Source organism: Mobula hypostoma, chromosome 1 (assembly GCF_963921235.1).
Source record: "Mobula hypostoma chromosome 1, sMobHyp1.1, whole genome shotgun sequence".
Lineage (NCBI taxonomy): Eukaryota > Metazoa > Chordata > Chondrichthyes > Myliobatiformes > Myliobatidae > Mobula > Mobula hypostoma.
In genome coordinates, this window is record NC_086097.1 from 37936585 (window position 1) to 38180377 (window position 243793).

Genomic DNA, 243793 nt, shown 5'->3' on the forward strand with positions numbered 1-243793 from the left:
TGAATATAATTAGATACAATTGTATGGATACAATCTCAAAGTTTTAAAATGTGAAGATAAAAGTATTAAACTTCAGGAGGAGCTAGGCATATTGGTGATATCGTAAGAAGAATAATTTAATATGCTAAATTGGGTCCCCAACCTTTTTTGCACCGTGAACCGGTTTAATATTGACAATATTCTTGCGGACCAGTCGATGGAGGGGGTGGTGGTGTTCAAGTTCAACAGTGCATGACAGGGAATGAGGAAAGGTGCAGCTGACTCATATCGTTTCATATTGTTTCCTCGCGGCCCGGTAGCATGTGCTTTACGGCCCGGTGGTTGAGCACCACTGTGCTAAATGGTACAATTCCAAAGCTGTGAAATGAAGAAGCTATCTTATTGTCCTTACACACAAATATTTGACAGTGCTAGGACCTTATACTGGCAAATGAGACTCATGTAGATGCACAAAATGATCAGCATGGATGTTGTGGTCTTGAGGACCCATTGTATGTACAGCTTCATGATTCTAGTAAATGAGATCCTCTCATTTTAAATAGATGTATTGAATATAAAAGCTACAATACAAAAATATAAAATGTTTTGCCTCAGGTGGAGTCTTCTGTCATTTTTTTAAAAAATCCTATTTTCGGGATTTCAGTGTTCCTGTCAGGGCTAGCATTTATTAACCTCAATCGGCCGTGTTGAAAGTACCCACATAGAGCTACTGAGTAGACAGTTCCAGGATTTAGATCAGGAAACCATTAAGAAACAGTAATACATTTTCAAAATTCAGAATGGTATTTGATCCAAAGGTCACCATATACATGATCGTGCTCCCAAATGATTGAGACCCTTGCCCTTGGTGGCAGAGGTGCTGTTCGTGTGGCCTAACAGAGTATCTTCACTGTACTGTATTTCGTAGATAAAAAACAATGCATGCTCTGATTGCTGCTGATGGATGCAATGAAGGTTTAGGATGGGTACCAATCAAATGGACTACTTGGTCCTGAATGCTGTTGACCTCCTTCAGTACAGTTGTTCCTCCATCCAGGAAAGTGGACAGTGTACCATCAAAAACACACACAAAACACTGGAGGAACTTAGCAGGCTACACAGCATCCTTGGAAACGAGTATAGTTGACGTTTCGGGCCAAGGTCCTTCATCAGGACTGAAACATCGACTATACTCTTTCCCATAGATGGTGCATTCCCTGCTGGGTTTCTCCAGCATTTTGTGTGTGTTGCTTGGATTTCCAACATCTGCGGATTTTCTCTAGTTAGTCTACCATAGTATTGCTGGTTTGTGTCTTTTAAATGGTGGAAACATTTTGTGATGTCAAGAGGTGAGTAATTCACAGCTTCTGATCCACTCCAGTAGTCATAATAGTTAATGGATTGATCCAGTTGGATTTCGAGCGAATGGTTACTCCTAGATGTTAATGTCATGGAATTAAGAGGCAGATGGTTAGCTCTAGGTGGAGATGATGATTGTTTGCCATTTTCATAGCATGAATATTATTTGCCACTTTGAATCCAATCCTGAATGTTTCTATGCCTTACTCCATGAAGGATGACACTGCTTCATTGAGGTTTTATGGATGGAATTTTAAACATTGTGTAGACATCAGCATGCCTTTGAGATCGGATCTTGCCATGGGATACAATGGCTTCTTACTATAGCAACTATTTTCTTTGTGAGTGTTGTTACTTCAATCATTGGAGTGTTTTGTTCTTGATGCCAGTTGTCTACAGTTTTACTAAGGACCACTGATGCCTCAGTTGATCATATGCTGCCCTAATTAAGGACTCCTGCCATCTGGCACACATCCTCGACTCTTTAATACTATCAGGGCGGAATTATAGGAGCCTGAAGACCCATATGCAACAATTCAGGAATAGTTTCTTCCCCTCTTCAATTAGATTTCAAAATGAAAAAAAAATGAACACTACCTTAAACGCATCTCCCCCATTTCACGTACATCTGCTCTCACTCCATCCTCCCACCACCCCACTAGGAATAGGGTTCCCCTGGTCCTCACCTACCACCCCACCAGCCTCCGGGTCCAACATATTATTCTCCGTAACTTCCGCCACCTCCAACGGGATCCCACCACTAAGCACATCTTTCCCTCCCCCCCTTTCTGCATTCCACAGGGATCGCTCCCTACACAACTCCCTTGTCCATTCGTCCCCCCCATCCCTCCCCACTGATCTCCCTCCTGGCACTTATCCGTGTAAGCGGAACAAGTGCTACACATGCCCTTACACTTCCTCCCTTACCACCATTCAGGGCCCCAAACAGTCCTTCCAGGTGAGGCATCACTTCACCTGTGAGTCGACTGGGGTGATATACTGCGTCCGGTGCTCCCAATGTGGCCTTTTATATATTGGCGAGACCCGACGCAGACTGGGAGACCGCTTTGCTGAACATCTACGCTCTGTCCGCCAGAGAAAGCAGGATCTCCCAGTGGCCACACATTTTAATTCCACATCCCATTCCCATCCTGACATGTCTATCCACGGCCTCCTCTACTGTAAAGATGAAGCCACACTCAGGTTGGGGGAACAACACCTTATATTCCGTCTGGGTAGCCTTCAACCTGATGGCATGAACATCGACTTCTCTAACTTCCGCTAGGCCCCACCTCCCCCTCGTACCCCATCTGTTGCTCATTTTTATGCACACATTCTTTCTCTCACTCTCCTTTTTCTCCCTCTGTCCCTCTGAATATACCTCTTGCCCATCCTCTGGGTCACCCCCCCCACTCCTTGTCTTTCTTCCCGGATCTCCTGTCCCATGATCCCCTCGTATCCCCTTTTGCCTATCACCTGTCCAGCTCTCGGCTCTATCCCTCCCCCTCCTGTCTTCTCCTATCATTTTGGATCTCCCCCTCCCCCTCCAGCTTTCAAATCCCTTACTCACTCTTCCTTCAGTTAGTCCTGACAAAGGGTCTCGGCCTGAAACGTCGACTGCGCCTCTTCCTATAGATGCTGCTTGGCCTGCTGCGTTCACCAGCAACTTTGATGTATGTTGCTTGAACACTACCTTATTTTTGCACTAATTATTAATTTTTATAATTCATTTTTTTAAATGTCTTTGCACTGAACTGTTGCTGCAAACCAACAAACTTGACGTCGTATGTCAGTGAAAATAAATCTGATTCTGATTCTGCCTTAATGTCAAGAGCACTCACTCTCACCTCACCTCTGAGATTGTTTAGATCATGACTATGATGAGGTCCTGAGCAAAGCAGTCCCAACAAAACCCAAACTGAGCTTTGGTGATTAGGTTATCAGCGAGTATATGCCTCTTTTATTCATTTGATGATAATTGACAGTCGACTGCTTGGGGTGTAATTAGTTGGATTGATTTTGATTTGCCTTTTATTAGCAAGACATATCCGGATAATTTTCCACATTGTTAGGTATCTTTCGGTGTTGTAATTATGCTGGATTCAGATTCATTTATCATGTGTAACATTGAAACATGCAGTGAAGTGCGTTGCTAACAACCAACCCACCCAAGGATATGCTGAGGGCAGCCCACAAGTGTTGCCACACATTCCGGTGCCAACATAGCAGAACAACACCAAGAATAGCTTGGCAGGAGATATGGCCAGTTCTGGAGCACAGGTCTTTACTATTAGAGATCACCTTTCCTGTATCCATGCTTTTAGTTGTTTTATGATATCACATCAGGTGAATTAAATAGACTGAAGAATGGTGGGGTTTCAAGAGGAAGCAAAGATACATTATCCACTCAACAGATATCTCTTGCTGATGAAAAGCAAGTCAAACCCAATCCAACCCACACATGCTACTGTCAAATATCAACAAAGGAATAAAAGGTGTGATTGACAGTGGCATATACTCATTAATAACCTGATGCTTCATCATTGAGGATAGGGATTTTCTATACCTACCTCCTGCAATTAGTTGCTTAAATATCCATTATCCTTCATTATTAGACATGACAGAACTGCAGTGCTTTGATCTGATCTAAGGCTCTATGGTATGCTATCTTTGCTACCTAATGTACATGCATTCCTGTGCAGCTTCACCAGATTAGCACCTTATTGATTGGTACTACTGGAGTTGCAGCCTTCAAGCCCTTCTGCACTGTTCAATGAACCATGGTTGATCCATTTGATTGATCAATATACTAGAGTAAGGGATATGTTAGTTACACAGTTATAGATTATTGGCTATATTTCTGCTGCTGATGTTCCAGTGCCTCATGGATGCTCTGCCAGATTTATTCTTAGTCAATCCCATTTAACATCGATTTGCTGGTCGCTTCTGCCATTGTTATCATGGACAAATGCACCCTCTTGGCAAGGACAAGGCCACCTCAGAGAGATTTTTACACTTAATATGGCTACGATATCCTTCAGGATTTGTCTGGTACATTCTTTCTTTCTTTTCAAATCTTTTTATTATTTATTCCCAAAATAAACACGAGTACATCGAAGTAAACAACACTTACAATGTCCCAAGAAAAAAAAAACATTATATAAAGATTGAAAAAATTTTGTGGTGGAAAAAAAACCCCTACTAAGCAAGAAAAGTGGGAAAAAAGGAAAATCCCATTAGGTGTTCAACCCCAGAGCCATGCGTCATACATAAAGCTTCGAAAGATAAACATCAAACCGCCAGCAAAAAAAGAAAGTACCAAAAAAAATTTACAATTAGACCGTGGAGAATCCATCAATTAACTCAAATGATAATAACGAGCAAATGAACCCCACCTTTTCTCAAAATCAAACATAGGTTCAAAGATTCGACTTGAATTTTCTCCAAACTAAGACATAGCATCACTTGAGAGAACCATTGTGACAAAGTGGGAGCCGTTGTATCCTTCCACTTCAACAAAATGGCACTCCTAGCTATCAATGTAACAAATGCAATAACAAACAACAGGAATTATGCAGATGCTGGAAATTCAAGCAACACACATCAAAGTTGCTGGTGAATGCGGCAGACCAGGCAGCATCTCTAGGAAGAGGTACAGTCGACGTTTCAGGCGGAAGTTACGGAGAATAATATGTTGGACCTGGAGGCTGGTGGGGTAGTAGGTGAGGACCAGGGTTCTCTGTAAGTTCTACGTAACTTCCACCACCTCCAACGGGATCCCACCACTAAGCACATCTTTCCCTCCCCCCCCTCTGCTTTCTGCGGGGATCACTCCCTACGCGACTCCCTTGTCCATTCGTCCCCCCCATCCCTCCCCACTGATCTCCCTCCTGGCACTTATCCTTGTAAGCGGAACAAGTGCTACACATGCCCTTACACTTCCTCCCTTACCACCATTCAGGGCCCCAGACAGTCCTTCCAGGTGAGACGACACTTCACCTGTGAGTCGGCTGGGGTGATATACTGCGTCCGGTGCTCCCGATATGGCCTTCTATATATTGGTGAGACCCGACGCAGACTGGGAGACCATTTTGCTGAACACCTACGCTCTGTCCGCCAGAGAAAGCAGGATCTCCCAGTGGCCACACATTTTAGTTCCACGTCCCATTCTGATAAGTCAATCCATGGCCTCCTCTACTGTCAAGATGAAGCCACACTCAGGTTGGAGGAACAACACCTTATATTCCATCTGGGTAGCCTCCAACCTGATGGCATGAACATTGATTTCTCTAACTTCTGTTAATGCCTCTCCTCCCCTTCTTACCCCATTCCTTATTTATTTTTATTTCCCCCTTTTTTTTCTTTCTTCTCTCTCTGACCCTCTCACAATCACTCCTTGCCTGCTCTCCATCTTCCTCTGGGTTCCCCTCCCCCTTTCTTTCTCCCTAGGCCTCCTGTCCCCTGATCTTCCCCCTTCTCCAACTCTGTATCCCTTTTGCCAATCAACTTTCCAGCTCTTGGCTCCTCCCTCTCCCTCCTGTCTTCTCCTATCATTTTGGATCTCCCCCTCCCCCTCCCACTTTCAAATCTCTTACTATCTCTTCTTTCAGTTAGTCCTGATGAAGAGTCTCAGCCCGAAACATCGTCTGTACTTCTTCCTATAGATGCCGCCTGGCCTGCTGCATTCCACCCTTTGTTTTCCTCCATTTTGATTCTCGTTTATATTTATCCCCTTGATAAGTGTTTAGTCACCACCCTTAATGTATTTTTTTCAGTCAGATTTATTTTCTTTTGATTGCACTACTGAAGCAGTTTGAGATGTTTCCAAACTTAAAAGTGCCCAATAAACATATATATCCATATCTGTGATTATGGATATGTTCTGGAATAAATATACCAAAGATAAGTAAAACTCAAGGTAAACATGAAAGTTTGAAGAAGGTTGCAAAATTCTCTGAAAGAAGGAAGCATCAGAATCTATAATTTAGTACCTAACATGAAAAATCAAAATCCCTTTACAATGTAAATGCATAGAAGATTTGATGAAGTTTGCAAGATTCTTTGACAGACAGAAAATCTGTCAATTTTAGAAAATAATATTCCTTTCCAAATTCGTAGTATTCAAACAATTGATGAGTCAGCCATTCGTGGCAAGAATATATTATTTAATTAAGTTTATGTAAAGTTCAAACTGGTCATTTGAACTTCAGCCTCACCCATTACTGCATTACTTTTGAAACCATATACTCTTCTTGAATTAGTTCCAGTCAAGTAGCAATCAACTGAAACCTGACAGGAAAAAAGGATTTGCATCAGATTTGGATTATAAATATCAAACTCATCTAAAAATGTAACGGAATTTTAAAATGTTAAAAAATTGCACATTGAACTTTATTATGGCTTTTAATATAAAATATCTAATATAGGGTTTCCAGAGAAGAATTCCCTTCTGAGTCATGTATTTAAGCTCTAAAAACTTCAGACGTATCTTTTTGATTTTGAACTTGGGTCAGGGAATTTTGGTCCTTTGTTTTACAACTAGAAGCTTGTGTGGGTGAACTTCAACAAGGGTTTTTTTGAATTGCCTTAGTAGGAACTTTGATGTAGGATATTATGTAGCTTCCTTTATTTTTGGTAAGGATCCTTATTTTTTTTCAAAGGATTCACCATTCACGATAAGCAGATTGATTGTTCGCATGCCCTCTCCCTTGCCTTACTGGAAAACTTTTTCCTCTTCCATTTCAAACATTAGTTTGTTACTTTTCCAGCTAACTCTCTTTTGTTATGCAGTTCCGCCTTAATGGACTGGAAATGACTCCAGAACAATTTAACAGCACCAACAATATTTGTAGTGTGAATTTCTGAAGTTATTCTGCTCACCAACGATAAATTTGACAAAATAACTTAAGAAAATTATGTGGCTTTTTAACTGCACAATATTTACAACTCTTTCAGTGACAAAATGAATGGAAGAAATCCTATAGAAACTGCATCTCAATGGAGGTTCTCTCTTTATGATCCTCTCAATCTCTAGTTTAAATTATCCTCCGAATTAATACCAGTCAGTCCTCATTATGCGCTGTTTAACATATAGTGTTTTTCTTTCTGTATATTCCCACATCTGTCTTTTCTTTTATAACGTACATAACTCAGGTAATAACTATTGTTCTGCACCCTACAAATACAATAGAGACAACAGGAATGCTTGAAATACAATAGAGCCTTTCTTTTCAACTTAAGTGAACAGTTCCAGAAAATGCCTCTGGGCGTCACTGTTCAAACCCAAATCCTGATTTGTTTGCAAGGTTGAATATTTCTCAAAACTGCTTAATTTAGGTAGACATTTTAATATAGCAAAACATCCCAAGGCAGTTCATGGAAATATTATCAAGCAGAATTTGAGACTGAGCTACGGAAGAAGAATCAGAGCAAATGATCAAAACCTTAGTCAAAAAAAAGGAATATGGAAAGTCAAGTTTGTTTCAGGAGGGAATTCCAGAATGTTGACAGAAACGTGATTAAACTTGGAGAAAACAGTGGGAAGGGGGAGAGGGAAGGATACAGGTAAGTGAGGGTTATCATCCAAAAGGAGATTACAGAAATATGGAGCAAGGATATTTTGGAAAAAAGAGTAAGATAAATATGAAGATTTAAAAATGAAGGCTTTCATGAACATGGAGGCAATACTAAAAACAGGTAACAAATTTTCTATATTTATTTTTACGTAAAAGTAATGTGCAGTTACTTATGAAGAAAAAAGGATTAATTATTGAAAATGTACAGATATTTAAAATTTTTTAAAAACTTCCCTCATATTTTGAGAAGTGATACATAACATGGGAGAAAAAATTTATGAACACAAATGGTGTAAAGCATTTATAAATAATTTGCTCCATTTAATTAATGCACTTTTGCCAACTTTATGCTCTTCAAAATTCAGGTTTGTTTCAGGAATAGAAGACATCAAGGCCCTCATAAATGTGCTTAATTGCAAGTGTAGCGGTTAGTTCTATTCTTTGCAGAGCTCGCTGTAAGATCATGGTTCAATTCCCGCTGTTGTGTGTAAGAAGTTTGCACTTTCTCCCTGTGACCACCTGGGTTTCCTATGTATGCTCCGCTTTGCTCCCACATTCCAAAGACGTACGGTTAGGGTTAGTGAATTGTAGGCACGCTATGTTGGTGCAGAAGCACGGCAACACTTGCAGGCTGCCCAGCATTATCCTTGTTGATTTGATTTGGTGAAAATTATGCATTTCATTGTATATCTTAAAAACAAAGCTAATCTTTCTTTCTTTCTAATCAGTTAAATCTAAGCTATTAACTTTTGTGGGCTACCCAACACAATCAAGCACATCTTTCAACATCGTTCTACACACTTTACTGAAGAATGGCTATGTGATGCATCAAAGAATGAAACTGCAATTTTTCTCCTTCCCAGCCTGAAATAGATAATAACAGAGCCTGCCTTCACAACAAAAAGAATCTATCATTGGCCATTATTACCCAAGAATATTCTGTCATGCATTCCTGCAACATGGCTTCATTAGTTACACATATGGGCTTGATGTGTGAATGAGGAATTGTAACACAGTTGGTACATTTCTAGTCCTAGGTACTAGCTGATGAGTTGGAGATGTGTGCTCAAACCTCAGTATGACAGCTGGGGAAATTAAATTCAGTTAATCACACAAAACTGGAATTTAAAAGGTGTTGGTAACAGTGACCATTCCATCCAATGGAATGTCATGAAGGTCCATTCAGTCTTAGTTCGAGGAAGCATATGCTTTTATCTCCTCTGTCCGCTACGTCAATTCAGACACATAATAGTGCAAGTTGGCTCTGAAATGGAGTCTGACAAGACCCTCAGCCATCTCAAACTGTTTATATGCTGTCCTTGTTTAAATAAAAAGGGAAGTCATCCTTTCATATCAATGGTTATTAAAGTATGTTGAAAATTGTTCAATGTTTGTCTGATGAATAATGTGGTCAGGGTAATTTGACAGTGGGGATTTCTAACTGAACAACCCAGAATCTAAGGGTTGTAACTAGACAGTTAACGTCATCAGGTCAATTTAATGTGTCGGGAGTTTAATGTGTACTCTAAAATAGAGCAAATATACTTGGCTAATTTGATTACATAATTATAGCATTAATATATGTTCATAATTATCATAAAGATATAAAACTTATTTCTGATAGATCAAAAACACCTGATTCTGATTTCTGACAGATCATTTGGCTTTTACTCTTTCTAATACTGAGACACAGCACAGCATAAAGCCAAAATATATAAATTATGTAAATGCCACTGACCACTAGGGAACCAAATATAAGCAGAATGAAAAGCTAGAAGAGAATGACCTTCAATTAAAAAAAAATTCTGATAAATAACCTTACTGATAATTATTCATTATACATTCACAAAAACCCTCACTGCTTCTTCCAATTTTTTCTTGTGGTTTTTCTTCGTAATTTTTGTTGGAAAATTTTGGTATGTAATGATTGATTTTCATATTGAATTAAAGTCTATTTTAGATGCCCGACCTGTTTCAGTAATTTGGTTTTAGTTAAAATGACTCTATATCAATTTATTGGATTGCAGTGATAATAAGGAAACACCTTTCTATCATAAGCAACACACACAGAGTGCTGGAGGAACTCAGTAGGTCAGGTAGCCTCTATGGAAAAGAGTAAACTGTTCTCGTTTCAGGCTAACACCCTTCTTCAGGACTGAGAAGGAAGGGGGAAGATGCCAGAATAAAAATGTGGAAGGAGGGGAAAAAGGCTAGGTGATAGGTGAAGCCAGGTGGGTAGGAAAGGTCAAGGGCTAGAGAAGAAGGATTTTGATAGGAGAGGAGAGTGGACAACAGGAGAAAGGGAAGGAGGAGGGGGCCCAGGGAAAGCAGTAGGCAGGTGAGAAGAAGTGAAAGGTCAGAGTGGGGAATAGATGAATTGAGGGGGTATTTGTTCACAGGAAGGAGAAATTGATATTCATGCTATTGGGTTGGCGGGTACCCAAACGGAACCTTACTATCATTATTTGGTATGTTTCTCATCAGAATGTATTTCTAGCAGGCCTTCCTGGTGTGAGAAAAGTGAGATGAATGAGACAAACTCACAAGGTCTTAGTCAAGTTGTTGAAGTGAAGTGTGAATGAGGAAATGCAGTAAAATTCTTTTTGCTTGTTTTAGCAAAATAATCTGCTAAAGCATAGTATGTTCACAGATTTTCTATTATGCATAGGGAAATCATGAAGTGAGCTTTGACAAAACTAATGGTCTATACATTCTACTCATAGAATATATGTAACATAGGATGAGGCCATTTGATCCATCATATCTATGACAGCACCCTTCATGACCAACCTTTGGCACATTCTCCATTGCCCTGAAAGTTTTTCTCCACCATATGTTAACCCAATTTCCTCTTGAAGGCTACCAAGAAACTTGCTTTCACCACAACTCCAGGCAGTGCATTCCCGATTCTAACCACATACTGCATACAGAAGCTTTTCTTCACATTGCTGTTAATTCTCTTCCCCTTTGTCTCTGACATACATATGCATACACAGCGGATTCTGCTAATTGGATCACATTGGGACCAGTATATTTTAGCCCAATTAAGCGGCTGCTCCAATTAGCTCATTTCATGGAAAAAGTTAAAATTGTGTAAGAATTACAAAAGTACAGTTTAACTGAGTAGCAAATTATGCATTTAAATGAAATACAGAACAAATTAGAATACTACCAATGCTACCATAGAACTATAAAACTGTATTAGTTCTGAATAGTTATTGATGGAGGAATGCATCCAGTGTATATGCTGTGTATGTGTTGTCCAGGAGGGGCAGCACCTCTGGTGAAGGGGCTTGTTGTTGTCCATTCTGCGGCAGCTCACTCACCTTTGGTCCGCACCAGACACTTTGCTCTCACCTATGGCTCCAAGTAATTACTTTGCCTCCAACTTTCACCCTGCCCTCAAGTTTACCTGGTCCATTTCCAACACTTCCCTCCCCTTTCTATATATTTCTGTCTCTATCTCTGGAGACAGCTTATCTACTGATGTCTACTATAAGCCTACTGACTCTCACAGCTGTCTGGACTATTCCTCTTCTCACCCTGTCTCTTGCAAAAATGCCATCCCCTTCTCCACCTCCGTCTCCGCCGCATCTGCTGTCAGGATGAGGCTTTTCATTCCAGGACAAAGGAGATGTCCTCCTTTTTTAAAGAAAGGGGCTTCCCTTCCTTCACCATCAACTCTGCTCTCAAACGCATCCCCCCCATTTCACGCACATCTGCTCTCACCCCATCCTCCCGCCACCCCACGAGGAATAGGGTTCCCCGGTCCTCACCTACTGCCCCACCAGCCTCCTAGTCCAACATATAATTTTCCGTAACTTCCGCCACCTCCAACAGGATCCCACCACTAAGCACATCTTTCCCTCCCCCTCTATCTCTGCTTTCCGCAGGGATCGCTCCCTACACAACTCCCTTGTCCATTCGTCACCCCCATCCCTCCCCACCGATCTCCCTCCTGGCACTTATCCTTGTAAGCGGAACAAGTGCTACACATGCCCTTACACTTCCTCCCTCAGTACCATTCAGGGCCCCAGACAGTCCTTCCAGGTGAGGCGACACTTCACCTGTGAGTCGGCTGGGGTGATATACTGTGTCCGGTGCTCCCAATGCGGCCTTTTATATATTGGCAAGACCCGATGCAGACTGGGAGACCGTTTCACTGAACACCTACGCTCTGTCTGCCAGAGAAAGCAGGATCTCCCAGTGGCCACACATTTTAATTCCACGTCCCATTCCCATTCTGATATGTCTATCTACGGCCTCCTCTACTGTCAAGATGAAGCCACACTCAGGTTGGAGGAACAACAGCTTATATTCCGTCTGGGTAGCCTCCAACCTGATGGCATGAACATTGACTTCTCTAACTTCCGCTAATGCCCCACCTCCCCCTCATACCCCATCCGGTATTTATTTATTTATATACACACATTCTTTTTCTCTCTCTCCTTTTTCTCCCTCTGTCCCTCTCACTATACCCCTTGCCCATCCTCTGGGTTTTTCCCCCCCTCCCCCTTTTCTTTCTCCCTAGGCCTCCTGTCCCATGATCCTCTCGTATCCCTTTTGCCAATCAACTGTCCAGCTCTTAGCTCCATCCCTCCCCCTCCCCTTCCCACTTTCAAATCTCTTACTAGCTCTTCTTTCAGTTAGTCCTGACGAAGGGTCTCAGCCCAAAACGTCGACTGTACCTCTTCCTAGAGATGCTGCCTGACCTGCTGCGTTCACCAGCAACTTTTGTGTGTGTTGCTTGAAATTCTAGCATCTGCAGATTTCCTCGTGTTTGCGCTCCAAGTAATTGTTTGCATGTGACTGTGGCCACACCCCAGTACACTGCTTTGACAGGGAGGCAAAACCAGGCGAGGGTAGCTGGAAGACCTCATACCCTGGTGAAATAGGTGTGAAACCAGCTCCAGCAGACTGGGTGGATGAGATTAACAGTGAGATCCAGTGGCCAAGAAGGTGATTCTGCAATGCTTTGTGGACAGTGAAGGCACAGAAGAAGTCGTGGTTATCCTCTGCAATGAAAGAAGACCCCAGTATGTGACGACTACTCGTACCACTTGACCTGCACTTCCAAGGTCGAGAGAGTCAAACTGTCCTAGTGCAATGACTTTTCCACTTTAAAACATCCCGCACAGGTTCATTGTCTTTGTCAGATACGACAGACAACCAACATGTTGCCATGTTCTTTTGATTGACTGTAAATGAACAAAATTAGTGCAGACACCTCGTGCAGATAATGGACTGACGACATTGAATTGAATTGACTTTATCACTTACATGAGGAGTAAAAATCTTTACGTTATATCTCCATCTAAATGTGCAATGTGCAATTTATAGTAATTAATAATAAATAGTACGTACAACAGGACAGTCAATATAACATAGAAATACAAATGTAGCAGCATGAATTAATCAGTCTGATGGCCTGGTGGAAGAAGCTGTCCCGGAGCCTGATGGTCTTGGCTTTTATACTGTGGTACCGTTTCCCGGATGTAACAGCTGGAACAGTTTGTGGTTGGGGTGACTCAGGTCCCCAATGATCCTTTGGGCCCTTTTTACACACCTGTCTTTGTAAATGTCCTGAATAGGGGGAAGATCACATCTACAGATGAGCTGGGCTGTCTGCACCACTCTCTGCAGAGTCCTGTGATTGAGGGAAGTACAGTTCACAAAGCAGGCAGTGATGTAGCCAGTCATGATGCTCTCAATTGTACCCCTATAGAAAGTTCATAGGATTCAGGGGCACATACCAAATGTCTTCAGCCATCTGAGGTGAAAGAGGCGCTGTTGTGCCTTTTTCACCAGACAGCCAGTATGTACAGATAACGTGAGATCCTCGATGATGTGTATGACGAGGAACTTAAAGCTGTTCACCCTCTTAACCCCAGATTGATGTCAATAGGAGTTAGCCTGTCTCCATTCCTCCTGTAATCCACAATCAGCTCCTTTGTTTTTGTGACATTGAGGGAGAGGTTGTTTTCTTGACACCACTGTATCAGGGTGATGACTTCTTCTTTGCAGGCTGCCTCGTTACTATTTGAGATGAGGCCAATCAGTGTAGTGTTGGCAGTAATACTTTTGACGATCGCATCCTCCAAAACTGCACCTTCATTGTAACATTCAAGATGGTTGTCACTATCTTCAAATTCTTCGTAGTTCCAAACTTATTGAACTAGTGAAATGGTTTCATTTTCTCTCCTGGCCATTTCTGGCATCTCCAAGCCTGAATACTTGAACCTATAGTGCTCATAGCGAGCAAAACAATTCTCAATTGTCTTACTGCTGATTTCTCACCAATTATTAGCAACAAAAATCACTGCTTTTTGAACAGAAACATACGCAACCAACACTATTTAAAAGCTGCTTGGTTTAAGCACAGTGTAATGTTTAAGGGCCACACAAGTTCACATGACTGAAACTAGTTAGAAACCGTTCAGCAATAGTTTCCTGTCCCAATTAAGTGGCACAGTGTCCCAAGTAAATTAGGGGAATCTTGCTCTTTTCTTTATTAGGTTTTGTTCTTTAAGAGTTGTCCCAAATAAGCAGCGCCCTGATTAACCAATGGGCCAATTAACCGGAATCCACTGAGTATATACAGCCTCCCACTATACTCTCTCGAGGACCTTTGTCATTTTAAAAAGATGCATCAAATCTCCCCTCTTTTCCAAAACAAACAGAATCAGTCTCTAATCTATCAATGTCATTGTGGGCCCTCATCCCAGGAAGTGGGATCTTTTCTGAATCCTCTCCAATGCATTCACCCTTATACTCAATATGGTGACCAGAGCACAACACAACAGCAGTGGCCAAACACTGCTTTATAAAGGTCTAGCATAACTTCCCTTCTTTTATAGTCCATGCCCCTATTGATAGAACCCTAAATTGTGCATATCTGACTATTATTATCATTTTCTCAATCTGCCCTGCCACTTTTAACAATATGTATCCATATTCCCCTGCTCCTGCATCTGTTTCAGAAAGTTATCTTTTATTTATATTGTCTCTCCTCATTTGTCCTTCGAAGTGCATCACCCTACATTTCTCCGCATTAAATTTCATTTGCTGTGCGTTGCTATGAAATAAAACCGTTTAACAATTCATACCTGGCCTTGTTTTACCAGGTGTTTTTTTGTTTCATCGATGCAAAGATTGGAGAAGCTAATGGAGTTAAGAGCAAGGAGCACAAACATCTGGTTATAGTTGCAAGGTAGTTTAATGTTTAACCCCTTGAGTACACTGTAGGCATTGAGCAGCGAGGACGTATTCACACCTATTAGATAATAAGGTTATATTTTTAAAAAATGAACTCAATCTTGAAATTTCCATCCTTTTTAAAAAAAATTCCCCTTGGATTCATCTTTCTTGGTCTGTAATCTCTCCCAGTGCTATAATTCTCAGAGATATTTCTGCTCCTCCAGTTCTGGCCTCCTTATCATGCATTAATTATGTCACTTCTGCACTGGCAGCCATGCTTTCAACTGTCAGGAACCGAAGCTCTGGTATTTCAACCCTAAGTCTCTTTTTAAAACCTTCATATCTGACCAAACTTTCGTACCTCTCTCCTAAAATCTCTCATGCCAAATTTTGTTTGATTATTCTCCTGTCAAATAGCATAACACATATGCAAGTAGAAACATTTTACTAAATGTTGCTGCAGTGCTTTACTGCAGCCTTATAGCTTCTTGTATTTTGCCTTTGTAAACACCAATGCAGATGATATTTCTTGGAGATGATATATTCTGTTCATAATTTGATATGCAAGGTTCTTTTGTCATATGCTGCATGTAGTAAATAGTGAATATTGGACTTTAGTAAATCTTACATTGAAGGTGCTATATACATACATACAATTGCAGTGGTCATAATAGAAATACTACTCACGTGCCTATCCAATTAAAGGGAGTTATAGTTCTATAACTATATAGTTCACAAGTATATAGGGTCATAAAGAAAGCTTTTGGCATATTGGCATTTATAAAACAAAATATTGAATCCAGGAGATAAGACGTTATGTTGAAGTTGTATAAGACCTTGGTGAGGCATAATTTGGAGTATTGTGTGCAGCTTTGGTCACCTACCTATAGGAAAGATGTAACTAAGTTTGAAAGAGCAGAGAGAAAATTCACAAGGATGTATAAGGAGGACCTGATTGAATAGGTTAGGACTTTTTTCCTTAGAATGTAGAAGTTTGTGAGGAGATTTGATAGAGGTATACAAAATTATGAGGGGTGTAGATAGGGTAAATGCAAGCAGGCTTGTTCCAATGAGGTTGGGTGGGACTACAACCGGAGGTCATGGGTTAAGGGTAAAAGGGGAAAAAGTTAAGGGGAACATGAGATAAAAATTTCTTCACTCAGAGGTTCGTGAGAGTGTGGAATGAGCTGGCAGAGTGAGTGGTACACAAGAGCTTGATTGCAATGTTTAAGAGAAGTTTGGATAGGCACATGAATGGTTGGTATATGAAGGGCCATAGTTCCAGTGCAGATTGATGGGAGTAGGCAGCTTAAATGTTTTTGACATGGGCTAGATAGGCCAAAGGGTCTGTTTCTGTGATGTACCTCTCCATGACTCTATGACCCTGACTGTTGGAGAATTAGAGACGTTATGTTACAATTTTACAGGGTGTTGGCAAGGCGACACCTGGAGTGTTGTGCACATGTTTTTGTCTCTTTACCGAGAAAAGGATGTAATGGCTTTGGAGCTCAACCAGAGGTGGTGGCTAGGCTAATTCTTGGGATGGCAGGATTGTGTTGTTAAGAGTCACTGCACAGATTGGGCCGTTACTCCTTGTTGTTTAGAAGAATGAGGGGTGATCACATTGAAACTGAGGAGACATGTTATGATCAACGTTGAAATTATTTTCACTGGGAGAGTCTTGAATAAGGGGGTATAGATACAAGAATAGGGGCCAGTCATGTAAACAGTGGAGTGTAGAGGGTGGCGGTGGTCAAATGTTTAGAAGTATTTAAGGTGGTGGTAGATTGGGAAAAGAATAGAGGATTAAAGGCTATAGAGTACTAACTTGGAAGGGAAACTAAGGCAGATTAGCCATGATCATATTGAAAGGCATGGCAAACTTGAGAGGCCAGATGGTTTACTCCCACACCTATTTTCCGGCATACAATACCCCAAGTCCATATGCTTTAATTCTGCACACTAATCTACTATTTGGGGCCTTGTCACAAACCTCCTGAAAGGCACAAATTAACTTGTCTTCATAATGACAGATCTCCTTGTGTTCATGACAGACTTGGTAGAAATGACCACTGCACTGTTCTTGTGGACACTACACTGTTCTTCGCATATAGAACATTTTCAAATGTTTTGTGAAGTTCATCCAACATGCTAACTGGGATAGACTGAACAGATCTGGCAGCTAAAATTAGGCATCCAAAAAGCACCTTGTGCCATAAGCTGCAACAGAAATGTACAACAAAGTAATTTGTTACCACTTGTCCCTCATTCTACCATTACTATCAAACCAAGGGGTTAACACTGGTTCAACAAGTGCAGATGGGCATGTCAGGATCAACCCTATACCTAAAACTGAGACTTCAGCCTAATGAAGCTGGAGAAGAGTGCTAAGTAGCAAAGCAAGCAAGCTACAGGCCGAACTCATGAGGCTGAACAGGAAACACTGAAGGACAGCTGTTTTACTGCATGAATACTGGTGTAAAATTAAAGCTAATATATGAGGAGGATCTAGACATATCCTCACATGAGTGCTAAAGGATAGACTCACACATTTGCAACCAAGTTCAGCAGGAAGTGAACCATCTCAGCTTCTTGCTGAGATCCCTGCCACCAGCAAGTGCAGGAAAGGCTATGCAGTATCCCATCTGTTGTGCTGAAGACTTGGACTTCAGAACCTGCTGCACCTTGTGCACAGCTGGGGCACCCTCCCTCAACTATCTGGAATTCTGCCAGATTCTGTGGTAAATCCGTAGAATTCACTGCCACGGACGGCCGTGGAGGCCAAGTCATTGAGTATATTTAAAGCAGAGGTTGGTAGGTTCTTGGTTAGTCAAGAGTTAGTTAGCAGAGAAGGCGGGAAGAAACGGGGTTGAGAGGGATAATAAATCAGCCGTGATGGAATGGCAGGGCACACTCATGGGCCGAATAACCTAACTCTACTCCTATGTCTTACGATCTTATATTGTGGTCACAAATTCCTTAACCACAAGATCTCTCACTGATGGTAAACAGACAGGAAACAAAGGATAAATACTGTAGGTACTGTCTGTGTAGCCACAAACAAGAGAACATCTGCAGATGTTGGAAATCCAAGCAAATCACACAAAATGCTGATGGAACTCTGGAGGCCAGGCTGTGTAGCAGCCAGTGACAAATGGTTTACTGCAGAGATCAATGCTTGGACCCCAGCTGTTCACAATTTATTAAGTGATTTAGGTGAGGGACTTAAATGTACTGTTTGCAAGTTTGTGGAGAACACAAACTGGGCAGGATTTTGACCTGCGAGGAAGATACAGAATGATTTGAACAAGATGAGTGAATTGAATTGATTTTACTTCTTACATCCTTCACAAACATGAGGAGTAAAAATCTTTATGTTATGTCTCAGTCTGTGCAACTTATAGTAATTTGTAATAAATAGTATGTACAATAGAACAGTCAATATAGCTTAAAAATACTATTGTGTCAGCGTACATTAATCAGTCTGATGTCCTGGTGGAAGAAGCTGTCCCGGAGCCTGTTGGTCCTGGCTTTAATGCTGCGGTACTGTTTCCCAGATGGTAGCAGCAGGAACAATTTGGGGTGACTCAGGTCCCCAATGATCCTTCGGGTCTTTTTTACACACCTGTCACTGTAAATGTCCTGAATAGTGGGAAGTCTGCACCACTCTCTGCACAGTCCGGCGACTGAGGAAAGTACAGTTCCCATACCAGGCAGTGATGCAGTGGGCTAGGATACTCTCAATTGTGCCCCCTTAGAAAGTCCTTAGGATTTGGAGACTCATGCTAAGCTTCTTCAATTGTATGAGGTGAAAGAGGCGCTGTTGTTCTTTTTTCACCACACAGCTGGTATGTACAGACCACGTGAGGTCTCAGTGATGTGTATACTGAGAAACTTGATCCATTGATGTCAATAGGGGCTAGCCTGTCCACGTTCCTCCTGTAGTCCACAACCAGCTCCTTTGTTTTTGTGACATTAAGGGAGAGGTTATTTTCTTGACACCACTGTATCAGGGTGATGACTTCTTCTCTGTAGGGTGCCTCGTTATTTTTAGGGACAAGCCCGATCAATGTAATGTCATCTGCAAATTTAATTAACAGATTGGAGCTGTGGGTGGTGACACAGTCATGGTTATATAGAGAGTAAAAGAGGGGGCTTAGTACACACCCCTGAGGGGCTCCTGTGTTGAGGATCAGAGGGGCAGAGGTGAGGGAGACCACTCTTACCACTTGTCAGTGATCTGCGTGGGCTAATAAATGGCAGATGTAGTATAATGTGGAAAAATGCACAATGTACAGTTTGCTTGTAAAAACAGAACCACAAATTATTATTTGAGTATAGCATTTCACTAAACATGTCAATGTACATGAGACAAATAAAGCTAATCTTTATCTATTATGCACAGAGAGACTTAAGAGTCCTTTTGCACCAGTTGGTGAAAACAAGCATGAAAAAGGCAAACAGTATGTTGACCTCCATAGTGAAAGGATTTGAGAGCTCGCCTTGAATATTGTATGCAATTTTGGCCTCTTTAACTGAGGAATTTGAATTGAATTGAATTGACTTTATTTCTTTACATCCTTCACATACATGAGGAGTAAAAATCTTTATATTACGTCTCTCTCCATCTAAATGTGCCATGTGCAATTATAGTAATTTATAATAGATAGAACAGTCAATGTAAAATAGAGTACACTCAAATCACCGTGAGTTCATCAGCCTGCTGGAAGAAGCTGTCCTGGAGCCTGTTGGTCCTGGCTTTTATGCTGCAGTACTGCTTCCCGGACAGTAGCATTTGGAATAGGTTGTGGTCGGGATGGTTTGGGTCCCCAATGATCCTACGGGCCCTTTTTACACATCTGTCCTTGTAACTGTCCTGAATCATGGGAAGTTCACATCTACAGATGTGCTGGGCTGTCCGCACCACTCTCTGCACAGTCCTGTGATTAAGGGAGGTATAGTTCCCATACCAGGCAGTGGTGCAGCCAGTCAGGATGCTCTCAATTGTGCCCCTGTGGGAAGTTCTTAGGAATTGGGGGCCCATACCAAACTTCCTCAACTGACTGAGGTGAAACAGGTGCTGTTGTGCCTTTTTCACCACACAGCTGGTGTGTACAGACCACGTGAGGTCCTCGGTGATGTAGATGCCGAGGGACTTTAAACTGTTTATCCTCTCAACCCCAGATCCATTGATGTCAATAGGGGTTAGCCCGTCTCCATTCCTCCTGTAATCCACAACCAGCTCCTTTGTTTTTGCGACATTGAGGGAGAGGTTGTTTTCTTGACACCACTGTGTCAGTGAGAGGAAAGGCATCCTTGCTGCTGAGGCAGTTCAGCAAATGTTCAGTAGAAGGCCTGACATATGAAGAGGTTGAGGTGATTGGACATATATTTCACCAGAGTTCAGAACAGTGAATGGCAATCGCATTAAACTTGTGAAATTGTAAGAGGATGGGACAAACTAATGTAGGTAGGATGATCTTTATGGCGAAATTTAGAACCAAGAGTCACAGACTTAAGATATGGGGTATGTGATTTAGGACAGAGATCGGGAGAAATTTTTTCAACGAAAAAATGACAAAGTTGTGGAATTCTCTATCACAGAAGGCAGTTGAAGCCAAATCCTTAATTATATGCGAAAACAACTCAGAAATTGTTCTAGTGGCTAAAGAGACTAAGGGATATCAGAAGAAGGCAGCAATATATTACTGAATTTGGATGATCAAATATTGTAATGAAGCAGGCTTAGAGGGCCAAATGGCCTATTCCTACTCCTATTTTCTATGTTGATTCACTTGTTATCTGTCAAATCTGGCAGCTATATCCTTCAAGTTTCAGTTACTTCAGCAAGTGGTAGTCTGTCTACCCACTCTAAAGACAATGAAGACCACACCCAGAGTACATTCTGTGTTCGCTTCTCCTGAGTGCTGTTCAACATGGAGTTCTCCCAATTTTTCAGCTGAGAGGGAACAGTGTGGGTAATCAGGAGTATATTTCCAAGTCCATTCTATTTCCAGAACATTGGCAAGTTGTATGCAGTTTCTTTTATACCTTATAACTTTTTAAGCAATCTGGGTTGCTACTGATCAAGGACCAGAAAAGTAATAGAATGGAAGAAGCAGCTTCCCAATTTTGTCTGTACTTTATTTTCGGTTTCCTGATCATGAATATTTTAATAGGAAACTGACAAGTCTTTTTTTTGTCTGGGTGGGGGTGGGGTGGGGAGGAGGAGGGTTTAATAATGGGAATTGAAATAAATTGTCTTTTTTTTAATTCAATGCAGCCATATTTAGTACAGTTCATGAGCATTGCAAAGGTCCGAAAAAGGAAAATGTAAGATGGTTTCGTTCCTTGAACTTTCCACCTAGATATGTGGTGAAGGGAATTAAAAAAAAACTCCACCCAGACAAAAGAAGGCTACAAAGGGCGTATCTCTTATTCCCGTCAAAATTCCACTAGACTAGTTCTGATGGGTGGGGCATGAAATGTAATGTGCAAATGCTACAAATCGGCTAATTTTCATCCCCAAGGAAAGACGTTAAACAAAGATTATCTGGGTTTCGGTTAGGTAACTGAATTGTTAAATAATTTATACGCAAGCAACTTCTTGTACAGTCAAGTATACAAGTTCAGCCATCGTAGTTTTTATTGCTTCAATAATCTTAAATACATTTATCACCTTTAAGCTTTCTTTATGGAAAACACAAAATATGAACATGTAGATTTAGTTATAAAGAGAATGATTCCCAGCATCCACTTCAATCTTTCAGTTCATCCTCCCACAGCTGACGTCAGGGTAGAAACCTTGAACCAAACAAGCCATTTTCACATGCGTACAAGCTCCGGACTGAGAGGCGGGGATTAGGAGTGGGAACAGTTGCACAAAGAGACCAAGTTCTTTAAAAAATACGCACCACCTTGCAATCCATCCTTCCGTCATGGCGAGCGACCCTTTCGTCCAGCCGTTTCCAAAGGGACAGTGGAGCGAAGGAGAGGAGCCCGAGCAGGCGGACTGGAGCGCTGACAGCGGTCCGCAGGCAAGGGCGGCAGTCACTGGCGGGGATGCAGCTGCTGCAGCCGAAAGCTGGCGAGCCGAGGTGGATCAGCCGCTAGTGCCAGACTCTAGGGGACAGCCTGTTACCAAGGCAACTGCATCCGCAGGTAAAGTGGGGGTGGGGGTGCGGAAGATGGCAAGGCGAATATTCTGCAGATAGTATTTAAAAATCGCATTAACAGTGTGCGCTAGCTAAGTGCATTTCACTCAATATTTTTTTAAAACGAGGCCATTCGCCTTTTAAGTGCGAGGTCTTAACTAAATAAACTTAAATCTAATTTAATTTCATAATATTAACTTATGAAACATTTGGGTGCTCTAAATGCAATATTTAAGTTTTTTACAGCCGCAGTTTTTGTTCCCTTCTGTGCAAAAGTTGGCATGTTTTCTCAGGATTCTTTGTTAAGAATGTTGGCATTTATTTCTTCAGTCAGATTTTCAGAACAGATTGGAGTAGGTTTTAAAAGTCGTTCCAAACAGGATTTGAGGGCAGCATCTGACGACTCTTTAGAATATTATTGGGAGCGCATGAGTTAGTGAAATATTGCAACTTTTGATTTTTGTATGAATAAAAGATGAAAATTCAGCCATTTGTGTAAAGTGCTTTTAGAAGTACTGTATATTGATACGTTCTACGCAAGATTTTAGCTCTAACAGTGCACAGTGTAACACAGAATACAGATAAAGTTGACATAGCAGATTGATTAGTGTGAGAGTGCTTTGTGTTATTATGCTAGTTTGAATAATATGGATGAATATTTGGAGTGTCAGATGAAACCCACAGATGTGATTGTGAATGCAAACTTGCAAAGATTCATTGTTCACAAAATACTGTTTCCATTTTTTTGATTGTTGTGGCTCAGTTGGAAAACAAACTGAGATTGGCTCGAAATGCTTAAACTTCAACATTTTGAGATATGCATTTTATAATTTGCTAATCTGCAGACTATGTAGTCTTTGAAGGAGAGCACCCTGTGTGGATTTGAAGAAAACTGCATTCCAGATTTATTTTCCAATTTCCAGATGGATAGTTCCCTGTTACTGATGTACCTTGACTGAGGTTGTGCACAAAAAGATGCTATTAAAGCTCAATGTTTCGGGTAAGATTTTAAGAAGTTGAGGGTACAAACAAGTCATTACCCAGCTGGGGTAAGTTATAACTGAATGTCCCAGACATTGGTGCTTCGATCCTATTATTTCAATATAGGGAGGACTTGGATTGAGGACCTTATCGTGGATTAGCAGATGGTGCAGACTAAAAGGAACGGTTGAATTAGGGGAGGTAGTTCAGGAAAGCATCGACCACAAAAGAGTGGAACAATGGCAGATGAAATCTAATGCATTTAAGCATAAGGGAGAGCATGGAAAATGAAAGTGCTCTATGTAATGTCGAATTAATTGAGAGACCTGGCAGCTTTGTTCACTGTTCATGATTGGAGAAGTAAATTAAATTCTGAACTTTTCCACTGAATAGAATTTTAAATCGAAAGATGTTGTAGTACAACTGTACTTAGTTCAAAAAAAAAGATTTAAAGTGGTAATTGTTCTGTGGAAGAGAAAAATCAAGAAAACTAATTCCTTATTTAGTCCACAGTGGAAGTTTTAGACACATTGCAATTTTACTGTAAAAGCAGAACTAAGGCATGACAGATAATAAGGCAGGGAAATCTATTAAATGAATAAATGGAAAATGAAAGTCTTGGGTCATTTTTTTCATAAGATAATCACATTAATTATATTTCTGGAAATGAAATTGGAGGCAAATATCTTCAAGTTGTTTGAATAAATTTTGAATACCATCATAGGAGACGGCTTAGTTTATTTTAGATGGATGCTGCAACATGGGGAAATTGATCTTCCTCATCTATATCTTCCATGATTTCTTTCCACATGGAAAAAAAATAGAAATAAACTTGCATCTCTATAGTACTATTTTAAAGGGTTTTTGTCCTTTAAACAAAGCAAAAAAAAGTTACTGGATGATTTGGTGATTGCTTTTAATGAGGTAATTCAAATGCTGTAAATATTATTTATCTTTTTGCTTCTACATCCAGCCTCTCAGGCAGGAAACAAAGCATCCTTCCCTGATTGGAGGAGCATTATATGTTTCTATGGTAGAGGTTCTGGAATTTTGTTAATGTATGCTTAAACTCTGTGAGGACTTAAACAATGTAGGTGCAAATATTCTTTTAAAATAAGCCTTTCAAATCATTTCAAGAATGTACTGATTTTGCTCTTTACTTGTTTTGAGGATACTTGTATATACATAATATATTTGGGCAAATGGCTTTAGATACTTTAATGTTCTTGTCTTCTTGTGTTGCTATACTGCATAATACTCAGTGTTAAGTTTTTCATGAGTGGCTGGACAATAATTAAAGGTACATTGTTTTAACATTGGTTTCCCAGATTAATCTGTCTAATTAATCATGAAGTTTTGTGGTACAACATATATGTATAGTGTTTGGCTGGGTGTTGTATTATTCATAGCATTTTTCCTTCTGAGTCAATGTAGTCGCTGTTGCTCTGCTTGTCTTTGTTCCAAAGCTGCAGAGCTGAAGACAAATTGAAGGGTTGCATTAGATTTTATTATAGATAGAATCTCTAGTTATGAACATTTCCATGTAACTTCAATTAAATGTATATTCTTCGTGGTAAGCAAGTTCAAGATTACGCTAAACTTGGCTTTGGTAAGTAGGATTTGCTATGAGAGACACTGAGAATGGAATGAATTTAAACTCGACAAGCATACATAAAATTGCAGTAATATATATTTTGGTTGTGAATTAACAGGCTGCTATTTTTAACTAGTTTTGCTGTTTTGTATATTTTTCTCGGTGATGACAATATTCCAGTCAGCAAATCAAAATCTGGATTCCCTAGCAGTTAGGTAAAGGAAAGTAAAGTATTTAAGTTTCTAACTTTCATAGGTGACCTGAACAATAAGAGTGAAAATAGAATTATCAAATTTGTTCACGTGAGTGCAAGCGTGCAGATTGGAATTATGGGCATTAGTTTGTAATAGACAATGGAGGATGGGAGATTAAATATAATAATGCTAGTATTCTTAACTTTGTGATGTGGACTTTACTGGCAAGGCCAGTGTTTACCAACTGTCCCTGATTGGCTTTGGACTGGGGAAGCAGTGCGGGTCTAGAAATAGAGGAGTGTCAGTGAGACATACAGATTTTCATGACAAACCTGTGGTTTCATGGTTAGTATTACTAACATTGGCTCTTGAATTTGATTTCCTCCCCCCCCCAACTATGTGCATTTAAATTTCCCATTGCAGGATTTGAACTGGAGTCTGTAGCTCAATTGTCTGTGCCTCTAAATGCGGTTCCAATAATTTGACTATTATGAATAGAAGCTAAGGGTGATTATGTATTTCAGTAGATTGACTTTATGGGTAGTGTTAAGGCTGATTTATACTTGTGTGTACGGGCTACGCCATTGTGAGCATTTATACTTGTGCGTTGATGTGTCTGCGTCGCTCTGCAATTCACCGCCAAAACGCTAGTTGGCGGTGGGGTTTCTATGCCACTGTGTTGAGTTTCTTCCTGTACTTCAAACAATGGCGATTGAAACTGAGCGCATCATGTTGGAGTTGGAGCTAATAAATGTTGAACAAGAGTTTCTTCTCTCTCAATTCTGAAATGGCAGAGAAGAAGCAGCAACCGGCAATGCGTAGGAGGAAATGCGGTGCCACCGAGCAGACCAATCAGTTGTTGCGGTCTGTGTCGCCGCAACGCATTGTTACATTTTGGGAGAGGTGCGCGTTAGGCTACAGTGTAGGGTACGCGGCTGTGCTGTAGCTACGGCGTACATTTGATGCAGAAGTATGAATTGGGCTTCAGAGGGAGCTGACCATCATTACAACCACGGGTTAATGGACTCAATAGATAATTCACACCTTACCATAAAGTGAGACAGTGACCTGAGGGGCAGGAATAATAGTTCCAACTTGCTGAGTGTTTAGTTGTTGATTTTATTTTTCAGGCTGGTCACTAGATAACTACTTATGTGACTTAGATGCATGGAAGGAGATGTAAAGCAGGTTAAGGTGGAATCAGACACTGTGTAATATATCATGAAAGATCTGGGGGGAAATCCTTAGGTGAATTCAAGAGGAAAGGGGTGCGTGTCATTGCTTTTCCAAAGCACTGTAAACTTTTTATACTGCATAGATAGAATAGGAACTGAGAAGGTAAAGATAGATAAAGGCAGTTGTAAAATATGGAATCCAAGATAGTGATCGATAAACAACATTGCGCAACATTACACAGCAGGAGATGCAATGGTATTTAATGCAACATAGTTAACATGACATGATAGCATCATAAATATCAATATCCATTAACTTGAGTAATTTTGGCACAAGAGATGAGAAGTTTGTCTTCCCCAATCAAAGTGAGTTGTTGAAGCTTATTGAAGGAAAAGAGCTAGTGATGTGCATCAAGGAAAATACTACTTTAAATTATCATTATTTTGTTTCCTAAAATTTGAAATTGGGGTCTCTTCCAGTGTAAAGATGTGAGTCATAGGAAAGCTAAACAACAGAAAATCTACAGATACTGGAAATCCAAGCAACACACACAAATGCTGGAGGAACTCAGCAGGCCAGGCAGCATCTGTGGAAGAAAGCACAGTCAATGTTTTGGGCTGAGACGTTCAATGGGGGAAAAAAGATGAGGGGTAGAGCTAAAAGGTGGGAGGGGAGGAAGAAACACAAAGTAAAGGTGAAACCGGGAGGGGGAGGGGTGAAGTAAAGAGCTGGGAAGTCGATTGATGAAAGAGATACAGGCCTGGAGAAGGGGGAGTCTGAAGGGAAAGGGCAGAAGGCCATGGAAGAAAGAAAAGAGGGGGAGGAGCCCCAGAGGGAGACGATGGATAGGCAAGGAGATGAGGTGAGAGAGGGAAAGGGATGGGGAGTGATGAAGGGCCGGGGGGTGCCATTGCTGGAAGTTTGAGAGATCAGTGTTTATGCCATCTGGTTGGAAGCTAGCCAGATGGAATGTAAGGTGTTTTTCCTCCATCTTGAGTGTGGCCTCACTGCAACAGTGGAGGAGGCCATGGACAGACATATCGGAATGGGAAGTAGAATTAAAATGTGTGGCCATAGGGAGATCCTGCTTCTTCTGGCGGGCAGAGGGCAGGTGTTTGGTGAAGTGGTCTCCCAGTCTGCGTCAGGTCTCGCCAATATACAGGAGGCCACACTGGGAGCGCCAGCCACAGTATATGACCCTAACAGACTCACAGGTGAAGTGTCGCCTCACCTAGAAGGACTGTTCAGGGGCCCTGAATGGTAGTATGGTAGTGAGGGAGGAAGTGTAGGGGCAGATGTTGCACTCGTTCCTCTTGCAAGGATAAGTGCCATGAGGAAGATCAGTGGGGAGGGATGAATGGACAAGGGAGTTGCGTAGGGAGCAATCCCTGAGGAAAGCAGAAAGTGGGGTGAGGGGGGAGGGAAAGATGTGCTTGATGGTGGGATCCCGTTGGAGCTAATAGAAATTCTGGAGAATTGTGTGCTGGTTGGGAGGGTGGTTGGTGAGGACAAGAGGAACTCTATCCCTGGTATCCTGCTGAAGGGTCTTGGCTTGAAACATTGAGTGTATTCTTTTCCATAGATGCTGCCTGGCTTGCTGATTTCCTCCAGCAATTTGTGTATGTTGCATAGGAAAGATAGTTTGTTGCAGTTTAGAAATCCTCAAGAGCACTGAAGAATTGCATTTGAAAGGATATTTTTAAAAAATCTGTAACATCTATATTTTGCACACTTGTATTACTGGTACAATAGTTGAATGGGGGGGTGGGTCATGATTATTAATGCATTAAAAATAGAACACTTAAAATAAAACTGTTTGACTGCCACGAGTCTGCACCCTTCTGTTCCTGTGACTGTCACAAAATAAGCTATTGTAATCACGACCATACAATTGTTCCAGTCTATGAAACTCTTCACCAATGAGCAGCCACTGGTGTTGAGGTTGTATGTCAGAGTCCTCCTGTGTGGGTGCACCTCCCTAGGAAACTGCAAGTGTTGTCCTGTCCCACTACCTTGCGGAGAAAATTTAATGCAGGTTTCAACTGCTCATGAATTTAGCTGGGAAGGTCTTGGAATTGGATAAATATACAAGTTTCTTAGTGTGCTGCTGTGAGATATAGATCTGTTCAAGTACATGATTATTTTCTTATCAGTTTTAACTGTTGAAAGTAGTATAGGCTCTTGATTTTATAGAACTTCGAGCAACATTTTGTATGTGAATATTTCAGGCAAGTGAAAACCTGAGGAATCTAGTTTCTTAGAAGAAACAGGCCCACATCTGAAGCAACACATACAAAATGCTGGAGGAACTCAACAGGTCAGGCAGCGTCTATGGAAATGAATAAACAGTCGATGTTTTGGGCTGAGACCCTTCTTCAGGGCTGGAAAGGAAGGGGAAAGATGCAAGAATAAAACGGTGGGGGAGAGGAAGGAGGATAGCTAGAAGATGGGTGAAGCCATGTGGCTAGGAAAGGTGAAGGGCTGGAGAGGAATGAATCTGATAGGAGAGGAGAGTGGACCATAGGAGAAAGGAAAGGGGGGCGGACCCGAGGGGAGGTGATAGGCACATGAGAAGAGTTAAGAGGCCAGAGTGGGGACTAGAAGAAGAGGGGAGGGAATTTTTTTTCACTGGAAAGAGAAGTTGATATTCATGCCATCACGTTAGAGGCTACCCACAGAGTATAAAATGTTGCTCCTCCACCTTGAGGGTGGCCTCATCGTGGCACAAGAAGAGGCCATGGGTCAATATGTCGGAACTGGAAAGGGAATTAAATTAAATTGTCTGGCCACCAGGAATTTCACTTTTGGCAGATGGAGTGGAGGTGCTTGCCGAAGCAGTCCCCCAATTTACGACTGGTCTCACCAATGTAGAGGAGGCTGCATTGTGAGCATCGAACAGAATAGACAAACCCATTAGATTTGCAGGTGAAGTGTTCCATCACGTGCAAGGACTGTTTGGAGCCCTGAATGAAAGTGAGGGAGGAGGTGAATTGGCAGGTGTAGCACTTTGGCTGCTTGCAGGGATGAGTGCCGATAGGTGCAAACAAACAAGGGAATCACAGAGGGAGCAGCCTCTGCGGAAATGGGGACGGTGGGGGGGGGGGGAAGTAAAGATGTGTTTGGTGGTAGGATCCCTTGGGAGATGGTGACAGTTGCAGAGGTTGATGTGTTGAATGTGGAGGCTCCTGGGTGCAAGTGAGAACGAGAGGAACTTGTCTACGTTAAGGCTGCGGGAAGATGGGGTGAGCGTGGATGTTCAGAAAGTGAAGGAGATTTGGGTGAGGGCAACATCAATGGTGGAGGAAGGGAGGAAGGGAAACCTCGATCTTTGATGTCCTGGAAAGGAAAGATGCATCCTGTGAACAGATGGGGTGGAGATAAAAGAATTGAGGAAAGGGAATAGCATTATTATAGGAGACAGGGAGGGAAGAGGAAAAGTCAAGATAACTGTGGGAATTGGTAGGTGATAAAAGTCGTCGGTTGTCAGTTTGTCTTCAGAGGTGGAGACAAAGAGATTGAGAAAAGGGAGGCAGGTGTCAGAGATCAAGCGAATTTAAAGGCAGGGTAGAAGTTAGAAGCAAAGTTGATGAAATTGATGAGTTCAGCATGGGTGCATGAAGCAGTGCCAGTGCAGTCCTCAGTGTAGTGGAGGAAGAGTTGAGCATAACCAGGGATGGCTTGGAACATGGATTGTTCTACATAGCCAACAAAAAGGTAGACCTAGTTGAGGCCCATGTGGGTCTCATGACTACCCCTTGAGTCTGGAGAAAGTGGGAGGAGCTGAAGGACAAATTGTTGAGAGTGAGGACCAATTGGTTGACCCACATCTGAAAGTGTGACCAGGTAAGAAATACTTTTGTGATACACAATGACCATTTCTAATGAGTCTAACAACACTTGATATTCAGTGTCATATTTAACCATATAACAATTACAGCATGGAAACGGGCCATCTCGGCCCTTCTAGTCCGTGCCGAACTCCTACTCTCACCTAGTCCCACCGACCTGCACTCGGTCCATAACCCTCCATTCTCTTCCTGTCCATATATCTATCCAATGTAACTTTAAACGACAACATCGAACCTGCCTCAACCACTTCTGCTGGAAGCTCATTCCACACAGCCACCACTCTCTGAGTAAAGAAGTTCCCCCTCATGTTACCCCTAAACTTTTGCCCTTTAACTCACAACTCATGTCCTCTTGTTTGAATCTCCCCCACTCTCAATGGAAAAAGCCTATCCACGTCAACTCTATCAATCCCCCTCATAATCTTAAACACCTCTATCAAGTCCCCTCTCAACTTTTTACGCTCCAAAGAATAAAGACCTAACTTGTTCAACCTTTCTCTGTAACTTAGGAGATGAAACCCAGGCAACATTTTAGTAAGCCACCTCTGTACTCCCTCAATTTTATTGACATCTTTCCTATAATTCGGTGACCAGAACTGTACACAATACTCCAAATTTGGCCTTACCAATGCCTTATGCAATTTCAACATTACATCCCAACTCCTATACTCAATGCTCTGATTAATAAAGGCCAGCATACCAAAAGCTTTCTTCACCACCCTATCCACATGAGATTCCACCTTCAGGGAACTATGCACCATTATTCCTAGATCCCTCTGTTCTACTGCATTCTTCAATGCCCTACCATTTACTATGTATGTCCTATTTTGATTAGTCCTACCAAAATGTACATTTTTCAGCATTAAACTCCATCAGCCATCTTTCAGCCCACTCTTTTAACTGGCCTAAATCTCTCTGCAAGCTTTGAAAGCCTACTTCATTATCCACAACGCCACCTATCTTAGTATCATCTGCATACTTACTAATCCAATTTACAACCCATCATCCAGATCATTGATGTATATGACAAACAACATTGGACCCAGTACAGATCCCTGAGGCACACCGCTACACACCGTCCTCCAATCTGACACACAGTTATCCACCACTACTCTCTGGTGTCTCCCATCCAGCCACTGCTGAATCCATTTTACTACTTCGATATTAATGCCTAACGATTGAACCTTCCTAACTAACCTTCCATGTGGAACCTTGTCAAAGGCCATACTGAAGTCCATACTGAAGTCCATATAGACAACATCCACCGCCTTACCCTCGTCAACTTTCTTAGCAACCTCATCAAAAACTTCAATAAGATTTGTCAAATGTGACCTTCCATGCAGAAATCCATGTTGACTGTTCCTAATCAGACTCTGTCTATCCAGATAATTATATATACCATCTCTAAGAATACTTTTCATCAATTTACCCACCACTTGACGTCAAACTCACAGGCCGATTATTGCTAGGTTTACTCATTTGTCGGTGAATATCCTTCCTTTCTCCCCTGCCCCCCCCCCCACCCACTATTAACAAGCTGGTGATCACTGTTGACTATTTTTTCTCCTGCAGGGCTTGTGGAGGTCAGGCAACATTGTAGCAAGAAAGATTGAAACGAGGATTGGAGCAACAGTGTAGCCTTGTTCAGTGCCAGACCACACTGCGACTGGGTCTGCTGTAGACCCATTGAATAGGGTCCTGGATTGCATGCCATCATGAAGCATCCAATCTAGAACCAATATCACCCTAACTTTAATAATTGAGTTGTGGTACATAAAACAACTTGAATTTTCACATAATTAGAGCTGGGCTTAGAGGCATTGTTGACTTGTTCACTAAAACAAAAGAGAGAGATGGTCTTCTCTTTGAAGAAGCAATGGTCTTTTAGCAAATAGCTCTGTTCTGAAGTACCACACTCATACAATAACCATTTTCAGTGAGATCCTGGTAAACGTGGATCACTTCTCTTATCACAGTCATCAATCAGAGAAGGCAGAAATTATGATGAAATTAACCATTGGCCTCAATGCATCAGCACAGACTTTAGCCAACCGAGGTAAAACATTCAAGATTGTCTAATGTCATTTCACACAAGTGTAAAGGTGAATTAAATAATTGTTACTCTGGATCCAACACAGCACAAAAAAAAAATGCACAAGATAAAGAACACAACAGTAATAAAACACCATAAATATAAATGCATAAGATAGCTTCTACACGTGGGTTTAATTGTATGTCCATAAAGTGACTCTAGGTACAGAGTTGTCTGCACATAAATGAACTCTGACAGGAAATGATAAATTATTGGTGGTGAGTGATGAGGAGGGGTGGGTTAGTGGGTGGAGGTTCTTGGGGAAAGTACTTTTTGGTGGTCCTAGTGTGGTTGCAACATAGTCTCCTATGGGAGTGGGACAAGTGACAAACAGTCCATGAGCAGGGTGGGTGGGATCCTTCATGATATTACTGACTCTTTTATGGCACTTTTCTGTATATGTATTGACTACCTGCTGTAGAGCCTTCCTGTCCGCTGCAGTGCAGCTCCTGTACTGTTTGTACTTTTTGAATGCAGTGATGCATCTGTAGAAGGATGCAAATACAGATGTGCATTGTTCGGCTCTCATCAGCATCCTCAGAAAGCAGAGGTTTGTTGAGGCTTTCCTTATGGGGTAGGGATTCTTCTGGGACCATGAGAGGAATGGGTACTTGAATATGAAGCACGTCACAAAATTCTTATTCTACTGCACGGTAGTTGAAATCTGCTCTGTATGTTTTTGACACCCAAGCTCCCTATTATACACAGTTCAATTCACCGCAAAGGTAATGCCAATAACTTGTCTGCAGAATCCTAAGTCTACTGGAGGAACAAGTAAACCATTATCAGCATTCTCTCCAAGTCTAACATCCACAGCATTGGGGCACTGGTTACAATAGGTTAGCTCTGTTGGGCATGAAAAGTAGTTCACCTACTCAACACTAATGTTTTAAAATGGTGCCTGTTTTGTCATAGAATGAAATTACCAGGTGGATTAAAAAAAAAGGATTTAGGATTGTGCTTAAAGCCACTTGGCAAAAATGTAGTAAATAGTTTATTTCTGAGAATCCCTAGCCAATAGTTGTTCAAAATAGAAAAGTGCATGCCAAAGGTTCTTGCATTAATTTTTACCTTACATCTGCAGCAGAGGCCCAGATGTGGATTTTCTGAGGGACTGAAGATAAGTCAGTTATTTTCATTTTTTTGTAACATGGCTTTTAAGCTTGATAATATTTGATTTATTATGGTGTAGATCTTTTACAAAGAGCCATGCAAGCTACCATAACCTGTATTTTGTCATTCATTAGGGACCTGTGGGTGAGCTTTGGCCTATCATCATCCTACTTTTCAGGGTTTATTTAAAAAAAAGATATACATGTTTGCAGCTTGAATGCTAGCCTAGTTTAGGGACAGGGTAAGCATTTGCAACCAGCCCTCTTCTCCCCTTACTCTATCTCCAGATTATCAGTCATCTTTTTTTTGGTAGAATGGCAATAAATTGCTTGTTATAAATCCAGCTAAATGAATACAATCAGGCATGTAATCTGTTTGAGGCGTGAATGCTTCCTCTTGATAGCGATTGTTATGTAGCAATATATTAATTGGCATTGGGATTTGCTAATTAATTGGTTAGACTGGAAATTACTGGAGGGCAGAAGTGATCTGTACATTTAACTACCAAAAGACTAAGAAGAGTTAGAATAGCAAATTAATGTGTTTTTTTGTTTTTTTGCAACTATAGTCCTTCCTGCTTGGTCATTAAAATCTACTTGAGAAAAATAGCCAGGAATATGATTTAAAGTTAATGTAAAGTCTTTAATCATAAAACTGGAAAATTCCTCAATATAGATTGTTGCAGAGATATAAAAGTGATTTTAGACATCAAGCCAGCTGGAATCCCATTAGAGGTATCCTTGTACATAGGAGCTACAACAATCAAGATTTACTTGTTCTATTAATAACATATATGGATTTACTTAGGTTGTGCAACTTTAATAAAATGGTGGTGATGAAAAAGGAATTCATAAATAACTCTGTTCTGATAAAAGTCATTGAGCTGCTTTGCCTCCTCACTTTAAGCTTTTTTTTAAAACTTTGAAACACTTGAAACTTATTTCTTTAAACTGAGGTCTCAGTCACCTACTCCAGAATCCCCAATGTGGCACAGCATGAATTTTTGTTTGATGGTTCTCTGAAGCTCCTGGGGGGTATTTTCCTGTAATATCAATACTCTGTTAGTTCATTGATTAACTTCCTAAGTAAAGTGAATTGCTCATGTTGTTCTGGACTATGTTATGATGTCATCACAGTAAGTTGACAGTGGCTCATAGTAAGTTGACAGTAGTGGGTGAAGAGCCTGATGTACTCTGAATAATGAATGTACATATCACAGAAACAGTCTGGTGGCCAGAGAACTATGCAGACTATGGGATGCAAAGAGAGTTCCTTTTTATTTGTTCTGAGAGAAGGTGTACACGTATCATATTAAAAGCTTGCAGCAAAGAATTATCAGGATGATTATTCATAACAAGGGGGCTATGAAGATCATATGTGGGAGCAACAGAGAACAAAGTTTCTGCAGATTTTAATTGGCTGTAGGCCAATTCATAATCCTTTTTGACCATTGCCCCTAGGAAGGCTGCATGACTACTTGACCAGCATGTGTAAGAAAATAGGTGAATCATAAAAGACTGGATTGCACACATTATGGTGAAGAACCTTGGAAGGTTGAAATACGGTATTTTCTGTGGTATCAGCCTTTGATTACTGCAGATTTTATTTCTGACCGAATATCTGGTAACAATTCTTTTTCTGTTTATTACAGGGATGTTTACTGAGCAAGAAGCACAAAACTACGTGCAACTCTAGTTGTTTTAGAAAGCAAAGAAAGAAAGGGGTTTAAAGATTTGGAAGTTTATTAAGCAATTTGACCATGCATAAGTGCAGGTCTATGTTTCGACTTGAATATAGAGCCAATGAAGTTCTCAGATGATGCAAACGTTGGCTGTGGAGTCTATAGACAGTAGGAGGAAAACAATTAAGAGCTGGTCTGGTGGGCAGACAAATGGCAAATAGAATTGAATATGGAGAAGTACGATAAGTTGTTTGGAGAGGGTAACCTTAGCAAAGGAATAGACAATAAACAGTGTGATATTGGGATGTATTTGGAATATCTGGAATTGATTGCTTGTTTGTGGATACCAGAAAATAGGGCCAGTAGAGAACACGGCTGAGTAGGCATACAGGCTAGGCATTAAATGTAAGAATGATTAAAATACTATCGAAGCACAGCTAGAGTATGGCATACAGTTCTGGTCACCACTTTGTCTAGACAAGGGTTGTTTTCTTTGGAACATGAGAGACTGAAGGGAGATGTTAATTGAACTATATAAATCTATGAAGCCTAGTTAGGGTGTTTATAAAGGACCCATTTCCCCCTAGAGCTGATATCAACAACAAGAGACATTTATTTAATGTAATTAAGGGGCAAGGAAAATGTTTTCATTTGGTGGTGGGTGTCTGATATTCTGCCTGAAAGCTTAGTGAAGGCATCAGTTTTCCTTCAGATATGTTTCAAAGATATTCAAATAAGGCCACATTGTACCTGATGAGAGATGAGGTTATAAACCTGTAAAGTGGGATGTGGGATTGGTTGGAGCAGCAAGTTTCTTTTGATCAGCAGGAATCTGACAGGCTTTTTGCAGGCCTCCTGGGTTGCAGGGTTCTAGGACTCTTCAAAATGGCTGACTCCATTAATGAATATTTATTAAGCAATATAAGGTAGACATGATGGAGGACTGAAGTCATTTTACAGAAATAAGTACCAAAGATACTTGACACAAATTTCATCGTACTCATATTTTGAAGAGCTTGTTCTTCAGTATATAATTGCGGTTTCCTGTTGCATTCTCCTGTTGGGTCTATATTCTTTAGAGTTTAAAAGAATGAGGTGTGACCTTATTCAAACATATAAGATCCCATATTGGCTTGACAGGTTAATATATTGAGATGTTTTGACTAGCAAGAGAAAAGCCATGAACAAGGTGACACAGTTGAAAAATAGGGGGCCAGTAAATTAAATCTGAGACGCGTAGGAATTTTATCTCTCAAAGGCAAGAGAACCTCTAGAATTTTCTGCCCCAGAGAGTAGTGAAGACCTGGACATTAAATATACTTAAGGTGAAAATGAGTTAAATATTTGAAAGATTGAGGAATAGTAATACAGGAAACAGGCACAGAAGTAGGATTAAGGCCAGCACAGATCAGCCTTGATTATTGAATAGCAACACACATAAAAGTTGCTGGTGAACACAGCAGGCCAGGCAGCATCTCTAGGAAGAGGTACAGTTGACGTTTTGGGTGGGTCTCAGCCTGAAACATCGACTGTACCTCTTCCTAGAGATGCTGCCTGGCCTGCTGTGTTCACCAGCAACTTTTATGTGTGTTGCTTGAAATTCCAGCATCTGCAGATTTCCTTGTGTTTGCGTTGATTACTGAATGATGGGGCAGTGTAAGCCACAGTAGAGGGGCGTGATGGCCTACTTTGCTCCTATTTTCTGGTGTTCTTGTGTTGGTAGTACTTCATTTCTGTATGTGCTTTCTCTGTTTTAAAATACTGAGCCATTTAAAATGTGTGAGTGTGTTCCTTTAATTTTCCTATTGGAAAGAACATCTGGCAAAGAGTCACTTTGTTTTGACATAGTTAAATACTGATTTGTTACCTTTTACAATGGAGCATGTTTGGATTATGCATTAGTTATGTTTTTGTTAAGCTAAAATGGAATTCCTAGGAGCTTTATTCAAATTGGGAACATTTGTTTCATGACTTGCGTTATCTGACCAAAATAGACAATTAGTATTCATCTGTTTGCCTGCCACCATATTTGTGACTAAATAGTTTGATTGTGGCACTGAAATAATACAGAGTTTGAACGTTGCAAGTTCCATTTTTGCATTCGTTGTTCTGTTAAACCAGAAATAATCTCTATGAATATTTTATTGTTGATTAATAGTATTAAATAAAGGTAATTGCTATAATAATTTAACTATTTTGTCATACTTTTGTTTCAACCAGTAAATGCATTTCGTCTAAAAGCATTTATCATCATTATTTAACTAAAACAAATTAGGAATTGAACGGCTTTCAAATTATGTCATGCAGTAATAAAAATGATGAAACATTCTGCTGGGTGGTACTTTAGCAGAAGTATTAAAATATAAACTGTTCAAAATATTACGAATGATTTCATGAAAATGGCAGGTGGGAAGTTATTTCAATGAAAGTCTTAATAGTTTCTACCATGCCATAAATCTAAGACCTGTTATGAATTCTTCAAGTCTCATGCATTTTGTTTTTTAAGCAACTGAAGAACTTACTGGTGTGTATACTTGCCACAATTTTGAGTAGAGTGATCAAGTTAGATAATTTTTTTTGTGAAGACAGGGCCTTGTATTCTAAACACTTCTGCGACTATACTTCATAAATGTGCTTGGAACAAGTGTTGGTCTCTTCTGAATACATAATACATAGTTAGTATGCTCAGATTTTCTTAAAAATCAACATAATTCTAAACTTTTACTGGGTGTCATTCGAGTAAAGATAAAATGTTTGTTACTCAACTGATACTTGAGTGTTATTTTGTTTAGTTCAGGAAACATTTGCATCTGAATCAGTAAGTTATAAATTTGAGTCCAGATTTAAATCTGGACCAATGTGCAGTTGTAAGAGATTGCTGCATTGGCAGAAGTGATATTTTTTTTGGCTGAAACATTGGCTGAGGTTCTGAATTCTCTTTCAGAAGAATGTACTAAATATTATGAAACTATTCAATGCAGAATATTAATTTCAGTCCTATAACCTGGTAGAGATTTCATGGTGAACTAGTTATCTAACCATCCTTGTTCCCTTTGTGCAAATTGGAAGCAGCATTGAGAATATGAGAAGATGGGTACGTACAGAAAATTTAATTAGTTGTGAAGCATTTGTGACAACCTGAAGTCAAACTTGAAGTGCTATATAATGCATATTTTTCTTTTTGCAATGAAATCAGTTGTAATATTCCACTGTGAGATGAGCTCAGCTCTGCCCAGAGGCTGTACTTGGCTCCAGAGAGTCGATGAACTTATTGTCATTGTAGTCCTGCTGAAGGGTCTTGGCCCGAAATGTTGACTGCACTCTTTTTCCATAGATGGTGCCTGGCCTGCTGAGTTTCTCCAGCAGTTTGTGTTACTTATCATTTCAAGATTAGGATAGAACAATGCGGTGTTATAATTTAAATAAAATTGTAGCCTGCTCTTCAGTACACCAATAAATATACATAAAGATTTACAGAAAGGCAGAAAAATTGTTACCGCTTGGTGATTATCCATTTGCTTTTTAATGTACTTTTTCAGGAGACTAAGAAAAGAAAAACATCAGTCAAGAGCTTGAATGAGACAGAAATTGTCAGTCATTAAAAATTACTCTGAAAAATTGTTGTGCAGGAAAGAGATTTAAATTTGGAATCCCAAACATGAGGGAAACAAATCCTCCTATAGAATCTTCAACTTTACCTGTGCAGTTATTATTTAGTTGCTACTCTATAATGATGAAAGAACTTAATATTCCTTAACACTTTTTCCCTGCCTGTCTATTTCAGCTTGTGACAAAGGCGACAGACATGAATCATTGACTTTTCTCTTTCCGCTGTTTGGTAACTGGCTGAGTATTTTCAGCATTCTCTGTTATTTGTTAGTATTTCCATAGCCTGACAAATGAAGAATGGCTACATAAATATATGCCAGGTTGTACATCTTGTTTGGAAGTATAGGGAGATCACTTGTTACTTGCCAGCCAGTGGTATAGTGGCATCCGCACCAGATTTTGAGGTGAGGGGTCCTGGGTTTGAATCTGGCCGGCTCCTTGCATGTTTTCCATCAGTGCTGGGTTGACTGCCGAACTAGCAACTCAGCCTTGTCTAAAAAAAAACAGACAAATGCAAACGAAAGGTTGCTGCCCGATGCGCCATAAGGCGTGGAGAGAAATAACTTGTTACTTGGAAAGTGTGAGTGTAGGTGAGGTGGTGAGACAAGACTGTTCCTGTATATTCAATATTAAGAGTCGTCCCACACGTTAACAGGACCATTGGGGAGGAAAAAAAATCACTGGAGCTTATTTCTAGTAGAATGGAATTGAAAAATGTTTGTTATCTAATCTTTTATTGAACCTTGATTTGACCGCACTTTTAATGCTGCTTAAATTTCTGGGTGCCATGTTCATAGACAGTCACCAATCTGGAAGGCATTTAGAAGAGACTTCTTTAACAAGAAGAGTGGAGAGAATGTAGAACTTGCTTTCATAGGGTGTGGTTGAGTTGAATAGTATGGACACATTTAAGTGGAGCCTGAAGAAAAATCTGAAAGAATATAATGAAGAATGATTTTTTAAAACGCAAACAACAGGAATTCTGCAGATGCTGGAAATCCAAGCAACACACATCAAAGTTGCTGGTGAAAGCAGCAGACCAGGCAGCATCTCTAGGAAGAGGTACAGTCGACGTTTCGGGCCGAGAAGGGTCCTGACGAAGGGTCTCGGCCTGAAACGTTGACTGTACCTCTTCCTAGAGATGCTGCCTGGCCTGCTGTGTTCACCAGCAACTTTGATGTGTGTTGTAATGAAGGATGATAATAGATTTAGATGCTGAAAGATAGGGACGGGCTTGTGTGGAGAATAAATGCTGATGTGGGGTGGTTGGGAAAAGTGTTCAGTCTTTTTACCATATGTCACAGCAGACCACACAAAACGCTATACTCTATTCCATAAATGCTTCCTGGCCTGCTGAGTTCCTCCAGCATTTTGTGTGTGTTGTTTGGATTTCCAGCATCTGCAGATTTTCTTTTGTTTGTTATTGGGTCACAGCAGATCAGATTACTTTGGTAAGCTCAGTTTGTGGAACAAGGATGATAAAGTTAGTATCTTTTTCTTTATTTCAGTTTTATATTCATGATTTAATAAATAGCTAAAAGTTAATTTTTTCCCCAATTTTTTAAAACATTTACAGCAAGCTTAATAGTTTCTATCACAGTGTCAAATTTATTGTATCTGTTTGACAGGGTCAAAGTTCCCTCTCTTGCTTTGCTTTCAATTATTGCTGGTCGTTTCTGGTCTAGAGGGCAAGACCTTGAGATCTCATCACCCAAATCCTGGTTGTACAATTGGTGATTGTGCCCTATTGGGAAATACAAGAGGCAAGCAGGTACAGGCAGATCAAAGACAATGGTCCACGATGTTAGTCTGGAAATAGTGCGAGAATGGAAACTTGTGATGCGTCTCTGTCCATTGCTTCTCATGTAGGCAGTAGGCTAATTCTGTGTTGCTTGTGAATAAACATTATTACAGAGACAGATGTTTTGTGGCTGCTAGTCTTGGCAGGGGCCCAGATGTGAGTAGACATCACTATTAAAGGCCAACTTGCTTCTAGTCGGCCTGCAGCTTGTAGGCTGGAGTGCATTTGATTGGATCAGATATAGATTTTAAAGATTATGTCCAGAGGTCCTGAACGCTTTTCCTTATTGATTTTAATGTGGGTCTTGTTCCTTGAACATCTTGGGTGATAAGGGGAATATGGCTTTCAACTGTGGCCCATTCTTTCCTCTTTATTCTCTCTGCTTTTATTTATTACAAGCATATCTTTAAGCTAGAAACTAGTTTGTGAGAAGCTTTTGAAGTCAGCAAAAAAGAACTTCAGCACCTGCTGAACTTTAAAGAAGTTCAGAAAGGACCAAAGAGTTATACAAACATAGTAACAGTCAATATAAATCAATCAGCAACAAAGCTGAAAGTAGTCGTTGATCTCTTTAAACAACACTGGTGACAAGTCTTTCATCCTACTGAGTGAATATTTAATTATTGTTAAAAATGAGTGTTAGCTGGAATTCAGAGTGTATTAAATGGCATTATTATTAATGCAGCATTCTGACTGACTTTTTTTATCTATTTAGTCTTCATGTGTTCTGTGTGCCCAAATGCAAAATAATGCAGATACTGGAAATCTGAAATAAAAACTGAAAACACACTAGAAGTAGCTTCTGTGTGAGGAAAAAGACTCAGTGTTTTAAGTTGATGGCTCTTTCCCATTCTGGTGATAAGACAGTAACCTGAAATGTTAATTTTGTCTCTCTCTGCTGGCCTACTGATGATTTCTGTTTTTAGCTGAATTTGCATCATCTTCATCAATGTAATGTGTTAATGTTACATTGTGTTGCAAGTGTGTACATGGATATTACAAGTTATTTTGTAGCCAAAATAACAGGCATAGACCTGCAAAACTGTATAGATGATCTTTGTATCCTCCCTGGCCACAGGAGTAGTACCGGAGATTTGGTGGATGGCAAGTGTTGTTCCATTATACAAGAAAGGTAATGGGACGGGATAATTCTGGGAATTATAATCAATGAGTCTTGCGTCAGTGGTGGGCTAATTAATGGAGACATTTTATGGCTGGGATTTATGAGCATTTGGAGAAGCCAAGTCTTATGGATAGTCAGCATGGCCTATTCCTCTTGAGCCTGACTGAGTTTTTGTAGAGATGACAAAGCAAATTAATGAAGGTAGACTGGTGGATGTGGTTTATATGGATTTTACTAAGGTATTTCACAAGCTTCTCCATAGTACACTCATCCAGAAGTTGTGAGGTATGGGATCCAGGGAAACTTGGCTGCATGGATTTGAAATTGGCTTGTCCATAGAAGGTGGAGGGGATTTGCAGATGAGCATATTCTGCCTGGAGGTCAGTGATGAGTGGTGTTCTGAAGGGATCTGTTCTGGGATTCCAACTCTTCGCGATTTTTATAATTGAGATGGATGAGAAAGTGGAAGGATGGGTCAGTAAGTATGCAAGTGACATGAAGGTTGGTGGTGTTGTATATAGTATGGAAGGTTGTTGTAGGTTACAAATGGATATTGGCAGGATGGAGAAATGGCAGATTAATTCAATTCAGACAAGCGTGAAGTGATACACTTTGGAAGGTCAAACCTGAAGCCAAAGTACAAAGTTAATGACAGGATTCTTACCAGTGTGGAGGAACAAATGGATCTTGGAGTTTATCTCCATGGAATTCTCAAAGTTGTTACATAAGTTGATAGGGTGGTTAAGATGACCTTCATTAATTGGGAGATTGAGCTCAGGAGCTCTGTTGCAGCTCTATAAAACTCTGGCCGGATCACACAGGATTGTTACAGGAAGATTGTTACACCTTATTACAGGAAGAATGTGGAAGCATCAGAGAAGGTGCAGAAGATTTTCATCAGGGTGCTGACTGGATTGGAGAATATTTCTTATGGGGAAAGGTTGAGAAAGCCAGGGGTTTCCCTCTTTGGTGTTAAGGGTGAGAGGCAACTTGGTAGAGGCGTATAACATTATATGTACAACATAGATAGAGTAGACAGTTAGTGCCTTTTCCCCAGGGCGCAAATACCTGTACCAGAAGAAACCTTTTTAAGGTGAATGGACCGAAGTTTATAAAAGGTTTCAGCCCTGAAGAAGAGTCTCAGCTTGAAGCGTCGACTGTTTACTCTTTTCCATAGATGCTGCCTGATCTGCTGAAGTCCCCCAGCATTGTTTTGTGTGTTGCTTTGGATTTCCAGCATCTATAGATTTTCTTGTGTTTGGGAAGTGTCAGGGTTAAGTTTTTTTTAGACAAAGTGATATGTGCCTGGAACACGCATCGAAGGGTAGTGGTAGAGGCTGATACAATAGGGACATTTAAGAGACTCTTAACAGTGCACGTAGATGTAAGAAAACTGGAGCATTGTGGGCTGTGTAGGAGGAATGGATAGATTGATTGCACAGTGGGTTACAAAGGTTGACTCAATGTTGTGGGCCGAAAGGTCTGTATTGTGCTGTACTGTTCTGTGTTCAAAGAGGATCAGAAGTTTGAACCTATGGTTTGGTACAATATCTTACTGTGAAGAATACACATTACTAAACAGTCTACAGAGGACTAAGATACATGGTAACAAGATTCATACCATAACTCTTGCATTTGGTGTACAGTGTAATTCTTGAAGCAGTTGAATGAATAGCTGAAGAGCTGGTACAGGAGAGAGGGCTTTGGATTGTGGACTTCAGGAAGGGTAATACGAGAACATGAACCAATCCTCATAGAGGGATCAGAAGTGGAGAGAGTGAGCAGTTTCAAGTTCCTGGGTGTCAACAAGGTGTCTGAGTATCTAACCTGGTCCCAACATATCAATGCAGTTATAGGGAAGGCAAGATAGCAGCTATACTTCATTAGGAGTCTGAAGAGGTTCGGTTTGTCACCTAAAACACTTGAGAACTTCAACAGATATACTGTGGAGAGCATTCTGACAGGCTGCATCATTGTCTGGTATGGGGCGGGGCTACTGCACAGAATCGAAAGAAGCTACAGAAAGTTGTAAAATTAGTCGGCTCCATCTTCATTATCCAAGACATCTTCAAAGAGTGGTGCCTGAGAAAGGCAGTGTCCATTATTAAGGGCCCACACAGGGCATGCCCTCTTCTCATTGTTACTGTAGGAAGGAGGTACAGAGGCCTGAAGGCACACACTCAGCAATTCAGGAACAGCTTCTTCCTCTCTGCCATCCGATTCCTAAATGGATATTGAACCCATGAACACTACCTCACTTTTTAAATGTATCATTTCTGTTTTTGCAGTATTTTTAATCTAATCAATATACATATACTTATTGGAATTGATTTAATTGGGTATTTATTTTTCTTTCTATATATTATCATGTATTGCACTGTACTGCTGCTGCTAAGTTAACAGATTTCACAACACATGCCAATGATAATAAATCTGATTCTGATACCTGAATTATTGGTATCTCTTTCAGAGCAGGTGGGATCTGTCAAGAAGGATAGGTTACACCAGTATCCTTGCAGGGAGGTTTGATGGTACTACTCAGAAGGACTTAAACATGTTGGATGGCAGGATAGGGACCAGAGCACTAACTCAGCAGATGCAGTGATTAAGGTAAAGGTTAAGTCAGGTAAGCTGAAGAGCAAGAAGAGGCAAGTCAGGATCATGAACAAGGCAGGAATGGTGGTCTGTGTTTATTTTAACGCAGAGTATAATGGGTAAGGTAGATTAGTTTAGAACTTGGGTGCAATAATATTATAAGCTGTCACAGAAACGTGGTTGAGAGAAGGGCAGGACTGGAAGCTCAACATTCCAGAGTCCAAAGTGGCAGAGTTTCCTTCTTGCCATGTTACATATTTAACCGCTCTTTTGACCAGAAGAGGAATAGAGTAGAAGAACAAAATTGCAGATGATCACTGTTCATCTGTATACTTCAATCTGCAGATCATATAGCACCAGCAACTCAGGTTCAATTCCGTCACTGACTGTAGAGAGTTAGTATGTTCTACCTGTTACTTTGTTGGTTTCCTTAATGTGCTGCAGTTTCCTCCCACATTCCAAAGATGTACGGGTTAGGGTTAGTAAGTTGTGGGCTTGCTATGTTGGTGCTGGAAGCACGAAGACACTTGTAGGCTGCCCCCAGTACAATCCTTGGACTGTGTTGGTCACTGACACAAATGATGTATTTCACTGTATGTTTCATTGGACGGTACATGTGAAGAATCTAATCTTCAGTCTTCATCTTCAGTCTGTCTAATTTTAGCATGGAGCTCTTAGTTGTTTTGTACAAATGAGGTGCTACTGTGTGGGATCCAAGAAAAAAGGGCAGATAGAATTCAAAATAAATTCTTTTGCAGAAAGTGAAAAGTTAATTATTTGATGGATGTTTAGCTGCTGGAAAAAATGCATGAGATTCTCCAGGATTTAGTATTGTGATATATTTCTGTGGTTTGCACTAGCATAACTCCTGTATCTAAGAAATTTGCAGATAATGCCTGGTTTGCCAGGGTGCAGCATCCTCTCACAATAATTGAAAACTACAGCGAACTGTCAGGTCAGCTGAAAAAGTCTTCAGCTGCTGTCTGCCTTGGCTACAGGACAATGAAGTGGGCAGGAAAAATCTGTAATGTGTTATAGGGCTATTAAAACAAAAAAAACACTTCATACCATTTTAAAAGTTTCTTCCCCCAGGCAGTTAATCTGATCAACCATTATAGTTAGCTATCCTCCCCCTATCTATTACCTGAGGCTACGTCCACACTAAGCTGGATAATTTTGAAAATGCCGCTTTCGAGTAAAAACGACAGGCGTACACATTAGGCGGATATTTGGGCGAATCTCCTACTGGGCATGCACAGGACACACAGAAAACAAGCGAAGAGGAAACGATATACTTTGTGCGTGTTTGTCCAGTTAGAGTAGAAAAACTTAAAAGGAATTGCTCTTGGCTCTCGCACAGGAGGACCTAAAACTTCTTAAAAAAAAATACTGGAGCGTACGGAGGCAACCGACAGGGAGTTCACGGACAGTATAACCCAGCTGACGACGAACATTGAAAAACTAACTCTGTTACATTAAAAAGCACCTTGTTAAATGTATAAAACGTCTGCATCAGTGTTATCTTGTATTTCCATACAATGTTACATTAGGCTGTTAGACATCTATTGTCAGAGAAGTACTCGCATAAATAGGTAAACCACCTTAATACAAGCAAGGACAGAAAACAGGGCAAAGTGAGTATACTTATTTATTCAGTAAGCTATGGGTCAACTGGCTTCAGTCTCGTCCGTCTGTTCTGAAATTGTTAGGTGGTGGCGTTCAAGAAAACAATGAACATCTGTTCCAGCACGTCATGACAGCATTTTTAAATAGTCAAAAAAACTGACTTTACAATTTAACTCTCACGCCGTTCACACCGACTGCGCGTTATAACAGCTTGCGCGGTACCAAGCAGAAGCAGAAAAAAGCATCGTTGTTGTGGTGTTGTCATGACAGCATTTTAAAATCTCTCCGGTTACCCCGTACACACTATGCCGGATATTAAGCGTTTTCAGATTTATTCACTCTGGATAGTGTTTTCGAAAATCTCCGTTTTCGGGGGCTGAAAACACCCTTTCAGAGTGGACGGGAGGGCAAAACAAAGAGAAAAAGCTTTGTTTTCAAAATTATCCGCCGTAGTGTGGACGTACCCTCAGTCACTGCACTGTAAACACTTTAAACCACTTTTTATAATGCTATTCACATTGTAAATGCATGATGTTATTTACACACCTTTTATTCCATATCCATTCTTTAACCTTTAACCTCTAAGTTTATTTTGTGTAACTTTTTACACTTATAATTGTTGCATGTTGTATCAACATACCACTGCAAATTCTGAGTACGTGAATGTGGTCAATAAAGTTGATCCTTCATGCCAAAATTTGCAGTGTATTTAACGTGCAGAATGTAAGTTATTTGCTGCAGGAAGGTATTGGAAGTGTGATCAAGTGGGTAACGCTAATTCAATCTAGAGAAGTTTGATATAAGCGTTTAGGAAGGCAAGCAGTACAAGGAAATACAGAATAACAGGTTGCTGCATTAGAGTAATGATGTGGAGGCATTGGCAAGATGTCGAAGTAGTTCACCAGTACGTTGCCTGGATTGGAATGACAGTCAGAACAAAAGTGGATTAAGCAACACACATCAAATTTGCTGGTGAATGCAGCAGGCCAGGCAGCATCTCTAGGAAGAGTTACAGTCGACGTTTGGGGCCGAGACTCTTCGTCAGGACTAACTGAAGGAAGAGCTGGTAAGAGATTTGAAAGTGGGAGATCCAAAATGATAGGAGAAAACAGGAGGGGGAGGGATGGAGCCAAGAGCTGGAGTTGATTGGCAAAGGGGATATGAGAGGATCATGGGACAGGAGGCCCAGGGAGAAGGAAAGGTGGGGGGGGGGAACCCAGAGGATGGGCAAGGGGTATAGTGAGAGGGACAGAGGGAGAAAAAGGAGAGAGAGAGCGAAAGAATGTGTGTATATTGTGATGAAAAACCAAGTTATCAGAAGATTGATGCTAATGAGAGAGAGATAAGGGAGACAATGGAGAAACGTTCAAAATGTTAATGAGAGAGGAGAGAGAGATAATGAAAAGAGACACAATTCAGAATATTGACAGACCGGTTGTTTTGAACCTGAACTGTTTGAAGTTTGATGGACAGGTGATACCCCAGCAGGGGGATAAAAAGAACAGGTTCGCTATGGCACGACACACACCACGAGATCACGAGATAACGAGACCCTGGAAGAGCGGTGTGCCCCCACAAGTTGGTGGAAGTTTGGAGGTCTGGTTCGAGGGAACCGACCATAGACTCACAGGGTGAAAAGGTACGATCGGCAGGAACCTGGTGTGTGTGTCCGTCCTTGCCTGGGTGCTGGGTTCACCGTGGAAGAACAGTCGTATCCAGAACGGAGGGGTCACAGTCGGTGACCACAGCGGGATAGAAGACATAAAAGGGTCCACCCGAAAGCCAACTGCGAAGAACATCAAAGGTCTGCTTGAATCAAAATTTGCATCCCCCTCCCCCCCCCAACAGCAATTACTGCGAACTGTACTAAGCAGAATTCTGTCACTTGAGACTGATCATTTTACCCCTAGACTGCGATAGAGCTTGGTTGATTCCTATTACCCTACTTCTGTGTACATGTGTGTTTTATCATTGCTAACCTGTTGCATTTATATCCTTATGATTAGAGTACTTATTTACTTATTTCTTTAATAAAACTTTATTAGTTTCCAGTAATCCAGACTCCAACTAGTGGTCCATTACTGCTGGTTTGGCAACCCAGTTACGGGGTACGTAACAGTATATAAACAAATACCAGATGGCGTACGAAGGGGAGGTGGGGCATTAGCGGAAGTTTGAGAAGTCAATCTTCATGCCATCAGGTTGGAGGCTACCCAGACGGAATATAAGGTGTTGTTCCTCCAACCTGAGTGTGGCTTCATCTTTACAGTAGAGGAGGCCGTGGATAGACATATCAGAATGGGAATAGGATGTGGAATTAAAATGTGTGGCCACTGGGAGATCCTGCTTTCTCTGGCGGACAGAGCGTAGATGTTCAGCAAAATGATCTCCCAGTCTGCGTTGGGTCTCGCCAATATATAGAAGGCCACATCGGGAGCACCGGACGCAGTATATCACCCCAGTCGACTCACAGGTGAAGTGTCGCCTCACCTGGAAGGACTGTCTGGGGCACTGAATGGTAGTAAGGGAGGAAGTGTAAGGGCATGTGTAGCACTTGTTCCGCTTACAAGGTTAAGTGCCAGGAGGGAGATCAGTGGGGAGGGATGGGGTGGATGAATGGACAAGGGAGACACGTAGGGAGCGATCCCTGCGGAATGCAGAGAGAGGGGGGGAGGGAAAGATGTGCTTAGTGGTGGGATCCCGTTGGAGGTGGCAGAAGTTATGGAGAATAATATGTTGGACCCGGAGGCTGGTGGGGTGGTAGGTGAGGGCAAGGGGAACCCTATTCCTAGTCGGGTGGCGGGAGGATGGAGTGAGAGCAGATGTACGTGAAATGGGGGAGATGCGTTTGAGAGCAAAGTTGATAGTGGAGGAAGGGAAGCCCCTTTTTTAAAAAAAGGAGGACATCTCCCTCGTCCTGGAATGAAAAGCCTCATCCTGAGAGCAGATGCGGCGGAGATGGAGGAATTGTGAGAAGGGCGTGGCATTTTTTTGCCAATCAACTGTCCAGCTCTTGGCTCCATCCCTCCCCCTCCTGTCTACTCCTATCATTTTGGATCTCCTCCTCCCCCTCCCACTTTCAAATCTCTTACTAGCTCTTCCTTCAGTTAGTCCTGACGAAGGGTCTTGGCCCAAAACGTTGACTGTAACTCTTCCGAGAGATGCTGCCTGGCCTGCTGCGTTCACCAGCAACTTTGATGTGTGTTGCTTGAATTTCCAGCATCTGCAGAATTCCTTATGTTTACAAAATTGGATTGTTTCTTCTGGAACGTCAGAGGCCGAGTGGCAACCTGATAAAAGTACATAAAATTATGCGAGGTACACATTGCATTGATCGTCTTTCCCAGTTTCCCAGAGTGGAAATGTGGAACACTCGAGGGCAGAGCTGTAAGGTGAGAGGGGGAAGTTTGAAGAAGTTTTTTTTTGAACAGTGGCGGGTGCCCAGAATGTGCTTTCAGGCAAAGTGGTGGAATCAGATATGATAGAAATGTTTAATAGGCATTCAGATCGGCTCATGAACAGGCAAGGAATTGAGGGATGTAGTCCATATTCAGGCAGATGAAATTTATTTTAAATTGGCATCACTGGTCAGAATTATGACAGCACTGTTCCTGCCCCGTTCTCTTCAAAACCGAGCACATCTTTCCCTCCCCCACCCCCCCACTTTGTTTTCCTCAGAGATTGCTCCCTATGCAACTCCCTTGTCTATTCATCTCTCCCCACTGATCTCCCTCCTGGCACTTATCCTTGCAAGTGGAACAAGTGCTACACCTGACCCTACACCACCTCCCTCACTACCATTCAGGGCCCTAAACAGTCTTTCCAGGTGAGGCAACACTTCACCTGTGGGTCTGTTGGGGTCATATACTGTGTCCTGTGCTCCCAGTATGGACTCCTGTATATCAGTAAGATCCAACATAGATTGGGAGACTGCTTTTCTGAACACCTATGCTCTGCCCACCAGAAAAAGTGGGATCACCTAGTGGCCACCCATTTTAATTCCGTTTTCTATTCCCATTCTGATATGTCCATCCATGGTCTCGCAATGAGGCCACATTTGGGTTGGAGGAACAGCACCTTATATTCTGTCTGGCTAGCCTCCAACCTGATGGCATGAATATTGATTTCTTGAACTTCCAGTAATGTGCCCCCCCATCATTTCTCATTTGCTTTTCCCCTCTCACCTTATCTCCTTGCCCACCCATTGCCCCCCTCTTGTGCACCTTTCCCCTTTTCTTTCTTCTGTGGCCTTCTGTCTCTTTTACCAATCAACTTACCAGCTCTTTACTTCATCCCTGCCCCCTCAGGTTTCACCTGTCACCTTGTGTTTCTCTCTCCCCTCCCCCAACTTTTAAAATCTACTCCTCAGCTTGTTTTTCCTCCAGCGTTTTGTGTGTGTTGCACTTGGATTTTCTCTTGTTTGCTGTTCTATGTTCTTTCACTGTCTTCCACAGGGCTAATGAAGGGTTGTAGTCCTGAAGTGTTCTGTTATATTTGGCTGAGTGGTTCCTTTCTATGTAATGTGGTCATGTTCCAGTTTTTATAAACATTGTACTCCATCTTGAGCAACAAACAATCTGTGGAGCTGGAGGAAACCATTGGGTTAACCAGCATTGGTGGGAGGAAGGAAATTGTTGACATTTCGGGTCAAAACCCCACGTCAGTACTCCATCTCGTTGTTCGTGATCATGATCTGGCTTTCTTATAACTTCCTCATTCACATTGTAACAATAGGGTATCAAAAACAAAACTGCTTAACTCTAAATGATCATAAAATACAGAATGACTGAAGCAATGAATCTTCACACAGGAAGCTAAAATTTTGCATCACTTTTGAGTATCTTCCTGTTGCCATTCCCATAAAAGAAAAATAAAGGCAAGGGGCAGCTGAGACATTGTCTGCATATCTCAGAATTTCTGTTCCGTTACTTAGTTTGACTTGGAATTGACGTTGACATCCCCTGTAAACTTCAAGTTGCAGTGCTGTTTCTCAGGCAAACAAAGCTGCTGAAGAATAATTCAAATTATTTTTTACCTAATCTGTTCAACACTTGTTTTCCAACTGTAGTTGTGGCCTTTCCTAGACCTACAAAAGCATACTTTACAGTTCTCGGGTTTCTTGTTTCCTTAACATTTTTGAGCCTCCATTAGATAGTTGCCACTTTATTGAAAAATTGAGCAGAATTAGAGGTTGTGATGGGTAAATTACAATAGCTTTGCAGCAAATCTGAGCAACACACACACACACACACACACACACACACACACACACACACACACACACACACACAAAATGCCAGGGGGACTCAGCAAGCCAGACGGTATCTATGGAAAAGAGTAAACAGTTGCAGACCCTTCATCAGGATTGAAGGAAAAAGTTGGGGTCAGAGTAAGCAGGTAGGGGGTGGGGAGGAAGAAATACAAGGGTGTAGGTGATAGGTGAAACCAGGAGGGGTGAAATAAAGGGCTGGGTGAAGTCAGCTGGTGAAAGAGATAGAGTTGGACAAGGGGGACAGGAGAGAAAGCCATGGAAGGGGGAGGAGCACCAGAAGGAAGTGATGGACAGTTAAGGAGATAAGTCGAGAGAGGGGAAATGGTGAGGGGGTGGGGCCATTATCAGAAGTGTGAGAAATTGATGTTCAAGCCATCAATGTGGAGGCTACCCAGCTGGAATATAAGGTGTTGCTCCTCCAGCTGAGTGTGACCTCATCGTGGCAGTGGAGGAGGCCATGGACTGACATGTCGGAATGGGAAGTGGAATTAAAATGGGTGGCCACTGGAAGATCCCGCTTTTTCAGGCGGGCGGAGCATAGGTGTTCGGCGAAGCAGTCTTTCGATCTATATCGGGTTTTACTGATATAAAGGTGGCCACACTGGGAGCACTGGATACTGTGGATGACCCCAACACATTCACAGGTGAAGTGTCACCTCATCTGGAAGGGCTGTTTCAATAAATTGCCTGTAACATTTTAGTGGAAGATGCACAATTCTCATCTTGGAGAATCCAATTCCAATGCAAATCTACTTGAAATTTGGGATCAACCAAAACAAAACTTGTTTTGGCTTTCCTAATGGATAACAATAGTGAGAATGAGTGAATTCTGAGCAACACTCACAACACGCTGGAGGAACTCAGCAGGTCGGGCAGCATCCGTGGAAATGATCAGTCAACGTTTCAGGCCAGAACCCTTCATCAGGACTGTAGAGGGAGGGGGCAGAGGCCCTATAAAGAAGGTGGGGGGCGGGTGGGAAGGAGAAGGCTGGTAGGCTCCAGGTGAAAAACCAGTAAGGGGAAAGATAAAGAGGTGGGGGAGAGGAGGCAGGGAGGTGATAGGCAGGAAGGGTGAAGAAAGAATAGGGGAAAACACAATGGATAGTAGAAGGAGACAGAACCATGAGGGAGGTGATAGGCAGCTGGGGGGAGGGGGCAGAGTGACATAGGGATAGGGGAAGAGAGGGGGAGGGAATTACTGGAAGTTGGAGAATTCTATGTTCATACCAAGGGACTAGAGACTACCCAGACGGTATATGAGGTGTTGCTCCTCCAACCTGAGTTTAGCCTCATCATGGCAGTAGAGGAGGCCATGTATGGACATGTCTGAATGGGAGTGGGAAGCAGAGTTGAAGTGGGTGGCTACTGGGAGATCCTGTCTGTTTTGGCGGACGGAGCGGAGGTGCTCGACGAAACGGTCCCCCAGTCTGCATCGGGTTTCACCGTTGTGTCCCTCCCCCAGCTGCTTATCACCTCCCTCTTGGTCCCGTCTCCTTCTACTACCCATTGTGTTTTCCCCTATTCCTTCTTCACCTTTCCTGCCTATCACCTCCCTGCCTCCCCTCCCCCGCCCCTTTATCTTTCCCCTTACTGGTTTTTCACTTGGAACCTACTAGCCTTCTCCTTCCCACCCTCCCCCACCTTCTTTATAGGGCCTCTGCCCCTTCCCCCTACAGTCTTGACAAAGGGTTCCGGCCCGAAACGTCGACCGATCTTTTCCACGGATGCTGCCTGACCTGCTGAGTTCCTCCAGCGTGTTGTGAGTGTTGCTTTGACCCCAGCATTTGCAGATTATTTTGAGTGAATTCTGAGGTTTTCTAAAGTAGCTTGCTCAGCATATGCAGTGTAAAATCAGCTGCCATACATTAGGTCGTCAACCCTAAACCTTTTCTTCAGAGAGTTATTGCCGGTGACCAAAAGGTGTGTGATTTCTCACTGAAATTTCGTCATTATTCTTTTGATAGCAATTCATCTTGTGCACTGTTTCATCCCTTGCTGCTTCATTGAATGGCTGTCAGGGGCACGGGGTGCTGTATACATGATACTCCTCCACTACATTAGTTTCAGCACAGATATGATAAAAGTAATGGGGGCAACAGGAGCACCGTGGAAAGCACATCGTTCAAGTTGTTAGTGCTTTTATTTGTCTGGAGTCTGTCTCTAATATGGCACATGATCCACAATACTACAACATAGAATCATTCCAGGTGGTATTATGAATGACCTTTCCTTTCACTATCTACTTAAAATAATTTTCTTCAACTGACAGCAACTGAAAGACTCCACCCTAGAGAAAAATTGTTGTGTGTGCCTTGGGTGTATCCAGAGAATTTCAACCATATGATCGTGTTCACGTATTCCAAGAGGAACTCAGAATAATTTAAAATCTGCATAATTTTAATTAACTAAAATTTTGATTTATTTTTGTAAAAGACAAATTAACAGAATGTACATGGACTGTGGAGGTAAATTAATGTTTAAAAGTTTATACACGAGGTTTTGCTTTTAACCTAAACAATGCAATGTTTATTCAAACATTTTCTCAACTAAAAATGTATTACTACATAGTGTCGCAGATTTTGGTAGGTTTTACCAGCACTCCACCCAGAACTGTCAACTTGTATTTGCTTAACTGCCACGAGATCAGAGCTCTGACACAAGTACCTAGTCCTAATCTTTTTGATAGACACTTACAAAGTTCAGTGGTGAAGCATAACCAGTAAAACACCACTGAAGCTCTAACAATGTAACAGGAGCTTTCATGAATTCCCCAGCATTTGTTTTGAGGAATCAGCTTCTGGGTGCTGTGTCCATCGGATGACAACTGTACAGCAGCAAGGATGAAAGGTAAGAGTATTTGCAGTGGTGCTAGAAAGTTTGTGAACCCTGTAGAATTTTCTCCATTTCTGCATATATATGACCTAAATTTGATCAGATCTTCACGTAAGTCCTAAAATTAGATAAAGAGAACCCCAATTAAATAAATAACGCAAAAAGCATTATACTTGTTCATTTATTCATTGAGAAGAAAATGGTCTAATATTGCATGTATTTGTTGGAAAAAATTTTGTGAACCTTTTGCTTTCAGTAACTAGTGTGACTACACCCCCCCGCCCCCCAGCAGCCCCTTGAACAGCCAAATGTTTCCGGTAACTGTTGGTCAGTTCTGTACGTCGGCTTGAAGGAATTTTAGGCCATTCCTCCTTACAAAACTGCTTCAACTGTGGGATGTCAGTGGGCTTCCTTACATGAACTGCTTGCTTCAGCTCCTTCCACAACATTCCTATAGGATTCAGGTCAGGACTTTGACTTGACCATGCCAAAACACAGATTTTCTTCTTTTTAAACCATTCTGTTGATTTACTCTTGTCTTTTGCTTTATTGACTTGTTGCATTATCCAACTTCTCTTAAGCTTCAGGTCACAGACCGCTACCCTGATATTCTCCTGTAAGATACCTTGATACAATTTTGAATTCGTTGTTCCCTCAATGATTGTAAAATGTCTAGGCCCAGAGGCTGCAAAGCCGCCCTAAACCACGATGCTCCTTCCACCATGCTTCTCAGTTGGAATGAGGTTTTGGTGTTGGTGAGCAATGTCCTTTTTTCTGTAAACATAGTAATATGCATTTCTGCCAAAAAAGTTCAACTTTTGTCTTATCTGCCCGCAAACATTGTTCCTGAAGCATTGTAGAACATCTAAGTAGTCTTTTCCAATCTTGAGACGTGCAGCAATGATTTTTTTTTTGGAGAGCAGTGGTTTCCTCCATGATGTCCCTCCATGTACGCCATTCTTCAGTGTTTTTCTTATAGTGGACATGTGAACAGAGATTTTAGAAAGTTCTGGAGATTTCTGTAGGTCTTTTGCTGTTACCCTTGGATTCTTTTTCATCTCCTTCAGCATTGCATGTTGTACTCTTGGTGTGATCTTTGCAGGACACCCACTACTAGTGAGAGTAGCAACAGTACTGAGGTTCCTCCATTTGTAGACAATTTCTCTTGCTGTGGACTGTTGAACATTCAGGTCTTTGGAAATGCTTTTGGTCACCTTTTCCAATTTCATGCATCTCTACAATTATTCTTCCAAGGTCCTCTGAAAATTGTTTTGATCGAGGCATGGTGCACATGGAGATCTTTCTTGAGAAGAGCAGGCTCTGTCAGTAACCTGACTTTGTGTGCCTTTTTTTTTAATGGGACAGGGCACCTCTACAACCCACATCTCTAATCTCAGCTCCTTGATTGCAATACCATACTCCAAGTAGCTTTTGTAGAAGGCATTATCCCAGAGGTTCACATACTTTTTCCAACAAATACATGTAATATTGGATCATTTTTCTCAATAAATAAATGAAGAACTATAATGTTTTTGTGTTACTTATTTAATTGGTTTCTCTTTATCTAGTTTTAGGACTTCTGTGAAGATCTGATCACATGAGGACATATTTATGCAGAAATGGAGGAAGTTCTTCAGGGTTCACAAACTTTCGAGCACCACTAATTGAACTGGATATTTTTGTTTTCAATTGGATGAAGTAGTTTTTTTTAGTATTTTTATCTGGCAGTAATTTTTCAATATTTTAATTGAACTGTGTTGGCTTGTGTTTCTGTTAGAGGCTATCAGAAGTTTGCAAATACTTGATATTTGTAAGAGAGCAAAGGTAAAGGTGTGGTTTTACCACATTCCAAAGTTCCCAGTGGAGTTTGAGACAGATTGTTTTGATCCACCCACTAATCAGAATCAAGTTTACTCTCATTGTCTTATATGGCATGAAATGATTTATTTTTTTTGGCAGTGCAAAGGCTGAATTACTATAAATTACTAAATAAATTTTGTAAAATAAAGGAATAGTGAGATAGTGTTCATGAAACATTCAGAAATCTGATGGTGGAGCTGTTCTTAAATTATTGTGGGTTTTCAGGCTCCTGTACCACCTCTGTGATACAGGGGCATGGTGAGGGTCCTTAGTGATGGTTGCTACTTTTCTGAGGCCTTTTGAAGATAGCCTCAATGGTGGAGAGGGTTGTGGCTGCAATGCAGCTAGCTGAATCTATAACCCTCTGCAGCCTTTTGCAATCCTTTGCATTGGAGCCTCCATACAGTATCAGACTGTGAGGCAGCCAGTTAGAATGCCCTCCACTGTACACCTAGAATTCGCAAGAATCTTCGGTGATAGACCAAACCTACTCAATCCTAACAAAGAAGAGCCCCTGGCATGCTGCCTTCTTGGTTGCATCAACTTGTTGGCCCAGGGCAGATTCCGGGAGATGTTGGCACCCAAGAAATTAAAGTTATGTTATGTTCAAAGTCTGATCATTTCTGCAGGCCCCACCACTTAATTCCAAGTAAAGTTTGGCTCAGACGATTGACTCTACATATCCAGAACAGGCAAGCCCAACAGAGTATGGATTTCTTGTCCCATTTAGCAAAGTCAGTCTCTGTAAACAAAAATAAAACTTGCAGTTTGCACTGAACTGATGAAACATCAAGTATACAAAACCAATCTATATTTGGACCTTCTGTCACAAAAATAAGTCTGCTGTTCGAGTTATTTAACAGGAGGATTGACTCTTAAAAATAATGACAAGGTCATTAGGAGTTTGGAGGACTATCCTGTTGTGGGAGAGAGCAATGTGAAAAATATTATAGATGTGTTAGGTGAATTAGACAAGAAAGCCAGGCAAAGAAATGCTTGAGTTGCATCCTGAGAGATTAGAATGGGCGTGGTGTTTAATCACAAAAGCAATTGTGTCCGATAGCGAATTGTTAAAATATGAATCCTGTCAAACATTCACTTTTAATTTGATGACACAGATTAGGAAGAGGAAACCAAGTGGGTAATTTATATCCAAGTGCCTGTGATGGAGTCACAGGAAAGGACAGCACAGAAAAAGGCCCTTTATCTAATCTAGTTCATGCTGAACTATTTAAGATGCCTACTCCCATCGTCCTGTACTGGGACCATAGCTCTCTATACCCCTACTACCCTTGTACCTATCCGTACTTCTCAAATATTGAAATCTTGTGTTTAAACGTTAAATGCAAGAAATTGCAGATGCTGGAAATTCGAAGCGACATACAAAATGCTGGAGGAGCTCAGCAGGTTAGGGAGCATCTAGAACAGGGGTTCCCAGTCTGCAGTCCATGTGTGTCTCTCTGTTAATGGTAAGGCTCCACGGAATGAAAAAGATTAGGAAACCCCTGACCTAGAAGAAGCTGGGAGGTGATAGGTGGAAAAGGTAAAAGGCGGGAGAAGGAGAAGTTTGACAGGAGAGGAGAATGGATCATGGGAAGGAAGTGGGCATCAATTTCCCCAACTTCCAGTAACGTCGACCTCTCCAATTTCCAGTAACTTGCCCCCTTCCCTGTTCACCCTTCAATTCCAAACTTCGTAACCCCCCCCCCACGTCTATCACTTCCCTCTGGTGCCCGCTCCTTCCTTTTCTCCCATGGTCCACTCTACTCTGCTATCAGATTCCTTCTCCCCTTCACCTTTTCCACCATTCACCTCCTACCTTCTTACTTGATACCCCCCCCCCCCACCCCAACCACCTGGTTTCACCTTCCCTTCCACTTTATTCTGGCTTTTTCTCCCCCCTCTTTTTTTTCCAGTGCTGATGAAGGGTCTCAGCCCGAAAGATTTCCATAGGTGCTGCCTGACTTGCTTCGTTCCTCCAGCATTTTGTGTGTGTTACCTCGGATAAGCCATTGTATTAAATTTAGTTCTGTCTAGGAAAGTTTAGTAAGGATTGGGAATCCAGGCAACCAAAGAGATGCCATTACCACTGGGTCTTGCATACTAGATTCCTATTGTTCTGCTTCGCCAGCCCAATGCAATAAAATAACCCATCTTCCCCTCTCCCATCCTGAATCTTTTTACGGTGGATTCCAGTTAATTGGGGCACATCAGGACCAGTACATTTTGGCCCAGTTAAGCGGCTGTCCCAATTAGTTGATGTTGCCTGGAAATAGTTGAGAAGGTACTTTCTTTTTTTATTTAAAAAAAAGCAGATGCTGTTTAACTGAAAAACACATTATGTATTTAAAAGAAGTTAAGAACAAATTAGAACATTACCAATGCTACTGCAGTGCTATAAAACTGCATTAGTTCCTAGTGGTTATTGCTGGAGGAATTCATCCAGTGTGTGCTGCTGTGTATGGGGTGTCCAGGGAGGGTAGCAAATCTGGTGAAAGTTCTTGTCATGTCCATTCTTGGGCAGCTTGCCTTTGGTCCCCACCAGACACTTAGCTCTCACCAATGGCTCCAAGCACCTGTTTGCATGTGACAGCAGCCACACGCCGGTAAATGCTTCAATAGGCAAAATCAAGTGAGGGTAGTTGGGGGGGGGTCTAATTCCCCCTGCCCCTTTCCTCAGTCTGCTTGGTTGTTGTATATTTAACTTGATACCTTACGACATACAGTATTGTTTTCTTCAGATAATTAGTTTGACGGAATTTATTAAATTGTGCAGTCAATACAAGTAGCAGACTTCAAAGGTTATTTAAATTTTATGGAGTTGGATTGACCCAGGTTCTGACTTTTGAAGACCCCACCCTTCCCATCCTCTTATGCTCCCTGGAGCAACAATAACGTTTTGTGGAGTTATATTTGAACTTGATGCCTCTCCTGCATTTAATCTACAACATTGGTGGTCCACAATCAATAACTAGGTATTACTGCCTTTTGGTATTTTGATCATTGTTGAATTGTTTCAACCATCTCTAAATGCTTCTGATCAGTGATAGTTTAAAAAAAATTAGATGTTGATATGAATTTAAATAAGGTTAAATTATTTTGTACATAACAGAGCACTTAATTAAAATCAGAGTTCTTAATATTTAAAAAAGCAAGCTCCTTCTTTATCTGGTTTGCAACACTGTTTATTTGTTTGAGATGTGGCATGGAACAGGCCCTCCTGGGGAGCTGTGCCACCCGACAACTCCCATTTTAACCCTAGCCTAATCATGGGACAGTTTGCAATGACTAATTAACCTACCAACCAGTATGTCTTTGGACTACGTTTACATTGATAGGGTTGGGCCAGAAGCGCTGGATTGGTACAAAGCTGAACATCACAAGTAAATTGTGTCCTTCCAGACTTCTGAACTTGGTGCTGAGTCCAGTGGCGGCTGAAGGTCTGATTGCAAAATCCATTGGGGAGTAAAAAAATAGCAAATGTATACTATGGGGGAAATGTGAAGAGAAAGTGATGAGCCACATTATTAGTTAACTATAGAAAGAATGCAGAAAGCCACAGCACGAGAGGGTTTAAGGAACATTGTACATGAAGTACAGAAAGCTGTCACAGAGGTACACCAGATAATTGGGAAGCTGTCTTTTATTTCTAGAGAGTTAAAGTATTTTTAAAAAATGGAATTCTTGTTACAGCTGTAATGGCACTAGTGAGACCATATCTAGAGTACTGTGTAAAGTTTTAGTTAGCTTAATTAGGGAGAGAGATGTCAGAATTGGAAGCAGTTCAGTCAAGGGTCATGAGGATTACCCTGACAATGCAGGTTAGGTCTGTAATCATTGAAGAGTAGAAGAATGAGAAGCTTTATATATTGGGATGTAATATTCTCGGGGGAGTTAATGGTATCAGGAAGATGTTTCTCCTCATGAGATAGTCAATGACCAGAGGCCATAGTTTCAGAATAAGGGGGTACCCATTTAAAATTAAGAGGAAGAACTTGTACTCCTAGTTTTGTAAGTATTAGAGTTTCTTCTTCCTGAAAACTAGAAACTGAATCCATGAATGTATTTAAAATAGGAAGGTAGATTATTTTAGTTTATTAGAAGATGCCAAGGTTTAGGGAAAGGGCAGGAATGTGAACTCGAGGAAACTTGGATCTTATGAAATGGTAAAGCAGACTTGAATGGTCTACGCCTGTTCCCATTTCTTGCATTCTGATTTTAAAAATCAACAATTTAATATTTATTACCATTTTTGGGAAAAAACTTTTTTTAAAATGACAAGCAGTTAAGACATTGATAATTAATTGTAAAATCTCCTTCAATGGGTTAACACATCCTACACCAGGTATTGCATGAGCATTGATTTCCTGGTGTCAGTGCTGGGTAACCAGAAAGTTTATCATGGGACTCTGTGGGCGTCCAATGGTGGAGCACAGCCTGAAAACAGGGAATCTCTGCTAGCAAATTCAGGACTACTACCTTTTTACAAAGTTCTAAGCTTGTTGGAGATTAATGCTGCCAGCATTCCCAGTGAGCTCCAGCCTATTGTCTTTTTTTCCCCCTCACTGATTATGATTAAAACTGAATTTTGGTGGAACAAAATTCTTGCTTTAAATGAGCCACATTAGTAATTTTATGAAACACTTTTCAAGATGTCTGTTTATTTTTAGAATGTTTAACTTTTGCCTCAACAGAAGATTCCCTTTCCTTTGGACGGAAGGATTTGTTCATTTCCACAATAGGATGTTGGTTGAGCTAGGGTTACATGCACTTCTGGTTTGAAATAAACAGTATGTGTAAATATTAATACTGCAGAAATGAAACCGTAATCAATGCGTAAGAGTATGAATTGAACTCATTCATCAATTTTTTTTCCTGTTTGTTGTGTGATTGGGGTTCATCTAAAAGCTATGTTCTACCAAGGCAAATCAATTTTAATATTATAAAACTTCATTTGGTTTAAGTTAGCTGCTCATAGTCAGAGCTATTTGCTTAACTGATCTAGTTACCATAACATCAAGGCTTCAAATCAATGTAATGTCTAATAAATATAGACACACAAGAAAGCAATCATTTTGGAGATGAGCCCCCATTGCTAAACCTTTACTAATCTTTTTCTTCTAAAAATGTCTTCTTTTGAAACATTCGTTCCAGAAAAGAGACCTAGAGCGTCAGTTTTTTTTTATTGAGAGGAAGCTTCTGTGATTTACTGTTTCCTGTATCTAGAGATTTCCTTATGGCTGTGACCTCTGTTTCCCTTCTGGCATATGTTACATATTTTCTGTGTTTTTAATTGCATTGCAAGTGTATTCTGTCTATAATGTCTCTTGAGTGCTACAATATTCATTTGGGGGAATGACATGGCTGTGGATATAGAGTTGGAGCAAAATAGAGTGGACTTCTAACTGCACAAACTTGCATAGATAAATTTTTAACCTTCAGGTGAACTGCTTGAATAAGAAACAAGATGACCTGAGGAACATTGGCCACATTTATACTGAGGAAAAACAATATTTTAGGAGGTGAAATAATGCTATTATGTTGGAATTTCTTGAAACATTTTTAGATGTGGAGAGCACAGTACATTTTCTATGTGTACTTTGCATTTAGACATGTTCACATTTTAATAACTATAGCAGATCATGATATTAACCATATATAATTGAAAACAAAGGAAGCTGTCTCGAACCTGGAACTTTCAAGTTTAAAGATTAGTTGTATATGTTCAATTTTATTAAATTTTACAAGATACCCTTCCAGTGATTGTATGAGTTTGTGATTTGCTGGTGCAGAGTAGTTAGCATCTGGTAAAATTAATCCCTGATGTCATTCATCATAGAAACATAGAAAATAGGTGCAGGAGTAGGCCATTCGGCCCTTCGAGCCTGCACCGCCATTCAGTATGATCATGGCTGATCATCCAACTCAGAACCCTGTACCAGCCTTCCCTCCATACCCCCAATCCCTTTAGCCACAAGGGCCATATCTAACTCGCTCTTAAATATAGCCAATGAACTGGCCTCAACTGTTTCCTATGGCAGAGAATTCCACAGATTCACCACTCTGTGTGAAGAAGTTTTTCCTCATCTCGGTCCTAAAAGGCTTCCCCTTTATCCTCAAACTGTGTCCCCTTGTTCTGGACTTCTCCAACATCGGGAACAATCTTCCTGCATCTAGCCTGTCCAATCCCTTTAGGATTTTATACGTTTCAATAAGATTCCCCCTCAATCTCCTAAATTCCAATGAGTATAAGCCTAGTCGATCCGGTCTTTCATCATGTGAAAGTCCTGCCATCCCAGGAATAAATCTGGTGAACCTTCTTTGTACTCCCTCTATGGCAAGGATGTCTTTCCTCAGATTAGGGGACCAAAACTGCACACAAATACTTATCATTTAAAATAGTGGAAGAAAATAGAGCAGTTGAAGTAAAATGGTAGTAACTGAATATTTATAGTAGTTGGATGGACCTGCTGTAAAATGAAAACAACCGTATTTTCCGCAGAGCTTGTTGAATGAGCTCAGGATGAAACTTCAAATGGTAATTTTAGGTGCGTTAATTTTTCAATGCTGATACTTTCCCTTTTTAAAAAAATAACAAAATCAACTTTATTCATAGTAAAAAATGTTTACAAGAATAAACCACTCAATGCCTTTTCATTCTTTACATCTGTAGTCAATGCTTTCTATAATATTCTATTGCTTTCATAGACATCAGTAGCACTGCAGTTGCTCATTGTTGCTCAAAGTTGCTTCTAAATTGGCTGAAGCCACATGTGGAAACGGTGGGGGCGGGGGGGGACAGGATTGGGCGGTGCTTCTAGTATGGACTTGGGCTTGCTGTGTAATTCTCTACATGTGCATTTCTCTGTATCAAGATTTATGCTCACCTCGTGGGCAAAAGGGCCTGTTCCTCTTTGATGCAGTTGTACTTTCCAAATAAATGCTGTTGTTATTTTTCCAATTTAAAAAAAACTTTTTCACAGGATGTGAGTCAACACTGGAGATGCATGCACTGATTGTCCTTAATTACCGCTACACTGAAGTTTGGAATGTTTTTGTATCCTCTCATTAAGTGTTATTAGTCAATATTTGGCCCTTTAACACTGACTCCCATAAATTCATTTCACCCTCTCCCTTCTCGCCTGTCTTCCTGCAATTTTTCCTCTCTATGTCCATTTGCTCCACCTTAATTCTTTTGTCATGTACCTTAACTGCGGGGCAATTTACACTAGCTACTTAACCTATTAGATTGTCTTCAGGAATGCAGCAGAAAACCAAAGAACCCAGTGGAAACCCATGGGATCATTGAGAGTAGAAAACTACATAGAGACAGCACAGGAACTGCCCAATAGTAAGGCAGCAACAGTAACTGCTGCACAAATGTCTTAAATGACACTGATTAGATGCATTTGCAGTCAAATTGATTTTCTTTTCAACAGGATATACTGTAGACTTCTATTTTTGTACTAATATATGGCTTTGACTTGGGGAAATGTTACTGCAGTGAAAACATCCGTAACATGAATATTTGATCACAATGCACACAAAGTAGTACTAATTGTTTGTATCTAAGATTTTTAGAGGAAGCACTTTGGAAGGATCTAAATATAATTAACTAAGTGCTAGTCTATTCATTTCCAAATGCAAATGATCATTCAGTGTTTTAGAAATGCAGCTCAACAAAATGACATGATGCTGCTTCAGTTTTGTATATAACAATGATCCAAAATGGTGTATTATCATGTTGATCTATTCAAATAATTTTACTGTCTGCAGTATCTATATTGTGCTGTTGAAGCGATAATGAAATTCCACTTTATGCGGCTTTATAGCTTTGCAAAACTCATACAGGTCCTTTTGGGTCATAAAACAGTACAGCAGTGATAACCGAACCTTTGACCCAAACGGTCTGTGCAGACCACAGTCCTCACCCAGTTGGTCCCAATGCCCTGTGTTCAACCCCTGTCCCTCTAAGCCAGGTGTTCCCAACCTTTTCGTTTTATGCCGTGGACCAATACCATTAAGCAAGGGGTTCTGCTCTAAGCCCTTCCCCTCTACACAAACTATGCAAGTGCTTCTTGAATGATACTCTTGTACCTACCTCAACCACTTCATCTGCTGCTCATTCCATCTATTCATCACAATCTGCATGAAAAAGTTGTCCTGCAGTCCCTTTTAAATCTTTCTCTTCGCATCTTAAATCTATACCCTTAGTTTTTGACTCCACTACCCTGGCATCAGTGTATGTGTTAACCACAAGGGGCAATGATCCGTGCACATTTACCTAGTCAAGATCATTTTTTTTCATATTGCATTCAAATCCTGTCTTGTTCAAAGCTCCATTTGAGACCTGACTAGCAGAAGGTAACCTATCCTCTTAGTAGGATAAACCTGTTGGCTGATTCCAGTGCATGAGCTTCCTCCTTAATTAAGTGATCTAATACTGTTTGTAATGCTCAAAAAGTGGTCTTGCCAGTGTCCTATATAACTGAAGCATATCCTCTTTACTTTTAAACTCCCCAGCTAAGAAATTATAACATTCTCTTAGTTTTCCTAATTTGTGCATTATGGTTTTTTGTAAATCATACACGAGAACATCCAGATCCCTCTGAGCTCTGTAATCCCTCCCCATATAGGTAGTTTTTTTTTTGTTATTCCTGCCAAAGTGGGTAATTTTTATCATCTCGACCCATACTTTTCCCAATTTGCTTTTCTAGAACTCACCTTAATCAGGCAATTTAGCAATCATACCTTTGAAACCTACACTCAAGTTACTTATGCAGATTATCAAAAGAGTGGACACTTGCTAATAAATTAAGTCCCTTTTATGACTATAGTAGCATTTTATCCTCTACTTCCTGAGGAAGATAGATTTTTTTAACAACACAGAGAAAATGCTGGAGGAACTCAGCAGGCCAGGCAGTTTCTATGGAAAAGAGTATAGTCGATGTTTCGGGCTGAGGCCCTTCAGCAGGACTGGAGAAAAAAATGTGGAGTCAGAGTTAGAAGGTGGGGGGGGGGAAGAAATGCAAGGTAATGGGTGAAACCAGGAAGGGGAGGGGTAAAGCAAAGAGCTGGGAAGTTGTTTGGTGAAAGAGATACAGGGCTGGAGAAGGGGGAATCTGATAGGAGAGGATAGAAGGCCAAGGAAGGGAAAAGGTGAGGAGCACGAAAGGGAGGTGGTGGGCAGGTAAGGAGATAAGGTGAGAGAGGGAAAAGGGATTGGTGAAGGGTGGCGGGGGGGGGAGGCTATTACTGGAAGTTCCAGAAATCGATGTTCATGCCATTCTTCGGAGGCTACCCAGATGGAACACAACGTGTTGCTCTCCAACCTGAGTGTAGCCTGATCATGACAGTAGAGGAGGCCATGGACTGGCATGTTGGAATGGGATGCAGAATTAAAATGGGTGGCCACTGGGAGACCCTGCTTTTATTGGTGGAAGGAACATAGGTGCTCAATGTAGCGGTCTCCCAATTTACATCAGGTCTCGCCGATGTATAAGAGGCAGCACCGAATACAGTAGATGACCCCAACAGACTCACGGAAGTGTCGCCTCAACTGGAAGGACTGTTTGATGCTCTGAATGGTAGTGACAGAGGAGGTGAAGGGGCAGTTATAGCACTTGCTTTGCTTGCAAGGATTAGTACCAGGAGGGAAATTGGTGGAGAGGGATGAATGGACAAGGGAGTCACATAGGGAGCGATCCCTGCAAAAAGCAGCGAGTTTGGGGTGGGGGAGGGAATGATGTGCCTGCTGGTGGGATCCCGCTGCAGATAGCAGAAGTTCCGAAGAATTATGGGCTGGATGCAGAGGCTGTTGGGGTGGTAGATGAGGACAAGAGGAACCCTATCCCTGGAGGGGTGGTAGGAGATGGAGTGAGGGCAGACGTATGTGAAATGGAAGAGATACGGTTGAGGGCGGTGTTGATGGTGGAGGAAGGGAAGTCCCTTTCTCTGAAGGAGGAGGACATCTCCTTTGTTCTGGAATGAAAAGCTACATCCTGAGAGCAGGTGGTGGTGACTGAGGAATTGAGAGAAGGGGATGAAATTTTTACAAGTAACATGATGGGAAGAGGTATAGTCCAAAAAGCTGTGAGAGTCAGTGGGTTTGTAATAGACGTCAGTGGATAAGCTGTCTCCAGAGAAAGAGATTTCGAGAAAGTGGAGGAGATGTTGGAAATGAACCAGGCAAAAATGTGAGGGCAGGTTGGAAGTTGGTGACAAGGTTGATGAGGTCCACATGGGTGCAGGAAGCAGCATAACACATAGGAGCAGAATTAGTCCATTTGGCCCATTGAGTCTGCTCCACCACTTAATCATGGCTGATCCATTTTTCCCCTCCTCAGTTCCACTCCTCCCTGTAACCTTTGATGCCATGTCCAATCAAGATGCCTGTGGTAATAAATTTCACAAATTCACCATCCTCTGGCTAAAGAAATTTCTCAGCATCTCTGTTTTAAATGGATGCCCCCCTATCCAGAGGCTGTGCCCTCTTGTACTAGAGTCCCCCACCATGGGAAACATCCTTTTCCACATCTACTTTGTCTAGGCCTTTCAACATGTGAAAGGTGTCAATGAGATCCCCCCTCATCCTTCTATATTTCAGCAAGTACAGACCCAGAGCAATCAAACATTCCTCGTATGATAACCCTTTCATTCCTGGCATCATCCTTGTTTCATGACCTGTGTAACGCAAAACAATCAATGCAGAAAACTGAAGGTTTAACCAACCTGCTGGATATTGACTGCATGAAGTCACCCACTGATCAGAATAGTCAATTAGTTACTGGTTTGTGTTCCAACCATTGTATCCGTGTCTACAATAAACAAATTCTGACTCTCCTTAAACAGTTCCAAGGCCACTTTGCTCCTATTAGTGGGATAAGATTTGCAGAAACCAACAGCCATTTACTATTCTCTGCTTCACATGGTGGGACGCTGAAATGCTGGGATGTGGCTTTTTCTAGCGTGGAGGCAGTGCAGATTTACAAAGGCTATCCGAATAAAACATTTATCAGCTTTGATATTATAAGGCTTTGTAAGGCCCTGGTGAGACCTCACCTTGAGCATCAGTGCAGTTGTCGATGTAGTGTAGGAAAAGTTGGGGCATGACACCAATGTAGGTTTGGAACATAGACTGCTCCATGTAGCTGACAAAAAGGGAGGCATAACTGGGACCCATGTGAGTGCCCACAGCTACACCTTTTGTTTGAAGGAAGTGGGAGGAGCCAAAGGAGAAATTATTAAGAGAGAGGACAAGAACCGCCTGGTGGAGAGGAGCTGGTTGAGTCTGGTGTCCAGAAAGAAATGGAGAGCTTTGCGGCCTTCCTGGTGGGGATTGGAGGTGTATAGGGACTGGACATAAGATGCTCGGTGCCAGGGAACTTGAAATCATTGAAAAAATCAAGAGTGTGTGAAATGTCATGGATGTAGGGAGGAAGAGACCGAATTGGGGGGGATAAAATGGAGTTGAGTTATGCAGATATAAATTCAGTGGGGCAGGATCAAGTAGAAACAGTGGGTCCAACTAGACAGGCAGGTTTGTGGATCCTGAGTAGGAGATAGAAATGGGAGGTGCGGTGTGAGGGAACTATGTGGTTGGTGGCAGTGGATGTGAGATCCCCAGAGTTGTGTTCCTTCTGGATATTCTGGTTTATCCCACATCCTAAAATGTGCAAAATGGTACATTAATTGGCCGTTGTAAGTAGCCCCATAACGTGTAGGTGAGTTGAGAATGTAATTGGTGGGGGGCGGGGGAGGGTGGGAGCAGTAAAATATGGCATTATTGTATAATTAGTGTAGTTGGTTGGTATGGCTCAGTTGGTCCCATGCTATATTTCTCTATGAACAAAATCTGATGGTGAATTTGTATTTCTGACTGGTCATATTTTTCATAGTCATAGTCATACTTTATTGATCCCAGGGGGAAATTGGTTAAAAAGAGCTCTGCTTGCTAAACCGGCCGGCATAAGCGCAGTCAGCTGGTCCCTGGAATGAACAATGCGGCCATCCTGCTGCCATGCTAATGAGACGTGTCCGAATGTAACTATTTCCAGTGCTAAAAAAACAAATAAAACTCTCTCCACCAGCATGTTAGAGAGGGTGCAGCTTCAACGTGTTACCATGAGAAAAAAATACAACAAATAACCTACGTTAAAAAAGTTTAAAAAGTAAGAAACAGAGCAACTGTAACAGGCTGCATGCACGACCGGCGCATGTGCACTTTTTGAGAAGATACCACGATTCAGGTTTGATCCTGGGTGGTACAAGATATGGGGAATTTTGGTAGGATGCATCAAAATATGACGGGGAGGCAAACAACATTTTATAGTAAATTAGAGGACTGTATATAAGAAAATAGGGTTTTTGATAGGGATTTCAGGATATTAACTAGTATGTATAAGCAGTGGTGCCTGTTCCCAAAGGACTTCTAGGTGATACAGATCATGGCTTTAGGAAGTGTTGTTGAAGCTTTGAGTGTCTGGGATATATCCTGAGTATTGTATGCTATATCGCCAAGTAGTGGATGGGAAGCCTATCAAGTGACTGGTTTTCCTTTGTGTTGGAGTTAGTTGGATATCTGCGATATGAATAGCTTTCTATAAAGCTCCTGTCTTCTAATATGAAAATAGTCAAATGTTCCTGAAAATCTCTGTGAACTCCTCACTTGTCCACAGCCTGCTATCTTCACCAGAATTTGTGTGACTATTCAGGTGAGTTCCTGGTGTTCTATGGATACACATGAAGCACTTTGGTTACGGGATAAGGCGCACTGCATAATGATAGGTAGACGAGTTTTCTGTGTGTACATGTGTGTAAGCTTGACTGACTTTTGTTGTGATCACTCTAGAGTTTAGAAAAGTCTAAACAAAAGCCTATCAAGCTTTTATACGTGCACACCCAAAGGTGCAGGGCTTCCCAACCTTTTTTTGTACCACGGAGCTCTACCATTGACTGAGGGGTCCGCGGATCCCAGGCTGGGAACCCCTGCAATTGTAATGTATGACTGAACTCTTAGTCCCATCGTGCTTAAGATGACATGCTTATGTGTTTGAATTTCTAAGCCACTTTTAGCTTTCATTTTGACATTGGCGCCATCTATTTTTCTTGTTAACTTGACAAGTTTTGGGGATCCAAAGATCAATGCTTAAAACTATTGCTTGTGTCATTCCAGTGTTTTTGTCAGTGTTCAATATCTTCTGCTCTTGAACATGATGGTATGTGTTAATTTTCTTCATTTGCTACTCAAAATATCACAAAAGAGGTCTTCCAAGCACTTTGGCCTGTCTATAAAATATTTTAATTTTCCCCTGTAACATAAGAATCATAGCAAATCTCTTTAGATTACATTTAGGTCATTTTCCTTTCTGATTAGATTACCCACTGCAAATTGAGTGAATTATAACTTGACCTAACTAAAAATAAACAAGGTGATAAAGCTTTCCTGAAATATCATTTAGTAATTCATTTCATATTGGTTAAATGGCTATTTGGAAATGTTGGAATTGTATATATGAGGTGCCAAGTGGTTAAATTTCACTATAGTTCTAATAGTTGCTGGTTATCACCTGGCATCTAGTGTGCAACATGTGAAATTAATCAAGAATCTACCCACCCTTGCTTCTCAATTTCAGATGTGCTGCATTGACTTGTATCTGTACAGTTTTATTGTATTTGTATTGATCGCAACATCCAGCACTTGGGCCGCATCCCTTAATGCAAAGATTCAAGTGCTTATCTAGACACCTCTTAAATGCTGGTGGTGATCCTGTTTCCACTGCTCTCTTTGGCTATGCATTCCAAGCATTTACCACTCTCTGGGTTGAAAGATGTACCTCAAATGCTCCCATCAAGTCTATTTCAACTGTGCCAGAATCTCTCTCTCAAGTTTGAATTGGGACCAGAAGGGTGGAGGTTGCTGGTGATGCTGGTCTCGTTTTATGTAGATAATTTTTAAACTTTTTGCAAAATACAGCTGTACTATCATCATCATGTACTTTGTCATATGACGTGCATGATCATGGTCTTGTGACCATGATTTTTCTTGGCAAATGTATCTGCAGAATTCGTTTGCCATTGCCTTCTTCTGGACAGTTGACCCCAGCCATGATCAATACTCTTCAGAGATCATTTAGCTGGTGTCAGTGGTACCATAACTTGGACTTGTGAAATGCACCAGCTGCTCATACGACCATCCACCACTTGCTCTCATGGTTTCATGTGACCTTGACTGGGGCACTGAGCAGGTGCTACACCTTGCCCAATGGTGACCTATAGGCTAGTAGAGGGAAGGAGCGCCTTACACCTCCTTTGGTAGAGATGCATCTCTACCACACTACCAAATTGCACTATCCAGTTTTCCAAGCTACTTAATTGTTATAAAGTAAGTTATGCACATGAAGGAAGTATGCAAAAGAATATGCAGCCCCCTCACCGGGCTTGTATAGAAACTTAACTTGTTACCAGCCCTGGTAATGGCCATGGGACTCAGCAGTGAGAAGGCTACCGTTCATAGCCAAAAGGCATCTGGGCTGGGTATGATTTGGGGTTCAACCAAACAGGAACGTTGTGATGTTCCAATTACAGAAACCTCAATTTGAGCAAATACTGCCCATACACAAATGTCGGTCGGCAAGAAATAACAAATCGTACAACCCATAAAATTGTAAAGGAAGTATATTTGCAAATTTCAACCTTATCAAACAGTTAATAGGAAACAGAAAAGGGGAAAAAGAAATAAAAGGGCTCATTACAGTTCAGTCAGTCTAAATGTGCCCATCGTTGGAGCTCACCTTGAAGCTCTTTTTATTTGCGCGCTGCACCCACGGTCTGCATGAAAGCACACAATGCATTCTGAACTTCACTCGAAATCCATCTTGAACAAACGGGCGCTCTGTCTGCAGTATTGGTCCTTCCTCCTTGGAGCCATTCATCTGCATGAAGCACCTTGTGCAACAGGGACGCTCCTTCCCACGGCATCTTCAGGCATCTTCCCTCTTGTCCTCTTCACAGCTCCCGCCAAATGGGCCATGAACCCCACCGGTGTCCGTCACAAATCTCTCCCTGCCCAGCTTTCTCTAGAAACTTCTCCGAATATCAACCATCCTGATTGGCTGACGCAGTGTTCCTAAGTGAACATCGTAGCCCCTTATCTTCCTGAAACCCAAACGTGTTATCACCAGGACACACTGCTTCTGCAGAAAGCTGCCGCACGAAGTACCCTACAGCATTAGCAGTAAAAATCTTAACCAGGGCATTACAAAATAACCAATAAACCATTAAAACTGTTATTAATAGTGGTTATTAAGAATAGCCATTAAAATGAAACTGTGTACATATTCAAGGATTTTAAAGTCATATTTGAGGCAAAAATAATAACATGCTCCTCCTAGATGTTCAAATGTTCATTCTGTTTTACAGCAAGAAGATTTGAAAGCTCTATCATTTTTTTTTGTAAATATTACATGACTGGTCATGCCTTAGCTTGGATTCCCAAAGACTTGGGCTGATGTTATTCAGAAATTAATTGCAAAAGGAGGTCAAAGCCTTCAGTTTAATGAGCTTAAATCCTTTGGGTGCATCTTAGTGCCAGGTCTCCACAGCTAATTTCATCCTCCCCCTGTTTCTTCTACCCTACAAGCTAGCACACATAATCATTGGAAAAATAATTGGAGTATCGTTTCCTGATTTGGCATTTTGAGACATCAGCAGGGTTCTGGCAGATAAATGAAACCAGATAAGCTGTGAAGTTTCTTTGTACTGATGATTTGTGTGTGTTACAGGCACTAGCTTTGATGGTTAGTCTGTCAGATAAAGATTATTTGACTGGACAACACAAGCAATTTTTCTGATTTCTTTTGACTCAAATTTATTGTCCAAATAACCTGTAGGTGATGTTGATGAAGAATTGTGGAATATATATTGGGCAGTTTGCTGTAGCTATAACTGGAGAAACATTAATCACTTTGTATTCTCATTTTCATTGTTCTTTGGAATTAAATGTACGTTTCCCCCCTTGCATCCTATTCTAATGGGATATTATAAAGTGTGTTGATCCTTGAGTTTGCAATAAACTTTCAATGTGGACATTTTTTATTATCAAAAAGGTCTGATGTAGATCCACCTGGTTTATAATTTGTAATCTTCACTTCAGCTATGGTGTTAAGTCTCCTACATTAAACCAAATTTTAAACAGGAAAAATCATGGACTAATCAGTATTTCAACACAAAAATAATAAAATGAATATTTTTACCAACTGTCTTTAACTTTTTTTTTCCAGCTGGACATCCTTTCCTGAATCAGAATCTAGCTGACATAGGTAATTCTTCCATTTACTCTAAAATATGAATGCTGTTTCATAAATGCTTAATTGAGTGCATTGTTTTTACATTAATGAAAGAAACCAAGAAAATGGTCACATATTTGTACATTTATTTGGTAATGAGCAATCATTTGAAAGTTTGCCCTTGACAATGTGAGCCCATGTTCAGGGGAATATCAATTATGTATGTGTAACTCAGTAATTATTTTTGCAAATATTTGTATTGTGTAACCTGAGTTGCACAGCATCATACTGCCTGTGTGGAACTATTGCTAAAGTAATGATAACATCTAAATTGAGTTAATTCATTTCAGATTCTTTTTAAAACAACGTGTTAATTTACCATTTATTTTCTCTGAAGTAAGTTTTTGTGCATTTGTTTTTCTAAGCCAAAGTAAATTTTGGAATTTAATGAAAAAAAGTTTTGGAAATTTTGCCTTCAGTCTTGCAATCACTGGAAGAAAACTGCTGATTACAATTGTAGTATACAGATTGTGCAGGACACATTGTTTTCTGGTTGGATGTTTCAGTGGGGACCAGTTTAAGCTTACCTGTACCAGCTAAAGGGAAGATTTGTTGTTGAAGCAGGTGCTGGTAGATGTACTATAACAAAAGCTAACTTGTGAAATTGTGAAGCATGCCGCACATCAAGCTGGCTCCATTTTTGGACATGGCACTAAATACCTTGGCAAAGGCAGGAGAGGAGATAGCCTGAATTTGTAGAGACCTGAAGGCTCTCCAGCCCGATGATCAGAAACCAGTATTGTGTAGTCCTAGAACTCAATGCCAAGAGTCTAGACCTGAGCACCTGAATGCAATGGAATGTGTTGAATGCCATGTACTACCAGTGACTTCAATCATGCTGTACTTCCTACATGCACACCAGCCAAATATTTCTGTCAAGACTAGCATGGATAGACCTCATGTCAACATCTGAGTTGTCATTCATTGGCAGTTATTTAACTATGATCTGCATAACCTAAAAAGATTGCTTAGACCTAACTGGCATCTTTCTACCTTGTGGAGTCAGGTTGGATAACTCTGAATACAAAGGTGGTAGCTAGAGAGGATGGGCCTTCTACACCACTAAAATATTTTAAAGGAGACATCAGTGGATTCTTGTGCCGAAGCTGTGACACTGAAGCGGCTGAGAACATGGTAAAATCATAGACATAGGAGCAGAAATAGGCCAATCTGCCTGTCAGGTCTGCTCTGTCTTTTAATCATGGCTGATTTGTTATCCCTCTCAACCCCATTCTCCTGCCTTCTCCCTGTAACCTTCTGATGCCTTTACTAATCAAACATCTATCAGCCTGGGCTTTAAATATACCCAATGGTTGGCCTCCACAGCCATTTGTGGCAATGAATTCCACAGATTCACCACCCTCTGGTTTTTTTTTAAAAAAAAAAGATCTTTCCCCTTTCTGGTCTAAAGGGATATTCTGTATTCCAAGGCTGTGCCCTCTGGTCCTAGACTGTCACACTATTGGAAACATCCTCTTTATGTCCAGTCTATCCAGGTCTTTCAATATTCGGTAGGTTTCAATGAGATGCCCCTCATTCTTCAAAACTCCAGTGAGTATAGGTCCAGGGTCATCAAATGCTCCTTGTATGATGACACTTTCATTTCTGGGATCATTCTTGGAAACCTTTGGATCCTCTCCAGTGCCAGGATATGGAGCCCAAAACTTCTCATAATACTCCAAATGTGGGCTGACCAATGCCTTATGTGGAAGCTAATTTCCCTGCCCCCCCATGTGTCTGGTATTCCTCATAGCCACAAACTACACTGGAGATAGACTCAGCATGCACCTCTGAAATCTATTCCTTGCATCACTAACTTGTATATTTTTTTCCCATTTCAGATGTACAAGAAATGCAGTCTGTTGGTAGGTCAGGAACCGCAGGAATAACGATGCAATTACAGCTTCTCTCACTATTGAATTTGGAGGCCCCAGCTCAGATACTGGCTTTGCATTTTTAAGAGGATAATGTAGAGGAAGGATCTGAGGCATGGCGCGCAAGTGGCCTACAGACAGGGAAGGAGCAAAGGGTAATCCAGATGGAATCTTATTGGAGGTCAAAATCAAACCTGATTTCTGCTGTTGTCGTGGTGGCTATCCCTCGAGGTCAAGAATGATTGTCTTCGTTCTGTTGATCTACTTATGGGCTCCCAAGTGGCTTATGAGTCCAATCTTGGCTTTGAAAGTTCTTCCGCATTCAGGACAGGTAGTTCCAGATGGCAGATCAGGCTTTGGTTGTTGCTGCCTCTCTTTCTATTTTCTTCTCTTTTCTTCTAATTCTGCACATCTGTTGGCTTGGAAAGTTGCTGTTCCTTCTCGGTTGATGGCTTGCTGGAGTTTCCTGTCCTTGGCATTGGTTTCCCAATTGTTGATGTCGATGTTACATTTCTTCATGTTGGCTTTTAAGACGTCTTTGAATCTCTTCTGTTGTCCGCTTCTTTTATGTTTGCCTTCTTTAAGCTGGGTGTAGAAGATTTGTTTTGGCAGACGTTCGTCTTTCATCCGAACAAGTTGACCGCTCCATCTTAGTTGGTTCTTGATGACGTAGGCTTCAATGCTTGTTGTTTTTGCCTCATTTAGCACACTGACGTTGGTTCTTCTATCTTCCCAGCTGATATTTAAGATGTTTTGAAGACAGTGTTGATGGAACTTTTCAAGTGCCTTCAGTTGTCGTTGGTATGTTGTCCAGGTTTCTGATGCATACAGGAGCGTTGGAATTACCACTGCTTTGTACACTAACATTTTGGTGTCTGTTTGGATGTCATGATCATGAAAGACTCTTAGATCTTGAGGGCATGTGAAGTATGACTGTAGCGGTAACACAGCTAGTAAATGTAATGCCTTGCAGTTCCAAAGACCTGGGTTCAACCTGACTTCGGATACTGTCTGTATGGATTTCCCTGTAACTGTATGGGTCTAGTTACACTGGTTTCCTCCCACATTCCAAAGACCTGTGGATTGGTAGGTTAACTGACCTCTATAAATTGTCCCTACCTTGTAGGTCAGTGGTAGAATCAGGGTGGGGGTAGGGGTGGAATTTGATGACAAGGTGGGAAGAAAGACTGGGATTAATGCAGGATTAGTGTGAGTGAATTGGTGGTGTCCAGTTTGGACACACTGGGCCAAGGGCTTATTTCCATGCTGTATTTCATCATGATTGTAAAAGTGGCAAAGAAACAGAATGAAATGCTTGGTGTATAAGGAAGTCTGTCAGGAAGTTGGGGAGCTAGAAGCAACATGACATCAGCTTGGCACAGATCCTTACACAGATCTAATACCACTTCCTTCCTTGTTGCAGCCAGCTCTGCTAAGGCTCACTTGGACCTCACTCACTTGCAGCCTGTGGCTGATGTAATGATATCAGAGAATAAGCAGAAGCTCTGTACCATCTGGCAAGATACTGGAAACACTGACTGTTGCCATCGTTGCTATTGATTACAGTGTGAAAGTGAGCTAATAGGTTATCAGGAGTCCTGTGGCCGTGCCTTGGGGAGAGGTAATGACACAACTGAGCACACACTGATCATCCTCTTTCAGGAAGGCAGCATTCATTCTTCCAAATTAAAAAAAAATGGAAGTATTCAGTGGGTCAGGTAGCATCTTTGAAAAGTTCAACCAAGTTTATTATCAAAGTATGCATATGTCACCATTTACTAGCTTGAGATTAATTTTCTTGCAGGCAATCACAGTAGTCAGAGATACAACATAATCAATGAAAAACTACCTGCAAACAAAGACCAACAAACAGCCAATATGCAAAAGAAGACGAGCTGTACAAACACTAAAAATAATAATAAATAAATAACACAGACAACATGAGTTATAGAGTTCTTGAAAGCAAGTCCTTAAGTTGTGGAATCAGTTCAGAGTTGAGGTTATTTGCACTAGTTCAAGACCCTGATGATTGAAGGGTAATAACTCTTCCTGAACTTGGTGGCATGGGACCTAAGGCTCCTGTACCTCCTTCCTGATGGCAGCAGTGAGGAGAGAGTATGGCCTGGATGGTGGAAATCCGTGATGCTTTTTTATGGCAGCACTCCTTGTAGATGTGCTCAGTGGAAGGGAAGGCTTTTCCTGTGATGATCTTTGGAGAGAGTTGATGTTTCAGGTCAATGTCCTTTCATTAGCATAAAACAAACTGCTGAAGAAACTCAGGTGAAGCACTATTTTGTAAGGGGTGATTATTTCAGATGAGACATGACATCAGCATATCCTGATGCAGGATCTCAACCCAATCATTACCCATCCCTTTTGTCTCCACAAATGCTGTTTGAAACACTGAGTTCTAGCAGTAGTATTGTTCCAGATACCCACATTTGCAGTCTGTGTCTCTGACATTTCATTTTTGCTTTACTATTAATTGTTACTCCTGACATGGCAGCCAACTCAGATTGGTGTCATCAATGCCTGGGTGGCGCAGAATGGAGCTTAGCTTTCTATAACCAGGTTCTCAAATAATCTCTCCAGAGATATCTCTAGTTTTTCCAAGATAAACTACTTTCCACATACCATTTTACAGCCAATGAGATAGGAAGTCTGTGAAGCATTAGGACAAGAAAATGATGACACATACTAACGAAATGGAGTAACCAACTGACTTTGGTACGAACTAGGACGTCATCATTAAATTGGTTTCTATTGTGTTTCATTTTTGTTTTGCAGCCAAGCAACCGGGTATATCTTAGTGATGAAATTGTGTTGTGTTTATCAATTCTCCAAACGTTTTGATGCCCACAAAGTAATTATTATTGTATGGCCCCTCCAGTGTCACAGATACAAGTGTCACTTCAATGCACAGTCTTTCCTGCAATATTTCATTTGGCAGCGTGACTTTTTTTCTGTCCAGTGCCAACATGTTAACCAGCGTCATCAACCCTGTCATTAATCTCTCGCCTTTGTCACCCAGTAGCCACTGTTTTGCTTGTCATCCAAATTTAAAAAAACAGCTGATATTGTGGATTGCTACAGAATGGGTACAGTCAGAATACCCAGCCATTCATATACATTATGCAAAAGGTGGAGCAGGAAAAGGAGTGTATCTGTTTTAACTTGGCATCAGGCTTCTGCTCTTTTACAGAACCTTGCATGTGATAGGGGACAAAGTTTGCTGTGATACCACCTTACTGCTCAACGATCCAGGACAGCCTCATCGACCAGCTGCTTCTGAATTCAAGCAAATGTCTAACTTTCCAATTTAAACAAGACAGAAAAGCATTTCTCCATGTCTTGTGCTGTTGTAACCAGTGAGCTGTGGCTCACCTTGGCTTTTATTTTTGACCTGCACTGCACTTTCTCTGTAGCTATTACACATTATTCTTTCTGTATGTTGTTATTGTTTTACCTTGTACTGCGTCGGTGTACTGTGTAGTGAATTGATTTGTAATGACAGTATACAAGACAAGTTTTTCACTGTACCTTGGTACATGTGACAATAATAGGCCAATTACAATTGAGTTTACTGGCACCAACTGTTACTTACTTGTGACTTTAATGAAATAGTGCAGTTTACAACAAAGAAATCCAATATGCCTGTGCTAAGAGAAAAAGTTCTTTAGTAATCCTTAGGAATTGGAGATGGGGAGCGGATAGTGCCAGCATATAAATTATTCTAACATGCGATGGCTAAAAACACTCCAGCTCCAGCTCACGCTCGCTCACCGATGGAAATACACAAAGACAGCATTGGCTTGTATCTTTTCAAGGAGAAAAACTTTTTCTAAATGGCTGAGTTAATGGAAGTAAACTTTTTACATTCTTCAAGAGCTCAAAACTATTGATTTTCCATTTACAATCTAGTAGACCCTAGAATGACTATTAAATTACGTATTGTTGTTGTCAGACTCCTATCAAAAAGTTATTGCAAATAAAGCTTGAGCTTCTATTGTGTAATAATTCAGAATGATTTAGAAATACAATTTGGTATTGTCTGCCTTTGGATTGCAATAACTTCCAAATGTCAAATACCGGTATATGCGCATTATTGGAGGTAGAAGACCATCACTTTAGCTGAAGGTAGTCGATCATTTTTTTCTTGTTGTGATGTTACTGCAAGTAAAAACATTTTCTTTCTCAAAGTCCTTTACATTCTATGTCTTTTGGTATTCTCTTTCAGAGGATGGAGTCACAAACTCAATTTTAGGCATCCATTCAATTCTGGTAGATCTTATAAAGTCTTTCTCCAGTATTCTTAAACTTTTGGTAACAGTACTCTGGGTATTGCATCCAAGTTACCAATTAAAAGGAGAGAAGCAATATATTGTTCTGTTTCTACCTGCAACACAGAGTTTCCACTCTGATTATATACAGTGCTGGTTGGCTTTTAGCTAATGTTTTGTTTACCTAACATCCTATTTGTGTGATCCCACATTTTCCTGTATGGTTTTCAAAACATTTTGAAAAATTTAACTGCATTCCAAGGAAAAAAAGATTTTGACTTAACATTGAATGTTGAATAAATATGATTTGGTATTGCCCTAAATCCTGGTAAACATGAAACTGAATGTAATCATCTATTGAATTGCTTCTATTGTCTGAGGCCATCAATACACTGTGATGCATCATAACTTTTCAGTGTTAAATTGGTTAATACTAGCAAATTGGTGAAATTGAATTGCATGCAATTCCAGGGCAGCCTCTGTGGAGGCAAAGAGATGATCAGTGTTTTGGGTGGAGATCCTGCATGAGGACTGAGAGTTTAGGGGGGAGGTAGTCAGAATAAAGAGATGAGAGGGAGGAGTGAGGCAGTGTCTCACATACAGTAAGTAGAGCCAGGTGAGGAAGGAGATTATAGGCAGCTGGAGCTAGGTGGGTGTGGTGGTGGAGGCAGGCTGGAAGGTCATAAGTAGAAACATTGGGTTGCAGTTGCCAGATTCTTATAAGGAAGGTGATCTGGAGCCCGATAAGTGAGGAACATTGAATAGGTAAACTAGCTGAAGAAGCGTATAGGAGAACCAGTAAATCGTGTTTAGATGATAGGCAGAACGTTGGGGAAGGTGTAATGAAACTAGATGACATAGTTGGGCAGTGGGGTGGTGGAGGATAATAGGAGAGAAAAGACCACGGGTTACTAGAAAATTGAGAACTTACTGTTCACTTCTTTGTATTTCTAGCCTACCCAGTCAGTGGTGCTGTTCTTCTAGCTTGCATTCGTGTCCCTGAACTCAATTCCTTCTTAAAGTATTTTGGGAGTACTTTTTCCAGCACACTACCTCTTCAAAGCCAAAGAGGCATGAGTAAGCAATGCTGTCTGCAACTACACTTGATTCTCATGATGTGGTCTCTTACAAACATGGAAATCGAAGCTCGGATGGGGAGATCCTGAGTTTTCAGGCGCATGTCACTTAATTCTCCATCCTGCTTCAGCTCTGTCTGTTTTTTTAAGATGGAATTGCAATAAAGCTTAAAGTAAACTTCAGTGACTTAGGACTTTACCGTTCTCAACATTGAGTTCAATAGTTTTACATCATCATTCGTTTCTGCCTTGTATCCCATACCTACAGCATTTTTATATTAACCTCCTGAGTTATTTCAGATTTTATTTGCCTCTTCCATCCATGCCTATTTATTGATTAGCTTTCAACTCTCATGTACCCATGAAATCCAACTGCTTCTCTCACCACAGATGGTAGGTGCTGCCTGATTCACTGAGTATTTCCAATATTTTCCTTTTTTTTAAGTTCACAAACATATTGACCTTAAACAGCTATCATTAAATGTTTGGTGCAAATTGTTCCTATTACCCATTTACAAGCACCATCTCTATCAATGGGTACATAGCATTTAATTTGTTTTGCGTCGCTCACTTGGTTTAATCCTTGCATCCACTACACACGTGGCAGCTCTTCCATTGGCATGGCCACAACAGTCAAGCCTTGCTGGCAGATTGACCTCTTCTGTGCATGACATGATGGCACATAATGGCAAGTTGGAGGAGATTACATATTTAAACCCTAGGGACAAGTGTTTATGCTTTATTTGGAAAGTGTCCTTGAAGCTATAGCTAGTGGTGGTGGTAAAGAGATGATGAGATATTTCTATATTCTGTCTTGTTCCTCTATCCCATGCATCACTGAAGCCATGATTCAAAAATCCTACTCACATCAGCACAACCCAATTCTTTTTCATATTAATATTCAAAAACTGAAAAGACACGATCGCCCACCCTTGCATTCAGTTGCCAGCTCAGAGAAAAAGATATTGAATGTACTTTATAGCTTATCTTTAAACTGAGATACAGGAGCAGGGAGATTGAGAGAACCTCAGATCATGAGAGAGTGAGATCATACACTTCTGCTGCCACAGAGAAACATCCTTCCTGTAACAAGGTGACTGGACTTGAACACAGGGTTATGGGAAGACGACAGAAGAATGATGCTGAGAAAAGAAACATTTATGATTGAATGGCAAAGCAGACTCAATGGGTCAATTCAATTGCAGGCCGACACTTCTCTCGCTCTCTCTCCCCCCCCCCCCCCATTCAATAACAACTCTGATACAAGAAAGAAAATTAATTGGACCTGAAGACAGTAGGGTTTAATCTTTATTTTCAAGTATACTTCCTTATTTATATGTGAAGGAAAGCTGCCATCAAAGACCTATCTTTTATGCTACAGTGTGTCATTTTTCGAAGGATTGAGCCAGCATTGCCCCCTAATCATTAACCCTTTAAAGACAGTCTTTCTTTTTAAAAAAAAGGGTCATCATGGACTTCCTCTGAACTAACAGAAGTTAATCCTACATTTAAAAAGCACTGCCACACATTTTGTGGGAAGGATTTATCATCTAAAAAATGTTAACAGGATTACAGTAATGCTAGTACAGTTGCTAGCCCTGTATTTGTTGACATACCAAATCTTTTCAAACTCCTAATGAAGTATAGCCGCTATCTTGCCTTCTTTATAACTGCATTGAAATGTTGGGACCAGGTTAGGTCTTTGGAGATCTTGACACCCAGGAACTTGAAACTGCTCACTCTCTCCACTTCTGATCCTTCTATGAGGATTGGTATGTGTTCCTTCATCTTGCCCTTCCTGAAGTCCACAATCAGCTCTTTCGTCTTACTGACTTTGAGTGCCAGGTTGTTGCTGCGACACCACTCCACTAATTGGTATATGTCGCTCCTGTACGTCCTCTCATCTCCATCTGAGATTCTACCAACAATGGCCGTATCATTAGGAAACTTATAGATGGTATTTGAGCAATGCCTAGCCACACAGTCATGGGTAGAGAGGGAGTAGAACAGTGGGCTAAGCACACACACTGAGGTGCATCGATTGTCAGCGAGGAGGAGATATTATCACCAATCTGCACAAATTGTGGTCTTCTGGTTAGGAAGTCAAGGATCCAATTGCAGTGGGAGGTACAGAGGCCCAGGTTCTGTAACTTCTCAATCAGGATTGTGGGAATGATGGTGTTAAATGCTGAGGGATGGTCAATAAACAGCTTCCTGACGTAGGTGTTTGTATTGTCCAGGTGGTCTTAGACCATATGAAGAGCCATTGAGATTGTGTCTGCTGTTGACCTTTTGTGGCGATAGGCAAATTGCAGTGGGTCCAGGTCCTTGCTGAGGCAAAAGTTCAGTCTTGTCATGACCAGCCTGTCAAAGTATTTAGTCATAGTCATACTTTATTAATCCTGGGGGAAATTGGTTTTCGTTACAGTTGTTTCATAAATAATAAAAATAGAACCATAAATAGTTAAATAGTAATATGTAAATTATGAAATAAGTCCAGGACTATTGGCTCAGGATGTCTGACCCTTCAAGGGAGGAGTTGTAAAGTTTGGTGGCCACAGGCAGGAATGACTTCATATGACACTCAGTGCTGCATCTCGGTGGAATGAGTCTCTGGCTGAATGTACTCCTGTGCCCACCCAGTACATTATGTAGTGGATGGGAGACATTGACCAAGATGGCATGCAACTTAGACAGCATCCTCTTTTCAGACACCACCGTGAGAGAGTCCAGTTCCATCCCCACAACATCACTGGCCTTACGAATGAGTTTGTTGATTCTGTTGGTGTCTGCCACCCTCAGCCTGCTGTCCCAGCACACAACAGCAAACATGATGGCACTGGCCACCACAGACTCATAGAACATCCTCAGCATCGTTCGGCAGATGTTAAAGGACCTCAGTCTCCTCAGGAAATAGAGACGGCTCTGACCCTTCTTGTAGACAGCCTCAGTATTCTTTGACCAGTCCAGTTTATTGTCAATTCATATCCCCAGGTATTGGTAATCCTCCACCATGTCCACACTGATGGAAACAGGGGTCACCGGTACCTTAGCTCTCCTCAGGTCTACCACCAGCTCCTTAGTCTTTTTCACATTAGGCTGCAGATAATTCTGCTCACACCATGTGACAAAGTTTCCTACCGTAGCCCTGTACTCAGCCTCATCTCCCTTGCTGATGCATCCAACTATGGCAGAGTCATCCGAAAACTTCTGAAGATGACAAGACTTTGTGCAGTAGTTGAAGTCCAAGGTGTTAATGGTGAAGAGAAAGGGAGACAAGACAGTCCCCTGTGGAGCCCCAGTGCTGCTGATCACTCTGTCGGACACACAGTTTTGCAAGCACACGTACTGTGGTCTGCCAGTCAGGTAATCAAGAATCCATGATACCAGGGAAGCATCCACCTGCATCACTGTCAGCTTCTTCCCCAGCAGAGCAGGGCGGATGGTGTTGAACGCACTGGAGAAGTCAAAAAAACATGACCCTCACAGTGCTCGCTGGCTTGTCCAGGTGGGCGTAGACACGGTTCAGCAAGAAGACGATGGCACCCTCAACTCCTAGTCGGGGCTGATAGGCGAACTGGAGAGGATCTAAGTGTGGCCTGACCGTAGGCCGGAGCAGCTCCAGAACAAGTCTCTCCAGGGTCTTCATGATGTGGGAGGTCAATGCCACCGCTCTGTAGTCATTGAGGCCGCTGGGGCATGGCGTCTTCCACAATACAGGAGCCCTCCGGATCCTCACTCACTGTAGATGTGAGTGCTACTGGGCGATAATCATTAAGGCAACTCACATTATTATTCTTAGGCACTGTATAATTGTTGCCTTTTTGAAGTAAGTTGGAACTTCCATTCATAGCAGTGAGAGGTTGAAAATGTCCTTGAATACTCCCACCAGTTGGTTGGCGCAAGTTTTCAGAGCCTTACCAGATGCTCCGTTGGGGCCTACTGCCTTCCGAGGGTTCACCCTCCTGAAAGACTGCTGACATCGGCCTCTGAGACAGATCACAGGGTCATCAGGTGCAGCAAGGATCTTTACAGCTGTAAACACAACTTACTTCCGGTAATTCCCTCCCCCTCCCTTCCCCTATTCCTATTTCACTCTGCTCCCTCTCCCAGCTGCCAACTACCTCCCTTGTGGTTCCACCTCCTACTACTACCCATTGTGTTTTCCCCTATTTCTCCTTCAACTTTCCTGCCTATCACCTCCCTGCTTCCCCTCCCCCACCCTTTATCTTTCCCCTGACTGGTTTTTCACCTGGAACCTACCAGCCTTCTCCTTCCCACCCTCCCCCACCTCCTTTATAGGGCCTCTGCCCCTTCCCTCTACAGTCCTGATGAAGGGTTCTGGCCCGAAATGTTGACTGATCGTTTCCACGGATGCTGCCTGACCTGCTGAGTTCCTCCAGCGTGTTGTGAGTGTTGCTTTACAGCTGTAGTTATATTTTCCCTTTCAAAGCGGGCATAGAAGGCATTGAATTCATCTGGTAGTGAAGCATCGCTGCCATTCATGCTGTTGGGTTTTGCTTTGCAGGAAGTCATGTCTTGTAAACCCTGCCAGAGATGTCGTGCATCCGATGTCGCCTCCAACCTCGTTTGAAATTGTCTCTTCGCTCTTGAAATGGGTCTCTGCAATTCATACCTGGTTTTCTGGTACAGACCTGGGTCGCCAGACTTGAATGCCACAGATCTAGCCTGCAGCAGACAATGTACCTCCTGGTTCATCCACTGCTTTTGATTTGGGAACATACAGCAAGTCTTTGTAGGCCCTTTGAAGTCGGTAACAACTGCAGTATACTCACCCAGATTCGAAGATGAATCCCTGAATACGGTCCAGACCCCCGATTCAAAGCAGTTCTGTAAATGCTCCTGTGCCTTCCTTGTCCATACGTTCTTGGTCCTCACGACTGGTGCTGCAGACTGGTTTTCAGTCTCTGCCTATACTCAGAGAGTAGAAATACAGCTAGGTGATCAGACTTCCTGAAGTGAGGATGTGGAATAGCACGGTAGGCATTCTTGATGGTGTTATAGCAATGGTCCAGTGTGTTGTTTCTTGTCTGTGTATTGCAAGTGATCTGTTGATGGTAATGGTTTAGTAATTTTTTTTCAGCCAGGCCTGGTTAAAATCCCCCAAAACGATGGTGAAAGCGATAGGGTGTGCTGTTTCCTGCATGTTGATCCCATTGCTCAGATCATCTAAAGCCTGATTGACATTGGTCTGAGGTGGAATGTATACACAAAAATCTCCCGTGGTAGGTAAAATGGACAGAACTTAATTGAGAGAAGATATTCCAGGTCTGGTGAGCAGAATTGGGACAGCACTGTTCTATTTGTGCACCAAGAAGAGCTGATCATGAGGCATACTCCTCCACCTCTGTTTTTGAGAATCTGTAGATCTATCCTGATGGTGCATAGTAAACCCGTCGATCTGAGTCGCTGCATTGGGTGCGGATTCCGTGAAACATGGTCCTAATGTCCCTCTGATTCGGCACTCTAGTTCTGAGATCATCGATTTTATTCACCAGAGACTGCACTTTGCCAACAAGCTGGTCAGTATTAGGAGTCTAAAACCCCATTTCCTTAAACGCACTTGGATCACTGACCTACAGCCACGTTTTCTACGTGGAATCCAGCGAGTTGTACATCCACAATTGGCTTTGATTCCATCAGTTTTCAATGTTAATTAATCTTTTCTCCCCCTCGGTATGCAGTTGAATTTTTCAAAATGTTTTGAAAACCATACAGGAAAATGTGGGTCCACAGATAAACAGGATGTCAGGTAAACAAAACATCAACTGAAAACCAGCCAACAGTGTATATAATCAGAGTGCAAACTCTGCAGGTAGAAACAGAACAATATGTTCCTTCTCTCCTTTTAATTGGTAATTTGGTTGCAACACCCAGAGTACTGTTAACAATCCGAGAATACCAAAAGGTTAAGAATGCTGAAGAAAGATTTTAAAAGATCTACCAGAAGTGAATGGATGGCTAAAATTGAGTTTGTGACTCCATCCTCTGAAAGAAGAGAAGATAAAAGACCTGGAATGAAAATGGACTTTGAGAAAGAAGATGTTTTTATTTGCAGTAAAATCACAAAAAGAAAAAATGATTCACTGTCTTCAGCGAAATTGATGGCCTTCTACATATTGGGCACATATTGGCATTCAGAAGTTATTGCAATCCAAAGGCAGACAATACCCAATTTTATTTCTAAATCACTCTGAATTATTACACAATAGATGCGCAAGCTTTATTTACAGTAACTCTTTGATAGGAGTCTGACAATTAACAACAATTGTTTATTTAGTAGTCATTCTCGGGTCTGCTAGATTTTAAATGGAAAATCCAATGCTTTTGAACACCTGAAGTGGTGACAAGGGTTAATGGAAGTAAAATGTTTACTTCCATTAACTCAACTATTTAGAAAAAGTCTTTTTCCTTAAAAAGATGCAGGCCAATGCTGTCTTTGTATATGTCCATCAGTGAGTGTGAGTTTGAAGGTGGGAGCAGGATTGCTATAGCCACCCCAAGTTAAAATGATTCATGTGCAGGCACTGTCTGCTCTTCATCCCCAATCCCTGTTCTCATTATAATTATGGACCCTTTTTTTTAAGAGAAAAGGGATGAGACATGTTGGTTATTTACATATATTCATTATTTTACTCTGCATTGAAGTAAAACAGACCAACTGAAGTAAATTAAGCATTTTAGAAAAACAGTCACATCTTCAACCATTTGGTCCATGTGCTTTGAACTTCCTTCTTCAAGCTCCTTCTACACCCTCTTACTGTTAATGTAAGACCATTGTTTTTGATCATTCATCTGCCTTAATACTTCAGTAGTTCCAATGACACCTCAGATAACATTCTTGACTCAAAGAGTCAAAGAATTTAGTGTTCAAGTTGAACATGAAAGGTCTAGGCACAGATTCTATACCAACATTATGAAGCCACAGCTCTTCCCACACATCAGGCAAGAGACTAAAAGGAATAGGTAGTGTATTTGGGTAATACATTCAGAATGCTAGAGGAACTCAGCAGGTTAGGCAGCATCTATGGAAATGAATGAACGGTTGACGTTTCAAGCCCTTTTCCAGGACTGGAAAGGAGGGAGAAGATCCCAGAATAAAAGGACAGGGTGGAAGAGAGGAAGGATGATAGCTAGAAGGTGATAGGTGAAGCCAGGTGGGTAGGAAAGATAAAGCTGGAAAGGAAGGAATCTGGAAGGGTGGGGGGAGGGGGACTATAGTAGAAAGGGAAGGAGGAGGGGGCCCAGTGGGGGGGGGTAGGTGATAGAAGAGGTAAGAGGCCTACGTGGGGAATAGAAGAGGGGTAGGGGAGGGAAATTGTTTTACTGGAAGGAGAAATCCATATTGATGCCATCAAGTTGGAGGCTACCCAGATAGAATATAAGGTTGCTCCGCCAACCTGAGGATGGCCTCCTCTCACCATAAGAAGAGGCCATGGACTGACATGTTGGAGCAAGAATGGAAATCAGAATTACAATGTTTGATGACTGCAAATTTTTGCTTTTGGTGGATGGAGTGGAGGTGCTCGATGAAGTGGTCCCCCAATTTATAATGGGCCTCACCTCACCATTGTAGAGGAGGCTACATCAGGAGCACTGAACACAATAGACGACCCTAGAAGATTTGCAGGTGAAGTGTTGCCTCACCTGGAAGGACTGTTTGTGGTCCTGAATGAAAGTGAGGGAGGAGGTGAATGGGCAGATGTTGCCCTTGGGCTGCTTGCAGGAGTAAGTGCCAGGTTGGATGTTGATGGCGAGGGATGAATGGACAAGGGAATGATCCCTCTGGAAAGCAGAGGGGGGCTGAGGTAAAGATATGTTTGGTAGTAGGAACCGTTTGGAGATGGTGGAAGTTGCAGAGGATGATGTGTTTAATGTGGAAGCTCATAGGATGGTAGGTGAGAACAAGAAGCACGTTATCACTGTTAAGGCAATGGGAAGAAGGTGAGCGTGGATGTTTGGGAAATGGAAAGTGAGGGCAGCTTTAATGGTGGAGGAAGGGAAACCCCATTCTTTGGAGGACATTTCTGATACACTGGAATGGAAATTGCATCCTGGGAACAAATGCGGCCAGAGATGAAAGAACTGAGAGAAGTATTTGGCTACATGAATTGTGAGGGTATAAATCTAGATAGCTGCTTTCTATTCAAGTTCTATGTAAATAAAGGATTCAAGGGTGATAACAGCAATCTCACTATTCTCTGTTGCATCCGGTGCGGCCTCCTCTACATCAGTGAAACCCGACGCAGATTGGGGGGCCGCTTCGTTGAGCACCTCCGCTCCGTCCACCACAACAGACAAGATCTCCCGGTAGCCACCCACTTCAACTCTTCTTCCCATTCCCATTCAGATATGTCCATACATGGCCTCCTCTACTGCCATGTTGAGGCTAAACTCAGGTTGGAGGAACAACACCTCATATACCGTCTAGGTAGTCTCCAGCCCCTTGGTATGAACATAGAATTCTCCAACTTCCGATAATTCCCTCCCCCTCCTTTCCTCTATCCCTATTTCACTCTGCCCCCTCCCCCAGCTGCCTATCACCTCCCTCATGGTTCCGCCTCCTTCTACTACCCATTGTGTTTTCCCCTATTCCTCCTTCACCTTTCCTGCCTATCACCTCCCTGTTTCCCTTCCTCCAACCCTTGGTCTTTCCCCTTACTGGTTTTTCACCTGGAACCTACCAGCCTTCTCCTTCCCAGCCTCCCCCCACCTTCTTTATAGGGCCTCTGCCCCTTCCCCCTACAGTCCTGATGAAGGGTTCCAGCCTGAAACATCGACTCATCGTTTCCACCGATGCTGCCCGACCTGCTGAGTTCTTCCAGCTTGTTGTGGGTGTTGTTTTGATCCCAGTATCTGCAGATTATTTTGTGTTAGCAATCTCACTAAAGTTGACCATTCAATAACCATCCTCACTTGATAATATTCTCCTCACTTTCACACCTTGATATTGGATTCCCAATAAAAGTAATAAGCTTCCCTCAAATTTATCTCTAGATGAAATATTTTATGATATTTCATTTTATTTGAATAAAGAAAATAAAGTTTCTTAAAGAAAATAAAGAAAATAAATCTTCCTTTACAAGGATGAACTTAATACTTTTAAATTGTATAACACCACAGCAAACAATCAGGGGGATTAATGATATATTGGCCCATATAGCATAGGGGTTGAAGTCCAAAGTTGATTTTGCTGAGATTCTCCTAAGTTGGGTTGCTGAGGAAGTGGCAAGAATAAGAAAAGGGTAAATATAAATGGCTGCTTAATAATTAGTGGGAACTTGGTGGACCCAAGAGCCTGTTTCTGTGCTGTAGCTCTATGAGTCTGTTTGTACATCTGACGTGCAATTTTGGTCTTCATATCTCACTTCTTCAGAGTTGTTGCATTGGTATAAGGCTGGTGTTCCATGGAATGATTGTCTATGATCAAGGGAGAATTTTATAAGAAAAATGATCTCACTGACAATTCTGGGAGAGATTGACAGAAAAGCTACTGAGAACTTGTTTCTTCTTGACTGTCCAAATAGAACTCAAGGGAGTACCCTTTGAATAAAGAGGGTATATTTAATACTGAGATAACAAATTTCTTTATGTCAAAGACTGTAAGTGTTCAAATTATTTAGTTTAGAAGGATGTGGATGCTTAGTCACTGCTCATCCTCAAGACTCCATGAGTTTTGGATAACCCATGAATGAGGGTTTGTGCTGTAGGGGACAAGGCACAGAATTGATCGTGATCTTCTGAACAGGTGGAGGAAGGAACCATATCATCCTCCGTAACTTCCACCATCTCCAAAGGTGGAGGAAAAAAAACATATGCTGTGAAGTCCCAACACAGACCCCCATGGAACACCATTGGTCACTAGCAGCTAACTAGAACAGTCCCCCTTTATTCCCACTCTTTGCCTCCTGCCAATCAGCTATTGCTTTATCCATGCTAGAATCTTTCCCATAATACTATGGACTCATAGTTTGTTAAGCAGCCTCATGTGTGGCCTTTGAAAATCCAAGCACACAACATCAACCGATTCTCCTTTGTCTATCCTGCTTGCTATTTCTTTAAAGAATTCCAACAGATTTGTCAGACAACAATGAGGAAACAATGCTGACTATGGCCTATCATATCATGCCTCCAAGTACCCTGAGACCTCATCCTTAACAGTTGACTCCAACTTCAGCTACTTCTTTCAGAACCCTGGGGTGACTTAACCTTCAGACCTTTCAGTATCCCTAGAACCTTCTCTGTAGTTATGGTAACTTCACACACTTCATGACCACTGACACTTAGAACTTCCACCATCGCACTAGTGTCTTCCACAGTGAAGACTGGTGCAAAATACTTATTCAGTTTGTCTGCCATTTCGTTGTCCCCCCCCCCCACCCACAACTACCTCTCCAGCATTGTTTTCGAGAGGTTCCAATATACACTCTCGCCTCTCTTTTATGCTTTATGTATCTGAAGAAACTTCTGGTATCCATTTTAATATTATTGGCTAGCTTACTTTCGTATTCCATCTGTGCCTTCTTAATGACTTTATTTAGTAGCCTTTTGTTGGTTTTTAAAAGCTTCCCAATCACCTAACTTTCCACTGTTTTTACTCTATTATGTGCCCTGTCTTTGGCTATTAAGTTGGCTTTGACTTCTCTTGCTAGTCACGGTTGTGTCATTCCAACCATTGCTGCTCTGCTGTCATCCCTGCCAGGGTTCTTCTCCAATTAATTCTGGTGAACTCTTCTCTCATGCCTCTGTAATTGTCTTTACTGCAATATAATACTGATACATTTGGCTTTAGCTTCAGCTTCTCAAATTTCAGGGTGAATTCGATTATATTATGATCACTTGCCCCAAAGGGTTTATTTACCTCAAGCTCTTGAAACAATTTTGGTTCATTGCACAACACCCAATCCAGAATAGCTGATCCCAGAGTGGGCTCAATCACAAGCTGCTCTAAAAAGCCATCTTGTAGGCACTCTGGAAATCCCCCCTCCAGGAATCCAGCACCAACCTGATTTTCCCAATCTCCTTGCATGTTGAAATCCTCCTTGACTATTGGACCATTGCCCTTTTGATGTGCATTTTCTATCTCCCATTCCCATTGTAATTTGCAAACCACATCTTTGCTACTGTTTGGGGGGGGGGGTGTCTGTATACTCCTGTCAAGGTCTTTTTACCTTTGCAGTTCCTTAGCTCTATCCACAATGATTCAACACCTTCCAACTCTATGTCCCCTCTTTATAATGATTTGATTTCAGTTTTTACTAACAGAGCAAGGCCACCCCTCTGCCTGTCCCTTTTTATACAACGTATATCCTTGGACATTAAGCTTCCAGCTGTAATCTTTCAGCCATGATTCAGTGATGCCTACAACATCTGACCTGTCAATCTGCAACTGTACTGCAAGTTCATCTGCCTTATTCCATATGCTGCGCGCAGTCAAATATAACACCTTCGGTTCTGTATTCATCCTTTTCGATGATGAACTATCACAGAATGTTGCATAAAATTAGTGGTGAAATAAATAAATATTTGTGCTTAGTTATGTATTTCATTTATTCAGCAACTAAAATTTATGATCACACCTGAATCAAAATAAGAGAATGCCACTTGGCATGGTATTAATGGGCATTACTTGACACTACTTGTCCACGGTATGGTGACACAGCTTTCAGAAAAAAGCACCGTATGTTTCATGATTGGCAGTGAAAGGCTAAAACTCATAGTATTCACTAGCTTTTCAAAAGTTCATCTTGGTGCCAGTCTGCATGAGTTGTAGGATGCAATTCATATCGTCTTTATTTGGAGACTGATGAAAATAAATCCTTTTGTCTGGTTGTAAACAGTAATGGGAGCTCACCCATGCTGATAGAACAGCAGAGATCCTGGATGCTGCCTGACCCGCTGAGTTCCTCTAGCACTTTTTTTTATATATACGTGACTCTACAGAACAGTAGCTGTTTTTATTGAAGCCTGCTGTGGAACACGTGGCAATACCACTGATGGCCATTCATGGCCAATGACTTCACTTTTACTCTGGAGACACTGGGATCCTCGTGCCCAACGAGCTGTCGTCGTAGCTTCAGCTGGAGCTCATATTAGAGGTTTTGATGATGAATAGCTATGCAAGAGCAGAGTACCAAATGCGTTGTTACACAAACATACAAATATGTGCAAAGGGTGGTGGGGAACCTCATTGAAACTGAAACTGACTGGATATGAAAGGAACACACACCAAAGTTGCTGGTGAACGCAGCAGGTCAGGCAGCATCTCTAGGAAGAGGTACAATCGACGTTTCAGGCCGAGACCCTTCGTCAGGATATGAAAGGCATGGATAGAGTCGACACGAGGAGGATATTTTCATCAATGGGAGAGTCGGGGATCAGAAGGTACAGCCTCAGAATAAAGGGACATCACTTTAAAACTGATTTCAGAGGGATTTCCACAGGCAGATGGTGGTGAACCAGCAGAATTCGCTGAGACAGAGGGCTCTGAAGGCCAAGTCTTTGGCAGAGATGGTTCTTGATTGGTAAAGGGATTAAGGTTTACAGGGAGAAGGCAGGGAAATGGGGTTGGGGGAAAAAAATGTGTCATAATTGAATGGTGGTGCAGACTCAATAGGGTGAATGGTCTAATTGTGCTCCTCTATCTTGTGGTCGCACATGGGTGTATGCACCAGATGAGCATCCCTATAGTTTGCCATCTTTCAACTACACATGTGGTGCTCGGTGCTGCCTTTAACAAGGGGCCCACAAAATTAAAAATCAAACTAGCAGATGTCTTGGCAGTAAAACAAATGCATCACCATTAATGATAAAACAGACGTTGCCCCAGCTGTGTACCATTGAGCTGGCTAAGGAGCCATTCTTCAGGGAATTGATGAAAAAATGGAAGAGGAAAAATTCAACTAATTAAACTTGGATTTTCATGCTGAAACTAAAAAGTCAAAAGCCTAGGAGAAAAATAGGTGGGAAGGTAGAATTTGAGTTGCAGACATATTAAATGTTGAGAAATTCAGCTTCTATTTTGAATGCTGGTAAGCCTCAATATAACACCTAAGGTATCTGAGCTGGATGGTAACCCACAATTATTTACACAATATGGCATCAATAAAGCTCTAAAAGTAATGCATGACTAGCTTCTGTGATAAGAAAATCTTGCCAACCCATGGAGAAATCAATGTGCATCAATAATAGACTGCGAAATGTAAAATATAGACTGCCAAAGCAAATAATTACTGGAGCACATGATCAGCATGATGCACAAATTTTTTAAAAGGTGACATTTTAATTACAGGGCCTGTTTGAACCTTTCCAATTGTAGATGGATGATTATGAAAATGAAAAATCAGTTCAAAGTATTATTTTCAAAGTACGTATGTTTTATAGAACCTTGAGATTCATCTCCTTCCGGGCAACCACAGAACAAAGAAACCCAATAGAACCCATATATTTTTTAAAAAAGACTGTCAAACACCCAATATGCAGAGACAAAAAAAACAAATCATGCAAACAATAAAAGTAAGCAAATGGTATTCAGAACTGGCGTTCATGAAAGTGAGTCCACAGACACGAAGCCAAGCAGCACTGCAGCCAATTTCAGAGCAGAGATGAGTAAACCTTGTGGAGCGTTGAGCTGAACCAGTCTGGCTCGGCCCGGCCTGTCCCTCGCCTCCGGTCCCGACACCATGACCTTTTACGATCTGGCCTGGCACTTAACCTAGTCCAAACCTAGGGTTCTTTGCTTTTGAACCTGGGCCCTGCCCTTTTGATATACGCACTCAGGCCTGGGGCCTGCCGCCTCGATTTGGCCCGTGTCCAACCTTTCCAATTTGGCCTGATACTTAAGTCGATTAAGCCCCGGGTTTTTCCTTGCCCTCAGGCCTGGGCTGCGCTTTGACTCTGTCTCATTTCCGCTTATTATCAATGAGTTTAAATCCTGGAACCCTCTACCTATAGTACTGATCATTTTTTTCCGGCTGCAATTGTTTTGATATGATATCTGCAGTGTAGTCTTTTGGAATATTTAGCAAGTTAAAACAACTGTGTCTAGAATGTTATCAACATTATGAGAAAGCAAAATTAAGCAGTAGATAAACTTTCTGTTTCTGATCAACAGCATACCATACCATACTGGTGTCTGCATGGTTGAATCCAGACTGTGCTACTGGGGAAGGCCGTTGACCAACGCCCCCCCCCCTTAATCTGCTCTGTTTAGTCTATGTTTATAATAGTCCTTTTGTATTGGAATGTTTTTTACTAGTCTGTGTTCACTGTTATCTCCTGGCCTTGCTGCTGCTCATCAGGGCCAGAAATCCAGGGTCCAGTCGAATCGTGACAAGCTGGAGTTCACCAGCCTGAAGCTGCCAGTTTCTCTCATATTCAACTCGGAGCATCTTTCCACCAGGCATGAGAGAATCTGCGGGTGCTGGAAATCAAAGTAATACACACAAAATGCTGGAGGAACTCAGCAGGCCAGGCAGTATCTGTGGAAAAGAGGATAAAAGGGTCCTGGTGAAGAATCTCGGCCCGAGATGTTGACTGTTTACTCTTTCTGATAGATGTTGCCTGGCTTGCTGAGTTCCTCCAGCATTTTGTGTGTGTGTTACCATTCCTTTAGAATACGAGTTAGGCAGACTGCCAGTCAGAATTCCAGTCAGTTGTGTCTCTGTGACTTTACATAGTAGTCATAGTCATACTTTATTGATCCCAGGGGGGAATTGGTTTTCGTTACAGTTGCACCATAAATAATAAATAGTAATAGAACCATAAATAGTTAAATAGTAATATGTAAATTATGCCAGGAAATAAGTCCAGGACCAGCCTATTGTCTCAGGGTGTCTGACCCTCCAAGGGAGGAGTTGTAAAGTTTGATGGCCACAGGCAGGAATGACTTCCTATGACGCTCTGTGTTGCATCTCGGTGGAATGAGTCTCTGGCTGAATGTACTCCTGTGCCCACCCAGTACATTATGTAGTGGATGGGAGACATTGACCAAGATGGCATGCAACTTAGACAGCATCCTCTTTTCAGACACCATCGTGCGAGAGTCCAGTTCCATCCCCACAACATCGCTGGCTGTACGAATGAGTTTGTTGATTCTGTTGGTGTCTGCTACCCTCAGCCTGCTGCCCCAGCCACAACAGCAAACATGATCGCACTGGCCACCACAGACTCGTAGAACATTCTCAGCATCGTCTGGCAGATGTTAAAGGACCTCAGTCTCCTCAGGAAATAGAGACAGCTCTGACACTTCTTGTAGACAGCCTCAGTATTCTTAGACCAGTCCAGTTTATTGTCAATTCGTATCCCCAGGTATTTGTAATCCTCCACCATGTCCACACTGACCCCCTGGATGGAAACAGGGGTCACCGGTACCTTAGCTCTCCTCAGGTCTACCACCAGCTCCTTAGTCTTTTTCACATTAGGCTGCAGATAATTCTGCTCACACCATGTGACAAGATTTTCTACCGTACCCCTGTACTCGGAATCCTGCAACATGTAACTCACCGGACTTCCCAAAACCTCTCCACCATCTGCAAGGCTCGGGTCAGGAGTGTAATGGATTACTTGCCACTCGCTTGGATGAGTGCAGCTCCATCAATACTCGAAGCTTGACGTCATCCAGTACGAGGCAGCCCTCTTGATTGGTACCCCTTTCACAAGCATCCAAACCTCCATCATCAACGAACAATTGCAGCAGTGTGTACTGTCTACAAGATGCACTTCAACAACACACCAAAGTTCCTAAGACAGCACCTTCCAGACCTATGACCACTACCATCTAGAAAGACAAGAAACAGCAGGTACCTGGGAACACCAGTCCATGGAAATCCCCCAACAATTCATTCAAAATCCTGATTTGGAAACATATTGCTGTTCTTTCTTTGTTGCTGGTTCAAAATCATGGAATTCCCTCCCTAAAAGCACAGTAGGTGTACCCACACCTCAGGGACTGCAGCGATTCAAGAAGGCAGCTCATCACCACCTGCTCAAGGGCAACTAGGGATGGGCAATAAACGCTGGCTTAGCTGGGGATGCCCACATCCTGTAAATGAATAAATAAAAAAATGGTGTTACTAGCCATGGATGTCGAAAACTGGTCAGTTTGAGGCACAGGAGAATAATCTGTGGTCATATCGTAGTGTGATGATGAAGAGAGTGAATGTCTCGCCATTGAAGACGAGAGAGGATGGGGTAGGCTGAGTTGCACAGAGCTGAAGCCTTTTGGGCTTATTTGTCCTTTCAAGAGTCAGCATGAACTCAGACTACTGTTCAGCTTTGATAATACGCTACATGTAACTGGCCTCCATTTCATCAGGGGAACATCATCATTCTTCCTTAATGGCAGAGTTGTGAAAGGTGCTCGGGACATCTGATCTCAGCAGTTTGGAAACCCCTCCAGACTTGTCCAAGCAGCAAAAGCCTGCTTCCTGCATTAATTACGTCCAGCCAGCTGCTCTGCCTCATATTGATCCAAATTACAAATGCAGAGGATTCCCTTTCAATATTTAGTTTTGTTATTAAACAATTACAAGTAATCCATATAACTAGGCTTTGGTACCTATCCGGTTCGAGAGGCTGCTCTTCCTCCCTTATAATTTCCTGTGAATATTCAAGAAGGAATTTGGCAAGAAATGATTGAGGCATTGAATTAATAATTTAGCTTTCAGCCTTTAGCTAACCAGTTTAAAAAAAAATTGTATGCTCACGGCCATGTCAAAAGTTTTTTTTTGCCCATGTTTTGATATTATTCTGAGCAACTATTTTGTTACAAATGGCTCTTGTATATGGTAAGTGAGATCATAAGTATACAGTATTGATTTAGATGAGTGATCAGATTTTTATCATGCTCAAACAGTGATGTTTGCATTTTGGAAGGTACTGTCAGGTTCAACATGTCATTGCTGGACAAGTTTATTTTTGTACCAGTAAGAGTAAGTATGAATGGAAATGTATAATAATTAACTATCTCCTATTAATCTCAGTGAAGGAGAGCAATACTCTGAGTTCCCTTTTCACACTAATTATTTATTTATATAGTAAGTTTCATGTCTTGTAGTGTACTGCTGCCACAAAACACCATGACTGTGCTAATAAATCTGATTCTGATTTTATCCATGTATATGTCGAGAATTAATTGCATGAGTGAGAAAACTAACAAAGGGTGACCAAAAAACTAGACAATCTTCCCATCCTACTTTAAGAATAGATAGGAAAAGGTAAATGAAGTTTAAAAAAAAGGTAAGTAATAGATCTTAAATGAAGAAATGCTAAAAAAAATTTAAAATTGAGGAATATAAACAAGGTAATAGAAAAAGGGGATTAAAATGGGAAGAATATTCATGTATTAGTGTTGTGCTCAATTATCTGAGAACAGTTTAAGTTGTAGAAATTTCATTGATTAGCTGTTGATAAATCTTAGTCATTCTAAACTCCTTTGCTCTTTATGTACTAAAAATCTTAGCTAATGTACTCCCTAGTTAGACGTGTAGAGCAGTTTAATGACCATAATGTGAAATTACAAGCTGGTTTGCTGAAATAGGATTATATCTGCTACTTGGATGCATTTGTGGTGTTTTGTTTTCTGTATTTTCCTTGCTTATGTGTATAAATGTCAATTATTGTTTTCAGTGAAGCAGAATAGCATTCCCTTAATAACATTGCACTAATAATGAAGAGAAATTCCTGTATATTGATATGAGGGAGAGATATTTAAAATCATTGTCTAATGAAACAAATACAAGAGGACATGTTAAAGATGAGAGAAAAGATATTAAGGAGATTTGAAGGGAAGGTTTGCATACAGAGGGTTGAATTTTTGGAACCTGCTACCAAAGGAGGTGGTGGAATTTGAGACAGTGTCTGTTTACTGAACATTTAGTCAGGCACTTTAATGGGCAAGGTATAGAAGAATAGAGACCAATGGGTACAAACGGAGTTAATGTAGAAGAGTGGCAAAAAGGTCAGTGTGGATAGGAAGGCCCCTCTTCTGTGCCTTATTCCTCTGACCTATTTTGAATAAAATAAAGAATGAAGTGTTGCATTAATGGTTTTCTACAGTCCTGATGTTTCTTTATAGCTTCTACTTCATTAACCTTCTTGTATGAACCTAAGGGTAGAGTCCCTTCAAAAATACTTCAATAGCCGCATCAACTTTTAAACACTGCATAAGAAGCTATTTGGATAGAATGTCAATTTTGGATGAAATGCAGATGAAAACAATAATCACATTTGTCACTGTTCCATGTTTTTCATTTTCTTTATAGAAGTTACAGAAGGAACGCATGTTAGATCATCAGGTTTTGAAGAGTATAATCCAGAGGTTTTCGCTGCAAGAGGAATTCCAAGCTTTGAGTCTCATTGTATGATCAGCTCAGATTCAGGAATAGAGATGACACCGGGGGATGCTCTTGATTTGGCCAAAACTTTGGTGGACCCAATAGGGTCAGAGAAAGTAGAAGTCCAAAATTATATTGACTTATGCCATTCTGGAGAATCAAAAGCTCAGGAGTTAGCTGAGACATTCTGGGAAGAGAAGACGATGCCTTTTGTAGATAACGTACCAGATGACACAGAAGCCTCCCCCGAAAACATGAAGAAGTCAGTTGAGGAAGCAAAGTTAATAGAAGAAATAAGCCCAAGCCTGAGTCCTGAAGAACCAACAACGGCACCATATGTGGAAGAGCCTTCAGATGAAGATATCTCCGAGAAATGGGAAATGGGGGACACGCAGCAGAGTACTCACATAACTCCTACGTGCTCGGTGCCAGCTGAAGTTCTGCTCACTGAAATAGAAACCATAGTAGATCCCAATAGTGGGTGCAAATCACAGCATGAACAAGAGACTAAACCAAAGCAAGGATCCGATGTAGTTCCAACTGTGACTGTATCAGAGCCTGATGACGACAGTCCAATCTCTCAAACACCTACACCCTCAAGTTCAGGTAATTATTGCATTAGGTTGCCAATGTTCATATACGTGTGTGTGTGTGTGTATTTATAATTGTCTTTTGCTCATTGCATTACAGTAATTATATTGTCTGTATACTGTATTTGTTGACATTCTGCTTTGTCATTATATTTTTCTTGGCAGTTGGTGTAAAAAGCTTTGAGTTTTTCCCCATCCTGTGGCCTTTCCATATAATTAGTAACAGTGCTTCAGCTCATTATTTACCTGTCCAATTAATGGAGCTAGGCAGCTTCAGCACCAGGGTGGCAAATAAAATATTTTTAAAAATTGCCACTGACAGCCAAATGCGAAAGGAAGCATACAAAATGCATTTCCAGAGGGAAGACTACTCTCCTTTGTACTTACTGAAATTAATTTGTAGTGTTTGATGGATGCATTGGCTGGTGTAAGTCCTGATTTAAAATGCATGTTGTAGATCTCTGGTTGCCCACTCATTCCTGCTTTTCTTTCTCTCTTCCTTCTTGATTATTTTCTTTTACTTATTTCAAGAAAATAAAATAGAATAATAAAAAATCCCACCTGTCTGCTTTTCTCCTTACCTTCCTCTTCTCTATGTTACTGTCTGTCTTCACAAGTGTCTGAATTATAATTTAACTGCCATCAAGTCACTGACTATATATTTAGACATTTGAGAATTTTTTCGTTAGCCTCTGACAAAATGTTTAATTCTGCCATATGCCATTGTATTTCCGCTAGACCTCGAAATTCATTCCCATTTAGCTTTGTTAGAGATCAATTGCAAACATGGCAAAGACAATGGCTTTTAAAACATCTGTGAGAAGGTGTCTACCTTGAGTCAAATTATTAATGTGAACTGCAGTGCAGAAGTGATTTCATTTTGAACTGGCCAAAATATATCCAGATTTTCCATCTTTGCAGAAATTTATGTTCTGAACCCATATAGTTACTCCCCAAATTTGCCATTTGGATGTGAGCTATTTTCTCTTCAAAGGTTAGTTCAACATCCACAACATCTGGAAAGTAATTAAAATATTTTATTTTATAATACCGCCAATTCATGTATTACTTCAGCCTTTTTATTTCAAGATGTGCACCTGTCTGTTTTTCACTTTAGTTAAAAGAGCAGGATTGTGGATGGGTTGGGGTAGAAAAAGTAACTATATATTTTAGTTGCGCATGAATTTGATAAATAGCAAAATTCTATTTGGGGGAAAACATTTGCCCCTCTGCTTCTTACTGATTTGTACTTTTTCAGACTGCACAAACAATTGTTCAAAACAAAAATCAACAAATTCCATTATGTTGATCCCTTCTTTGTGATTTTTGTGTGAACATTGATGGTTATTGGCAGAATGGTTAAGCAGTAGATCACAATCTTGCTTGCCCATTCTCTGCATACCAGGTCATAGCAAAGTTTAGGTCACACATATTCTTACTCATGATATCTAGAAATAATTATTTTGGCAAAAGATTGGATTGGCTCTGACATTTTGCTTTGATAAATAGCATTATTTGCTTCGTGCTAAAACTAGTATTAATTTTCTTTCTCAAGTCTCATTACAAATGGTTATTCTGTGGTAGTCAGTCATTCGAATTAGTATTCTAACCTACAGTTAGAGAACAATAATTTATCAATTTGTATCTCTACTGATGACAAAAGAGTTGCTATTGACATTAATGTGGAACCTGACTATTTACACGTTTAATAAGAGTAAGCAGATTCATACACATAATACCTGGCAGGACACTATTAAGAAAAAAATACCGTCCAAGGTTATAGTCATTTAGTCCCCAAGTTTTGCAGGCTGAAGAAGTAAGAATGAATAGTGGGATTACAGAGATTCTCACATTTAGAATAACCAGTTGGTGAATTCCTCCTTTGTTCCATTATCAAGCAGGGGAGTTTTGCCTGTGTGCTACACAACCTGCTTCAAATGAATAAGGGAATATTGAAAGACTTGCTTGTCCACAGGAATGGTAATAATTGGAAATCAATTTTTTGCACCTGCTAGTAGTTTGATTTTAAAAGAAGGGCTAAAGTTTTTAGTTCATGAATGGAAACAATTTTCAACCACAAAATTCTTGTGCCATGTAAGATCTTCAGGACTGTTGAGTAGCCACTTGTATGGAATTGTCATCAGGATTTCTGAACTTGGATGCAGAATAGAGCAGATGGAAGCTGAAAGTTTCCTGCATGAGTGTTCCATGAGCTGGCCACTCCAGAGGTAGAGAAAGTTTAGGCCAGTCAATGAATAGCCCTCCAGAATAATAGGAAAAGGCACAGGGACTTGTTGGTATAGGGTTGGTAATCAGGTCGTGCTACATTTTGCAACACTTTGAAAGAGTGCATTGACACTAATAGGTAAGGAACTCCATGGGTGGAACAACAAAGCTCAATTATTTTAAGAGCTTTTAAAGTTACAGGGACAGACAGATGTTTCATTAACTGTTATTGTGGGTTTCACGTGATGAGTTGCCTTCCTGATTCCAGGCTAAAGGATGTTCTAGAGGTACTGGATAGGAGTCGTGTGGTTGATAACAACATGTACCACAAGGAGAACAAATATTGTGGTCCAGTAATCTAAGGAGTCCTCAATATTTAAGGATTATGGACTCATGTCTAGAAGTTTGGACTACGGGCAGCAATTCTTAAATCACTGGAGGCATTCTGTGGCAGGAAGCATTTTTTCTAAGATGACATTTTGCACTTCGAGCACTATGATCAATATCTACGTGGAGAGGCTCACAGGTGTGATTGGAGAAGATTTAAACTAAATCTGGAAGGAGCTGTACACTAGAAATAGAAACATAAAAGAACTGGTGTTAGCACAAGAGATGGGTTGTATTGTGTTGTGTACAGTTCCGGTTGCTACATTATAGGAAGAATGTGGTAGCAATAGAGAGTTTTCACAAGAGATTCACCAGGATGTTGCCTAGAACGGAGAGCTGAATTTACAAGAGGAGATGAAATATGCTGGAGTTTTCTCACGAGAATGCAGGAGGCTGAGAGTGAGCTCATAGAGGCTTATAACGTCACGAGGAATGTGAATAGAATAGATAATCTGTCTTTTTCCCAGGACAGGGAAGTCTAGAACCAGAGGATTAAGGAGAGAGGGGGTGAATTTAAAGCAGATCTGAGGGGCAAGATTTTCAGACACAGGTTGTTGATGAATATCTGGAATGAACTCCCAGAGGAGGTGGTGGGAGCAAAAATAATTTACACCTTTTCAAGGATATTTGGATAGGATAAGAGAGGTGGAGAGTGATACAAGCCTAATGTGGACAAATGACAGAGTGCAGGTAGGCGATCAAGGTTGGTATGGATGACTTGGGCTGAAAGGGCCCATTTCTGTGCTGTGTAATTCTATGTCGAAGGACGTAATACCAAGTTAAATAGGGGAAGTCAGCGCAGAGCCATAAGAAACATCAAGGTAGATATGAAATCCATTAGATAAATAGACAAAATATAATGAATAAAATTGGTGAGTTGCAAGCATAACTGGTCAAATAGAACTTAGATGTAGCAGCAAAAACATAAATCTGGCTGTCAACTGGTTGGGACTGGGCATTTAATATTCATGGATACATTCTGTTCAGAAAATGAAAGGACGGTGAAAAGGTAGGGTGGTGATACTAATTCAGGAATAGATCGTAGTGTTGGAAAGAGACAGTCTCCTAGGGGGCAAGATTAGAAAGGATTTGACTTAAGTTGGGAAATTAAAAGTGTATTGTCGTTCTAATAGGGGGAAGCCTACAGGGAGAGGGAGACATGATGTACAAATAACTAAATATTTCAATTAGTGGTGACATTGAGGACTGTATCCCAGTCATTAGGTAGATAAATAATACTGGGGGAAAGGGAAAGGAGATTGGAGCAATTCCTGAAATGTCAGAGGTCCTTCCTTAAGTAGTACAGTATGTTATTGGCTCAATTGGGAAGAAAGCATTGCTAGATAGGGAGAATGAGATAGGTCAGGTGTTGGTGGGCAAACATTTTCCTTCATATTATATTATAATTTTAATAATGGAGTAGAGCATGAAACAATCTAACATGGGTGACAAAGGGAGGGATGATGTAGTTAGTGTAATGTGGACCCAAAGGTTGACCAGAATAAAAATTATAACATCACAATGAGATCTTTGTGAAAGAGGTGAAGGAAACCAAAGCTCGTGTTCCCAGATTGATAAGAGAGGTAAATAATATGAGCAAAGAAAATAAGACGTTTGATGAATATCAGATGAATTCCACAAGCTAGAAGTAAACTAAGTAAAGTTAATTGAGAAAAGAGAAGGCTGGGAATGAGAGATTATGAAATAAAATGCAATTACTATAAAAGGGAACCCAAAATTATCTATTAGCTTGTACAGTACTTTGAAAGGATTACAAAAGGTGGGCTGAGGTTTAAGGGAGGCAAAGAAAATAATATGCCAATGGATAAAGTACATAATGAATCATTTCTATTGCTGTTTTCTGAAGAAGGGGATATTGATAAAATGTCCAAAGAGGCAGAAATGACAGTAGTAATGGATGAAATGAAACTTGATAGGGAGGTTTACTGGAAAAGTTGATTGTATCAGTCAGATGCATCCCAGGCTGATAAGGTAAATGGCAGTGGAAAGGTTTTTAATAGCCTTCTAATTTTCCCTGAATATGGAAATATGTCAGAAGCTTGTAAATGGACTGAGAGAGAATATTTTTTAAACTGCAGACCAGACAATATAACACCATTGTTTTAGGAGACAATCACGGGAACAAGTAGCAGGTGCTTCGAGAGATTTGACTTAATGAAAGAGAGCCAGCTCAGGATTGTGATGGGTAGATCATTATTAACTAATATAATTGTATATTTAAGAATTAACAAGACCTTAGAAATATGGCAGATGTTGAGTAGGTGTTACCATGTTAAAGGTTGATAAATAAAACTGCCACTTTCAGCTAAAAAGAAATTGGTAACAAGGATAGAACATTAAGTCAGAATAAATTGTTTTTCAGACCGTAGTGAGTAGTGTTCCCCAATAGTTGTGTAGAATCACTGCCTTTATTTTTGATGCAAGTGACTTAGAAGTTGGAATACAGTGTAAAATTTCAAAAATTTGCTGATGCTTGAAGTAGCAAACACTGAGGATAATACCAATCCACTGTGTGGGTAGCAGAAAAGGCAGACAAATACAAATGGAATTTAACTCGTGGAAATGAGATAAATTTTGGCAGATGGGATGGAAAGAGGCGATGTTGATTGAATGACATAGAGTCAATACAGTTCAAAAGGCTGTATTATTTGCCTCCAAATATTGATTCAGTTTCCTTCTGCAGTCATGGATTATTGCTCCTTCCACCCCTCTCAATCCAAAGGCAGATCTAAAAATCCGCATTGGGCAGGATTTATTAATAAAGTAGTTAGCAAACTATATGGGATCTTTTGCTTCATACTGGTATTGAAGAATTAAGGACAGAAGTAAGGTAAATTGTGTTAAAACTCTAGTTAGGCCACAGGTAGAGTATATCATCCAGTTATGATTCTTCAAAGCAACACACACAAAGTGCTGGAGGGACTCAGCAGGCCAGGCAGCATCTATGGAAAAGAGTAAACAGTCAACGTTTCAGGCCAAGACCCTTCAGCAGTCCTGATGAACGGTCTCGGCCTGAGACAGCGACTGTTTACTCTTTTCCATTTATGCTGCCTGGCCTGCTGAGTTCTGCCAGCATTTTTTGCGTGTTGTTTGAAATTTCCAGCATCTGCAAATTTCCTTCTGTTCACGATTCTTCTAAGAAAGAGGGGGGTATCCATTAGATTGGTTATCAGGAGGTGGAATTTTAGCAAGAAAATACTCTTTGGAGCAGTGTTGTGAAGGATAATACCAGGTTTATTCCGCTCAGAGAGTGGAGGAAAGACATTTTTTGGAGTACATGTGGTAACAATCAAGTACCTGGAGCTCTCTGCATTTGAGAGGGGTGGAAGTTACAATGGTCAATGACTTAAGAAGGAAATAGAATAGATACTTGAGGTAAATGGACACAGGAATGGGTTGCTGTACCGAGCCAACCTCTGAACGGTATCAAATCTACGACTATAGGTGGAAAGAAAAGGGAGATTTACCCTCACCTGATCATAAAGTTCTGTTAACATCCAGTTGAGTTTTAGAATTGTCAGTTTTGATTGTGTGCTTTTGAAATGACATAAAGAAAGTAACTATGCTCACGGAGCATATTTTCTGTCTGCATTTATTATTGCAGAAGAATCTGATTCACAGATTGAAGCTGCTTACCATTTCCTGGAGGAGGAACATCCTTCTACCTGCAAGACTTCGGAACAAGCACAGTGCTTTCCTTTAGATGCCACAACTGAAAAGACACCCACAAGTGATACTTTAACAAAACTAGATGAGCCTGAGCTGAATGCGCCTCAGCTACAGGCAACAACCTTGGACCTTGATGCCAGCAGTGCTGAATCTGGAGACTCAGAAATTGAGGTAGTGCCAGATGAATCACTTTCTGTGGAAGAAGCTGAAGCTTGCAGCTACATGGCATTCAGACAAGCTGGTGGAGCTCCACCATCTTCTGTTTCTTCAGTCCAGTACAGCATTCTGAGGGAGGAACGTGAAGCTGAGCTTGACAGCGAGCTTATCATCGATCCATATGATGCTTCATCGGCATCTGAAGAAAGTGTCCAAAGAGAACAAGATTCCCCTTTGAAAACTGATAGCATGGGGAGAGAATCTGATGAAAAAATCTTAACAATGGACAATCAGGAAGAATCAGAATGTCAGCTGAGTCAATCAGCGGAGTATCCTGTATCCTATGCCTTCGAGGGTACAATTGGGAAAGATTTGGCCACAACTGAAACAGCCAACCCTCAGAATTCTTCAGCACCTTTCGTTACACCTGAGGTAGCAGTTGAAGAGCTATATCCTGAAGAAGCCTCCGAAGAAACGGCAAGAAAAGCAAGTGCGAGTAAATCTTCAGATGAAGCCAAGGCAAGAAAGGATTTGGGGAGCAGCCAGTCCATAACTTCTGGACAGTTTCTGCTGGTACTAAATAAGAAAAGAGGTAATTTAAAATATTATTTTGATACTAATTACATTAAAATATCTTCATTTTCCACTAATTTGAAACTCTATTTACCACTTCCCTTTTTATTTGGAGATATTAAGAAATATTACAGCTTGTTGTTTGATTCCAAGTGTGTTAATTAATATCTTTTATTTGCCATTATTTTAGTTAAAGTTGACAGATTGTTTTCTTGATTCCATGGCCCCCTAGCTCAATGTCTATTTCCCTGACAATTTAATTATGTTCTGCTATGAATGGCTGCTACCCAGTCAAGTGAAACAAAAACAGTTCAATATTTTGAGATGATGAACTTCTGAGTATGAACCATCTTAATGAACGAGCGATTTTCATGAGTTTGCCTTCTAGCTGTTTGTTCTTTGGAAGAGTTTTTATTGTAAATGGCACAGTCTGGGCAGATACTGTTAATATGCAGTGTTATCCTCCTTTGCCAATCTGCATCCTTGTGGCCAAGGTTAGCTAAAATAACCATTACTCCCTTTGCATTGACACTAATCTCTAGAAATAATGCAGACTAAATGCATACAACTGAACAAGAACCCTTTGAACAACAAAGTGGATAAATATTCTTTTAACCTGCAGAATCTGAAATTTAATTAGAGGTTTATTTTGAAGTTTGATTTGGTTTAACAATATCTAGTAAATAAGTCAGCCCATTTTCCAGGCCTCTCCTTCAATGTTTGCCGTTCATTGAGATCCGGGTTCACCTTTTACCTTGATTTGTCTACGTAGCTCTTTATCAGTCATCACACAAGTAATATGTTGTGGTCTGACTGCAAGATTAATGTCCCACCAGCAGTACCAGTTTAACCTTCAGAATCAGAATTAGGTTCAAATCAGATAAGCTAAACCTTCATTTAGCTCATCAACTCCTTTTCAAAAATCCTTCAAAACCTCAGTACAGCTCACCTGAAATCTTTTGCATTCAAAGAAAAAAAACATCTGGTTTATGTATTCTTTCCTCATAATTTAACTCTTGTAATCCTGATCACTTTCTCATGAATCTATGCTGAAAGGTTAACATCCCTTTCAATATATAATCCCAGACTGGTACACAGTGCTGAAGATAGGCCCTAACCAGAACTATATACACTTGTGGCAAATCTATATCCTCTTTGTATTCTATTCTCCTAGTTATAATGATTATAATAGCCACATCCCATTAGCTTTTTAAAAAATCTGACAGCAAGATATTTCGGTGATCTGTGGTTGATCTGAAGATGCTCAAACTGAAACCTCCAGGGATTTGCTTATTCACTTAATATATTTAATCCTTCGTTATAATTTTGTTTCTGCATAGCGTATTATGCTACTAATCATTATATCATTGGTAAACTCAAATATTTTGCCACTGTTGTGTTGTTAATTTAAGGTGCGTGAGGCCTCACCACAGATCCTTGTGAGATGCCTTTTTTTACTTTCTTGTAATTCGAGTGTATTATCCACTTCCCCTATTCTGTGATCCATACAGCTAACCATTTCTTAAGTGAAACTCTTTTAAATACTGTACCTTCTAGAAGTTCATTTGAATCTTATCTGTCTACATTCCTCTGTAGCTTCCTTCAGTTATGTTTTTGAGCTACTGCTGTTGTTTCTTCTAAAACTCTAATCTCTGAATTTAAGACCATAAGACATTGGGCCGAATTCCCCAATTCTGCTCATTTGGGTCTGCTCTGTGAACTTGAAGTAGTGGCTGGAGAGATTTCCTGTGATAAACCAATTTCTTGAACTTCGAGAAGGCCTCATGCATAGAAAATGTCAAATAGCACTGCGTTTCATCTCTCTTCCGTCCAGGCATTGTGGAAAAGCAGCGGACGCAGACTTCTCTTTTTCTATCTTTTAATTGAAAAAACATATCTGTAACTTCACCAGTAAATTGCTTTTAGAATACCCCAGGATATCAAGATCATTTGATCTGAAAGTGATACAAATTCTAAACAATAAGCAGGTGGAATGCATGTTCTTTGGGAGTACTAGTCACTAAAATAGACCTGGATATTATATGCAGTGTGCAGTCTGTTCTCATTTGAAACAGTATTATTGCGCCTTCATCAAGAATGCTTTAGTTAGTTAGATAGCATTTAAAAATTACATTGTTGATAACATTTAATTACTAATCCATGACATACTTCGCTACCAATGTTCTTACTTTTGGACTTGAGCCCCTGACCCACTGACCAGCCGTAAGATATCAGATCCTCATCCTGGTGGCATGGTGAAACTGCGCCCAAGCATCAGCATGGAGGTGTTAACATTCTGTGTCTGTTTGTTATTAGATACTCTCTTGAAAGATTTTTTTCCTGCACTCTAAATTCTCAATGAGTAAATTGAGGCACTCAGTTAGGAAATGGGTCCCGTTGTCTGGCATTTACCTGCTGAAGAAGAGAGTCTTTTGGGTAAACTTGAAGCAGTTGGACTGCTAGTCACTGTTTGAGTCTCACTTGAAGTTAATGCTGTACTAGTTCCCTTTGTAGTTTAAAATGAGAAGTTCTGCATGAATTTTTTACATTGTATTCAAATTACATTCCCGTCAGAATGGGTAATCCCACCTCGACAGTGATTTGATTGAAAATGAATTGCTTAATTGAAGCTGATCTCTTTCTCCCTTATGATTCCTTCCAAACAATATTCAATTCTGTGTCACCCTTGCACCTTTAAAGTCAGGGTATTGTTGGTTCTAGCTGCCTGAATCAAAGAACTAGAGGTAGGTACCACTGCTGAATACTGCACAGGCTCCCTTTGATCAGGCATTAGAGTAAAAGCACAACAGTGCTCTCATTTGCCTGTCTAGCATCCACTTGTAGCATTGGATGGAAAAAGTGCAAATTCTCTCCTTACTTTAGTCACTGAGCTAAGTTAGACCCAAGATTCGTGTTAATTTGGAATTACTCTGCTGATGTTGATATTTACCGGAGTATCAGATCAATACAAGACAGCTGGGAATACCATTTTATGACAGTTGCAGCCAAAAATGGCATTTACAATATTTTTTCTGTGTCTACTCCATTATGAGTTCCCTGTCTTTGGCTCAATGTTTTCCAACAACTTGAGAGGATTAAAGTATAAGATAAGGATGTGATGCTGAGACTTTATAAGGCATTGGTCAGACTACAATGTATGTACTGTGAGCAGCTTTATGCCCCATGTCTAAGAAAGGATGTGCTGGTGTTGGAGAGGCTTTCAGAAGATGTTTACAAGAATAATCTTGGGAATGAAAAGGTAACTATACGGGGAGTGTTTGATGGGCCTGGGTCTGTAGGTCTGCACATGCTGGAGTTTAGATGATTGGGGGTGGGGGGGAGGTCATCTCATTGAAATCTGCCGAATATTCAAAGGTACATGTGTAGAGGACGTTTCCAATAATGGAAGAGTCTAGGACCAGAGAGAACAGCCTCAGAATAGAAGGAGATCCCTTCAGAACAGAGATGGGGAGGAATTTCATTAGCCTTAGGATGGTGAATCTGTGGAATTCATTGACACCTTTACTGATCAAGAAATGATTAACCACTGCTTTAAATATTCCCATAGCCTCCAAAACCACCTGTGGCAAAGATTATGGGGAGAAGGGAGAAGAATAATGGTGTTGAGAGGGAAAATAAATGAGCCATAATCCAAAAGTAATGAAATGAGATGTTTCTAAATATCAAAAAAATTGTTCTAAAGAGCAGTAAACAAGTAAATCAAATCAATATTTGGTGTGACTATCCTTTGCCTTTAAAACTGTATCAATTCTCTTAGGTACACTGTTGTGCGGTTTTATAAGAAAATCAGCTGTTGTTCCAAGCATCCTGGAGAACTTCCCACAGTTCTTCTGCAGGTTTTGGCTGTCTTGCTTCTGCAGAATGTTGTTGGGACGGATCATACCCCTCCCTATAGGTATTGTGCGATGGATGAGAATCTGCACTTCTCAGCATTGAGGATTGCATTAATTCTGACCAGATAACCAACTCCATTTAGAGCAATGCAGCGCCAACCCTTCAGGGAATATCTGTCGTGCTTCACTATTGGCTTCAGGCGCTCATCCATGTAGCACTCTCCAGCTCTTCGACAAACTGCCTCCTGTTTCAAATTTAAAATTTTCAAAAATCTCAAATTTTGGTTCTTCAGTCCAGAGCACTTGCTGCCATTATTCAGCACCCCGGTCCTTGTGTTTTTGTACGAGAGTGAGTCTCTAGGCTTTGTTTCCACTTTGGGGGAATGGCTTTTTGGTGGCAACTCTTCCATGAAGACCACTTCTGACCAGGTTTCTCCAGACGGTAGAGGGGTGTACGTGAGCTCCAGTGGTTTCTCTAAGTGTACAGCTGATAACCATGTTGGAATTCTTCCGATTTAGGAGAGACATCAGTTTGATGTATCTTTCACCTGCTGCACTCAGTTTCCACGGCCATCCAGAGTTTCTAGTCCTCAATCTTGCCTGTTTCTTTGTGCTTCCTCGAAGGAGCTTGGACAGCACATCTTGAGACTCTGCCACGAAATTTCAGTATGGGAGAGACCTTGCTGATGCAGGAATGGCCACCTTGTGTCTTGTTGCTGTGCTCACTCTTGCCATGGTGTAAGAATTGATGATTTGAAGGTTAAGCTGTCACAACTACCAAACCCTCACCTTTTAGTTTGGTTGTCCTTCACCAAGTTTGATTCTTTCTACACATGTTTTTGTTTCAGTTAATCGATTTTGTTCCGTCAGCTCATTATGTCATTGATAATTAGCACCTGTTTGTCATCTTTATTTAATTATGTACCGGGCTATATACCTACAAAGTAATCAAGGTTTTATTTGAAAAGTGGTCTATTACTTAATATGTTACTTTCTTTAACAAAATTCAAAAATTTCTCTGTAACAATTGATTTTTTTCGGAAAATATAAGTTTGGAAATCTATAATTTGCTCTTTTCTACTGACACACTAATGCAGAAGACAAAAAAAATTAAAACAAAATTTATATTAAAAAATTAAGGTGTCAAAGACTTTTGCACAGTCTTGTATGTCTTATGGTCCGATAATAACATACAAATTTAAAGAGTTGTATCCATTGAATTCAATTGATGATTCTGACAAAAAACATTACAGCGTATTTATTCAGAGTGAAAAGTTGATGAACAATTTAGTAAATATTTTCTCCTTTTATGAGGATATTTCAACACCACAATTACTCTGCCCCAGTACAAGCAACCAGCAAGAAGAAAAGTGAACTGAACACTGGCCTTTGGAATAAAATCATTCTGCCCCAATCCAATGAAATATTTTAATAGGGGTACTGCTCCATCAAAATAAATGATTATGGACTCTGCTAGCGTAGCCAACAAAGTAATTTCCTGGTGAAATTGCAAAGTACGTATTTCAAATTAATTTCTTAGGCCAGATATAATGTTGACATGCAAACTTAAAACAAGGCATCCATCAAAATATTTCAAAATATGAAAATGGTGGGTGAAAGAAAGATCAATTTTATTTCTTTTGTCTGAGAAAATGGATATTGTTCTACCATGCAGTATTGATGTTTTCATTAACCTTTACATATGTATGCTGTGTCAAGCAAACGCACCAAGGACAAGCTAGAGTAATTACAATAACATTGGAAGAAATATAGTGGGGATAAATGGTACTCAGATTACAGAAAAAGTAAATAATGGCTATATTAAGAATACTAGAAGGTATTTTTCTTTTCCATTTAATTGGGCTGAAAAACCTTGAGGAACTAAAGTTCTGTAGAATGTATTTTGACTTTTAGGGTGTAGATTAAATTACTTTCTTTGTGGGTAAGACAAGATTCAGTTAAGATCATAAAAAATCTACAGGTGCTGGAATTCTGAAACAAAATTCAAGGGATGGGGATGGATACTCAGTATATCAAGCAGCATATGTGAGTGAGAAATATTATCAAAATTCATTGTCAATTACTACCTTCTGAAATGGGCAAATTGGAAAAAAGCAAGTCTGTACAAAATGCTAAGAGTAGAGGGCTGTGAAAATTGGGGCCCTGTGACACAATGCTTTTTGTTCTGTGTAAAAGCAGGAAATGAATGCCAGCTAATTCTTCTGGAGGATTTTAAATCTGGAAAGATGAATGAGGGTAGTGGTAGAGAGAAGAAAATAAACATACTAGGATTGTGCTCTGCTGAACACAAAATTTGCTGGAAATCTAAAATAAAAGAGAATATGGGAAGTACATTGCAGGCAATATCATGAAAGAGTAATAAAGGTGTGGATGTTATAGATGGATGACCTTCCTTAGAATTGCCCAGTTCTGATCCAAACAGCAAACTTTATTTCTGTGTTGAATCCTGAGGGCTGCAACACACCTTAGCAGAAAGTGAGGTATTGTTCCTTGGGCTTTTGTTGGAACAACACTGGCCAGTTCCAAAAAGGTTATAGTGGAGGTGGAATGGAGTGTTAAAGAGAATTGTGTGCGGAAGGAGGTGTTCGTGAGGGGTCATTCATTCTGCATTTGGTTCCTGCAATGTAGAGTTGGTTACAAAATGAACCTCTAATGCATTACAGGTCAATTTGTGAAGGTGGCATCTTTGGAGGAAAATATTTTCTAAAGCAAAAATTTGTAAATCAGAAGGTCTTTCCCATTAATTAAAAGATAAAAATTCTGGTTGCACCTCAGAGCTTAAAAAATTTAGATCAAGAATACAAACCTTAATATCCATCCTGTGCCATTTTCACCACCTTATCTACCTTCAGAGACTTTTGGACTTGAACACTTTGTCCTTCGATATTCTCTGTGATTCGACCATTTGTGTATATATCCTACCCTTATAACCTTTCCATAGTGCATCACCAGACTCTTATCAGGACTAATTTCCTTCTGCCTTTGCTCTTTCCATCTTACCAAATGAAGAATATGGGGAGATGCAGGATATTGGGGCTAAGAAGAAATTTGGATCAGCCATGTTGAAATGGTGGAGAAGACTCAATGGGCTGAATGGACTAATTCTGCTCCTATATCTTATGCTCTTGTGGAATGCAGTCCTGTAGTCTAAGACCATCTTGCTTAGAGTCAACACCACCATTTTTTATGTCACCTGCAAACATGCTAATCATACCTCCTGTATTCATATCCAAATAATTAAGGTGTAGAACAAGGTAAACATTCTAACACAATCCCTGGAGTGCATCTTGGGTCGCAGGCTTTCAGTAACAAAAACAACTCTTCTCCATCTCTGATTCCCATTATGGATCCAATTTTGTATTCCACTTAACTTGGATCTCATGGGTTCTAGCTGTTTAGAACACTTTTCTACGTGGGTCCTCATTAAACATTTTATTACCCCTGAAAAACAATTCAAACAAATTGGTCAGATAAGATCTCCTCCACAAGAAAGTCATGCTATCTTTGATTAATCCCTGCTTTTCCCAAGTATAGATTATACCAGTCTCTCTCCTTTTTCTAATATCTTCTCTACCACTGCTGTTAGACTCATCCCTGTTGCCTTTCTAAGGAAAAGAGTATACATTTGATCTTTTCACATTCCACAGATATTGCCTGATCGGCTGGGTATTCCCAGCATTCTGTTCCTTGGATTTCTAGCAACCACATATGACAACGTCCATAATGTTGCAGCCTATCATAGGCATTCATTTCATTTTCTCCAATCCTCCTCTGTGCAACTTGAAACACAGTTATTTTCTTTCTTTTCCAGTTCTGATGAAGGATTATTTCATCATGAGCCGAAGGGTTCAATTGCTGTACTGTTCAATTGTCAGCCTGAAATTTAAGATCTGTTTTTTTCTCTCTCCACAGATACTGCCTGATCTTTTAAATACGTATTCGTAATAAATTCTGTTCTTTGTTCCATTTAGATTATCGTCGTTTATTGTTGGTTCCATTGATTTACTGCACAAAACTGAGTGGAAGTTCTATTGAATGACTGATAGAGTCATAGAACACTACAGCACAGAAACAGGCCCTTCCTCCCATCTAGTCCGTACCAAACTTTCATTCTGCCTAGTCCCATGGGCTTTTGTTTAAATTCTTGGCATTTATTCTTGGGGGAATATTGACTGAGGTCTATTGTGAACCTGGTGATGCCTTAATTATTCATTTTAGATCCTATTTTGTTTAAGTGAATTTGTGAACTTGGATTTTGTTAGTGAATTGACCTTTATTTTGTTATGTTTACAGGATAAATGTGTTGGTGCCACCTAGTGGATTTGTGGAAGTTTCCTTTAATTCAGGATATATAATGTTTGATGTGTCCATTGCAGGTTTAAAAACCTCATGCATACAGACTTGCTGCTGACCTGGGTCATGAGTCTCTAGAGCAGGGGTTCCCAGCCTAGGATCCATGGACCATTCGGTTAGTGGTAGAGGTTCATGGCGTAAAAAAATGATTGGGAACCCCTGCTCTAGAGCTATTGCTCAGTTTTACAGGATCCCATCCTGTAAACACAATAAATATGCTTTTAAATAGTTTATATAATTCATTTATAAAGCACACTATAACAGAAAATAATGAAAATTATATTAAGGTTTCAGAGCTGCCATTTGATGATTAACAAAGCTTAAATCTATTATTTGATACCTCCATCTCAGCTTGGTCCCAAGGAGTTCAGATTTAAGTGTTTTAATATTAAAGAACATTCAGCCAGTAAGTATTACTTATACGGTCTTGGTTAACTACTTTAGGAAATGCTCAGAGTACTGTACAAATCAATTTTAATAATTGCAGATCTGAATATAAACGCCCTGTCAGTGCAAGAGCTGTACTTCTTGGGCTGAATTCAGTTCCATTATGATTCATTAGTGCCCACACTTCTGCTGTTATTGATTCAGGTTTTATTTTTCCATGTGTGAATTAACCTTTCTGCTGTGGCATAAATATATTTCAGTGCAATTTCACTATATTTGTAATGTTGATAGGGCTTCTGGTCCATTGCTAAAGGAATTAACTTGGGTAGGTTGCCAATTATTTTGAAAATATTGAAAAGATCAGCCTGAGCAAATATGAAAGGAACACCATTACTTGCAAGATCTTTTCCAAGGCTCACAGGTCCCTGATTTGGGAATGTAGTGCAATGCCTTCAGTGTGCTGGTCTAAATGCTAAAATATCCAGCAACATTCTGGGAATATTTCAACCAGAAGAACTGCAGCAGTTTTTCTTTTATATATACAGGGTACAGGAAAAAATATATATGTCAATACATTAAGCTAAATCGCATATAAAGACTCCTTACCCTATATTCGTACAAGTCAATTAGTTCGTAACATTGAAAAATAATAATTTTATTATATAAAAAAAATCTAACCCACTACCAAGACCGAAGCTGATCAGTAGAAAAAAAAAGAAAAAAGATTGTCATCTGTGCTTTAACAGCAAATCAAAGGTTTTTAAAATAATTCAGAAAAGGTCCCCACAATGTTTGAAAGTCTTGATTAGATTCAAAGATTGAACATCGAATCTTCTCTAAATTTAAACATGACATGACATCACGTATCCATTGAGCGTGAATAGGAGGGGCCGCATCTTTCCATTTAAGCAAAAGCGTCGTTCTGGCCATAAGAGACATAAAAGCCAAAATGTGCAAGTCAGATGGCTTCAAAACTGCAGCAGTTAACGAAATTGTCGCACCTTACCACCTTCACCAGAGCACTCGGAGATAAGCAGTGAATGCAATCTCTGCCGTGACATCCACATCACATCAATGAATGAAAAACTTACCTGTATCCTAGTTTCAATTAACGCCTCGTACACTCCTGTATGACAGAGTATGGAGAAGCTTCTTGGGAAACTGGAAGACCTGAAGGTAGATAAGTGACCTGGACCAGATGGTGTACACCCCAGAGTTCTGAAAGAGGTGGCTGAAGAGACTGTGGACAAATTAGTAATGATCTTACAAGAATCACTAGATCCTGGAGTGGTTCTGGAAGACTGTAGAATTGCAAATGTCACCCCACTCTTCAAGAAGGGAGAGAGGCAGAAGAAAGTAAATTATAGGCCAGTTAGTCTGACCTCAGTGGGTGGGAAGACATCGGAGTCAATTATTAAGGATGAGGTCTCAGGATACTTGGAGGCACATGACATGATAGGCCGTGGTCAGCATGGTTTCCTTAAGGGAAAATCTTGCCTAATGAATCTGTTGGAATTCTTTGAAGAAATAATAAGCAGGATAGACAAAGGGGAATCAGTTGCTGTTGTCTGCTTGGATTTTCAGAAGACTTTTGACAAGATGCCACACATGAGGTTGCTTAACAAGCTACGAGCCCATGGTATTACAGGAAAGATTCTAACATTGGCAAATCAGTGGCTGATTGGCAGGAAACAAAGAGTGGGAACAAAAGGACTTTTTCTGGTTAGTTCCCTTTTCTAGTGGTGTTGGGACCAAATTTTTGATGTTTATTTGTCAATGATTTGGATGATGGAATTAATGGTTTTGTTGTAAAGTTTGCAGACAATATGAAGATAAGAGGAGGGGCAGGTGTTTTGAGGAAATAGGCTACAGAAGGACTTGGCCACACACACAAAATGCTGGAGGAACTCAGCAGGCTGGGCAACATCTTTGGAAAAGCGTACAGTTGATGTTTCGAGCTGAGAACCTTTGGCAGGACTGGAGAAAAATAGCAGAGGAGTAGATTTAAAAGGTGGGGGGAAAGAATTTAGACAGATTAGGGGAATGGGCAAAGACGTGGCAGATGGAATATAGTATGAGGAAGTGTATGGTTATGCGCTTTGGTAGAAGAAATGAAAGGGTTGACTATTTTCTAAATAGAAAAAAAATATAGAAATCTGAGGTGCAAAGGGATTTGGGAGTCCTTGTGCAGGATTCCCTAAAGGTTAATTTGCAGGTTGAGTGTGTGGTGAGGAAAGCAAATGCAATGTTAGCATTCATTTCAAGGGGACTAGAATATAAAAGCAAGTATGTAATATTGAAACTTTATAAAGCACTGATGAGGCCTCACTTGGAGTACTGTGTACAGTTTTGGGCCCTTATTGAGACAGGATGAGCTGAAACTGGAGAGGGTTCAAAAGAGGTTCACAAAAATGATGCCAGGATTGAATGGCTTGTAATGTGAAGACAGTTTGATGGCTCGGGGCCTGTATTCACTGGAATTCAGAAGAACGAACCTCACTTAATACTGAAAGGCCTGGATAGAGTAGATGTGAGAGAATGTCTCCTTTGGTGGGAGAATCTTAAGACCAGAGGACACAGCCTTAGAAGGGAGGGGCATCCTTTTAGAACGAAGATGAGGAATTTCTTTAGCCTGAGAGTGGTGATTCTGTGGAATTTATTGTCACAGGCAGCTGTGGAAGCCAAATCTTTACGTATATTTAAGGCAGGGGTTGATAGATTCTTGATTGGTCAAGGCATGAAGGGATATGGGGGGAGGGAATAATAGGTCAGCCATGACAAAATGCTGGAACAGACTTGATGGGCCAAATGGCCTAATTTGGCTCCTAGAGCTGATGGTCTCATGGTCATGTATAGAGAAGAGAGAGATACCATTAATTTGAACTGTTGCAACAGAACAGAATTGTACATTATCCCTTTGATGGGTACCTTTTGAATCTGTGAGATATGGATTTGACATAGATATTGATAATGATAACATTCCTGAGACAAGTATAATACAGAGTCACTTAGGCAATTCTTTTACAAAAATCATAAAATTTTACAGCTCGGGGATGTGTTTCAGACCATTATAACCTTGTACGTCGGGCTAATTCCATTTCCCTACTCTTGATCCAAGGCACTTAAGTTAGAGTACTTGGAAAAACAATTAATTGAGTTGCTGCTGATTTTCATAAATGCAAAAGCATATTGTGAGCCTTGTTTAAATGCTTACAAGAGAAAATGCTTAGAAGTTGTACTAATCAATACTGCCATTGGAAGCCATTGCACTTTCATTTGTGTATGGAGTGTGAGTAATAGTTTAAACTGCCACCCCGTGGTTGTGCACTGTAATTGCACTTAGAATTTATTTGCTTGTGCTGATAAGTCATAGTCATACTTTATTGATCCCAGGGGAAATTGGTTCGTTACAGTTGCACCATAAATAATAAATAGTAATAGAACCATAAATAGTTAAATAGTAATATGTAAATTATGCCAGTAAATTATGAAATAAGTCCAGGACCAGCCTATTGGTTCAGGGTGTCTGACCCAACAAGGGAGGAGTTGTAAAGTTTGATGGCCACAGGCAGGAATGACTTCCTATGACGCTCTGTGCTGCATTTCGGTGGAATGAGTCTCTGGCTGAATGTACTCCTGTGCCACCCAGTACATTATGTAGTGGATGGGAGACATTGACCAAGATGGCATGCAACTTAGTCAGCATCCTCTTTTCAGACACCACCGTAAGAGAGTCCAGTTCTATCCCCACAACATCACTGGCCTTACGCATGAGTTTGTTGATTCTGTTGGTGTCTGCTACCCTCAGCCTGCTGCCCCAGTACACAACAGCAAACATGATAGCACTGGCCACCATAGACTCGTAGAACATCCTCAGCATCGTCCGACAGATGTTAAAGGACCTCAGTCTCCTCAGGAAATAGAGACGGCTCTGACCCTTCTTGTAGACAGCCTCAGTGTTCTTTCACCAGTTCAGTTTATTGTCAATTCGTATCCCCAGGTATTTGTAATCCTCCACCATGTCCACACTGACCCCCTGGATGGAAACAGGGGTCACCGGTACCTTAGCTCTCCTCAGGTCTACCACCAGCTCCTTAGTCTTTTTCACATAAAGCTGCAGATAATTCTGCTCACACCATGTGACAAAGTTTCCTACCGTAGCCCTGTACTCAGCCTCATCTCCCTTGCTGATGCATCCAACTATGGCAGAGTCATCCGAAAACTTCTGAAGATGACAAGACTCTGTGCAGTAGTTGAAGTCCGAGGTGTAAATGATGAAGAGAAAGGGAGACAAGACAGTCCCCTGTGGAGCCCCAGTGCTGCTGATCACTCTGTCGGACACACAGTGTTGCAAGCACACGTACTGTGGTCTGCCAGTCAGGTAATCAAGAATCCATGATACCAGGGAAGCATCCACCTGCATCGCTGTCAGCTTCTCCCCCAGCAGAGCAGGGCGGATGGTGTTGAACGCACTGGAGAAGTCAAAAAACATGACCCTCACAGTGCTCGCTGGCTTGTCCAGGTGGGCATAGACATGGTTCAGCAGGTAGACGATGGCATCCTCAACTCCTAGTCGGGGTTGGTAGGCGAAATTGAGGGGATGTAAGTGTGGCCTGACCATAGGCCAGAGCAGCTCCATAACAAGTCTTTCCAGGGTCTTCATGGTGTGGGAGGTCAATGCCACCGCTCTGTAGTCATTGAGGCCGCTGGGGCGTGGCGTCTTCGGCACAGGGACGAGGCAGGACATCTTCCACAGTACAGGAACCCTCCGGAGCCTCAGGCTCAGGTTGAATACAGGTTGATGAAGCTTAAGAAATAGAATATAAGAAATAAGAGCAGAAGTAGGTCATCTGGCCCTATGAGCCTGCTCTGCTATTCATGAATATCATGGCTGGCCTTTTATCATAGTGCCATTTTCCAGCATGATCCCCATATCCCTGGATTCTCATAATGCCTAGAAATTTATCAATCCCTGTATTGGATTAACTCAACAACAAAGCCTCCATAAGCCTTGAGGTCAGGAAGTATGTAGAGTGCCCTAACACTTCCTCCTCGGATACTTAAATGTGTCACACGCTCTTAGATGAAGCTTTTAAGTAAATGTTATTTGCATGTGTCCTACATCAGCAGATCTTCAAACTTAGATTTATTTCCTAGGAAAACAATGCTCTCTTCACAAATCTAGGATCATGAATGTCATACACATGTGCAGAACAAATACAATGGAAGCCTATTTACCTGAGCTTTGTAGACTTGATACCTAATGCTAAAAACAGCCCTTTAATTTACATCCACTATTTACAGTTTTAAAAGATATTTTAAATGCCACAGAATTCATGTTTCAGATTTGGTCTACTACGTGCATGGGTGCATTTGGTTCAAAGTCGTTCATAAAGATCAGATAGAGACACGCCACTTGCAACCTAATAGTCCATGGCTGATCTCCTTAGCTCACATCCTCCTGGCATTGTACTGTGTTCAAGGACAAAAAATATGATTATCAGTCATTGGACTCCACCTTGATGCATGTGTAACTAATAAAAGTCTGTCACAACTGCCATGGTAGTGATGTTGAACTTGTTTGAACTTAAGAACCACTTGTGAGTGTAACTACCTCAAGGGGAAAACAGACTTTGAAATGTGCAATTGTCTGTAATATCCTGTTATATTTTTGTACTTTCTCTTGTATTTTTAGCTCAGATTTCTTACTATGATTTATTTCCACCTTTTGTTTGTCCTTTATCTGTTTGTAATTGTACCACATTTCCTGTGCATTCAGTTGCACTTTTTTTTTTGGTATTCTGTGCTTTAATTTCTCATGGGTGTGTTACTTTGTGTGCTGATATATTTCTCCATTTGGACAAGAATAGATTGCAGGCAGATTTCTGCTTGGTATTAGAGCAGGAATTTATTACATTATTAATAATAATAAAAAGCAGATTTAATAATCAGGGCAGTTTTACTAGAGCTGTTAAGAGTGATTTAAACTAATATGGCAGGGGGATGGGAACCAGAATGATGGAGCTGAGGATGGGCCAGCAGGTTTACAAGTAGATGATGTAATATGTAACATGAATGTAAGGAAAGACAAGCCAATGATTGGGTACAAATGCAGACAGAGCAGAGAGTTAAGTTGTACCACAGAGGCAAAATTCATAAGGGCAAAGAATGCAGGACTGAAGGTGCTGTATTTAAATGCACGCAGCATTCGGAATAAGGTGGATGAACTCATGGCACAATTAGAGATTGGTCGGTATGATATTGTGGGCATTACTGAACGATGGCTGAAAGAAGGCTATAGTTGGGAGCCTACCATCAGAGGATGTACTTTGTATTGAAAGGACGGGCAGGAAGGCATAGGCAGTTGTGTGGCTCTGTTGGTAAGAGATGGAATTACATCTTTAGAAAGAGGTGATATAGGGTCAGAGAATGTTAAATCTTCGTAGGTAGAGTTAAGAAACTGCAAGGGTAAAAAAAAACACATTTTGGGAGTTGTATATAGCCTCCAAATAGTAGCCAAGATGTGGGGTTGAGATTGCAAAGAGAGCTGGAAAAGGCATGTAATAAGGGTAATGTCACAATTGTAATGGGGGGCTCCAATATGCAACAGGATTGGAAAAACCAGGTTGGTTTCAGATCGCAAGAGAGGGAATTTGTTGAGTGCCTATGAGGTGACTTTTAGAGTAGCTTGTACTTGAGCCTACTCGGGGAGAGACAATCTTAGGGTAGGTGTTGTGTAATAACCCCAATTTTATTAGTCAGCTTAATGTAAAGGAACCCTTAGGAGGCAGTGATCATGATATGATTGAATTCATAATGCAAGTTGAGAGGGAGAAGCATAAGTTGGATGTGTTAGTATCACAATGAAATAAAGGAAATTGCAGAGGCATGAGGGAGGAGCTTGCCTGAGTGGATTGGAGGGGGATACTGGTGGAGATATTGGCAGAACAGAGGTGGCTGAAGTTGCTGGGAATAATTCACAAAGTGCAGGGTAGATATGTCCCATAGAAGAAATGGTTCTCATTGGCAGAGGTAGGCAACTGTGGCTGACAAGGGAAGTAAAGGACTGTATAAAAGCCAAGGAAAGGGCATATAATGTAGCAAAAGTGAGTGGGACTTGGAATGATTAAGAGGATTTTACAATCCAACAAAAGGCAACAAAAAAGCTTTATGAAGGGAAAAGATGAAATATGAGAGCAAGCTAGCCGATTATATAAAGAGGATGCTAGAAGTTCTTTCAGTTATATAAAGAGTAAAAGGGAGTTGAGAATTGTGATTGGACCACTGGAATATGATGCTGGTGAGATAGTAATGGGGGACAAATAAATTGCAGATGAACTTAATAAGTACTTTGCTTCAATCTTTACTGTGGAAGATGCTGTATGCCAGAAGTCCGTGAGTGTCAGGGAGTGCCTTTGCTATTACAAATGAAAAAGTGCTCAGCAAACTGTAAGTTCTTAAGGTGGATAAGTCACCTGGACCAGATGGACTGGAAGGAAAGCACTGCATTAAAGTTCAGACTGCCAATGAGGTAATGATGATATAAAATGCAACCATGATGTTGCATTTTTAAAAAATATTTTCACTTTACAGTTTGAAATAGCTTGAAATCAAAAAGGAAAGTGCAAGGATAGGTAAATAAGACAATGAGACAGGAGTCCTGAAAGAGGTTGCTGAAGAGATAGCGGATCCATTGGTTATGATCTTTCAAGAATCACTGATCCTAGCATGGTCCCGGAGGACTGGAAAATTCCACATGTCACTCCACTCTTCAAGAAGGGAAGAAGACAAAAGAGAGGAAATTAAAACCAGTTAGCCTAACTTCAGTGGTTTGGAAAGTGTTAAGAGTATGTTATTAAGGACAAGGTTTCAGGGTACTTGGAGACCAATGGTAAAATAAGTCAAAGTCAGCATGGTCTCTGTAAAGGGAAATCTTGCCTAACAAATCTGTTAGAATTCTTGGAGGAAGTATCAAGCAGGGTGGACAAAGAAGAGGCAGTGGTTGTCATTTACGATTTTCAGAAGGCATTTGATGCGGTTCCTTACTTGAGGCTGCTTATCAAGATAAGTTCTTATGTTGTTACAGGTCATATGCTGGCATGGATAGAGGAACGGCTGACAGGCAGGAGGCAGTGAGTGGGAATAAAGGGGGCCTTTTCTCATTGGCTGCCAGTGACTAGTGGTGCTCCTTGGGTCAGTATCAGGACCACTACTTTTCACATTGTGTATCAATGATTTAGATAATGGAATTGGTGGCTTTGTGGCAACATTTGTGGATAATATGAAGATAGGTGGAGGGGTAGGTAGTGCTGAGAAGCATTGCAATTGTAACAGGACGTAGACAAATTGGAAGAATGGGCAAAAAAGTTGCAGGTGGAATATAGTGTTGGGAAATGAATGATAATGCATTCTGGTAAGAGGAACAATAGTTCAGACTATTATCTAAATAGGGAGAAGGTTCAAATATCAGAGGTGAAGAGGGACTTAGGAGTCCTCATGCAAGACTTCCAGGAGGTTAATTTACAGGTTGAGTCTGTGGTAAAGATGGCAAATGCAATGTTGGCATTTATTTCAATAGAATATAACAGCATAGAGATAATACTGAACCTTTATAAGACACTTGTCAGGCCGCACTTGGAGTATCCTCAACAGTCTTGGGCCCCTTATCTCAGAAAGGATGTGTTGTGATTGTAGAGAGCCCAGAGGAGGTTCACGAAGATGATTCCGGGAATGAAGGGGGTTAACGTATGAGGAGTGTTTGGCAGCTTTGGGCCTGCACTCACTGGAATTTAGAAGAATGTGTGGGGATCTCATTGAACCTACTGAATGTTGAAAGGACTAGATGGGGTGTATATGGAAAGGATGTTTCCTATGGCTGGAGTAGCCAGAACTAGACGGCACAGCCTCAGAATTGGGGGGGCGGGGGGAGTGGGGCAACCGTTTAGAACAAAAGTAAGGAAGGTTTTTTTTAGCCAAAGAATGGTGAATATGTGGAATGCCCTGTCACAGACTGTGGTGGAGGCCAAGTCTGTGGAAATGTTCAAAGCGGATTTTGATAAATTACTGATTGGTCAGGGCATCAAGCGATATAGTGAGAGGCAGATGTATGGGGTTGAATGAGATCTGGGACCAGCCATAATGGAATGGCAGAGTGGGCTCGATGGGCTGAATGGCCTAATTCTGCCCCATGTCTCATGGTCTTATTTACCTTTCCTTGCACTTTCCTTTTTGATTTCAAGCTATTTCAAACTGTAAAGTGAAAATAATTTTTAAAAATGCAACATTGTGATTGCATTTTATATCATCATTACCTCATTGGCAGTCTGAACTTTAATGCATGCGTTCCTTCGAATCCATCAACAGTAAAACTAGCCAATCAGCTGGACAACTGGAGCAGCAGATCCTGTACTGCCTCAGAGCTCCTGTGACCCAGTGCTACCAGGTTCGGATATGGCCCAAGTGCGGAGTGAGAGACAGTTGGATAGTTCGCAGAATTTAATACGAGTAGCATTAAAGGGAAAATAAAACAATAAACGCTAGGCCAAACAGGGCCGCTAACTAAAACTCTCAAATGGAAAACAAGGCCTACACTGGGGCTGAAAAGAACATCTAAATATTAAATGAATCCCGCCAGTCTTCAGAGTCAGTTGACTTGAAAGTCCAATATCTCAGGCAAGGCTGAATGCAAAACAGCAGCGAAGCGTTGCTGTGCTCTGTCCAAGTCTCGACAAGCACTACAATGGCAAGTATGGAGTTAAGTACTATCATGATTAAATAATAATTAGCTGACACGTGCAAATTCACAAGTGCAATTGCCTCATCTTCTGCGCTGCCAAATCCGTGGTTGTGACAGGGCCCCCCTGTCTAGGCGCAGCCCCTGAGGTGCCATAGACCTGTGTCCGCTTAAGTCCCAGAGTGACTTGTCCAAGGTGTCCTTCGCCGGAATCCAAGTATGTTCTTCTGGGCCATACCCTTCCTAGTCCACAAGGTACTGGACCTTACCACGTACCTGATGAGATGCCAGGAGGTGCCGCACAGTATAGACAAGGGAACCATCTTCCAGGCAGGGAGGAGGGGGAAGTGGTGTGACTGGGGCCAGGGTAGAGGTAATAACTGGCTTGAGCTGGGAAATATGGAATACTGGGTGGATCTTCAGTGATGCTGGTAGACACAATCTATCGGACACCTTGTTGACAGCCTTTTCCACTACAAGCGGTGCCAATTTTCGGTTCTCGACTTTCAGGGGAAGATCGCTTGATGCCAACCAGACCTCCTCTCCTGGCTTGAATGGCCTTATCTGTAGATGGAGCTAATCAGCCTGCCGGGAATGTTGTTTCTGGGCATGCAGCAGAGAAGCCCTGGCTCGTCTCCAAGTGCGCTTGTAGCGCTGGATCAGCTTTTCAGCAGCAGGAACTCCTACGTCGATTACCTGATCAGGGAAGAGCAAGGGCAGGAATCCCTTCTGGCATTCAAAGGGAGACATACCAGTGGACGACAACTGGAGGTTATTGTGGGCAATCTCTGCCCAAACCATTTGGGAGCTCCAGGACGTGGGGTTGGAAGACACAAGACAGCACAGGGTTGTCTCCAACTCCTGGTTCACTCTCTCAGTCTGGCCATTAGATTGGGGGTGAAAGCCAGATGAGAGGCTGGCCGTGGCTCCTACAAGAAAGCAGAAAGCCTTCCAAAAGCGAGAAGTGAGCTGTGGTCCACGATCAGACACGATGTCTTGGAGAAAGCCATGGAGACTGAACACATGTTGAACCATGAGTGTGGCAGTGTCACGAGCCGATGGGAGCTTGGGGAGGGCAATGAAGTGGGTAGCCTTGGAAAATCGATCCACAACGACCAAAATGGTGGTGTTTCCATTAGACGGGGCAGACCAGTGATGAAATCTGCTAAGAGGTGGGACCAGGGGCAGTAGGGCACAGGCAGTGGACATAACAGACCCGCAGGACGCTGGTGTGATGTCTTGTTCCAAGCGCAGGTGTGACAGGCAGATACAAAGTCGTGGACATCCTGGGACATAGATGGCCACCAAAATTGTCTCTATATAAACTCCTGAGTCCATTGAATTCCCAGATGTCCAGCCGGACAGGAGGAGTGACCCCATTCCAACACTTTGGAACGCACGGCAGCAGGGACAAACAGCCAGTTGGGAGGAACCCCATTCAGGCCTGGATTTGATTGTTGGGCGGCCCTCACCTCTTCCTCTATTCCTCAGATCACCGGAGCAGTGATACATGAGCGAGGAAGAATGGGCTCTGGATCATCATTGTCCTCAGATCCGTTGAACTGCTGGGAGAGAGCGTCGGTCTTTGTATTCTTGCTGCCGGGATGATAAGTGAGGATGAAATTGAACTGTGTGAAGAAGAGAGCCCACTTGGCTAAATGAGAGTTGAGTCTCTTAGCATCCTGAATATAGGAGAGATTCTTGTGATCTGTCCAGACCAAGAATGGATGGTCTGCCCCCTCCAGCCAGTGTCGCCATTCCTCCAGGACATCCTTGACAGCCAGAAGCTCCTGGTTCCCAACATCGTAATTCCTCTCAGCTGGAATCAAGCGACGGAAAAGAAAGGCACAAGGGTGCAGCCGGCTATCCGCAGACGAACGCTGAGAGAGGGCAGCTCCAATGCCTACATCAGATGCATGCACCTCGACAATGAATGGCTAAGATAGATCTGGGTGTTGCAGCAGGAGAGCAGTGGTGAAATGTCGCTTTAGCTCGGAAAATACTTGGTCGGCATCGTCCGTCCAATGGAATCCTGCTGAGGTCTTCATGGTGAGTGCATTAATTGAAACCGTGATAGAGCTGAAATTCTGGATGAAGCAGCGATAAAAATTCGCAAACCCCATGAAATACCGTACCTGTTTGACTGTAGATGGTTTGGGCCTTTCTGCAACTGCCTGTACTTTGCTCGGGTCCATTTGAACACTGGATGGGGTAAGCATATAGCCCAAAAATGACACCAGGTCTTTAAGGAACTCACATTTTTCAGGCTTGGTGTTCAGGTTATTTTCAAGAAGGCGTCTGAGTACTCTCCGGACATGCTAGACGTGATCCTGTTGAAAGCAGGAATAGATAAGGATGTCATCTAAATACACAAACGCAAACTGGTTCAACATGTCCCTGAGCACATCGTTAACCAAGGCCTGGAATACAGAGGGGGCATTGCCCAGACCAAAAAGCATCACCAGGTATTCATAGTGGCCAATAGAGGTGTTGAAAGCCGTCTTCCACTCATCCCCTTCTCTTATGCGAATCAGATTGTAAGCATTGCGCAGATCAGTTTTGGAGAATATGGTTGCTCCCTGGAGATGTTCAAATGCAGACGCCAGCAAGGGAAGAGGGTAGCGGTTCTCCACAGTGATGTTGTTCAGGGCTGATAATCGGTGCAGGGATGGAGCTTACCATCTTTCTTGCTCACAAAAAAGAAGCCTGCTGTTGCCGGTGAGACTGACGGACGGATAAACCCCATGCTCAATGCCTCCTTGATGTATTCCTCCATGGCCACCATTTCTGGATGAGAGAGGGAAAACAGCTGGCCCCAGGGAGGACTAGTGCCAGGTAGGAGGATTGTGGCACAGTCATATGGCCGGTGTGGGGGCAGGGTGGTGGCTTTTCTTTTACTGAAAACCTCAAGGAGATCTGCGTATTCAGCTGGAATCCCAGACAGGTCCACATCCTTAGCTGACACTGGAGAGGATTCATGGAATGGAGCTTGAGCTGGACCCAGAGAGGTAGACAGGCATGCTGGCCCCCACTTTTGGAGTACCTTCGGAGACCAATCGATCAGTAGGTAGAGTCGGGATAACCAGGGGAGACCAAGTACCAGTGGTAGTTCAGGTGAATTAAACAGATAGAAAGATACTTCTTCATGATGGTTGCCTTCAAGCACCAGTTGGAGGGGTTGGGTGGAAAGGTGGGTCTGGCCAGTTCCCAGAGGTCAACCATCCAGCGCCTTGACGTTCATCTTTTCTCTTAATTCCTGAGTTGGAACTTCATGGGTCTGAGACCTCCACGACAAGGAAGCTGCGAGCATTGCTGGATTAGGAGAAGTTGACTGAAGAGAGAACCGACCCATCAGGATTCCCCTCCCTGCTGACGGGTATTCTCTTTTACTGGGTGCTTGGAACGTGCCGCCCGGAAGTGTCCTGGATCACCACAATAGAGGCAGGAACCGGTTCTCCAGCGCCGCTCTCATTCCTCCTGAGACAGGTGCATGCACCCCACTTGCATAGGCTCCTCCATGGGCTGGGTGCTGGGTGGTGAGGGAGGGGGAGAGGGCGAGGAAAGACGATGATTTGAAACATTCTTTCCCTGCGCCACTCAGTTACCCAGCCATCAACTCAAATAGCCAGATTAATCAGGTCATCTAGACTATCCTGCTCGTCCCGGACAGTGATCTCATGCTGCACCCCGTGTTTAGTTCACGCTGGAAGGCAGTGATGAGAGATGTCTCATTCCAACCTGTCTCTACTGCAAGGGTACGGAATTTGACTGCATAGTTCCTCTGCCTTGGTGCAGGTCCAAGTGTCGGTGGGCAGCCTTCTGACCCCGTTCTGGAAGATCAAAAACCCTCCTCAACTCTGCTATGAAATGTTGGAACGACTGGGCTGCAGGGTATCCTTGCTCCTGTAAAGCGTTGAACAGGCTGAGTGGAGGTCCGTCAAGAAGATTGACCATGTATGCCAATTTTCGCACATCATCACCAAAACGACCAGGCTGGGCTTGGCATGTCAACTTGCATTGGGTACTAAAATTACTGCAGCCATCGGGATCACCAGAATATCTGTGAGATGGTGGAATACTCGGTTCCTGAACCGTCGTGGGAGTCGGATCTGGTCCAGGAGCAGGAGCATTAGAAGCAGAGATTGTTGGGGCAGCAGTAAAGGAGGACCTGAGAGATGCTGGGAGTGGGACTGAGGCGGACTGAAGCTGCTGAATTGAGCTGGCGAGAACATTAATGGCTGTCAGCTGATGCTGGTTGTTCACGGTAAGTTCATGGATGGCGGCCATGAGTGCGGAAATCGCAAACACCTGAGTCTGATTGTCTGTGGTGAGCTGTTGTACAGTTGCAGCTAGCGATGATACCTCTTCCTCCAAGTGAGACGGGGCTTGTCAGCATGAGGTTATCTGCTGCATTGCCTCTGTAACTTCACTGAGAACAGATTCCATTGCCTGTAGCTTGTCTCCTACCTGACCAGTGAATCTCACTGCTGCTCTGTCTCTGCTGGGTCCACCTTTGTGTTCGAGTCATGCGGTTACCAGGTTCGGATATGGCCCAAGTTTGGAGTGAGAGACACTGAAGCAGGTCGATAGTTCACAGACTTTAATACGAACAGCGTTAAAGGGAAAAATAAAACAAACGCTGGGCCAAACAGGGCCATTAACTAAAACTGTCAAAAGGAAAACGAAGGCTACACTGCGGCTGAAAAGAACATCTAAACATTAAACAGATACCGCTAGTCTTCAGAGTCAGTTGACTTGAAAGTCCAGTATCTCAGGGAAGGCCGAATGCAAAACAGCAGCGAAGCATTGCTGTGCTCTGTCCAAGTCTCTACAAGTACTACGACAACAAGTATGGAGTTAAATACTATCACGATTAAATAATAATTAGCGGACATGTGCAAATTCACAAGTGCAACTGTCGGATCTACTGCGCTGCCGAATCCGTGGTTGTGACACCCAGTTTCCACCCTGGCCTCCAATGCTGCCTGTGTGGAATTTTCACGAGTTTCTTCTACGTGCTCCAATTTCCTCCCACATCCCGAAGACCTACTGGTTAGCAGGTTTAATAGGTTACTGAAAATGAGTTCTGCTGTAGAGCGCCAGGAGAATCAGAGTGAAACATGAGAGTGAATAGTTTACAAGGGGGCTGAATACTGTGCTTTTTCATGGAAATATGAAACAAAACACACATTGTTACTAAAGCTCATAATTTCATCCACTTAAAACAGCAGGCAGGTATTGTGAAAGCATTGTACAGTTTAAAAGAAAAGCCAGATTTTCCAAAATTCAAACCAGCAAATTGTACCCACTATGAAAATGAATGAATGTGCTATTGATGAATCTCATTAACGGGAATATTTCCTCGCTCACTCAGCATTCCTTCACCCTTTATAACTGTTGGCTTCAATCAGTAATCACAGTGCCATTGTTTTAAAGTAGTTCATTGTGTTCGTTTTTGCCCAACAAAAAACAGATTAGAATCAGATTTAATATCACTGGCATATATCGTGTTTGTTAACTTTGCAGCAGCAATACAATGTGATACATAATAATGTAGGGGAAAAAACTGAATTAGAGTAAGTATATATTTAACTATTTGATATAAGTAGTCCATTGTCAGAGAGCATGGAGAGCTTCAGCGCCAATTTTGCCCAAGACTTTGTGCACTGGTAGGACTTACCGACTTGCAGATCTGACCATTCACCATCTTTTGGCTGATGTCTCAAAGATTCAACCTGCAGGTGCTACAGCTAGAGTCTGAAAGCACCAAAATCTTTTCAATCCAGTAGTCAATAGAATCGGCAAGTAAACATCCCAGTAACTGCTGATACTTTTAAATGATGGTAGGAGCAACTTAATGGGGGGGTGGGATGTAAGGTTGTCCTCCTGCTGCCAAGTGCTTGATCCTCTTTGTATGTTGATCTGTTGATGCCCAGAGTGAGAACATTATTATTAAATCAGCATTGGCTTCTTTTTCTCACTCTGGCCTTTTACGTCTTCTCACCTGTCTATTACTTGCCCCAGGTACCCTCCTTCCTTTTTTCATATGGTCTCTCTTCTATCAGATTTCTTCCTCTCCAGCTCTTGAACTTTCCTACCCACCTTGCTTCACCTATCACCTTCAAGCTATCCCCTTTCTTTTCCAGTTTTGAATAAAGGGTCTTGGCCTGAAATGTCGACTGTTTATTCATTTCCATAGACGCTGCCTAACCTGCTGAGTTCCTCCAGCATTGTGTGTGTGTGTGTGTGTGTGTGTGTGTGTTGCTTTGGATTTCCAGCATCTGCAGACTTTCTCGTGTTTATGCTTGGCTTTGTGCTGTAACAAAAATAAATATGACTGCGCATTTTTCTTTAATAGGTCTTTCCTTGCCACTATGGCATGACATACTTTGCGCTGCAGCAATGTGAGATGTATATTCAGCTTCTAGTCAGTAGACCCAAACTATGACTGTTGCATTGCAAATATTAACATGTTAGTGTTGAATTAAGTTTTATTCTTGTGACTAAAGCAGATTTGATTCAAAAAAGTTTAATGTCATTTCCTGTACACAAGTGTAAAGGGGAATGAAATAATCGTTCCTCTGGATCTGATGCAGGGCAAGAAAGAACACAAAGATAAAGAACACAATTATAATAAACAAGAATAAATATAAATACATAAGATAGCTTATATACATTGATTGTATGCCCATAAAGTGATGCTAGGCTGGACATATGGTGATTGACAGGACATAATAAAGTAGTGGTGGAGTTAGTGGGCGGAGGTGTTGATCAGCCTTATTGCTTGGAGATAACTGTTTCTGAGTCCGGTGGTCATGGTGTAGATACCCTCTTCGTTGATGGGAGTGGGACTAACAGTCCATGAGCAGAGTGGGTGGGGTCCTTCATGATGTTACTGGCTGTTTTCCAGCACCTTTCTGTATTTATGTCCTTGAAGCCGGGCAGGCTGATGCCAGTGATGTGTTGGGCAGTTTTGACTACCTGTTGTAGAGTCTTCCTGTCTGCCACGGTGCAGTTTCCGTAACAAGCAGTGATGCATCTTGTCAGGATGGGCATCTGTAAAATGGCAGGAGCATGGATATGCTAAGTCCAGCTCTCTTCAGCCTCTTTAGAAAGTAGAGGGTTTTGGTGAACTTTCTCGACTGCAGGATATGTGCTGGGTCCATGAGAGGTTGTGTGAGACGTGCACTCTCAGGAATTTAAACTGCTTGAAGTTTCCACTGCTGTGCTACCGATATAAAGGCGGGGGGGGGGGTGAGTTCTCCTGAAGTCGATAACTATCTCCTTTGTTTTGTTGGCATTAAGGAACTTGTTTACCTGGCACCAGGCCTCGAGCTCTTCTACCTCCTCTCTGAAGGCTGTCTAATCATTGTTGGTGCTGAGCCCAGACACTGTTGTGTCGTCAGCGAATTTGATGTGACTGCTCGGGTATTTGGCCATGCAGTCACGAGTGAGCAGAGTTTACAGGAATGGGCTCAGCACACAGCCCTGGGGGGGTGGGGGGGTGGGGAGTTGAGAATGATGAGGAGGGGGGAGTGATCGTGCATCTTGCCTGTCTGAGCTCTGTTGGTTAGGAAGTCCAACAGCCAGTTGCACAGTGATGCATTTAGACTGAGAAGAAGTTTGTTCATCAAATCTGTGGGACAATAGTGTTCAATGATGAACTGAAACCTAGAAACAGCATTCAATTAGTTATTAAATGTAGCCCCCCTGGCAAGCCTCAGGGTCACTCAACTTGCTGTCGTTTAGGGAAACAGCCTTCGGCCCTGCCAAACTGGGTAATTAAGTTTGTGTGGATGCTGTGTGATGTACTCCACCTGCCAAATAACAGGCAATACACCATATACGATTAAATGAGTTACAGTTTATAGATATTACTGGAACTATATAATTAATAGAGATAAAATATAAAGGGAAAATAAAAGGCGCCACACTTATCAAAGTTCAATCTCTTGGTGCACAACAGTTGGAGTTCTAGTAACGATCCTCTCTTCACCATTCGATCCCCTCTGACAACCTCGACCTGCCGCCTGGGACCAACCATGGTGGTCGACCAGACGCTCCACATGAGTCTGTCTCCGTCTCCTCTCCTCGCCGAAAACCCTGGACTTTGGACTCCTGCTCAGGGTCTGACCCCGTTAACCAGCTCACAGCATCTTGTCCATTCTCTCTCCATCGCTCCTTCTCCCCAAGAACCTGCGCATCACAATAACTTACACACTAGAAAGAATAACATCTATCCCAATTGGTTAGTTTGCTCTCTTATCAATAATATAACCAAATCAAGTTGCTAGCAGGAGAACTTCCTCGGCAGTTAACATAACAAAGAAACCATTTTAATTATAACCTAACAAAGAAGCCATTTTAATTCGCCTACACAGTAACATAAAAGAAGAAACCCCTTACATAAATAATATAAGTAATTAGCCATTGGGGGAAGAAAAGTATTTTTTGGAGGGGCGGGGAATTCATAATATAGTGATGTAATATAAATATAATACTAGGCATTTAAGGTATGATATCGGAAAGCACCTTAAGTGCAAACTGGACCAGCAGGAGGATGGGAAACACACTGAAAGCTGAAGTTTCCAAATTGGTTAGATCTTTTAGGAATAAAGTTGTTAGCTTTTGTTAACAAAGGTTATTTGAGAAACCTTGAGGTTAGGACTGAAGATGCAAATTGTCCTACAGTGTAAAACTGTCCACGTATGTAGTTAATAGAATTTTTATTTTCCAAAGTCCTTTAAATTTTAATTCCCTTCAAGGTAAATGTCCAAAGCTCAAGTTCAAAGTGCATTTATTATCAAACTACGTATGTAGCTTTGTCTTCTCACAGACAGCCACAAAACAAAGAAACATCATCAAACCCATTCAAAGAAAACATCAAATGACCAGAGCGTAAAAACGGTACAAATCACAGAAATGGTGAAAAACACAGAACATAAAACACCAAACCACTAAGTCATTGAAACAGTCCAGGAATGTTCAGTTTTTTCAAAGTTACTAAAATATTGCTACCTTTCTTTCATTTGGTGTATTCCAAGTCATAACACCTCATTGAATAAAATGTGATTTTGTTTCAATCACCTTAAATCTGAATCCTTTGGTAGCTAACTATCTTGGCCACTTTGTTTAGTTATCTGTTATCTTGAACAAGTCTGTGAAATGTTAACAACTTTCTCACCTTTACCCCAGCATCTCTTTTACCTCCAGGTAACCCATCACCACAATCTTCTGTTAAATATATAGTTCATTCATTTTCTCAAGCTCTGACATTCTTTCAAAATAATATTGCTTAGAATTGAACACATACTTCTCAGTGGTCATAGGTCTGTTTAGTGTTCAGTAAAGGTTGAGCATAACTTTGCTGAATTTGTACGTTTTTCTTCCCAGTAAAGCAAAACTGTCATTTAAATGTCTCCCAACTTCTTGTCTTCAGTGATTATTTAACACTTTCCCACAGTCCAGTTTGCGCAAGTTCAACATGTCACCAAAAACTTCGATAAACTTCTATAGGTGCACAGTGCAGGGTATCCTAACTGGTTGCATCAAGGCCTGGTATGAAAATACAAATGCTCAGGAGCTGAAAATTCTACAGAAGGTGGTGGATACAGCCCAGCTCATCACAGGCAAAGCACTCCCCACCATTGGGCGCGTTTACATGGAGCGCTGCCACAAGGAAGCAGCATCCATCATCAAGGACACCCACCATCCAGCCCATGCTCTCTGCTTGCCCCTACCATGGGTAGGAGGTACAGAAGCCTTGGGTACCACACCACCAGGGTCAGGACCAGTTATTATCATACAACTAGTCAGGATACCAGTTGTATAATGTGATTATCATATTATCATACAACTCCTGTATTGGCATGAATAACTTCATTCCCCACAACTCTGAACTGATTCTGTAACCCGCAGACTCACTTTCAAGAACTCCACAACTCATGTTCTAAGTATTAATGTTTTTTTAATTGTTGTCTTTTGCACATTGTTTGCAAGTTGTTTATAGTTTTTTTTGTAAATTATGCTGTATGTATTTTTTGTAAATGTCTACAAGAAATGAGTCTCAAGGTAATACATGTAAACTCATATGTACTTTGACAATAAGAAATTACAGCAGCGTCTTCAATTCCTGAGGGTGAGGTGAGCGAGGCTCCCTCTCCACTCTCAGTATTTACAAGACCACCAAATCATAAACACAAGGGGTTCTGCTGATGTTGGAAATCCAGAGCGACCCACACAAAATGCTGGAGGAACTCAGCAGGTCAGACAGCAACATGTGGAAATGTATAAGCAGTTAACATTTTGGGCTGAGACGGGACTGGAAAGGAAGGACAAAGATGCCACAAGGTGGTCGGGGGCGGGGAGGAGGAGGACAAGCTAGGAGGTGATAGGTAATATCAAGTGGAGGTGTTGAAGTAAGAAGCTGAAGGTGGAAAAGTTAAAAGGCTGGAGAAGAAGGAATCCGATGGGAGGGGAGATTAGACCATGGGCAAAAGGGAAGGAGGAATGGCACCAGGAGGAGCTGATGGGCAGGTGAGGAGAAGAGGAAAGTGGCCAGAGTGGGGAAATGAAGTGAGAAGGGGAGGAGAAAAAGTTAACGAAAGTTGGAGAAATTGTTTTCCCAATGGGGAAAACGGCGTGGGTTTTTCTGGGTGCTCTGGTTTCCTCCCGCAGTCCAAAGATGTTACCAGGTAGATTAATTGGTCATTGTAAATTGTCCTGCACTGTTTTACTAATAAATAAATAATAGATAGATAGAAGTTCATGCCATCAGGTTGGAGACTACCGAGATGCAATATGAGGTGTTGCTCCTTCGATCTGAGAATGGCCTCATTGTGCCAGAAGACCAAGGACCGACATGTCAGAATGGGAATGGGGATAGGAGTTAAGTTGCCACAGGGAAGTCCCACTTTTTGTGAATAGAGCAGAGGTGCTTGACAAAGTGGTCCCCCAGTCTACTTCGGGTCTCACCAACATAGAGGAAGCGATGTCGGGAGCAGCGGATACAATAGATGACCCCACCCCCCCCAACAGATTTTCAGTTGAAGTGTTACCTCACCCTGGAAGGACTGTTTGGGGCCCTGAATGGAGGTGAGGGAGGAGATGAATGGGCAGGTGTAGCACTTCTGCTGCTTGCAGGGTTAAGTGCCGGGAGGGAGATTGTTAGAGAGGGACGATGGGCAAAGGAGTCACAGGGAATGGTTCCTGTGGAAAGTGGAGAGCGTGAGGAGGTAAAGATGTGTTTGGTGGTCGGGTCCAGTTGAAGATGGCGTAAGTTGCAGAGAATGATGCGTTGGGTGCAGAGGCTCATAGGGTGGTAGGTAAGGACAAGAGAAACTCTATCTCTCTATCCCTGTTAAAGCGGCGGGAAGATGGGGTGAGTGTGCATGTCTAGGAAATGGAGAAGGTGTGGATAAGGGCAGCATCAATGGTGGAGGAAGGGAAACCCCATTCTTTGAGGAAGGACATTTCTGATGTCTTGGAAAGGAAAGCCTTATCCTGAGAACAGATTCAGCAAAGATGAAGGAACATTTTCTTTCTTTCTTTCTTTTTAAATCTTTTTATTGAATAAGTATACAAAAGGGTAAGCCATATAGGCACTAATATACTGTTAGAATATAATAAAATTACATGAAATATTAATACAGAAAAAAAAGTGATACAAACAATGTAATTTAAACATAACATACTAAGGTAATATAAAAGTATACTAATTTTATATATATATATCAATAGAGAAAAGAAAAAACCCCCCCCAAAAAAAACCCACCGTGCAACTAAACTAAAAGCAAAGCAAAGCAATGGGCTAACTTGGAACCAAATAGAGTTAAAGAACTTAAAATCACGTCCTCAAACCCGACCTCCATTAAAAACAGTAAAAAAAAACAAGGGTATATAAATATGGAGCAAAAAAGAGAAGAAAAAAAAATTACTTTAAATGAAAATATTGAATAAAAGATCTCCAGGTCTGTTCAAATTTAAGTGAGGAATCATAAAGATTGCTTCTAATTTTCTCCAAATTCAAGCATAATATCGTCTGAGAAAACCAATAAAAGGTGGTTGGAGCGTTAAGCTCGTTCCAATGTTGTAAAATACATCTTTTCGCCATTAAAGTAAGAAATGCAATCATTCTACGGGCTGAAGGAGAAAGATTACTGGAAATTTTAGGTAGTCCAAAGATAGCAGTAATAGGGTGAGGTGAGATATCTATATTCAATGCCTTTGAGATAATATTAAAAATGTCTCTCCAAAAAGTTTCCAGAGTAGGACAAGACCAAAACATATGAGTTAAAGAGGCTATCTGCCCCGGACATCTATCACAAAAAGGATTAATATGAGAATAAAAGCGAGCTAATTTATCTTTGGACATACGTGCTCTATGAACAAATTTAAATTGAATTAGGGAATGTTTAGCACAGATAGAGGAAGTATTGACTAATTGTAAAATCTGCCCCCAGTCATCCAGGGAAATTATCGATAGACCCCAATTCCTGTTCCCAATCTACCCTAATCTTATCAAATGGAGCTTTCCTAAGTTTCATAATAATATTATAAATCATAGCCGATGCACCTTTCTGACATGGATTAAGGTTAATTATAGTATCTAAAATGTATGTAGGAGGAAGCATTGGAAAAGAAGAAAGTATAGTACTTAGGAAATTTCTAACTTGTAGATATCTAAAAAAAATGTATTCTTGATAAATTATATTTATTAGATAATTGTTCAAAAGACATAAGGGAACCATCTAAAAATAAATCCAAAAACCGTGAAATACCCTTAGTCTTCCAAATTTGAAAAGCACGATCCGTAAAAGAGGGAGGAAAAAATATGTTACCTAAAATAGGAATCGCTAGCCCAAATTGGTTAAGATCAAAAAATTTTCTGAATTGGAACCAAATACGTAAGGTATATTTAACTATCGGGTTAGATACCTGTTTAAGACGTTTCAAATCAAAAGGAAGAGAGGAACCTAAAATAGAGCCAAGTGTATAGCCCTGAACAGATTGTAATTCCAATGCTACCCATTTAGGAATGGATAGTATATCCTGGTCGTAACCAAAATTTCATATGTCGAATATTGATTGCCCAATAATAGAATCTAAAGTTAGGTAATGCTAAACCTCCATCTCTCTTAGCTATCTGTAAATGTATTTTACCCAGTCTCGGGTTTTTATTTTGCCAAATAAATGAAGAAATTTTTGAGTCAACTTTATCAAAAAAAGATTTTGGAACAAAAATCGGTAATGCCTGAAATATATATAAAAATTTTGGCAGAAAAAACTTCTTAACTGCTTTAATACGACCAATCAAAGTTAAATATAAAGGAAACCATTTAGATGTAAGTTGAATAATATGGTCAATTAAGGGTAAAAAGTTAATCTTAAATAAATCTTTGTGTTTACAAGTAATTTTAATCCCAAGATATGAAAAATAATTATTAATCAATTTAAATGGAAAGTTATGATATAAGGGAAGTTGTTTATTAATCGGGAAAAGTTCACTCTTACTAAGATTTAATTTATAACCTGAAAAGAGACTAAATTGTGCTAATAACTCTAAAACAGCAGGGATGGATTTTTGAGGATTAGAAATATATAAAAGTAAGTCATCAGCATAGAGTGATATTTTATGGGACTTTAAGCCCCGAGTTATCCCAGTAATATTTGGAGATTCTCGAATGGCAATTGCAAGAGGTTCTAATGCAATATCAAATAATAAAGGACTAAGAGGACAACCTTGTCGAGTACCTCGAAAAAGAGGGAGAAAAGGTGAGCTTAGAGAGTTAGTATGGACCGAGGCCACAGGAGAATGATATAACAGTTTGATCCAGGATATAAATTTCGAGCTAAAATTAAACATTTCAAGCACCTTAAATAAGTAAGGCCATTCTACTCTATCAAAAGCTTTCTCAGCATCTAAAGAGATAACACACTCAGGAACATTTTGTGAGGGGGTATAAACAATATTTAACAGTGTGCGAATGTTATAACAAGAGTAATGACCTTTAATAAAACCCGTTTGGTCTTCCGAAATAATAAAAGGAAGTACTTTTTCTAATCTGTTTGCTAATAACTTAGAGAAAATTTTAGAGTCAACATTTAATAAAGATATTCGTCTATAAGATGCACATTGAGCAGGATCTTTATCCTTCTTTAATATTAGAGAGATTGACGCTCTATTGAAAGATTCGGGAAGTTTACCAAGATTTAATGAAGCTTCGAAAAGCCTACAGAACCAAGGGATTAATGAAGGTGCAAAACATTTATAAAATTCTACGGTAAACCCATCAGGGCCAGGGGCTTTCCCCAGGTTGATAGAGGAAATAACATTCTTAAGAACATTTTCACAAAAGACACATTGGGAAGAGATCTTGCCAAGATAGCTGTGGTAATTGGTAGGTTGATAACAGATATTGTTGGACAGATTTTCCTCTGGAGAAGGAGACAGAGAGATTGAGAAAGAGGAGAGAAGTCTCAGAAATGAACCAAGTGAATTTAGGGGCAGGGTGGAAATTGGAGGCAAAGTTGATGAAATTGTTGAGCTCAGCATGGGTGCATGAAGTAGTGTTAATGTAGTGCAGAAAGACTGCGGCTCTCCTGACTGTACCTGTTCCCAGCCTCTGAACCTTTTGAAGTTATCTACTCTACCCATGCTCCTGATGCAGCCTCCTCTGCATTGTTGAGACCTGATAGAGATTGGGGGACCACTTTGTTGAGCATCTCTGCTCCATCCGCAAAAAGTGGGATTTCCTGGTGACCAACCATTTTAAATGCTGTCCCCGTTCTGACATGCTGGTCCATGGCTACCTCTTCTGCCATGAAGAGACCATTCTCAGGTTGGAAGAGCAGCACCTTATAATCCAGTCTGGGTTACCTCCAATCTGATAGCATGAGCATCGATTTCTCCAACTTCTGGTAATTTTCCTCCCTCCCCCTTCCTTCTTCTATTCCCCACTCTGGTCTCTTATCTCTTCTGCCTATCACCTCCCTTTGGTGACCATCCTCCTCCTTTCTTTTCTCCTATGGTTCACCCTCCTCTCCTATAAAGATTCTTCTCCAGCCCTTCACTCTTTCTACCTATCACCTTTGGCTTCTTACTTTAACCCCATCCCCCACCGACTTGGTTTCATCTATCACCTTCTAGCTTGTCCTCCTTCCCTTTTTATTCTGGCATCATCCCCTCCCTTTCCAGTCCTGATGAAGGATCTTGGTCCAAAATGTCAACTGATCATTCATTTCCATAGATGCTTCTGACCTGCTAAGTATCTCCAGCATTCTGTGTGTGTTTACCGAAGCACTATTGAGAGTGTCCTGACCAGCTGCATTATGGTCTAGCATTGACCGCAAGTCCCTACAAAGTATTGTGAGGACTGCTGAAATGATCATTGGGGTCTCACTTCTAACTTTTCAAATCAGGGTTTCACTGTCACCACCTAGGTCTCACCATGTATGAAGCGCCATTCGCATTATACTGATTACTTTTTCACTTGTGATGTGAATGAACCTTTTTATTTGCGGTGACATTACCTTTTGGGTTGTGTGTAAGTTATACGTATTGTGTTGTGCACCTTGGTCTGAAGGAACATTGTTTTATTTGGCGTCGTACATGTACGTGATCGGAATGACAATGAACTTGAACTTCCATCCGAGATGCATGGTTTCACATTCTTAATCTAAATTTCATCTTCCACTAGTCCTTCCTTTTTATCTACCTATATTTTGCTGAAGTCTGTTTACTGCCATCCGCAAAGCTCTGAAATTATAACCTATAGGGTCTGGTCATTAGTTGATGTATATAAGTAAGGACTCTATTTCTTATAAGAACATAAAAGTAAGAGGTCTATCTCTCTATCTTTATTAATATTGTGTTGGATACTCGTTTCTGCCCCTCATTCTGTTTTACCCCAACAGCCATTGTGTCTTTAATCTCATAGACTTTCCTTATGCAGTTCAATGTCAGGCACCTTATGAAAGTCCACATGCACATCATCTACTACATTACTGTCAAAAGGCTTCATCAAAAGAAACATCAGTTTGCCCTGTTTTCATTTACTAATCGAAGCACTTTATTAATATTGTGTTGGATAATTGCTCTTAAAGATTTGCATAATTTATTTTATGCTGGCTGGCCCATGGCTTTTTCTAGGGACACTCCCAGTAGTCGGTAACTTATTAGTATTGGTCAGAATAGGTACATCACAGAAGGTTGAATGCATGCGAATCAGTTGGGGGGAAAAATCTCATTTATTTTCTTATGCCACAAAATCTTTTGGAAATCTATCTTGTGAGCAGAAATAAAACTTGTTGGAAATCTGTATTGTATTATATTGTATCTCACATACTTGTCAATCAGATATGCAGTAATTGCTTACCAAAGTATTGCTGTCTTTAGGTAAGACTCGGAGATCTATTAAGTTACCACAATAATACTTTGGTAAGCAATTTGACATGTTAAATATTGTATAGGCAATATGCTGATCTATACTTTGTGCAGCAAGAGACAATTTTTAGTTTTCCCTAAGCATATCCTCTGGATTAATAAATGCTCAGGTTGGCTCTGACTGATTGATGATGTGCTGTTCTGTGCTGCACTTGGCAAGGAAAAAATGTCTAATGTTATTACTGCCTGCAGTGAATTTATCATAACAGCAAATTGCTAATAGAGATCAATACTGCTGACCATGGAATAAATATGTGCTCTTATACTTTAAAAAAAAAGAGACCATGCTGACCATGGTGTCTACTCAGCTAGTCCCAATTTCCTGCGTTCGACCAAGACCACGCTAAGCCCCACCCTTCCAATTTACATGATACTGTTGTACCTGCCTCAAATGCTTACATATACTCGCCATCCTTTGCATGAAGAAGTTGCCCTTCAGGTCCTTTTAAATCACTCCCTTCTTACCTAAATATATACCTCCTAGTTTTACATTCACCTAGCCTGGCAAAAAGACTTACCATCCACCTTATTAAAGCCCCTCATAATTTTAAACATGACTTACCAGGTTATCCCTCATTCTTCTACGTTCCAACAAACTCACTCAGTGATTCAAGGCCAGACTCTGCCATCCGATTTCTAAAAGGGCATTCTGTTTTTTTGCACAACTTATTTTAATTTAACCATTTAATTAACATGTATACCGCATGTAACTCAGTATTTTTCTCTATATTTATTTATCATGTATTTCATTGTACTCCTGCAGCAAAGTTTACCAATTTCACAACATATGCTGGTGATATTAAATCTGATTCTGAATAAAGACCTAGCCTCGCCAACCACTCTCTGTAACTCAGGCCTTCTAATCCTGGCAATATCCTTGTAAATCTTTTCTGAAGGGTTTAGAAGATTATGAACCAAATGCGTAGGCAATTTTGTCAGCAGAGAAGTTGAGCCGAAGGACCTTTCACTGGGTTATCTACCTCTGTTCACATGTTTACCTCAAGTTTTAATTTGCTACATTAAGGAAATTTTTTCCCTTGAGTTTGTTGAATGTTTATGCTTATTTCAACAAAATTAGTTAAACCAAAGTTAATTTAACACATTATTTATTTAAAAATATGCCTGTCACATTTTAATGGTAATATGAGTAAGGCTAGCCTATTTAACTAACGACATTGCAATGGATGTCCTATGTGTTTTTAAAGCCAAAGAAGGAGATTACAAACAGGAATGCTGGAAATATTCAGCAGGTTTGACTGAATTCTGTGCCAACAGGAACAGTTTTGGATGAGTGAGGTATTGTTCATTTGCACAAAGTTGATGCTGCTCATTTTATTCACACTTAATTTCAAGGGAAACAGATCTGGGCACCTTTTGTTTAGATTTGGGAATGTGCATCAGTAATGCTTTGAAACAATAACTGCTGTAAAATGTGATGTGTTCATGTACTGACTGATCAAAAGAAAATGTTTACTGTTTTGTCCATGTCACTCAACCAATGAATCATCTGAGAATATTTTGAACACGACTAAAGAGGATACCTTTACGTTTTCAATAGAATCAAAGAGGCGTACAACACAGAAGTAGATCTTCAGCTAACCATTTCTGTGTAGACAATTGTACTTGTCTGTACCAATCTCATCAAGAATCAGGTTTAATATCACTGGCATATGTCACGCAATTTATTGCTTTTGAGACAGCAGAAAATTGCAATACATAATTATAGAAAATAAAAACAGTAAGTATTCAGTTTATAAATTAGTTAAATAAGTAATGTAAAAACAGAAATTTTAAAAAATAGTGAGGTGATGTTCAGTCACAGACAAGAGAAAATCTGCAGATGCTGGAAAGGCAAGCAACACACAAAATGCTAGGGGAACTCAACAGGCCAAGTAGCATCTATGGAGAAGATTACAGTCAATGTTTCAGGCCGAGATCCTTCAGCAGTCCTGCCAAAGGGTCATGGCCGAAAAACGTCGACTGCTCTTTTCCATAGATGCTGCCTGGCCTGCTGAGTTCCTCCAGCATTTTGTGTCTGTTGTGAGGTGGTGTTCATGGGTTCCATTTAAATTCAGAATTAGGTGGCAGGAGGGAAGAAACTGTCCCTGAATCACTGAGTGTGTGTCTTTAAGCTCCTGTACCTCCTCCCTGATGGTAGCAATGAAAACAAGGCATGACCTGAGTGATGGGGATCCAGCATCCAAAGTTAAAAGTAAATTTATTACAGAAGATTACTGAAATTTATTACTACCCTGAGATTATTTTCTTGTGGGCATTCACACTAAATACAAAGTAACAAAATAGAATGAATAAAAAACTGCACACAGCAAAGACAAACAACTGATGTCCAAAAGACAAATCATGCAAATAGAAAAAAGAAAAATAAGCAAAATAATTAAATAAATACGTTAAAAGTATTGAGAACATGAGCTTGTAGCGTCCTTGAAAGTGAGTCTGCAGGTTATGGAGTCAGTTCAGCAGTGGGGTGAGTGAAGTTATCCACACTCATTCAGGAGCCTGAAGGCTAATAATAACTGTTCCTGAAACCTGGTGGTGTGAGACCCAAGGCTCCTATACCTCCTTCCTGACTGCAGCAATGGGAAGAAAGCATGGGCTGGATTGTGGGCGTCCTTGATGATGGATGCTGCTTTCCTCTGACAGCACACCCTGTAGATATGCTCAGTGCCGGGGAGGGCTTTACCATATCCATTTCTTTTTGTAGGCTTTTACGTTCAAGGACATTGGTATTTCCATACCAGGCTGTGATGCAAGCAGTCAATATACTGTCCACCATGTGTCTATAGGGTTTGTCAGAAGTTTAAATGACATGCCGGATCTTCGCAAACTTCTAAGAAAGTAGAACTGCTGTCGTGCCTTCTTTGTAATGGCATCTACGTGATGGGCCCAGGACAGATCCTCTGAAATGATAATGCTGAGGAATTGAAAGTTGCTGATCCTCTCCATCTCTGATACCATGATGAGTACTTGCTCATAGCTCACCCACATTAGGTCCATAGCTTTCCAGGCCTTGGAATTTCAAACACCTGACACTCCTTCCTACATGTTGGCAGTCGTGTACTACTAGGAAAAACAGCACTTACAATTTGCTCGGAGGGATGCGCAGTCTAATAAGAAATGCATAAAATTATGAAAGGGGTAGGTAAGAGAGAGACAAGTAAGTTGTTTCCACTGGTAAGTGGAACTAGAATGAGGGGACATTGCCTCATGAATCGGGAGAATAGGTTTAGGATGGAGAGGAGGAGAAACTGCATTTTCCAGGGAGTAGTGAATCTGGGGAATTCTCTGCCCAGGGAAGCAGTTGAGGCTACTTCATTAAAAATATTTAAGACACACTTAGATTTTTTCATAGCATGGGAATTGAGGGTTTTGGGGTAGAGACAGGTTGGCGAAGCTGAATCCACTGCCAAATCAGCCATGATCTTATTGAGTGGCTCAGCAGGCTTTCTTGGCCTACACCTGCTCTCATTTCTTTTTCCATTTAGATATACAGCACATTGACAGGCCCCTCTAGCCCAGCCAGCCCCTGGTGCCCAATTACAACTCTGGGACCAATTAATCTACTGACCCGCATATCTTTGGAATGTGGGAGGAAACTGGAGTACCCAGAGGAAACCCACACATTCACCGGGAGAACATACAAACAGCTTGCGGGCAATGGCGGAATTGAGCCTGGGTTGCTTGCAGGTTAATGGCGTTACGCCAAATGCTGTGCGGCCGTTCCACCCATGTTCTTAATTTCTAATACCAAGGCATTTCTTTCACCCTGACACAGTTATGGTCGTACCTATAGGATCCCAAAATAGCAGTAGCTTTAGCCACAATAAACAAATATATTTTCCTATTTCCCTCCCGTCCCATAATCCTCTTATATCCCTTTTGCCAATCACCTGTCCAGCTCTTGGCTCCATCCCTCCCCCTCCTGTCTTCTCCTATCATTTCGGATCTCCCCCTCCCCCTCCCACTTTCAAATCTCTTACTAGCTCTTCCTTCAGTTAGTCCTGACGAAGGGTCTCAGCCTGAAACGTCGACTGTACCTCTTCCTAGAGATGCTGCCTGACCTGCTGCGTTCACCAGCAATTTTTGTGTGTGTTGCTGGCGAGAATAAAACATAGGATCAATGCCCAGTTGGTGAAGATACATGGTTAAAAATCAGCATTGACACAGTGAGCCAAACTGCCTGCTTTGATGTTGTGTCACTCAATTGACTTTATCCAGAATGTGATTGGATATTTCCAGCATGTGAGGCCACTCGCTCAAAAAGAGCAGCTTCTAGACCTTTAACTGCTGTTCATCTGCAGTACAGATGACATTCCCACTGTACATTGGCAAACCGTCAGCGTGTTAACAGCAGAAGTAAAATTTGTCCAAATGGTCACCTTCTGAGGTCTACTGGAGGTCACAAGAGCAAGTGGGAGCACACGTACTGACACGACAATTTGGGGACAAATGGGTCAAAATCAGTTGGGGTTCAACTGTCTTGGTAGTAGAATGTCTGCCAGAGGTAGATGTGGTACAATTATGACATTTAAAAGACATTTTGCCAGGCACATGGATAGGCAAAGTTCAGATGGAAGTTGGGCCAAATGCTGGCAAATTGAACGAGCTCAGTGAGGCAACTTGTTGGCATGGATGAGTCGGGCCAAAAGGCCTTTTCCAGGCTGTCTAGCTCTTTGACTCTAATGAGCCCTCAACAGACATATTTTCTGAAGTCAAATACGTTGCTAAACATGGTGATCAGCAGAGGTCCCTTATGGGTTGACCATCATAAAAGAGAATGGGGAGTAAAATCTTTCATTAAGATGTTGTATCCACTTGACATTAGGTAAGACGGTGAGTCACACTGGAGAGATGAGCATGTTCTCCAGATTGAGTGACAGTTAATTTATTGAAGTTAGTAATATATATGAAATGATTATCGTTCAAAAAGCCAGCAACAATTACACCCCACTTGGACCTTATTCAGACCCCACTTGGAGTACTGTGTACAGTTCTGGTCACTTCACTACAGGAGGGATGCATATGCTACAGAGAGAGTGCAAAGGAGATTTACAAGGATGTTCCCCGGATTGAAGAGCATGCCTTATGAGAATAGGCTGAGTGAACTCGGCCTTTTCTCCTTGGGGCAATGGAGGATGACAGGTGACCTGATAGAGGTGTATAAGATGATGAGAGGCATTGATTGTGTGAATAGCCAGAGGCTTTTTAATCAGGGCTGAAATGGCAAACACAAGGGGGCATAATTTTAAGGTGCTGGGAAATAGGTACAAGGGGGATATCAGGGGTAAGTTTTTCACACAGAGTGTGGTGGGTGTGTGGAACGCACTGCCAGCGAAGGTGATAGGGACAGATACAATAGGGTCTTTTAAGGGACTCTTAGGTAGGTATATGGAGCTTAGAAAAATAGAAGACTATGTGGTAGAGAAATTATAGGCAACTTCTAGAGTAGTTTACATGGTTGGCACAGCATTGTGGGCCGAAGGGCCTGTAATGTGCTGTAGATTTCTATTCTCTATGTTGTAAGTGCCTGTCATGAGTAGATTTTGGAGTCCTTCTTGGATTATGGGTGGTGAGATTATTAACAACATCAGCCGATTAACTTGCCGACCAAGAATAGATGTTAGACCTTGATTGGTACTGACTTTGAGATAGAAGTCACCTTTGGGATTCAGTAACATGAAATGGTTTGAATAACAATTTATTTAAGGCAGGTGGCCTGCTTGGCACAGTATGTCGAACAGGATTATCTCACTTCATCTGTGTCTGCCTTAAATAATTCATAGAGTAATTTTGCTAGTTCAGGAAAATTGTGGTTAAATATTCCTTGATAGCCAGTCAAACTCAAAATGGACTCTAGTCTTTGAATAGGGAAGAGTTAATTTCTGTGTAGCGTGTTAATATCACACTTGCACTTCTTGGTTCAATCTCAGCGTGGATTCCTGTACTAGTTTAATGTCCTTGGATCAGCTTTCAGGCCTGCAGTATGAAGGTGACTAAAAAATTTCTCCAGAGTAAGTAAGTACTCTTCTACTTCATTGATGACTTTGTAGAAGATTATAAGATCATTGTGAAGCCTTAAATAATGTCAAACTTGTCCATGTTCTACTCTTAATCACCACAAATGAAAATAAAACAAGTTATTACTTTTCCTGGCAGGTAAGGATGCATCAAAACCATTGGCAATATCTTGGATTGAAATATTTGAGGGAATTTGGGAAAGGAATATTTCTGAACCATAGAAGCACAGGCGAGGAAAAGAGCACTAAAAGTTTGTGAAAGGTGGTCATGCAATGTAAACTGCTATCTTGCTTTTTGTACTAGCCAGACTGATAATAAAGCCTCTTTCGGGATGACCCCCTGCTTTAAGAGCGCCAGTGAGCAGTAATTATTTGTAGGAAAAGCTCCAGGCACACTTGAGTATTGTCTGGCAGAGTCATGAGCCTTTAACGTTTACCTCATCTTGCATTGGACAGCTGACATATTTACATCAGGCAAGAATATTTTGATACTTTTGAATGGAGGCATATACTAATTTATTAAGTGAGAGAGTCAAGTCAAATGGGCTTGGTTTCTTAACTTCATAGACTTCATGTGTGTCTGATGCCACTGAACAAAGGCCTTCAATTCTCCGAATGAGGTTATTCAGGCTCAAAACAGGAACATGATTACAGCCAGCGAACGAGCAGGACCACTAAGGGGCCAGAAGGATAATCTCTGTGTGAAGCCAGACATTAAATAAATACTTCTCATTTGTATTCAATAAGGAGAAGAGCACAGAAGATAGTGAATTCGGGGAAGGGTATGTGGATAATCTGGAGAAGGTCTAAGTGTCATCGTATAATTAGCGTTCATTAGTATCCAGGGCTGGGTGAGTCCAATCCCAGGAAGAGAGAAGCTACCTGAGGCCCTGACTGAAATGTTTGTATCATTTTTAGAAAAAGCTGGGAGCCGAAGACTGGAGATAGCCAATATTTATTTAAGAAGGACAGCAGAGATAAGCCAGTTAACTAGGGGTGAGTTTTATGTGGTGGTAGGAAAATTATTGGAGAGAACTTAAGACATATATTTCACTATGACATTATACCATTAGGTAGAAGGCCCTAATTAGGGAGCCTGAAGATGCATACTTAACATTTTAGGATTAGCTTCTTCCCCTCCGCAGTCAGACTTCTGAACAGTCCATGACTTCCAGCTCACTAATCCTCTTTTGCACTATTTATTACTCTTACCTCTTTTTTTGTAGCTTATGGTAATTTTTTTTATGTATTGCACTGTACTGCTACCACAAAACAACAAATTTCATGACATACAGTGTTAATAAACCTGATTCAATTCTGATTCTAATTATATATTTTTGAAAAGGCAAGGGCCGACCAGAGATGGTCAGGAGGGGTAATCCCACCTCATTAACTTGATTGAGTTTCTGAAGATAGAATGAAGAAGATTGATGAAGGCAGGGCCGTAGGTACTGACTCCATCAGGGTTTCCCGACCATTTTTATGCCATGGACCTCTACTATTAACTGAAGGGTCTGTGAACCCCACGCTGGGAGCCCTGGGTCCAGATGGACCTCCATAGGGCATGCAACAAGGTCCTACAGCGTAGGCTGGTCCCGAAAGTTAAGACACATTAGATGCAAAGTGAGCTGGCTAAACTGGATCTAAAATTGGCATGGTGCTAGGAGGCAGAGGGTACTGTTGGTAGGATGCTATTCGAGTGGAAGTCTGTATTCAGTAATTGAGATTGGTGCTAGTTTGCTTGTTGATTGTGATGTGCATTAGTGACTTGGATGTGAATGTGGGGAGTGTGATTAGTACATTTGCAGATGCTGCAGAAGTTGATAGCATTGTGAATAGCAAATAAGTTGTCTAAAACTACAGCAGAACATAGATCAGATGGACCATTGGGCAGAGAACTGGCTGATGGAATGTAATCCCAACAAGTGAAAGGAGATACTTCACTTCTTACTTCAGTGGTTGGTAAGTTGATGGAGAAGATCCTGAGAGGCAGGATTTATGAACATTTGGAGAGGCATAATATGATTGGGAATAGTCAGCATGACTTTGACAAAGGCAGATCATGCCTTACGAGCCTGATTGAATTTTTTGAGGATGTAACTAAACACATTGATGGAGGTAGAGCAGTAGATGCAGTGAATATGGATTTCAGCAAGGCATTTGATAAGGTATCCCCTGCAAGGCTTATTGAGAAAGTCAGAAGGCATGGGATCCAAGAGGACATTGCTTTGTGGATCCAGAACTGGCTTGCCCACAGAAGGCAAAGTGGTTGTAGAGGGGTCATATTCTACATGGAGGTCAGTGACCAGTGGTGTGCCTCAGGGATCTGTACTCTTTGTGATTTTGATAAATGACCTGGATGAGGAAGTGGAGGAATGGATTAGTAAATTTGCTGATGACGCAAAGGTTGGGGGTGTTGTGGATAGTGTGGAGGGCTGTCAGAGGTTACAACGGGACATTGATAGGATGCAAAACTGGGCTGAGAAGTGGCAGATGGAGTTCAACCCAGATAAGTGTGAGGTGGTTCATTTTAGTAGGTCAAATATGATGACAGAATATAGTGTTAATGGTAAGACTCTTGGCAGCGTGGAGGATCAGAGAGATCTTGGGTTCCGAGTCCATAGGACACTCAAAGCTGCTGCGCAGGTTGATTCTATGGTTAAGAAGGCATACGGTGCATTGGCCTTCATCAATCGTGGGATTGAGTTAAGAGCCGAGAAGTAATTTTGCAGCTATATAGGACCCTGGACAGACCCCACTTGGAGTACTGTGCTCAGTTCTGGTTGCCACACTACAGGAAAGATGTGGAAACCATAGAAAGGGTGCAGTGGAAATTTACAAAGATGTTGCCTGGATTGGGGAGCATGCCTTCTGAGAATAGGTTGAGTGAACTTGGCCTTTTGTCCTTGGAGCGACAGAGGATGAGAGTCATTGATCGTATGGATGGCCAGAGGCTTTTTCCCAGGACTGAAATGGCTAGCACGAGAGGGCACAGTTTTAAAGTGCTTGGAAGTAGGTACATTTTTAAGAGTCTCTTTTTAAGAGACTCCTGGATGGATGGGTACATGAAGCTTAAAAAAATAGAGGGCTATGGGTAACCCTAGGTAATTTCTAAGGTAAGGACATGTTCGGCAGAGCTTTGTGGGCCGAAGGGCCTGTATTGTGCTGTAGGTTTTCTATGTTTCTATGAGATGCCATTTGGGAAGTCATATAGGGATAGAACATAAATCGTAGATGGTAGGGCACCACGGAATGTTATAGTTCCCTGAAAGTAGCTGCGTGGCTTTATAAGGTGGCGGCGAAGACAAATGGTATACTGGCCTGTATAGGCTAGGCATAGAACATATAAGTTTGGACTTTATGTTGCTACTTTCCAAAACTGTGAGACCGCATTTGAAGTATCATGTGCAGCTCTGGTCACCACTCCAAAGGAAGGATGTGGTTCTGCTGGAGAGAATGCCGAGGAGACTCGATGGAATCTTGCCTGGATTGATTATGGGGTATGATTGAATAAGCTAGGTTTGCTTACCCTGGAGTGAATGAGGCTGAGAAGTAACCTGATAGAGGTCTATAAAGTTATAAGATGCATAGGTGGTATAGATAGTTAAAATCTTTTCTTCATAGTAGATGTATCAAAAACAAGTGTTCATAGGTTAGAGGTGAGTGGAAGGCATTTTAAAGAGGAGTTGAGAGGTAATTATTTTTTACACAGGGAGTGGTTGATTTCCAAAATGTGCCACCAGAGCAAATGATGGAATCAGATACTGTACAATCATTACGTTCAAAAGACATTTAGGCAAACAGGTATCCTGGAAGGATACAGAAACCATTGCAGGCAAGCATTTTAGGATCAGCAAGGAGGCTGGCATGTACGTGGTACACTGTAGGGCTCATTTCTGTGTGTATGACTCTATGACTCTATCACTGCTTGATACTGTCTAGGTTTATCTTGTATCAACAGACCAAAGCCAGATGACAAGTGCGAATATACATACGCACAAATTCAAATCTGAATCAAAGCAATATCCCGGCAAATGGAACACTTTCTTCATTTAATAATTTGTTGAAAATCATCAAAAATGATCAAATGTTATAACCCACAATAGTGACAATAGTTCAGGAGTACTTCATTAGACAGGCCCTTTATGATGTCTTGATGTCATGGATAAGTGGAAGTTCTTTCTAATACCACATTTTTTCTCAATATTACACTATCTGCCAACTTGCCCCCTCAGTTAACCTGTATCTATCCCAATGCAGATTCTTTGCATTCTGTATTCTACCAGATACTCTGTCTGTCGTGGTACTGTCAACAGATCTGGTTATGATAAAGCAGCGCACACAAAATGCTGGAGGAACGCAGCAGGTCAGGCAGCATCTACGGAAGAGTAAAGAGTCGACGTTTCGGGCTGAGATTAGTCCTGATGAAGGGTCTCAGCCCAAAACGTTGACTGTTTACTCTTTTCTATAGATGCTGTCTTGCCTACAGAATTCCTCCAGCATTTTGTGTGTGTCGCTTGGATTTCCAGCAACTGCAGGTTTTCTTGTCTCTAGTTATAATAAACCTGGGCCTTTCACTCATAATAAAGATTATAAATACCTGAGCACTGATCCCCATGGCACTGCAGTAGTTATTGCTGCCAGTTCAAATATGGCCCATTTTGACAGATACGTTGATATGAAAGGTTTGGAAGGACTGAGCCAAATGACCACATCTAGGATGTTATACACAGTTCTGGTAAGAAAGTGCAGCAAAGTGTCACAAGGCCATTGCTGGGACTGGAAGGCTTGAGTTAAAAGGAAAAACTGGATAAGCTGGGATTGCTTTACCTGGAGCAAAGAAGACGGAAGGTGACTTTATTTTGTATACAAGGGGTGGTACAGTAGTGTGGTGGTTAGCACAACACTTCACAGTACCAGCGACCCGGATTCAATTCCCGCCAGTGCCTGTAGGATTTTGTCTGTTCTCCAAGTGCCCACATGGGTTTCCTCTGGGTTCCCCGGTTTCCTCCCACAGTCCAAAGATGATAGGTTAAATGTCCTTTGTAAATTGTCCCGTGATTAGACTAAGGTTAAATTGGGAGTTGCTGGGCGGCGTGACTTGAAGGGCCTATTCTGCGCTGTCTCCGTAAATAAATAAATAAAATCTTGAGAGACAGAGATGAGGTGGATAGCCATGGTCTTTTTCTCAGAGTAAGGGAATCTTAAACTTGTGGGCATGTCAAAGGTAGGAGAGGAAAGATTTAAAGTGGATCTGAAAGGCAAGTTTTTCCACATACAGGGTGGTAGGTATATGGAATGAAGTGCCAAAGGAAGTTCTAAAGACCAGTATAATGACAATATTTAAAAGACCTTTGGACAGGTTCATCAATAGGAAAGGTTAAAAAGGATATAGTCCAAATCTAGGCAGATGGGACTAGTTCTGAAAAGCACCTTATTTGGCCTGCTTGAGTTGGACCAGAAGGCCTGTTTCTATGCTGAATAACACTATGACTTCTGTATTTATGTTCTCTATGGAAAATGGCATTGACATTTGAGGGCCAGAAAGAGCAGAAAAGGCCAATTTATATGCATTTCCCACTTAACATTAACCTAGATGGTTTCTATTCTGAGATTATGCTGTGATGTTAGGCTGGAGGAGGTATGGTTGTGTTCTTTGAAGTAAAGAAGTTTGAGAGGAGGTTGCTTAAAAATGTGCAAGATCATACGCACTTCAGATGGAAAATCTATTTCCATTAGCAGATAATCCAAAGACCAGGAGACCAGAATAACTCACCCATGCCAACCAAGGTGATTTCTTGAATTAGTCCCATCTGCCTGAATTTGGCCCTTTTTTAAAAAAACTTTTCCTATCAATGAACCTGTCCAAATGTCTTTTAAATATTGTAATTATTATCTGCCTCTACCACTTCCTCTGGCACTTCATTCCATTACCTACCTGTGTGTGGAAAAAAATTGCCCCTCAGATCCCTTTTAAATCTTTCCCCTCTGACTTTTGACTCACAGCCACAAATTTTGAGCAAAAGGTACAAGGAGGGTTTGAGGAAAAACATTTCTACTTAGGGTTGTAATTTGAAATTCATGGTATCAATCAGTACTTAAAAAAAGTTAAGTGGGTAAGCACTTGGAGAGAGAATGACCTCATCCGTGCCATAAGAACCTGATGATTCGATGAGCATTAAAATGAAGAGATTGCATATTTGAAGCCCAAGGTACGACCAAATCATTTGCTGCTTTTTCATTCTGTCTGTATCCCCATCCCTGACTTTTTTTTCCCCTTACTGCATTGCCTTCCATGTCTAAGTACAAATTTGCACTTGAAATTTGTCTATCCTTACTTTGCCTGTTTCTACTTCATAAAAACACCGGTTTTGATGAAGGGTCTCGACCTGAAATGTCGACTGTTCATTTCCTATCTAGATGCTATCTGACCTGCAAAGTTCCTCTGGCATTTCTTTTTGTATGTTGCTCCATGCCGGCATCTGTGGTCTTTCTTGTGTCTCTAAAATGAGTTGTCGCTATTTTTAAGTTACATGGAATGGAGCTCTATCTCTGGATGGTGTGTGCATAGAATTATAATAGTTTTCATAAGATATGTCTATTACAACACACTTTCATAAAAATGGCATCTCTACATCTGTTTGAATTTAATACTTTGTTTTGTGATTTTTCTAGCTAATAGCAACAAAGTAGTAATGAAAGTTTTATTTCCAAAGTAATTGTTGTTCAAAGTATCAATTAATACAAAGAGTAGGTATGCTACATTGCCGAATGAAAGATTTAGATTTAATAGATTAGTGAATATATTGTTTACAGGAACGCTAGAAGGCTATTGTGATTCATGAATTCGGTCTTGTTGTTTTTGCTTGGACAGCTGATGTACAGGTTGATTTCATGATAAAAGCCAGATTTTATGATGTAATCTGTGTGGTACAGGTGGTTGATATCAAAATAAAGATAATTATTTGGAAAATTGGGCTGTTAATCTAATTACCTACTGATGGTCTTTCATGTGCTTTTTATGTGGAAGCCAGAAATCAAAACTCCTAAAAATAGATGCATCAGATCTATGTTATGTTTAATTACTCATGTTCCTGTACCATTAGGTTGATTACTTAAGTAGCTGAGTACCTGAGTCTTGTTGAACAGGAGTGAGCTGCTTTTAATTTGAAGAGAGATTTGCATTCTGTTTCAGAGGAAGAGCAATCCCCAGGGCAATTACATGGCAGTGCTGATTTGCTGCAGTGGAGACTGCAGCGTTTACATATTGCCCTCCCCTTTCCCCTGCTCTGCTTACTACACCAGTCTCCTGCCAGTACGTACTTCACCCCATAAATGCATTGGAATGCCTAACTGAATTTTCTAGTGGCCGAAATATCAGTGAGATTTTTGATGTCCCAAGATGCAGACCAGTGTGGATTCGGCGAAGATGGAATGCTTGTGGAGTTGCTGGAAGAACCAGGGTACTCAATTTGTTTGCTTGTTTTGAAAGCACTGAATCAGGAGCAGTTGTGACTGTACTAAAATGTGCTTTGTTCACCTGTGGCCCTTTCACTTGTGTTTTTATTGCAGCAGTGAAGTAATTTGTTGTGCCGTATTGTGCTGTGGTTAGGTATGGTGCAGATTAAAATTGCTGAAGGAAAGCACAAGCTACATTTTTCGTTGCTTTGTGTGTATGGCTGCAAAACCTTTCTAGAGTGAATGGTATTTGATCATCTGTGTTTATTAATTGTGAATTGATATTCCAGCTAAATAAGTAATAAGATAATATTGGAATGAATGAATCTGTTTAATTGTCATTCTCTTTCTGAGCAGCATTTAACAGTAGAGCTGTACAGCATCATTTTTCAAAGGGACACACCCATAGTGAATGCATATTTTTCTCAAAGCTGATTATTTGTTATGTAGAAAAAAGATTCCGTTTCACATTCAGACTTGCTGTTCAAAATTAATTATTTCATATATACTGTTCGTGTTGCCTCATGCAAAGCACCTAAAAGACATGCGGTGAAGATTCTGCCTGAAACAAAGTAAAAATGAACATATTCTAGTTATGAAATATACTGTTGTATGACCTACTAAAATAATTTATGCAGAGACAAGTGGGACCATTCATTTGATTATCTATTTGTAAAGAATCTAGAATCAGCTTTGGGTGTGGCCGTCTGCCTCCAATACAGTGCACAGAGGGCCTTTCAGCCATTTTTTTTCTCAGCATCACTCTGAATTCTGTCTAGACATTTTTGCAGCTGAGGTGAAGGATAATGAAGATGTCTGATTATCCTCCAAAAAGAGATTTCTTTGTATTCTCAGTGTAAGTGTCCCAGTGCTGTTCAGGGAATTTCACTAACGAGTTGCTTTTTATGATCCGAAGCCTTCGAGCATTTTCCATGCTTAACCACCTTACTTGTCACATTTTTCAAAATAGGATAAATCTGCAAAATACCCCTCCCATCTTGCAACTGTCCAGGAGTTCAAAATATAGTTAAAATCCTTTAAGGATTAATATACTGTGTGTTAAGTGCTGCAGCATCATAGTATATTTACTTGAATTATTATGTTTCAGAACAGTGTTTCAAAAAACACATTCGTAAAATGACTGTGTCCTCCTTTTGTCAATGTATAAAAACCATTGCCACTTAATTATGAATACTATTATATATGCATGGAACAGTAGTTTTTCCTTTAAATTTTGATTGTGGTTTCTTTATATGGTACAAGCTGTCTTCTTCCCCCTCAGTAAAGTATTAATTTTGAGCAATGCTGGAGGCATAGATTTTGTTTGTAAAAGTCAAAATTTCAAAATTCGAATAAATCCTAAATTGTAAACACAGGTTTTCCTACTTGTTTGAATGGGCTTGCAGATTCAATGAGAAAATCTGTCAAGTCATAAGTTTAGCAAATAAAGATACTTATTCTGCAAACAATCTGCATTATCAGGTGTACTGTGGAAAGAATCTTTCTTGAAAGAGGGTGCAGTGCTTAACAAAATGATGACGTCACAAACTTTAATATATAAAAAAAGATAAGCCATTCCCACATATCACTGGGATCCTGATGTCATTCTTGAGAGTGGATGCTACACTTACTTCATTTGAGAAAGGGCTTAAAATTTGAGGTTTTTATTTCGATGAATAATATCTTGGAGTTCTTTGCAACGACTCTGTTCTTTTTCATATAAAGAATATGAAAGAATAGTTTCATATTCCGTACATGTGAAAGTGACATTATAATGGAAGTGGAAAATAATATTTGATATTTTGAGTGCAATTGAAGCTTTTAATGACATGGAAATACACAGAAATCTGAAGCAGGAGGAGTGCTTTGAGGGTATTATGGTAATAAGGCAGTAGATGTAATTCGACAAGAGCTGGCTCCTCTCATTAAGCAGGCAAAGGCTGTTTACATCGTTTCACATCCCAGCAGGAAGTAGAAAGTCTGACTCTTTGTTTAGAATTCTATTCAGCTGAATGAATTCACAATGGCTACATTTGGTTTGTATATGCTTGATTCACTTATTATTTGGAGAAAAAAATAAATATGAAATTACTGGTACAGTTATATGTTTGGCGATGCTGCAGCGCAGTGGAGAATGTGCATATATGTAGTTAGTTAAATGCAGTGGCTGTTAATGGTTGCTGTCTTGGGTGCTGGAATTATCCTGGAACTTGTTCAAGAAAGGTTCATAGCATGCAAAAGTAGATGCTGCGGTTGTTCCTTGAGTGACCGCAGAACTATGTTTTTATTTAAAATCTGTTTGAGATTAGAGTTCATTTATATTGAAGGAAAATATTGAATTTATTTGACCTTGAGCAAAGAAATGCAATACCCTAGGGTTGTAATTTGATGCAAAGAAGACAGCTGAGCCTTGGTTTAACGTATGAGAAACCTTTTGCATCTTCGAATGTGACTAGTCGGCATTCCTAATTTTAGACATGGATCAGCAGGACGGGCCAGGGTTTCTTGCTACGTTCTGCTTTCTCCACTGATTCTTAAAGAGTTTGCTACAGATTTCAGACTGAAGTACCAGAATGGGAAATCTTACCACAAACGTAGGTACTGGCTAAGGCCACACCCGCAGCACTGGGTGCTGTTTTTTGTTTTTAGAAGAAGAAATTTGAGGTATTGTGACAGAAGCTGAAAGGGTTGATTGCTGGGATGGCCTCTGATTGGAAGGTTGAGTATAATAGGACCAAGTTGTTTGAATAATGGGTGGCACTGTGGCATAGCGGTTACCGCAATCGTTTACAGTGGCAGCAATCACCTGTCAGAGTTCGATTCCTGCTGCTGTCTGTAAGCAGTTTGTACGTTTCCCTCGTGACCACGTGGGTTTCGTTTGGGCGCTCCAGTTTCCTCCCACATTCCAAAGCCATTGGGGTTAGTCAGTTGACGCACACAAAATACTGGAGGAGCTCAGCAGGTAACGCAGCGTCAATGGAAATGAGAAAAAAACAGTCGACGTTTCGGGCCGAGACTGGAGAACTGGAAAGGAATGGGAAAACACCAGAATAAAAAGGTGGGAGGGGAAGTAGGTTAGCCGTAAGGTGATAGGTGAAGCTAAGTGGTGGGAAAGGTTAAGGGCTGGAGTGGAAGGAATCTGATAGGAGAATGGGCTAGTGGAGAAAGGAAAGGAGGAAGGGAGCCAGGGGAAAGTGATAGGCAGGTGAGAAGAGGTAAAAGGGCAGAGTGGGGAGTAAAAGAAGAGGGGAAGGGGAGGGAACTTATTTTACCAGAAGGAGAAATCGATATTCATGCCATCTGGTTGGAGGCTACCCAGATGAATATAAGACATTGCTTCTCCACCCTGAGGGTGGCCTCATCTTGGCCCAAGAGGAGGCCACGGACTGACATGTCGGTACGGGAATGGGATTTGGAATTCTAATGTTTGTTCACTGGGAAGATCCCCTTGTTGCGGATGGAGCAGAGGTGCTTGACAAAGCCGTCCCCCAATTTACGACACATCTTACCTGCATCGAGAGTACCAGACACAATAGACGAACCCAGCAGATTCGCAGGTGAAGTGTCGAAAGGACTCTTTGGGGCCCTGAATGGAGGAGATGGAGGAGGTGAATGGGCAGGTGTAGCACTGAGGCGGCTTGCAGGGATAAGTGCCAGGAGGGAGATCAATGGGGAGGGACAAGTGGACAAGTGAATCACGGACGGATCAGGGTGGGTGGGGGGAGTTAAAGATATGGTTGTTGTAAGATCCCTTTGGAGATGGCAGAAGTTGCGGAGGATTATGTGTTGGATGTGGAGGATCATGGGTTAATAGGTAAGGACAAGAGGAACTCTATCATTGTTAAGGCAGCAGGAAGATGGGGTGAGCATGGAGGTTCGTGAAATGGAGGCGATGCGGGTGAGGGCGGCATCAGTAGTGGAGGAAGGAAACCCCGTTCTTTGAAGAAGGAAGTCATCTCTGATGTCCTGGAAAGGAAAACCACATCCTTGGGAACAGATGCAGCAGAGGCAAAGAGGAAAAGGGAACAACATTTTTACAGGAGTTGTGGTATGCTTTGGTGGCACCAGAAACATGGCAACACTTGTGGGCTGCCGCCTCCCACAATCCTCAAAGACTGTGTTGGTTGTTGCTGGTAAACAATGCATTTCACTGTATATTTCAATGTACATGTGACAATGTGACAAATAAAGATAATCTTTAATCTTTGGAGTTTAGAAGAATTACCTTAATAAAATTAAATATCTGTAGAAGACATGATAGTGTTTCTTTGGTAGAAGAGTCTGGAATCAAAGGATGTAACAATGGTACAAGTTGCCAGCAATATTCTCTACTCAAAGGCTGTGAACCTTTGGGATTCTGTGCGTAAGCTTAGTCATTGAGATTTTCAAGATCAATAGATTTTTGAACCCATGTGACTCATGGCAATCAAACATGAAAGCAAAGAGCAAAAATCAAATAATTTTGCTGTATAGTACAACAGGCTCAAAGAGTCGTGTCTCCTTGGAAAGGTTCATTGAAATGCTCATTGAAAGATTGAGCTAGAAGCTTTGAGAAGAGATAAGAAGCAACTCCAATTCCCACTATACTTTGTGAACGTAAAGGTAAAGTGTCTACCAAAACTTCTTTTTCAATCTTTTTATTAAATTTCAGATTAATATACATAACAATACTAATGATACAAAGAGATGGGTATAACATTGATAATGGTTAACATATACAAACATAATTCGAGTAAAATATATAATTCAAGCCTCCCAATCTCTGAGTAATTGAACATGAAAAAGAGTTTTATAAAGAAACTAAAACAAAACAAAACAAAGACTGGGCTGTCCTATTCCCTGGGATAAAAACATTATTTGTCATTAACTCTGCTCCTCTATAGATAAACAAAAGATTATTTTAAAAAAAGGGTTCTGAAAGGGACAACTTGTATCATATGAAAATGTTGAATAAATGGTCTCCAGGTTTCTTCAAATTTAACTGAAGAATCAACCATACCACTCCTAATTTTTTCCAGGTTTAAACATAGTATAGTTTGAGAAAACCATTGAAAAGTAGTGGGGGGATCAGAATCTTTCCACTTAAGTAAGATGGATCTTTTAGCTATTAGTGTAACAAATGCAATCAAAAGGCAAGCTGAAACGGATAAATGACCAACATCTGTCACTGGTAATCCAAAAATTGCAGTAATAGGGTGAGGTTTTAAATTAATATGCAAAACTGTTGAAATAATATCAAAAATGTCTTTCCAATATTTATCTAAAAGAGGGCAAGACCAAAACGTATGTGTCAGAGAGGCCACCTCAGAGTTACATCTGTCACACACAGGATTTTAAAAACTTGACAAAGAACTAGAATCTGAAGGAATCTTTCCTGGAACTCCTACCAAAGATATCTCCATTGAATGAACTGCAACAGTTCAAAAAGAAAGCTTTTTTCAAATTCATCTCTTGGGCAACAATGGCTGGTTTTGCTGACAAAAGCAACTTTCTAAGAATTTTATTAAGACCATAAGACATAAGAGCAGAATTAGGCTATTTGGCCCATCAAGTCTGCTCTGCTATTCCATTGTGGCTGATTTATTATCTTTCTCAGCCCCATTCTCCTGCCTTCTCTCTGTAAGGCCCTTACTAATCAAGATCCTATCAGCCTCCATCTTAAATAAACCCAATGACAGCCTCCACAGCTGTCTGTGGCAATGAATTTCACAGATTCACTACCCTCTGGCTAAAGAAAATATGAGAAATTAAATATATGAGAATGTAGACATTTTTGGTAGGCTTGCAAATGACACCAAAATTGTTGGTATAGTGGACAGTGAAGAAAGTTATCCAATGTTATAGCAGGGTATAAATCAACTGGGAAAGTGGACAAGGGAGTTGGAGATGGAATCTAACTCTGGCAAATAAAAAGTCACACCTTCTGGGAAGTTGAACCAGGGCAGGACATGTACAGTGAATGGTGTTGAATAGAGAGACCTTAGGCTACAGGTATGTAGTTCTCTGAATATTGGAACACATTGATAAGGAAGGCATATGGTTTGCTTGCCTCCTGTAACTTCGTGAGGTTAGTTGCACTGGGAGAAATATGGGAAATTAGTTTTTTTTTTACATAGTAGCAATGGAATGGAGCCCCATTGAGGTAAACCCAATGCTACTTAATCATTCAGCAATGCCCCTTACCGTACCAGATCCCTGAATAGTGAATACTCTTACCATGGCCTACAGTAGACCTAGATCATAACCTCCATTTCTGGGAACAGCTCTTCTGTAACCACGTAGCACACCTGTTTGATGCATTAGCATTTCTGCCCTTTGTGAAACAGTAAGATATGGTGACTTTATTGCTTACTTTGCAAATGGGTAATTTGTGTATCAGTTCTCCTAGCTTCCACCCAATTTATGGCCAATTATATAGCCAGGACATAGGCACTGATAATGGTGTCAGTTCTAAAGTCAGCAACTTGGGAAAACATAAAATGGCTGGTATACCAATCGGAATGCAGAAGGTGAGGAGATGATCTAGCACAGGGTTTCCCAACTTTTTTTATGCTATAGACCAATACCATTAAGTAAGGGGTCCATGGACCCCAGGTTGAAACCCCTAACCTAGCAGCCGGTTCAGGGTTAAGAGCCTGCGGTAGAAAAGGTCTTACCAAAACACAGGCCTCAGCATTACTCTCATGCCTCGTATATGGCTGGATTTTGCAACAGTTGCATGATTTGCATTTATTAATTAGTTACTCCCTGTAGTCTCATCAGCAACATCAACATTAACAGGGGATTGGAAGGAAATGGGGTTCTTCATTTTAACTGTTCCCTGTTCTTTTCCCATCTCTCACAAAGTGAAAATTCCTTTTAAGCATTTTAACTATTTTGGTCAAATCAACCTTTCTTGGTATTCTTTCCATTAATGTTGATAGTTTGTTAGTGGCTTCTGCAAAAGCATCACTCTCTGGCTCTAAAGCAGAAGTGAAGTATCTTTGTTTTTCATGTAGCAGCACCTTCGCTCCATCCGACAAAAGCAGAACTTCCTGGTGGCCAAGCATTTTAATTCTCATGCCCAATCCCGTTCCAACATGCGCCAAGATGAGGCCATCCTCAGGGTGGAGGAGCAACACTTTATATTCTGTCTGGGTAGCCTCCAACCCGATGACATGAATATCAATTTTCTCCTTCTGGTTTAAAGAAAAGTCTCTCACCCTCCCCTCATTTTCTATTCCCCATTCTGGCCTCTTACCTCTTCTCACCTCCCCTGGGTCCTCCCCTCCTTCCCTTTCTTCTGTGGTGCACTGTCCTCTCCTATCAGATTCCTCCTTTTCCAGCCCTTGACCTTTCCAACCCACCTGGCTTCACCTAACACCTTCTAGCCATCATCCTTCCCCTCCCCCCTCCATTTTCTTTTTCGGTCTTCCCCCTTCCTTTCCTGTCCTGAAGAAGGGTCTCAGCCTGAAAGGTTGACTGCTTATTCATTTCCATAGATGCTGCCTGACCAGCTGAGTTCCTCCAGCATTTTGTACGTGTAACTCTACCAGTTAAAACTTTGAAGAACCTGGAATTTTTTAGGTCCATTGGTTCAGTCTGTTTTATTAAGTTGGTCAGAAATGATGTGTGTGTTGAGGGGATGAGTGAAAAGGGGACATTTTCTCCTTGGGGCTGTTTGTTCTGAAATAGATATTTTTCAAAATTCACAATAGTTGTTGCCTTTATAGTTAATGTCAGTTGTATTATTTTTAGAACCTGACCGGTAGGGTGACCAGCCATTTCACAAATGCCCAACCCTGGTTCCACAGGGCAGTTTGGCCTACAACTTGTAGTCAGTAGTGAATTGGTAATGTTCTCTGCAGACATCAAGAGGAAATTACATTTACCCTATATGGTTCATCTACCCCAAAATCAGCAGTACAGGGCCCAGCAGTGAAATCCTCCATGTTAACTCCATGTGGGTGGAGCCAAAACTTGGTCTGCCCACAAATACTGAAAAAGCAACTGGCAAACCACATCAGCCCAGTGATTCTCCCTGCTGAAAAGGAACAGTAGTTTAGAAACAATGGTAGTGTAGAAGCAGGAATAGACCTTATAGAACATAGAACGGCACAGTGCGGATCATTCAGCCCATGATGTTGTGCCAACCTTTTAACCTACTTCAAACTAAATCTAACACTTCCCTCCTACATAACCCTCCATTTTTCTATCATCCATGTTCCTATCTAAGAGTCTGTTAAATGGCCCTAATGTTTCTCCCTCTACCACCACCTCTGGCAGCATGTTCCATAGGCCCACTAATCTCTGTGTAAAAAAAACACACACTACTTCTGACACCCCACCTATATTTTCCTCCAGTCATTTTAAAATTATGCTCTCTCATATTAGATATTTCTGCCATAGGAAATATGGTACTGGCTGTCATAGAACATAGAAATCTACAGCACATTACAGGCCCTTCGGCCCATAATGTGCTGACCATGTAATCTACTCTAGAGACTGCCTAGAATTTCCCTAGCGCATAGCCCTCTATTTTTCTAAGCTCCATGTACCTATCTAAGAGGCTCTTAAAAGACCCTATTGTATCCACCTCTACCACCGCCGCTGGCAGTGCATTCCATGCACCCACCACTCTGTGTGAAAAACTTACCCCTGACATCTTCTCATATTTCCAAGCACCTTAAAACTATGCTGCCTTGTGTTGGCCATTTCAGCCCTGGGAAAAAGCCTCTGACTATCCACACGATCAATGCCCCTCATCATCTTATACACCTCTCATCCTCCACAATGGACAGCCTGTCACGGCCCCTTCTCACATCATCTAATGCAGGGATTCTCTCTGTGGTGTCCACAGCTGCACTTTGGGTCACTCCCAGGCAGACACGGGAAAGTAACATGGGAGTGTACTGAAGAGGTGGGAACATGCTTTCAGTGGGACCATAGTGCAAAGTTGCAGTATAATGTATTTCTGCCCTTTTCCACATAGACAAAGAGTGTACTCGGCATAAAGCACATACATCAGCTCAGTTGTTTTTCACTTGGTACAATATTCCCTCTGCCTGGTCAGTTCAGAAGAGTATGAAGGTAGAGGGTTAGCTGTTCCAGACTACTGTGAGAAAGAATTTCTGCAGCCCGAGTCTTTTCAATTAGTTTGGGGGATATGGGATTTGTGAAGAGATTGGCTTTGAGCTGATAGTTCACCAATAATTCAGCAGTAGAGGTGCAGACACTCAAATCAAACCCCTAGGGGGTTGTCTGTTGGAGGGTCCAGTATGGACTGTAGAAGACCTGGGATCCATATATTCTGGTGCAGTGTGGATAAGAGTAACCAACCTTCTCCTCTAGTTGATCTTTGTAAACCTCATACCACGGGTCTTGGGCTTGTCCGGACCTCACAGTCCTACCCCCTTTGCCACTTCCTAATCACCACGAGACGTAATCCAGGATATTAGTGTGGGTTCACATATATCTGTGCGTGACTTTTTTTTAATGTGAGGAGTCTGGTGCAGGGGCAGCCAACTTGCGCTACTTGACAGATCAGGATCAGGGTCCGGTGGCATGGCATGCAAGATGACTGGGGACCCTTCCTCTGTCTTCATTGCCGTGGTGATGTGTCATCATCTTCTGCCAGCTCCACCATTTAGGTCTTGGCTGGATTGCTGTCTGTCTGGAACCATCCCCCTGACCTTACTGCCATAGGTGACCTTACCAGGAACTAAGTGCCAAATGTTTAAACTCCGTATGGCATCACTCTCGGGATCTCAGAAACTCACACGCCTCTCCATCACAACGAGGTGATGAACCTCAGAGAAGAGCCATGAGAGTAAAGTCCAACTTGTACTTTCTATCGTGCCTCTCCACCACGACAAGAGAAGACCCGTGATCTAGCTGACTGCAGACTGTAAAATCCAGCTTGTATTTTCTATCGTGCCTCTCCACCACGACAAGAGAAGACCTATGATCTAGCTGACTGCAGACTGTAAAATCCAGCTTGTATTTTCTCTCACTTAAGATTTAAAAAGAACAATAAAGAACAAAAGAACAACTGGTTAGGCCAAGGTACCTTGACATGTCAAATGACTATTTCTGACATTCAGAAATCATATTTACAGAACTATTCAAGGAAAGCAAAGAGAAAGTAGCATGTATGCAGCCCTATCATTTGGGAACACCGCCTAGTGACAGCTTAAGGTTATTTGTATGGTTTCTGCCTGCCTGGAGTTCAGGACTGTCTGTTTGACAATGCAGACAACCAGAACTGTAGCTTTGGTTTAAGATGGCGCAGGTGAACCATAGCAACGACTTGCTGGTATCAGACTAAACTACTAATTACTTTATTAATCACATTTTTTTTCAAAAACAATAATTGCAATCAGTAGCTTGTATTTTCCTTTTCAGATTTGAGCTTTCAGCCACATTTACACACTGGCATTTTTGTGGTGTGAACTGAAGTTTCAAAGGTGCAAGAAGGTTGTGTCATGGCATGTACAGGTGGAATCAAGGCAGCGGGGCCTGAGCCTGAAAGCGGGGAATGAGCCAATGTTTGGCCACGGAGTGGACTTTGGAGGCAATTTGAAGTGGCAGAACTGAGGCGAGACGGAGTCAGGGCAGCGAGGCCTGGGCCTGAGAGCGAGGAACAAGTGATATTGGACCAATTTAAGTGCCGGGCCAGATTAGAAAGGTCAGCTATGGGCCAGGTAGAGGCAGTGGGTCCCAGGTCCAAGAGTATATTGAAGTGGCAGGGCCTGGAGCTAAGTGTGAAGAGCAGACCCGCTGTTCGGCTGATTTAAGCATTGAGCCAGATTGGAAAGGTCAGGGTGTTGGGTCGGTGGAGAGGGACGGCCAGTGTTCAGCTCGCTCACTGCTTGTAAGGTTAACTCATCTCCGCGCTAGATGTAACTTGCTTACTTTAATTGTTTGCACAATTTTTTTTTCTACACACTGGGTATATGACAAGCTTCTGTTTTTCAATGGGCTCTATTAGGTTTCTTTGTTTTCTGGCTGCCTGTGAGGCGATGAATCTCAATGTTGTATATAGTATAGATACTAAATGTACTTTAAACTTGGAACTTTGAAATGAGCCACTGCTGTAGACATGAATCCAAATGGACTGCTGCTGAAAGGCAAAGGAGCCTGAAAATAGACTAGGGTCACTAACGTCAGGGCCTTGATTCTGCTGTTGATCAAAATCAGCCAGAAGACCAACAGACTGGTACTCCTCCCTACTGAAAGCAGGCAGCGGCCAACATTAAATCCTAAAACTCGAAGCAGGAGTCCCTAAAGCCATTCAATTAAATCACAGCTTGTCCTGCAGGCCAAGTGAGGGCAGATTCCCATAGAAACGTAGAAAACCTACAGCACAATACAGGCCCTTCGGCCCACAAAGCTGTGCCGAACATGTCCCTACCTGAGAAATTACCTAGGGTTGCCCTCTATTTTTCTGAGCTCCACGTACCTGTCCAGGAGTCTTTTAAAAGACCCTATCGTATCCACCTCCACCACCGTCGCCGGCAGTCCATTCCACGCAGTCACCACACTCTGCGTTTTTAAAAAAAAAACTTACCCCTGACATCTCCTCTGTATTTACTTCCAAGCACCTTAACACTGTGCCCTCTCATGTTAGCCATTTCAGCCCTGGGAAAAAGCCTCTGACGATCCACATGATCAACGCCTCTCATCTTATACACCTCTATCAGGTCACCTCTCATCCTCTATTACTCCAAGGAGAAAAGGCCAAGCTCACTCAACCTATTCTCATAAGGCATGCTCCCCAATACAGGCAACATCCTTATAAATCTCCTCTGCACCCTTTCTGTAGTTTCCACATTCTTCTTTTAGTGAGGCAACCAGAACTGAGCACAGTACTCCAAGTGGAGTCTGACCAGGGTCCTATATAGCTGCAAGATTACTTCTCGACTCCTAAACTCAGTCCCACGATTGATGAAGGCCAGTGCACCATATGCTTTCTTAACCACGGAGTCAACCTGCACAACAGCTTTGAGTGTCTTATGGACTCGGACCCCAAGATCCCTCTGATCCTCCACACCGCCAAGAGTCTTACCATTAATACTATATTCTGCCATCATATTTGACCTACCAAAATGAACCATCTCATACTTATCTGGGTTGAACTCCATCTGCCACTGCTCAGCCCAGTTTTGCATCCTATCAATGTCTCGCTGTAACCTCTGACAGCCCTCCACATTATCCACAACACCTCCAACCTTTGTGTCATCAGCAAATTTACTAACCCATCCCTCCACTTCCTCATCCAGGTCATTTATAAAAATCACGAAGAGTAGGGGTTCCAGAACAAATCCCTGAGGCACCCCACTGGTGACCAATCTCTATGCAGAATATGACTCATCTACAACCACTCTTTGCCTTCTGTGGGCAAGCCAGTTCCAGATCCACAAAGCAATGTCCCCTTGGATCCCATGCCTCCTTACTTTCTCAATAAACCTTACATGGGGTACCTTGTCAAATGCCTTGCTGAAATCCATGTATACTTATATTCCGTCTGGGTAGCCTCCAAGCTGATGGCATGAACATTGACTTCTCTAACTTCCGTTAATGCCCCTCCTCCCATTCTTACCCCATCCCTTATTTATTTATTTATTTGTTGTTTTTTATTTTTTCCTTTTTTCCCCTCTCTCTGTCCCTCTCACAATTACTCCTTGCCTGCTTTCCATCTTCCTCTGGCGCTCCCCTCCCCCTTTCTTTCTCCCTAGGCCTCCCGTCCCATGATCCTCTCCCTTCTCCAGCCTTGTATCCCTTTGGCCAATCAACTTTCCAGCTCTTAGCTCTATCCCTCCCCTTCCTGTCTTCTCCTATCATTTTGGATCTCCCCCTCCCCCTCCCACTTTCAAATCTACTATCCCTTCTTTCAGTTAGTCCTGTTGAAGGATCTCGGTCTGAAACGTCGACTGTGCTTCTTCCTATGGATGCTGTCTGGCCTGCTGCGTTCCACCAGCATTTTATGTGTGTTGCTTGAATTTCCAGCATCTGCAGATTTCCTCGTGTTTGCGTCCATATACACTACGTCTATTGCTCTACTTTCATCAATGTGTTTAGTCACATCCTCAAAAAATACAATCAGGCTCATAAGGCACGACCTGCCTTTCGCAAAGCCATGCTGACTATTCCTAATCATATTATGCCTCTCCAGATGTTCATAAATCCTGCCTCTCAGGATCTTTTCCATCAACTTACCAACCACTGAAGTAAGACTCACTGGTCTATAATTTCTTGGGCTATCTCTACTCCCTTTCTTGAATAATCCGCAACCCTCCAGTCCTCCGGAACCTCTGCTGTCCCCATTGATGATTCAAAGATCATCGCCAGAGGCTGAGCAACCCATAGCCCATGATTTTCTTGTTATCTGAATATCTCTTAATTTCCATATTCAATTCATTCTGCAACTGAACACTGACAACAAAATTCTAAATATTTGTATTCCTGTACATGTTTATCTGAAGATTGCAAGTACGAATGTAATGTGAAAAGGATAGAATCCCAGCACATCGAACTGGAATACATGATTTAGCCCTTTCTCCAACTTGGATGTCAGAATTCAGCTGCTGCATATTCGTAGATGGGGACTCTGGATGTAGGTTTGATTCCAATATGACATTCAAGTTGCATGCACACATTTGGCATTGTTCCTACTGGAAAAGATATTGGAGAAAGCATTAGTACATGCATTGCCACTGCCACCTGCAAGAATCAATAGCTCATGGTATAATGTGCATGCTCAGTGCTCCAGACAATACCATGTATTACCCTCATAGAGCTAGGCATGCATGCCCAACAAGGTAGAGTCAGCTTCCCTGTCTACCACTCAATCTGGCACTATTTAAAAGCATAATTGATTACTTGAAGATTACTTGCTGGTTGATTTCTACTGAATTTTGCTTTGGTTCAGTATGTATCTGCAGCTTTTCAGATTGTTGTCTTAAGTCGTTCACCCAGAACTGAAGAAACAGTCTTGCTGTAAAACTTATGTGAATAGCTGGACATGTTTTAGTGTTCATTCCTCTGTGGGAGGAATAGGAGGAATCAGCTGATGGTACAGAGCATGGGACAAACTGCTGGACGAGAGAGGGAGTGGGAGAAGAGTCTATAGCAAGCAGCCTTCCATATACTCAACAGTTTTGGAGGAAAGGTTCTTTTATTTGATCCTTAATAATGGATGAAGTATCTGTAATTCATTAAAGATATCCCCATTGAAATATTCTTCAGCCCCAGACTCCCATGAGGATGGCTTTACTGCTGAATATTGGTGACTGTCTTCTGTGTGCTTTTGTCTGTGAGCTGTGGTTCACTATACTTTGGGGAAGTCTACTGACCTTGCAAGGCCACATGTTTGCTACTGCTATGTGCTGACGAGAGGAAGTAAAATGCTCTCAGAATTCTTGCCATTGGTGTCCTTTATCTGATGTTTTATGACAAACTGGAATATGTTGTGGATGTCTCCATGGCCTCAGGAAGCCCTGGTGTAATAACTGCAAGCCCACACTGAAGGACGGGAGCAAGCCCGCGATAGCAGCAGTGACACTTTGATTCTGTCAAACTGAATTAGCATGGCGGAAATGTCACTCTCATTGCAGCATCCATTCGTTATGTGAATCTGGTTGTACTTCAGTGCAAGTTGACTGAAATTGCTCATCAATTGCTGTGTGATTACAGTTGTCCCAGTGGAGATGGTCATCTCCTCCATGTTTAGAACAAAAAAAAATGGCATGTCAGTTCTGTGAAAAGTTTGGCAAGGTTCTGACTCCCAGATGGTATATGGCCACCCTGGTCCAGGCACGTTACTACCAATGACATAGGTGGAAAAAGGGATGAGGTCCTGAAGAGAGAATAAAATGAACTAGGTAGAAAGCAGGACCTCTGGGGTAGTAATCTCTGGATTACAGCCTGTGTCATGTGCCAGTGAAGGTAAAAATAGGATGATATGGCAAATGAATATGTGGCTGAAGAACTGGTAGAGGAGACAGGGTTTCAGATTTGTGGATCATTGGGGTAGGTATGATCTTTACAAAAGGGGACAGGTTACACCTGAACTCAAGGGGACCAGTATCCATGTGAGCAGGTTTGGTAGAGTTGTTGGGGTGGATTGAAACTAGGTTGACAGGGGAAATAGGAACCAGAGTGTTGAGTCAGGAGATGGAGCAGTTGGCGTAAAGGTAGATGCAACATTGGGAGAGACTGTAAGGAAGTTTAGGGCATATTTCAGTCAGTTGGATGTATTTACTTTAGTGCAACCGGCGTCAGGAACAAGAATGATGAACTATAAACGTGGACCTGGATTTGGTTGTCACTAGAGCAGTAATGGCTGCTGTATGTTCCGGGCTGTAGATGTTTCAAAGCGGATGGGTGTGTGGGGGTAAAAGAGGTGGGGGAGTGGGATTGATAATCAGGGATACTATCACAGCTGCAGAAAGAGAGGACATTATAGATGGATCATCTACTGAGCAGTGTGGGTGCAAGTGTAAACAGGAAAGGAGCAATCACTCTACTGGGATTATTCTAGAACACCCCCCCCCCCACCAAAAGTAACAGAGACATTAAGGAGCACATCACAAGGCAGATTTTGGAAAGGTGTAAAAATAACATGATTGACTTCAACTTCACTAACTTTGATTGGGACCTCCTTAGTGCAAAGGTCTTAGATGGGGCTGAATTTGTTAAGTTTGTCGAAGTATGCCTGACAATATATAGACAGGCCAACTAGAGAAGAGGCCATACTGGATCTAGTTCCAGACAATAAACTTGATCATGTGACAGATCTCTCAGTGGGAGAGCATTTTGGAGATAGAACATAGAACAGTAGAGCACAGTGTAGGCCCTTCGGCCCACAATGTTGTGCCGACCCTCAAATCCTGCCTCCCATATAACCCCCCCACCTTAAATTCCTCCATATACCTGTCTAGTAGTCTCTTAAACTTCACTAGTGTATCTGCCTCCCCCACTGACTCAGGCAGTGCATTCCACGCACCAACTACTCTCTGAGTCAAAAACCTTCCTCTAATATCCCCCTTGAACTTCCCACCCCTTACCTTAAAACTATGTCCTCTTGTATTGAGCAGTGGTGCCCTGGGGAAGAGCCGCTGGCTATCCACTCTATCTATTTCTCTTATTATCTTGTACACCTCTGTCATGTCTCCTCTCATCCTCCTCCTCTCCAAAGAGTAAAGCCCTAGCTCCCTTAATCTCTGATCATAATGCATACTCTCTAAACCAGGCAGCATCCTGGTAAATCTCCTCTGTACCCTTTCCAATGCTCCCGCATCCTTCCTATAGTGAGGCAACCAGAACTGGACACAGTACTCCAATTGTGGCCTAACTAGTTTTATAGAGCTGCATCATTACATCGTGACTCTTAACTCTATCCCTCAACTTATGAAAGCTAACACCCCATAAGCTTTCTTAACTACCCTATCTACCTGTGAGGCAACTTTCAGGGATCTGTGGACATGTACCCCCAGATCCCTCTGCTCCTCCACACTACCAAGTATCCTGCCATTTACTTTGTACTCTACCTTGGAGTTTGTCCTTCCAAAGTGTACCACCTCACACTTCTCCGGGTTGAACTCCATCTGCCACTTCTCAGCCCACTTCTGCATCCTATCAATGTCTCTCTGCAATCCTCGACAATCCTCTACACTATCTACAACACCACCAATGTTTGTGTCGTTTGCAAACTTGCCAACCCACCCCTCTACCCCCACATCCAGGTTGTTAATAAAAAACACAAAAAGTAGAGGTCCCAGAACAGATCCATGTGGGACCCCACTCGTCATAATTCCCTGACCTTTACAGGGGTAGGAGCAGTCAGTACGGAAAGGTATTTAATTGGGGGAAGGTAAATAATGCTATTAAGCAGGAACTTGGGCGCGTAAATTGGCAACCGATGTACTCTAGGAAATACGCATTGGAAATGTGGGCGTTGCATTGGTTTCTGGATAGATTTCTTCCATTGAGGCAGGGAAAAGAAGGTCATGGTTGACAAGGGATGTGGAACATCTTGTCAAGTTGAAGAAAGAAGCTTACTTATGGTTTAGGAAGCAAGGATCAGACATGCTCTGGAGATTTATAGATTAGCCAGGAAGGAGCTTAAGAAGGAATGTAGGAGAACTAGAAGGGGACATGAAAAAGGCTTTGGTGAGTAGGATTAAGAAAAACCTTACAGCATTCTACACATACTGGAAGAACAGGAGGTTGACTAGAGTGAAGGTAGGACCAATCAGGGATAAGAGAGGAAACGTGCTTGAAATCCTTAAGTACTTTGCTTCAGTATTCGCCAGTGAGAGATCTTGACAAATGTGAAGTCAGCGTAGAACAGGCTAATATGCTGGAGCATGTCAAAATTAAGAAAGAGTAGGTGCTGGAAATTTGAAAAACATTAACAATTAAAGATAGCTTTATGTACGTCAAGCATTGAAACATTCAGTGATATGTATTGTTTGCATCAACAAGCAACACACTCCAAGATGTGCTGGGGGTAGCCCACAAGTGTTGGCATGCTTCCGGTGCCAAGAAGGCGTTATAGTGTGTTGGTTTTCAGTAGTTAGGGGGTTGAGTTCAAGAGGCACGAGGTCATGTTGCAGTTCTATAAAAATCTGGTAAAGTGTTGTGTTCAGTTCTGGTCACCTTTATTACAGGAAGGATATGGAAGCTTTAGAGAGGGCGCAGAAGAGATTTACCAGGATGCTGTCTGATTAAAGAGCTTGTATTATGAGGAAAGGTTGAGTGAGCTAAGGCTTTTATCTTTGGAGTGAAGGAGGCTGAGAGGTGACTTGATAGAGGTGTATAAGATGATAGGAGGCATCAGTAAAGCGGACATCCAACACCTCTTTCCCAGGGCAGAAATGATGGCTAAGATGAGAGGGCATAATTTTGAGGTGATTGGAGGAAAGTATAGTGTAATGTCAGTTTTTTTTTGTAATTTATTTTTTATTGAGTTTCATTATCAAACAAACATTTCCGTAAGATATATTTCAGATACTGTACATATATATCATATAATCATATTTGTCATAAATCTCCACATAATGTTTATCTGAGGTATACACCTATAGAAAGAAGAGGAAAGAAAGAACAATCGAAAGAAGAAAACTATGTACAGAGTAGGGAGTGATTTTTTTTTACAACATATTGATTGTGAGAATAAAATCAGGCCTTTGAGGTGTTATGTAGTTAAACCATTTTTTTCCAGTATGAATAAAATTGTTCCAACTTATGATTAACAGATGTTGTTATCTTCTCCATTTTATAAATGTCCATTGTAATTTCCATCCATACATTTAAAGTTGGGCTCTCCTGAGATAACCATTTCCTGCTAAGGGTCTTTTTACCAGCCACCAGCAGTACATTCATTAAATATTTATATTTATCTCTTTTCAACCATTCTTGAGGTATATACCCAAAATATATGGTTTTACTCTCTAAATGTATTTATCTGTTAGTATATCATTGAAATTTGCAGAATATATAACTTAATCGATCTACTCCCTGAACAAATAAGAATCAAGAAAAGTGAATAATAAGAAGAAAGGTAAGGAAGGTGTGGTTCCAAGGCTGGGGTCTCCAGATGACCCTGGGTTGGGCTAGGAGAAAAGTCTAGCCGTGGGGGATAGCCCCTCCTACCTGTGGGTTGAGGGCCCTCGCTGCAGTACCGATAAAAGTAATAAAAAAAAACTATGTCTATTACACAGAAGTGATTTCCCTGTGTATTCCTCCCATGTATATATTCTCATTTAGGTGGGGAAAAAGCAATGAATAAATGAATTTTTTAAGAATTGAGTAATATAAAATCCACATTATAACACGTATTTCTCGAGATAGGTATATCACCGTCTAATTTTGCTTCCGTTTAGTTTATCAGCACTTTTGAAGTTAGCCAAACCTTATGGCTCTTCTGGAGGAGGTGAGGGCTGCCCTCGGAGAACTGACAATCTCTTCCTAAAATCTTTCTCTCATCCTGTTCCCATCCCCTGCTTTCTCAGTTCTCTTACTATTTCCCAAGCAGCTCAGGACAACTGCTCAGCCAGAGTTTCCCTTGGTTTGACCACGCTAATGGACAGTCCTCTGTTGTTCATGTCTGTAGTCGCCTCCTCCACCGTCTGGTACAGTCGCATCCCTTCTTGGTAAAATGGGGTTTGGAATTTAATCTTTTCTTGCTTTAATATTCGTTTTGCTTCGGAATATTCCTTCCATTTCTGTAGGACCGCCGGGGGGCAATCATGATCGAAAAATATTAACTTCCCATTCCAAAACACCCTCTTCTTACCCCAGGCCCTTTGTAGATTCTCCGCCTTGCTCTTGAGTCGAAGGAATCTAAGTACAATGGAGCGCGGTTTATCTTCTCTGTCTCCGGGAGACCGCTGGACAAGCAAATGGGACGCCCTCTCAATTTCAATCTCCGTAGTCTGAGGAATCTCCAGCGCTTCCTGCAGCAGCTTGTCTACAAAGCCCATCATCAACAATCCCTCCGCTCCTTCAAGAACGTTATAACTCCTGTTATTTTTCCGTCGCGATCTTCCCTCCTGATCAAGCAATTTACTCTCCTGTTGTTTTAATATTTTTATCGTATTACTTAGTATCTGTTTCACGTTTTGCACGTGATCTTCCATCTTCTCAATTCGAGTCTCTGCCACCACTATTTTCTGATTGACATTGGCAAGCTCTGACTTTATATCATTGAGTTGCTGCTTTATATCTTTTTGGACTTCCCTTATCTCTTCCAAAATCCTTATCAAATTTGCCGCTTCGACTGCACTAAGCCCATTGTCAGCTTCGCTGCCAACGCGCACGTGTAGGAGAGCCGCGCACTGTACCTCTCGCTTCCATAGGCTCCACAGTGGTGCTTTTTTTTAATCTCGATTCTTTCTCCCCATTCTTGCCCCCTTATCAATTCAGATATTTTCGAAAGGTCTTATATTTGATGGATTAACGGGGCAAAATATGCGTTTTTCCAGAGAAGCTATTGATTTAAGCTGCCATTGTGAACATTGCCGTCACCGGAGCCATGTCAGTTTATTTTAATACAGAGATTCGTGGATGTATGGAATGTGCCACCAGGGCTGGTGATAGAGGCAGATACATGAGAGACATTTAAGAGACTCTTAGATAGGTACATGGATGAAAGAAAAATGGAGGGCTATGCAGGAAGGAATTGTTATATTGGTGTAGGTTACAATGTCAGCACAACATTGTCAGCCGAAGAGTCTGTACTCTATTGGAATTATGCTGCATGATATTACGCACAGATTTTCCAATGGATCTGCCAACACACAACCAATTCAATGGTCTTCTACTCCAAACTATCCCATCAAAATCATCTTTGTGCTTCTTTGTGAATAAACAGTTATTCCATGGAATTGAAGAAACAGTCAACGTTTCAGGCCGAGACCCTTCATCGGGACTGAAAAGGAAGGGAGAGGATGTCAGAGTAAGAAGGTGGGGGGGGGGTGGTGGAGGAGGGGAAGGAGTACAAGCTCGAAGGTGATAGTGAACCCAGGTGGGTGGGAAAGGGGGTATGAAATAAGAAACTGGGAGGTGATACATGGAAAAGGTAAAGGGCTGGAGAAGAAAGAATCGGATGGGAGAGAAGAATGGACCATGAGAGAAAGGGAAGGTGGGGGGGGGTAACAGGGTGAGGTGAAAGGCAGGTGAGAAGAGGAAAGAAGAGGGGCAGATTGGGGAAATGAAGAAGGGGGAGGGGGGGAAATTACTGGAAGTTGGAGAAATTGATGTTTATGCCACCAGGTTGGAAGCTACCTAGATGGAATATAAGGTGTTGCTCCTCCAACCTGGGAGTTGCCTCATTGTGGCAGAAGAGGAGCCTATGAACTGACATGTTGGAACGGGAATTGGAATTGAAGTGATTCACTACTGGGAAATCCTGCTTTTTGCGTTTGGAGCAAAGGTCCTCAACAAGGTGGAACCTCAGTCTACCTTGAGTCTCACCAATGTAGAGGAAGCTGCATCAGAAACATTGGATACAATATACAACCTCAGCAGATTTGCAGGTGAAGTGTTGCCTCATTTGGAAGGACTGTTTGGAGTCTTGAATGGAGGTGAGGGAGGAGGTGAATGGGCAGGTGTAGCACTTTTTCAGCTTGCAGGGCTAAGTGCCAGGAGGGAGATTATTGGGGAGGGACAAATGGACAAAGGAATCACAGAGGGAGCGGTCCCTGTGGAAAGTGGAGAGTGAGGGGTGGGGGGAGCTAAAGCTGTGTTTGGTGGTAGGGCTTTGTTGAAGATGGAGGAGTTTGCGGAGATGATATTTTGGATGCAGAGGCTCATGGATGGTAGATGAGGACAAGAGGAACTCTATCCCTGTTAAGGCAACAGGAAGATGGGGTAAGCGCAGATGTCCAGGAAATGGAGAAGATGTGGGTGAGGACAGCATCAATGGTGTAGGAAGGGGAATCCTGTTCTTTGAAGAAGGACATCTCTGATATCCTGCAAAAGAAAGCCTCGTCCTGGGAACAGATGAGGCAGAGACTAAGGAACTGAAATAAGGGAATGGCATAGGAAGAGGGACAGTCAAGTCAGCGATGACAGTCACAAACGAGAGAAAATCTGCAGATGGTGGAAATCCGAGCAACACACACAAAATGCTGGAGGAACTCAGCAGGCCAGGCAGCATCTGTGGAAAGTAGTACAGTCGACACTTCGGGACGACACCTTCAGCAGGACATAGCAATGACAATCGGAAGGTTTATAAAAGTGAGTCACCTGCGAATCTCTTTGTCGATCACCTTTGGTCCATCACAAAAAGCAGGATTTCCCAGTGGCCAGCCATTTCAATTTCAATTCCAATTCCCTTTCCCATTCCGACATGTCGGACCATGGCCTCCTCTTCTGCAATGATGAGGTTGGGGGTGGAACACTAAATATTCCGTTTGGGTAGCCTCCAACTTGATGCCATGAACGTTGATTTCTCCAAATTTTGGTAACTTCTTTCCCTCCCCTTCCCTGTTCTTTATTTTCCCACTCTGCCCCTCCTCACCTCTTCTGCTTACCTACTTATCACCTCCCCCTGGTGATCCTCCTTCCCTTTCTCCACTCTTGGAGCACTCTTCTCTCCTGCCAGATTTTTTTCTTCTCCAGTTATTTATCTCTTGCATGTATCACCTTCCAGTTTCTTTCTTCATCTCACCTCCCTAACTTACCTGGCTTTACCTATCACCTTCTAGCCCTGACCGCCCCCCCTCACCTTTCCTATTCTGGCATCTTCCCCCTTCTTTCTAGTCCTGATGAAGCGTCTCAGCTTGAAACGACGGTTTATTTATTTTCATAGAAGCTGCCTGACCTGCTTTGTTTCTCTAGCATTTTGTGTGTGTTGCTCTGGATTTCCAGCATTTGCAGAATCTCTGGTGTTTATGCAATATCCATGCAGCTGAGGTGATGTAGAGTCTGCACATCCTATCTTACAGACTTAATGGGCCAAATGGCCTAATTCTGCTCCTATGTCTTATGGTCTTATAGTATTGAGGGGAGAGGTAATGAAATCAGTGCATCCACATACTGGCTGTTGTATGTAAATTCAAAGAAGCTGCAGGATCTGATAAGATGGGTTTGATGTGAACTGTCTTTTATAATAGCTGTCATTAGTCAAGGACTCGTATTGGCTAGTCCAAAAGTGGCTTCAGAAGCTGACTTGGCAATGAATACCATCCGTTCGCTAGCTGCAATTGCTTGTTTATCTGTACATAGTTCAAAATGATAAAATTATTTTGGTAGAAAGTGCTGTACATTTTGTTTGGGCAAAGTACTTTTCAGAGCTGAGAAAGGGACAAAATTTGCAGTATCTGTATCCATGTCGTACTAATGCTTACATCCAAATTGTGCCTTGGTTGAAATTGTAAACAGATGAGTGATTTAGATGTAGTAGAAATTACTGTTAAGTGTGTAATTCAGGTGTGTATCCAGAAAGATCAACAGGTGTTGATAACAACAGGAATTCTGCAGATGCTGGAAATTCAAGCAACACACATCAAAGTTGCTGGTGAACGCAGCAGGCCAGGCAGCATCTGTAGGAAGAGGTGCAGTCAACGTTTCAGGCCGAGACCCTTCGTCAGGACTAACTGAAGGGAGAGTGAGTAAGGGATTTGAAAGTTGGAGGGGGAGGGGGAGATCCAAAATGATAGGAGAAGACAGGAGGGGGAGGGATGGAGCCAAGAGCTGGACAGGTGATAGGCAAAAGGGATACGAGAGGATCATGGGACAGGAGGTCTGGGAAGAAAGACAAGGGGGGTGGGGAGACCCAGAGGATGGGCAAGAGGTATATTCAGAGGGACAGAGGGAGAAAAAGGAGAATGAGAGAAAGAATGTGTGTATAAAAATAAGTAACAGATGGGGTACGAGGGGGAGGTGGGGCCTTAGCGGAAGTTAGAGAAGTGGATGTTCATACCATCAGGTTGGAGGCTACCCAGACGGAATATAAGGTGTTGTTCCTCCAACCTGAGTGTGGCTTCATCTTTACAGTAGAGGAGGCCATGGATAGACATGTCAGAATGGGAATGGGATGTGGAATAAAAATGTGTGGCCACTGGGAGATCCTGCTTTCTCTGGCGGACAGAGCGTAGATGTTCAGCAAAGTGGTCTCCCAGTCTGCGTCGGGTCTCGCCAATATATAAAAGGCCACATCGGGAGCACCGGACGCAGTATATCACCCCAGTCGACTCACAGGTGAAGTGTTGCCTCACCTGGAAGGACTGTTTGGGGCCCTGAATGGTGGTAAGGGAGGAGGTGTAAGGGCATGTGTAGCACTTGTTCTGCTTACACGGATAAGTGCCAGGAGGGAGATCAGTGGGGAGGGTTGGGGGGGACGAATGGACAAGGGAGTTGCGTAGGGAGCGATCCCTGCTGAATGCAGAGAGAGCGGGGGAGGGAAAGATGTGCTTAGTGGTGGGATCCCGTTGGAGGTGGTGGAAGTTACGGAGAATAATATGTTGGACCCGGAGGCTGGTGGGGTGGTAGGTGAGGACCAGGGGAACCCTATTCCTAGTGGGGTGGCGGGAGGATGGAGTGAGAGCAGATGTACGTGAAGTGGGGGAGATGCGTTTAAGAGCAGAGTTGATAGTGGAGGAAGGGATGCCCCTTTCTTTAAAAAAGGAAGACATCTCCCTCGTCCTAGAATGAAAAGCCTCATCTTGAGAGCAGATGCGGCGGAGGCAGAGGAATTGCGAGAAGGGGATGGCGTTTTTCCAAGAGACAGGGTGAGAAGAGGAATAGTCCAGATAGCTGTGAGAGTCAGTAGGCTTATAATAGACATCAGTGGATAAGCCGTCTCCAGAGACAGAGACAGAAAGATCTAGAAAGGGGAGGGAGGTGTCGGAAATGGACCAGGTAAACTTGAGGGCAGGGTGAAAGTTAGAGGCAAAGTTAATAAAGTCAACAAGTTCTGCATGCGTGCAGGAAGCAGCGCCAATGCAGTCCTCGATGTAGTGAAGGAAAAGTGGGGGACAGATACCAGAATAGGCACGGAACATAGATTGTTCCACAAACCCAACAAAAAGGCAGGCATAGCTAGGACCCATACCGGTGCCCATACAGGTGTTGATAACCCATTTCAGGATACATTCACATATCTGACTGCATGGTGATTCTTGAGGTTCTTGCAAAGCTACGTCCAGGTTCTTCGATGTTAATCCCAGCAGGTGACACCTTCCACTTTCCCTTGAATATGTGCTTGATAGGTCTCCTGCACACTGACACATCTCGCCTCCTAAGCAAGACCTCTCACACAGCATCTCAGGTTTGTGGAGCCCACTATCTTCCCAGTTGCACAATTTGTCTTCTAGCTGGTTGCAATCATCTCCACAGACAGCTTCCATTAATTGATGTTGCCACAATGGACTTTGCTTTTAAAGAGTTCCGGCTGGCTATAAGCAGTATATGTGAGTCTAAACTGGCAAGGACAACACACAAAATCAAGCCTCCTGATGATGCAGTCGTGCAAGTGGGGAGGTCGAAAGTTGAACTGGTTATTACTGAGTGCTCACTGACTGGGTGACAAGATCCAGGTGTGGTGAATTATACAAATTCAATCCTTACACCCATCTTCTGGTCTTTTCTGCTTTGTTCTCCAGGTGGATTATAGAACATTACAGCCCACGATGTGCTGACGTTTTAACCTACTCTAAGATCACTCTAACCCTTCCCTCCCACATAGCCCTCTTTTTTTTTTGCATTGTGATTACTCATCACATCTTTAGCATATGTTTTTCATTTAGCTGGATATTATCTTTAGATTAATTTCCACTTAAAGCACAAATAGTATTTTCTTAAAGTGAAAAATATGCATTCAGAAATTAAAGAACATCTCAAATTTAGCTATTTAACTGCTAAATATAGAAAATGGTCATTTACGAACTGTATTACAGTGTACATTTGGCTGAATATATGCCAGATTTTTAGGTAATACAAGCCCCTCAAATAACGCTTCTAAGATTGAGCAAGATACTGCAGATATTTGCTTTTTTTTCCCTCTCAAAATATAAAACCACACACTCTCTCTGGCACGTCACTTGTAAACAAGTTCAGCAGCCATTTTGTAAAAGGAAATTTTTGCTGTGTTCCATTGTTACGTTGAGTGTTTCACTAACATGGGAGGCTATCAATATTGTTGACGCTACCAGCATTTTTAAGCCCTTCAATTCATGAAACTTTCTGATTTTTGAAGCAAGCTGCCTCCATTTCAAAGACCCTGCTTGAGTCTATGTTTTCCATGTTATACACAGAATGAGAATGTATTGCATCTGCAGCACTAAGATAAGACAATTGTAAAGAATGTTTGGCAAAATAAATCCCCTCCCCTTGTACACTTTGTACAACACGCTGACTATTGAATGTCCTGCAGTTCAGTCGATTCCACAGACAACAGATGTCCATGCATACTTACCATGGATAATTAGCTAGATGCATTAATTTGGTTTTATTAAATGAGCTTTCAGCTTCCAAACACATTCAGTGAAAGATAATGCTTCTGTGTATGTTCTGTTCCTGAATTTACCTGTTTCAGTGCAACACCAGGTTTTGCCTTTTTTGTCAGTTACTTTTATTCCTGAAAAACTATGCCGTCATGGCGGTGGGGTATGACTTCCTGTCTTTATCATCTGTTCAGTCTAAGTCAATAGCAAGTAGCATTTTGGTAGATGAACAAGGGGAAGATAGTGGATTCTAAGCAGTGGCATTTCTGTATAAGTACAGGTCCAATTCTGTTCCTGGGAACTTTTCATAACCTGAACAGTTTCACAGGTCAGAAATGCAGTCAAGTCATTTACGTTTAAGCAACAGCACCATGTAATTCAGTCATTCACATATTTTGGTAAGGTGCAATGAGTTCCGACAGACTGAGCTTCCACATGACAGAAGACGCCTGCAGCCCTGAAGCAGCTGGCAAAGCCATCTTGCCGGTCTTTCAAACATTTGTTCATTTGTACAGGCGCTACATGTCTGGCATTTGGAATTGGCGAAAGACCTGTATGTTATAAATTGAGGCCTTAAAGATGCAGTAGAATATTTGGGTACAAGTGGGACTTTGGGCATTGTGGTATACTAAATGAGAACTGTGTATAACCCGATGTCAAATCAAAAGTTCCCAAAAATTGGGACAACCATGCTTTTGGGAAAAAATGTTATTGTTTGCCCTCCATTTGAGTGTTAATGCCAAAGCATTTCACATGTTTGGTGTACTGACTACAAGGAAGTAGGTTTGTACATGTGTGGTAGCTTTCTGATGAGGGACAATGTGATAGGACAGGGATGAAGATGGGAGGAAGGTAATGGTACATGGATTGAGTCAAGTCAAGTTTATTGTTATTTAATTATATACGTGTATGTAATGTCTATAGAAACTAGATGTTTCTCCGAACCAGGGTGTAAAACACAGTCATACACATGACACACATAACACATGATTAGTTATGAAGGGTAAAATCTACAGGTGAATCACACATAAATAACAAACTGAAATGCATCAATATTAAATATTATAAGGTGCAAAGCAGGTTAACCAGTGGCACTTTGAATACGATGTGGCTGGGAGTTCAAAAATCTAATGGCCTGGGGGAAGAAACTGTTCTCATCATGACTGTTCTTGTTTTTATGCACTGGAGTCTCGCACCTGTTGGTAGAAAGTCAAAGATGGGTGGGATCCCTAATAATACCAAGGGCCCTGCGTGCTCAACACTCCTAATCAATGTCCCGGATGGATGGTATGGAGACCCCTATCATCCTCTCAGCTGTTCTCACAGTCCTTTGTAGGGACTTCTGATCCGATGCTTGACTGCTCCCATACCAGATGGAGATGCAGCTTGTCAGGGCACTCTCAGTGGTGCTCCTGTAAAACACAGTTAAGATGGTGGGGCGGGAAGGTGGAGAGCCTTGCTTGCTTCAGTTTTCCTAGGAAGAGGAGGCGCTGCTGTGCCTTCTTGTACAGGGAGGTGATGATAGGGGACCTCCTTATCATCTGTGATGTAAACTCCTAGGAACTTGGTTCACTTAACTCTCTCTATGGAGAGGAGGATGGTTCATCTGTACCTTTTTGAAGTCCACAATGATTTCCTTTGTCTTCTCCATGTTCAGACTTGGGTTGTTCTTCTCACACCAATCGACCAGCCGCTCCTCTTCCTCTCTATACAGCCACTTTTGTGTCATCCGCAAACTTGGTGGCCCGGTTTGAGCTGGATCCTGTGACACAGTCATGCACCGGCAGTGTGAAGACAGCAGGCTGAACACACAACAGCAGTATGAACAGTAGTGGGCCGAACACACAGCCTTGGTGAGGGGGGGGGGGCGGTGCCACCAGTGTTCAGCGTAGTGTGACGAGAGACGTCACTGCCCACACGGACTGACTGTGGCCTTACTGTTGTGAAGTCCAGTATCCAATTGCAAAGGCAAGTGTTGAGAACCAGCGAGGACAGTTGTCCCACCAGTTTCTGGGGTATGATGGTGTTGAATGCCGAACTGAAGTCCATAAACAGTAGTCTGGCATATGACACCCCATTTTCCAGGTGGGACAGAACAGAGTGGAGGGCAGAGGCTATTGCAATGTCAGTGGATCAATTTGAGCATTAAGTGAATTGGAAAGGGTCCTGTCTAACTGGGAGAGAGGCTTTAATGTGTTCCATGACCAGCTGTTCAAATCATTTCATTGTGGTTGATAATGACACCTGATAACAGTCATTTAGGCAGGAGGTGCTGCCTTTGGCACTGGAATAATGGTTGCCTCCTTGAAAACTGAGGGGACAGTGAACTGTTCCAGAGAGATGTTGAATATATCCGTCAGCTAGGCTGCACTGTCTTTCAGAACCCAACCTGGTATATTATCGGTTCCTGCAGCTTTGCGTAGGTTGACTCTGGCCAGGGTCTTCCTCACCTTAGCTTCAGCCAGACAGAGTTTCTGCCCCCCTGGGGAGAAGGGTGCCTCCCTCACCAGCACTTTATTCTGCACATCAAACCAGGTGTAGAAGACATTCGGCTTTTCGGGGAGTGAAGCATCCTGGTCACTAACGCGCAAGGTAGACTTGTAGTCTGTAATCCCCTGAATTTCCTGCCACATGTGCCTCGTGTCTCTGGTATCACAGAAGTGGTTGTACATTCTCTGAGAGAGTTCCTATTTCACCTTCCTGATGGAGCAGGAAAGGACATTTCTTGCTTCCCTGAAAAATGCCGCATCCCGCGATCTAAAGACAGCATCACAATTCTTCAGCCATGCATGGACCTCTGCTGTAAGCCATGGCTTCTGATTTTCCTTCAGATGGATGTGTTTTGTGATGATAACATCCTCAGTACACTTCTCTATGTAACGGGTCACAGAATCCACATTTTCCTTGATGTTAACATGGTTGCCATAGGTAGGAGCCTCCCTGAACATTCTCCAAGATAGAGCCTAATAGCCAAGGGTGGTCCAGAACGTCTGCGATCAGTTTTTCATCAGTACCTTCTCCATATTCAGGAAAGGATCCGATTTATTATCATTGACGTATAACTTGAAATTTGTACAGTGCTAATATGTTTTAAAAAATCTATAAATTACATAAATCATGTGGGAAGAAAGGATTAATGAGGTGCTGTACGTGGACTTTCAGAATTCCACTGGTGGAAGGGAAGAAGCATTTCCTAAATCATTGAGTGTGGGTCTTCAGGCTGATGGTAGTTATAGAGCTGGCTGAATCTGTGGCCCTCTGCAGCCTCTTGCCATCCTGTGCATTGGAGGCTCTATTCCTGGCTGTGATGCACCAGTCAGAATGCTCTCCAGTGTATTTCTATAGAAATTTGAAAGAGTCTTTAGTGACATACCAGATCTCTTCAAACTCTAAACGATGTACAGCTGTTGTCATGCCTTCTTCATGATTGCATCAATGTATTGGTCCTAGGATGAACTCTGAGGTGTTGATGGCCAGGAACTTGAATATGCTCACTCTGCGCACCACTGACCCTTCAATGTGGACTGCTATGTGTCCTCTCAACTTCCCCTTCTTGATGTCCACTATAAGTATGTTGTTCAGTCTGTAGTTCTATCATCTTGGAATGAAATAGGTTACACCATTCAATGGGATCAAAGAAATTGATTGATTTCCTATTCTTTTCCCCACAAGTTTTCACATCTACATTAAATGAGATTGAAATTCATTTATGATCAATTGCACCAAATGCTTCTTTAGTCCCACTGACTGCAGTAGAACAGAGTCTCATCAGTTGTAGAGGAACAGGCCCTTCCAGCCAGGCGAACTCCATTGCCCAGCAACCCACCTATTTGACCCCAGCCTAATCACAGGACAATTTACAATCACCAATTAACTACCAATAGGGCTTGGGACTGTGGGAGGAAACCAGAGCATAAAGAAAATTAATTTGTTTGTCCAATGTCATACATGATTTTAATTATTTCCTTCTTGATAACGTGCTTTTGGACACCAGAAAATCCAACTGCTGATTGTTGTGAAGAAACAAAACGGCCTGAAGTAGCTTCTGATTAGATAGAACGTGTATTTCACAAGTGTAGTGATGGAGACAATGGTAGAAATGTTGCTTACTTAATTTTGGTTCTGCTGTCTTAATTGAAGACACTACTGTAATTGGTATGACTTCAGATCTTTTTCCAGGGGGAGTTTTGCGACGCAATAGTTGAATATGAACCAGAGCAGACACCCTCCTGTGGATGAGGTAAACTGGTTCCATTGGTAGTGGTGTTCATTAAAAATCCCTTGGCATTATTCAACAAAAACTGCATTATATTCTCCCGAGCCCCAAGTGACTCAAATAAATCTGATTAAATTTTTACTTTTGAAATCAAATGTTCAAAATGCTGCCAGATTTTCCATTAAAGCTGATATTGTTATTAATGTAATTTATTATGTTATTTAGATATTTATGAAACACAATAATTAGGATGTGTATATTTTATAAAATTGAGTAATTGTCATTATAACCCCAAATCCTTATTTTAGTTGAAGAACAAATTATGTGCAATGGCTGTTAGTATTGGAGAATGGACACCTTACAATCATAAGTCCTGACGAAGGGTCTCGGCCTGAAACGTCGACTGCGCCTCTTCCTATAGATGCTGCTTGGCCTGCTGCGTTCACCAGCAACTTTGATGTGTGTTGCTTGAATTTCCAGCATCTGCAGAATTCCTGTTGTTTGCGTTTAAAATCATAGAAATGGGTCATTTTGGCACATCCTCACTGACTTCCCTGTACTAATCTCACTTGCAGACATAAGGACTGCATCCTATATTGCCTATTTGAGCATCTATCTAAATGCCTCTTAAATGTAGTAATTGTATCCGTTTCTACCAACCCTTCGGGCAGTGCATTCCAGATATCAATCACTTGCTGTGCAAAATAAACTTGAGCCTCAGATCCTCTTTAAAATCAGAATCAGGTTTAACATCATTGACATATATCATGAAATTTGTTGTTTTGCAGTGGCAATACAGTGCAATATATAAAAATACTATAAATGGCAATGAAATATATATGTAATTAAATTAGTGCAAAAGAGAGAGAAAATAGTGAGGTATTGTTCATGATTTGGATCATTGAAACCTGATGACAGAGGGAAAAAAGTTGTTTCTAAAATATTGAGTGAGTGTCTTTAGGCTCCTCTATGTCCTCCTTGATGGTCGTAATAAGAAGAGAGCGTGGCCTGAGTGATGGGGATCCTTAATGACGGAAGGCGCATTTTTGAGGTGTCATCTTTTAAAGGCGTCCTCTATCTAGGGAATAAGCATCTTTTCTCACAGTAGTCCAGCAATCTGCCCTCCCAGCAGACTGCCGTGATTGCTCACCAACCACCCGTCATTCTATGGTTTACAAACGTGCACTCTATGAGTATAGCAGTCTCCATGATCCCTCCACTGCCTTCAGCCTTTACTGTTGCCAGTCGGCTAGCTAGCCCTGGCTGCTGAGAAGTAACGCATCTTGAAGTCTCTCTCACTATCAGTAGTCTTTCACCAGTCATACTGGCACCTCTGGGGTTATGCTGTGGAGAAGCACAAAGATAAACAGGGCACATGGATGTCAGGCACTGTAGGAAAAGTGCCAGGGCAATTAGTTGACATGTTCCTGCTTTTCACCATTTGATTTGGAAAGCTGCTTTTGTCACAGCATTATAGAAACAGTCCCTTCAGCCCATCTAGTCCATGCCAGACTGTTTAGAGATACAGCACAGAACAGGCCCTTCCAGCCCACAGGGCTCTGCACCCACCAATTTAACCCTAGCTTAATCACAGGACAATTTACAGGCCAATTAACCTACTAACTGGTACGTCTTTGGTGTATAGGAAATCTATGCACACACACTAAGGACGTACAAACTTTCTACAGAAGATGCCAGAATAGAATTCCAAACTCTGAAACCCTAAGCTGTAATAACATTGCACTAACCATTATGCCCCACAAAAAGTTATTCTGCTTAGTCCCACCAACCTGCACCTGGACTGCAGCCCGCTCATCCACATAAATATAGAAACGTAGAAAACCTACAGCACAATACAGGCCCTTCGGCCCACAAAGCTGTGCCGAACATGCCCTTACCTTAGAAATTACCTAGGGTTATCCATAGCCCTCTATTTTTCTGAGCTCCATGTACCTGTCCAGGAGTCTCTTAAAAGACCCTATCGTATCCGCCTCCACCACTGTCGCCAGCAGCCCATTCCACGCACTCATCCAAACTTCTTGCTCCAGACTCCAACCAAACTTACATCCACCACTTCCTCTGGAAACTCATTCCATACTTAGACCACCCTCTGGGTGAAGAAGTTATCTCCTAGCTTCCCCCTTAAATATTTCACCTTTGACCCTTAACCTATGACCTCTAATTCTAGTCATACCCAACCTCTGGAAGATGCCTGTATGCATTTAGCCTGTCCATATCTTTGATAAATTTGTACATCTGGATCAAATCTCCCCATTCTCTCTTACGCTCCAGGGAATATGGTCCTAACCTATTTAACCTTTCCTTAAAACTCAGGTTTTCGAGTCCCAGTAACATCCTTGTGAATTTTCTCTGTACTCTTTAGACCTTATTGATATCTTACCTCTGGATAGGTGACCAGAACTGCATACAATACTCCAAATTAGGCCTCACCAATACCTTGTACACATCAACATAACATCCCAATTCTGTACTCAATACTCTTAATTTATGAAGGCCAAATGTGCCAAAAGCTCTCTTTATGACAGTATCTCCAAATAATGGTACTTTCAATGAATTATTAATTTCTATCTCCCAGATTCTTTTGTTCTGTCACACTCTTCAGTGCCCTATCATTCACTGTGTAAGTCCTACCCTGATTTGTTCTTCCAAAGTGCAACACCTCACACTTGTCTGCATTAAATTCCATCTGCCATTTTTCAGCCTATTTTTCCAGCTGGTCCAGATCATCCGGTGATGACTTTTATTTTAGTGTTACGGTTATGCAGAACCTTGATCAGCAATGGAGGAACCAAGCTGTGACTCTGGTCAGTTTCCTCTTCCTCCTGTTGTACAGCTGTTCATCATTTAGCCTTTGGTGGCAGTTTACCCCAACAGTGCCAGGACTGTATGGCATTCCACAACCTTCCATGAATCATGGATCCACTGTCGTGAGTACAGATATGTTCTAAAGGGGGAGGGTGAGCAGCCAGAAGTCTTGGTACCTATCGGCAATGACATAGGTAGGAAAAGGGAGGAGGTCCTGAAGGGAGAACTTAGGGAGCTAGGTAGAAAGGTGAAAAGCAATATCTGCAGTGTAGTAATCTCTGGATTGCTGCCTGTGCCAGGTGCCAGTGAGTGTAAGAATAGGATAATTTGGCAGATGCAAGGGGCAGGCTTTCAGATTTCTGGATCATTGGGTTCTCTTCTGGGGAAGCTATGACCTGTACAAAAGGTACAGGTTACATATGAACCTGAGGGGGATCAAATCCTTGCATGCAGGTTTGGTAGAACTTGGGGAGGGTTTAAATTAATTTGGCATTGGGCTGAGGATGGGGTAGTTGGTATACAAGCAGAGACAGTATGTAGTGAGACTGAGGAAGGACAGGTAGATGATAGGGCAAAATTGTAGTCAGTGGGATGAGTTGCAGTGTGACGGGGATAAAATTGAAAAAGGTGACAAATACAGGACTGAAGGTGTTACATTTGAATGCATGCAGTATACGGAATAAGGTAGATGATCTTGTAGCGCAGTTAAAGATTGGCAGGTATGGTGTTGTGGGCATCACTGAGTTGTGCCTGAAAGGACCTTATAGTTCAGAGCTTAACATCCAAGGATATACATTGTATCAAAAGGACAGGCAGATAGACAAGAGAGGGTGGCATGGCTCTGTTGGTTAAAATTGAAATCAAATCCTGAGAAAAGAGGTGACACAAGATCAGAAAATATAGAATCTATGTGGGTATAGAGTTAAGAAACTGCAAAGGTATAAAGACCCAGATGGGAGTTTGATACAGGCTTCCAAACAGTAGCCAGGATTTGGGCTACAAATTACAATGAATGTAGAAAATGCACTTCCAAAGGGAAATGTTATGACATTCACGGAGGATTTCAATATGTACATAGATTGGGAAAACCAGATTGGTGCTGATTTTGGATCTCAAGAGAGAGAATTTGTAGGATGCCTAAAAGATGGCTTTTTAGAGCAGCTTGTATTTTTTTATACCTGATTTTGTGTGGTGTAATGAACTGTATTTGATTAGGGAGCTTTAAGGTAAAAGAACACTTAGGAGACGGTGATCATAATATGATAGAATTCATCTTGTAATTTGAGAGAGAGAAGCTAAAGTCAAATGTATCAGAATGACAGTGGCGTACAGAGGCATGAGAGAGGAGCTGGCCAAAGCTGATCTGAAGTGGACCCCAGCAGGGATGATGGCAGAGCAGCAATGGCTGGAGTTTATGAGAGCAATTTGGAAGGTGCAGGATAGATACATCCCAAAAAAGAAGCATTCTAAAGGCAGGATGACACAACATTGACTGACAAGGGAAGTCAAAGCCAACATAAAAGAAAACTAGAGCGCATATAATAGAGCAAAAATTACTGGAAAGTTAAGAGGATTGGGAAACTTTTAAAAGCAAGTAAAGGAGGAAAAGATGAAATATGAAGGTAAGCTAGACAATAATATCAAGGAGGATACCAACACTTTTTTAGATACATAAAGAGTAAAAGAGAGACAAGAGTAAATATCGGACCACTGGAAAATGACGCTGGAAAGGTAGTAATGAGGGACAAGGAAATGACAGACGAACTGAATAAGTATTTTACATCAGTCTTCACTGTGGAAGACACTAGCATTATGCGGGAAGTTCTAGAGTATCAGGGGGCAGAAGTGAATGTAGTTGATATTACTAGGGAGAAGGTGCTTGGGAAATGGTCTGAAGGTAGATAGTCACTTGGACCAGATGGACTACACCCCAGTGTTCTGAAAGAGGTAGCTAAAGAGATTGTGGAGGCATTAGTAAAGGTCTTTTGAGAAACACTAGGTTCCAAATGGAATCATTAATCTGCCACTAAATTGCAGATGTTACTTCACTCTTTGAGAAGGGAGGGAGGCAGAAGAAAGGAAATTATAGGCCAGTTAGTCTGACCTCAGTGGTTGGAAAGATGTTTGAATTAATTGTTAAGAATGAGGTTTCGGAGTACTTGGAGGCAGGTGATAAAAAAAGGCCAAAGTCATCATTATTTCCTTAAGGGAAAATCTTGCCTGACAATTGTTTGGAATTCTTTGAGGAAATAACAAGCAAGATAGACAAAGGAGAATCAGTGGATTTTGTGCACTTGGATTTTCAAAAGGCCTTTGACAAGGTGACACGCATGAGGCTACTTAGCAAGATAAGAGAACATGGTATTACAGGAAAGAACCAGCTTGGATAGAGCATTGGCTGATTGGACGGAGGCAAGAAGTGGGAATAAAAGCAGCCCTTCCTAATTGGCTGCTGGTGACTGGTAGTGTTCCACAGGGGTCAATGCTGGGACCATTTCTTTTTACATTGTATGTCAGTGATTTGGATGATGGAGTTGACGGTTTTGTGCCCAAATTTGCAGATTGATATTAAGAGGGACAGGTAGTGTTGAGGAATCAGGGAGGCTGCAGAAGGACTTAGACAGATTATGAGAACGGGCTAAGAAGTGACAGATGGAATACAGTGCCAGGAAGCGTATGGTCATGCACTTTTGTAGAAGGAATAAAAGCGCAGACTATTTTCTAAATGGGGAGAAAATTCAAAAATCTGAGAAGCAAAACGATTTGGGAGTCCTCATGCAGGATTCCCTAAAGGTTTATTTGCAGATTGACTCGATGATGAGGAAATCAAATGGAATTTGATTGGAACATGCATTTCAAGAGGACTGAAATAATATGGTGTTGGTGGGTTGGGACAGTGCTTTGAGCACAATGTACTAACGTGAACATGTCTCAACCAACAGTGAGCATCTGTGTCACGCAGATAGACAAAGGGGTAGCACAGTAGCGTAGTGGCTAGCACATCGCTTTACAGTATCAGTGACCCGGGGTCAATTCCCACCGATGCCTGTAAGGAGTTTATACGTTCTGTCCGTGACCATGTGGGTTTCCTCCAGGTGCTCTGGTTTTCTCCCACAGTCCAAAGATGTACCAGTTGGTGGGTTAATTGGTCATTGCAAATTGTTCCATGATTAAATTGAAGCATGGCTCGTGGCTCATATGTCAATAAATCCAAATAAATACATAAATATAAGTACATAATGCTGAGGATTTATAAAGCACTGATGAGAACTCACTTAGAGTATTGTGAGCAGTTTTGGGCCACTTATCTAAGAAAGGGATGTGTGCTGACATTGAGGAGGGTTCAAAAAAGGTTCATGAAAATTATTGCAGGATTGAAAGACTCATCATATGAGGAGCGTTTGATGGCTCTAGGTCTGTACTTGCTGGAATTGAGAAGAATGAAGAGAAGATCTCATTGAAACCTATGGAATGTTGAAAGGCCTTGATAGAGTTACTATGGAGAGGCTGTTTCCCATTGTGGGGGAGTGAATAACCAGAGTGCACAACCTTGGAATCGAGGGACGCCCATTTTGAATGGAGGTGAGGAGGAATTTCTTTAGCCAGAGTGTGATGAATCTGAAATTCGTTGCCACGGGAAGCTGTGGAGGTCAAGCTATTGGGTGTATTTAAGGCTGAGACTGATAGATTCTTGATAAATCAGTGCGTGAAAGGTTACAGGGAGAGGGCAGGAGAATGGGGTTGAGAGGGAAATGGATCAGCCACGATTAAATGGCAGAATGGACTTGCTGGGCTGAATAACTCTGTCCCAATGTCTTATGGAGACTCTCCATTCTTGTCTAAGCAACAGAATCATTGTTTGAGCATTCAACTGGTCTTCCTAGACTCTCTGGTGGCTGGGTACTTATGTGCCCTTACGATTTATATGCAGTAGGTGTTGATTTTTGTGAGCATCACAAGTTAATAGGTAGTGCTTGTCATCCAGATGCCAGGCTTTGCCTTGTCATATTGATTTAAAAGTAGGTGGAAGAGTGATAAGCCGCAAGATGAAGGCATCATAGCTGCTAACAGGAGATTGGGACTACTGTATATGATAAATTGTGATAATGTCACAATCCTTTCCATTTTGATTTGGATCTGTGTGATGACATGTGACGCAAGCATGTGCTTCGAAGTACATATATGTAACCATATACAACCATGAGATTAATTTTCTTTCGAGCATGCTTAATAAATCCATAGCAGAATCAATGAAAGTCCACACCAACTTGGGCATTCAACCAGTGTACAAAAGACAACAAACTGTGCAAATACAAAAAGAAAGAAATATTAATAAACAAATAAGAAATAAATATCAAGAACATGAGATGAAGAGAACTTGAAAGTGAATCTATAGGCTATGGGAACATTTTGGTGATGGGGCAAGTGAAGTTATCCGTTTTGGTTCAGGAGCCTGATGGTTGGTTACTGTTAATAACTGTTCCTGAACCTGGAGGTGTGAGTCCTGAGGATCTTGTACCTTATTCCTGATGGCGGCAGCGACAAGAGAGCATGCCCTGAGTGGTGGGGGTCCCTGATATGGATCTACTTTCCTGCGATGGCACATTGTGTAGATGTGCTTGATGTTGGGGAGGGCTTTACCTGTGGTGGACTGGGCCATATCCACTACTTTTTGTAGGGTTTCCCGTTCAAGGGCATTTGTGTTTCCATACCAGACTATGATGCAGCCATTCAACGTATTCTCCGCTACACATCCAAAGAAATTTGTGAACATTTTAGATGGCATGCCGAATCTTCGCAAACTTCTAAAGTGTAGACACTGCTGTGCTTTCTTCATAATTGCACTTACGTGCTGAGCCCAAAAAGGGTCCTCCAAAACGATAACACTGAAGAATTTAAAGTTGCTGACCTTCTCCATCTCTGATCCCTGATGTGGACTGGCTCATGGACCTCCAGTTTCCTCCTTGAAGTCAATAATCATCTCCTCGGTTTTGCTGACATTGAGTAAGAGGTTGTTGCTATGGCACCACTCAGCCTGATTTTCAGTCTCCCTCCTGTATGCTGATTCATCACCACCTTTGGTTCAGCCTACGACAGCGGTGTCAACAACAAACTTGACTATGGCCTTGGAGCAATAAGTGTAAAGTGAGTAAAGCAGGAGGCTAAATACCACAGCCTTCTGGTGCACCTGTGCTGATGGAAATTGTGGAAGAGATGTTGTTGCCAATCCAAACTGACTGGGATCTGCAAATGAGGAAATCGAGGGTCTAATTGCATAAGGAGGTACTGAAGCCAAGGTCCTGAAGCTTATTGAACTGAAGACAAAATTCTCTGGTGCTTAGTCAACGACAACAAAATTTATGAACATTAGAAGGCACCAATCTCTTTTTGAATTGTGCCAGCAGCTGGAAGAAATCAGCCAATAATCGGCAAGTAGTTGAAGATCATCAAAAAGAGGAGCTAAGGTGTGTTTACTGCTGCTGAATGTGTGATCAATTGAGTGAGCTTAACAGAGTTTTTAGCTGGAGAATTCAACAACATCAGGACTAACTCAGCAGTGGATGTAACCACTAAATTCTTCCATTAGTTATTGATACTACTTGTTTGACTACTAGACAGGTATATGGAGGAATTTAAGGTGGGGGGTTATATGGGAGGCAGGGTTTAAGGGTCGGCAGAACATTGTGGGCTGAAGGGCCTGTACTGTGCTGTACTGTTCTATATGTTCTATGACTGCCTTTAGTAATTCATTAGCTACTACATCTGTGGTACAAGAATCCGTGCAAATGCTGCTCAGAATGTTCGGGCTAGCTCACTTCCTGCAACGCTCCAACAGTTACTGCGATTGAAGCGAAGTTTGCAGTCAAATGTCACACAGCGTAGGTAGTAAAAGTAAGTGGAATCTTAGATAATAAGGAACGTTATGAAAAATTACAAGGAGATTTTGATCAGCTAGCAACTGAGGAATGGCAAATGGTATTCTATTTACATATGAATGTGAGATGTTGCATTTTGGGAAGTCAAACCAGAGTAGATCTTTCACACTGAATGGCAGGGTCCTGAAAAACGTAGAACAGAAGAATCCAGACATACAGGTACATAATTCCCTGAACATGGCGTCACAGGTATACAGAGTGGTGAGGAAGGCACTAGGTATGCTGGCCATTATCATTCAGTACATTGAGTATAGGAGCTGGGATGTTATCTTACAGTTGTACAGGAAATTGACGTGACCATACCTAGAGTGTTTGTATAGTTATGATTAACCTGTTCTAGGGAAAATGACATGAAGCTGGAGAGAGTGCAAAGAAGATTTATGAGAATGTTGCCAACTTGAGGGCCCAAGTTACAGGAAGAGCTTGTACTTTATTCTTCGGAGTGTAGGAGAATGGGAGGGGTGCTGTAACCTTGTAGAGGTGGGTAAAATAATGAGGGGCATAGATAGTGTGAATGCACACAGTCTTTTTTTTCCCCAGAGAAAGGAATCAAAAATGAAAGGGCATAAGTTTAAGGTGAAAGAGAGAGAAGCACAACTTCTTCCCACAGAGAGTGGTGTGTATATATAGGAAGAGCCCCAAGAAGATGGGAAGGGTGAAGGCAGAGAGACTGATGAAACTGAGGTTCAGTCTGAAGACTACCCCCCCCCCCAGATGAGAGTGAAGAAGATTCTGAATCTGCAGAGGCCCGGGTAAGGGAAACGTTGGATATGGTCTCCCCTTTGGAAGGGGAAGATGCCTCCTGTACTGAGAACAGCTCTGTCTGCACCAGCCACCCAGAGCTAGCATGCAGCCTGGAAGGGAACCACCCCACAGGGGAGGGAGTTGGCACTGAGGATGTCATTGGGCCGCCCAACACTGTGGAGAAAGGAGTTGCATCAAGTGATGAGGGGAGATCAGTTAGGTCAAGGGGTCAGAGTGGGAGCATTCTCCCTGAGAAAGTCATCAGGTCAAGCAGTCAGGGTGGGAGTGTTTTCCATGAGGAAGTCATTGGGTCAAGAGGTCAGGGTGGGCGTGTTCTCTCTGAGGAAGTCATTGGGTCAAGCAACAAACACATTCCTGTCAGTACTGTGGGACATGATGCAGTGGTTGACAGTACAAGGAGCCCTGAGGGAAAGGACCAGGTAGGGGTGGAGGGTAACACCACACGAGAAGGGGTTAAAAGTGCCATGTCCAGCCCCACAACATCTGAGCATGAGGAGGTGAAAGGTGAACAGCTGGCAAGGCCGGCTAAGAGAAAACGAGCAGACTCCAGTGGACAAAACCTGGAGATGCCAGAACTTTCCTCTAAGTCGTGTGATGTTACAGAGTAAGTAATCAACAACCTGATGGAGTTCAGCCCAGATAAGTGTGAGGTGGTTCATTTCAGTAGGTCAAATTTCAAGGCAGAATATAATATTAATGGTAAGACCGTTGGCAGTGTGGAGTAGCAGTGAGATTTGGGGTCCATGTCGATAGGACACTCAAAACTGCTGCGCAGGTTGACAGTGTTCTTAAGAAGGCATATGGTGTGATGGCCTTTATTAAACATGGGATTGAGTTCAAGAGCTGTGAAGTAATGTTACAGCAATATAAGACCTTAGTTAGACCCACTGTATTCAGTTCTAGTCCCCTCACTACAGGAAGGATGTGGATACTACAGAGAGAGTGCAGAGGAGATTTACAAGGATGTTGCCTGGATTGGAGAGCATACCTGATGAGAATAGGCTGAGTGAACTTGGACTTTTCTCCTTGGAGCAACGAAGGATGAGAGATGACCTGATCGAGGTGTCATGTGGATAGCCAGAGGCTTTTTCCCAGGGCTGGAATGGCTAACACAAGGGGGCATAGGTTTAGGAAGTAGGTACAAGGGGGATGTCAGGGGTAAGTTTTTCACACAGAGAGTGGTGGGTGCGTGGAATGCATTGCCAGTGATGGTGGTGGAGGCAGATGCAGTAGGGTCTTTTAAGAGACTCAAATAGGTACATGGAGCCTAGAAATATAGAGGGCTTTGCGACAGGAAAATTCTAGGCAGTTTTTAGAGTAGGTTACGTGGTCGGCACAACATTGTGGGCTGAAGGGCCTGTAATGTGCTGTAGATTTCTATGTCCTATGTAGAATGAACTGCCAGAGGATGCTGGAGAGGCAAGTGCAAATACAATGTTCAAAAGACTTTTGGACAGGTACATGGATAGGAAAGGTTAGAAAAACATGGGACAAAGCAGGCAAATGGGACTAGCTTAGATGAGCATCTTCATAGGCATGGACGAGTTGTGTTGATGAGTCTGTGTTACTCTGGGAGTCTATCACATTATTTAATCTGGCTGAATTCAATGCAATAAGCTACATTAATTATCTGGCTCTTTCTGGGGAACAAATAAATGAAACTATTTAATTTTTGTAGTAGATAATAATGGAATCAATGTTCCTTGAGTTGCTTTTTAGTCCCTGTAGTATATTCTCATTTTAATTTTGTAATGTTATCAGTGATCTTTCCCAACTATCATTGTAATTTGATGCAATTTTATGTTCAATATTTACATCAACTCTGATAGAAAAGTTTGATTATCTTTTTTAAATTAAATTGTATCAGCAATTTAGAAATGAAAGTAATAATTAATTTGCAATATATTTAATGAAAAGTGAAGAAAAATTCAGTGTTGTGCAGAATTTTACTCTTTTTTTTTCTCCCTTCCTCCTTTCATCTCACCTAATTTGTCTTTTCCTTTCCTACTTCTCTCCAGAAAGGATAACCATGTTTGCTGCCATGCATGCACCTGTTTAATCTGACATTTTTTCTGAGAATTTGTGAATATTTTGTTTGTTTGTTAATGGGCATGAAATTTCACTTGTGCAAAGCCAGTAGTTATCCAACTATTTGTAAGGGACTTCCTGATGACAAAGTATATCAGCCAGGATTAGATGTATAAAATAAACAAAATAAAAGCACCAGAGTAACGGATTTGAAAGTTGCATTTTAGTGCTCTGAGAGATTTACCAGAGCACGGAATGCATCAAGATAAAAATATAGCGATCAGTTCAATAGGTGAAATCATTTTTCAGTTCTGTAGGCTTTCCCTTGGTCCCAATAGTTTCGACCTAATTCTTTTTTAATAGAATATACTGTTACAGTTGAGCTGTTTAAATCTGATAGGACAGTTGGACCCAGTTCAATTTCCCCAGAGTGCCTAAAGAAATGGGCAAAATGTGCTAGCACACAAATTCAGCAAGGGTGATGTCTGTTGCAGTGAAGTGCTAGGAGGTAGTTAGTTAAAGCTTCTTTGTCATTGCTGAGAACAACGAGGTTACAGTGCTATTCCAATCAGTGCAAAACAGCTTACTGGCAATTCAAGCACTAAAAACACGATGAATATATTTAAAAGGCAAGACTCTTGGCTGTGTGGAGGATCAGGGGTTCTTGGGGTCCGAGTCCATAGGACGCTCAAAACCACTGTGCAGATTGACTCTGTGGTTAAGAAGGCATACGGTGCATTGGCCTTCATCAATCGTGGGATTGAGTTTAAGAGCCAAGAGGTAACGTTGCAGCTATATAGGACCCTGGTCAGACTCCCCTTGGAGTACCATGCTCAGATCTGGTCACCTCACTACAGGAAGGATGTGGAAACCATAGAAAGGGTGCAGAGGAGATTTACAAGGATGTTGCCTGGATTGGGGAGCATGCCTTATGAGAATAGGTTGAGTGAACTCAGCCTTTTCTTCTTGGAGTGATGAAGGATGAGAGGTGACCTGATAGAGGTGTAAAAGATAATGAGAGGCATTGATGGTGTGGACAGTCAGAGGCTTTTTCCCAGGGCTGAAATGGCTAGCCTGAGAGGGCACAGTTTTAAGGTACTTGGAAGTAGGTACAGAGGAGATGTCAGGGGTAAGTTTTTTACGCAGAGAGTGGTGAGAGCGCGGAATGGGCTGCCGCAATGGTGGTAGAGGTGGAAACAATAGGGTCTTTTAAGAGACTCCAGGATAGGTACATGGAGCTTAGCAAAACAGAGGGCTATGGGTAACCCTAGGTAATTTCAAAGGTAAAGACATGTTCGGCCAAGCTTTATGGGCCGAAGGGCCTGTATTGTGCTGCAGGCTTTCTGTGTTTCTAAAATAACGTCTGAGTTATTTAGAGTGACATCTAAGTTACAACTGAATTTAAAAAAACAACTCTAAAGTGAGGCTTTGTTTGGTTGCATGACAGCCCTGGGGAAAAAGCTGTTTCTGAGTCTGGATGCCCGTACTGGATGGGTGGAAATAGAACAGGCGATTACTGGTGTGGGATGAGTCCATCATGATTTTGCAAGCCCAATGTAGACATCATGAGTTGCAGATGGTTTCCATATCTGGTAGTTGTGTCTCACTGATGTTCTGGGCAGTTCTGATCACTCGCTGAAGTGCTTTTTGGCCAATCTTCTTGCAGTTCGTGTACCATGCTGTCATGTAGTAGGTCAGCAGGCTCTCAGTTACACATCGATAAAGGTTTACCAGCAGCATTGGAGGCAGATTTGCTCTCTTTAAACTCCTAAGATTGTATAGGCGCTGTTGAGCCTTCCCTACCGTCGAGGTGTTTGTGGTCCAGGTGAGCTCCTCTGTGATGTTCACTCCCAAAAACTTAAAGCTGGAGACCTTTTCCATTGGTTCACTGTTTGAGTAGTGGAGCTTATTCATTTGATTACCTGAAACTGATCATCATTTCTTTGGTTTTTTAAATGCTGAGTGAAAGATTATGGTTATTGCACCATTCAGACAGTTTCTGCATCTCCTCCCTCTATGCTGTTTCATTGTTATTTGTAATTAATCCAATCACTGCGGTGTCATCTGCAAATTTGGTGGCACAGGCAGGGGCACAGTCATGGGTGAAAAAGTTGTAAAAGACTGGGTGCAGTACACATCCCTGCAGTGCATTGGTGTTCAGGGTCAGGGAGGTCGATGTGTACTTGCCTAGTCTGACTGGGTGTGATTGGCAAGGAGGTTCAGAGTCCAGTTGCAAATTCATGTATTGAGTTCCAGATGGTGTAGTTCAATGGTGAACTTGTTGGAGAGTAGGACGTTGAAGGCAGAACTTTAGTTGATTAAAAAAAACTTTCTGGCATTGATGTCTTTATGGTCCAGGTGTTCCAGTACGATGTGGAGAATGACGGAGATGATGTCCTCGGGTGATCTGATTCCCTTATAGGTAATTGGTGCTGGTCCAGAGTAGCAGGGATGGCATTCTTAATGTGTTTTCTCCAGGCACTCAGGGGCTACGGGAGTGAGAGCAACCGTCTGTAGTCATTGGGGCGCATTGCCGCTGACGGCTTTGGGATTGTTATTGATGTTTTGAAACGTGTAGGGACCACAGCAAGGGTCAGAGAGGTGTTATAGATTTCAGTAAGAACCTCTACCAGGTGGTCAGCACAGTTCCTGAGAACCCGCCCGGGTACGCCGTCTGGTTCAGCTGCTCTGCATGTGTTAATATTGCAGAGAGTACGTCTCACCTCGTGTGTGATCGGTGTCAGCGCTGTGCCCCCCTCAGGTGGAACGGCCTTGATCACTGGTTCAGTGTTGTCTCTGTCAAACCTAGCAAAGAAGTTGTTTAGCTCCTCAGCTAGTGTGGCTTCATCATTTATAACTAGGATCAAGGATCAACTTTATTCGCAATATAGATTTACATGTATTAGGAGTTTGCTGGGGTGTTGGCATGACGTGCAACAGAAAACAGCAACTCAACGATTATAAAGAACAAAGGATCACACAGAAATAGGTTAGAAGTTAAAGTACGAACATGCAATAAAATGTGCATCAGTATATCAATACCAGCATGTACCTACAATGTAAACAGCATTATATAAAGTGGATTAAAGTGTTTACAGTGCATTGGAGTCACTGAGGTAATAGGTAGAGGGGGGCTAACTACAATGATTGATCAGATTAACTGCCTGGGGAAAAAATCTTTTAAGGTGGTGTGAAGTATTTCTTTTAATCGCCCTAATAGCACTTTCCAGAGGGGAGCTTTTAGAAAAGGCAGTTTGCAGGGGGTGAGTAGTGTCTGCAATAATTTTTCCTGCCCCCTTCTTTGTCCTGTATACATACAAGTCCTGTAGTATTAGCAGACTGAAGAAGAAGAAGAAAGCCCTTAACCTCGAGTGGAGTCATCGGAATGCCGTCATGACGGCATTTTTTTATTAGCAGGCTTTCTTATTTTTACGAAGCTGAGTTGTTAGCTCGACCTACAGTTTAACTAAGTTGGGGGGGGGGCTGTAGGACATAAACAGCACATACGGGAGGGGTGAGGGGAGGGTAGGGCTGGGAAGGGGAAAGGAGATGGGGTGGTAGTGTTTCCTTTGCTTTTTGCATGTTTACTAAACACATTCATTTGACTTTCATTACGTTGTTATAAGAAAGAAAAGGAAAAAGAAGCATTGTACTTTAGGACGTCGTCGGTTGTGGTTAAGCTGATGTTGCTTCACAATAAAAGCGTTTGAAAACCAAGTTGCTAGCTCAACGCTCAACCCAGCACGGATGGAAAGCGTGCAAGGGAGCCAGCTGGATTCAAATTCGGGAACTTTTGCTCCGAAGTCTGGCACTGATGCCACTGCGCCAACAGCCAACTTAATGGTGGACTGCAGCCAGTGACTTTTCCTGCTGACCTGATAGTTGGTTCATTGTGGTTTTCGTATATTGTGAGAGGATGCTGCACTGAACCAGACAGTAATGGCTGATGTGAGGATGCTCTCTGTGATGGCAGTGCAGAATTGCACCAGTGTGTTCTGAGGAAGATGGAATTTTACCATTTGTTCAAGAAGTACCTCCTCTGCTGAGTCTTTGTGTTAATGAAGAAGCTATCAGATGAAGAGTAACACAGTTATTAAGCATGTCTTGTATGAGAAACATGTTGTAAATTGCCTCTTATTTTAGAACCATAGAACACTACAGCACAGAAAACAGGCCATTCGGCTCTTCTAGTCTGTGCCGAAACTTTATTCTGCTAGTCCCATTGACCTGCACCCAGTCCTTAACCCTCCAGACCTCTCCCATCCATGTATCTATCCAATTTATTCTTAAAACTTAAGAGTGACCCCGCATTTACCACATCAGCTGGCAGCTCGTTCCACACTCCCACCACTCTCTGAGTGAAGAAGTTCCCCCTAAACCTTTCCCCTTTCACCTAAAGCAATGTCCTCTCGTATTTATCTCTCCTAATCTAAGTGGAAAGAGCCTACTCGCATTTACTCTGTCTATACCCCTCATAATTTTGTAAACCTCTATTAAACGCCCCCTCATTTTTCTACGCTCCAAGGAATAAAGTCCTAACCTGTTCAATCTTTCCCTGTAACTCAACTCCTGAAGACCTAGCAACCTCCTAGTAAATCTTCTCTGCAATCTTTCAATCTTACTGATATCCTTCCTATAGTTAGGTGACCAGAACTGCACGCAGTACTCCAAATTTGGCCTCACCAATGTCTTATACAACCTGACCATAACATCCCAACTCCTATACTCAATACTTTGATTTATGAATGCCAGGATGCCAAAAGCCGCCTTTACCACCCTGTCCACCTGTGACGCCACTTTCAGGGAATTATGTATCTGAACTCCCAGATCCCTTTGTTCCTCCGCATTCCTCAGTGCCCTACCATTTACTGTGTATGTCCTACCTTCCAAAATGCAACACCTCACACTCGTCTGCATTAAATTCCATCTGCCATTTTCCGGCCCATTTTTCCAGTTGGTCCAGATCCCTCTGCAAGCTTTGAAAGCCTTCCTCGCTGTCCACAACACCTCCAATCTTAGTGTCATCAGCAAACTTGCTGATCCAATTTACCACAGCCTTTCCTTCAACTACTTTCTTGGTAACCTCCTCTAAAAACTCTACAACATTCATTAAACAGGATCTATCACACACAAAGCCATGCTGACTATCCTTAATCAGCCCTTGGCTGTCCAAATACTTGTATATCCGATCTCTCAGAACACCTTCCAATAATTTACCTACAACTGATGTCAGGCTCATCGGCCTGTAATTACCTGGTTTACTTTTGGAGCCTTTTTTAAACAACGGAACAACATGAGCTACCCTCCAATCCTCCGGCACAGCACCCGTGGCTAAGACATTTTAAATATTTCTGCCAGGGCCCCTGCAATTTCTACGCTAGTCTCTCTCAAGGTCCGAGGAAGTAGCATGTCAGGTCCAAGGAAATAGCATGTCAGGCCCGGGGGATTTATCTACCTTTATTCACTGTAAGGCAGCAAGCATCTCCTCCTCTTTAATCTCTGTATGTTCCATGACACTACTGATTGTTTCCCTTCCTTCCATATACGCTATGCCAGTTTCCTGAGTAAATACTGATGCAAAAAAGCTGTTTAAGATCTTCCCCCATCTCGTGAGGCTCCACACATAGACGACCCCTCTTATCTTATAGGGGACCAATTTTGTCCGTTACTATCCTTTTACTCTTAATATACTTGTGGAAACCCTTGGGGTTTACCTTCACATTATCTGCCAAAGCAACCTCGTCTTCTTTTTGCCTTCTTGATTTCCTCCTTTAGTTTTTTTTTTACATTTTCTATAATCTTCAAGTGCCTCATTTGTTCTTTGTTGCCTATACCTGCTATACATCTTTCTCTTTTTCTTAACCAGATCACCAATATCCCTTGAAAACCAAGGCCTGTTAACTCTGCCGTTAATCCTGGCAGGAACATGCAAACTCTGCACTCTCAAAATTTTGCCTTTGAAGGCCTTCCACTTACTGAACACATCCTTGCCAGAAAACAACTTATCCCAATCCACTCTTCCTAGCTCCTTTCTCATTTCCACAGAATTGGCCCTTCTCCAATTTAGAACCTCAACTTGAGGACGAGCCCTATCCTTATCCATGAGTAACTTGAAACTAATGACATTATGGTCACTGGATCCAAAATGTTCACCTACACATACTTCTGACACCTGACCTGTCTGGTACCCTAATAGGAGATCAAGTATTGCATCCTCTCTCGTAGGTACCTCTATATGTTGATTTTTGAAACTTTCCTGGACACATTTGACAAACTCCAAGCCATCTAGCCCTTTCACAGTGTGGGAGTCCCAGTCAATATGTGGAAAGTTAAAATCCCCTACTATTACAACTTCCTGTTTCTTCCTGTGTCTGCTCTCTCTCTACAGATTTGCTCCTCCAATTCTCTCTGACTATTGGGCGGTCTATAATACAACCCTGTTAGTGTGGTCACACCTTTTCCGTTACTCAGCTCCACCCATATGGCCTCTGTAGGCAAGCCCTCCAGGCTATCCTGTCTACACACAGCTGTGATATTCTCCCTGACTAATAATGCCACTCCTCCCCCTTTCATCCCTCCCCCTCTGTCACGTCTGAAACAACGGAATCCTGGAACATTAAACTGCCAGTCCTGCCCCTCCTGCAGCCAAGTCTCACTAATAGCAATAATGTCATAATCCCACGTGCCACTCCACACCCTAAGCTCATCTGCCTTACCTACAATACTCCTTGCATTGAAATAGATGCACCTGAGAACATTTCTATCATGTACAAACCTTTGATTTCTATCTATACATGTAGCCCTCGCATGACCTTTATCCTCCTCCACCTCACTTTCTGCTCTAACACTCTGGTTCCCCTCCCCCTGCAAATCTAGTTTAAACACCCCGGAGCAGCACGAGCAAATCTACCCGCGAGGATGTTAGTCCCCATCGGAACAGGTCCCATCTTCCCTGGAACAAAGCCCAATTGTCCAGAAACATGAAGCCTCCCCTCCTGCACCATCTCCTTAGTCACGTATTTAGCTACATTACTATTTCTATTTCTAGCCTCACTAGCACGTGGCACGGGTAGCAATCCTGAGAGTGCAACCCTGGAGGTCCTGTCCTTCAACTTTTTCCTAACTCCCTAAACTCTCTTTGTAGGACCTCCTCCTCTTCCTATCCATGTCATTGGTCTCTACATGGACCACGACATCTGGCTGCTCACCCTCCCTCTTGAGAATACCAAGATCTCAGTCTGAGATATCGCGGACCCTGGCACCAGGGAGGGAACAGACCATCCGGGATTCTCAATCTCTCCCACAGAACCTCTTATCTGTCCCCCTAACTATCAAATCCCCTATCACTACTGCTCTCCTCTTTTCCCTCCTTCCTTTCTGAGCTGAGGGTCCCGTCTCAGTGCCAGAGAGGTGACCACTACAACTTGTCCCTGGTAGGTTGTCCCCACCAGCAGTATCCAAAACGGTATACCTATTGTTGATGGGAACGGCCACAGGGGTGCTCTGCTCATTCTGTCTGTTCCCCTTCGCTCTCCTGACAGCCACCCAGCAACCTGCCTCCTGACTTTGGGGGTGACTGTCTCCCTGAAACTCCTCTATTTCTGCCTCTGCCTCACGAATGATCCGAAGTTCATCCAGCTCCAGCTCCAGTTCCCTAACTCGGTTTGTCAGGAGCTGCAGCTGGATGCACCTTTTACAGGTGTAGTCATCAGGGACAATCGTGCTCACCCTGACTTCCCACATGCTGCCACCTTTCCCACATTTTAGGGAAACAGATGCCATATTGCTGAGTGTAATAATGTCAGTGCAGTAAATGTATGCCAGAACTTGAGGAGGCACCAGGTCAGTTTTCAACTGAGGGTTGAAGCCAGTGCCATCGGTTTAGCATTCAGTGATGTAACAGGTAAGCTTGCAAACTTGCACAGGTACAAACACACCACACAGCACAGATAAACACTGAACCAGTCCTATTTAAAGAGGTTAAACACAACTTGTTACCTGCAGGTTGATTTCATCTGGATTTTTCTGCTGTTGTACATGTGTTCTCTCTTTCAGTTTACTAAAGTTTTCAGAGCAGTGAGTCAGGTTCTTGCCACTAATTTCAGAATTTCTATGCAAGTTGCCCTTGGATGTGGTTACATTAGTCGGCATACCTTTGGACTAAGTGGATGGCCGCAGAATACCAGAGATCACACTGAGCAGGAGGAGAAGGAAGACTGCAAATGGGGTGAATGGAAGTAGGGCTCTCACCACTCACTGGTTCTGTGCAGTTCAATTGACTGAACTGGGATAGAGCAACATTACACACATTCCTGGATGTCTTAACATGAGGTGCTCATGCAAGCCAGGAGACCTGAAGCTTGCCACACTGTTAAGTGTGTAAGAATATCATGAAGCATGTAGCTTTAAGCTAGGAGTCCTGATTTGATGATTGTTATTGGATAAATGACAGGCTTGCCGTGAATTTGGATGTGTGTAACATCAGAGAAGCAGTGGATAGAATAATGCATTTTCTCATAGGAAAGCACTGGATTCCTTGCAGCCTTGCATCTAGGTCATATACACTCAGTGACTATTTTATTAGGTACACCTGTACACCTATTCTTAAATGCAAATATCTAATCAGCCAACCCTGCGCCAGCAACTCAATGCATAAAAGCACGACGGCAAGGTCAAGAGGTTCAGTTGTTCTTCAGACCTAACATCAGAATTAGGATGAAATGTGACCAAAGTGACTTTGATAGTAGAATGATTGTTGGTGGCAGAAGGGGTATCTTAGAAGCTGCTGATCTCCTGAGATTTTCATGCGCAACAGTCTCTCGAGTTTACAGAGAATGGAGTGAAAACCAAAAATACATTCAGTGAGCGAGTAGCTGTTCTGTGGGAAGAAACTCCGTATTAATGAGAGAAGACTGAGGAGAATGGCCAGACTGGTTCAAGCTGACAGAAAGGTGAGACTAGCTCAAATAACCACAAGTAACAGTAGTCGTGTGCAGAAAAGCATGTCTTGACACACTGCATGTCGAACCTTGAAGTGGATGGGCGAAAGCAGAAGACCACACTGGGTTCCACTCCTGTGACTAACAACGTTGCCATTGAGTGTAAATCTGGCACTGCCCTTTGCATTGTGCTCTCACTGTCATTTAACCATATGCTGGAAGAGCCAGCTGTTGCTCTTTGAAAACAGCCTATCCATCCTAAATTCATCTTTTTCAGTAAGGCCTGCATTCCATTTTGCAAAGAGCTTGTTCATTTGCATTATGGAGCCTTGCACAGTTTCCTAGGCCGGCTTCTTTAACTGCTGCTAGCTGTTCATTATGTTAACCACATGATGATGCAAGCACCCAATCAACTGTGTATTGATGCTAATGAGTATTATGCAAATGAGAAGGCAACATGAAATTGGGAGGCTGCCTCCAGTTCAGTCAGTGGGTTTGGTTAATTGCACATCATGATCTTCAAACCTGTTTTGAGGCTTGACTTGACTGACTTAATTGATTTATTTGAGAAAATGTCTATCAAAGTGGACAATAATATTCCTAGGAATATGTTGCATTCCCTGACTGAAACAACTTTTTAGGAAGTGCCACAAATGAGGCTGTTAAATAAGGATAGTCCATATGTCTTAATTGAACAGTTATACTAGATAGCTAATCCATTAAGTTTTATAGGCTGGGGATTGGTACTAATGTGATTGAATCTGGTCAGACCATGATTGAATGGAGCCTCATAAATTTCCATGCTTTGGCTGCATCTGTTTTATTTAGATTAGGACATGAATGATATCATCCTTGTATCCACAATTGACAAATAAATAGAGATTTATCAAAATGAATTTGGAAAATGGGTCTTTTGAGGAGGATGCCTTTAGTATCCACAACACTGGGTACAATTGCACCATCTGAGAATGATCAGTAATAGATATGATATATCAAAAAAGAGATCTGAACTTGATTGGTGACTTTGAAACAAAAAGAAATGAATTGGCTGTAGGATAGGCAACCAGGGTTAATAGAAAGTAGCTGGTTAAATATAATGGGGGAAAAGAACAAAATCAAACGGGAAAAAGCATTCTAAAGCAAAGATGACACACCAGAAGACAAATTAAAACCAACTTAAGAGCCAAAGAGAGGGCATATAATAGAGCAAAAATGAGTGGGAAGCAAGAGGATTGGGAAGCTTCTTAAAAACCAACAGAAGGCAACTAAAAAAAGTCATTTAGAAGGTAAAGATGGAATGTGAAAGTAATAAGGAAGAGGATACCAGAAGTTTCTTTAGATACATTAAGTGTAAAAGAGAGGCAAGAGTGCATATTGAACCACTGGAAAATAATGCTGGAGAGGTAGTAATGGGGGACAACAAAATGGCGGACAAACTGAATAAGTATTTTGCATCAGTCTCCACCGTGGAAAACACTACCAGTGTGGTGGAAGTTCCAGGTGTCAGGTCATGAAGTGTGTGAAGTTACCATAACTAGAGAAAGTTCTTGGGAAACCAAAAGGTCTAAAGGTAACACACATCAAAGTTGCTGGTGAACGCAGCAGGCCAGGCAGCATCTGTAGGAAGAGGTGCAGTCGACGTTTCAGGCCGAGACCCTTCGTCAGGTCTAAAGGTAGGTAGGTCACCTGGACCAGATGATATATACCCGAGTACTGAAGGAGATGGCTGAAGAGATTGTGAAGGCATTAGTAGAAACATAGAAACATAGAAAATAGGTGCAGGAGTAGGCCATTCAGCCCTTTGAGCCTGCACCGCCTATTATTATTATCATGGCTGATCATCCAACTCAGAACCCTGCACCAGCCTTCCCTCCATACCCCCTGATCCCCGTAGCCACAAGGGCCATATCTAACTCCCTCTTAAATATAGCCAATGAACTGGCCTCAACTGTTTCCTGTGGCAGAGAATTCCACAGATTCACCACTCTCTGTGTGAAGAAGTTTTTCCTAATCTCAGTCCTAAAAGGCTTCCCCCTTATCCTCAAGCTGTGACCCCTCGTTCTGGACTTCCCCAACATCGGGAACAATCTTCCTGCATCTAGCCTGTCCAATCCCTTTAGGATTTTATATGTTTCAATCAGATCCCCCCTCAATCTTCTAAATTCCAACGAGTACAAGCCTAGTTCATCCAGTCTTTCTTCATAGTAATGATCTTTCAACGATCACTAGCTTCTGGAATAGTTCCAGAAGACTGAAAAATTGCAAATGGTACTCCACTCTTCAAGAAGGGAGAGAGGCAGAAGAAAGTAAGAAATTAGTCTGACCTCAGTGGTTGGGAAGATGTTGGAGTGGATTTTTAAAGATGAGGTTTAAGGGTATTTGGAGGCACATAATAGGCAGTAGACGGCCTGGTTTCCTCGAGGGAAAATCTTGCCTGATAAATCTGTTGGAATTCCTTGAAGAAATAATGAGCAGGATAGAAAAGGAGAATTGGCTGATGTTGTATACTTAGATTTTCAGAAGGCCTTTGACAAGGTGCCACAGAAGAAGTGCTTAACAAATTATGAGCCTATTGTGTTACAGGAAAGATTCTAGCAAGGATAAAGCAGTGGCTGATTGGCAGGAGGCAAAGAGTGGGAATAAAGGAAGCCTTTTCTGGTTGGCTGCTGGTGACTGGTGGTGTTCCACAGGGGTCTGTGTTGGGACCAATTCTTTTTACGTTATATGTCAATGATTTGGATGATGCAATTGATGGCTTTGTTGCAAAGTTTACAGACGATATGAAGATAGGTGGAGGGATAGGTAGTTTTGAGGAAGTAGAGAGGCTACAAAAGAGACAGATTAGGAGAATCGGCAAAGAAATAGCAAATGGAATACAGTGTCGGGAAGTGTATGGTCAAACACTTTGGTAGAAGAAATGAAAGGGTTGACTATTTTCTAACTAGAGAGAAAATACAAAAACTGAAGTGTAAAATGACTGGGGGGTGCGAGTGCAGGATCCCCTAAAGGTGAGTTTGCAGGTTGAGTCTGTGATGAGGAAGGCAAATGCAATGTTAGCATTTATTTCAAGAGGACTAGAATATTAAAGCAAGGGCATAATGTTAAAACCTAATAAAGTACTGGTGAGGCCTCACTTGGAGTATTTTGAGAATTTTGGGCCCTTATCTTAGAAAGATGTGCTGAAACTAGAGAGGGTTCAGTGGAGATCCACGAAAATAACTCCACGATTGAATGGCTTGTCATATGAAGAGCATTTGATGGCTGTGTGCCTGTATTCACTGGAATTCCGAAGAATGAGGGGTGACCTAATTGAAACCTATCTAATGGTGAAAGGACTTGATAGAATGGATGTGGAGATGATATTTCCTATGGTGGGAGGGTCTGGACCAGATGACACAGCATCAGAATACAGTGGTGTCCTTTTGGAACGGAGATGAGGAAGAATTTCTTTACCCAGAGAATGATGAATCTATGGAATTCTTTGCCACAGGCAGCTGTGGAGGCCAAGTCTTTATGTGTGTTTAAGGCAGAGTTTGATAAATGCTTGAATCGTCAGGGCATGAAGAGATACGGGGAGAAGGCAAGAGATTGGGGCTGAGAGGAAAAATGGATCAGCCATGATGAAATGGCAGAGCAGACTCCATAGGCCAAATGGCCTAATTCTGCTCCTATACCATCATGTCCTGGGTGAAGGGGGTCCTTAATGATGGATACCACCTTTCTGAGGCATCACTCCTTGAAGATGTCCTGGATGCTATGGAGGCTAGTGCCCGTGATGGAGCTGACTGAGTTCACAGCTTTCTGCAGCTTCTTTCAATCCTGTGCAGGAGATTGGGGCTGAGAGAAAAATTGAATCAGTCATGATGAAATGGCAAAGCTGACTCAATGGGCCAAATGGCCTGATTCTGCTCCTATATCTTGTGGTCAATTGAATGTTTAATATGTAATGTTCTGATGTATCCACCCTTTGTAATGCCTTTTGTGATTCTGATTCTCACATAATCTTTTGGAATGAGATATTAAACTAAACATTTTTGTTCTGCTAGCTGATTATAGGAGATCCCCAAGCACTATTTAAAACGGGGTTCACAACCTTTCTAATGCCATAGACCAATATCTTTAAGCAAGGGGTCCATGGACCCCAGGTTGGGAACCCCTGGTTTAAAAGGAGCAGTGGATTTCCTTTGATCATAGAGTCATTGAGCACGGAAACATGCCCTTCAGTACATCTCGTCCATGCCAAGCTGTTATTCTGCATGGTCTCAGTGACCCACACTTAGACCATGCTCTCCATACCCCTCCTATCAATGTACTTATCCAAATGTGCAATCAAACACAGATGCACCACTTCCACTGGCAGCTTGTTCCATACTTGCACCCCTCACTGACTGAAGAAGTTCTCCCTCTTCCCCTTAAATATTTCACCTTTCACCCTCAAATTTATAATTTCTGGTTCTAGTCTCACCCAGCCTCAGTGACACGGACAGGATTTATCCTTGCAGTCCTTGTTGAATATCACCTGTGCGCCGGAACCAGTCAGAGACTCGCTGTTTTTTGTCTAAGCTTGTTGATTGCCAATGAACAGGTGAGTTTCCTTCATCACAACCATGACAGCTCTTCAGAAGTGCTTTCAGATGACCTGAGGTCCTGAAAGGCCATGTAAATGAAAATGCATCCAATATACACTTGCACAACAAAGGTGTTAAGGTTTAGTACAGGGTTTCCAAGCTGGGGTCCATGGAACCCTCAGGTGATGGTTGGGGTCCATGGAATAAAAACAGTTGGGAACCCCTGTTTTAGAGGATGCCCAGAGGAGACTGACTGGAATGATGTGTAACTTAAATGGTCTTAGTTGACAAAGGTAATATCAAAGCATTTACAAACAAATAGATCATCTACGCAGCTTCATGTTCCTGGGTGTCAAGATCCCTGAGGATCTAACGGGGCCCCAACACATTGATGTCATAAAGAAGGCAAGACAGTGGCTATACTTTATTAGGAGTTTGAAGTGATTTGGCATGTCAACAAGTACTCTCAAAAACTTCTATAGTTGTACCATGGAGAGCATTCTGACAGGCTGCATCACTGTCTGGTATGGAGGGGCTACTGCACAGGACTGAAAGAAGTTGCAGAAGGTTGTAAATCTAGTCAGTTCCATCTTGGGCACTAGCCTACAAAGTACCCAAGATATCTTTAGGGAGCGGTGTCTCAGAAAGGCAGCCTACATCATTAAAGACCTCCAGTACGCAGGGCATGCCCTTTTCTCACTGTTACCATCAGGTAGGAGATACAGAAGACTGAAGCGATTCAGGAACAGCTTCTTCCCCTCTGCCATCCGATTCCTGAATGGACCCTGAAGCTTTGGACACTACTTCAGTTTTTTTAAAAAACATTTTTATTTTTATTTGTTACAAACAAACAAAAAAACGCAAAAATATACAGCACATCCACAAAAACTACAACCATCATAGTCATAGTTGTAGTCATACTTTATTGATCCCGGGGGAAATTGGTTTTCGTTACAGTTGCACCATAAATAATAAATAGTAATAGAACCATAAGTAGTTAAATAGTAATATGTAAACTATGCCAGTAAATTATGAAATAAGTCCAGGACCAGCCTATTGGCTCAGGGTGTCTGACCCTCCAAGGGAGGAGTTGTAAAGTTTGATGGCCACAGGCAAGAATGACTTCCTATGATGCTCTGTGTTGCATCTCGGTGGAATGAGCCTCTGGCTGAATGTACTCTTGTGCCCACCCAGTACATTATGTAGTGGATGGGAGACATTGACCATGGTGGCATGCAACTTAGACAGCATCCTCTTTTCAGACACTGCAGTGAGAGAGTCCAGTTCCATCCCCACAACATCACTGGCCTTACAAATGAGTTTGTTGATTCTGTTGGTGTCTGCTACCCTCAGCCTGCTGCCCCAGCACACAACAGCAAACATGATAGCACTGGCCACCACAGACTCGTAGAACATCCTCAGCATCGTCCGGCAGATGTTAAAGGACCTCAGTCTCCTCAAGAAATAGAGATGGCTCTGACCCTTCTTGTAGACAGCCTCAGTGTTCTTAGACCAGTCCAGTTTATTGTTAATTCGTATCCCCAGGTATTTGTAATCCTCCACCATGTCCACACTGACCCCCGGATGGAAACAGGGGCCACCGGTACCTTAGTCCTCCTCAGGTCTACCACCAGCTCCTTAGTCTTTTTCACATTAAGCTGCAGATAATTCTGCTCACACCATGTGACAGAGTTTCCTACCGTAGCCCTGTACTCAGCCTCAATTTGATAACAAAATCAAATGAAATATTGAGCAGCAAAAGAGAAAAAAATATTAAGGCAAAAGTAAACATTCACAGCAGAGGTGCACCACACCAAAAATCCTCAGTCCTCACCCCGTGAGAAAGTCCAATACAGGGCCCTATATTCTTTCAAAGATGTCCCCTCTGTCCTCATTATATAGTTTCAGTCTCTCCAAATGTAAAGTATTTGCCAGTTCTCTCAGCCACAGATCATACGTAGGCACAGAGTCCATTTTCCACATTTGCAGGATTAACTTCTTAGCAATCACCATTTACTTCACTTTTTTTAATATACAGTATTTCTGTTTTAGCACATTTTTAATAACCTATTCAATATACATAACTATAGGCTCATCAATGGATGTGCAATACATTTATGGAACATGGTCAAGCAGTGTATTCTATGGTACAGTGTTAGCTTCTCAGCATTTGTTATTTGCATGGTTGGTCAAGGGCACAGGAGGTATAAATATGCAGTTTGTATTTCAAGGAAGCAGGACAAACTTCAAGAAGTGTGCAGTTGTGTGGGCAAACGTGGACGTTAACGGAATGGCTTGTCTTGAGGTTAGGGGATGGTGTATTTGGTGTGTGGACAGGAGGGAGGAATGGGGTTGTTCTGCTGTTCACAAACATGAGAGGTTTTTTCAGATGCTGGAAATCCAGAGCAACACACACAAAATGCTGGAGGAACTCAGCAGGTCAGGCAACATCTATGAAAATGAATAAACAATCAACGTTTCAGGGTGAGAGCCTTCTTTAAGATGGTTGTTGTTAATTTGTCACTTGGGTATATTCTGTCTTGCTGTGTTCTGTGTAGGTGGGCATGTACTGTAGACACTAGAGTATGTGGTGACACTTGCAGCTGCCCCCAGCATTTCACTGTAGGATTTGATGTACGTGTGACAAATAAATCTGAATCTGAGAGTATATAGTACCTGAGGTCATTTATTAGAAATATGAGAAATTAGATATAAATTTAATATCAGATACTGGAGCATGTAACTATGGAAGAGACCTGGACATTGAAAGAATTTTGATAACACAAGTAGGTTCTGCTTTTTACAAAACACTGTTTATAGCACTGTGTGCTGTTTGCTGTTTTAGGCATACCATTATAGAAAATAGTGGTACAGTATATCCTGACCTTCAAGTGTGGCTTAGCTACTAAGCCTGTCAGAACTGTTTTACTGACAGAAGAGGCAAAGGTGGGTTACTGGTGCCTTAAATCTAGTCACTTCAGGCAGATGGGGCTCATCAGCTATGGTTGGCTGCTCATCTAGGAGAAGGAAAACTCTGATTTCAAACCTCTGCTGCCTTGAGGCTATACCCACTTGCAGGGAAGGCTTCAGGAGTCAACCCCAAGGAAAATCCAGAGATGGAGGGATAATCCAGGATAGTGAGGGATAAAATTGGTCCCTTAGAGAATCAGAGTGGACGGCTATGTGTGGAGCCAAAAGAGATGGGGGAGATTTTGAACAATTTCTTTTCTTTGGTATTCACTAAGGAGAAGGATATTGAATTGTGTAAGGTAAGGGAAACAAGAAGGGTAGTTATGGAAAGTATGATGATTAAAGAAGAGGAAGTACTGGTGCTTCTAAGGAATATAAAAGTGGATAAGTCTCCGGGCCCTGGCAGGATATTCCCTTGGACCTTGACGGAAGTTAGTGTGGAAATAGCAGGGGCTCTGACAGAAATATTTCAAATGTCATCATAAACGGGGATGGTGCTGGAGGATTGCCGTATTGCTCATGTTGTTCCATCGTTTAAAAAGGGTTCTAAGAGTAAACCTAGCAATTATCGGTCTGTGAGTTCGACGTCAGTGGTGGGTAAATTGATGGAAAGTATTCTTAGAGATGGTATATGTAATTATCTGGATAGACATGGTCTGATTAGGAACAGTCAACATGGATTTGTGCGTGGAAGGTCATCTTTGACAAATCTTATTGGATTTTTTGAAGAGGTTACTAGGAAAGTTGACAAGGGTAAAGCGGTGGATGTTGACTATATGGACTTCAGTAAGGCCCTTGACAAGGTTCCACATGGAAAGTTAGTTAGGAAGGTTCAATTGTTAGGTATTAATATCGAAGTAGTAAAATGGATTCAGCAGTGGCTGGATGGGAGACGCCAGAGAGTAGTGGTGGATAACAGTGTGTCAGATTGGAGGACGGTGTCTGGTGGTGTGCCTCAGGGATCTGTACTGGGTCCAATGTTGTTTGTCATATATATTAATGATCAGGATGTTGGGGTGGTAAATTGGATTTGCAAGTATATAGATGATACTAAGATAGGTGGAGTTGTGGATAATGAAGTAGGTTTTCAAAGCTTGCAGAGAGATTTAGACCACATAGAAGAGTGGGCTGAAAGATGGCAGATGGAGTTTAATGCGGATAAATGTGAGGTGCTACATTTTGGTAGGACTAATCAAAATAGGACATATATGGTAAATGGTAGGGCATTGAAGAATGCAGTAGAACAGAAGGATCTAGGAATAATGGTGCATAGTTCCCTGAAGGTGGAATCTCATGTGGATAGGGTGGTGAAGAAAGCTTTTGGTATGCTGCCTTTATAAATCAAAGCATTGAGTATAGGATTTGGGATGTAATGTTGAAATTGTGCAAGGCATTGGTAAGGCCAAATTGGGAGTATTGTGTACAGTTCTGGTCACCGAATTATAGGAAAGATGTCAATAAAATTGAGAGAGTACAGAGGAGATTTACTAGAGTATTGCCTGGGTTTTATCTCCTAAGTTACAGAGAAAGGTTGGAAAAAGTTGGGTCTTTATACTTTGGAGTGTAGAAGGTTGAGGGGGAACTTGATAGAGGTATTTAAAATTATGAGGGGGATAGATAGAGTTGATGTGGATAGGCTTTTTCCATTGAGAGTGGGGGAGATTCAAACAAGAGGATATGAGTTGAGAGTTAAAGGGCAAAAGTTTAGGGGTAACATGAGGGGGCACTTCTTTACTCAGAGTGGTAGCTGTGTGGAACGAGCTTCCAGCAGAAGTGGTTGAGGCAGGTTCGATGCTGTCATTTAAAGTTAAGTTGGATAGCTATATGGACAGGAAGGGAATGGAGGGTTATGGGCTGAGTGCAGGTTGGTGGGACTAGGTGAGAGTAAGAGTTCAGCATGGACTAGAAGGGCAGAGATGGCCTGTTTCCGTGCTGTAATTGTTATATGGTTACCCTGCCCCCTGCTAATTTTATTCATTTAGCAACACACACAAAATGCTGGAGGAACTCAGCAGGTCGGGCAGCATCGGTGGAAAGGAGTAAACAGACGACGTTTCAGTCCGAGACTCTTCATCAGGACTGAGAGGGAAGGGGTGGGATGCCTGAATTAAAAGGCAGGGGAGGGGAAAGAGGCTAGCTGGAAGGTGATAGGTGAAGCCAGGTAGGTGGGAAAGGTCAAGGGCTTGAAGGACCGCCCCTGTCTGCAAATGGAGTAGCAGTATTTTTGTGCTGCTGTTAGTTTCTCTTCCCCCAGTTTAAGCTTTGAATTTAAAATTTTTACTTGCTGATTCTTGAGGGGGAACAATATGTCTATGTCTACAAGAAGTGGGAAGAATTTACCTGAACCTAGTGATAAAGATAATGGGAAAGGAAAGGTGCAAAAGGAAAGATCTGATGAAATGCCATCGTGGGCTGAAGATATCGTTCGGACACCAAATTCAATTAAGGATCAGAATGGATCAATTAAAGATCAACTGGAAAAGAATAGTAATGAAATGAAGTCATTTCTGGGAAAACTTAAAGACCTGGAAACTCAAGTTATTTCACATGAAGAGGAATTGAGGATAACTAAGCAAAAGTTGTCTGAGGCTACAACTTGTTTGGAAAGATATCAAAATAAGATTATAGACCTGGAAACTAGGTCTTGACGAAAGAACACACAAATTTTTGGGCTGCAAAAAGGAGCTGAAGATGGAGATTTAACTGCTTACTTTGGTAAGCTTTTCCACACTTTATTTCCTACCATTCTATCAAAGCCGCCTGCTATAGAAAGGGCACACAGGGCGTTTATCTTGAAATCGAAGGATCCTAGTAAACCAAGAACTGTTCTGGTTTACTTTCATCACTTTAAAATTAAAGATCAAATAATGCGACAGGCAAGAAAACAGAGAGTTTTGAGATTTATGGAATCTGAGCTCCGCCTTTATGAAGATTATCCAAGAGAGGTAATGGAACAAAGATCAAAGTTTGCCCTGGTAATGAAACAAGCATATGATAAAAAAACTTTTTCCGTCTTTGAGGTACCTGACAAGAATTAAAGTTTTTTCTGCTAATTCTCCTCCTCGTACTTTCTTTGATCCAAAATCTGCACTGGACTTTGTTCAGGCTATACCCGCCGCTGTTACTGACGCCGCTGGTGAATGAACTATCTGAAAGGCTGTTTGTTTATCTGTATATTATTCACATTTTGGAAAGAAGATTTATGAAGGTCATTTGTATATTTCATTGAGAGACTAATTAAAGAAGCCAAGGAGAGTTGTTCATTATTGCATATTGTTGGTTTTCCTTTGGAAAGATTTATGGCTTAAGTATGTCTGTCTAAATGATCTCTAAACTTTCTACAACTGAGAGAAGAAGATAAGTGGATTTGTTCCTTTAATTTAATACTTGGTTTGTTTCTTTTTTAAATCAGAAAATTGGCAGTTTTTTCCTACTAATAGGGCTTTTTATATATTTTTTTCTGTTTTATTGTAACATTTTATAATTGAATTTAAAGCTTTTTTAGGGAATTAATATTAAACTTAAAGATGGCACTGTTTTTTCTCTCTAAGAGATAACATTATTTTGATTCTTTCTTGTTTATTAGTCGATGGAATGTAAATACCTTTTTTGCTGAGACTTTATTGTTTTTTTCACAAGGTCACTCTACTTTTTTACTAACTGGGGGGAGGGAAAGAAAACACAGAGCAGTCAGCAGCTTTGAATTCTATCGTAGATTGCTTGCCTTTTTCGGATTTCCGGGTGTAGGTGGGTGGGTTTAGAGTTAGGAGTTTTTTCCCATTGGGTGGTTCCGGAGCATGCGTGTTTTTTATCTGGTTGTATTCTTTATCACCGCCATTTTTGATCATCCCGTATTGGTATGAGCTCTGTGCATGTATAAAGTAGAATAAAATTATAGTATGGTATTTAAACAGATTAATATAATAAGTTGGAATGTACGTGGTTTGAATCATTCTATTAAATGAAAAAAGACTTTTAAAATTATTAACCGATTCCAACCTGATATAATTTTTGCTCAAGAGACACATATCAGGGCGGGAGATCAAAATAGGTTTTTTAGGTGGTGGGATGGTTTGCAATTCCACTCTACTTCTCAGAGTAAAACAAAAGGCGTGTCTATTTTTATTAAACCTAATATATTTATTCAAGAGGATATTGAATCAGATTCTAATGGTAGATTTTTAATTGTTAAAGGAACAATCTGTAACAGAAAAGTTGTTTTGGTTAATTTGTATGGTCCTAACTTAGATGATCCTTTTTTTTAAAAAGGGTATTTGCTTTACTGCCTGATTTAAATGAACATATGCTGATAATGGGTGGGGATTTTAATTGCTGCTTAAATCCTATGATTGATAAGAGTTCAACCAATCAGCGACTTCCAAATCAATCCGTGTCATTTATTAATTCCTTTTTGATTGATTTTGGGTTGATTGATTTGTGGCGGTATCTCCATCCCAATAATAGAGAATATTCTTTCTTCTCACATGTTTATAAAAAAAATATTTGAGGATCGATTATATTATAATCGATCCCCGCTTCTTGCCTAGTGTTAAAACTTGCGAATATGACGCTTTTGCTATATCTGATCATGCGCCTCTGAGTTTGTCTTTTAAATTTGACGATGTCATTCTTGCCCGCCCACCTTGGCGCATGTCTCAGACATTATTGCAAAACTCTGACTTTGTCAGTTTCATTGAAACCCAGATAAAAGAATGTTTTCTTTTTAATGATATAGGGGGTATGTCTAAATTAGTTATATGGGATACGTTTAAAGCATTTTTACGTGGTCAGATTATTTCTTATTCAGCTAAATTTAAAAAACAAACTAAAGCGAAATTAGATAGAATTTCAAAACAAATTAAAGAGTTAGATAATATCTATGCAATTTCCCCCAATGCTGATTTTATTTAAACAAAGGGTGGAACTTCAATCACAATATAACCTGTTATTAACTCATCCCATTGAAGGATATTTGCTTAAGTTAAAGAGCCAATTTTATATGTTTGGAGATAAAAATAAACTGCTCGCATCTCAATTAAAAATGGCTGCAGCCAAAAGGCAAATCATGAAAATTTATAGGAAAGATGGTACCTTATCTCAGGAATATGAAGAAATTAATAAGATTTTTCAAGATTTTTATGCTGAGCTTTATAAATCTCAATGTCCGTTAGATTCTTCTGAAGTGAATGCTTTTTTACGAAAGATTGTTTTTCCTAAAATCTCGGCTGAGGATCAAAAAACTCTCGATGCTCAAATCACTGAAGCCGAAATTCATAAAGCTATTTTTTCAATGCAATCTTGTAAGTCCCCGGGACTTGACGGCTATCCTGTAGAATTTTATAAAAAATTTGGAAAGTTGCTTTCTCCATATATGTTGGAAATGTTTAAGGATTCTTTTGTGAAAGGTGACTTACCCTGTACTTTTTATGAGGCTTCTATTTCATTAATTCTTAAAAAAGATAAAGATCCTACTGACTGTGCTTCATATAGACCTATTTCGTTACTGAATGTCGACGCTAAGATCTTGTGAAAGATAATGGCCAATCGGTTGGAGAATATTTTGGGTAAAATTATTTTTAAAAGATCAAACAGGCTTTATAAAGGGTTGCTATTCTTTTTCAAATGCTCGGAGACTATTTAACATTATACTGTATATTCGTCCTCTTTTAAAACTCCACAATGTGTTGTATCTTTGGATGCTGAAAAAGCGTTTGATCAAGTCGAATCGAAATATTTATTCAATGTTTTAGAGAAATTTGGCTTTGGTGCTAATTTTAATAATTGGATTAAAATGATATATAAAGCCCCTATTGCTACTGTTGTCACTAACAATTGTAGGTCTCCTTTTTTTCAGCTTTCATGGGGGACAAGACAAGGTTGTCCATTAAGTCCTTTGTGAGGCTAAAAATATCCATGGAATTTTTGTGAATGAGACCATGCATAAGGTCTCTCTTTACGCTGATGAGTTATTGGTTTATATATCTAACCCTGACGAATCCATTCCTGCCTTGCTAAAATTATTTAATGAATTTGGAGGTTTTTCAGGATATAAAATAAATTTTAGTAGAAGTGAATTGTTTCCTTTAAATGATTCTGTCTCTATATATGATAATACTCCTTTTAAAGTTACAGACTCTTTTAGATATTTAGGTATTATAATTACTAAAAAAAAAGGATCTTTATAACAACACACATCAAAGTTGCTGGTGAACGCAGCAGGCCAGGCAGCATCTGTAGGAAGAGGTGTAGTCGATGTTTCAGGCCGAGACCCTTCGTCAGGATCTTTATAAAGCCAATTTTGTTCCCTTAGTAGACTCTATGAAGTATTTATTTAGTAGATGGAGTCCACTTACATTTTCACTTGTTGGTCGTATTCATATAGTTAAAATGATGATTTTACCAAAATTTTTATATTTATTTCAGAATATTCCTGTTTTTTTGACTAGGAAGTTTTTTGATCGGATTGATTCTATTATTTTATCTTTTATTTGGAACAATAAAAGACCAAGAATTAGTAAATGTCACTTAAAAAAATTGAAAAAGGATGGCAGTCTTGCTTTGCCTAATCTAAGAATGTATTATTGGACTGTTAATGTGCAATACATGTCTTTTTGGTTATACTGGGTTGATAAGAGCGATCGGCCAATTTGGGTAGACCTGGAACTGAAAATTGTAAAACAGTTTTATTTAACCTTGTTATTGGGAGCTCCTTTACCTGTGCAAGTAGTTAAAGTTGTTAATTTAAACCTATATCCTGTGATTAAGTATTCCTTACAAATTTGGCTCCAGTTCCGCAATATTTTTAATCTTAAAAAATTTAAATTTTGTAGTTTAATTTATCGAAATTACTTTTTTAAGCCTTCTTTGAGTGATCCAATTTTTTTACTTTGGAAAAATAATGGTATTAATTCTTTTTTGGATTTATTTAAAGAAGATAGATTGATGTCTTTTGAACAATTAATTGATAAATATTCTCTTTCATACTCACACTTTCTGCAATACCTTCAAGTTAGACATATTTTACAAAAATATTTAAGTAATTTTCCTTGCACAAGGACATTCCCGATCAAAACTTCTCCATGGACGGCTTCCAGACCGTTCCGGCTGACCAGAAGTGCACTGAGAGCGGTAAGCGTAAAGGAGTTGGGTGCTTACTGTTCTGGTTAACAACAGATGGTGCAATCTGGGATATATTACGATCGAGGAACGTGTTTGTAGACCAGATATTGAACTTTTTACTGTTGGACTTCGGCCACATTCCACCGAGATAAAACACTGGGCGGCGTGCGAGGTCGTTCCTGCCTGTGGCCATAGAATGTGCAGCTCCTCCCGTGAAGGGTCAGACACCTTGTGCCAATAGACTAGTCCTGGACTTATTTTCCATCTGGCATAGTTTGCATTTTGTCGTTTGATTGTTTGTGGTTTTTGTATTGCTATATTTACGCTCTATTCTTGGTTGGTGCAGCTGTAACGAAACCCAGTTTCCCTCGGGATTAATAAAGTATATCTATCTATCTATCTATCTTACATATTGGAGGCTGACCTGTTAGATACTATTATGAGTATGAATCCTTTGACTAAGGGTTCTGTTGGAAGAATTTATAATTTATTATTACAATGGGATAAGAGTCCTTTAGCTAAGATTAAACGGGATTCAGAAAAGGAACTTAATTTGACTTTTATGACGGAGGATTGGATGCAGATTTTGAAGTTGGTTAACTCTTCTTCAATTTGTGCTAGCCATTCATTGATTCAATTTAAAATTGTACATCATTATCATTTGACAAAGGAGAGACTTTCTAAAATCTTTTCTAATGTTGATATAATTGTGATAGATGTAAATCTGAGATAGTTACACTGACACATATGTTTTGGTCTTGTTCTATATTGGAACAGTTCTGGAAGTAGGTTTTTTCAACACTTACAACCTAATAAATTAACTGTGCTTTTTGGAATAATTCCTCAAAATATTCATGGTATTTCTGTGTCTGACCAACATGTTATTGTATTTGTTACATTGATAGTTAGGAGGGCCATTTTGTTGAAGTGGAAGGATACATCGGCTCCCACTTTGTCACAATGGTTCTCTCAAGTGATGCTATGTCTTAGTTTGGAGAAAATTAGAAGTTGAACTTTTGAACCTTTATTTGATTTTGAGAAAAGATGGGGCTCATTTCCACATTATTATCATTTAAGCTAATTGATATAATTTTGCCACAATCTAATTGTAAATTTTTTAGTATATTTTCTTTTCTTGCTGGCGGTTTGATGTTTATTTTTAGAAGCTTTTTGTATGATGCATGTCTCCGGGGTTGTACACCTAATGGGTTCTTTTTTTTCTCACTTTTTCTGCTTAGTAGGTTTTTTTTGTTATCACAAAATTTTTTTCAATCTTTAAGATAATGTCTTTTTTGAGACATTGTAAGTGTTGTTACTTCAATGTACTCATGTTATTTTTCCTGTATAATATAACAATAAAAAGATTTGAAAAGAAAGGAAGGTCGAGGGCTGGAGAAGAAAGAATCTGAAAGGAGGTGAGAGTGGACAATAGGAGAAGGGGAAGGAGACCCGGGGGGAAGTAATAGGCAAGTGCGAAGTAATAAAAGATCAGTGGTGAATAGTGGGGGTGGGGGGGCAGTTTTTGTTCACTGGAAGGAGAGATCGATATTCATGCCATCAGGTTGGATAGTACCAAAGTGGACTGTAAGGTGTTGCTCTTCTATGCTCTGTGGCCTGATCTTGGCACAAGAGGAGGCCATGGATCGACACTTTGGAATGGGAATGTGAATCGGAATTAAAATGTTTGGCCACCAGGAAGTCCCGCTTGTGGTGGACGGTGCGCAGGTGCTCAACAAAGTGGCCCCTCAATTTACAACGGATCTCTCCAATACAGAGGCGGCCGAGTCGGGAGCACTGGCCACAATAGACAACCCCAGCAGACTTGTGGGTGAAGTGTTGCCTCACCTGGAAGGACTGCCTGGGGCTCTGAATGGAGGTGGTATATGGACAGATGAAGCACTTGGGCTGCTTGCCAGGAGGGAGATTAGTGTGGAGGGACGAATGGACAAGGGAGTTGTAGAAGGAGCGATGGCTGCAGAAAGTGGAGGGAGGGCTAGGTAAAGATACGCTTAGTGATGGGGTCATTGAGTCTCCATTTCTCCTTCCTGGTGACCAAACGTTTTAATTCCAATTCCCATTCCAATTCCAAATTGTTGAACCATGCCTCCTCTTGCGCCAAGATGAGGCCACACAGCATGGAGGAGCAACACCTTATATTCCGCTTTGGTGCCCTCCAGCCTGATGGCATGAATATCAATTTCCCCTTCGGCGAAAAAATATCCCTCCCCCCACCCCCACCTCCTCTAGTTCACCACTCTGATCTTTGGAGATGGCAGAAGTTGCGGAGGTTAATATGTTGGATGCGGAGGCTGATGGGGTGGTAGGTAGCTCAAGAGGGACTCTGTCACTATTAAGGTGGCGAGAAGATGGGATGCTCACAGATGTATGGGAAATGGAGATGATGTGGGTGAGTGCAGCATCAATAGTGGAGGGAGGGAAACCCCGTTCTTTAAAGAGGGAGGACATCTTTGATGTTTTGGAAAGGAAAGCTGCATCCTAGGAACAGATCCGGCGAGATGAAGAGCTGAGAAAAGGGAACAGTATTTTCACAGGAGACAGGGTGGGAAGAGGTATACAGTGGTCGAGATAGCTATGGGAATCACTAGGTTTATAAAAGATGTCGGTTGACAGTTTGTCCCCAGAGTTGGAGACAAACAGATCAAGAAAGGGGAGGGAGGTGTCAGAGATGGTCCAAGTGAATTTAAGGGCAGGGTGGAAGTTAGAGGCAAAAGTTATTAAATGGATGAGCTCAGCATGGGTGCTTGAAGCAGCAACAATGCAGTTGTCATTGTTGTGGAGTAAGAGTTGGGAGTATGACTGGGGAAGGTTTCAAACAGGCAGCATAGCTTGGGCCAAAGTGAGTACCCATGGCTACACTTCGGGTTTGGAGAAAGTGAGAGGAGCCAAAGGGAAAATTGTTAAGGGTGAGTTCGGAGGAGGGTGATGGTGGAGGGGGATTGGTTGGAGGCTGCCTTAGAGGACTTTTTGATGGAGGATAGAATTCTATAGGGACTGAACGTCCATGGTAAAGATGAGGCGGTCAGGGCCAGGGAATTGAAAGTTACTGAGTTCGAGGGCATGAGCAGTGGCGTGGCTGTGGGTGGGAAGGGACTGGACCATGGAATTGAAGTATGAGGACACAAATTCAGAGGTGCAGGAGTAGGCAGAGATAATAGGCCTACCCAGACAGTCTTGCTTGTGGAATTTGGGTAGGAGGAAGAAGCGAGCAGTGCAGGGTAAGGGAACTAAGTTTGCTGGCAGTGGTAGGTAGTTCCCCAGAGTGGACGAGGTCAATATTAGTGTCAGAAGTAGTCTCCTGATGGTGTGGAGTGGAGTATTCCTCAAGGGGTCAGTATGAGGAGGTGTCTGAGAGTTGTCGCCTGGCCTCAGCAAGGTGGAGGTCAGTGCGCACACTACAACAGCACACCCTTTATCTGTGGGTTTGATGGTAAGGTTGGGATTAGTGCGGAGTGAGTGGAGGGCAGTGCGTTCAGAGGGTGTAAGGTTCGACGAAGAGAGAGGAGTGTTTAAATCGAGACAGTTGATATCTCGTCGGCAATTGAGATGAAAATATCTAAAACAGGCAGAGATTGGGGTGTCCAAGAAGAGGAGAGTTGCAGACGGAAGAAGGGGTCATCTGTGTGAGGTGTGGAATCCTTGACAAAGAAGTGGGCTTGGAGGCGGAGGCGTGGAAGAAGAATTCAGCATTGTGGTGGGTGCAGAACACACTGAGGTGTGGGCACAGGGGGACAAAGGTGAGGCCCTTACTGAAAACAGAACTTTCTGCCTCAGAGATGGGAAGGTCAGAGGGAATTGTGAAGACCCGGCATGGATGAGAGCTGGGATCAGGAGAGTTGTTAGTGTCTGAGGAAAAAGGAGGTTGGTGTGTTCAGGGAAGGTGAGGTGGGAGGAAGATGAGAAGACGAGGTTTCAGGGACCCAAGAGTTGACTGGGGGGATGGAGGGGGGGTCGGTCTGAATGACACGGGACACAGGATTACACTTTTATGTTAACTGGTCCAGATATTTGACTTCTACCACCCAGGAAGATACAAGCAGCAAGTGCTATACTTTCCAGTTCAAGGTTCACCCCACACTGACAGGGAAATATGTGGCCTTTTGTTTTAATCATCATTAAGTTAGAGTTCTTACTGAACAAAACATACGTGGAAAGCAGTATTTCACAACTTACCCCCACTTCCTCAGGGGCGATCATAGATGGTTAATAAATGCTGTCCTTGCCAATGATGATCAAGTCCAGTGAATGAAGCTTGACTTTTTCTCCTGAGGAAAGAAATTACATTTCTCTTCCTTTTCTCAACCATCTCCTGATCTTTGTATAACTTATAATTTTTCTGAGGAGATATTTTATATCTTTCTTCATTATTCCAAATAGTTTCCCAAAAGATTGGTTAATAATATATTGTTAAATTTTGAGCATTTATCTTGTACTGGAGCTAATGCTTTTAGCAGGGAGAGAATTCTCACTCAGAGTTTAATATCCTACTTGTATCTACATTATTCATGTACCAAGATAACTTGAATTATCTGGGATCTTCATGAAATTGTTTTTGTCCTTGCATTGTTTACAACCTTAATATAAAGTTAATTCCAAACCTCCTAAGATACAGGAACAATTTTTAGATAAGAATATCTAAACCTGCACAATATTTCAAATGTCAGTCAGTTAATATTGGATTAAAATAATTCATTTCTCCACCAAACACCTCCAGAGACCCACCTAGTTGATGAAAATGTCACTTTGATTGGATACTGGCAATATTATTTCTAACAAAATAATATTTGTTAGTTGCTGACTCACACACTATTGATATTTCCCTCATATACTTTTCAATAGGCCATGTTACCAGTGGGTCACTGCCCTTTAAAGCTAAAAAAAAAATTTGCTTGTGCTCCTCGCTTACATGTACAGAAACTTTTCTTGAAGTTAATTTTAACCGCAAAACTTAATGCGATGGACAGTGGATCTAGAGCTCATGAGCCTGCTCTGTTGTCTGCTGCCAACACGAATGTTTTTATAACTGGATCTTCATCATTGTTAACAAAACACAAACAATGATGGGCCAGCAGGGTAGCACAGCGGTTAGTGTAATACTATTACAGTGCTGGCGATCTAGGTTCAATTCTCCTGCTGTCTGTACGTAGTTTGACAATACTCCCTGTGACCTGTGTGGGTTTTCTTCAGGTGCTCCAGTTTCCTCCCACATCCCAAAGATGTATGAGTTCATTGGTTAATTGGTCACATGGGTGTAATTGAGCAGCACGGGGCCATTGAGCCAGAAAGGCCTTTTACTGTATCTCTAAATAAGAACAGTTTTAAAAAAAACATGCAATTTCTGAAGTTTACGTTACTTTATTTTTTTTGTAGACACAATATAATTTACAATGAAGACTGTAAAAGATTGCATTTAATCCTTTTTTTCCTTCATGCATTATAGTTAGAAATTAAACTTGCTTCACTCTTTATTTTTGCATTATCTTCTGGTAAAATTATGATCGCAGTGGATTTTTTTTTTCTGATTCATTTCCTTATTCCTTCGCAGTTATTGACCTGCTGTACTGGCGTGACATCAAGCAGACGGGAATTGTCTTTGGAAGTGTGCTCCTCCTCTTATTCTCACTGACTCAGTTCAGTGTTGTGAGTGTGATCGCCTACCTGGCACTTGCCGCCCTCTCAGCCACAATCAGCTTCAGAATTTATAAATCAGTGTTACAGGCTGTGCAGAAGACTGATGAAGGACATCCTTTTAAGTAAGTGTACAGTCCTTTCGTGTTTTCTGCCACCCCGGCTCCATTTGCCAATAATATTTTATCAGTTATGTCAAATGATAATGTTCTCTTAAAATTTCATATATTTTAATTTACCAAGACCCTTATCAGATTATTAACCTGAGAATAGTGGTGATAAGGTAATATCGGTACTGAAGTGAAGTTTGAAACTCTTTCTCATCTCATTCCAGAGTGGCTTGTGTTCTTTCAAAGGGGCTGCAACAGGATTGAATATTTTTGTTTATTTTGCTGTTTATGAATATATTGGTCATGATTCCTAATTCATTGTTTTTGTTTGTTGCTGAATGTTGCTAGGCTTCTTTCTTTTGGCAGGTTATACAGCTTCATAAAGTTGTAAAAGCTTTAATGTCATTTAAAACATCTAGAAATGCACAGAAACCCTGTTCAAACATTAGTATTTATTACCATAGCTCTGCTTTATGAATCATTGCTGAGGTGAACAGTTGGGTTGGGTTGAGCAAGATCCGGGAGAGCAGATTGTTGCTGTACCATGTTGAGAACTTGACTATCATTTAGGTGCTTGTGGAAGAGAAAATAAAATAAAACACAAACTCAGTATTTTTCAAAGATTGGTGTTAGAAGAAATAATACTGCAATAATCAATGTAAAATTGCGTGACTCAAATTTCAGTTTTGTGACTTTATTGTAGTTATAAATGACAAATAAGCATAGATTTAACTGGGAATTTACATGGAATGGTGCAGGATGTCACTGTTTTGATAAATGGTAAACTAAAATGAGTTATGGTGACACATGGGCTTAATGCATTTAATTATTGTTTGAGTTGCATAAGAAGATCTTGAGTTCTCAACAGTCTATGAAATAAATTTTCTCCATATCCTAGCACTAGAACTACTCTTCCCCCCCCACCTTTCATTTTTTTCTCTTAAATTAAGTCTATTTTTATATTGTCAGAGCTTATTTGGATTTGGATACTACCCTGTCTGAAGAGCAGATTCAAAAGTATGCTGATTCTGCACTGGTGTACGTAAACAGTACGGTCAAAGAACTGCGACGACTCTTTCTTGTGCAGGACCTGGTGGACTCTCTGAAAGTAAGAACAAAATAAATTCTTCTATTTTAGGACTCAAATAGGAAGACTTATTGATTGTATTTCCTTTAAATCTTTAACTGGGAAAGAGGTTCGGTCCTACTGCTTTTATCATTGTGGAGCTGCAAATCTGTCTCTCAAATCAAATCAATGTTAATTGTCATTCAAACCATACATAGATACAGCTGAATGAGGCTCTGGGGCCAAGGGGCAAAACATTCAAAATGGCAAGCTAACATTCAGAAATAGCAAGTAATGTAATTCAAAATATGGAGCAAAGAAGCATATCACTCGGGGGGGGGGGGGGGGGAAGAAACAAAGTTCTCACCAAGAACTTCCTAGGTATTTTTTTCTGTCTGGATCTTCTATTTATTAGAATTTTAAACAGTGTTATCCTGAGCAAACTAAGTGAGTTATTCTCTTCTCTTTTGCTGTGGTATAATAATACTCATTTATTTATCCCAGGGTGTAAAGATCAGGAATTTGTATTCCCATCAAATCAATGGCCTCAATTCCTAAAGAATGAATGATTACTTGTGACTTTCAATATTGTTTCCATTATCCAAATGATACCACTTCATGGCATAGCTGAAATACTTTGTGGGTAATCCTTGTGATGCAAAAAGAAACATATCAACTGAGTGGAATGCAAAAAATATTTTAATAATTAAGTCCTGACAAAGGGTCTCGGCCGGAAATGTCGATTGTACCTCTTCTTATAGATGCTGCCTGGCCTGCTGCGTTCACCAGCACTTTTTGTGTGTGTTGCTTAATAGTTAAATATTATATTGATTTTCTTTTCCTAATGTGACCGTTGAGGAAATTAATAAATTGATTACTCCAAAATTCAATAAAGAAAGAACAGTGTTCCCCTGCATATACTTTAAAGTGGAAGTTTTTTTGGCTGAAATTAATTTGGGATCTTCAATGTCAAAAGTAATGGAAAAAAAAACTATCTTGGCTCACATCTCCAGTTAGGTAAGACATCCAATTGCACTTAATAGGGTCAAGCAAAAATGTTACAGCAATCTACGTGAGGAGCTATAATACAAATCATGATCAACTTTATTAAGGAGGTGATTTTAAGAAGAATATTAAAGATCGTAAAGAGCCTGAGAAGTTTGGACATGGAATCTTGATAATTAGAGAGATAATAATTAGTTGTAGAATAGTTATCTTTGAAAATGCTCACGATTCTAGAATTACTCAGATATTTCAAAGCACTATAGAGCTGGAGGAGGTTATACAGATAAAACATAGATGACGTGGACATGGGAAGATTTGAAAAGGAGAATGAAATTTTTTAAACCAAGGCTTTGCATAAATGGGAGCCAATGTACATCAGAAAGCAAAGTGTAGTGGTTAATGAAAACAAACCAGAACCGCTCAGTGACTAATCATGGGGTTTGACGCTGTTTGACACACTCTGAAGTTCAAAAGAGTATGTTCAACTCTTTATTAAGAAACCAGCAATCTCTTGTAACGATACAAAAACTAATGAAACTAAAACTAGTGATATCACAAAATAAGCAGTCTAAGACTATTTAAGATTATCTAAGCATTCCAATTAGCGTTAAGCGGTCAACAAAAAAAAAATCATTCCAGCTGCCTGTCTGGTTCTACCTAGACTGAACTAACCCAAGACAGAGCATGAATATGTAACCATACTCTTCACTTCTCCTTTGTCCAACCCACGTGACAAATTACCCATAATAAGCACACAACACAAAGTACAATACAGGTGAACAAAAAATGGAAACACAGCTCCTACAGTTTGGGTTGATGTGTGATGAGGGCAGCAGAACGGGGTTTGCAGTACATTGGAGGTGAAGATCATATGAGGGACCCTGCATCAGATGAACTCAGAGCATGTAGAATTATAGAGATAACAATAGGGATGTTTCAGATTGTGTGGCTATGTGGTTGGAAATTCATTTAAGTTCATTAAGAAGAAATTTGGATATGATAGAAGAAATTAAAGTATTGTGATGCAGAAAGAAGTGGGAGTGTTGAATACAACTAGAAAAGAATGTATTCCGGAATTAAATGGGAGCAAGCTAATTGGACTAAGGAATGTAAAGATAGAATTAAAATGCATGAATGTTAAGGAAAAAAAATGCAGTGAATAAACTTAATGAGCAATGTGTCCAGATGGAAGATAAAATTATTTTCCTCAAGTTTCTGTTGAGCCTCATGGAACACACCAAAAAGCTACAGTCAAATCGATTAGAATGGGATGGAAAATTAAAGGGGACCAAGCTATAAAATAAGGGGCCAGTCATTTATAACCTTGATGCGTGGGAATTTCTTCTCTCAAAGGGCATTGAATTTGGAGGACTCTATCTCTGAGGGTGGTGGAGGCCAGATAATTAGAAATATTTAATGTGGAAATGGATAACTATTTGATACTTCAAGGAATTGATGATTATGTAGAACTTTGAGAGAATAGGGGTTGAGGCCTGCTGGCTATTAATATACAGATTAAACTCTAGGAAACAGGCCGTGCATTGAAGGACAGTCTATAAGACAGATAATCTACTTGAGTGTTTTCACAGTCTTAGTACAGAAAGGCATAAACAACAGCAGTATTTGTTTGAATGATCCACATACATTAGGAACAATTCCTATTGACAGTTCAAAATTTAACACAATGGGGCCTTGATGAATAAAGAGCAGCCTCTTTAAAAATGTTATAAACTATTTACTTTTTATGTTTCTGCTATCAAAGTATTTTTAAAGTTAAGAATGTATTTTACTCTATTCTATTGGAATGTAAAAGATCACCTTCAATTGAAACTACCACTGACATTGTGATGTTTTGAAACAGAATAAGCCCAAGGACAAAATATTAAAATAAGGAGCTAAGAAAGAATGGATATTCCATTTCTCTTATGTAAAATATACTGGAGCATATTAGGAAGAATAGTTGTGGTTTGGATAATGTGGAGCTGTTTTGCATTGATTCTATTGTGTTTCTTTGTATCTACTGTGAATGCCTACAAAATTGGAACTCAGGGTAGTATCATCATCATCATCAGGCGCTATGCCCAGTTTGAGCTGTGACTGCCATGGCCCACACACTCCTCTTTCGGGTCAAGTGGATCAACTCATTAGTATTCATTTCCAGTTCTCTGGCTGCTGTCTCCATCATCATTTGTCTTTGCCTTCCTCTTGCTTTCTTCCCTTCAATCTTTCCCATAATTACCATGCATTCTAACTCCTCTTTCCTAATCACATGTCCAATGAAGTTACGTTACCTTTTCATCATCTCATACTTTATTTCTCCATTTGTGTTCGCTCTGTTCATGACATCCTCGTTAGATATTGGATTCGTCCATGATATTCTTTGCATCCTCCTCAAAAACCACATCTCAGGGCAGTATATCGTGACATATACATTGATAGTACATTTACTTTGAACTTTCAATTTAAAGTGTGGCAGATACAACTCAGCAGAGAAAAAACTGATTGCAATGACTTGAGGATCAGCATGAATTCTATTTTTGATGCAGACTCACGTTCTCATATTCATTTTAATTTATTTTCAAGTTTGCAGTACTGATGTGGCTACTGACCTATGTTGGAGCTATCTTCAATGGCTTGACTTTGATGATTATGGGTAATTATGTTCTTATATGAATATATTACAACAGTTAATTCAGTAGTTTTGTTGCTCAACACATTGCTGAATAACCTAGCATTTGCCCCAGTGCTCTACTCATCTAGCAACCTTGTAGGTCTTGGTATTTCCATTTGATGTCCCAGTGTTAAAATAACTGAATAGCAAAGTTAATCAGGGAGCAGAATGTGTATATAAAATGGAGTCAGGCACTCAGTCTCCTTGTCTCTGCCTGTTCTGTTTGACTTTTCGCTTTAATGGGTTTAAAGATTGATATCAATAACTAAGTGTTTAATTTCAAATATGTAAATCAGCTGTAATGAACTAAGCTATGGGAGGTTATTTCCCATGAATCTCAGGGGACTGTTTTATAACATCACGTACATGTGCAAATTTCCCCACAGTGGGAATCACCAACTGCAGGATGTCATTCGTAACGTTCAAATAGCTCTGCTGGTGACTGCACAACCTATGGCCTTCTATCCAATAAGCACAATGGCTCTGTATGACTATCAAGCCAGATCAAGTAAATCCTGTTTTCTTTGCGGCCATCTTTGTGCTCTCATTCAAAATTAATAACACTGGGTCAGATTATTTAATTGCGAAGGAAGGCTGCCAAGGTGATCGCTATGAGATCTAAACCAAGCTATTCAGCCCTGGTTTTTGATCTCTTCAGTGGCCATGAGCAGCTAAGGAATGTGGGTAAACAGCCCCGTGTAGCTGTCAACAGTATCCCATGTCCACCTGGTTGGCGGTAGACACTTGGCTCAGAATGAAATTGATCTGATGATTTCTAGAACATAGAGCAGTACAGCACAGAAACAGGCCCATCAGCCCATGATCTTTGTGCTGACTGTAATGACAATTTAAACTCCACATTTATACCCCTCAGTTCCCTGCCTGTTCATGGGTTTGTCCAATGCCCCTTAAATGTCGTTGTTATGTCTGATTCCACCACTCCCCCTACCAGCACGCTCCTGGCATCTACAACTCTCTGTGTCTAAAATCTTGCCTTGTAAGAGTCTTTTCAACATCCCCCCCCCCTCCCAAAGCTATGCCCTGAGGATTTGATATTTCCACCCTGGGGAAATAAAGGCTCGCTCTATCCTATATTATCTATCAGGTCACTCCCTCAGTCTCCGATGCTCCAGATAAAACAATTCAAGTTTACCAACCACTCTTTATAGCTAAAACTCTCTAGTCCAGATAGCATTCTGGTGAATCTCTTCTGCACCCTCTCCAAAGCTTCTATGTGTAATATGGTGCTAGAAATGCACATGTCTCCAAATGAAGCCGACCCAAATATTTACATATCTGTAATGTGACTACCCAACTTTTATACTCAAATCCCAACCAGTGAAGACAAGTATGCTGTATCCCTTCTTTGCCATCCTATCTACATTGTTGCCACTTCCAAAGAGCTATGGACTTGCACCCCAAGATCCTTTAGCATCTATCAGTATTTTTCATGTGCTACACTTCTACACCCACGTCTCAGCTTTGTAATGCCTGGATGAGATTGGTATAGTTTCTATGTGATGATGGGATATGTTAGTAGTCTTAATCCAGGCAACCACTTTTATTCCACGTCCTTCTGGGAACCCTGAAATTCCCATAAAGGGATCTACTGAGAACAGATTACCCTTGCATATTCCATTTCAATTGTAACACCAGGTTGATTAACAGAGAATGTTACAAAGTACTTAAATACACACTGGAAACACACTACTGCTGATCAATGGATCACACACAGTGGTTTCAGAAAAGGCTATATGGTTGATCAATTATTTGTGGGGTTTTTTTTAGCACTGTATGCCCCGAGCACAGCTTGTAAACTCCTCTTGTACCCGAAATTTTGCCCGCCCTGGTGTCCTTGTGATCATTTACCATATACCTGGGCAGACCAATATATGATGCTCTGTTAATATGCCCATATCTTGTATTACACCCAGAATTTTAGATTCTCAGGATGCCCTATCAGTGCTCTCTGTGAGTATCAAGATGGTGCTCACAAGTGATAACTGTAAATTGTGTGTCCTGTCTGTTCTTGTTATTGAAGTCTTCCTTTCCTGTTACCATTTCTTGATGTATAGTTGAGTGAAGGGGATAAATACACTCAACTTCACTTGCCCCCATCATCGAGGTGTTCTCACAACTTGTGCACACATTTTCAGGGACTCTTTATCTCATGTTCTTGATATTTATTGCTTATTTTGTTATTATTTTTTTCTGCTGTCCAATTTACATGACTACTTTATGAATCACTTCAGGATTAAGACCCTTCCTGGTGTGTCTACCTCAATGCCTGTATTTTAAATGTTGTATATTATTGGAAGTCCTTCAGCCTATTTCTTGCATGGTTATTCAGTTTTGGTTGGAAGAAGTTAACTAGAATACAATCAACAGTTTCTGAATGGGTGAAAGAAGAGGAAATGATGTATTGTTTTGCTTCACTTGAAGTCTCCCAGTCTTGCGTTCTTGTCATTAAGTTTTGTGATTACAGCTTGTCCTTCATATGCTGACTTACTCGTGCTTTTCAATTTTTCCATACCTTAAATTTTAGTAACGTATCTAGTGCTGTACAATTCCCATTTAGTTGGGTATAGTTATGTAAATGTGGTCAATCACCATTAATACAACAATTAATTTGTTGATATTTCTTTCTAGCTGTTGTTTCTATGTTTACCTTGCCTGTTGTATATGAGAAATACCAGGTAAATCTTTATTTATTTGCATAAATGATCAAATCATCAGATTACCAAGTAAATTATTACATTAAAATCTGTGTATTTATTTTAATGAAATGTGTTTTATGTCTGTCTACAGGCACAAATTGACCAGTATTTGGGACTGGTGAGGACTCACGTTAACTCTGTAGTGGCAAAGTAAGTTTGTCATTGCATTTGTATCCAAAATGAGAGGAAGCAGATTATCCTTCCTGTAACAGTTTGATAACATAAAATTGCAGATCTGCAATATTAACTTACAGAACTTGAAGCAATTTCAGCTAGTTACTTCAATACAGGAGAAAAGTCAGTCAGTCAAGTGCCTGAAGCTGCAATTCCTCTACATTTATGTTTGCAAGTAAAATAGGTTGAAGTGCGCATGGCAGAACAACAGGAGGATAAGAGCACTGCAGTGGTACATCTGATAGAACTGCTGCCTTGCAGTGACACAGGTTCAGTCCTGACCCCTGGTGTTGTCAGTGTGGAGTTTCCACACTTCCCCTGTGACTGTGTGGGTTGGTTGGTTGATTGGTCTCTGTAAATTGCTCCTAGCAAATGGGAGATTCATGAGAAGGGGGTGGCAGGGTGGGGGAGGAGTAGAATAAAATTTGCTATTTGTGTTAATGAGTGCTTGATGGTCAATATGAACTTGATAGGCTGCTTCCTTTCTGTATAACTATAATAAACTGGAATTAAATGACAATACAGTGGAGAATGGAGTTATGAAATAAGATCAGAAAATGCTTAAAATGTTAAACCAGGTCAGGCAGCCTCTGTGGAGAGGAAGAACTGAGATGGAACAATTTCCTAGTGTCAAGTCACCAACCTGAAATATAACTTCTGTTATACTTTAACAGCATTAGTTTAGAATACAAAAACTGGCCCACCATGCTCATGCTAATCATCTCTACTTTATCAATACTCTTCTCATTTTCCTGAACTTGGTTTATAGCCTTCTATGCCTTGCAATTGTCATGCTGGACTCGGTATAAGAAGGTTCTGAGAGTAGCCACTTCCACCATGCACACAAGCAGTGCATTATAGTTTCCAACCAAGTTATTTCCTTATGTTCCCTTTTATAACTCTTACTCCATAACCTATGACCTCCAGTTGTCGATACCTCTGCTGTGGGGTAAAGTTTCCTACACTCATTATTTTGCATGCCTCTGTCAGATTCTCCAAGGACAACAAACCCAGTCTATCCCATCTCTCGGTATAAATGAAGTACTTCATCCCTGGCATATCTTGTTGAATCTCCAGTGCACTCTGTCCAATGCAATCACATCCTTTCTGTAGTGTGGTAACCAGAATCGAATGCTGTTGCAGCCAAATCAATCTTTCCTAAAGTTTATATCATAACCCCCTTTGTCTGATCTAATGCCCTGACTAAGGAAGAGTCCTGAGGCCCTTGTACCTACTACCTGATGGCAGCAGCAAGAAAAGAGCATGACCTAGATGGGACACCCCCAACCTTGGTGTCACCTGCAAATTTGCTGATACAGTTCACCACATTATCATCCAGATCATTGATGTAGACGACAAACTACAACGGACGCAGCACTGATCCCTGTAGCACACCGCTAGTCACAGCCCTCCATTCAGGGAGGCAACCACCTACCACCACTCTGTGGCTTCTCCTGCAAAATCAATGTCTAATCCATTTTACTACCTCATCTTGAGTGCCAAGCGACTGAACATTCTTGACCAACCTTCCACTGGGGACTTTGTATAAGACCTTGCTAAAATCCATTTGGAGAACATCCACTGTCCTGCCTTCATCGGCTCTCCTGGTAACATCCACAAAATTCTCTGTTAGATTGGTTGGACATGACCTACCATGCACAAAGTCAAGTTGACTATCCCTAATCAGTCCCTGTGTATCCAAATACTTACATATTTGGTCCCTTAGAATACCTTCCAATAACTTTCTCACTACTAATCTCTACTAGGGCTCCTGCAATTTCTACACTTGCCTCCCACAGGGTCCGAGGGAACACCTTGTCAGGCCCTGGGGATTTATCCACCCCAATTTGCCTCAAGACAGCAAGCACCTCCTTCCCCTCTATAATTTGTAATGGGTCCATGACCTCACTGCTGTTTTGCTTCACCTCCATTGTCTCCATGTCCAGCTTTCAATGAAATACAGATGCAAAAAATCCATTTAAGATCTCCCCCATCTCTTTCAGCTCCACACATAGAGTACCTCTCAGATATTCCAGGGGAACAATTTTGTCCCTTGCTATCCTTTTGCTCTGAATATATCTGTAGAAGCCCTTAGGATTCTCCTTCACCTTGTCTGCTAGAACCTCATGCCTTCTTTTAGCCCTCCTGATTTCCTCCTTAAGTGTTCTCTTGCATTTGTCATACTCCCCAAATACCTCATTTGTTCCTACCTGCCTATACCTGCTATTCACCTCCTTTGTCTTAACCAGGGCCTCAATATCTCTTGAAAAGCAAGGTTCCCCAAACCTGCTATCCCTGCCTTTTATTCTGACAGGAACATACAAACTCTGTGCTCTCAAAATATCACTTCTGAAGATCACTCATTTACCAAGTGCACCTTTGCCAGAAAACAACCTGTCCCAGAAAACAACCTGTCCCAATCCACACTTGCCAGATCCTTTCTGATACCATCAAGAATGGCCTTTCTCCAATCTAGAATCTCAACCTGAGGATCGGATCTATCCTTTTTCATAATTACCTTGAAACTAATGGCATTATGATCATTAGATGCTAAGTATTCCCCTACACAAATTTTTGTCATCTGCCCTGTCCCATTCCCTAATAGGAGATCTAGTATCACATTCTCTGTAGTTGGGACTTCTATATACTGATTAAGGAAACTTTCCTGAATACATTTGGTAAATTCCTTTTACAGTATGGGAATCCCAAACAATATGTGGAAAGTTAAAATCACCCACAATCACAACCTTATGTTTCTTGCAACCGTCTGTGATCTCGTTACAAAATTGCTCTGCTAAATCCCACGGACTGTTGGGTTGTCTATCATATAATTCCATTAATGTGGTTATATCTTTCTTATTCCTCAGTTCTACCCATAAAGCTTCATTAGACAAGCTGTCCAGTCTGTACTGACTGAGCATTGCTGTGACATTTTCCCTGACTAGTAATGCTATCCCTCCCCTATTACTCTCACTCTATCACATCTAAAACAATGAAACCCCTGAACATTGAGGTGCCAGTCCTGTCCTCCTGCAGCCAAGTCTCATTAGTGGCTCATTATTATCATCATTATGTGCCGTGTTACATACTGTATGTGATCCTGGTCCCATGACCATGATTGTTCTTGGCAAATTTCTTCCCTGGAAGAGAGCCCAATGATCCAAAAATACAAAGCCCTCTTTTCTGCACCATCTCCATAGCCACATGCTAAACTATATAATCTTCCTATTTCTGGCCTCAGCACATGGCATGCAGGGCAATCCTGAGATCACAACCTTGGATGTCCTACCCTTTAACTTGGCACCTAACTCCCTAAACTCACTTTGCAAGACCTCATCATCCCTCTTTACCCATGTCATTGGTACTGATGTGTATCACAACCTCTGGCTGTTCACCCTCCCAAATAAGAATGCTGTGGACTCGATGTGAGAGGTCCCATCACCTGCGAGGCAACGTGCCATCTGCAGATCTCATTCTCATCCACAGAACCTCCTTTCTGTTCCCCTAACCAAAAAATCCCTTTTCATTGCAGCTCATTTCTTCCCCCTCTTCCCTTCTGAGCCACAGAGCTAGATTCAGTGCCAGAGACCTGAGCACTGTGACTTTCCCCTGCCAGGTCATCGCTCCAACAATATCCAAAGTGGTCTACCTGTTGTTGAGGGGAAAAGCCACAGGGGTATTCTGCACTGGCTGCCTATCGCCTTTCCTCCTTTTAATAGTAACCCAGTCACCTGTGCCCTGCACCTTGGGCGTAACTGCCTCCCTGTATGTGCTATCATTCAGCTCCTCTTCCTCCCAAATGATGCAGAATTCATCCTGCTCCAGCTCCAATTCCTTAGAAGCTGCAGCTGGATGCGTTTCTCACAGGTGTAGTCGTCAGGGACACTGAAGGTCTCCCTGTCTTCCCACATCCCACAAGAGGAGCATTGCACTACCCTGCCTGTCATCTCTACTGCTCTGAATGTGCAATAAAAAAGAAATAAAAAAGTAACAAATAAAAAATCTTCCTATGGCCTACGCCTGTCCTTGCTGAAGCCTTGAGAACCTCATTCACCTGTAATTACCTGTCCTACCCCTGCTGTCTTCCTTTGATAACAGTACCACATTTGCTGACACCCAGGCATCCAGCATTACCTGTGACCAGTGAAGATTTAACCGTCTCTAAGGACTCCAGTAATATATTTTCCCTTGCCTCACATTATCAGCCTGTTATGTAGTTCATCAAGCCTTGGGGATTCATCCATCTTTAAGTCTACCAAGACTCTATTAACACTTTTTTAGTGAATCACTGGGCATCTCTCTAAATTCTCCAGCTAAGACTTCACTTGCTTCCTCCAGCTCCACTATTACTTTGGGCCCTAATGAGCACTACTCTCTCCCTAGTTACCTTCTTACCCTTAGTATAGTGATAAGATGCTTTGATATTACCCTAATTCAAGTCTGTCAATTATATTCTATGCTGCCTCTTTATGTTTGCAGTTTATTTTAGAGATACAGCAACTAACGGGCCTTTCTGGCCCAGTGAGTCTGTGCTGTCCATTTACACCCATGTGACCAGTTAAGTTACTGACCCAGTCATCTTTGGAATGTGGGAGGAAACGAGGACACCCAGAGGAAACCCACACAGTCAGAGGGAGGACATAGAAACTCCTTACAGACATCGGCGGAATTGAACACACATCGCTGTTGTTGATGCTACTGTGCTACCCCAAATTTGTTAGACTTTCTGACAGTGTCACCAGCACCCAGTTAATGCTGTCTGCCTTCCCATCACGTGACTGCATTTTATCGGCCTGCATGTATGGTTTTAAAAATTTCTTTGGTCTGACATTTCCTCACAAAACGTTTTAGTGTTTTTGAGTTCAGAACACCTGAACTCAAGAGACTCAGTGGTTTGAAGTCTGAAATTTGTTAGGTGTATTTCCTCAGGTGACTCTTTTGTCATGACGTTGACAGAGGAACATAGAACAGGACAGCACAGTACAACCCCTTCAGCCTACAATGTTGTGCTGCTCCTTCAGCCTATTCCAAGATCAATCTAATCCTTCTCGTCCACATAGCCCTTATTTTTCTTTCATCTTTGAATCTCTTAATTGTCCCTAATGTATCTGCCTTTAACACCACCCCTGACAACATGTTGCATGCACCTACCACTGTGTTTAAAAAAAAAAATAACTTTGACATTCCCCTCTATTTACTTCCTGAGGAAGCTAAGGAAATTTGACCTGTTCCCTAAAAACTCTCACTAGTTTTTATAGATGCACCGTAGAAAGCATTCTGCTAGGGTACATCACAACCTGGTATGGAAGTTGTCCTGTCCAAGACCGGAAGAAGCTGCAGAAGATCATGAACACAGCCCAGCACATCACACAAACCAATCTTCCGTCCACGGACTCACTTTACACCGCACGCTGATGGAGCAGTGCTGCCAGGATAATCAAGGACATGACCCACCCTGCCAACACACTTTTCGTCCCTCTTCCCTCTGGGAGAAGGCTTAGGAGCTTGAAGACTCGTACGGCCAGATTTGGGAACAGCTTCTTTCCAACTGTGATAAGACTGCTGAACGGATCCTGACCCGGATCTGGGCCGCACCCTCCAAATATCCAGACCTGCCTCTCGGTTTTTTTGCACTACCTTACTTTCCCTTTTCTATTTTCTATTTATGATTTATAATTTAAATTTTTAGTATTTACTATCAGTTTGTACCAGGGAGCACGAAGAGCAGAATCAAATATCGCTGTGATGATTGTACGCTCTAGTATTGTTTGGCGACAATAAAAGTATAAAGTATACTTTGACCTTTTAAGTTCTTTTTCTGTACTTCTTGGCATTTTCTATACTCCTGAAGGATCTCCCCTGTTTTCAGCTCTCTGCAGCTGCTATCTGCTTCCTTTTCACTGATCCCTCAGTATCCCCAGGTATCAGGATTCCCTCATAGAAAATTCATCCAAATGGAGTTTACTGAACTGCCAATAGTTCATGTCTGAATGTCTCCCATTCATCTCATGGCCCTTCACTCCAAGTCACATAATGTTATAAGTTAGTTTGCTTTCCAATTGTGTAAAATCCACTCAACATCCATTTTTTATTTTAACCTTTCTTTCAGGATTCAAGCCAAAATCCCAGGTGCCACACGAAAGACTGAGTAAGAGGAACATGAAGAGAGACTGTGGGCGCATAAGAGGGTGCCTGAGGCAGAAGCAGTTCTGTATTTGTCAAATTAATCAGACATGTCTTGGAGAGTTGTTGTCCCATTTGTCAGCACCATGAATTTCGGAACATGCGGCACGAGATGATCCTTCTCCCATGCTGTTTCCAAATGATTAGAATATCTGCAATCACTTGTGTTGATCATTAAGTATAGTAAGGAAAATCAAGTAACAATAATTGTAATAGATGTGTTTTGTGTTGCTAATGAACAAATGCATGAGGTTAAGAGTCTTAATTCTATTTACCTTCCTAGTGTTTTCTGCTGCTATGGCAGTGCTTATGACTTTTAATGTTATTTGTGGCTAGGGCATTTCTGCTTTAGTGCACTTCTGCAATAGTCTGATTGCTCCAAAGTCACTGAGTCAGTTTGGCTTTCTTGAGTAAAACAATAGAACAGTGGATCTACTGTATGTTTTGGTGTTTATCCAGCACAAAAGTTTTAAGGATTCTGTACTGTAATTGTGGCATCTGGTTTTGTAAACTAAAGAAATACAAAGCTCATGTTTTTCGAACTATTGTCATACTATTAAAGAAGTATGGAAACATGAGAAGACTCTGACTTTTTTTCCTCCGAGATGAATTGCTGCAGTTTCCACTCATGTAAATGGCTCGTGTTAATTCACACTAGAAATGAACAACAAGCCTGCATAGGAGATTGAATTGAATGTAGAGTAACTCATTCAAAGTGCTGGAGGAACTCAACAGGTCAGGCAGCCTCTTCAGAAAGGAGTAAGCAGTCGACATTTCTGGCCTAGACCCTTCATCAGGACAGATTGAATTGAATGACAAGCAAACTTTAAAGTCTCATTTCTCGATTCTTTGTGTCTCAAAGTGACCATTGCTTGAAGAAAAGGACACCGTTTGGTTAAATGAGAAGGAAGCTGCTTACCACATGGTAAACTCTGACCACTGGAGGTTCTTAAAACAGCCTTTTGACTATGAGGTGGGGTGCGCAAGACCTCAAAAATCATTCTTTATATAAAGAAAACATAAATAGAGGAAATAACAAGAGATGAGCAGATTGTGAAGACTTAATGAGTGGAAAACTAAGGATTTACATATGGGCTCCAGTAACAGTGGTAGAGTACATAAATGTGAAAAGAAGACACAAATGCAGCAAATAAGAATGGTTTTGAAGTTGGTAATTTAGGTTTCATATAAAATGAAGTAAACAGACACAGTGAATTTCTTGAGTGCATTGAACAGTATACCTTAGGGTTCAAGTCATACAACCGCCAAATGGTGGGATGTAGAGAGAGACAGACAGACAGACAGACAGAGGATCTTTGCAGTAATGACCAGGAAGAGGGGGGTGAGAGATTGTGTACCAGGGTAAAAAATGCCTACAAGGTTTGGGTAAATGTCACAAGTGAAAGAAAACCACCCAGAAATAGTCTTTATTTGGAACAATCAAATTCAGTCACAAAATGGTGATAAAAGCAGCATTTTACAATTGAATTTTTGGGCATATTTAATATTTCCAGTGCTAATAGGAGCATTGTTTGAGTTCACAACCTCCTGGGAGTGTGGCTATTTACTTAAAGACTATTAATGAAGCTATTTACCTCAAATTGATGTCCAGATCTCCAGCATAGTTCTCCAGAGACATGAAACAACTACATCTTAGAAAAGCAAAGACATGCCAAAAATCTATACTTTTCTACCATTATTTGTGAGCTCTGAAGAACAGGAGGTTTGCTGTGCTTCCTACGGTGGCCTGCAATCTCTGCTCTACTCAGCAATGTGACTCCAGCTCTACCCACAGGCTGCAACCTTGCCTGAGACAAACTATGACATAAAATTTGTAAATTGGTTTATTATTTACATAAACTCTTCTTGGGCTTCCAGCCGGGTCCAGATATCAATTTTAACTAACATTTGGATGACAAACTCTGCCATCTTCATCAGGGATGTTGCCGAGGCATGTCTAGTCTGGTGGTGTATATACTCAACTCCCATCGTCTGTCCCTCCTAATCGGTTAGTCCTCAAACAATCAGGTTTCTGCTGTCCCACCTTGTTTAAAATCATATTCCAGTTCTTTCTTGGAGTGAGACCTTCATCTTGGTTGAAATTTTTATTTTCTAATCTTATTTCAATGACTTCCTTCACCAGGTGGTCCCAAAAGCCACTGGCACAGCTCAATAGTTTTGTGGCATTGAAGTCGATCCTGTGGTCATTGCATATGCAATGTTTTGCTACCACAGATATCTCTGGGTAACCTCCTGTGCTCCTTGGCCTACATAAGGTGGGATTTGAGCTTCCCTACGGGTTTGTGGATGGTATTTATCCGGTATTTCTTCCAGAAACCGTGAAAATATCAACAAAATCATGAGGAAACTCAAATCCCAGCTTATGTGGGTCAAAGATGACCTGGGAATTGGGATGGCTGGCGCTTACTGGATTCCCTGTGAATGCGGAGTAGTGTGTATCGGCCAGATGGGGTGCATGGTGAAAACTCGCATCAAGGAGCAAAGGAAGCGTATCTGTTTGGGTTACCTAGAGAAATCAGCGGCAGCAGAACATTGTGTTTGCAATGGCCCCAGGATTGACTTCAACAGCACAAAACTACTGTGCCACACCAATGGCTTTTGGGACTGCCTGGTGAAGAAAGCCATTGAAGTAAAACTAGAGAATAAGAATTTCAACGAAGATGAAGGTCTCACTCTAACTAGAATACGATTTTAAATAAGATGGGACAGCAGAAACCTGATTGGTTGGGGACTAACCAATCAGAGGGGACAAATGATGAAAGTTGAGTATAAATACCACCGGACTGGACGTGTCTAGACGTCATCCCTGATGAAGTTGGCAGAGTTTGTCACAGAAAAATCAATTAAGTGGACACTTGGTCCTAGCTGGAAGCCCAAATTTATGCATCATATACTCCGGGAAAGCACGAGATCTTTTCTTGGTTAATTACAGTCATGTGTACTGAGGTACAGTGAAAAACTTGTCTTGCATAACTTCCATACGGATCAAATTATTACAAAAGAGCATTGAGATTGTGCAAGGTAACACAATTCCTCTACCCAGATCTAATGTTCATCAAAAGTGGGGACTTGAGTAATTCTTTAAATTGTCAGGAGCAACAATAGTTTTTGCTGATTGTCTCTCAATTCTTAACCAACAGAAAGTGTCTGATTTAGGCATGCACATTTCTGCTTATTAAGTTCTAAATTTATTACCGCTGATCAAAACCTGGGTGATTTACAGAGTATTTTTCTTGAGAAACAAATGGGTAATTTCCCAGTTTACAACTAAAATTATTTCAGTTAATTTCAAAGATTCAAAGTCAGCAACTAAGGCCAACTTTTGATACTACTTCTGTAAAATTAGGTATTTTTTTCTACTTCCCAAACTGACCATCCTATTTTAAAATTAACGATTGTGCTGAATTGTGGACAGTCTTGTGCCTTAGGATGATTCCCGTCAGGAACTGAATCGTGGGTGCTCCAATTCAGTCCAACTTTAGAGCCATTGGATATTTAAAAAAGCCTGCGCTGGATTTGACCTTGAGAATGGCTAATACAATGGGCTGGGTCATGCAGGGCTTGGCCAGTTGCCCCGATTTGTCTTTTATGGGTTTGGAGGGCCAAACAAGCTCCTGCCATGCATGTCTCAGGTGAAGCAGGCTTCAAACAGCAATTAGTTTGCAAATGATAGATACATTCCAACCTATTGAAGCAGATCTAAGTAATTGAAATAATTTATTTTTAATTAAATTTTAAAGTATCTTTTTAAAAACTGAAATACTAAGGATGTAAAGATTACCTAGCCCTAACCCTTATTTCTATATATAGGTTTGGTAAACCCATTAACTGACTGAGTGGCTAACCATATGCCATCCTTGCTGAGCACTTTGTAAATGATTCCTCTCAGAACAGCAGAGATGTGCTGCCGGGGGCAATGGTGAATTGAGCAGCAGAGAGGGAGGGCTGGCGTGTAGGCATCTTGCTTCAGACTAGTGGGTTTGGTCAAGTATATGTGGACATCCAAGACAAGCCGAGCTGACAACAGCTAACTGCCAGCATTTTTCAACAGAATAACCGGCAGTCACCCCAATAAGTCTAAATGATTGGTACTCCTGGTGCACAAACATCCATCAATTTAGTTATTGTCCCAAGGATGTCCAGTGTAAGTAGCAGAAACCGGTGATGTATGTACAGTATACAGGGTAAGATTTGTGCTCGATTTCATGCACATTTGCACCTAAGATGCTTCAATTGATGTTGCGGGCTGATGAGAATTTAGAAGATATCTTATAATCCATGCTTTCCCTAGAAAATGAATTTAAAATAAGTATACCTCAGAAACTATGAAGACCTGTATTTAATATCCACTTAATAAAAAAAGAGCAACACATAGATTTATGGAGAAATCGTTAAAATCTCCCATAGGTTGTAATTGATTGTGGCCTCTCTGAGAATATCACACCAGAACAATTCCATCTGCTCCTTTTCACTCCTTGAGTAAAGGACCCCGTGACTCCTCAGTTTTTTTGCTAAAACCAGATTATACCTTCTAAGAACCATCTGTCACTAAGGGCTACTGCACCTGTGGAACCAGACTGCAGCAACATTAGGTACTTTAAGAGAGGGTAAGATGAGCTTGATTTTATGAAGTTATTTATAATTACCTGATTGACAATGCATTCAAGTTTATTTGGTAAGTTATTAATGGTGCACTTAAATTTTAGAATAAGGAACACAGACACAGAATATCTACACCATGCATTCTTTTTCATGAATTTTGTTTCCAAATATTCTGCTTCAGAAGTGTACTCATGAAAGCATTTTAATTGTGTATAAAAAAGAATTGCTGGAATTGCTTGAAATATGAAAATATTGAAGTTACAGGTTAATTTACAGTAAATTATAAATGAGATTGAAAAATAGCAAACAAAAGTGACAAAAGAAAGTCCTTCCTATTTGTCAAGCACTGAAAAATAATTTTGTCAAGAGAATACCAGAAATATGATTAGATAAAAATGTAAATGCTAATTGTTGGTACGTATTAGTTTATCATTGTCAAATGTAACAGGATACAGCAAAAAGCTTGTCTTGCATACTGTTTATAGAAATCAAATCATTACACAATGCATTGAGGTAGAATAATCTAAAATAATAACAATCCAGAATAAAGTAAAAACTACCAAAAAAGTGCTGGTAAACAACAAGGTAGATTGAGAGGTCAAGTGCCCATCTTGAAGGCAGTGAAGTTCACTTTGGCACTTAACACAGACTGTAGGCTTTTCATCTGGTTGTGCTGTTGAGAACTGACCACATATGCTTTTTCTAAAATGGACTGGTAAACCATATAATATTTCACATCTGATTTAAAAACTGATGTTTTATCTGTCTTTTTGATATCCATTTCTGTCACTTAATAAGCA

At 41.4% G+C, this 243793-nt stretch overlaps 1 protein-coding gene across 4 annotated transcripts; it reads left to right on the forward strand.

The window, feature by feature from the left end:
• The first annotated feature begins 21905 nt into the window (after positions 1–21905).
• On the forward strand, positions 21906–238945 carry rtn1a (reticulon 1a). 4 transcript variants are annotated; one of them, XM_063046773.1, is made up of 10 exons: positions 21906–22271; positions 71942–71980; positions 97522–98199; positions 104422–105234; positions 224362–224569; positions 225524–225662; positions 229209–229278; positions 231946–231992; positions 232105–232163; positions 238297–238945. In XM_063046773.1, exons 1-10 carry the CDS (start codon positions 22049–22051, stop codon positions 238337–238339), a joined length of 2319 nt encoding a protein of 772 aa, XP_062902843.1. In that variant the 5' UTR covers positions 21906–22048; the 3' UTR covers positions 238340–238945. The 4 variants fall into 4 exon arrangements, with proteins under 4 accessions (XP_062902843.1, XP_062902852.1, XP_062902861.1 ...); XM_063046782.1 differs by lacking the exons at positions 97522–98199; positions 104422–105234 and having other exon boundaries at positions 21913–22271; XM_063046791.1 differs by lacking the exons at positions 21906–22271; positions 71942–71980; positions 97522–98199; positions 104422–105234 and adding an exon at positions 153253–153505.
• The last annotated feature ends 4848 nt before the right edge of the window (positions 238946–243793 follow it).

Bases quoted from the DNA above. Each gene is read 5' to 3' on its own strand.
- rtn1a (XM_063046773.1), top strand. From the start codon at position 22,049: ATGGCGAGCGACCCTTTCGTCCAGCCGTTTCCAAAGGGACAGTGGAGC. The intron at 231,993-232,104 runs GTAAATCTTTAT...GTCTGTCTACAG, and splicing joins TTGTATATGAGAAATACCAG to GCACAAATTGACCAGTATTT. The intron at 232,164-238,296 runs GTAAGTTTGTCA...CCTTTCTTTCAG, and splicing joins GTTAACTCTGTAGTGGCAAA to GATTCAAGCCAAAATCCCAG.